Source organism: Coloeus monedula, assembly GCF_965178545.1.
Source record: "Coloeus monedula genome assembly, chromosome: 6".
Lineage (NCBI taxonomy): Eukaryota > Metazoa > Chordata > Aves > Passeriformes > Corvidae > Coloeus > Coloeus monedula.
Window position 1 is genome coordinate 60,206,156 of NC_138786.1, and position 238,967 is coordinate 60,445,122.

General features: G+C 43.5%; 4 protein-coding genes across 9 annotated transcripts; 1 reads left to right on the forward strand and 3 right to left on the reverse strand.

Annotated features, from left to right (window-relative positions):
* Positions 1-51,849: 51,849 nt before the first annotated feature.
* On the reverse strand, positions 51,850-60,638 carry DACT1 (dishevelled binding antagonist of beta catenin 1; the record flags this gene model as incomplete). The annotated part of the gene is made up of 4 exons (XM_082284343.1): positions 60,280-60,638; positions 57,799-57,931; positions 56,032-56,187; positions 51,850-53,708 (listed from the first exon to the last, which is right to left on the reverse strand). The coding sequence occupies exons 1-4, from the start codon at positions 60,634-60,636 to the stop codon at positions 51,850-51,852; spliced, it is 2,505 nt and encodes an 834-aa protein (XP_082140469.1). The 5' UTR covers positions 60,637-60,638.
* Positions 60,639-100,288: 39,650 nt separating this feature from the next.
* KIAA0586 lies at positions 100,289-168,000 on the reverse strand (the record flags this gene model as incomplete). The annotated part of the gene is made up of 31 exons (XM_082284107.1): positions 100,289-100,434; positions 125,573-125,660; positions 129,208-129,344; positions 132,576-132,756; positions 134,357-134,491; positions 136,157-136,233; positions 136,686-136,927; positions 137,483-137,708; positions 138,285-138,444; positions 140,645-140,829; positions 141,413-141,531; positions 141,733-141,929; positions 146,157-146,237; positions 147,377-147,475; positions 148,654-148,841; positions 149,766-149,954; positions 155,486-155,660; positions 155,834-156,091; positions 156,410-156,482; positions 157,393-157,613; positions 158,996-159,037; positions 160,420-160,552; positions 161,514-161,595; positions 162,419-162,598; positions 163,385-163,553; positions 164,191-164,424; positions 164,819-164,996; positions 165,295-165,361; positions 166,455-166,524; positions 167,087-167,163; positions 167,727-168,000. 31 exons carry the CDS (start codon positions 167,998-168,000, stop codon positions 100,289-100,291), a joined length of 4,683 nt encoding a protein of 1,560 aa, XP_082140233.1.
* A 323-nt stretch (positions 168,001-168,323) lies between these two features.
* TIMM9 (translocase of inner mitochondrial membrane 9) lies at positions 168,324-175,637 on the forward strand. 2 transcript variants are annotated; one of them, XM_082283104.1, is made up of 4 exons: positions 168,324-168,444; positions 172,329-172,392; positions 172,716-172,811; positions 175,155-175,637. In XM_082283104.1, the coding sequence occupies exons 2-4, from the start codon at positions 172,354-172,356 to the stop codon at positions 175,287-175,289; spliced, it is 270 nt and encodes an 89-aa protein (XP_082139230.1). In that variant the 5' UTR covers positions 168,324-168,444; positions 172,329-172,353; the 3' UTR covers positions 175,290-175,637. The 2 variants fall into 2 exon arrangements, with proteins under 2 accessions (XP_082139230.1, XP_082139231.1); XM_082283105.1 differs by lacking the exon at positions 168,324-168,444 and adding an exon at positions 169,471-169,547.
* A 3,801-nt stretch (positions 175,638-179,438) lies between these two features.
* Positions 179,439-228,940, reverse strand: ARID4A (AT-rich interaction domain 4A). 5 transcript variants are annotated; one of them, XR_014226509.1, is made up of 28 exons: positions 228,861-228,940; positions 228,191-228,252; positions 226,864-226,974; positions 224,468-224,533; positions 223,450-223,540; positions 213,912-213,991; positions 213,715-213,809; positions 213,009-213,141; positions 211,562-211,641; positions 209,782-209,858; positions 208,162-208,328; positions 199,094-199,166; positions 196,682-196,776; positions 196,262-196,359; positions 194,645-194,873; positions 192,753-193,003; positions 191,242-191,439; positions 190,026-190,110; positions 189,731-189,863; positions 189,451-189,513; positions 187,343-188,473; positions 186,742-186,846; positions 185,050-185,265; positions 184,679-184,825; positions 184,115-184,214; positions 181,913-182,098; positions 180,435-180,578; positions 179,439-179,461 (listed from the first exon to the last, which is right to left on the reverse strand). XR_014226509.1 is itself a non-coding variant. In XM_082283733.1 (26 exons), exons 2-26 carry the CDS (start codon positions 228,194-228,196, stop codon positions 182,059-182,061), a joined length of 3,870 nt encoding a protein of 1,289 aa, XP_082139859.1. In that variant the 5' UTR covers positions 228,197-228,252; positions 228,861-228,940; the 3' UTR covers positions 181,166-182,058. The 5 variants fall into 5 exon arrangements, 2 of the variants coding, with proteins under 2 accessions (XP_082139859.1, XP_082139860.1); XR_014226508.1 differs by lacking the exon at positions 189,451-189,513; XR_014226510.1 differs by lacking the exons at positions 228,191-228,252; positions 228,861-228,940 and adding an exon at positions 227,909-227,955 and having other exon boundaries at positions 226,864-226,970.
* Positions 228,941-238,967: the final 10,027 nt, after the last annotated feature.

The following is a 238,967-nucleotide window of genomic DNA, read 5'->3' on the forward strand; positions in this document are numbered from 1 at the left end:
TTGTTAGAGCTGTCAGGGACCTAAAATTACTGATAATGATTTGCAGGCTGTTACAGTGAGAGATGCCAGGCTGTTACAGTAAGGGTTGCCAGGCAGTTCAGCAGAATTTGGGCTCATTAGTCACATAACTGCCTGCTTGCTTTCAAGGAAGTTTCTTGCTCTGTTGTCCCAAATGTCTTGCACACAGCCTGCATACAGCTCCTGAGGCAGAGCATTGGTCTAACTTGTCTGAGCAACTGGGAACACATCATCCCCCAGTTCTGGACTCTGAACAGTACCATGATACCAAGAACAGGAGAGAAAGAACAAGCCCAACAAATGCCAATGAAGACCAGTGCAAACTGGATATTAGGAGAAATTTCTTTACTGAAAGGATGGTGAAGCACTGGAACAGCCTGTCCAGGAAATGGTGGAAAAACTCTTCCTGAAGTGTTCAAAAAACGTGTAGATGTGGTTCTTTGGGACATGGTTTAGTGGTGGACCTGGCAGTGTTGGGTTAATGGTTGGACTCAATGATCTTAAAGGTCTTTTCCAATCTTAATGATTCCATTATTCTCTTCTAAATCACATCTTCCCTTCTCTGTAGACATCTGAGGAACTTCAGGCTTGTCTGGACTCTGTCTCCTGATCTGTCTTCTCTTCTTCATGTCTGCTCCAGCAGGAGTGCAGGAGATACACCTCACTCCACTTCATGTCCTTCTAGGAAGAAGAAAGTGGGCTAAATCCAAGCAGATCAGGGGGAAAGCTGACAAGAAGCTTTCATGAAGTTCCTCACCCTCTACAGGATGAACAGCAGTGTCATTGGCAGAAAAGAGCCAAAAGTGCAGTGGAGACAGCAAACCAGGTAACAGCTCCTAATACCTGTCCTCTTTAGCATCAGAGGCCACATGCTCTGAGGCAGATCCTCTGCCTTTCCTTAGCTCTGGGATTATGCTGAGAGTGTCTCCTTAGACCTCCAGTGCTGGCAGACAAACCCAGCCCACCTGATGCAGCAGCAAAGTGTCCTCTCTCCGCCTGTGTTTCTGCTGCACGAGCCAGCGTGGCTGTGTGGAATCCAAGGTGGCCTGACAGTAGTTTTGTCTGTCAGCAAAATCCCGAGGAAGAAAAAAAAAAAAAAGGAAAATAAGAAAAGAAACTGTAGGGGGAGCAAGCATAGCAACAAGCAGGATAATCAGCTGCAGCTGAAAGCAGGGAGGGTATCTGTTTATTCCCCTGATTTACCCACTGCGTCTCAGAGCTTTCCACTTTGCAACTCCCATCCCAATGCTTGGAGAGCAAAAAAAATACTCCCAGAAACGAACTGCAAGAATTAGTCACTGCCAAATGTTCTTTTTGTCTGTTGGCTCTTCTCAGTAACCCCAGCAAAGCTGAAATTGTCTTTATTAAGATAATTGCTTTGCCGTAGACAATTTAATCTGTTGTCTGTAACATGAAGAATGACTGAAGGAGCTGAATCTGCTCCGTGCCACATCCTTGTGCCAGGGTGGGAGCCCGAGGCGCTCACTAAATGCCAAGAGTGAGCCCTCCCTGCTGTTGGGCTGCCCAAAAAAGGCTGAGGACATCCCATCAGAGGCTGCTTTCAACACTCCCCCGCTGCTCCCTTTCCACAGCCCTCCAGCCACGAAGGAAATATGAAGTGTGAGGTATTACAAACCAAAGAAAATCTCACTTTAAAGGCAGGGCATTCAGGAAAAGAAACAAAAATAAAAATGGAGAGGCACAGCTAGAAAGAGGGCTTTGAAGGGCTGGCAGGGTGCTGGTTAATGCAGAGTGTTTCTACCTCTCCATCAGATCAGGCAGGGACGGAGCAGCCAGAAGGTCAGCGCTGAGTTGAGGAGGAACAGCCAGAGCACTTCAGACATGAAACAAGGCTTGGCAAAACTTTGGGAAATCGAGATTTTTGTCAGACTTTGCAAACTATTTTTGTCACTGCCGTTGCTGGGCATTTGGAGACAAAATAATAGAGGCTGGGGGAGAGGGACGGCTGTAATTTAACCCAGGGACCTCTGTCCTCTTCGAGGCTCAGAGGAATGGATGACCTGCAGACATTTCTTGTTGGCTTGTACACTGTGTAACATACCATCCACTGCTTCCCATTTCCTCTCTGCCTTTTGTTTGTTTTCTTTAGACAGGCTCCCTAGGCTATGTTTTTGCTCTTTTCCCCCTGTTTCAAAGATTTTCACTCTGTTGGATCTTTTCTCTCTGCTCTGAAGAGCTGCATTACACTGAGACAGAGCCAAACGTGGACAAACCAACTGCGGTGTCTGAATCAAACTGGAAATCCTCCCATCTAGATGTTGCCTTCAGGCTTCTGCTCCTCAGACCTGATGCCAAGCACTGGCTTATTCTACATCCATTGAGGGCCAGGGCAGTTTATACCATCATTCTCAAAACCACAGTGGCCACAACAAGGTGGGGTGGTTTCAATCATATGAATATCTGGCGTTTGCCACTAATGGCCTCAAAGGAGGTGGGTACCAAGAGGATGTGCTCAGCAAGAGCCTGGTGTCTTCTCCAACTGCTTCAGCTGAAGCTGCACAAGGGCTGTGGGTGGTGGCATTGCTCAAAAAGTTTCACACGTCATAGAATCATAGAATGGTTTGGGTTGGAAGATACTTCAAAGATCATCCAGTTCCAACCCCTGCCATGGCAGGGGCACCTTCCACTATCCCAGGTTGCTCCAAGCCCCATCCAGCCTGGCCTTGGACACTGCCAGGGATGGGACAGCCACAGCTTCCATGGGCAACCTGTGCCAGGGCCTCAGCACCCTCACAGGGAAGGATTTCTTCCCGACATCCCATCCAACCCTGGCCCCTGTCAGTTTGAAGCCGTTCTCCCTTGTCCTGTCACTCCCTGCCTTTGTCAAAAGTCCCTCTCCAGCTCTCTTGTAGGTCCCTCACTTGCAGATCAACAAGCTTTATTCTTCTAGGACCAAGTGGGAATGGTTTCACCTGATGGCATTTGTCCTTCTTTTTGCCTTTAAGTCTGAGGACATTGATTAGGAGCAGGCAGTGCTGAACAGGGAGATCCTGCAGACCCTGGGTTAAAAATAAGGCAAACCAAGAGCTGCAGTGTGCATTGACTCCTTCCAGACCATCTCCTCTGCTGTGTCATCACTCCCCAAAGGAACTGCTCATCATTAAACAGAAACTAATATCTAGTCCTTTTTTTTTTTCCTTGGTTTTTTTGGTTTTTCTTTCTTTTTTAATCCATTGCACAGGCACAGTCTGGAGAACATTTTCTGCAGCTGCCTGTGTGTCACCCATCTATTTTCTCAGAGCCCTGAGAACAATGGGCCCTGGTGTTTGCTGCCAGAGGCCAGGGCACAGCTCTGCTGTGCCATCTGTTTGGGGCAGTGGGACAGCCACGCTCTCCTCCTCCTGCCTAGCACTAGCCTGGGGGCTCCAAAAATGGAGTCAGATGAGGCAGCCACAAGCATCCTGTGGTGGGCAGGGGCATGAGGGCTCTTTCCAGAATAAGGGAGAAGGTGACTCACGGGATCCCCCTGCCTTTTGGGAAGCTGCAGCAACCAGCCTGGTGTTGGCCAGGTCTCTGTGACTTGCACCAGAGGCTGGTCTCCAAGGCTCAGATGGCTGACACAAATGATTCATCAGGGAGCTAATAAAATAGTCAATGCTGGGGATAACACCCTCAAGTAATTGTTAACTGGGGTCCTCCAGGTAACAGCTGGGACTGACAAGTAATAATGGCCAGGCCAAGAGAAAATTGCCGCCGTGCAGATCACTGTCAGAGGTGTCTGCTGCTCGTGATGGATATCTCCAGCACGTCTCTCTCCATCTCCTGCTTCCCCAACGGGGAGTGAATGAACCCTGCTGGAAACCCCCTGCCTGCCCCCCAATTACATCCACAGCAACCAGATAATTTTAGAGATTGGTCCCCAGCCACTGCCTACCCTGAGCTTTGCAAACAAAAGTAATGCTAACTGCTCCTTGTTTTATTGCAGGTCTGCTGAGCTCAGAGACCTCAAAATGCCTCCTTGCAAATATTAATTCATGATGCTTCACGTCTGCCTTTGGTGTCAAGGAAATGTTCACAACCATTCTCAGCTAATCATAAAATCAGAGGCTGCTGCTCACTATTGTTCTCATAAAAAAGTGCTCAGGAGAAAAGTTGGCTCGGTCATGTGCTCCATTCATTGCTAATGTTGTCTTTAATTTATTTTTAAAAGGCATAACCACTTGCTCATATTTTTGTGCCCACTATAAATCATCTCTGTTTGAAAACTAGACAAAAAAGCATCACATTGGCTTAGCCTCTGGGTTTTTCTGTTGTTTATCCAGAGGTCTAGATAAACCATCGACTGCAGCAAAGGTTAAATACAACAAACCAGAGCAAAGTCATTCACCTGTTTGAATTAATTTACCCATGAAATCTGTTTGTGGCTTCCACAGCTGCAGGGCACTCCTGCACAGTAACCTTCAGTCCACACGCTGCACCTGCCCCTATATCAAACACCTTGGGCAACCCCAACCCCAAAAACTTAACCCAGATCCAGAGGGCAAAGGGGAAACTTCACCTTCAGCTGAGACATCTGGAATGCATCAAACTGTCCAGCAGTGCCAGTGGTCCCCTTGCACTCTCAGCCCAAAGTGCTGCATGTGATCATGTACTTAGGGGTGTGTGCAACAAAAGCACCTTAGCCTGAGCCTAATTTGAAATTAACTTCGTGCCAAGTGCTGTGCCAAGTAGGGGTGGGTGCCCTGCTAATAGAAACCATGTGTGTGCAGACTGACAGAGGAGCCTGTGCCTTGACTTTTTCTAGCCCCTTGTCAATCATGTGTTTCCTTCCCTCTCTGCAAATTCCCCAGGAACAAACCCAGCACCCAAAACACACATGTCCTCCACAGTGACTTATTTATGGTGCTGAGGCTCTAAATTGATACTTGTTAAATGTCCTTTGCGTGGGAGTTGGGTCAGGGCTGTCAATATTGTAATACAGCCTAATCAATTATCAGTTCTCCCCTTCACACCATCACTCCTTGTCTAACAGTTCTGGCTTTTGGCACTGAATACTAATGTGAGGGGCTCATCAGTATGCTGGAGACTGCTTGTGCATCTCAGCCACGCACACAGAGAGCATGAAATCCATAGAGGGCAAAGTGAAAATTCTCACACAGCTCCATAATACCACCAGGACACTTCAGAGCTTCTTGCCTATCACTGGCAGCAAGAGCTGGCCCCAGATGTCCCCTGAATTTGGCCCTGCCACAGGCACAGAGATACCTTTGTGAAATGCCAGTGACACACCCAGGAAAAAAAGTCCTTTTCAGTCTGGCTGTATCTTTCTCATTTTTTATGCAAACCTTTCATTTACACACAGCTTCTCCTGCTGTCACACTGAAAGCATGACCTTGAGCAAAACACTTTGCTCTTCTTAAGGGACCCAGCAAGCTCCTGAAAGCACCGAGAGTCCCGCAGGAAACTGCAGGATCAGCAGCCCTTTGGGATGTGAGATGGGATACAAAGCAAAGCAGCAATCACCTGGTCTGAACCACTGGGGTCCACCACTCGCTCCTTCAAGAATGACATTTGTATGAATTTTGTATTTTGATTACTGTATTTCCATTCCCTATGATGTCTGTCTGGCCAAACAAAAGGGCCAAACTGTGTTAGGGGTAAGTGTCCCCTCCACCCAAGAGCAGTGGGGCTGAGGGGCGTCCTTTCCTTCCACAGCATTTCTGGGTTTGCTCCGTAGCATCCAGCACTGACAGAGCGTCCATAGTGCAAACAGCAAACCGATGTGTGACACATCCTGCCAGAGGGGTGGGTCCTGACCACATGAAGAAGCTCTCAAACCCCAATCTAAGCTGCCCAATCTTAACCAGTAAGTAAGCAGTGAACCTCGCCTGGGTGGAGAGGCAGCCTCAGGTCTGTAAGAAAGGACAACTGCAAGTCACATCCTATTTCTCCTTAGGCAGATGCACCAGTCTTAACCCCATCCACTCCCCTGATTCATGTGTTTGAATGAGTCAGGCCTCTCATAAAAATTATACTAAAGAAGTAACAGGCAGAAGAGCAAATCCCCATGGTCCCAGACACTGAGTAACCACAGAGGGACAGATGATCTCTGCCCCAAAGCACTTGTGGTATGGCTGGGTGAGAGAGAAAAGCTACAATGGAAAAAAAAAGGAAAAGATGTACCTAACATCACCCAGCAAGGTAGTGGTAGAGCTAAGAATGGAGCCAGCTCCCAACCCCGAGTTCAGCACCCTCCTGACCTGCACATGTCACCTCTCATTTCAGGGACGTTCAGAAGAGAAACCAAATGTAACACAGAAATTAAGCACATGAGACTAGTTAACCATCTCCTTATTACATCTCTCTGTACCAAGTGTCTGCTGCAGTGTCAGGGCTCGCTCTTTTCATCCTTATATACAATATACCCACTGTTATCCCCTCTGACTCCAGAGTCGCATGACCCAATCATGAAAAAATGGTTCTGATTCATTTACATTAAAGATGTGGATGTTTTAAGGGGCATAGAAGAGCTTCTCTCGTGATTGTTAAATGTCCACAGTGAAGCACACAGAGCATAAGCCACTGGGTCATGAAATGTAGCATTTTTTTCATTCTTATCTTCTTTCTCCAGCTTGCCAGAACACTGCAAGCCATCATATTGATATATAAGCAGCAAAATCTCCCTCCCAGAATGGAAAAAAAAAAATGGCCTTTAAGCAACATTGGCCTTTGCCAGTGAAACACACTGCTACATCTGCAGGAAACACAACACAGGTTATTGCAAATATTAAATACAGGCAACCAAAGGATAAGAAGGAAATGCATGAGCATGGTTTTGATAATTTGCAACAAGATGTGTGGTGCTATAGGGAAACGAACAGAGCTGGCATGTGGATGCACAGATCTGAGTTTTCCAGGCAAGTCGAATTGAAATCAAATAGGATGGAGGAAACAGGTTGTTCTGCAGCCAGACCCCAGGCTCAGTTCCTCAATTAGCTCTCTGATGGAGCATTGCCTTCACTTTGAACCCACTCCTGGGGGAACCGGCACACAGAGGATGTATCCCATGTGCAGGCCACTCCCGAGCGCTGGAAATGCCAATTTACAAGCAAGGCAGATCAGAGGGAGAAAATTACAGCCTCAGCCTCCCACTCCCATCCCTGCCAGACCTCCTCTGCCTCCCTCACACTGTGCAGAGCCTCTGGCCCCGCTTTTCTTGCACTACACCTGGTCAGTCGGCAAAGACTTCGCTGCCACAAGCGCTCCCTGGGTCAAGGGACCACTCCCCTCAAACCCACACGCACATCCCACAGACCTTGGGGAAAACAGGCACCTGCTCTTGAAAGACAATGACAGGCACTGAAAAACCTTCAGGAGGGGTGTCCTGCTGACAGCTGAACCGGTGGCTGGGGGAGGCACAGCAAATCACAGCACTGGAGGATCCTGTCCCCAGGTTGGAACATGACGGGACTTTGGGGACCCATTACTGAGACCTATAGTGTAAAATTCCAGCATGGAGCAGTCAGATGTGTTCTGCCAGCTATTACACACCACAGTGTATCTCTATAAATTAGTGTCCATTTCCCCCTTTTGTAAGGAAAGAGGAGGAGGAGGTGAGTCTAGAGCCCCTTGCCACATCTTAGAGAAGAAATCCCATCTTATTAATAATGCCATCCATCACACGGCCTGCTCCGTAAGAAACGCGCTCCTCTTAACACAGAAATCAATCCTTCCCTATGGAAAGGAAACAAATGTAATCACTAAGTATTGCTAATCCTTCTTGGCTTTTGTATCTGGGACCCTGAACAACTTGATACTCTTTATGGATTTTGGTGCTGACCAGAAGTTGAACTTGTTGCAAGTGCAGTTTCTGGAGGAAGCTGGGAGTGTCCCATCTGAAAGCTATAAAGAACTCCATGAAAAACAACAGAAAACACTCCTATGTCTGCAACACATTTATTTGTTGGATTAAGGAAGTCTTCCCTAAAGTTGCATTTTAGGTCCCAGACTCAGGAAAGCATCCCAAATCAGGATATCACTTAAGCAACTGATTAATTTTAAAGCAGACATGCCAAGCACACAATCTGTTGGCCAGCTTCAACCTGCATGACACATTCATTGTAGGTCATATTCTCCAGAACTGTATTTTCCTTCCACAAATTATTTTCCTTGCATTCCTGACTGCAAGGACCAGCAGCCTGGTACACCCAGAGCAGCAGGGTCTGTCTGGCTGTGTGAGCAACCAGCAATGATGCTGAGGGGCAAATACCATGGGGCCCTTCCTTCAGATGGAAGTCAGAAGTCATCCTTCCCATCCCACACAGCAAATCTGGGCCAGTACTCACAACTCCTGCTTTGCACCCCCACGGTTCCTCTGGATCTCAAAGTGGAATCTCACTCCTACTAACCTCTCCAGGCCCTCGAGAGTGTCCTGCTCATTTCGAGCACCCAAGTCCATGCACTGTGCTCCCAGGGGAATTTGGCTGCAAGTTCTCTGCATAGCTCAAATGTCTTTCCTGAATGAAGACCCAGGAAAAAAAAAAAAAAAAAAAAAAAAGAGAATTTAGAAGAATCTAACCAGCCATTTAAGGAGAGAAAGGAGGAATGCAGAGAATGAACCCACCAACATCAAAACCCAGGAAGCTGCCTTTTAGCCACCAGACAATCTCATTGATAGACTAGATTTTTCTCACCCCAGCTGGGAGTAATGTTTTCTTTCTTTTTATTTTTTTTTTTCCATTTGCTGAATGTGTTCATTCTACACAGGGCGTTTTTAAAAAAAAAAAAAAAAGACAACAGACATTCATGGCTCCCAGCTGTCAAAAGCCACAAAATGCCTGAGGCTGTCTGTCTTCTTGCAAATGCCGAAGCCATTTTCCTGTAGTGTATGTGCTCATTAATCAAGTTTCAGACTCCTCTCAGTCTATATCATTGTCCATAAGCCAAGGGAGACGCTTTGGGGTCAGCAAAGTAACACAGCAGCACCAAACCTACGCTGGCATTGTCAGAAGCAAAGGTCTCACCTGGGCTCCTCTTCCACTGAAGTCAGTAGGTTTTTATTTTAATCTGGCTCAATTCAAAATCAGGAAGAGAAGTAATATCTACAGATTGGACAAGTGTGTGTTTGAACATCATTGCCAAAAAGAAGCAAAGCCCCAGACCCATCAAAATTAAATAGCTGTGGTGGGTAGACTTAACTCCATCTCCTCCAGACCTCACACAATAGTGTTTAATTTTCACTGAACCACCAGACAAGGGCCTGGCTGGTGACTGGTCCTGTCCTCTGAGCTCCTCTTGCTGAAGTCCTGAGAATAAACAGGGTCCTGGGATATGGATATGTGGGGGTTGCCAAGAGGGAGAACAGCACATTCACCATTTGCTGCTGGAAAAACATACCCATGCTTGGGGTTCTCACTTCAAAAAGAAAGTTGAAAAGCTCTAAATGGTTCAGAGCAAAGCTCTAATAAAGGGGGAAAGCTGGTTTTGAGTGAGAGGTTAGAAAGTCAATCTGCTCTGCTAATGCAAGAGAGAGTTCAAAGATGCCGACGCTGAGGCCCATAAATATTGCAAGAAGAGCCAGTTTCCAGTATCAGAGCCTCTCCCAACCAGCAGAAACAGAATGACATCACATGGCCGCAGGACTGGGCTGAAGACACTCAAACTGTAAATTTGGAGCTACAGAAATGGAAGGGTGGCAATCATGAAGAGGTGGAATGGTCTCACCAGTGTTTGCGGGAAGCTCGTGTGCTCCGGCTCAGCCAGGGGCAGAGGCAGCACAGCTCTGGCACTCACTGTGCCCACAAAACCCTCTCATTTTGCTCTGGCACTCACTGTGCCCACAAAACCCTCTCATTTTGCTCTGGCACTCACTGTGCCCACAAAACCCTCTCATTTTGCTCTGGCACTCACTGTGCCCACAAAACCCTCTCGTTTTGCTCACGGCCACAGGGATTGAACAAGTTAAAACTGAGGCCAGTGAAGAGCAAGCAGACGTGAGCCACCACTCACTGCCAGCTCAGCAACATCGCCTGCGGGCCCAACCCAAACGTGGGGTGAAGAAATTGGATGTTAATTGGCCCTTCTTGACATTCTTACTTGTAGAGAAGCCACAAAAGGACCTCCCACATTTCTGTCCGTGGCAGAGGACCTGGCCCTGACATCAGAGCCCAGCAGATAGCTCACAAGGCTCCTCTCAGCTAAGGATTACCTTCACCCTGGTAATGAGATATTTCATGTGCTGCTCTTCTCTCTTTTAAGGCAGGTGGAGGGTCAGGGCAGGTTGGCTTCACAATGAAGCATTTTTCACTTGTCAATAATTCAATTTATGGCTGTGAAAATGTCAATCAGGAGCCTGGTAGCATCCAAGTGATCCGAGGGTCACCGTGGAAAGAGAAGGAACAGCAGAAGGAAGAAGCAAGAAATGAGCATGCACTCCTGGGAGAAAAACAGGACTCTTCTCCATCTCATTTCATTCACAAAAAAGCTTTTGCTTAGAAGATTTGTATCTTGTCTCACCATTCAGATCATCTTTTAACTGCTGATAGTTTTCATTTCAACAGGCACTTAATGTGCTAATCAAACCCAAAGGTTCTCAGCAGGATGGAAAATCCCAAGCACAGACATTACTATTTGGCTTTTTAAAAAAACACTGGAGTGTCAAGAGAAACAAAATAAACAACACATCTTCTATAGGGATTATTTATTGTTCTTTTTTGCTTGTTATTTATCCACAGTGGTCGATTTTATATCCAGGCATGTGTTACCTCATCTGCTGCATGCCAGAGTAGCAAGAGGGACACTGCACAGGGCAAAGTGACAATGGTAATGTTTCTTTTGGCATTAACCACAACTCTTCTTTTTCTCCAAAGATGACAACAAAGCCAAAATCTCTCATCTGCCATCCTTGCTGACAAGGACTGAACACCTCTTCCCTTCAGCAGCAGGATTTAAAGCAGGTGTGGGTGCAGATGTGACACGGAAGTTCAGGACAGTGTAGGACTTCAGGAACAAGTTCACTTCCCTCAGATTCCCATGCCAGCCCTGGGGCTGGGGACCCAGCTGATAAGGCACCTTCATGGGATCCAGGGTCCCATCCCTTCTTTGCTGTGGGCTGCAGTGGGTGGGATCACAACTAGGGAGAAGAGAAATGTCTCCTCCCTTTCCCCTGACTCAGGCTTATAAAATACATCCTCTTGGAGAGACCAGCACCCCAATAAATCCTGAAGTACCTGGGTGACACATGGCTGTGTGATACGATCAGTCCCAGAGGGAGGCAACCCCTGCCTGACACAATAAACTGATGGGTCACACTGGCTGGGCAGGATGAGGAAATTCCCAAGGGATGGTCCGAGCCTTCCTCCAGCCCTTTCATGAGCAGAGGTGCTCCCTGAGCAGGCTGGGGTTTGACAGAGCAGGAAGAAAAGGGTGGAATGACTCACCCAAAGCAAAGCAGCCCCTTCTCCATTGGGGAGCAGACTTCAGGGTTGATCCAAAATCTGTTCCTACAGCCAACCCTTCACAGACAGCACGTGGCATTCCTGCCTGATTGTGTCAGGGCAGATAGTGATTGGACAAGGGGGAGTGGTTTTAAACTAAAAGATGAGAGATTTAGATGTTTGGAATAAATGCCTCACTTCGAGGGCAGTGGTTCAGGCTGGAACCTGAAATGGGTTGCTCAGAGAAGCTACGGATGCCCCAACCCTGGAATTGTTCAAGGCCGGGTTGGATGGGGTGTAGAGCAACCTGGTCTAGGGGAAGGTGTCCCTGCTTGTGGCAGGGGGTTTGGAACAAGGTGATCTTTAGGGTCCCTTTCAACCCAAACCATTCCAGGATTCTATGATTCCATGCTCGTGTTTGGCCCCAGGTCTGCTGTGCAGTTGTCCTTGTGAGGGTCAGCCAGCCCCCTCTGAGATCGTTTTCATGGAGATATGGAGAGAAAAGCTGCCACTTCTGCAGGACTTTCTTCCTCTCTGTGTACCTGCCAACAGCAAGTGAACTGGGAGCTCTTTGCTCAGGCAACAGCACACAAGGGCGTCTGTGGTGTGAGCTGGTTTTCAGAGGCTCAGCTGGCAACCTTGTGGGGAAACACTCCAGCTGCTTATCAGCCTGGGTCCTCTTGTGTTTTGTCTTCCAGAGAAATCCAATTAACCTGCTTCCTTTTCACTTAGTGTTTCTAACGTCAAAGAGCATCACCTGGAAGACCTTTTAAAGGCAAAATAAATGCCATGGCAACTGCCAAGGTATTTCCAATAAATCCCAGCTGCAGCCTTCAGACTGCAAGTCCAGGAGACATTTCCCACATCGTAATTTCTCTCTTTCAATATCCTCCGTTTCTGGGGAAGTATTGACTAAGTGTTAAGCCTCCAGACTTAATTTTTAGTTTGATCCCTCAAAAGAGGAAGAACCCCTCATTCAGTTTATCTGCAAATGCTGGTACAGAAATGCTGATCTCCGTGATTAATTGTCACATCTGTGGGAGCATCCTTTTAAGGGAAAAATTAGACTCAGTCCTACATGGGTTATTTACAACCCAGCTGCTCCAGCCATTAAAATTGCCCTGAATAGCTGCTTCCCCCACCACAGTCTGAACAAGCAGATTAGTCCCTGAGATCACAAGCCCCCATGTTTTCCAGCTCAGCACATCTCATCATGAAATAAAGACCTTGCTTCAATAAATAGCACTGTTGAGGGCACTCCTGCTGGAATGAGCCTTCCCCAGCAATGCTTCCGCTCCAGAAAGAGCCTGCTCTGAGCACTAAAGAAACCCATCAGAAATAACCTTGGATTTTATATGTTTATATCTGTGTAGCTGTGGAAACACAGTGAAGGGATGGTTTTTGTTTTGCAAGGCAAATAGAAGATCTGTGATATCCTTCAAGGATATTTCAAGGCTTCCCTCTCATACTGTTGCAAGCAAAGACCTCTTGCCCAAGCTGTCTCTTTTTTTATATAAATGCCTCCCTTTCCCTGGATCAATCCAGTGCTGAGCATATTTCTTGGCATCCTCACCCCTAATTGCCCTCAGGCTGTTGCAACACTTCAGATATTCCCGTCTGGATGTGGTGACCAAGGGGTTGACTTGGCCCTGGAGGAGGCTGGGCTGACCCCTGATCTTGCTGAATCCACACTCCCAGTGGGGTGTCTGGGACACACTCAAGGACGCTGCTTGAGAGATGAATCACCTGTTGCTTGGGATGAAATGGATTCTCTTCTCTCCAGCTTGCTGGAGTTACTGCTGAGGTGGCTGCAGGCAGCAGAGAGGCTGGAGAGGGCAGGGCAGACCATCTGCTGGGACACATCCCTGTTGAATCCTCATGCAAACAAGTGTCCCAAAATTATCCACAGGAATGACCGAGCTTAAGTTTTACACTTTCTCTGATCCCTCTTTTCTCCTCTCTGCTCTGGCTCTTGTCCCCACTTCCTTTTTGCTGCTGCTTTTCCAAGCCCCTTGCAATGGGCAGGGACACCCTTCCCTAGGCCAGGTTGCTCCAAGCCCCCTCCAAGCTGGCCTTGAACACTTTCAGGAATGAGGCATCCACAGGTTCTCTGGTTTCCTTTCAAACATGCAGCCCAAGCCCATGCACTGACCGAGCTGTTCTGCCCAGCAAGTCATCACACTGCCCTACCACCAAAAAGATCTCTTCAGAGCAGAGCAAACCCCCCTTGCACCTCTGCTTTCTCCCTCCTTTCCAACCCATCAAGGAGAGTCAGGAGCCCTGCAACAGCAGCAGACAGAGACTCCATCCTTCTGCCAGCTCCAGCACTGGCTTTTGAATAATGTCCTTCCTGGCACAGAAAACCCTCAAGCCAAACCTGCACAGGGCAGTGATCAGCTCCTCACAAAATCCCCTTGCAAACTACTTTGTGCTTACATCAGAATTTCTTTCCCAAATACCTGCATGGCACCAAGAGCGCTGATCCCAGCCTGAGCCCCAGGCATCTCAGTAATGTTAATAACAGGCACAGCCTATTAGTGCAGCCCAGTTATTGCATGTGCCTCACACACGAGCCTGCCTTTAATGATGTCTGTGTGCACAAGCTGTTGTTCCCTGCAGCAACCCTGGCAAACAGAGTAACCTGGGGCAGCACAACGAGCTCGTCTGAGGCAGGGTTAAGTAGGTGATGATCAGCTCTCAGCACCATAATCGAAGCCCACGCACACAGCGCCAGATGTGTTCTGCATCCTGCAAAAAAGGCTCTGGGCCAGCTCTTAGTGACGTGTGAGCCAAAGGGTTTTCCCAGAACTAGGCTGAGCCTGGCATAAGGCTTGGGAAGGGAAGTGCTCCTTGGGACAGGACTATCCTCCAAGAGACACCACCAGGAAAGGGACATGGCAGCAGCATTGTCCTCCTTTGGTGATGCAGGAGCAGAGGCTCCCTGCTGCAAAAACACCCAGGCAAGCTCTGGTGGGGGGACATGTATTGATAGGAGAAGGGGGAATGGCTTTAAACTGGCAGAGAGTGGGGTTAGATTAGATGTTAGGAAACAATTCTTCCCCGTGAGGCTGCTGAGGCCCTGGCACACGCTGCCCACAGAAGCTGTGGCTGCCCCATCCCTGGCAGTGTTCCAGGCCAGCTTGGACGGAGCTTGGAGCACCCTGGGGTAGTGGAAGGTGTCCCTGCCCATGGCAGGGGGTTGGAACTGGATGGTCTTGAAGGTGTCTTCCAACCTGAACCATTCTATGATTCTGTGATCAAAGTAGATTTTCCAAACCATCTGTTGTAGCCACACTCTCAGCTTCATCTGCAAAGGACCCAGTCCTCAGGACTGGAGGCTGCTGTTGTGTTCATTAGGAAGAACTTTTAAATTCTGCTCAGGAAAGCATAAACATATGGAGGAAAGGAAAACCTGGATTAGGGTAGGATTCAGTGGCAGGACGAGACAAGGAAACCGTGAGTGGGAGGCAGGTAGCCCCAAACAGACCTAGGGGAAAAGTATGGACAGGGAGAGAGAATTAGGGCTGCCTGAGAAAATCACTTCTGGTATTGTCCAAGTTTGCAGTGCGTGGCTTGGCAAGCCTGTGATTTTGTGTGCAAGAGCCTCCAAAAGGGAGGGTACAGGAGCTGTTTTGCTGGGGGATGTTTGGATCAAGACAGCAGGGTGAGGATTGGGGGTCAGCCAAATCACATAAATCAGGGGGATTTCAGGGCCTGATCTCAAGGCTTTTGAGGATAATTAAGCATCACTGCAGATCTGAGACACTGTGCTTCAGAGCCCTTTCAACATTCAAGGCTTGCAAGCATTTTCTTGATGTGTGATAAATTGATTCATTCTTGCCAGGAGTAGAGATAATGTACTATTGATGTCCTTAGGTATAGGTGTCTTCATGGGCATTTAACATAAGCCTTCCTTTCTGCATTAAAAAAAACCCAAACAGAGAAAATCTCTTGCTTAATATCTAATCTAAATCTCCCCTCCTTCAGCTTAAAGCCATTCCCCCTTGTCCTGTCACCCCATGTCCTTGTCCAAAGCCCCTCTCCAGCTCTCTTGGAGCTCCTTTAGGTACTGGAAAGTGCTCTAAGGTCTCCCCAGAGGTGCAAGACCAACTCCCTAAACACTACATCCCTTTGCAATCATGCAAAATTTCCTCCTCTTTTCCAGCTTCAGTTTGTAAACTCTTTGTATGCTGATGGTTTTTAAATAGTTCCCAATGAGGATTTTGCATACAGGGAATGGCAGAGGAAAATAAATCTGTGGGCTGGAGATTTATGTAAACACAAATTCCCTGCAACAGCAAGTTCCTCACTGCATGTGGCTCATTTTACAAAAATACACCATCAGATAAAGGCATGTACGTGATTCATTTGCTGCCCTCTGATGTGGTGGGACTCTTGAACGAGAAGTTTAAACTACCCTGCTTAAAATCAGAGTCACAGGACTTACAGGCTGAGGAGGCATGGCTAAAGCCAGGCTCAGTTTCTAACAGACATGGAGTTGTGCAAAACAGATTGTTCTGTGGGTGCTAAAAACTCTGATGGGGTCTAGGAAGAGGTTTTGTTTAGCTGTGCCAAGCTGTTGGTCATAGAAAGTCATAATTATATCTACTGGCCTGCTCTGGAAGCTGTTACAGGCTTGACATTCATTGCCAGCGAATGTTTTATCTTCCCTTGCTTGTGCTAGAAATATCGTGGGCCCACAATGATGGCAGAGTGTTAGACAGTGCAAAATATTCGACCAAAATAGATGGGTCCTGTCTTTCAGCAGTGCTGCTGTCTTGCTTAGTATCTAATCTAAACAAGATAAAAAGCACTTTGGTGTGGAGATCCAGGACTGTCTGCAGGGAAATCTTTTAGCCCCATTCCTCAGAGAGGAAACTAAAGCTCTGGTAGAGTTGCTTCCTGTCAGATTTGACCTCCAAATCCCTGGCCTCTACGTTCTGGCCACAGTCTGCCTAGCTACAGTGGTTACTCATACTCATATGACACAGGGAGGGTTTCACATTGGAGCTCGAAGTCTTGTTTTATAGCTTGTGTAGGAAATGTGGGGAAATGTCCAATTCCTCCTTCACATCACCAGCAGCCCCATGGTGAGTGCACCAGAGAGCTCTTCTCACAGTAAGACATCTCACTCTCCAGGAGTTATCCAAGTAAAATGCCCAGGTATGACTTGTGCAGAAAAAGAAACCCTGGCCCTTGGTCTCCCTGCAGTAAAACTTCTTCCTTCTCCTCCAAACCTCTCCCAGATCTTGTTGCCACAGAGACCCTCTGGCACAAACTGAACCCCGCCTCTCTGCCTGTATTTTGGAGAAACTGGGTGAAGACCACCTCCAAGCACAGGTCTGAGGAATTTTGGTTGGGTTGGTAGGCAGGTTTGCTCTGGAGAGCAGGCTGAGGTCGGTGCACAGGGTGAATGAACCTTCCTCTGAGCACGGAGGATCATCCCTCATGACCAGAGGCAGCACGTCCTTGGTCGGCACTCCAGGCAGTGGTGGGGAGCAAAACTCTAGGCACTGGTATCAAAGCAGAACTGTTCAGCCATCACCAGATGCAGTCACCAAGGGAGCTGAAAACCAAGCACTTCAGAAAAAAGCTTAAAGAAAAGTGTGTACCTGGTTCTGAGTCCCAGCACTGTTCCACAATCCATGGAGCTCCCTCTCCTCTCCTAAGGGATGTGTTATTCCCAGCTACTGCCCGAGGACCAGAGAGGAAATTCCCTTGTTTGAACACACCAGTGCCAGTGTCCCACAGCCCTGGAGTTTCCCTACAGAAGCCTGCTCACATTTTGCTCCTGAACACAAAGCATTTGCTTTGCATTTAGCAGGAACAACCAGTTTAGTGTTTGAATGAATGATCGGTGTTAATTAGTATCATTCAAAATTAAAATAAAGGTCAGAAGAGGGTAAGCATTATCAAAGGGCCTTGTTTGCTCAAAGGAAACATTAATGACACTTGTTCAGGGCTTCAAGATAAACTTGTTTAGGCACTGAGTAAATGAAGAAATAAATACTGAACGTCACTACTCCTCAAACACAAACCACACGTCTTTCATCTCAAGGTGTGCCCTGCCCTATCTCTCATCTCTCCTGGCTGTTTCATTCCTCCTCACTCTGGAGATGCCAGCTCCCCTCCCTGAGCAGCTGCAGGATGGGCCCACCACCAGTTCATTGGGCTGACAGCTTCCCCCTGCAATGGCATCTCACTGCCCTTCTTCCAACTCTCCTTCATTATGAAGCAATGGACAAGGGCGTGTCACAGGGTTTGGGATTATGGGGCAGGTGCTTTCAGGACCTTATAATGGCTGGCTGGTCCAGACAAGCATGAGTTTCTCTGCTTCCACCCTAAGCTGGCCATCCAGAGGGACCTCGATAGGCTGGGCCCATGTAAACCTCATGAAGTTCAACAAGGTCAAGTGCAAGATCCTGCAGCTCAGTCAGGGCAATCCCAAGCACAGGTAAGATATGCGAAGAGAATGGGCTGAGAGCAGCCCTGAGGAGAAGGATTATGGGATGTTGGTGCATGAGAGGCTGGACACGACCTAGCAAAGTGTGCTGGCAGCCCAGAAAGTCACCTGTGTCCTGGGCTGCATCCCCACAGTGTGAGGGTGAGGGAGGGGAATTGTCCCCCTGCACTCTGCTCTGCTGAGAGCTCACCTGCACTGCTGCATCCAGCTCTGGGACCCCCAACACAAGAAAGACATGGAACTGTCAGAGCAAGCCCAGAGGAGGCCATGAAGGTGCTCCAAAGGCTGGAGCACCTCTGCTGTGAAAACAGGATGAGAGAGCTGGGGGTGTTCAGCCTGGGGAAAAGAAGGCTCTGAGGGGACCTTCTAGAACACCCCAGGACCTAAAGGGTCTACAAGAGAGCTGGAGAGGGACTTTTTATGAGGGCATGTAGCAACTGGACAGGGGGGAAGGATTTCAAACTTACGAAAGACTGGTTTTTATTAGATATTGGGAAGAAATTCTTCCCTGTGAGGGTGCTGAGGCCCTGGCACAGGTTGCCCACAGAAGCTGTGGCTGCTCCATCCCTGGAAGTGTTCAAGGCCGGGTGGGATGGGACTTGGAGCAACCTGGTCTAGTGGAAGGTGTCCCTGTCTTTGGCAGGGGGATTGGAACAAGATGGTCTTAAAGGTCCCTTCCAAACCATTCTGTGATTCTCTGACCTGATGCTCCTGGGTTTGCACCTCTCTAGGTAGATGCACCACCAGATCACAACCTCCTATGGTCAGAGCCACCATCCTGCCCCATGTCTGTACAGGACCTGGTGCAACAGAGCCCTATTGAGATACGCAGGATGATGTGTGGGTCCAGACCCTTCCCAGCTGCCTGCAGGTGCTTTGCTGGTGCAGAATAAGCCAGAAATAAATTAACTGAACTCTCACCTGAGAGCTGGGTCACCTTCTGCAGGTGCTTCACTGCATCGACAACAGAGGGAGCCCGAGGATGTCTGTGCTCCAGAGTCAGGCACCTCAGGCAAATCTAAGGTGGGATGAATCCAGGGCTAAACAAATATTAATACTTTCAGAAACCAGCAGTAGCAGCATTCACAGATATTTATATATACACAGAGAGAAAGAGGGAGGGAAAGTGCTTGCACACCCTTTGGCTTCTCCATGGCCCCCAAAATGCCATAAATCACTTTCAGCAGGAGAGCACGGTACAGGAAGTTTTGCCTCCTGCCACATCTTCCACACTGCCAATAATTTGGCAAACCCTGCCCTGCCATCAGCAGTGAACTGAGGGGGCTGCAGAGAAGAAACTGGGGTAGAGGAGCTGGGGGCTTCCAGGCTGCACCGTGCTCCCTGTGCCAAGAACGCAGAGCCCCAGCTCCCGCTGCTGAAACCACTGAAGGCTGAGGAAGATGATATTTCCATCTTTTGGAAACTAAACACTGGGAACACGCCTACACAGCCGTTGTCATAATCTCCCGAATTCACTCAGAAGTAAAGAACAGGCAGAGGTCAAACTTTCCCTGGCTTAATAGAAACTCTATCAAAACTTTAACCACTTCCCTGCTGGCAGCTTACAGATCTCCCATTCCCAACAAAGATTCCCGTGCATGATGAACACACACAGGCCTTTGCAGCAGTGAAATCTCTGTTCTCCCCCTTCCCTGTGCGCTCAGGCAACGCAGACAGCGATGTTTCCGACACCGGCGAGGACAAGCAGAGCCGGTTGCATGAGGACCATCTGTGGGGACATGCAATCCTGCAGCCATCCCGCGTCCCATCCGGCTGCAGGCACCCAGCAGAGCCGCTCTGCTGTGCCAGGAGCACACGCGCCAGCCTGGCGCTGCTGCTTCACCCCATCTCACACACACGGGAGAGAAGAGGCAGGAAAGATGGCCTTCCAGGGGGAGCAGATGGGCACCTGTCAGCAGCCATATGTCAGGAGATCAATGCTTTGGATTGTGCATTAACCAAAAAGAAATCAAAAAAAGGAAAATGGGAAAAAAACCCCACCTTCTGTAAGATTTTTAATCACGTGGTCCTCAGATGCTATGTGGAAAAAAAATTTGGCAGCTCTTCCCTTTTTTTCCTGAGTGAACAGGAGCGAAGCAGCCTGGTATCCCACACTGATCACAGCACCCCTCACCCTTTTGGAAAAGCAGCAAAGAGAGGTCCGCTTCCCTGAGTTATTTCCCTCTGGAAACAACCATTTCATGGGAGGAGAGGGCAGCTACATACAGATGGCCAACCTGGAGAGCAGGAGCAACTAATTGGTGAAAGGTTTGAACCCTGCAGCTCAGCACCATCGCTTCCCAAAAGGTCAGGAGTTGATTCAGATCTATAGGTTGATGGTCATAAGGATCCCATGCCCTGAAAGTCGATAGCAGACACAAAGTGTGACACATTAGACAGTGATGGGGTGAAGATGATCAAGTAACTTTATCTTGCCTACCAGACCTCTGTGTGGAGGCTGTTTGCTCCAGCCCAGCTGTCTCCGAGCTCAGGAGCCATACGGCTGGTGGGACTTCAGAGAGGGAGATCAAATTCAGAGACAGCAAAGCAGGCAGTTGTTTGCTTTCCATGTCCCTGCTCAACTTTTGGCCTCCTACTCTCATAATGAATTTCTGGGAGGTTCTCAGCACTGCCTGCTCTTTAGCAGACTGCACTTCCAGCTAAAAAATAGTGCAGACACTAAAACGATCTTCGGGAATCAGATAAGAGCTCCTCCCAGGAGGAAGAAAAAAGGCTTCTTTCTTCTCTTTTCTTTTTTTGCTCTTTGTGTTTAAGGAGGCTGATGTGTTACAAATATAGATCGTGATTTCCATCCCAAAGTGCTTCGCAAGAGCTCGGCTGGCACCTCTGTGCAGAGCTGGCAGCAGGCACTGCTGGGATGAGCTTCGCAGCTTCACAGAGGAGCCACAGCCCACCCCAGCCGCTCACAAAACCTGTCCAAATAACTGCACAGCAGAACTGCAAGAGACCTTCTGGTGTAGACGCTACCAAAGATGACGGAAAACACTGTTTTCTGACATTACTTCCTCCTAAAACACAGCTCAGAGAGGAAAATGCATAGGTAAAAGCTCTGTCACATTACAGGTTTCTGTGGTCTTGGACAAGCCATCTATCCCACTCAGTTTTGCCAAGGAAAGCCTTAGGGAGCCCCGCACATCTCCCCCAGTTTCCAGCTGGTCACTGCACTCCTCCCTTTGCCAGGGTTTGATGGTGACCAGACTCTCCCAAGCCACCTCAGCTCATTAATTCAGGACGAGTGCCCAGTGTTGGGTCAGCGTTCTCCCACCCCTGTGGCTTATATCAGCTTTTGGAGGGATCCCACCAGTCCTGGAGCTGGGGAGAGATAAGCCCTGGGAACATGAGGGTGGGAGAGGGGAGGGAAGGGAGTGTGGGACTTCTGCCAGTCCTTCCCCCCCTTGCTGCTTTTCATGGAAACACATTAGAAACCTTTCTCTTCTCTAAAATGAGAGCTTAGGAACTCCCTTATCTGCGGATCGTTACTGATAAGCACTCTGATATATGTGCTCCGTCATGCTGTGAACTCCCTGCCCCTTGCTCAAATCCATGTGCACAGGAGCAGATACCCACAAGCCCCCAGAAGAGAGCCTTTAAACGCTACATAAACACAGATAAATACAACACAATACATCAAATGGAGCCACAAGGGACCTCCAGTGGTCTCCTAGTTCATCCCCCAAAGGCAGGGTAAAATTACAGTTTATTGCCCAACCCAGTGCTAAAAATATCCATTGGCCCAAATTCCAGTCTTCCTGAGCAACTGCTTCCCTCGGCTCTCTCCTTTTCACCCTTCAAAGCTTTTTCTGGAATTGGATGTTCCTCACTTTAGTTTTAGCCCAGACACTTTCCTGTCCCTGGCAGACCCAGGGAATGGTTCATTCCCATGCTGCTCAGAGCGCACATCTGGAGTTGGTTACATCCCCCACTCAGGCTTTGCTACATTTGCATCTCTCCTCTAGACAAGCAGTGGCATTTTGTTCAGGAAAAAACAAAGAGTCAGTGGTTGGTCATAATGCACAAAACAGAGCTGGTGACAGTGCTGGAAGGAGTGGGTGATGTGGTTCATTTGTTGGTGAGCTGTGGTAGTGTAAAAACAGGTCCCAGCAGGGGCAGTGGGGCCAGGCACTAGGAGACCCCAGAGATGTTTTGCAGCACAACTTGTGCCAGCATCCCCTTCCCACCTCTGGGCTGGCACGCATGTGCAAGGCTGTGTTTTGCAGCATTTTTCCATTTTTAATGCTCTTCTAAAGATTTTCCTTGCAAGAGGTCAGAAAGTGAGACATAGTTATAAAATAGTTATAAAACCAGAATGAGCACCAACTGGACCAAACCTACATGCTCCAGCATCGTCTGACAGAGGGCAGGATTAGATGAGATATTGGGAAGAACTTCTTGGCTGTGAGGGTGGGGAGGGCCTGCACAGGTTGCCCAGAGAAGCTGTGGCTGCCTCATCCCTGGCAGTGTTCCAGGCCACTTGGATGGGGCTTGGAGCAACCTGGGATAGTGGAAGGTGTCCCTATCATGAGAGGGGGGGTTGAAACAAGATGGTGTTGAAGGTCCCTTCCAATCCAAACCATTCCATGATTCCATGATTCTGTGAATATGGCCCTGTTTCATGATTTGTTGTGGTCCTCACTCAATGCTCCCCCTCCTCTGCACATGACAGCACCTTGCAGCATGACTCAGCTCCAGCCACAAAAGCACATTTTCCACCCACACAGCTGCAGCTCCTCCTCTGAAGGCTGGCCATCGCAGGCTCCCCGTGGCTGGGGACAGGACACACATGCACCCCTCTGCTGCTGCACCCCCTGAGCACAGGTGCTCTGCCAGCAGTTTGCACCAACACCTTCCATGGGAATCCTTGATGGGAGAGTTCCTCTCCTCTCACACCTCCTCATTGCATCTCCTCTCACAGAGCACAACAGAACAAAACCTTGCAAGAAGTTGTGCAGCAGGGACAACAGAAGACAAAACATGCTGCATGAATTCCTGGACACTGATGCTGTCTTTTCCCCTTAACACCGGCAAAGACCATTGAGCCTTAACTGTAACGCTGCAATCACCAACATGAAAGAATTTTTTGAGTCCTGACTGAGAGGGAAAACAACACCTCCTGCACAGGTTAGCCAGCCTGTCCCTTACAGAAATTCCCTGAGTTTCTCCCAGCTCGGTAAAAGACAGAAGACGAAATCCCATTTGCAAGAGCCAGGGCCTCAGGTCAGTCTAAACACTCTCCTGGGAGCATCCCGAATCCTCGTCCCTCCCCCAGCCTTGGAGATGCTGATCCACATTTTTGCTTTACTGTTTTTCTTGGCAGCTGTTTTCTTTCTAGTCAAGCTATGGCTGTGTTGCTTTTAGGTACTTAAATTCATATTCTTGATTCATTTCTTCCCTAATCACTTGGGATACTGAGTTTTACAAAGGGGACTATAATTAATCTTCTAGGTTTGTGCATGTGTGATGAAAAAGATGTGATCCGTGACACTTTAATGCCCTAGCTAGCTGCTGTTAGACAATGGAAATTTCTGAGTTATACCCAAAAAAAGCCACACCCAGCTCACAAAGACTCCAGCAGCTGACAAGCATCTTCTCCAAACTATTCAGCGGGAACATTTTCTTGAGAGCTCTTTCAGTTTTGTTGTTGTTTTAAACTTGGCCCCAAATATCAGCTGCAAAAGAACAAAGCCTCAAACTTGTGCAGTTGGTTCGATGAGTTCCAGAAGCTGTTGAATTTCTCACGGCGTTATCAGCGATCTTGGGAGACCCACGGAGGTGAATTTCATACAGCGATTGCTGTTAACGTGCTCCGCTCCCCTCTGACATGCATTCCTCCTCCCACTCCCCTCCGACATGCATTCCTCCTCCCATTCCCCTCTAACATGCATTCCTCGCGATCCCGGCGGTGGTTTGACGGTCAGCATCGCTTCAGACAGCTCCATTCCGTCTCAATCACTCTCTTAGAAGTTAACAACCCTGCGATGGCCAGCGTCGATATTGGCTGCCCATAACAAAGCTATTAGAGTGGCATTTCGGTAGGAAATGGTGGGAATGCTGCAGTAATCAGACAGAGTTATAAAAGGTTAATGAAGATGAAAGGAAAGAAAATACGGAGGAAAAGCCCAGGCAGCCAGAGAGATTTTGGCAAGATTTGCTAAGCTGCTGCCTAGCCACACACTACTTCCTGCATTTCCCAATCCAGCTGCACATTTCCAGTAGCCTCAGCAAGTCTGTATCGCTGGGAGAAACGCTGAGCTGTGTGGCTGGTCACAGTTGTAACGATTCATGTCCATTATATTGAGCAAAATGTTCAAGTTCCCAAGAGGAGTTTGGGGAGAAAGTTATTTTCATCTAAATACACAGTCCCTGAGGAGGGTGAATTCAGAATTGCTCCAGCTCAGGCTGGAAACGCAGAACTGAAGTATTATCCATGTGTTGCTGACCAAAATAAGAGTTCTTTCCAAATCACCTCGGTATTTTTGGAAGGAAAATTTTTCACTTAGAATTATCAGAGACCTGCAGAGAACAAGCAACCCTCTGGTACTGCTGGGTAGGACAGGATGTTGCCAGGCACTCCTTCAAAGCAGGGGGAAGAAATACCTTCATTTCTTACCCCCCTCTCATCAAGGGACAATTCCGACGCTACAGTTGTACTGTAATATCCCGATTTCACACTATGGGACACCACCCCTTCTCCTTAGAGTCTATCTAAAGCCTTAATAGGTGTCCTCATCCTACTTTGTATTTTTTTACCACACCACTGTTTTATTCACTATGTCTCTCACCACCTAAAATATCCCTTCCTCCTCACCAGCACGTCAGGCTTTCAAATGACTGCGGGCTGTTGCCTAATCTTTCCCCTATTCCTCATCCGATGTCGAGACGGGTGCTTAGCTAAGCTATGCACATAGCTCACTGTCAGCATCTCCACGTCAATCAGCCTCCGCAGCTCCAGCCGCTGCCGGTGCTGTTTTCTGAATTCCTGACACTCGTCACCCTGCCTCAGTGCCAAGAAGGGGACAGGGACCTGCAGACGGGCTCAGCAGAGAGGGACTTGCAGCCCAGCCCACCACCCTGCAGTTTTGCTGCTCTGTCCTTGCTGCTCATCCTTCACGTATGATGTTCCACACGGATTTCTCCATGCTTTTTCCAACCTCCACATCTCATCAATCAGGCTCCTTTTAGCCCTGTTGTTTAGCTTATGTATTTCCAAAGCAAGCCTTGATGTCCCCTGCTACTCATTTCTCGCAGTTCATCCCAGTTCCACAGTGGCTGCAGCCCAGACTACACAGCATTTAGCACTGAGATCATTTATGAAGGTACCACGTTTGGCCAAATTTACCATCTGTAACCCAAGAGACACCTCCTGCAGCCCAGCCACATACCCATCCCCCTGTAGTTATGGCTGTCATTACTGATGTTAATTGTACAAATAGGCAAACAGAGCTTACTCCAAACTAACTCAGTCTCCATACAGCGTGGAGACTTTTGGGTCTCCTACATCTCATCCTCTGGGGATTTTTTGGCTGTGACAAACTTTGAGCTGGCTTTCAATTTATGAGAACTGCTGTATTTGTGCCACTTTGAACCTCCTTTATGAATAAACCACTCTGACAAGCCAGAGTTCATGGGGTCCGCAGTCCATGACAGATTTCATTGCAGATTAAAAATCCCAAAGCAGAAATATTACGGGAGACTCAAGATCCTAATTGTTTCCTGCATAAGGCAGGAGCTTAATTTTTATTTTTAAACTCTCAAGTGCTGACTGCCAATATTTTGCTGTGAAAAAGCTGAAGATGCAACTACTGCCTCACTGTGAGCAGGTAGCAACTTCCAGAGTTTAATCTTACACCTTAATTTGTTCTTAATACTCAGATCGTGGCAGCAGCCAGGAGGCATTATCAAGCTAAGTGCTCCTTTGTGTCAATACACAGCGGTAGAAAGATTCCCCGCCCAAATGAGCCGTGATTGTTGTATCTTCTGGAAGAAAGCCACCCTCTCTCTAGTGCCACACTAATGCACTTCTAGCGACAGAACTGATTAGAATTCCTGCTTTGGATTTGCTCAAATCTAGCCTGGTTGGGTTTTTAATCTCTGGGATAAGCTGTGGATAGAGAATTAGCCATTTAGATATAAATGCATCGCTGGGAAACGGTTCACCAGCACCCGCTGCAAAGTGACTTCAGAGTCAGATCTGGCAAGTGCTGCTCGATAATAAAGTGATAACCTGGGGTGTGGGGGCAGAGGGGGATTTTTTGCTTTCAAGAAGCACCAGACATCTTTGCCTGATTCTGTCTCCACTAGCACAGAAATTAGAAGAGTGCTGAGGAATGTGTGCTAAGAGTGAAAATAAGCACCCGCCACTCATCTCAGATTTGAAATGACAGCTGATAGGGGAATTATGGAGTCATCACTGACAAGGGAGGCACAGGGAGTATTGCTTGGGCTGTTTGAGCCTCATGGCTCTTTGGTGCTGTATTTTGATACAGCTGCCCAGTAAAGTCTGGCAGGATGTGTGTCCTTCCCATCTTGGCGAGGCTGACAAGCAGCACTGTGTGTGTGAGAGACACGAGGGTCAGGTTTAATCCAATGGTGAGCTTCTCCCCCTCTGAATCTCCAGTGTCTGACAAGGAGCAGGGCTCCCCGACACACTCTGCTCTTACAAACAGCAAGAAGGTCAAGTATTCTTCCAGAAGGCTTCTTTCTCCAAAGCCAGTATTTTTCCCTTGTTGTAAAAGAGTCTGGCTTAGCCACCTCCCTCTGGTTGTCCATCACATAATGGGAAGTCCTCCTGAGGCAGAGCAGGACTCAGGAGTGACACAACAATACAATGGACTCTGCCACAGCACCCAAGCTCCCTGAACTGCTGGGACCCCTCTCCCACGTGCTTATTGCCCCACTTTCTCTAGGGCTTGCCTCGAATTTAGCAGCAGTATAGACACAGACATGCAGACTGCAGCCTGAAGATCTCAGATCCAGAAGCACTGGCCACACTCGGCCTGAAATCAATGTCCTTTCTAATTCTCATGGATGTCAGAAAGATTTATCCAGAGAGATCTTATTTTACAGCCTGTGTCTTCTGGTGTGTTTGCTCTTTCAGCGCTCTGGGTTCAGAAGCTGCTGCATCCTCCCCAAACCCTCTCTCACCCATGCTGGAGAGCTATGAATTATAACAGCCTGCAATGCATTTGGTTACAGTCCTGTCCATCATCTGTGCGTGGCATTAACCCTCTGAAACTCGGTCACCCAGATCTGCATTTCCCAAGCTTTGAATCCTTATCCACAGCTAAAGCCTCTCAGACAGCCGAAGAATGAGGCGCGTACAGCAGCCGGCATTTCTAAAGAAAACTTGATGGCTTTCTGACACCCAACACATACAATTCCCAACAGAGTTAATTGAAGCTAATTCCTCAAAGGCTGAGATGAGAATATCCCCATAAATTATGTTCCTGCTTCATTCCAGACAAGGATGGCATGAATGCATTACATGCAATCCCCCAATTTACAGTATTAAAACCAGCAAGTCAATCAAGGAGACTGAATAAAGTCACTTGAAAGCTGAAATTCATTTTCATCCTCTCTCCATCTGTACTGTAACCTGAAAGGTTGATTTTTGAGGGCATCTTTCATATTTCCACGCACAGCAGGACCCATTCAGTGAGAGAGGAGCCTTCTCCATGGATGTGACATGTGTTGGGTACAGCAGAGCCCCTGCTTGCGGGATTTTGCTGGGGTGCAGGTTTTCAAGGCTGTTATTGAGGCAACTTCCAAGGTGTCTCTAGAGACCTTTGGGTTTCCAAGACAGAGAAAAAAACACCACAGGACCGAGGGCACCACGTGCCTGCTGCTGTCTCAGAAAGCCAGGGCTGGTTATCGTGGAGGGCACACACAGAGACACGCAGGCATAAATCTAACCTATAACACTGCTACTGCCAATCTGCTCGCATTAACAGAGAGTTATTTTTAAATCCTGTGTTTTTTGGACACAGTCCTAATGATGAGTTATTTTTAAATGGCACTTTAAAAATATAGGCACATTTCGCGTGCCATTCATGTCAGTTTTAGGGTCTGAAATATCACGGAATTGTACTATAGAGATTATGCAAACTAAAGCCAGATTCAGTGAAAAAGTGCCCAGCTTCTGCACTGCTCAAAATCAGAAGGACTGAAAATACATTTCTGGGAATTTTTACTGCCTTGCAGAAGCTCTGGAGATGTAAAAGTTGGTTATCTGTTGGAAGAGGCAATAGTCCTTCATGTTGGATACTGGGAAAATAAATACCCAGGTGAAGACAAGGTGAAAACTTTAGCCCAGAACAAATAGAAACCCTGTGTCAGAACCAGGATCTTGAGTCCCACCATGGCTTAACCCCAAAACCATGCTATAAACTGGAACAGACTAAAGAATAAGACTTCAGCATCCTATGTCATGTTATAAATGAGCCGTAGGGCAACTCTACTATGTACTTTTTCATTTATAACGTATTTTAGACGTGCGGTATTTGGCAATTATTGTTTGCACCAAGTTCAAGCCCAGCTGTGGTGAAGCTGCAGTAATTCTCACTGGAATCTCTAGACTTCAAAGGCCCAGGAAGATCTTAACAACTGCCTTGCCTGACCTTCTGCACAAGAGGTACCACAGTTCCTGCCTCAGGTCCATAACTCCTGACTGAGCTATGACCCATCCCCAGGGAAATACGCACACTCAACACAAAGAAGATGGAAAATCCAACTTGTCCTTGAATTGCTGTTCCAAGGTTAGCTGCCTTCCTTGCTCCAAGTCCTCCAGCTCTAATTGAGCCGACTCTCATTTCAATTGTAACCTCTCCTGCTAACAGGAAGCATCACTGCCCATTAGAAATTTCTTCCATACACAGGTACTCCAAGCCCACAATCACATTGTGTCCTAACCTCTCAGATCAGCTAAACCAGGGGGGTTACTCCATAATAATATATTCACTCCTGGCTGCACTGTAGGTCGGTACACGCAAGCACGCTGCTGCTCTGTAATGAGTAGCAGTTACCACAGGTCAGCTGAGGTTCAGCAAATGTCCACACAAATGCCCTTTGCCAAGAGCTAACACAGGATTATCTCTATAACACAGCTCAGGAACGGTGATAAACTCATTTGTATTCTTTTCCTTTCGTCTAATTGCTTTGGAGAGAATAATTCATGAATGAAACGCCCAACTCGAGAAGTGTTAAATGCATTGAGACAGCATCCCCAGTACATTTAAATAAAGTAATATTTACCCATAAGAAAACACAGTGCTGATTTAAACACAGTTTTTAATGATTAAATGCTAAAAATTGTGTTACCAGTTTGAAAACACAGAAAAGAACTCACTTGGGGGAAATAAATTTTCATTTCTATAAAGAAAAGGTTGGGAAAATATTCTTCATCAATGATACATGAGCAATATAATGTTCTGTTCCTCTATTCTACCCGAGAGATCATGTTAATCCTTTTGATTTATGCACAGCTCCTTAACTAATACTGTAATAAATGGTATTGACAATTAAACCCACTTCTGTAAGAAATTCATTGTATTTGCAGCACCCACAGTAAGAAATGCCTTCACGCTTCTGACAGGAGATCTAAATAAAATTAAAGAGCTAAGAACAAAGGCTGTAGAAAAATCAGAAAGGCATAGCTGATAGGGAAATGTGACTTGCTTATAGGGGGGATTTTTGTATGTATCTAAGGCAGTATATTGCACATAAAAAGGGAGGGTTGGTATTCTTCAGTTTAAGCACACAAATCTTCAGTTCTTTTCTTCACAATGCAGAGCTTCCTGAAATACTGACCAGCATACAGCACTGGCTTTGAACAGGCTGGCAAAGACCCGAATCAATTTAATCTTATTAAAATACAGAGCATTTTAAAGATATTATCCCCGGTGGCTTACTGATGGCTCAATTGCTGCTACAATCTATGCAAAGGCTTTGAGTGATGAAACTCTGTTAGTTCCTGCCTTGTCTCTCCTTTTCCAAACGGTTTCAGAGGCTACTGCTATCACTGGCTCATCAGTGCTTAAAGGAAATACTTTCAGAAGCAGAACTAGAAATGTCTCCTCTTGCATTACCAGTGTGTAATTAGGGGGAAGCTGCATTCCTTTCAGCTGTACACACAGAGTCACACAAAGCGTTTTCTAGAAATGGACTTAACTAGGGTCAGACAGCAGCAATCAGCAATAACCCACTCTGGAGCACTCAAAGGAATTAATACTGATTACAGGTAATTTAGTCATTCTGAAAAAAATAACAAGAAAAACCCCCACTCTTGTTAGAAGCAGGCACCTGGCACAGCAGAGCGCTGCCAGCCTGCCACAAAGAGCCGGCGATTACACCCTGCAGAGCCTGTGCAGCAAATCCACGGAATCAGCAATAGCTCAGGATGAGGCACCAGCCCAGAACCAAGCTCGTGCCACTTAAAAACGGACCTATGATTATTCTCAGGCAACAGTGCCCAAAGCAGCCTAAGGTTTGATTATTAAAAGAACATTATGTCACACAGTTGCGTGACGATGATTATAATGGTCCCGGGTTTCCAGTGCTATGGCAACGTCCCGCTGAGTGAGGTGCTTTAGGAAGAGGGAAAATATGGACTATACCATAAAAAATGAACTGCTTTCCTGCTTGGGGAGTGTGGGAAAGGAGCCTGTCATTCCCTTGGTCTGGTGACACTGAGCACACACAGGGCAGCAGTTCAGTGAACACAATCAGCTGGGGAAATTGTCAGCTCACAGGATTTTGAAGTGTCTCCCAGGCAAACTACCTCATAATGAAACCACGCTTGCTCTCAGCTAAACTCACAGTCCCGTACCACGGGGCCACCAGCAGCTCCAAGTGAAACCCATGGCAGAGGCTTGGCTTTTTAAACGCATTTCTTCAGCTGTCCTTCAACAAGCACTCAGCAATTTGTGTTCATACCCTGCTATTTACTAAAGCTGGCTCAGGAAGGGGGAGCATTCAATGCCTGCTTCAAATCAGCCCCCCTAGAAATGCACATTTTTACTCATAATGGAAATAGAGGATTGCCACTGCCAGGAGGGCATAGCTCAAGTCAGAGTAATCCCTCCTGAAATCAACCTGTGAGGGGATGAAAGAGCAGGAGTTTTTCTGAGAAAAGGTGGGGATTCCCAGTGCAGTCATCATTTCTCTGCTCCATGAAAGACTTTTTAGTCTGCAAGGAGAGGAACAGTTCAGCACAAACAGCATGACAAGGAACAGTGTGGTTGGAACTAGATAATTTTTAAGGTCCCTTCTGACCCAAACCATTCTGTGATTTTTGTGATTCCATACTTGCTCCCAGCACATCATGACATTGCCTGAAAAACTTGCAAAGGAAGGTCCTCTTACAGAAAATGTTCATATTTTAGTGTAAACAAATGGCAGTGTTTACAAATGAAGAGTTGCCCAAATGTTTTCAGTCCTTCAGTTTTATTTTCAAAGGGCTGGGATGTTGCAGAAGGCATGTTGCTGTTTCTGAGGAATGCTACCTGCCCTGCTGAGATGTAAATCAAAATTAAAAATGAGGGTGAAGAAATATTTTCAGCCACCCAAGGGATCTCTCCCATTGACTTCTCTCAGAGCTCAATAGTCAGAGAGTGAACAAACATGGACAGAGAAACTGGGGAGATATTTTATCAGGAAAAGTAAGCACAAGCAGCATATGGTTGGCAATTAGATGGTCTGAGGTGTGAAAAATGTGTCTGTGAAGCTAAGGACATCTGTGCTGGGGTCCACTGATCAGCCTGGAGGATGTAACACTTCCAAGTGAGGGGGAATTACAGGAAATTAAGTCCAGAGAATTTCCTGGCCACACCACTGTCACCTCCACACTCAGAGAATGACCTGACCCAGATTTGAGCAGTCACCTTGGGACAAAGTAATGAGTTACCAGTGATACACAGTGGCAGGTAAAGGCAAAAGCATACCTGTGACTTGTGAGACTAAAAAAATTAAAAAGCAGGTTGTGAGGAAATAGAGATTATGGTGCTTCAGGTGGAAATATGCTTTGTGGAGCCTCAGAAAAAGGAGTCTTTCTGTATGAGGGCTGCACTCTGCTCATCTTCCCATATTCCAGAAGCCTTAACCCATCTTCTTTGCTGATTTTCATTTGCATTTCAAGGTCAGAGTCAGCCTGTTCAAGTCCTCTGCTGCCACACTCACCCACAGGGTGATTCTGCAGCCAGCGTTCTCACTGCTTTACAGTCCCTAATAAGATTTATATCACTCCCTACTTTACCTCTGTGAGGACGTGGCAGGTTCTGCTGAGAGGAAATCTTCAAAAGACTCTGCTTAGTGTCATAGGAAAGTTATAGCAACCAGCCAGACCTGGACTGGACATCTCTGCTGGGCAAGCGGCCCCCGGTTATTCCTCCTCTCTGCTGCTCCATGGGGAAGACCCTGCACTCCTGACACTGCTTTTGCTACAGAAGAGTGCTTGAGAAAACAAGCTATAGGGTGTCCCAGACCTCCCAGCTCCCAATCCCATGCCTTCCACAAAAATCTGGAATTTCCAGATGCGTCCTGAAGCTGCTGCAACATCCTTTTGCAAGACAAGCGTACAAACTCAGATCTGAGGCAGATCAAGGAATCACCCTGCACAGATGCCTCTTTCCAAATACCTGCTGCTATCGTCCAAGTCTTTCAACTGCGTCCAGCGTCCTCCTGGTGATTACCCAAGGCTTTGTTAGACATGCAAATGAGACACTCATCTGGGATCTCCTTAGATGAGGACTTCGGGATGCGCCACTGCCTTGCAGTGACAATGAAAGATTTTTTTTTTTTTTTGCTCATGCTGGAAACTTGCTGAGTGTGCATAGGCGAGCAAGCGCTCAGAAACCAAGGTTTTGAGGAGCTGACAGCATTCCCAAGTGACAGCACACCAGCTCGCCCGTTCAGCGAAACCTTCGTGGAGAGGAGAGAGGAGCAGGCAGGCAGCCAACGGGGATTGCTGCCTCCTGTGCTGATCTTCACCTTCCTTTCATCCTGCAGCCTCACTTGCCCTCCTGAACAAAGCCATAGGCTTCAGTCTCTGGCTGTTTAATCATTATTCCTCTGACTTCCTAAAAGGGCCTTTGGACACAGGTACAGCCCAGAGTAAGGAAGTGCAGTCACCATTTCAGAATTAGCATCCAACACACTCAGCAGTATCTCAAACACCAGATTATCCCAGCACTTGTGCTAAGGACTAGTTTTCCAGCTAATTGCTGAGAAATGTTGGCATTTTGAAACATGCTCCCTCCTGGATTACTGCAATCAAATTATGGGCATGGCACTATTTAGTAGCATTTATCAGATGCTGCAATTTCAAATTGTTTAAACATTATCAATGAATGAAGGAGGTGGTTATTAAGCAGTAGCCTGGACACAATAAATAGTCACTCTCCCCCTGTATTAATTATTCCCCTGCACCGACATTTTGTGATTCTAAAACATTTTGTTAGGATGAAGGTATTTTGAAGGAATAGGAAAAGCAGGGATCAAGAGATGTAAGGGGGATTGTAAAGTAAGAGCTCAGCATAACTCAGGTAATGGGCAGCTCAAAATCTGCCAGTCCCTTCCTGAAGTGAGCTTTTGCAAAACATCTTCCTGGGATAGAGCCTTCTCAACGGCAAGCAGCACTGGAGAATCCACTGACCTGCCAGCAGCCAAGGAGATGCAGCTCTGGCCCGAGGTGATGAGAGAGCCTGAAATCCCAGTTCTGCATGGGCAGCAAGAGCCACACACCCCACTGTCGGGGTCCCTTCCCCCCTGCCATGTGGTCCTGGGAGAGGGCCCCTGGGGGGAAACACAGGGTTTTCCTGGCCCTGGTCAGCCCCGTTCCCCATCGGTTGTTTGGTGTTCCCCTGAGCGGGCAAGGACTCTCGGGTGCCGTGATTGAGCAGTTCCTTGGCAGAGCCTCGGCCATGCAGCTGGGGAAATAAACATATCTGAAATATCTAGCAAGAATCTGTCCATATATACTTCTTTTCCACGGGCCTCGTTCTCTGATACACTTGTTGCAGTATCCCCACTGTAACAAATGGTGGATTATGCGAGCAGAGTGATCCCTGATCCCTAAGGACAGCGACTGATTTGTGAGTAAACTCTGGATTTCTCTTCTTGTTTTTGTCTTGCTGTTCCATCTCTAAACTATGGAGGAACTGTGGAAAGACTCTTGGCTCTCAGAGCTGCATATGGACATTTATCTTAAACTTGAAAAGATCCTTGAACAACGATTTGTAAATTTTAGCTTAATTCAGGCTCAAAAGGAACTGAAACACTTCCTGGCATGGTTGTTTAAGAACTTTTTCTACGTTCCTTGGGATTTGATTCTTACCAAGACCGAGACTTTTGGAAGACCGTTTGGATACAGTTAATTTCTGAGTCAAAATATATGCCGATGGAAGAATATTTTCATGAATATTATTTAATTACCGAGACTGTTGAGCAATGTCAGCTGTGTCCTGGCGAAGGGAAGCCTGGCGCAGGGACCGTGCGACCCAGGCCACGTGCACCGAGTACTCTGCGAGCAGCAGCGAGGCAGTTCCCGCGTGCGGGCGGAGCCAAGCGAGCTGCAGTGTCGGTGGCGGAGCGAGGCGCGGCGGGAGCGGCGGGACCCGGCGGTGCCTGCCCGGCCCAGCACAGCGCGTGGTGGAGCGAGCCCCGGGAACGCCCGACCGAGAGGGGCGGCGCGCGGGCAGTGGCTGGCGGCGATGGCGGTGGAACGGAGCCGCGCCCAGCCGAGACGCGCGCTGGAGCAGAGCGCGGGGGAGTCGTCGCTCGGGGGCCCGGCTGAGATGTGGGTGCAGTCCCCAGCAGCAGCAGCGCAGCTGAGAGCAGAGGCAGCGGCGAGCGGGAGCTGAGCAGCGCGGCCTGGCCCGGCCCACGCGGCCCCAAATGCGATCCCGGGAAGAGTGCACAGGCATGAGCAGCCCTGACAACCCCAGCAGCACTGACAACCCTGGCAGTTCCAACACAGAAGCAAGCGAAAGCGAAAGCAAAAACACAGCGAGACAGAAAACAGCAGCCACTCGGAAAAAGGAAAAAGTCATCGTAGCTAAGGTTTTAGGAATAGTGAAATGGTATAATGTTAAACAAAATTATGGTTTTATAACAAGATATGACAACCAAGAAGACATATTTGTTCATAGAACTGCTATTAAAAAGAACAACCCTGAAAAATACATCCCAAGCTTAGGAGATGGAGAAGTAGTAGTGTTCAAAATTGTGCAAGGTAGAAAAGGGTTACAAGCAGCAGAGGTCACTGGGCGTGATGGTGTTTCTGTAAAAGGCAGTATATATGCTAAAAATCATAGTCATGTTAGACAATATCTCTATGATAAGCCCCCCCTATGTCTCCCTTTCCTAATCCCACCTTTCCCTTTTACCCTATATCCTATTACCCCCAGTGTATTCCCAATCCGTTTTTTCACCCATGGTTTCCCTCACAAAACCATACCTTTGCCAATTGTTTCTCCAAAAATCCCTTTCCAATGCCGAGTGGGGGATGAAGAAGGGGAGGGAAGAAATTAATTATTGTTGTTTAGCGTTCCAACAGGTACAAATGGAAGAAACCCTCTCCTGCCTCAGTTTCCCCACAAAGCATGCTCGGAGAGTCCTGTCTCCCTTCTGTCAGCCTTAAGATGTTCCAGAGAATCTGTTTGGACATTTAAAGACTCAGGAGGGTGGCTTGTTTTGTTTTGAAGCGGTTCTTGTTATGTTTATCCAGTTGTTTTCAATGTTAAGTTTTAAATCTCTTTTTGTTAAAAATAAACGGGTGAAATGTCGGGGTCCCTTCCCCCTGGCATGGGGTCCTGGGAGAGGGCCCTGAGGGGACAGACACGGGGTTTCCTTGCCCCTGGTCAGCCTCATTCCCCATCGGTTGTTTTGTGTTCCCCTGCACGGGCGAGGACCCTCGGGTGCCGTGATTGAGCAGTTCCTCGGCAGAGCTCCGGCCATGCGGCTGGAGAAATAAACATCTCTGAAACATCTAGCAAGAATCTGTCCATATCTATTTCTTTTCCACGGGCCTCGTTCTCTGATACACGTGTTGCAGTATCCCCACTGTAACACCCAGCAGCTCATTTCAGCCCCTAAAGTGGCACAGCCTGGTCAGCACAGTGCTATAATTCATTATTAGTGTGGAGTAATGAACCTTTCTTGATGGCAGCCCTGTTCTGCTCAATCAAGGGCCATTGTCACCATTCCACAGTGCAGCATCACCTTGCTCCAAAAGACCAAGACTGAAAAACCAACACTTACAGAGTCCAGGATGGGCTCCCCCGTAGTGCATTTGAGCATTATTTCCACATGCTGCTGTGTTTTGCTAAGCCCTTCTGCTCATTTCCAGGAGGATCCCACAGGGTTTAGGAATTAGCCTGGGGCCTGGGAAAGTTGAGCTTCATTCCTTGATTTGCCACAGGAACCCCAAGTGCCACTGGGCATATCACTCAGCACCTCCACTTGGGTCTCCTAACTGTAAAATAGGGATAGGAACCCTGTGAGGGTGTTGGCAAGAAGATAAAACTATTAACCATCTGGGAGGTGCTGTGATGCTGTGATAAGAGGGGCCACACAAGAAACTTAGATAAACAGTTTCAAAACTCTCAGCTTTTTGGTGCTTTCTCTTCCACACTCAGACTGCTCTGTGATTTCACACAGCCAGCTTCAGTCCTGTTTGCTCACAGCTTCCTGAGCACTAGAGGTTTCCAGCCCAAAGCACAGGCCTTCCCTCAAATTGCAGAAGGTCGTGATCTTTCCGGTTTGCACTCCATGTTTTCAAAGGGGGGGAGCAGAAATCTCCCCAGTGCTTTGACACCTGCAGACATGAGGGTTTACACTTCAAGCACGAGGACATCTGTGTCATTTCCCAGTTGGATCTCATCGACCACAACATTTACCCTCAGAGCACACCACCAAGTCAAGCCTTTTTCAGAAATGTTACGTCTCTAATGACTGCAAGCTCTGGTTTGCCCATCAGCACTCCAGTGGATGTTTTAGGAGCATGATGGAGTATTAAGATAAATCATCCCCCAAAAGCCTGAGAAAAAGAAACTCCGTCCTGTAAATACTTTCTAGGATCAGTGGTTTAAGCTTTCATAGACACTGAAGAACTACGAGGTGACATGAAGTCACTGCAGGAAGATGTAAACAACCCATGTAAAAAACATTGCATTTCAAAAGATAGGGCACTTCTAAGGCCACAACATTCTAAACAGAATTATCTGATGTCAGCACTGTTTGTTTGGTGTCTGAGGTCTCACATGTAGGGCAGCCACAGCTTATCAGAGAAGAGTTGTCACCCATTTAGAGAAAAGCTTTAAGCTAACAAATTCTTGCCCTCTGGAGATACCAACCACATGTGAGGATGGGGCTGACCATACCCATTTTCCACTCTAGGAACAGTTACCAGCACCACTACCTCCTTCCTCAGGATTAGTGCCAATCAAACGGCACAGGGAAGGAAGAGGTGAGCCAGGCAGGATCCTGACATCAGTATTCCAGCTGTATCCAATGCACTTATACATACACAGCTAAACACTTAATAGATTGAGCAACTTCAAAGCAACACATTACCTGCTGAATTAACCCCCACTTCCACCCTATTAGAGGATGCTTAACAGAGTAAGAAGCTTCCAGCAATTTGGTTGTCATGCACACTGAGATACACTGCAGAAAAAAAATCCAGGAAGAAAATGGTGTGAATGAATTTTCAGTGCCTGAAATGACTTTGCTGATGGGTCAGTGTCATTCTGCAGGTTCAGATGACATGAAATACCCTTCTGGCCCTTTGAGAACCTGTGAATTACAGTTAAAGGAATCCTAATAGCTTGTTGCTTGACATTAAGTACGGAATTGTGTTGACACACAAAGAGTAGAAGAGTCGACTCATGTTGTGTTGCTCAGCATTTACCCTGTGCCAGCCAGGAGCATGCTCAGATAATTCTGTCTAAGTAGTTACAAAAACAGCAGAAGTCGGGAGAAAAGGCTCCTGCGAAATTTGGCACTGTTCCAGCTCACCAGCTAAATGATTCCATCTGATATTCAAAACAGGCAGGTGGAAAATTATCCAGAGACTCACCATCGTGTTCTGCTTGAACAAATGCAAGAGGGACTCAAATACCACTTTGGACGGCAAGTCAATTTAAATCCAAGTGTTTTCCTATCGATCCTCCATTTTTTCCTGGAAAATGCACGTGCTGTTTTGCTGTGGAAGGGACCAGTGTGTCTGAGGGCTTGGAAGGGGGTGTTAATTTAGGTTTTCCTGCTCACTCAGTGGGATTCAAAGGGAGTCCAGCTTGTTTTGCCCTGTCAGCCTGTCATTTTATTCCACCTGGCCTCTCCTGCAAATAAAATCAGCCAGTGGGATTGCAAGGTCTGCTCACAACAGTGTTATAACTAATCACCCACAGGAGCCATGGTGATGCTAAGCAGAGCATGCTCAGAACTGCATCTCACCCAACACCCAAAAAACAAGCACGCATTGCAAACCCAGATCCTTGAGGTCACCTCTTCCTGAAGCAAGATGGGTTTTCCGCAGTACATCCAAAGAAGTCCTTGCACAGTGGGACCTCCAGACTCAACACACCACCAGCCTCACAGGCTGCACAGAGGCAGGGGTCATGTCAGTGCATCTGACATTGCAGTGTCCATTAGAAAGATGCATTAGGCTTTATTGTAAACAAACAGGCTGTGGTACAAGGAGCCATATTTCAATTACTCAGGCCCTAATGCCAAACTTGCTCTGTTTCAGAAGCAAGATAATACAGCACTGACAAAGTATATTATCCTTGCTTTTCAGTAGCCACAGATAAGTATCACTATGTCACTGTGAAAAAATGCGCTCAATTATCCTACGTTGTTATTACTTAATCTGTGTTTCAAAAAAAGCTTTAGACTGAAAAGATGTTAGATAAAGGCTAAGTATTGCAGATAAAGACATTGCTTCACTGAATATATGCTGTAAAAGCATGAGCTGTGGTTCCACACATTTAAATGAACCAGGCTCCTCTCAGCACGTTCCAGTACTGGCAGAGTCACAGCCACGACTGGCTGCTTGCACAAGAAGGTGGTTTGGAGCCCTAAGAGCAAAATGCAGAGGTAGGCTGGGGAAGGAGCCTGCTCCATGTCAGGGAGAGCTTTTGCAAGGACTTCCAGAAGGCTTGGCCTGAATCTCCTCCCCAACTCATAGAGACTGGGTCCCTGCTAAGGTCTGTCCTGGCACCATATGTATGACCAAGCTGCAAATGGCAAGAAAGAAGGGGATGGCCCAGCCTGAGGCTTTCTCAAATGGACAAAGGAGCTTTATTCAGAAGACCTTGGCCACCAGATTCTCATTCTCTACACAGTCACCAGCAAGAGGTAGCAGGACTCTGATACCCATGTTTGGATTCCAGCTGCAACCCCGTGTCAGTGCTGTGTACTTTATTGGTCCCAGAAAATGAGTCCGGCACTCTGAATTGATGACAAATTGATTGAAACCAGATGTCATGAAAAAAGCCTTTTCCAAGTTCAATGACACATGAATGGTCGCAGCCTGCCCCCAGATAATCTGACTTCTGTGCCCCAGTCTGCCACAATAAACTAATTGGGAGGTTAATATTTTGTCTCTACGCTGTGAACTCTTTGGGGAAAGGAGCTTTTTAATTGCATACACAGCCCATGACCTGGTAGGCTCTAAATCTCACAGGGTGATGGGCAAAGTTATGGTGGGACCTCAGCTGAACACCCTGAGCTCATGTTACTGTCTGGATTAGCAAAACTCCAGACTATTACATCGTCTGTAGTCTTCAGGCATTGCTGGGAGTTTAGTTTCCCCACTGAGCTAAGCTTTTTTTGGCATGGTCAAAAGAAGACAAACAAAACACCGCAGGTACAAAGGCACAGGAGGAAAAGCAGCATCAAGCTGTTGTTTGGCCAAGCCAGCAGATGCACGGTGGCAATATTGGCTTTGTAGGAGAGCAGAGGTGGCCAGAGCCTGCACGCCCAGGTCTCACCACTTTGCAGACCTCATCATAACAGATATATTTACACTGGATACGCCTAATTAACACACCCTGCCAGACCCACGCTTGCACTCTTGAGCCTGCACATGCAGAGAGAGACCCCAGTTTGGTCAGCTTGTCCTCCCCAAGGCAGATAAAGATGACGTCAAAAACCAGGCTTGATTCATGGTCTGCCATCACAAGGTCCCTGGGAGGATGAGTGATTGATCCTGTTTACCTTTGGCACAGCAAGGCATTTAACATCAGGTTGGGAGAAGCTTTGTAGTTGTTATTCTAATGGGCTTCAACACAGAACTGTTTGTTTTGGAGCGTGATAAGACTTTTCAGACCATTGGCTCCGCGGGCAAGGCTCTGAAAGTCTATCACAGCACATGTGAAGCCACAGCACCAAACATGCTCTGCAGAGCATTAGTAAGAAAACCTGCCCCTGCTCTATTTCCTTGTCAAAATTACAAAAAGCCCAACAAATCCTACAGCGTTCAGCTCACATCTCTTCCAAAAGCTGGGGGAAGAAGCCTGCAGCTGAGGTACGGCAGAGAAAAGGTTGAGAGCAGACTCTCCTGGTGACTAATGAAGCCGAGATAAGCATCTAGATGCTCGCTAAAACATACAGTATCACACGCAGATTAAAGGCTCCTTCCGAGATTTTGCAAGCAGCCAGTAACTCCTACCCAGCCATCTGCCCAGAGAGGGCCTCCGACTTGTCAACCAATCCATTTCCCCCAGTGCCACAGGCTGGGTGATACCGATCTCTGCTGTGTTTTCTTATGAGAGCTTTGATGTACAATCTCCTCGTGGCAGCTCCCTTTAGGGAACAAAGCCCTGCTCTAGCCAGGCTCCTCACCAGTTGTCCAGGTATTAGGTTCTTTTTTCCAGCTTCGGGGCAGCCCTATCACTAACCTTTTCCACTGACCTTTTGCAGGGAACCTTCTGCTCATGGCCATCTGCGTCCTCCCCCTTTTCTTTTAAAGCATTCACCTGAGCATTTGCAGCAAGCAGTTACACACACACTGGTCTGCATCAGTCACAAAAGCTGTGAGTCTCCAATTAACCACCTCATGCCTTTTAATGATACAATGCTGAACAAGGAAGAGAATTAGAGGGAACATTGTCAGAAGTGGTTTGCAGCAGGACAGAGCTGTCTTTATTATTGTTTGTATGAGGGTAGCACCTAGGAAACTCAGCTAGAGGCTGTGAAAACAAACGGAGAACTTGGGGAATTAATTTAATGTGGAGAATTTATAGTCTATAGGACAAGACAGAGTAGGTGGATGAGGTGTAGTGTAATGAGAACACAATGATTTTCTATGGATCAGAATAACCTGTCAGCATCCTTTACTCATCACTGTCAAGTTCCTGTGTCCTCCCTCCTCAACACCACTTCAAGAGTGTGAATGCTGGCAGAGGGCTCAGTAGCAAAGACAAGTGTGCCTTTGACTCCCAAAGCCCCACACTGGAAGCATAGGGCAATGCCTTGTCTCTGTCTTCAAAAGATAGCTGGAGATACTGCACCTGCTCGGAAGGTTTCAGGCAAAACAGCATTTCAGAGGAATTCACCAATTCAGCAAAATCTCAGCAAGGTGAGTCAATTTTGCCCAGGTTCCCATGAAACTTGCACAGGGCTCCAAACATCAGAAACCTGCTGAGTTTCCTGCCTGGTCACCCATCTGGTTCCTCCACCGTTCAGGTTTCCAGGGCCCTGGGGCAGCCTGCTGCCAAATAGGCTGCTCAGCAAGAGGGGATTTCACTGCTCCCACACTTCTCATCTTGGGGTGTCCCAGACATTAGACCATAGGCAGAAAACACCAGAGCATCCGCAGATGGAGAGCCCATGAAACCCAGCAGAGAGGCTCAGAGATCCATGGATCAGCTCTTGAGACAACCCACAGTGTGAGCTGCTGCACTATTCCCTTCTGCAGAATTTCTACCTGCTTGTGTTCTGCTCTACTTTGGCAGGAATTCAGTCTAATTTCATCAAAACTAAACTTTTTCCCAAAACATAATCTTCTGTTTAAGCCCATTCCTGGCAGACATCCTCTCAGGACAGCTCATTTTCCTCTCAACAGCAGCCTCTGCACGTCAGTCCAGCTCCAGCTGCTCTCAGGTCAGGGGCAGAGAGTTGTACATCCTGTACAGCCCACCAGGAACACTGCAGGGATATACAAATCAGCCAAATCTAAATTGTCTGCTCTGGAAGACAGATGATATGAACAATCTTACAGTCCCACGAGCTTGCCATGGGAGGAGAATGAGGTAAAATCTCTGTATTTATCCATCTAGTGGAAATATTTGATCTGCCTGAGGACTGCACACCAGATACTGTGACTACGATGTCATGGGCGGACCCCAGGGCTCAGAACAGTTCATCAGACTCAGACAAAGGAAAATGGGGGGAAAGGAAGGGATTTGCTTGGAGATCACTGCCTAAATAACATTTATTCTGTGGTTTGCTAGAAAATATTGGGGACAGATTCTGGAAAGATTGAGATGAAGCAATACCGAAACAAAAGGGACTGAAGGATACTTGAAGTATACGAGACATTTCTTGTATCTGCTTCATGTAACACTGAACATTTCTCACTGCTCCTGGACCAAGTGACAGCAGCAGCAGTCACTGTGCACAGGCACCTTTGCTTACCCTGTTCAGCCACCAACAGGCTCCACTGGGAGCCTAAATTTATCTGTCCTATGAGAAACTTGTTTCTGGAAGCCTGTTGTTCCCGAGACATACCTGCAAGGTGTCAGGCAAGCACCAAGGCTCCTCCTTGGGATGCAGCTGGACGTGCTGTGAAAGCTGAGAGCTCCCAAGCACACTGTGGGGAAGTTCTCCTGGGAAACCTCTGTGGGAGATATTGACACCAGCTGAAGGGCTATGTGGGGCTTGAGCAACAAACCATCTGTCAAGACCTGCTTATTAGGATGTTTACTCACAAAATTGGCCTTTTCATCAGTGCACCAGAAGCAGTTTCTGAAAGCAGCCCTGACCACCAAGAAAACAGCCTCAGAATCAATCAACAGGAGGAGGAGTGGATCCAGCAGCCAGAGGAATCTGTTTCTAGCACAGGGACATTTTGTCCATTTTGCCATCTCTCCTACCTGAAGATCAGTAAATTAATTGGGTTTTCTAGATCAATGTTGGTGAGGATTCTTTGGCAGGACAAAAGATCTTTTGTTTCCTTGCCCCACACAAATCCATTAACTCTGCCATACAGTAGGGATAGTGATTTAATATTTTCACTTTGTGGTGTTTCCAGCTTAATAAAGGGTGGGAACACAACAGAAGGAAAACACAGTTCTTCACTTGCCTTTTTTTTTTTTTTTTTTTTTTTTTTTGTTAAACATGAAATTAATTGTTTATTTCATATTTCTGTAATGAATAATTACCATGTTCATGAACCCAAGCAACCTACCCCGGGTGGCAGTGGGCATCTGCAATGGGCCCAGAGGAAGACACATGCTCTGAATCGAATGTCAGTGGCTCAGCAATAAAAGCCTCTCTCAGGGCTGAGACCATCCTTCAAAGGCAGTGAGCCTCACCATAGAACAGCACAGGAAAAAGAAAGCAGCAGGGACCACAGCAGAGATCCCTATCTCCATGGCAAGGAAGGGGAGGGGAAGGAAAGGGAGCTCGTCATTTAACAGCAATAATAAACACACTTCTGAGTGTGCTTCCTCCCCTCCCTGCAGGAGCATCTTCACCCTAAGCACTGATGGGCTTCAGGTGGGATCAATCAGATCCAAACCGCTCAGTCCCAATATCCCTGTCAGAAAAATACCTTAGGCTAGCTGTGGATTGTGCAGCTATAGGGTTGCTGCAGGGTGTCCCACAGTGCTGAAGACAGTGATGTGTTACCTCGATGTGTTTGTTGTTCCATACAAACCACTCAGAAGACACCTGTAAAAAAGCATGGATATGTTGCAGATAAGAAGAGGATCATATCTGTTTCTTCCAAGCAGCTGAACACCAAGGAAAACACTCTCATGAGGTGTTTGACAGGAGAAACAAGCCAGAACTTCACTTTCATTCAGCATTCAGGCTTTAATGCCAAGCCACAATTTATTCCATGAAGAAGAAAAAAAAACAGTAAAGGAAGCACTTACCAGGATGAGCATGCTGCCTGCTGTGGCCTGGAGGCAAGAAGGTGGCTTAAGCAAAGGCAGGGATCAGCATATCCAGGTCAGTGGCCAACACTGCCCTTGACCTCACTGCCCATCAGGTGGGATGGCTGCTTGCCTGGCGCAGCTTCTGTGGCTCCTGCCATGGCCTCTGCAAGCTGCTCCAACAGGATTTAGAGACCTCTCTCTTATCAAACCTGATGGATTTCCTCTCCCACTCCTTTCCCAGCCCTTGTCCTGCACTGGGAGAAGCAGAGCATGATGCAGCACTGAAGACTAACCTTATGTCTAGAACAAGGAGACCATCACCGTGGTTTTGCTTTCCAAGACTCTGGATTTTTAGAAAACACCTACTCATTCCTGAGTTCACCTTCCCAAGAGAAGAGCAACTTCAGGAAATCATGTCAGTCAAGGGTCCAGGAAAGAAAACCGTAATGTGATACAGGTCTAACCCTCAGAAAGGCTGGGAACGTCTCCTTTTACAGAGGGTCCTTCCAAAAGGAAACCAACCCACTGTAAATAATGTGTCTGGGAAGAGAAGGCAAACCTTTAACCATTCCCTTGCCTCCACTGCTTGCTCAGTTAAACTGCAGCTTTCCTTTGAAGCCAGGCAAAGTTATCTTCTCTGCTTTCTAGTTCTGTTCTCTGGCTCTGGGTAGCCCAGAGATCCTGCTGTTTTGCTAATCTCACTGCCTGAAACTGGGATTAAAGTTGGATTAGCCAGGCAAATGACTGAGTGGTGCTCCAGACCCTCCACATTTGGTGTTTGTGCCTGCCTCATTTTCCCAGCTCTACCTGGGCATCCAAGGGAAGGGAAGGGAGAGGATATAGAAAGGGTCATTCTGTCTTTTCCCAAGTGCCATTCCCAGGGTTTACACAAAGTCCTGCTACTGATACAGAGCACAAAGCATATTCACTCAAATAATTGAAGTGGTTTTAGCTCAGTGTCCTCAAATATAACAAAATTAATTTCTTCCTTTAAAAGCCCTCCTTGGTATTACTGCATAAATCAAAGACTCAAGGTACTGCTTCTCCCAAATTCAGACTGAATCCAGTTTCACCACACAGAGTCTGGCTTTTAAGAAAGAGCAGAGAGTTCCTTCCAACGTTAGCCAAAAGAAGTCATTGGGACAGTTTGTACAAACAGGCATGGGACACTTGGAAAGCTTATAGACCTTGATCCAGCATTCCTGAGCACATGCTTAATTCACCCCAAAGCGTGTGCTGAAATGCTTCGCTGACTAAGAACGGGCTTAGTCACATGCTTAAGCACTTACTGCATGAGCACTTCAGAGATTAAGATTGATTAGGTCCTTCTCCTACCTGTACCTCATACCTCCTCTCCTCATGAAAATCTCATTTCTGAAGGCACAAAGCTCATAAGGAGACAAAGGGAACACATTTTTCAACAGGTTCCCAGGACTTACAACTCCCTTAAAAAGAGCAAAAGCCAGATTTTCAGAGCTTGGCTCAGTGAAATCAAGTTGTTAATGTTAATACACTTTATTGATCTTAAAGTAATACAGCATGGAAACAAAGGCCATTAATTGAGAGAGAGGGTCTGTTTACATTAACAAGTCATACAGCATGAAAGGAGCAGATCCAAACTCAGGTCGCCACAAACTGAGGTCCCCACAAGAACAATGTATGAAGTTCAAGTGTTTACTTCAGCCTAGACTTAGTCTGGTCCTCCATGTCATTTGGACCAAGCTTGCCCATATTTTTTGACTGGAAGCTATTCCAGGCAGCCATCACTGGGTCAGAGCCCCATATCCCTGCTCAGGTGAAAGCACATTTGCTGCACCCCTGGCATGGACTGCCTGGGTCAGTGTTCTACCAGCATGCTCCAAAACTGCTCTGCTGCCCAAACCAACATTGGTCAAGTGGAGATGACCATGGGATGCACTTCCAGACTGCTCTGTTGCTCCAAACCAAGGCACAAATGGAGACAGTCAGATGGAGAGAAGAACTCCCCAAGCACAGCAAATTCCCAAGGCAAGGAGCAGTGGAGGCACTCTGGCTCTAGAATGGTTCATTTGGTTTGGAGGTCACCAGCTTTTCCTACAGCTGATAAACAACTGCAGGGTGTAAAACTGCTGCCCGAAGTGATCCCAAGGTAGACTCATTTATGAGGAAGTCATGAGGAACACACACGGATTGTGTCCAGAACAGTGTTTGTCATTCAGGGGATGATGTTCAGCATGACAGAGGACTTCAGCACAGACTGCCTGCCTGAAAGGGTGGATGAATTTATTGTGCCAGAGGACAAGAGTGACCAAAACCACGTGTCCATAGTCTGAAAAAATGCATGTCACCATAAGCCAAGTGTGGAAAGTGAACTTCTTGGCAAAGCAATGCAAAACTCGCCTTCAGCAGAAGTTGGGAGAGCAAAAGACTAATAAATATTAGAGTGAGGAGAATTCAATTGCATAGACAACTCCCATCAGTTACCTCAAGATCAGAGGAACATAGGAAATGGTCTGCTGGGTCAGCAGGATGGTGCATCTCCCCCAGCTGCAGGAAAAGACAATCTTGAGGAGGAGCACACAAGCCTGGCCACTGTTTGCAGTCCAGTCACCTCACACTCTTCCTGGCATCCACAATCATTGGTAGAGCACATCTATCCATACCTTCTCTTTCCCTCTGAACTTGCTGATATTACATCCATCTCACTATTTCCAGCAGAAACAAATTCCCTGCTGTGTAAAAAAGCACTTTCTAGTATCCCTTTTAAACAGATCCCCCTGGTTTTCATGTATCTCCCCTCATTCCAGAACTGTGAGAATTTTGAAACCCCAAAGCAACTCATAGAATCATAGAACAGTTAAGGTTGGAAAAGACTGGTAAGATCAAGGCCAACTCTTAACCCAAGCACCATCTTGTTCACCACTAAATCAAGTCCCCAAGTGATGCATTTTTTGAACATTTCCAGGGATGGTGATTCCACCACTTCCCTGGGATGCTTGTTCCAATGCCTGAACATCCTTTCAGTGAATAATTTTTTCCTAATATCCAATCTAAACCTCCCCTGGCACAACTTGAGGCCATTTCCTCATGTCCTTGTTAATTGGGAGATCGACCCCCCCACCGCCCCACCCCGGCTCCACTCTACTTTCAGGAAGTTGTAGAGGTTGATAAGGTCTACCCTAAGCCTCCTTTTCTCCAGGCTGAGTCCCCCCCAGTCCCCTCAGCCACTTCTCTCAACACTTCTTCTCTAGTCCTTTCATCCATTCCATTGCCCATCTCTGGACATACTCCAGCACCAATTGTTTCTCACCACAGTTCTCCATCCATAATGTTAAGCTGAGAATTGTTCAGTCTTTTGTATTAGCAGCTCAGTCATATGTATTTTTGTTGGCTACTCCAAAGGCACATACTAGACTCTGAAGCTAGCTATTAAAAATGTATTTAGCTGTTTCTGCTTCCTTAAAAATGTCCTTGTTTTCTTTGTAAGAAAAATCACGTGCCTGGGGAAAGCCATGCCCAGCGTGGTGAGTCACCTGCCAAGTGGTCAGCACAGCTCATCAAAGCCTTTGCTGCCCTTTGTGACAGGAGGGGGTACAGGTGCCTCAGGGATGGTTTTGCTGGCTGCCACCTGAGTGCCTGACCTTCCTCTAAACTGATTGCCAACAAACCGATTTGGGATTACTGAAGGCACAAGACTGCTGTGGAGAATTTGTTTTCAGGCCTTATCCAGCATGAACCCCAACCCATGAGAAAAGTAGAAAACTTGAAAGGGATGGGCAGACTCCTGCTGAAGCCCCAGGACAGGGAAAGCTGCAGAGGGCTGGGACCTACAGGCTCTCTGCAAGCAGGGGCTGTGCTGTGGAAGGCCAAAACCAGACCTGGGGAATGGAAGCTCATCACTTGTCCCCAGTTCCTGCAGGACTTGGTCAGATGGTTTAAGCACCTCAGTAACTGGGAGTACTGACAGTGGCTTGGATCATTCAAAGAGCTCTGGAAGAAATAGGCAGAGTTCCTGGGAGGACTCCATTTAGTCCAGTCTAATGTACTGAGCAAGGTGTTAGGCTGAAACACCTCCTCTTCCCACCTCTTCCGGAAATACAGATGAACCAGGATCAGAACACTATTTATGGGACTCTCCATTCCCCCCTTCCCTCAGACCCAGCTGCCTGAGCCCTTGCTCCACAGGCACATTGGATTTCTCATGGCAAGCAGGAGGTCCACAGCAGGGGCCCCATGCAGTTGGGACGTCTGGGCACCACGCCAGGGCCTCTCCCTGACCCTGCACGCACCAGACACAGCTTGATTCTTTATTTGCTGACCCACAGCTGGTACTTGGGGTGAGGGAGCAGAGGATAGACCCAGAAAGCCTGCTGGAAGGCAGAGAGCACTGACACACTCATCCCCTCAGAGCTCTTGGGGATAGCCTCAGTGGGAGTGATGTTATTCCAGAGGTGTGCAGAAACACTGCATTATCTGAATCACAAGAAATCCAGCTCAAAGGGGTCTGCTCGTGTTCCTTTATGCTCCTGTACTTTCCTGCACTCAGTTACATAAGGAGCATAGGGATACCTAATCCCAAAACTCCCCTCTACCACCTACCCCCACCTTGAAACAGCTCCCAGTGCAATGAAATGTTCCTGCTTCAGATTTCCAAAGACAACCATAAACACTGGGGATAATTAAAAAGTGAACATCATGAAAAATACACTGGCAAGGACTCCAGGCTGTGAAGCTGGAAAGCCAGGTAGCTTAAAGAAGTGCCAGATACTCAACTGGTCTCCAAGATCAGCAGATGTTTTTCAACCTAACGTTGCAAAAACTTACTAACTCAGATGTGTTTCCAAAATCAGAACCAGAGATGAGAATGTGTGTTGTGTATTGGGACCATATCAACTACTTTTCCAGCACTGCTAAGATCTGTTATTAAAAAAAAAAAAAAAAGAGGGGGTTGGGTGTAGATAGAAAACACTAGGCCTGTTTGAAGGATTCTGGATGCTTACCTAAATCATGTAAGAAAAGGAAAATTCCTTCCCCAAACTGAAAAGACTTGGATGCAATTAAGAGGGAGATACCATCAGCCAAGTCTAGTATTAAGCTATTCAACAAGAGAACTTCAGAATACAGTGGCTGCAGCTGATACAGTCTTAGCGATATTTAGGCGGTTATTTTATTTTCTTTTTTTACTCAATTATCTGAAAAGAAACCATTCAGCAGCTCACTTTTGAAAACCAACCTCCCTCACCCAGTACAAGGCAATCTGCTATAGCACTGCAATTAAAAACTCATCATCCCAATACCACTGGGCATTGGTTTGTCTTTCCACCACCAGCTCCTTTACAGCCAGAGAGCGAGTGCATGGCTGAGGACCCTCTCTGCTGCTTTGCTACATCTTTGAGAAGATTTACAGGGATTTGCACATGTTTTTCTCGCTCAAAGAGAGATTATGTGGCTTGATTAAGAGATATTCTAGGAAAGAAACTACCAGCTTCCACAAGACATTCCCTTTGTTTGATGTAACACCCATCAGTTATTAATGGGACGGCTTTAAGCTGCTGCTTAGCCTTAGTAATGCCATATTTAACAACAAACATTACTTCTCTCCCCTCTCTGCAGTGGCAGCCTTTGTCCAGCAATTTCTGGATGAATTATTCTAAACCAGTATATAATTTTTTTATACATACATACATACATATATATATACAGGCTACCTTTCCATGTGAAAAGTAATAGGAGAGCTGTGAACAGATAAGGGGTGTTACAACTTTTGCTGTTTCACGGGAGGTGGAAGTGCAAGGACTTTCTGGGTCACTGAATCCACAGCCTGGTGATGTACTGCAAAACCCTTACAGAAACTGATTTTCAACTCCTTAAAATAAAAAAAAAAAAAACGAAACAGGAAAAAAATCATATGAGACATTATAAATAGGGATTTAGTACACTGCAGACTGAAAAATAAAATCTGCCTCTTAGGAAAAGTGTTCCCACTGCTTTAGAAGCTGCTCTCTGAGATGCTTAATTCTGAGTAGAGCTTTCCTTCCCACATTTGCGATGCAAGGAAACCTGAGAAAAAAAACTGTTCTGCCTTTTAGGTGGATGACAGCAGGAAGGGCACAGAGGAACCACAAAGGAAAGCTCTGCTCAGACCTTGCTATGGAATGGACAAGCTGCACACATATCCACGAAATCCACACCAGCCACAGCACCCACTCCAGTTGTTTGGCCACTGCTTAGTGGATGCCAAAGCAGAAGATGAACCTGCAGAAACCAGCTCAACCTGCCCAAAAGCTCCAGCCTCCCCCCAGGCAGCTCCAAAGCTTTTGCTGTGAATGGAAGCAGTGCTGCCTATGGAGGGCTCCTTTCTCCTTTGCTGCCAGTCACCTCCAGTCCCATGGGAAGAACCTGAGACACAGACCAGTGGGTGACACAATTGTCACCTTCCATGACCCTGCCAGGGCTGTGAGAGAGCCAACTGCCAAAGCTACAGAGGGCACCATGGGCCGGCAGCCTATGCTCTCCTCCACCCAGCCCAGCTCCCAGAGCACACAGCTCTTGGGGATTCACTTACTGGACGTTCCAGTGGGACACCTGCTGTGTCCCACAGATCGATTTGGTTACAGAAACCAACCATCTGTCCCTGTGTGGTACCAACCAAAGTCTGCAAGCACCCACACAGAGAGGGGGATTACTATTACACTTCCATCTGCTCTGCAACGTGAACTGCCCATCAGCTACAACCTGAAGATGCCTCTGAGCCCCTAAAGCCTACCTTGCCCTTGGAAAAATGCAAGTTATGGGAAGCACAAGAGGAGCCATGACAAGCCAATTCCTTCAAAGCACAAGTCACATCCACAGCATTTTAAACTTGCCCCATTTCCTGCATGGCTAAGTGCAAGGAATATTAACAGGTCACATCAGGAGACATCTAAGTGGTGACAACACCAATATAAAAGCACTGACTGGGTCTGCACCAATGTAACAAACTTTAAAAAGTATTAAAACAGACTGTTTATTACAGCATACGATGTGTTATATTAATTTACACAATGATATATATATAAAAACAGCCATTGATGATGTACAGTAAATTGGACATCAACAGGAATATTAAAACTACTGATACTCATGCACGTGACATGCATATGGGTTTTTTTTTCTTTTTCAAAAGCAGTTTTACACAATATAATGAAGTTACTAAGCCTTGGTCAGCTGCTCCAGCAGTTTACTCTGGACACCACCGCCGTCCGCAGCGTGACTCCCAGGAGATCAGAGCAGACTGCACTCCAGAGAAGGCAACTTAACCTTGGAGACAGATTGAACAGGAACCCTTTCCTGGTGGCGGAAGGCTGGGGGAGGATAGGAGTGAGTTTCAAGAAGAGAATCAACAAGAAAAGAAAAAAAAACTAGACCAGAGTACCAGAAGGAAGAAGTTCAAGATGTGGCAACAGCAGCAGCAGAAAGGGACAAGCAAAACCATGAAGAACTGCCCTCATTCCCTCCCCTTTATTCCCTAAGAACTTATGACCTTATGCTGTTGATGTCCTGTATAGGACCCAGAACTGGAAAACCTAGGCAAGGAAGATCCATTCCCAGAAAAATTATCCTTTTCTCAAAGCCTTCTGACACCACGCGCTGGAGGCTGTTCACCACTGAAATGGCAGTGTTGTGTTGTTGGGTTTTTTTAAACAAGTGTAACGGTCTTTTATTTCCACATAAAAGGCACTAGTATCCACCCAAGTTCTGAAAACAAGTGACATAATTTACCTTAAGTTTTAAATATTTGTATTAAAAAAAAAAAAAAAAATCTGTGGAAATATGTACAAAAATAAGCACCTTGCTTCCGAAAGCAGAAGCAGATACATTCCACCAAGTCACCTCACTAGACGGTCGTCATGAGCTTCAGGGAGCCTGACCGAAAACGGAGGATCTTCTTCTTGAGGTTATGGGAGGCTTTGATTTTGACAAAGGCCTTGGCCGCATTTTCATGCAGCTCTGGTGCCGTGACTGTTTGGATGGGGAGCGTCTGGACAAACTGGGACCAAATCAGGCCCCCGCTCTCATCAGAGTCACTGGTGGTCGTGCTCTCCCCTACAAACTCCACCTCGCTCAGGCTTGACTCACTGTCTCCAAAGCAGTTCGTGGTGTAGTTGCTCTGCTCGTCCTCGCTTGTGTCCACCACAGTGGAGTGGAACAAGGACTCGCACTCGGCTGAGTACTCTGAGTCGCTGGCCACGTAGGCGTAGGGGCTGACATAGGGCAGGGGCACCTGTGAGTAGACGCCCACACCCTCCCGCCGGTTCCTCCTCGCCCTGCGCAGGGCCTCCTCGTAGGAGATCTCTGCCGAGGACTTCCAGCGGCGGTAGTCGGCACGCTTGTGCTTGGGCTTGGCCACCACAACCTCCCGGCCGTGCCCGTGGGAGCGGAGGGCGGATCTGTGCAGGCTGGCCTGCCGCCCCGGGAGGCCTGGCTCCAGCGGCAACCCGCTGCCTCTCTTGCCCCGCGACGAGGGCTTTTTCAGTTTCTTATTTGTATCCAGTTCCTCAGGAAAGCGGCACTTCTTGCCGACTGGTTTGGCTTTCTCCCGCAAGGTCTGCGAGCTGTTTTCCACCCCATTGGCAAGGTGGGACCTGTGTTTCAAGGCAGAGCTTTTCAAAATCTTGACATTCCGGGTGCCTTTGTGAAGCTTCATGCTTTGCTGCTGGGCTGGGATGTACTGGGCATTCACCAGCAGCCCATCGTCCAGGCTCTGCGAGGAAGAGCCCTCGCTTTTGAAATCCAGCGCAGGCCTCTCCTCAACAGCTGGCGACGAGGAGCGAGCTGCCTGCAAGCTGCTCTTCAACAGGATCTTTTTGGGAGGCTGGCTGACCCTGTTCTCTGGCTGCAGCACCACTGGCTTCCCGGAGGACTCTTTGGGAGATGTAGCAAAGAGCTGGCTGTTCTCCTTGGGGACATCCCCTGCCATGGCCGCAGCATTGCGGCCCAGCTCCGGTGGTGCTGGTTTGGTGCCCCGTGGCAGGTGCTTGCTCTGGAGTTCGGTTGTTGTGCTGGGTGGGAAAGCTGCCGGCAAAGGGGCCTTCCTACTCTCCAGCTGCTCCCCAGCTGCCTCCCTTGGCCTCTGCTTCAACGGGGAGGGAGCTGTGTGGTCCAGAGCAGGGGTCCCACCAGGAGGCAAACACACTGGCTTGGAGCTCTTCAGGTTCACCACGTTGCCGTGGGCCACCATCGCTGCCGGCTGCCGGACGCACATGCTCCCGTGCCTCAAGATGCCTTTGGTGGCATCAGCATTGAGACTTGTCCGGGGTTTGTTAGTCCTTACTGCGTGAGTCTTTTTCTGAACCAGGCTTAAGATGTAGCTGTCTATCCTCTTGCTGGTGGAAGGGCATGGAGCTGGCCAGGAGCTCTGGGGGGGAAAGGCGTTGGCAGATTGTCCCGAGTCCGTTTCGGATGGGGTGCAAACATCGCTCATATCGCAAGCGAGCCTCTCCTCTTCTCGCTGGGGGTTCTCAGTCACGGGGAGAAGGAACATGGGGCTCTGCACAGCCACGGCGTGGAGGGGGCTGGGGTAGCGGTAGATGTCGTTCCCGTTTTTAGACACCAGATCGCACTGGTACTTGGGATGTACATCTGCAACGACATCGAGGGAATTTGAGTGCGGTGTGGACAAAGAGTGACAGACAGAGCCTGCGGTCTGGTCCTCATGCTGGCCTTCCTTATTATAGTCCATCCAGCCTATGAGATCTGAAAGGCATTTTAGAAGAGTTTAGAGAGCCTGCCAGGGACAGCTGTGCTACGTTTTTAATGTGCTGCCAAGGACACCGGTCCATCTACGCACACAATGCAAAGCTTTAACTACAGCAGCAGCAATTTTGCAACCAGGGGTGCTGTTCAAGCAATATAAAAAGCAGCACTATCCTTCAGTGGGTCTCCCTGTCACTGCATCTACGAGAGATTTACCCCACTATGACCACATGGTTAAAACAATAAAAATCACAGCCCTAAGGAAAACATCTACATTGGTTTCAAACCTGTGCCCAGGTTGTTAAGATCTTCCTATCTTCCTTTCAAGCCACCCAGAAGTCTGCAAGCGTCTCTTATATGTTACACAGTCACCTGTGAAACTCTCTGCAGGCCTCAGCACATATGAATTTTATATTTTACTTTGCTAAATCCAAAGAAAAACATAAAAAATACAGACAAGAGAACAATTAATTCTTCTAGCTTATTGACAAATTTCACTTCCAGATTCTTTCAAGCATATCTCAGGTTAGGGAAAAATCCAGATTTAATTTTATTGTTGTTTTTATTATTGTTACTACTATTATTATCATAATATTTATAGCAATGCTAATAGTAATAACAGATGCTCCCTTTAAGTGATAAGAGGTTTAAGAATGGGAAACAGGCTTGTGTTTTCACACAAGTCCAAGGAGTGCAGGTCAATCCAGCTGACATCCTAGCCTTGGCTCTGCAAAGAGAGTTCTGCCAGAGAAATCCAGTGCGTTTCAAGATGCATGAGTCAGATTTAATGGCTAAGGAGCTTACTAGGGAGGTAAGCAACCTTAAGAGCAGGGCTTCCACCCAGGCACCTAAGATTATTATTATTATTTTCTTAAGCTTAAGTTGCCCTTGTCTTCTTGGGTAGGGGTACAATCTAAATGATCCTCTGCCAGTCCTGTTTTCTGCCCTTGGGCTGGAAACTTCAGCCAGGGTACTCCAATTTGAATGCTCAGTGCTCATCACTTATCTAAGGCTTATTTCAAAGAGGTCTCATGGGCATTGATGAAATTTGTTGATAGAGATGATGTTCCTGTGTGAGCAAGAGAGGAAGAACAGGGAAGGTAAGAGCATAAACTTCCTCCAGATCACCTCTCAGTTTTCCCACATTTCCTAAATTCTATGTTGGCTTCAAGGAATGTTGATGAAAAAGACATTTTTGAAACTTGTCAGTTTTGTGAAATTTCATCCCTGAAAGTGAGACTGTATGAATAATGAGAGATTTAGGTTTTCGTGGTATATACAGAAAAAACATCAATGCAATGATGGAATTCCTTGTGTGTGGTTTTTTTTTTAATGTATGGCCCATGAAGATCACATATACCTTACAACAGGGAGCATTAAATTACCTCGAGCTGCTCACAGGAAAACTAAGAGGACTTGTCAGCAACTCAGAATGAATGCATCCCAGGCTGTATTTTCCCAGTTCAGAAACAGAAGAGCATGAATTGTTCTGTCCTTGATTCACAACAAATCACTATAAGTTAACCCTAAAGAGCAGAACACAAATTGGAAATACTGTGGTTGGAATCATCCTCCCCAACCCAAAATGAGCTAAAGCTTTTGAAAATGTCTGCAGTCAGTAACACTTGATGACAACAGACCTATTGAAGTGTCTTTTCTGGAGAACAGAGGAGGCCTTCCTATTGAACCATCCTGCACATCAAGGCTTGCATCTTCAGACTGGTGTCCAAGGAAAGTTCACAGCTCTTTGCCAAAGAGACAAAATGTATCCGCCCTGTTCATGATGTCTACCTGTCTACACTATATAAATGCAGGACATGCCTCACCATGCTCACCTGGGGGTTGAGGGCCATCAGAATTGACAAAATGACTGCTAAAAAGAGATTGACATGTGCCCTGACCCCCTTAAACCTGTATCTAGCTCCTTACTCTGTGACTTTAATGCTGACACAGCTAAGAACTATCGTTAATTATTGCTATTCACTAAAAATGCTTTTCTAAAGAAAACCACGAGAAATCAGCTGACTGATGTGTTTCTGTGTACAGGTACCACTGCCCTCTGCTGGGTAGAGCAGCTGTCATATCTTCACATGCCATTTTCATGTCTTTAGAGGGACATATTCACGTGTAAGGCTGGAACAGAGGAGGGCAAACAGTCCTGCCCCATGACCCACATACGTGAGAGGCATTGGGATCTTTTCAGAGCATAATGTGGCACATGAAAGGAAGAAGGGTTAATCCAACCCAGGTGCTCCTGAGGCAGTATTTCCAAAGCCAAAGCCACCTCCTGGAGTATGATGTATTTGACCTGCTTTTACTATACCTGCAGATTTAGGGCGTCCATCTGAGATATTCAGTGTTGCCTCCAAAGGGCTGCAAAAGCAAGTGCTAGAATGGCAACTGGATAAACACTCACTGAAGACAGAGTTAGATGAATTGGAAAGCGATCCAGAAGCTCCATCACTCAGCTCATAAAACCCTATAAAAATAAGAGTTTGGATTTATATTAGTTATGTCTACACAGAGTTACTATTTGTGTCCCTAGAAAGGCAGTCAAGCTGGTGTTTGAGTTGGCTTACTCTAATGCAAGTAGTTATGGGATTTCATTCAGTCACCCCAAAACCAGCCCACAATTAAGTAATCCTTATTGCCATGAATTACTTTGTTTAAAAGTAAAGCACTTAAAACAGCAGAACTTATCCCAGCATATGGAATTTTTTTAAAACTTTACAAGGGTTGAGGCTTTAACCCTTACAGGGATTTTCAGATTTTAGCAACAAGGATCCAGGCTGTGTTTGGCAGCCCACTCATCTAACAGAGTGTTATACTTCCAAGACAGACTCTCCAACTATTACTTAACTACAGAAGTGTTGGTCCCAATGCTATCCATTACTTTCCTCAAAGTTCTGGAGAGAAACATAATATTTGTGGATGACAAGAAAGAGGAAAAATGGTAAATAATGTGGAGACACATCAGATTTAATTTCCTGGTAAACTGGGACTACTCAAGGAAAAATGACACACCACCACCAAAATTTAAAGTGTTCATTTAGGAATAAGGAATGCAGAGCATGCCTACAGAATGGGGATGCATCCTGGAAAACAATAATCCTGGAAAGGGCTTAGTCAGCGTGGAAAAGCAGCTCAATCAAGCTTAATGATATGGCAAAAAAAAAGCTAATGAGATTGTTGGATGTACAAAGGGACTAATGAATAGCAGCAGGGAAATGACTTCAGCAGTCTACTCGGCCCTGGTAAGAAACATTGGAATGGTGAGCCCAGCCCTTGAATCCAACATGCTTAAAACAAAGCTAAAAAATTGGAAAGAGGCCACCAAGCTATTTAGGAGCTTGGAAAAATGCCTTAAAATGAATGACTTCAAGAACTTGACCTGTTTAGCTCATCAAATAAAAGCCAGGAATTATACTGTATAGCACCTCCAAGAGGAGGAAAAGCTGGGTATTAGAAAAGACCTTTCTTTAGGGGAGAAAAGGATATAAAAACATCAGTGCTGAACAAGTCAGATTCAGACAAGAAATTAGCAATGGCTTTAACAATCGTGAGTTGGAGGATTCACCACCTTTTGGTGTCTTCAGAACAAGTTTAGAGGCCTCTAGGAAAGGCTCTCCATAGTTAAATACCACTTACTGGCTTCAACACAGTTAGAATGAGATGAAATTCAATATATGGGGGATGAAATTGTTTGATTCCATGTTCCTTTCTGGCTGTATGACCACTTTTGATATCTTCCTCCTGGTGGTGGTGCTTCTTTTCACCATTTTTCCTTCAGCCTCCTCCCTAATATACAGGACAATCAGAACTTTTCGAACTAATGTTGAGGGTGGCCTTGAAAAAACAAATGCCCCAAACACTCAAAATCTAATTAAGCTTGAAATGCTCCTCTGAAAGAAGCAAACAGCAACCTTTCCCATGGTCAGTGAACTCTGTTAGTAGGAATTCATTATCAGATGAATGTGAATGAGCTGTAGACATTTACTGTTGTAGTTCTGAAAACTCCAGCACTAAAATCTACAGCCAGTTTAATTCCAGGTCCCAAGGGAGGCTGCATTTTGCTGAGCACTGCCCTTACCTGAACTTGGACGACTGTCTGTCTCCAGGTGTTCATCTGTCGTTTTTTCCACGTCCAGGCGGAGATCACTTATTTGCTTATCCAGCTCTTGCAACTGATTTAACAACCCAGCATCCCTCCTCCTCAAGCAGTTCTGGAAAAGAAGAGGACAAAGAACATCAGCTCCTTCAGTGGGGCAGATGTGAACGGGTCCCAAAGACCAACAGACCTCTCTGTCTAAGCCTTGTGAAACACCTTGTCCATATTCTTATATATAAAAACTGAACAAAGCCCTAACATTTTAGATGGATGCTCTGGATAAATACTTAAGAACTATGCAGGCAGTTCATCCCAGCCTGTTCCAGCCAGTTCTGCACGAGGAGCGTGTTCCACAGTTGAGGAGGACCAACACACTGTGCTGACCACAGCTGCAAGAACAAAGCTGGATTGTTTGATACGGCCAAACCAGACCTGTGCACATGGAACAGGCAAGGACGGCTGTGCCAGCCTAGCAGGGCACGTTCCCCACCACACTGGTGTTACTCAAAGATCACATCTGCTCACACAATGGCACCAACCAGCTCTGCCAACAAGTGCCTGTGGTGTGGGAACCGCCTTGTTCTGCTGCACATTATGAGCTTAGAGTCTACCATCCAGAGAGCAAGATTCCCAGGGCTGGGATCACAGCCCTTTTATTAGTTTTGCAGTGCAGCAGGAAGGAAGAGTAATTCTTCCTCTTCTCCCATTATAATTGTATGAAATTGCTGTGAGATGAATTTTAAGGCTATTTATGAAGGCAATTTGATGGCATAAAAAAAGCAATAAGAAATTATTTTGCAAGGCACTCATTAACCCACGGTCAACACAATCCGTTTCCCCCTGTGTATTATAATGTTGCTTATCCATCATCTGTTCAGTTTCATACCCTTCCATTGCTCTGGCTTTGGGGAGAGTGGAGGAGGCAGGAGGAAGGTTCATCTACTTTTGTTTCTTTGAGTGCATCATTTGATTGGCACCCAGGGGTGCTGTGATACATTCATTGCAATGAGTTTTGATGCTCATAGCTGGACTAGTTCTAAACCCATTGAATCCAGGACAATCATAGAACCCTAGAACGGTTTGGGTTGGAAGGAACCCTAAAGATCATCTCGTTCCAACCTCCTTGCCATGGGCAGGGACACCTTCCACTAGACCAGCTTGCTCAGAGCCCTGTCCAGCCCAGCCTTGGACAAAGGGAGAGCAAATGCTAAAAGCACTGGCAAGCACTGGTTGAAGACGTGCTGGCGTTTAAGATCATCCTTTGGAGAACCAAAGGGGTGATCCCAAGCCTTCTCCCCCATTCCTGCGGGAGCCAGGGCTGGCTGGCAGCCAGGCTGGCGGAGGTGATGGGTTCAAGGGATGACTTCGCTGCGCCACCTACTGCCACCAGCGCCCCCTCCCCCAGCCAGCACCGCATCTGGTTCCAATCTGCAATGTCAAGTGCACAAATTAAAGTGCTACCACAAATCCCCAGCTTTTTCTGGTCTTTTTCTCTCTTTTTTTTTTTTTTTGGTAATGATTCCGTGGTCCTTCACTACGGCTCTCGGCCGGCAGCCAGCCCCTTCTCAGCAGAAAAAATAATTTATTTTTATCTTTCTAAGAGGGAAACACCCCTAACTTAACTAAACCAAAAGGCTAATAAGAAACAAAAAAAAAGGACGAAAAACGGGGGTTGGGAAAAGAATAAATCAGGGAAATAAATCACGCAATCCAACTTCTCCCTGGGTGAAAGCAAATGCTGAGCCGCGCACAAAGAGCGCCAGGCACAGCTGTACGCTATTTTCATTGAAAAATGATCTGCCGCTTCATGCCGCCCTCCATCTCTTCCCACACCAGCTCCAAAGCGCGTCCTCCAACAAAAGCATCCCTTCTTTAAGGGCCCGATCCTGCCGGTGCCCGAGCGCCCGCTGCCTCCTCTCGGGGCTGGGACCCGGGAGCTGGCTCCCAACTTCCATTCATGGCAACGGCGGCGCTTTTCTTGCCATGAATGGAAGTGGGACCGCCGGCCTGGCTCCGGGACCCGAAGGGAACTCTGCGGTCACCCGGCACAACGCCGGCACGACCCGTCCACCTCCGAGCTGTCACCGGCCCGCCGCCTCACCTGCGCGCCGTGCCGGGGTGACAGCGGGGCGGGGGTGCTCCCCGCGGGCGCTCCCAGCTCCTCTCTCGCCCCTCCGCGGGCAGGACCCGCGGGTCACACCGACACGAGGGGACCGAGCGGGCGCGCGTCCCCCGGCGCTCCCCGCCCGCGTCCCGCGGCGTTCGCCACTCGCATCCCGCGGCGTTCGCCACTCGCATCCCGCGGCGTTCGCCACTCGCATCCCGCGGCGTTCGCCACCCGCATCCCGCGGCGTTCGCCACTCGCATCCCGCGGCGTTCGCCACTCGCATCCCGCGGCGTTCGCCACCCGCATCCCGCGGCGTTCGCCACCCGCATCCCGCGGCGCCCCCCGCCCCCGCTCACCAGCTGCCTCCGCAGGAGGAGGATGTTCTCCTCCAGGAACTTCTCCTCCAGGCTGCGCGCCGGCGGCCCCTCTCCCGGCGGCTCCCCGCGGCCGCCCTGCGCCCCGGCCGCCGCTCCCGCCGGCCGCCGCAGCAGGAGGCTCTTCACCAGCAGCTCCTGCCGCTGCCGCAGGTACTCCAGCTCGCCCAGCCCGGCCAGCGTGGCCTCCAGCCGCTCCCGGGTGCGCTGCCGCTCCGCCTCCGCTTCGCCCTTCTCCCGCCAGCGCGCATCGGGCTCCCGCGGCGCCCCCGCGGGTCCCCCCGCCGCCTGCCCCGGCCCCGCCGCCGCCGCGGCGCTCGCCACGGGGCTCGCCTTCATCGCCGGGGAGGGGGCGGCCGCCGCTGCCAGCCCTGCCCGCGGGGGCACCGCGCCGAGCCCCGCGCTGATGCCGCCGCTGCCGCCGCCGGTCGCGAATGGTCCGCGGGGCGCCCGGCTCCCTCCCCGGCTGCCACCGCCCCGCGCCCGCCCACCGCCCGCCTCCATCCCTCCTCCATCCCTCCTTCCCGCCCGCCTTCCTCCCCGCCCGGCCACGGCTGCACGCCCGCGGTCGCCTTCCTCCTCATCGTCTTCCTCGTCCTCTCACCTCCGTAGTCCGCTCGCCGCGGCGGGGTGCGGGAAGGTGGGGGATGCGGGAGTGCAAACCGCTGCCCTTCCAAAAAACTCCATCGGTGAGCTCTGGAGCCCTGCACGGCGTAGTCAGGGGCCGTCACAGAGTCATGACATTATTATTATTATTATTATTATTATTATTATTATTATTATTATTATTATTATTATTATAGAATCGCAGAACGGTTTGAGTTGGAAGGGATCTTAAAGAGCACCTCGTTCCAACCCCCCCGTGCCAAGGGCAGGGACACCTTCCATTAGACCTGGCTGCTCCAAGTCCTGTCCAACCTGGCCTGGAGCACTGCCAGGGATGGGGCATCCAGAGCTTCTCCGGGCAACCTGTGCCTCACCACCTTCACAGGGAAGAATTTTTTCCTAATATCTTATCTAAACCTCCCTTCTGTCAGTTTAAAGCGAAATGCTGCCTATACAGACCAGCACATCCAAACCAGGAGCAAAAATGATGCATCTGGGGGGGAAAAATTCCAGGCATGAAGAGGTGAGGGTGTAAGGAGAGGGAAAAGTGGAAAGCAGAGGAGAACCTGGAAGTCCTTGCACCAGGCATGGGCAGTGGGATCAAAGCACTGGCGAGCTGTTGCTTCAGAGCCTGTGTGAGTAAACCAGTCAAAAAAAGCCATAATGAAGTGAACTTTGCAGCAGCATGCAGACTAATTGCAGCAAAGGATCTGCAATTAGGTTTTCAATGGGCATGTGGTGGAAAGAGGCGGAGGGTGGAATGCAGATGCTGAAGGGAAAAAAAAAAGGAAAATGTTAGTTTCAAAATAGAGCAAAAATTGAGTTGCAGACATGTACTAAGGGGGGAAATGGAAGAGGAGAAAACAGGCATTGAGGGAGTCCTCCACAATATGAGCTTTGGGAAGATGTGAGCCCACTGTACAGTGGCTCTCATGGACATTATGAGCATAATGAAATGCTCTTTCCCACTATCCCTCTGTTCCTCAAAAGATTCTGAGTGTTTCTGGTGCTGAAAGGTCTCAGATGAAATTTGTCCCCTCACTCCCATGCTGTTTGCAGCACCCAACACGTAGTGGTGGGTCATACACCTGCTTTACCTGGTGGGTCCTTGTCCTGAGAGCCCACAGCTAACAAAAATCCATACTTCACAGTCGTCTTAAACCACTGTAAAGTGCTTTCAATAAAGGACACCCACTTCCTCTTGCAGCTTAAAACCAGCCCTCCCAAATCCTGGCCCAGATGTAGGTGGGGGCACATGATCAGAGGATGGTTGAAGCTAAAGCCAACTCCATTTCTTTTTGCTGCTTCAGCCCACAGCCGTGTCAGTGCATCTGTGGTCATGTTTGAATTGGAAGTGACTTTTTGAAGGGTCTCTCCAGATCATCCCAGCTCACCTGACATTGCTAAGCAAAACTGGAAATAAAAAAGAAGCCACATGCTGGACCTCTGTACCCATTTTATGTATCTGGGCCCATAAAAGGCCCAGAAGTAGATTGAACCCCTGCCCCACAACGTTTAGACCACCCCTGCTGACTTTAAAAGCCTCTCCATGGCTTTCAGTCCTGGATCTTGGCTCACAGCATCCCTGAAGATGTTTATGCTGAAACCTGTATTGCAATGCAGAGTTACTTTTCCAAGGGTACCAGAAGCTCTACGGATATGGAAGGAAAAGCTTCCACATTTTCCTTCACCCTCTGTAGCCAGGTTTTGCATATAGCTCTGTGCTTTGTATGTGTTTGCACACAAAGCTTCATGCAATATTTATGCAAAGCTATTTCAACTCTTTCTGAGCTGTTGTGCACTGTACAATGTAGACATTGCTTCCAAAATAAAATACAGCTGAATAAAATCTGTCTCCATGATATTTTTTTTTTTTATTTTGCCACTTATCATCTGGTAGATTTCAGTCCGATTCCTCCCACCCAAGTCACCTCTTCCACTCTGAGGAGTATAAGGTACTGTCTCCAGGACTCCCTGATGACATTTCTCTGTTCATCCTTCACAGTGCATGAGTTCCAGGAAGGAAAAGAAACACAGGAGCTGCCAGAACAGCCAACTCCCTACATCATGTGGTGAGGAGAACGCAGCTTTGAGTGAACCAGTCTCACCATGTGGTTATAGGATCAGCCAAGAGGAGGGGAAGGAGGATCTGATGAAGAGGAACTCAGGTTTCTCCCCATAGATGAAGGAATGAGGTGCCCGGGAAGCAATGGGGCTGGGGAGGCTGCTCAGCATGGGAGGAGGAGATGTGCAGTTGAGCAGCCAGCAAGAAATGACAATTTATGTAAATAATAATAGAAGGAAAACAAGGCACCACCTAAGACAAAACAAGGGAGGGGAGGACCACAGAGACTATTTGAGAGCTGGGATGCAGCTCAGCAGAGTGTAGGTCATAGAGACAAGGGTAGAGAAAGCCTGGAAAGGCAGGGTGTGAAGGCAGGAGAAAGAGCAAAGAGAATGAGCATAAAATACAGGCCTTTTAATTTACTCAGGGACCCACTAAGAAAACAACAGAATAAAGAGCCCATAAGCAGCAAGAGAAAAAAGCTGGCAATAGGTGGTGGAATATAGGTGAAAAACACAGCAGAAGAGGACAGTGAGGTGAGAAAATGGAGAAAGGGGTAGATATCATCCTTTAATAAAACTGGGATTTTAAGCATGCAAGTAACAAGAGACTGAGATTGGTTCCTCCCCTCTCAGTCACACTGCAGTCAATCATCCCAATGAAAAACCAATCTGAGAGAAGAGAGAGGCTCCAGTCCCCATATTTGCTCTAACTGGACATTTGGAGGCCTCTGTCTCAGCAAACCAAACATCTCAAAACTCTTAGCAAGGGCTGAGTAACAATAATATAATTCAATAATTTTTCTCATAAGAAAAAAAACTCTAGTCCAAAATTGTCTTCCATTCATCTCCTGACTTATGGCAACAGCTGAAGGACTTGCTCTTACACTCCTTTGGAAAGCTGTAATTCCTTCACTGGGGTATTCAGATGAAATTCTCCACAAATAATCCCAGATTCCCCACTGAATGTGGAAACAGCACGGACTGAGGCAGTGAGATGTCTGCAGGTAAGGAGAAGAGCTGATGATTGAGGAGCTCTGTTGCTAGGATGTTATGAGAGATGTAATTCTGTCTGCTACAGGGGTGGTTATGAAATGGCTCATCTCTTATGATTATCCTGGCTCATCTCTGATGGTTACATTATTAAGTGGTAGAAATGCTGCGTTCCTTCACGATTCATAGATGGGGAATGAAGAGGTGATCTCTGCCCCACAGAGCTTACAAGACAAGAAAGAGCTGCCTCTGGTAATACAAAAGGAGCTCTGGGAAAGTAGTGGTTGGCACAGTGAATTCCAAACACACTGGCAAGGGGTGAGAGTTTCCTCTTTCACCGGTCATTTCCTTCCCTCTGGGAGCAAGCCCCTACATCCCAACCCATACATTTGTCTTTCACCCTGCTGATCATCAAATTCAATTTAGATTGAATGAGGCCAATTAACACTTGTTGCTTTTCCTAGGTTCATTTCTGACCTGTCACGCTAAAATGAGTGTAGGGGATTGGAGAAATTGAGGAACATGACAATTCCCTCTTGGTGAAATGAAAGCAAATGCTTTCCTTGCTCATTGAAACACAGCAGGGTGACACAAACACTTGGGGACTGTGCCTAACACCCACAGCTGTCTGATCCTTTATTTTAATCTATTCTAATGTTAATTGTCCAAGTATTTCTTAATTGCATTTGGATAATATAATAGGGCATAAATCTTATCAGCAAATCAGCCTGGCATCAGCCTGTGTTATCATATTACCATGGTTACACTATTATTACAAGTGAACCTTGTGCTCATTACTAACCACAAACAATTGTAGAAAACAAGCTAAACTGGAGCAAAATATCCTGGTGGTGTTTCCATTTTTGCCAAACAAAACTAATTTCTCTGGGTGCTAGGTAACGGCAGCATACCTACGATGTATTTTCAGCCTTCTGCATTTATTTACTTGCATTTGTACAGCACTGAAACATTTCCCTGCTGTCAACAAGGCGCAGAGGCCGAATTCTTGAAAAGTGGAATAGAATCTTTAACACAAACTCACAATACTCTGATGACAAGCACTGTCCCAGCCTGTCAAAACACTGCCACGTTTCTACTGTTGTGGCAGAAACTGCTGCCCTGGGAACCCCTGGCAGCTTGAGTTGGTCCCTCAAGGGCCCAGTTTCCCCTTGCTCTCATCTGCTCTGACTGTGATGTCCCATCAAGAGACACAGTCCCACTTTCCCTCACTCCCTGTGCCACTGCCCATGTGGCAGGTGAAGGGACAGACACTTCCCATGGGGTCACTGCAAGGGTCCAACTCCCCCCTGATACCGGAGAGGGGAACATGGGATGGATCCAGGGAGGGCAGTGATGCCCTTCCCTGCTCTGGACTGTTCATTCGGGCATTTTCTGCTGTTCCTCTGCTGCAGAGCATTGTTCCACCAGCTGTGCTGGGACTGTGGCTGGAAAACAGATCTCTACTCTGGTCTGAGTTTAAAAAACTGAAATAACAACTTCTTTCCTTTTTTGCTAACCCAGGTATTTCAGTGATCCATTTTTAAGGGTGAACAGTTGCACTGGCACAACAGAGAAGGCAGAGCTGTGCAGGAATGGAGAGACAAGAGCAGGAAACCCTCCAGCAAAAACCTCGATGCAGATGGAATGTGGAAGGAAGGATGGACTGTTTGCAAAATAAGAAGTCACCCAGGAGGCCATGGAAGAGGATGCAGACGACAGCTGCTTGTGGGGAAGCAACATTAGAGCTTCTCCAGACATTCCTGTCAGACTATGAGCCATGCAGTGGCATTCATTTCCTTTTCGCAGCAGCAGCCCATCTGTTGTGTCAGGAAAAGGGCTGATTTTGGATCACCCACTGCTGCCTCCAACACTGTAGTGGTCCCCAAGACCATGAGAGACCCACTTCATGCAGAACCTGTGGAGGAGTGGTGAGCCCCGAGCCCAGTGAGGTGTCACTGGTGCTCAGCAATGCCCAGTGCCTGACAGATGTCACACTGGCAAAGGTCATGCAAAACTTGCTTCCAGTCCCTTGATTAGGGAAGATCTGTGAGAAAATTGGGTGGAAAGGTGGAAAAGACTCAAGGGTGACCTTCTCACTCTCTACAACCACCTGAAAGGAGGCTGTAGCCAGGTGAAGGTTGGCCTCTTCTCTCAGGTAACAAGTGGCAGGACCACAGGAAATGGGCTCAGGTTGCACCAGGGTAGGTTTAGATTGGATATTGGGAGAGATTTCTTTACTGAAACGGTGGTAAGGCATTGGAACAGGGTTCCCAGGGCAGCAGTGGAGTCACCATCCCTGGAAGTGTTCAAAAGGCTTGTGGATGTGGCACCTGGGGACATGAATTAGTGGTGAACACGGTGCTGCTGCATTAATGGTTGGACTCTAAGATCTTAGAGGTCCTTTCCAACCTTAATCTTTCTGTGATTCCATGAAAACCAGGCAAGATCAGCTCCATTTTAACCTATTTTCTAAGGATGAGAGAAGGTGTGATAAGGACAGCATGGGGAGGGAGAAAATGGAGTTAAACAAACCAGTGTCACTTGTGATGTTACAGCTGTCAAGAACCAGAGCTTGAAGCTACCTCCCTCATTGTTCACCATAAAGAAACTTCACCAGCATTTCAGCAAATCACCTAATTCATCATGCCCTGATGCTAACTGATGGGACTGTATTCCCTCCTCAGGCTCATGGACACTTCAGATAACTCAGAGCTGGACTATTCCAAGTGACACTTTCTTCCTCACATTTTTTTTCCCCCCTCATCACCAAGCAGACAATGTCAGCTGAGTTCTGCTCCAATTATTTTCAATTCATCCTTACAATATCATGTCTGATGTTCTTGTATTTTGACTCCTTTTCTTGTCCTGGCCTGGGTTTCATATGTATGTTTTTAAATGCCTAACTTTTGGAGGCATGGACTTCTGCTTAGTTTAATGCCTTCATGCACCCATGTGTTCATTGAGCACATCAGGCTGGTGACAGCCCTCACCAGCATGGACTTTGTGGAAGAATACCTATTAAACTGTGAACAATCAGCCCCTGGGACTTAAATTACAACTTGAGATGTAGACAGACTGGGAAAATTTCCCAACAGAAGGAACTTTTCCAGGAAAAAAGGATGTAACCTGCAGTACAATTTGCATTCAAACTGCCCGTGATGAAGGCAGAGGTGGCTGCAGTTGTGCTCTTTGGATGGCCTTGGGACCCCTCAGCTGAAGCTGGCATGTGATGGGAGCCTGAAACTGGGCAAAAATACTCAGAGGAAATAACAGGGGTAAGTCTCTTTAGTGTATAACAACAGCAGGTCAAGGAACCACTAAATAAAACCCAAAACCATAAATCATTTTGCCTGAAAAAATTCCTTTTCTGCTGCTCTCAGGAGAAAAAACACAGACCTCTTGCTGTTCTTAAGGCACCTGCCTGGAGAAAGGAAGGTGTCACTGGCCCCAGGCTTTGCATCAGTGCCTCCCATAAAGCTGGGAAGGTCAGGTGTGCAGTCACAGAGCCCAGGACATGTAAACAGCAGGGTCTGAAAGGGCTCTGGAGGACTTGCTGCCAGTCTCTGAGCCTTAACTTAAAATCTGACCTGAAGAGCTGCAGGTTTTAGCAGAATGACCCAGAAGTCAGCTCCATTCTCCTTTGAAACCTGTGCAACTCTTTGCAGGATGGGAGCAGCTCTGGTCCCTGCCATGGGAACATTTATTCCCCCAGTTCCTCCCTGTGTCACTCCATTGTCAGGTTTGCCTGACTCCTTAGAAGTCTTTTCCAACCTGAATGATTCTGTGGTTCTGTGAAAGGCTGGGTTTGAGGTCAGGTGCAAACTGACACACAGAGATACCTGAATCTCTGCTGTTTTCATTGCTCCTTTTTTGGTTTGGTTTTTTGTTGGGTTTTTTTTTTTGTTTTTTTTTTTTTTTTTTTGAGTATTGAGCCTCTTATCAGTCTTGGCATAAGAGGAAATAACACTTTTTAATCTTCTCTAATGAAAACTTTGTCCTGGAAGAACGCATTTTCTATCAACCCAGGCATCTGCAAACCTGCAAGAGGAAAGAATGGCATTTCAATTTCCAGAAATTATTGGCCCAAAAACTTTGATCTGATTCTCACAGCTGAACTGTTCATTCAGGGCACGCTGCATCTTTGCATTACCATTTGCTCTATTGGCATCAGATGTGCAGACAGGACCGTTTCTTCTTAGAAAAACAGCCTGAAACAGCAAGGCAGCACTGGGGATGTTATTTCACTTCAAAATTGCCAATCAAAGCCTCTCTGATATGGCACTGCTTGTCATGGGACAGCACTGCCAGCCCTGTTCTGGACTGACCCAGGAGCTTGTCCCTCCATTCCTGGGAGAGGACATGGGGGAAGGAGGGTCTGCTTTGTCCAGAGAAGGCCACTCCACTCCTGCAGTTTCAGCTCCTTCCAAAGGTAGTTTCTGGTAACCTTTTGGGTGCAATAGGCTGGCATTGTTGCCCAGAACTCTTCCCACTTTTCAGATGATTACCTCCCAGTGGTTCTCTGATTCCAACTGTTAGTCTCATGCATAATGCATTTCATTTCAAGCCTTTCATCTGTGCATAAGTTTTCCATCTATTTCCATCCTGGTCTCAGATACTCTTTTACCTGTGAAGCAGGAAATGTTCTATTTTTTTCCACTTCTTTCTGGAGTCTCATTCCTCTCAATCACTGCTTGCCAGCTCCAGCTTTTTTGCCACCAAAAGGCTGTTTCAGGGGATGCAGTTCACATCCTCTTGCTGCAGATTTTTGGGAACACCTTCTTTCCAGCAGCATCTCTGCTGGCTGCAAAGGCCACTGCCTGCAGCTACTGTCAGTTCCCTGCTGTTGGTGAGGGATCAGCTGCATTCCTGGGATCACTCCCTCACCCACAGGGAGCCAGTTTAGATCATGTTCATCCACTCCTTGTAGCCACACTGACTTCAGGGGCTCTCAAAACAAGAAAAAGCTGGTTACAAGCACCAGAAGAGGCCATCAGAAGGCCTGCAGTGTGTCTCTCCAGTTGGGCCAGCAAAACAGCATCACATCTCATAAAATCACAGAATGGTTTGGGTTGGAAGGGACCTTAAAAATCATCTACTTCCAAACCCTCAGCCGTGGGCAGAGACACCTTCCACTAGACCAGGTGACACTACAGAGTTGTTCTGTTGTTAGGTTGTTGGTTTTTTTGGGTTTTTTTTTAATGTAAACGTTTTGGTTTATAAATTTAAGCCTTTATCTTCAGGCAGATGCCTTAAAAACAGACACAGCTCATGCAACGAGTAGATGTTTGATGAAGGAATCCTATGTAAGTTTCTAGGTCTGAGCTATAGAGGAAGTTAAACTGAATCCTGACAGTCCCTGCTGGGATTGAAGAGGGTCCTGGAGACAAGCAAGTCCCTCAGGCAGCAATCCTGGTGTTACCATGCTGCCTTGGGATCACTGATGGAAACTGCAGGACATCCAAACTTCTCCATTTGTGCCAGGGCCTGTGTTAAATGTCCCTAATGCACTCTTCTTAGTCACCTGATGAGCAGGGACAAGCCATGGAGATGGTTTGCAATAGCAATGAGAACAGATTCAGAGGAACCAGCCTTCAAAGCAGGAATGCAGAGCTCAGCAGTCAAACATCCAGCAGTATCTGGATGCCGCTTCTTTTCCAAATCCTTTCAGATGCAGCCTAAGGGTTTAGAATTGACTTTAAAAGCCGGGGGGGGTGCCTGATTCAACAAAAACAGTTAAGCACTTAATAACATTAAGCACGTACTCAAGTCTCTTCCTATTCAACAAAGCACTTAAGCACATACTTCACCCCTCTTAGACGGCCCAGAACCAAAACACTGAGTTCTCAGAATTTCTTCAGTCTTTAATTTTGCAGGAGGGACAGGATTTCAAACCTTGATCCGTGTTTTGCAAAGGGTCCCTATTTGCAAGTGAGTCAGACTCCAGCTCCAGAACTACACACCCAAGTGCTGGCACATTTGTATTTTGGATTGGGATCTGAATTTTTCAGCTTGTGCCTCACTCTGAATTATGCTTGTGTTCATTAAAGAGATTGAACTGCAGGCAGGGAGCTGTTAAACCCTGTTTCTTTGCAAGGTTTGAGCTGATGATGCTTTCCCCAACTCCACCTCACTGCGGTGCAAAGCTGAGGCACCACCTCAGTGTTCAGTGGGCGGATGCTCAGCCCAGGAGTTCCAGGATTTGCGAAGCTCCTCCAGTTTGGCTGCTCCTCCAAAAACTTAAAGCCTCGGCGGCACAACTCCCAGAACTGAGTGAAATCCTCAGGTCTGGTTATTATCCAAATGCCATTTAGCATCCACTTAGTGGCTGCAGAGGGAAAGTGCAAAGGGAGCGAGCCCTGCATGCTCTGAGCCCACGGGGGATGCAGCAGAGGAAAGGGATGACAGCCAAGAGGGAGATCCTCCATCTTCCTCCAAGCTGTTGTCTCTAGCTTTCAGCAGACTGAAGCAAACATCACCACGTGTACATTTCCAAATGTCACTGCTTCCTCCAACACTTTCTGTTCTTCTTTTTCCCCCGTTGGTTTTTTTTTTTTTTAATTATTAATTTTAATTTGCTCCTAATAAAAGCTGAGATCCTCCAGAGCAGAGCAGCAGGCATGAGGAAAAGTAGCAAACAAATAAATCAAACCCAAAACATCTGGGCCACATGGCCAAATCCAAGCCTGCTTCCCATCTCACACCAGTGCCAGCCGCATGTCAGTGTGTGGAGCATAACTCTTCTCTCTTGCTTTGACAAGGGAGCTTCAGGGCTGCTGGCAGGGCAGAATAGAGCTATGAAATAAAAGGCCAGGCTTGTTCCATGGAGACTGAAAACAAATGGACTACCAGTTGTCTGGGTGAGCAGGGGAAGTGGCAGTCAGATGTCTGAGGCAGCCGGAGGAGTTGGGAGCCCCTCCACAGGCATTACCAATTGCCTGGAGGAGGAAGAAAATCAACCTGGTTAAAAACAAAAGGCAGAATTCAAACGGCTGCATCTTGGGCCTGCCAATAAGAGCATCACTGAAGGATTTGCTTATGAAGTGGTTGCCAGAAGAGAGAGGAGGAAGGAGCATCCAAGGGCTATAGGGCCCATGAGGAGCTGTCACTTGGAGCAAAAAGAGGAAACAAGCAGGCCTTTCCTTGCTGGTCATGATACTGAAGTTGTCTAGAAACCAAATTTTCTAACACAATTTGAAGTATTAGAAAGCAGGCTTTTTATTCTCAGCATGCTGGACATCCAGGGGATATTTCCTCAAATCAGGTGTGTCGTGAAACTTTACAACAGGGTATTTATTCCATCATGATCACACATATTCATTACAGCACGCTTCCTAGCTAATCCATAAACAGCACTTTTCCTACAACGAATTTGCATCCATCCATCCCTTACTGGAAGCCCTTTTATGGTCTTGGAGGGTTGTCTAAAGGGGTCTCTGGTGGTGGTACTCACTGAGTGTCCCTGATGTGACAGATGACCCTGCCTTGAACTTCTCTCAGGGCATGTGCTGTTGTTTTCTCTTACATGGTGCTGCCCCAAAAGCCGCTGTGTTCCTCATATATCCCTGCTCTGGTCCTTCCCAGGCAGCAAGACCCTAAGGGAGTCTGGCACAGAGACTGACAAGGAGACCAGGGACCAGGAGAGGCAGGAATGACGACTGCCTTGGGCAACACCTGCCTTAAACTTGCCCTGTGATTATGCTTTCCACTGTACCTGCTCTGAACCAAAGCACATGGGCTGGAGACACCAAGAATCCTTCATTCCAGAGGCAGATGAAGAGTGAATGCCCCATCTGACCAAGTGGGAAACAGGGATAGGGAGACCTGCCTGAGCTAAGGCATAAAGATGAGAGCAGAGCTGGCATCTGTACACGAATCTGACCAGTCACCATCTGGCACTACTGACACAAAATCAGGCTCCTTCACACCTCTGGATGACACAGTGGAACAAGGATTACTCCTGGGAAGGAGCAGACTTGGAAAACGGTAATAAATAATTAAAACAAGTCAAGCAGCAGCTCCTGGCAGCCCAGCTTTGCTGTGAGATCTGGCTGGCTGGGCTGGGCTCTGTGGGGCTGTCAGACTCTGCCTCTCTGCCTTTGAGGTGGCGATGCCGAGGCACGCTGGTCCCACAGATGTTTTCTCAGCTTTGCAGATGGGTGACATCCTGGAGCAAGAAGCTCCCAGAATTACCCCACTGCACTGCAAGAGACACCAGGAAGTGCTGTGATGAGGCAAGAGCTTCACCTTGTATGGACAGGCCCGTGAAGGCACCAACCACAGAGGGCCGCAGTGCTGGGAAGGACTGGGTGGCAAGTGTTGGTACAATAACAAGGGTTTGGCTCCTGGGTGTCACTCAGTGCCCTACAGGCCATTCCCTGTCCTCTCTCAGCCTCGCTGAAGCTGGACCAAGATAAAAGGAACAGGCTCTCCAGGAACGTGGTCACAGCACCAAGCCTGCCAGAGTTCAAGAAGTGTTTGGACAACACACTCAGGCACAGGGTGGGATTCTTGGGCTTGTCCTGTGCAGGGGCAGGACTTGGTGATCCTTGTGGGTCCCTTTCAAATTGTATGAATCTGTGAAAAGGTAGGGAGAGGTTGAACCCAAGACTGCAGGGTGCTGGCTGGATTGTGCTGCTCCACTCAGACCCTCCCCAGCTCTCCCCAGATCCCAGGTCATGGCCAAGTGAGTGCACCCCATGTGCATGTTTCTAAACCCATGTTTAGAAAGCCCAGATTGTTTCTAAATTACACCACGTGGGTGTCACCCTGGGTTTACCACAGCAGGGGTTTTGCCAGCACTTCCAGTTTAATGCACAAAACCCTGGTGACCTAGTGGATTAACCAAGAAGCAGGGGAAAGCTCCAAAGGTTGTTACCCTCTCTTGCCTTTCCCAGCAGCTTATTCAGGCAACTTTTTAACTGAAGTGACCAAAACCATCTTTCCTTCTTTCTCCCTAGTGCATACACTGGCTTATTTTCTATCCCACAGCTGCACTGGGAAGCTGCAGCTCTCAGAGAGCACTGCAGCAGCCACCCTGGGAGATTTATAGGGGCAGCCAGCTCTTGGTTTCCCTGGTCACCCTCCGAGGATTTACAGCCCCTGTGCACTGAGAATGAACAAAGACCTGCTGTTCCTCATCAGAGACCTTATGATTCTGTCCGTGGGGAGGAGGCTCCAAACCTAGATAACCTTTGGGAGGAGGAATAGCCATTCCTGGATGTAGCAGGAGAGACAGGCAGGAAGAAAAGCATTCGCAGTGCTCTGGGAAATCTCAGAAAATGAAGCTGGGAGTTTGCAGTGTTTGTAAGGGTGGAGAGGAAAGGTTAGCGATGGGGCAGCAGGAGCAGGAAAGGAGGTTGGTAACAGAGTTTGTTCATGTAAATTTGGTTTCTGGGGCGATTTTCTCTTGGTTGTGACACAATTAAAAGTGGCCTCTGCACAGGATCCAAGTTCCAGCTTCTTCTATCTGCAGAGCCTTGAGACCTGCACCAGTAGCTCCTGTTTTGAGTGGGCTGCACTCTGTGACATACAGCTATGAGGCACCTACGGGCAGTTTTTTGGGTACAAGGGCTGATAAACTTTCAAAGGATTCTCTGGAGCCCGTGCACTTTGCCCTTCCATCTGTGCCGGGGCTCTGATCTCCCTGTAACCAAGAGCACTACCAGCAACACTTCTAACAGACTTGGCCTCCGAGCTGTGATCTCTGTGGTTTTCCTCTCAGCTTGTCCTAAACGACTGGCATGAGACCTGCACTCAGCCAGTGCTTCATCCTGCTAATGGATCTGACCGTGAATCCCACACAGCTGTTTACTGTACCCTTTGTGTTGGAGTCATCAGTGATGGAGAAAGGAGGGTAAACAGTCATTACTATGCAGATTTCAAAGAGAGCTGCATCTGTGCCTCGCTTTCTGCTTTGTTTGGTGACATCTTCACGGGAAAAAGTGGAGTTTTTTCCCTTAACTCTTACATTAGCAGGAGAAGTATGAATTTGTTGTGATAGTTGTTGTCATATGCACAAAAAACAACAAAAAAAAGAGAAACAAATAACTCCCAGACAAAGAGTAACACAATTTCCTAGGACTGAAGATTCTGCGTCTCAGCAAGTGGCTTCCTGGAGGAATATATCCACAAAGGATTATACTCCCATCCTAATTAGAAGGGAATCTCTGAGACAACCTTTTCCACAAAGGAAACAAAAAGGCAGCGCTGACACGTCTAATGCATATATTAACACTAAAGACATGGAAATTAATTGGATTTATTACTCCTCACAGCTGCAAAGATGGCTCGTTTCTAAGTTTATTTTACAGAAAGTGGCGGGAGGAGTGGGATTTAATAGTCAGCTCAGTTAAGCTAATGAGCCAAGACTAATGGTCTCTTCTTGTTTAGAGAGGCCCCAGCTCAGCGGAGCACCTGAGCATGTGCATGGCTCTCACCGTGGTGAGAGAGTCCAAGGGATGCTTGGCATCTGCTGGAGTGTTTGCTGATGAGTAAGACATGTACAGATGCTTAAGGTCTGGGAGGGAGAGGAAGCATCTTTCCCAATGGCAGCCAAAATCAATGGGATGATCCGTGGGGATCACCCCACGATATAATTTCTGTCCAGAAGAAATGCTCCAGAGAGAAAAAGACAATGAGAAGCTCAGTGTCAATTTCCAACCCTCCTCACCACCACCCCCCCTCCCCAGGTTAGTTTTCTGCTAATTTACCAAGCCCAACCATCTTTCCAAGAGGTTGGATCTATTCCAAAAGAAAGCCACAGCTGCCTTGTGATGGCTCCAGCAGGTAGGACATGAGGCAGGAAAGCAGGAGCCCAGCTGCAGTTCAATACCAGCACCAGTGTCCAAAAATCTCAGCCTCTCTCATGTTTTCTAGGCTGTATCTCTTGAAAGGACGCAAAAAAGGTTCCGGAAGGAGCTTTTAGAGATCTCTCCTTCCTTGTAGATGAAGAAAAACAGAAGGTTTTCGATGGGAAAATTGAGCATGGGAATGGCAAGATGAGTGTTGCTTACAGAGCACTTACCTCAACCCTCCATGAGAGGATTTGGAGGATTTTGGTAGCTTCCCTCCCAAATTAGAAACCAATTTTCTGAGGCAAAGGCAGGCTGCCTTGGGCAGGGAGGTGTTAAACTAACAACAAAAGGGAAAGGTGCAAAGAGGGAACAAATGGAAACTCATTTAGCACATAATGAAGGTGCTGAGAACAAAATTAATCAAAGCAAAGAAGGAAGTGGAGAGAAACGCTTTCATCACCTATTCACCAAAGGTAGGCCCTGGCTAATAAACAGGAGTCTCTGTTGTACAGGCAAAAATTTGGCCTGGCTGGAAAGATGGAAACCTGGTGGGAAGCTCATTGGAGTGTTAAAATCATGGCTTTTAGGGAGGCTGAAGTGGGGATAAGACAGGGACCTGTTAGAAATGGGATCATGAGTATTCAGGTCACTGGACTCAGTAGTAAATGAATCTGAAAATTGATGGCTCAATCATCTAAAATAGAAAGTACAAAATAGACCAGCCAGTCTCTGCAGTGGAGCACAAAATCAAACCTGTGAACCATCTGAACATCCCCCCGAGCAGCTGCCAAAGGCAAGGAGGAGAAAAGGGCCAGATTGTCACAGAGAAACTTCAAATGGAGCAAATCTGCAGGAAAGCTGCCTCCAGCACGGAGACAGGCGCTGTGTTTGTGAAAGATGACGGTGATTATTTGCTATCTCAAAAGAACTCCCACATCCAGCAGGGGAGAACTGTGGATCAGACCTTTTTTCTTGGCAGATACAGAGAATTTGATCACAGCACTGAAAACACACAGTAGCTTAGGTGGGAAGTGATTGCCACTCAAAAACATTTGTTATGTGCAGATGGAATAAAATCAAACCCAGTCAGACCTTTCCTTGCTGCTCTCTCAGGCTGCTGTTGCCAACCTGAAAACAATCATGAGCTAAATCAGTTCAGAGAAAGAATTTAAGCAGAAAAAACAAAACAAAACAAAACAAAACAAAACAAACAAAAAAATCCCAAGAATGATAATTGGGGAATATTGAAGAACATTTCTTTATACTAACCAAAAGCCACATTCTGACAACTGAGGGACTATTCTAGTGGTTAAAACAACACCTCTTCTTCATCAAGAGGAGAATAGAAATATCCTTTATAAACAAATGGGGAACAGAGACGCTGAAGGCAATGAGTACAAATCCAAAGGTAAGATCTGTAGATCATCCATATGGGAAACAAAAGAGTAGGAGACAGCCAGGAGAATTAGGGCAATTGCAGCATTTTTTTTTAAATAAAGTACAGAGAAACTTCTTGTTTTCCATGCAGGGGGAAATAGCCCTGCAGAAAAGGCAGCAGTGGAAAAGCACCAGTTTTCTTCGTGTGTGCCATTTGAAAACAGCCAGAGGGCAAAGTGACATCACACGGGGCTGATGGCAGAGTTTTCCCCCCAGTGGGAAGCAGGGTGATCATTAGGCACAGGTTAGATATTTTAAAATAAAGGGGTTTGAACAACCTGCAGCAAGGCAGAACTGCCTGTGCTGGGCTTTTGCCTTCCAATTTCCCGTTGATGCTTTGCTAACAGAAGCAACTCTGGGAATTCCCATGCACAGGAATGGCCAGAAAGGGTGTGAGGTAACACTGGGTATCAACAACATGGGTGCAACACCTAAAACGCTGGGAGCAGCCTTACAGTAAATCTCTCCCCCATCTCCACTGGTAGTTACGAGCCAGTTGTGCCACTGGCAAACAGATCTTTCCTGTCCTCCTAAAGAGCAGCGGGATTGGCCTCCTGGATGCTGGAGATTAAATCTCAGGAGGAGCCCGTGCTGTTGTTGCTGGACACTGCCCTTGGAGCAGCAAGAAGGACCAGGGCACTGGGTGGGACAGGATCTTGCAGACACTCCCCTATGGCTCCTGGGCTTGGAACTCACTGTGGGATCAAGAGTTTGCCTTTCCAGCTGGACACTCCCAAACCCACCTCATCTGGGTTTGTCAACAGATTGTTTATTGCCAATCCCGTTTAGAAACTCCATACAAATAATGCTCGGCCTCTTCCCTGCTCTTTAGCAGAGCTGCAGTCCTTCAGGGAGCTCCCAAAGCATCCTCAGAGTTACCAGAAAGGCAGAGTTAGTCACGAAACCTTTTATTGACAGAGACAGATCCAGAGCATGGGTGAGCCCGGGGCAGCTCAGTGAGCACACGGCCCGGCTAACTTCCAGGACAAGACACCACTCTGCTCCTTATCTCTCTGACTGGAGCCACCTTCCCAAGAGGGAACAGCAGATCCTCTTTTCAAAATGGGGTACTGATGTCTCATGGCACCGCTGTGGTTGGTGGCCATCCTGCTATTGACCCACAAAGCTGTTCCCATTTCCACTGTGTGGAAATCAGCCCATGTAAACACACCCCACATGCCACTGTTGGTTCAGCTGTCAATAGCTGAGCTGCCCTACTCGTGGCACATGTGCAGAGGCATCACCAGTTGGTATCTTCACCTTCCAGTGCCCTAAAAGAGAAGAAAATCTACAGAGAGAGGCACAGATCTGCTGTATTTGTGGTGAGACAAGGCTCTAAGCAATGTCCACACACACCCACCTCTGCTTTCCCAGAAAACGCCTGTTACACCACTACAAAACCCCCTCATTTATTGACTATTAATGAAAGCATTCTTCCAAGAGGTGGGAAGGAGCAGGAAAGCTGATGAGCCCAGCCCAGCTTAGCAGAGCCAGAGACACGGGGCGTGCAGTGCCAAGCAGCGATTGATGCAACGTGAGCAGCCCTGAGCCAGCAAACAGAAGAGATCTGGGATGGTGAAAGAGGAGTGTAAATCCCTACAATGCATAGCCAGGGCCTGGAAAAAAAAATTTAGGACAAAAAGCAAAAGGCAAAACTTGAGCCCACCCCAAACCCACCATGAAGAGTCCACCATGAACCCAGCACGCTCCTGGTGCTGCCGGCCCTGGTTGCTCAGCCCTTATTACCCCAGACTGTCATCTAGCAAGGGAACAAGTCAATGGAATAACCTACTCCAGATTCATTACTGTCAGCTCCCTCAGAATTATGTGTATTAATGACCAGATTATATCTGTTTATATAATACAAATTACCATAGAGTGACTGCAGGCATTGAAACGCTCCTTGTCTGTTTGACACACATAAATAATGGAGGAGCTCACGCTGCATTTGGTACACATGACTAACCTTTTATCCCTGGCACCCCAGTGCAGGCTGGAGAGACGACTCCGGTTTCAAATTCCTCGCTCCAGCTGTCATTAGCCTCGCTGAGCACTGGCGAATCGGCAGCTAATTGATGTCCTTGTTGGACATTATTTTATTAGTCAGGCCTGGTGAGCATCAAGTGGAATTTTAATGCCCTTCTATCCTTGGCTCCACGTGGCCCTAAGTGTTAAGGCTTGTAAATAATTAACTGCACTCCAAGAGTTTTAGGAAGGGGCAAATAAGTTGTCCTAGGGGTTTGGGCTGCTCCAGCCCTCCCTGGTGTTGTGACCAGTGTGGGCTCCTGGCAGGATGAGCTGAGCTCTCCATGGGATATAAGGAACCACCTCAGTCCCTCAGTGATGGTTCACACCATCCTTGGATGTGGATGTTCCTCTGGGAATCTCCCATGGGGAAAAGGGAGAAGCAGGAGTTTGCAAACAGCCTTGAGAGAAGGCTCAAACGAGGGTTCGGTGGATAAAGCTGTGCCACGCTGCCCAGCGCTTATTGCTGCACCAAAAATCCATCACTGCATCGAGCTGTCCCTGACATGTGGTGAGGAATAAAGGATTTTCACAACCTGCTGTGAGCTTCTGGCTTGTCTGAAACCCCACATGCCGGGTCACCGAGGGGCTGGGGCTCAGTGGCCGCGTCGCTCCTGGGCCGGGGCACTGAGCACCATCCCCAGCTGGGGACCCAGGGCACAGCCAGGCCCCTCTGGGAGTGTGGGCAGGGAGGTTTTGCTCCAACAGGCTGCATGCAGAGCATTTTGCTTTGAAAATACTGGCCTTTTTACTTCTAGTTTTTGCTTTAAGACTGGCTAAATAACCTGAAATTTGAGATTTGCTAATCAGGGACAAAAAATATTTAAAATGAAGCATTAGGAATTATTTACTTTTTAAAATTTCATCAATTCTTTGGGGTTTTTTAATCTTTATGATTTTTAACAGCTTTGGGAAGTCCACCCTAAACCCAGAGCTCCCAAGCTCACTTCTGGCAGACCATTCCCTGCTGATCTTTTGGGATTTCTCCTCTTCCTTTCCCTCCTCTACCCATGGCTCTGTAACCCCTCTGGGACAGGAATTGTCTATTCCTACGTGAGTACTCTGCATTTGTTCTCAAACAGAGCCCCTGGGGCAACAGCATGATGCAAAAAATAAATAATTTAAAATCAAACCTTTATCAGTCTCGTGAGATCCCTTCTCCAGCCCTGCTTAGGTACTGCATGGGCTTTTCCAGGAGCTGAGTAAAAATGAACAGGCAACTTGGGCACACCAGGCTATTCATACATTAGGCAATAATTATAATGTATATTAACTGCCTGGGTGTTGAAAGAGTCCCAGCATGAGATTGCTTCCCTAATAGGAGACAGGAGTGATAAAAGACAGTAATAGATTGCCTTTCAGATGTGGAATTAAAAGCAGCAGCTCATTAGATTATTTTTTTTTCACAGCCTCTAATCGCAAGTAGTTTCTTTTCAAGTCAGATTTCCATTTCCAAGGCTAAGCTCGGCAACACAAACAGAAATTAAAGAGGATGAGGGGTCCTATTCTGACCTCTCCAGGATCACAGGAAGGGAGAGTAACTGTGCTCAGCTCAGCAGTGCTGCCCAGCCCACCTAGGAAGCCTTCTGAAGAGACTATCATCAAAAGATCAGGATTTGGCAGCTTTTTTTTTCGCTTGTTTTTCTCTTTAAAAGGTAGCTGCAGCCCCTAAATTTCCTTTTTTTTTTTTAAGAGATAGCCTAGGAGATAAGGCTTTTGAATTAGAACAATCAAACAAAAAAATTAAGTTGCTTCAAAGCAGTGGCAGAGATTCTTAAAAAACTGACATTTCCACTTACTGATCCAGTTTGTCTCTAGCAAGGAATGCTTTCCAGACAACTTTGGCTGCTGTTTTTAACAGAAAAGTATAGAAAGCAGGAGAAGAAAGAGCTGAATTTTTGCTGGGCTGGGAAGCACAGTAAATAACATTCATTAGGTTCACCCAGACAGTTTTAATGACTCAGAGTTTTAAATCGTTCATTCAACATCTTTACAGGCCAAACTACAGTAAGGTTTCAAACTCAAATCCTTTGGCAGGAGCTGCATAATCCATAAAACATTTTAAGGGCAGGAATACAGGGGGAGAGTCAAAAAGGTATAAAATTAGGCCAGGAATGGTGTTGCTGGTCAAATTTCATCTAAATCACCAGCAAAGTCTGATTTTATCTGTATTGATGGCACCTAAAAATAAAGAAGTCTTGAGCACCTCTGTCTTCCCACCCCTAGAACCAGGACAGGCACAGCCACCTGCACATTTTGGCTGCCAGGCATGGGTTAACCAGGTTTCACCATCCCTGTTTTTAGTAGCTGAGCTCTTAAACACAGATGGAGGCTTGGATCCAGCAGCACAAAAGCTGCATTTTTTTCCACTGTGCTGTCCACTTACCCTGGATGGGAAATGAGCTCTTCAGCAGATGAGGGTTTACACAGGATTCATGCAGGGAGCCAAACCTGGGGTTTAGGGCTAGCTTAAGGCTCCAAAAATGATCCATGTCCCTTGGGAGCAACCCCGCTGTGCTCTTCCACGTGGGGTGCCAACGCTGCTGGTCCTGGCAAGCAGGGGAGCTTGGGCAGCTGGGAATTGTCTCTGGAAAGTGAAGGCAAAACCCTGCAGCTTGGTCATGGTTCTCCTCGAGGAGCATGAGGATGCAGGGAGTGCCCAGGAGCTTTTCTGGAGCCAAGGGGCTGGTTTTGGGTGCATCCCTGGGGGCTATAGTCACTGGAAGTCCATCCCCTTGCCCAGCTCACTAGCTTGAGGTTGGTTATGGTGTTTTTTCCTGCCCTCAGCATACTCAGGGGCCAGTTAAAGGGAGTTTTCAGGCTGGTTTAGCACCTGAACAGGGAGAAAAGCAAAGCCTGTCCCCAGAGCCCAGCAGGGCCATCACGCACAGGATCCCTTTTGGCTGATTGGTGCAGACCTTACAGCAGCAGCAAGTGGTGACATGGACCAGGTGACACCAGCTCTGCCACAAGCCAGAGTGCCCCAGACTGACACACAGTGTCACAGGCAACCTGCAGCAATCCCTGCAGCCCAGCTGTGCTGGTGCTGGGGGGAAGAGAGAGACCTGCTGCAACTGAGCTGAGCTGTTCCCAGAGGAGGAATTGCACCTTCAAACCCAACTGCAGCAGCTGAGAGCAGGGAGAGAGCAGGGAGAAAGCAGGGTCTGGCCTGAGAGGGATGGAGTCGTGGTGGGGCATTAAAGGCAGCATCAGTTGGCCCAGGAGCTGTTTACAGGGACACACACACAAACACAGAGAGCAGGGTCCCTGGGGAAAAACAACCTGGGGGGGAGATTTTAAGGAAAGCCTTCAGCATTTTGGCAACTTTGGAGAGGCCAGGGGTCCTGCAGAGGCAGCAGCTCATCTGGGGGTGGCTGAAGCTGAGCTGACTTTTGTCATTTTGATATGAAAGTGCTTGGGGTGAGCATGGTTGGGGCCCAGACCTCACTTCCAGTGGTGTAAATCAGGAGTGGATCCAGTGCCATCCATCTGCTGGGGCAGGGTTTGCCCAGAGGCGATGAGAAGCAGGGAAGGTGCTTTTCTGTGAGCTGGTTTGACAAACACGGTGTTGTGGTTAAGGAGACATCCAGGAGAGCCCTGCGAGGGGAAGGAAGGGAACCCTCAGGATTTCCCGTTTGTCAGCCGTAAGCACCTCCTCCATCTCTGCTGTCAGACAAGAAAGGGTTTGCAGGAAGGTGCTGTGCTCTGGGCAGGAAGGGGATTTTGTCCCTATCACCCCACACCACAGCACATGTTGATGGTTTCCCTGGCTCAGAGGTGCTCTGCCCGGGTGGGGTTTGCAGCTGTGAGCATCTCATGGCAGCGGCACCGCAGCCGGGCGGATTATCCAGCGCTGGATAGCAAACCTGGAGTCAAAACCAAAAGCCCACAAACCCAGAGCCACTCTCCAGCCTGGCTCTGCTCCCCAGCTCCATTTGTTTCTCCAGAGGCAAACAGCTCAAGCCCTTTGACCGTTTACTTCCAGAAATAGGATCAGGACTTAAAAGTAGCCATTAACCCCCCTGCAAAAAGTCCCCATGGATTAATTTTTGTTGCTAAATATTCTCCCCCTGCTCTCCCTTCCTCCCGGTATCCTGTTGCATGGAGAGCTTGAGCACAAAAAAATGCACAGCTGAAAAGGAAGCATCCCCCTGAGAAAACCAGGAAACCAACCCAGGAGTGAGCCCTTCCCTTTGCTGCTCCATGTGTTAAATCCATTGGAGATGAACAGTTCAGACCAAGAAACCCCAGGACTTCCCTCTCCCTCTCTCTTTTATGATTACCCAACCCCGCTACAAGCAGGCAGTAAAATCCTGCAGCCACATCAACAAAATTAGATCAATTCCATGGCTTCACTTCCTCTTTAAACCTTATCAAATTACTCCTCATCCTAAGGATCCTGGGGAATAGCTCTTTATGGGAAGAGCACAAAATCAAATTAAAGATTCATTCAAATTAAAAGGTTCATCTTTAAAAGAGGCAGGGCCAGGCCAGAAGGAGCTGAGGAAAGTATTTTTTAATGAGCTCGGTCGCAGGAGTATCTTTAATAATAGATCTGATAGGGGGACCCTGGAACCTGGCAGCACATGAGGCCTTTCCCTCCACACTGGGATAAACCAAATGGCACAGGTGTCCCCACACACTGGTGTTGGTAATGCTCCCTCTGAGTCCCAGATTAAATTTTGGTGACCAGAAGAAAAATGTGGCATCGGTCTTACAGACTGGCTGAGCCAACAGCACAAGGGAGAAAGCACCTAAAAGAAAAAGAGAAGATAATAGTTATGAAAGAAAATTAATTATCTGGTAGGATGAGACCTCTGGTAACTTGGCTGTGATCCTTCCTGGTTCTGATTCGAAAACCAACTCAGCAGGAGAATCACAGAATCACAGAATGGCTGGGGTTGGAAGGGACCTTAAAGACCATCTCATTCCAACCCCCTGCTGTGGGCAGGGACGCCTTCCACTAGGCCAGGTTGCTCCAAGCTCTGTCCAACCTGGCCTGGGACACTGCCAGGAATGGGGCAGCCACAGCTTCTGTGGGCAGCGTGGGCCAGGGCCTCAGCAGCCTCACAGGGAAGAATTTCTTCCTAATCTCTAATCTAAACCTACTTTCTTTGATTTTAAAGTAATTCCTCCTCGTTCAGTCATTCCAAGCACATGTGCAACGTCCCTCTCCAGCTCTCTTGGAGCCCCTTTAGGCATTGGAAGAGGCTCTGAGGTCTCCCCAGAGCCTTCTCTTCTCCAGGCTGAACATCCCCCACTCTCTCAGCCTGGCTCCAAAGCAGGACACTCCAGCCCTCGGAGCATCTTTTCTCCATTGGGTCCATGTCCTTCTTAGGTTTGGGACCCCAGAGCTGGATGCAGCATTTAAAGCAGTTTCTTAGTTTAAATCACCCATCCACATCCATGGCAGAATTCCCAGGACAGAGATGGGCTTCAATTTCCCTGCTATTTGTAAAGTAATGTTGAAACTCCACTGCTCCAGGTCGGGGCTCTTCCCAATCCCTGCCTGTTCATAAATGGGTTTTCACACTGTTCACTCTAAAATGCTTGTACCAGGATCTGTGTCGGGGCAAGCAGAGCTTGTGAGTGCCAGGACTGCAGTGCTTCAATGGAGATGCTGCTTCCAGCAGCAGGGAAGGTTTCCAAGGCAGCAGAGAAATTGAAGACCTTCAACCTGACTTTGAAATGCCTTCCAGTTTGGGGTAAGGGGGGGAGAAGTTTGAGGGGGTGATGTGGGACTGTGCCCTTGGATAGTCTCAGAGAGTTTCAGGGCAGCACCTATATATAGATATGCATATAAATACACCTATACATATGCATGTGTGACACATTGCAATCAGTCTGTCTGCAGCTGCTGACAGGGACTGTCCAATCCTTGCCAGGAAGGAAAATTCAGCTGGACTCTGCTGAGAAAAGGGAGGAGGATACAGAAGTCATCTCAGAAAATTAAGGTGGAAAAAAAATAGGACTGATCTGCAGCTTGAGGTTTTGGGGCACAATTTGCTTTTCTCTTTGTTTTTCTCCTCTTTCCATACCTGCATCTGTGCCTGGCTGAGCTCTTGCCCCTTCTTGTTGCCAATTTGCTTTCCTGCAGCCCTTTGCAATTCTCCAGTGCCCAGGAACCTCCTGGAAAGCCTCTGCATGGCTGGGGCAGGAGGTGATGAGTTCGATGGTGCTGCCCACAAAACAGCACTGCTGGAGAGGGAGCCAGGGATGGAAAAAAAACCAGCTGCAGATTTTTCTTGAGCCCCAAAGCCCTCCCTCTCTTCCCTCCCACAAGTGTTCACATAAATGGCACCTCTGGCTCACAGAGAGCACCTGTCTCCTCTGGCTGCCCCCTCCCCACTCCCCTGCCAGCCTGGGAAGATGGGATGAAGCCCTCCCTCTTTCAGGATGGAATATTGGATGGTAAGTTTTGATGTAATTGACTGAAAAAAGGCTGGAGAGCTGGGAAGCATCCTCTGGGCAGGCTTGAGGCCACAGAGAAAGGCTCCAAAATGCTTCAAAACAGCCCCCTGCTCCCTGCACGGGTTAGAAACAACTGGTTTGGTCATTTTCTTTTTCTCCGGGGGCTGCTTCCCAACCTTGCCTTGCCCTGTGGTGTGGCGTGGCTGCTCTCAGAGCTGGCAAGGAGGGGTTTGGAGGGGTGTGAAGGCTCACAGCTGGCAGAGGGGCTGTGAGGCTGCTGGGGTGTTCATTCCTGACGGGGGGCAGGGAGAGGTGTCACCCCCCCGGCCCTGGCTGCCGGCTCAGACCCCCCTCACCAGGAATTTAAACGAAGTCCTTTATTCATAAATTGTGTTTTTCTTGCTGTGGAAGCATTTCTGCTTTAAAAAAAAAAAAAAAAAAAAAAAAAAGGGAATACAAAAGCATGTAGGACAAGGGGTAATGGCTCTAAACTAATCCTGAATCCCTCGGGATGGCTGGCTCTCAGAAGTGTTAACATCTGACCAGAGCATCAAGAGTACAACTTTCCTTGCTGATGCTTCACTTTTCCAGCACGGCCATCCACTGAATCCTTGAGCTAAATGGGATTTTTGTGCTTGCTGAAGACATTTTTGTCCTCAGCAAAGCACTGTTCAGGGCCCCCAAATGGGGAATAGTCAAATCCCCTGAGCTGGAATAGCCTATTCCCGTGTGCTGAAATTGCTGCGCTCTAAAAACACATTTTTAAATGTTTCTGCTGCCACGTGGCAAATGCCCTCAATCCCCACTTGGAGTGGGTCCCTTGGAAAGCAATTTGTGATGAGTTTTGTTTCTTAATTAGAATGTGGCTGCATAAAAAGTTATAAAGAGGCCGCTGGGGTTTTTTTTTACTTTTTACAGCAGCTCCTTGGGGGAAAAGGCCTTACTTTAAACCATGACAAGGAATCCAGAGGGCTCTGGTGCTCTCCTGATGAACTCAGGGAAGCTGATCCTGGGGGAAATGGCCAAACAGGAACTCAGGTCCATCGCTCTTGCCTTCACCCACCCCAACCCCCCCCCTCCCCCCCCATCCCCTCTGCAAAGGACCTGCTGCAGGCTGACTTCCACTCAAGGATGCTTTCAAAAGGCTCAATTTAGCAACAGATGCAGGAACACCATCCAGTCACACCCCCAACACTTCCCCTCCCTCTTTTCAGCTGCATTGGCCGAGAGTAAATTGAAGAATTGCAATGAATAATAAGAGAAATTGATGATTTCCATTTCACATAGGATCGGGGTGGGGGGGTCAGGGACCTCCATGATGGTGCAGCACTGCCATTGATACCAGCTTGGTTGGAGACAGGCTTTTCCAGGAGTAAAACGCTGGCAAAAGCTCCAGGAGAGCAGCCCAGCTGCATTTTTCCATTGCTGCTCACAGAAGTGTCATTGAAGGGTCTGCAGAATTTCTCCCAGCATTTCAATTTTCTCTTTTTATAGCCTCATAACCACTTAAAAACACTTCTTCTGGAGGAGCAGGGGTCCTCCAAAATAGGGAAGATAATAGTTCTGGGAGGAAATAATGCTGCAGTAGGATGAGACCCCCAGTACTTGGCTGTGCTCCTGCCTAGTCCAGATTTGAAAACAAACACAGCAGGAGACCCATGGGATCACAAAATGGTTTGGGTTGGAAGGGACCTTAAAGACCATCCAGTTCCGACCCCCTGCCAAGGGCAGGGACACCTTCCACTACCTCAGGTTGCTCCAAGCCCCATCCAACCTGGCCTGGAACACTGCCAGGGATCCATGGGCCTCACCACCTTCACTGTCAAGAATTTCTTCCTAAAATCTAATCTAAATCTGCCCTTTTTCATTTTAAGGCCATTCCCCCTTGTGAACCAAGCAAAATGCCTGGATCTACAGCTGATGGAGGCAGAAGTCATTCCTTGCTGGCTCCCTTTGGAGAAATACACACAGTAAATACGATCTACGCAGCAGCTCCCATGCTAAACAAAAGGCAGGCAACAGTTCAGCAGTTTCCCTGCTCCTGAAGGTGGAAAATCTGTTTGGCTACACTCACCCACTTCCCGAGTTGTTGGCATATCCCAAAGAGAGCATGATATTCCCGTGTTCCGTAGGAGCAGCATAACAAAACAGCCAGACCGAGAAATCAAGGAGCAGCACACAAGCCATAAATACCAACCACAGTGCTGAGCCAATTAGTGAAACAAGAGAAATCCAATTCAGCCTTGGGTTTTCACTCAGAGGCAGGAATGTCTCTGCTGCAGCCTGGGAAGTTCACTGGCAGCTCTGTGAATTCACCTCGTGTAAACTCAGCAGAGAGATGAGAAATCCGCTCCTGCTCCAGGCAAAGCTGCCGAGGAGCTGCAAAGAGAGGAGTCTGTGGGCAGATTAATTTGGGGATCAATGAAGTAGCCAGAGCAGCCAAAAGAGCTCAGCTGGACACATGGGTGGGTCGATGGGGATATGTGAGCAGTGCCAGGCCTGGCCACTTAGTGAGAGCCATGGGCTGCCTGGGTCAGAGCCTGCACTTAAAATCAGCCTTGATTCCAGCCTTATTTCTATCTCCTTGCTGTGAGTAGTAACCCCACACAAAAACTACAGCACCCACACTGCTGTGGTACTTGGAAGGTCTTTGAATGGCAGAGAGCACAGGGAGCACCACAATATCCTGGAAAAGACACACACAAAAGCAGGGACAGAGTGATTCGTGTCAGTAGCTCTCACCCCTGATGGAGAGATGTCTTCCAAGCTGGGATTTAAACTCATTTCCTGGGCTTCTACTGGTTTGAAGTCAATGTCTGATGCCCCAAGCAGCAGTGCTGTTTTGCCTTTATTAACCTGTAACTAAATAAAAGGTTTAAATCAGCTTTTACACGAAGTTCCTGTATCACTGTCACTGCTTTTTGGCTGCAGGAACCATGGCTTTCTGAAATTCTCTTCACAAACAGAAGGCACCAGGAACAGGCTCTGCTATTTTAGTTCATACAGACATTTTGGCATTGCAGCCAGTCCTCATCAGTAAGAACAAATGTGACACTGGTGACTTCAATGCTGAAGAACAGGCTTTGAAACTCCTGATGCTGCTGTTTGGATGCTCATCACCTTCCAAAATGGGGATATTTGGGATTTCAAGGAGGTTGTGCTGCACCAGTGAACTGCAGCGCCAGCCCACGGAGGACAGAGCAGCCCAGCCCCACCTGAGGGGATGCAGGAGAACGAACCCTGAGCCAGTGTGAAGTCTGAGCATGCCAAGGCTGGGTGAATCATCCAGGGAGCACCAGCCCAGGAGGGCAGAGGCAGTGGAGAGCAGCAGTGAAATGGCCTGACCTGGGCACCTCACCACAGCTTTGCAAGAGCCAAACCCACCACCAAACCTGTCCCCAAGTGCCACATCTACAGGCCTTTTACATCCCTCCAGGGATGGTGATTCCCCCACATTCCTGGGCAGCTTGTTCCAATGCTTGACAAGCCATTCCATGAAGAAATTTCCATTAATATCCAATCTAAACTTCCCCAGGTGCAACTTGAGGTTGTTTCCTCTGGTCCTGTCACTTGTTAGGGAGAAGGGACCGACCCCCATGTCACTCCAACCTCCTTTCAGGGAGTTGTAGATGGATGGTTTGCTCCATCCTCTGACCAAGCACAAACCCAGGGATTTTCAGTCTTTTCCTGCTACCTATGGTGATGCCTGAAGGATGCAGGGAAGGGCCAGATGTTATTGGCAAGGGGGCAGGAGCAGGAGGTCCTTCTGCAGCCCTTTCTCAGCTCAGCTGGAGCAGAGGGTGGTGGGGTTTGGCACATTCATCCTTTGGACATCACCTGGGAGGGGTGCACAGAGGACAGAGCACACCTCCCTCCTCACCCCCTGCACAGAGCACTCCCACCCACCACCATCTGGAACAAATCCCTCAGCTGGGACAGGAACAGAGGACAGGGAGCAGCAGGAGAAATTATTTTATTTAATCTCCACTGCAAGCATCAGGAACTTGCGTGTAAGCTGGATTTGCAGCACCCCCACCTCTAAAGCAGAATTTCCTGGCTGAGTGAGAAAGCTCTCTGTTAAAAAAATAAATTTAACAAAAGACAGATTAAAAACTCTCTATTTCTTACCGAAAAACCCAGATTCCTAATTTCTGCATGCGCTGGCTGCCCTGAGGCACAGCATGTAATGCATCCACACACACCAACACACAGTCTGAGGGCTGAAATCCTACACCCACCAGTTTGTCTGAGGGAGGAAATGTTATCAGATTAAAGATCAGCAAGATTTAAAGACTGGTAGAGCATTTATCACAGTGGTTTTTGCACTCATCTGCTTTATGTACTCAACCAAGATTTACTCAGAGTTGTTACTATTTGGGCTCTGAGGAGAAAACATGCTGACTCCTTCTCGTTTCTCATCCACAGCTGAGCCTATGCCTAAATTTACCCAAGGGAAGGGGCTCATTGAAGCTGGTATATACTTACACTTACATGTAGAGATGTGTTTTAAATATCTCATGAAATTGAAGCTTGGGCACAGTAACCCAAAATACTTCCATGTTTTTAAGCTTGTCCCCAGCCCTGCTCCTTTCAGAGCTTCTTTCACATTACTCGAAACATTTGCACACTGAAATTTTCCAGTTGGTGTGGATAAATTTTCTGTTTGGTTTCAGTTTTACCAGCAGCAGCAGCAGCAGCAGCCACCCAAACAATCCAAATACTCTCAGGGACAAAGTCATGGAAAACCAGCATTTGATCAGGCACTTGGGTTGCATCACAAATTTATGCATTACCTTTACCCTAACCCTAAACTATCCAATATCCAAGCACTGTTTTCTTCAGATCATAGAATTGTGGAATATCCTGAGTTGGAAGGGACCCACAAGGATCATCAAGTCCAACTCCAGCCCTGCCCAGGACACCCCAAGAATCACACCCTGTGCCTGACAGAGTTGTCCAAATGTTCCTTGAGCTCTGTCAGGATGGTGCTGTGACCACTGCTCTGGGGAGCCTGTTCAGTGCCCCACCACCCCCTGGGGGAGAAACTATTTCCTTATATCCAAATTGAAACATTTTCCTAATATCCAAAAATCTTTATCCTAATATCCAGATGTTTCATTTGCCACGCGAAAATAAATTATTCCTGCTACATTACACACATTTTTGGGGAAAAATAATCCAAGATGGTCTTTTCCTTAACAAGGACACCTAGCAGGATGCAGAAATAGCTGTAAAAATAACAGATTAAGACAATGTCTGTCCTGCATCCTTCCAAGTTTGTGCCATGTTTCTGGTGGTGGCCACAGAGCAGGAAAAATCCAATCTGTGACAACTGTCTCATATTTGCTGCAAACCACATGAATTCCCAGCTAATTTCTTCATGTGAGAACTGCCTTTCCAAGCCATCTCAGAGCTTACAAAATGCTCTTGCAGAGAGAAATGGGCAAGGAACTTTTTAAAGGCTTTGCAAGAGGACTGTGCGCCCTGCCTGGAAACCCAGATCAGTTCTTCTCTGCTTCTGTTTAGGAGCAGCATTCCCAGGCTGCATTTCCAAGAGGTTTTTGGTTTTACAGCTGTCATGACAGCAATTTTCTCAGCTTTGCAAGGTTCCCTCATATCCTGTTCGAACTGGCTTATCTCTGTTTCGAAGCGATGTTCCTACACGGCGTTTTTCAGGAACAGATGTTCCAGCTGATCCCGCATTGCAGCACTCAACATATTTCACGGCCCCATTTTGAAACAATTAGCCTGTCACTGCTGAAAGAAACCTAATGCTTGGCTACTGGTTTGCTTTGGAAATAATAAAAAAAAAAAAAAAAAGAAATCAGGAATAACCTATGATTTATACTTTCTCCAAATATGCCAAGATGCTCTAAATTTACAGCTCATTAAAATGGCAGCATGTCGTGGTTCAGCTGCTAGTCCCAAGATTTGTTATCTGGAGAAAAAGATATCTGGGCAGAGCAGCTGGCAAAGAGCTCTCCCAGCCCCACAAGTGACAAAAAAAAAAAAAAAGAAAAAAGAAAAAAAAAAAAAAAAGAAGTAAGGAGAATCTTTATTTACACAAATTAAAAGCTATTGGGTTAGTGAGGAGTGTTCAGAGCAGTGGCATCTGTAGCTTTTGGACCACAGGCTGCTGTCAACACACCCAGTTTACTGTGCAATACAAGGCAGCCTAATTAAGAAGTCCTTAATGGAATCATAGAATCCTAGAATGGTTTAGGTTGGAAGAGACCTTAAAGCTCATCCAGTTCCAACCCTCTGTAATGGGCAGGGACACCTTCCACTATCCCAGGTTGCTCCAAGCCTGGCCAGCCTGGCCTTGGACACTTCCAGGGATGGGGCAGCCACAGCTTCTGTGGGCAGATGCTCTGGATTGCAAACACCCAGCAGAGCACCACGGACCCAGGGCTGTGATTCCAGTCATCTGCAGACAACGGCTTGGAAACCATCCAGGCACAGACCCAGTGAATCACAAGATGCAGTAAATGGCTTTGGTGCCATAAAAGCCAAAGGAGCCACAGGCAGATTTATATCAGGGAAGAATCTGATCCCCAACATTAAGCAGCAGTAATACCCCCAAAAAAGGAACTTGCAGGCTTCTTTAATGAAATTATCTCCTTTTGATCTCATCGAGATTCTTCCAGCCTATTTCCACTTGGAGAAAGAGATCTCATGATCATACTGATCCAGACCCAAGAGAGTGAGCAAGCACCCAGCACAGAGCCCATCTGCCACCAACACACCCCCCCTGCTTGTCCCTACCCGTGTACCTTTGTAACCTGCTCCTTGTCAACTCCTTTTTTTTCCTTGGAGCAACCTGGTCTAGTGGAAGGTGTCCCTGACCATGGCAGGGGGTTGGAATGAGATGATCTTTAAGGTCCCTTCCAACCCAAACCATTCTATGATTCCCTGTGTCTACCTTTCCCTTCTAGGGATGAGGGTGGATGAGCCAAGCCCGAGCTGGCAGCCCCATGGCTGACGCTTCCTGGCCAGCACAGGGTGCAGTAACAAGGAAGACAACTACAACCGAGTTTCCAGCATGGAGCAGCTGCCAGGCCACGTGTCCCTGCTGACACACAGCCTGGAAAGGACAGGTCCAGTCTGCCAGGACCAGGCTGAGCAGGAACAGCATCTCCAGGAGCAGGCTGAGAGCCCAGGCAGGAAGAGCATCTCCGGTGACAGCTCACTAGTGGCAGACGGAGATAGGAGACGAGCCGAGGGTCAGGAGAGGCATTGCAACAACCACGAGCTTCAATTAACTGAAAACAGCAGAGGCTGCCTGGAATAAAGCTCCTTCTCATATCAGCCAACACTCAAGGCAACTGCATGTTTGATCATCAAAGCAAAACCAAAAAGCTTTTGCTCTCTGCGATTGCTCACAGACCTTTGCTGGGAAGTCATCCTGCCACTCACAAGTTTGGGGGGAGAAATGCTTTCTCAGGCTCCTTCCAGGATCACACAGCACAGACATGCCAGAACTGTTCCCTGGTATTATACATGTGTATCAGATGCAAAACTCATTTCATAAGTGTATTTTACTCTAAAGCAAGGAGTAGTAGCTGAACTAAGGACAAGAGTGGAGCAGTCAAATGCTTGCATGGACCCTTCTTGGTCACTGCTAATTCCAAATATTTAGCAGCCAACACTCCTCAAAGGAAGGTTGGAAGATGAGATTTGCGCACTTAGAGGCTCTCAGGACAATGGTCCTAGAGGAAAATGACAATTGGGTGGGCTCATCTCTACCAGCCCTGATCCCAACCATCCAGGGATGTGGGGAATGAACAGAAAGACCCACCTTACCCCAAACGGGGAGTCTCCAAGAGCAGAGGTGACTCCCGTCCTAGAGAGCCTGTTCCAAAAACCATAAGGAGGTGCAGAGGGATAGCAGAAGTGTGGACACCTTCACTGCCCACCAAATGGAATCCCACCCTCAGCAGAGCCACAGCAACAAGAACCTTGCCTGCCCTTACCAGTTAGAGACAGAAAAACAGTTATTCTGCACTGAAAGGCAAAGCATGGATCCAGCACTTATTCCCCCAGGAATATTTCTACAACATTCATCACTAATTAAAGTGATTTTGGGTGCCACCACCCCCTCAGCCTGGCCTTTCTGCCTCTGGGTTCTTGCACATAGCCAGGGGTGCAGCAGGCAGGGACTGAATTACCAGAGTTATAATTCTTGGCTGGGTACTTCTAACTATAGTGAGGCACTGGCAGAGCTCAGCTCACTAATTCACCTCCATGTAAACATGATTATTTTAAATTAACTGCAGACGAGGCTTAACTGTAAAAACATCTCCAGTTTTTGTAGCATTTTTTAGTGCTCAGCTCTGAGTTGTTTTCGTTATGGCAAGAACTTACCCTTTCTTCAGCTTACAAAGAATATTTTCAGAATTAATGATGCCCAACACCCCCCCAACTATACCACGAAAAGTCACAAGTCTGAAAATTAAGCTGCAGCGGGATTTCACGGTCAGGATTTTCCCTTTCTTAGCCAGCCATTCCTTTCCTCACAAACAGGAATGCTTTCAGCTTTCAGAGCCAAGCTGAAGAGAAGTGAAAACAGTAAGAGGTATTCACTTGGCTGCATTTCTTTGAGTGTTTCTGGTGCAGGGTTCCCATTACAGCTTGCGAGGAGAAGTGGCAGAAAAACACTGTGTGTACATGGGAAGGGTTGTACTTTCTCTGAACAGACACGTTTCCAGGAGGCGGCAGATGAAAGAACTGGTGGTACTTCAGACAGGGAAAAACAACATCTTGCCAGTTGTGTTTATTTGTAGGGCCCTGTGATTTATGCCTTCCCATTTGTAAAGGGGTTGAGAGAGAGATGGATCACGTGGGCTCTGTTTAGATAATCCCCGAGGAAATGCGGAGTACATCAAGCAGGGAGAGATGGGGTTTGTTCTCGTAGGTGAGAGAGTCTGGGAAATGGCAGGGAGATGTGAGATTTCCTCAAGATCCTGGAATGAAGTTCAAGGCTCTGATTTTCTGAGAAGATCGAGTGTGGGTCGTGAGAATGAAGCAATTAAGATAAAACCACAAGTAGTTCAGGGTAGGCAGGGATGAACAGTTCTTTGCTGTTATTCACTGGCCCAGTGCAGAGAAAACAAGGAGTTACTCCCTCAAAGACCTTTACCTGAGAAACAGTACAAGGAGAAGATGCAAAACCATTGCTAGAAGCATGAAAGGAGAATCTGTCACCCTCTGACTCAAACTCCTGCCCTTTGTTTTCCAAGAGGATGCCCCTCTGTGGTATGGGCCCCATCTCAACCCTTTGGATCCTCCTGGATTTAGCAGGACTTGCACAAACCAGCACTATTGTCTGTATAAAGGCCTGAAAGAACCTAAACAAAACCACTGTTTCACACCGTGGAAAACATCCTTGTCACCATTAGAGGAGGCAAGAATTCGACTGCTTTTAAAAAGAAAACACTTACAGCAAAGATGAGTTTAGTTAATGGATCTGGGGAAACAAAACAAAGCAAAAGGCCAAGCTGGATGGGGCTTGCAGCAACCTGGGCTAGTGAAAGATGCCCCCAGATTGGAACTGGATAGGCATTAAGATCCCTTCCAAACCAGATCATTCTGGGATTCAAAACAAAATCAGCTGTTCAAAGAGGCAACAGCTCAGCGGCCCCAGCACAGGAAATCCCCCTCAGTCTTGAGCTGCAGAGCTTAAGGGCCAGAGGAATCCCTGAGTCTCCAGCACCTGGCACGGTGCTGCCTGGAAAGCTGCTTTAAACACTCGGCAGGAGCAGACCTGAGTGCTCTTTAAGCAGTTGCTGGGTTTCACAGAGTGCCACGTTTGATCTATGGCTCGGTGCCTGCTGCTTTGCCATAGGTGCTGATTAAGGGAACGCAGCAGGGAAGGAGAGGGAAGATGGTATTTGTGTGACAGATGCAGGATGCTGAATGCCCTTCTCCAAGGGCACATCACACAGGAGCAGCACAATTTCCCAGACTGTCAGGATAAAAAGAAGGGGGGAAAAAAATTGACAGGATGCCACTCACCCAGCCAAATCCTCCATCACTGGAAGAAGCAGCTCCCAGAACCCATTAAAAATAAGCTCTAAGTCCTCGTTTCAGTGGCAAGATTTTTCCATGGTGATCAAACACTCAGCTCTCCAGGTGATAACAGGCTGCAGGGGAAGCACAACTGCACCAGTATTGAGGAACAGGCACCAACCAGGGGAGGCTTTTTCATCTGACAGTAACAAATTGGAGTGCTGAGACCTCTGGAAGAGCAGGGAATGACCCCACTGCATCCCTGCCTGCAGCCAGGGCAAGGCAATAGGAAGTTAGCAACCCTAATTTGCAGGGCTGGGCACCCCTGCCAGGAGAGAACAGAGCTGAGAGAGTGGTCTAAAGAGTCCAAGCTGCTGCCTTGTCTGCCCAGGGTAGGCAGGATGAAGACTGGCACTGCTGGGAGTTCACTGCCTTCCTCCCAGACCTCCCAGACCTTCCAGCTCATCAGCAGAGTAGGCAGCAGTAGCAGGATTGCTGCTCCCCAGTTGGTTTCAGTTTTTTGGGGTTTAGTAGGGTTCTTTGCTCAGCACCTGCTCAGCTCTTCAGGGGAGTGATTTTTACATCTCTCTTCTTCCCAACTGTTTTTTTGGGAACTGCCCTAGACCATGGGCTAGAGCTCCACTTTTAGTTCAAGAAATTTCAAGGGCTTCACCTACCCCTTCAAGGTCCTCAACAACTTTGGTGCAGGATCTGCCAGCCTGAGAGCTTGAAGCCTTTGGGATGAAGTTTGACCAGAAGGACAATGATTCTCTGCCCCAAGAAAACTCTACAGAGGGGGTAAAAAAGCACATCTTCCCAAAATGACCCTTTCTTGCCCTGGAAATATTGAGGAATGAATCCCCCCCCCCCCGCCCCCGCTCCAATCAAGGCACCTCACAGGCTTCTGAGTCCACTTCTTTTCTCTGCTTTCTGTATTTTAACCTAAATATGAAGTAATGTATACAGAACAAAATAACAATATAATTCTTACAATTATAAGAATTTATAAGAATCCCCTTTCTGTACTCACCTCTCATGGCAGAGAATGAGAGCAAAAGACAAAAACAGGCCTCCCCTTCTACCCAAAATACAACAAAAGCTGCAGACATGGATGCAGGATTGTGGGTTTGTGTTATTGCCATCACAGGAACAAAGCCCAGGCCTTATTCTGGCCTCTGCTCAGCTGGCCACACCATCATACTGAGATTTCCATAATTTTATTTGGGATTTTTGGAAAAACCTTTTGTTGCAGTTCCCTGACCCGGCTCAAGGATGCCACAACACAGAGATTGGGATAAGTGATCTGGCCACATTCACAAGAGCAAAGAAGCCAAATCCCATCCAAGTCCTGGAAGGTTGGGGGAGGCATCAACACACGATCAGAATAACGAGTATTTTGAGAGAACTTATGAAAGACAGGCATCTAAATCAGGAGTGCAGCAGAGAAAGGGGAATTAAAAAGAGATCTCCATAGGAACAATCCTATCAAATATCTCAATGAGGCAAATATCTCAATGCTTATACAGAAGCTTTCAGTTCCACACACAGAACACCACTGGACACCTATGGGAAGGATGAATTTCCCATGTTGTAACAATCCCATAGGATGCAATCTTGCCTCCAGTGCTTGTGCCAAGTGTTAACAGTGAGCTGTTAAACAGTTGCAGGGTTCCAGCTCTTCTTCTATTACATTTCAGACTGGAATCCCACTGAATTTTTGCACATGTGTCATTTTACACATGTGAGTGCTTAACCCACTGGGAGGAGGTTGGCACACACATCTTTCCTCCATCAGGACAGAAATGTTATCCTGTAGCGATTCATAAAGCAAGGGAAGGTCAGCTCATGTTTTTAGCAGCTAGTTTTGACAACTTCCACCTCTGAGCTAGGAACAGGAATAACAAAACCCTCACTTTTATCCAATTTCGCACGATTCAGATAAGATGAAGTGTGCACATGAGATTTTCTGTTTCTGATACTGAAAACCAAGATAAGCTGAGCAGGGAAGGGTGACACCAGCTGGAGTCCTCTCCCAGAGCCAGTGTTGGCCTGGGAGCTGGGATCTCCTCCTATGCCAGGAATCTCATGTCCTACCACCCTCACCATACAGCAGCTCTCTTTTATCTTCAGGAAGGGGAGAGAAGGGGAAAAAAGCCATGGATTTGGATTCTTGAGCACCTCACTTCTAAAATGCCAGATTTTCCTTATCAAAGTCAGAAAAAGATTCTCTGCAAATATAAAAGCTTCTGACATTTCAGTTTTGTGCTTTCCTAGCACTGCCAGTCCAATCCATGAACAAACACCCTCGTTCCAGTGCTTTCCCAATGTAAGACACGAGCAAACTTCACCAGGAATTCAGTCAAACCAAAAAATAAAGCCAGGGGTTTGGTTTCCATGCTACAATCCTGAAATCCAGTAACACCCTCCCTACCCCCTCACCTCTCTGCTGCTGAGATTTAACTGAAAAATAGAGCTGTATAGAGGTGGTTTTTTAATACTTTTCCTGGATGGAATTCTATTTGATGCTGTTAAGCTTTGATGACATACCCCAATGACTGGCTTGGAAGAAATCCATTTAGCAAGCTTGCAAATCACGCTGTTTCAGTTCTGTGAGTGCCCATGAGAAATGTGCATTTTCAATCATAAAAGCTGTAGAAACAAAATGGAACTTGGAGACGCAGACAGAAAAATTCCTTATCAAGGCTTGGCTGTGCTCACAGAACATGTGCTTACCATTTCCAACTCCGGAAAACTACTTACAGGAACCTGAAATACAAGATTGAATCCAAAAGTAAGAAATAGATAAATTTCTAGAAGATACGTTTAGGGGTTTTTTCCATTTCAAAGTCAAAATGGAGAGTCAGATAAAAACTAAAGCAACCCTCCCTTCTCCCCCTGGCTTTTCCTAGGAATATAAATAATTGTAATATGATCCACACATGGAGCGCCAGATTTACAGAGGTTCCCTTATGTTTATGTGGCAGGACACATTGTTTTGAGGAAGCGTGGAGGAAGAAAAAGTCAAGGGTTTGCACTTTTTCACCTCTCCAAAATGCTCTTTGAATGGGAATGGCAGAGGTTGCAGTGGGGATGAAGGATTAGCAGATCCCACTGCCATCCATGGTGTAATCCCCACCAGCAGCAGATCTTTGAGCCCAGTGCCAAGAACCCAGAAGCTTCCAAAAAGATTGGTCAGTCACAACAAGCTGGAAGAGAACACAGCTCTATGGGGAATTTTTAAAACTGTCTGAAAATGGTATTCACTGGGCATTTCCTGACATATTTTTCTCAAAATTTCTCCACAATTCAGTCAATGACAATGACAACACCTTTGATTAATTGCAAGAGAAGATAATTGGAACAAAATGTGAGATGCTCAGCATTGCAGACAATAAAACCCCACGCAGTAATTTTCCTGGGATTATGAGCTGATGGCCTCTCCCACTGGTTGGGCTGCCTCATCCTTTCCTAAACAATCTCCTTGCCTGTGTATCCATCTGCTTCCTCCCATCCCATCCCCATCCCTCATTTGTCAGCTCTCTGCATGTTCTCAATTCAATTACCACACTTTGTTTAGCAAAGCACAGTCCTGACCCAGCCTTGCAGCCCTGGGCACAGGAACAGCTCAACTGCTCTTTACTCTGCAACAAAGGGGACCTAAATTATACATCAGCACCCTAAACCACCCAGGAGACTGACAGAGCCCTTGGAACACAGCTCCAGGAAGGTTTGCTCTTGCAGGAAAGCTGGTTTCAGAAGCTCTTGCTCTCCCCACTGCATTTCCTTATCCTCTCACTTGTTCTAGTGCAATCACTTCTTGTAGCACCTACTGCAGGGTAAAAGAACATCTCCATCCTCCCCAGAGAAGCTGTTGTTTATACAAAGCATTGATTGGGTCAGTAGTGTGATTTAAAGTGCAGTTCCACAGAGAGCAGCAATGAACACAGCTCTGCAGATCCTTGTCACAGCACCAGAATGCTGAGGAGCAGCTCTCTGCTGCTGCCAAGGGTTGTGGCATCACGTGCTGAAACCCAGCTCCCACAGATGCCATCTCATAGATTGGATCTTTGGAAGAAATTCTTGATCGTGAGGGTGGGCAGGCCCTGGCACAGGGTGCCCACAGAAGCTGTGGCTGCCCCTGGATCCCTGGAAGTGTCCAAGGCCAGGCTGGATGGGGCTTGGAGCAACTTGGGACAGTGGAAGGTGTCCCTGCCCATGGCAGGGGATTGGAATGAGAGGGTCTTTAAGGTTCCTTCCAACCTAAACCATTCCAAGGTTCTGTGATTCTCATTTGTGCTTTTTTTTTAAGTGATGCTGCATTTTGCACAAAGCCTGACACTTCTACCCCCACCCAAATCTGCTATTTATGTGGCAGTCACAACAGACAAGAGCACAACTCTCCAAGGCGCTTAAGAGACACCCTTGAAAGCTGAATCCTTGGGATATTTCTGACTGTGAAGGGCTGAAGCTCTCTCTCTTTTTCCATTTACCCTTGTGGATGCTGCAGCAAATTAACTGAACCTTGTGGTCAATGAGATCAACATAAAGCCAAAAGGAACTTCTAACATTTCTCTGTTAAGGAGAGATGAAATCAGTGCAGGTGCCAGAAAATAAAGAGTAATGGGAACTGTTCACAGTTATGAGTATCTGCAACAACCAAGTGCCTCTCGTACTTGGAGGAACAGAGCAAAAGCTGTGTTTGCCTTGCTTAGAAAAGAGCCTCTTTCCCAGTTTTTCTACTGGAACATGTCTGAACTCCTCCTTTTCATTTTGCTTGGATGCTGTTTGGGGCAGGCGATCCTGCCTTCCTCCTGGATCAACCACCTTCTCCTGATGGAGGCAACAAAAAGGTGGAGCAGTCCCTGGGAGGGTGGCATTGTGTTCATTCACTCTTGCCGTTAACCATTCTTGTGGCATTCCTGACTGAGATTGTCATGATTCTTAAGGGCTGAGAATGCAGGAATTAATTCTGTCTCATGAGAAGGAAAAAAAATGCCATTAAAAGTGTAAAAAAAATAGCCTTACTCACACAATGTCTCATTCGCATGCTTCAAGATGGGGAAGTCTTTAGGGAAACAAATATGAAATGATGACCAATTCTTGTGAGTCTAAAAACAATTCTTCATAATAACAATACAAACCCTAAAGGTCTTTTTTACATGCAATTTTGAATTACTGGCTAGTCATAGTGGTCTTCAAAGGACGAACAACCTCTGATGACACCTAGAAACACATTTTTCTTGCAGACTTTGGTTCCAAACCTATTTTCCTTTAGCTCAAAATTTTGACACTATTGATGTGATATTGAGCCAAAGAGGTTTTCCATCAGTGAGACACACTTCTGCAGTGGATTTTAATACCAACCACCTTCACATTCACCCATAATACAATAAATATTTAAAAGGCCTTTACTGACATCAACTCATAATGATTCTGAAAAACCTGCATTTTATTTGCTTAAAAATAATTGATATATTCGCAGACAGAATCATTTAAAATAATAACAAAATTATAAGAAAATTTTCAGAGTCTCTGAAAATAAACAGTACTGAAAGACTGTTCTTTTGATGGAACACCCAGACTATCACACTAGACAGACAAATGTACCACTGACAACATCTTCAGACAGAGACCGTCATAAACAGCCGTAAGCTTTAAAATGTGTCTGCCCCTGAAGAATCCGAATCTCCATGTGCACTGCTCAGACTCTGTGTTTCATTAGCTGTGCTCTTGCCAGGCAGCTGCACTGACACCTCTGCTGCAGGAAGATGGGGATTCAGATGAGGGGCAGCATCCTCTCCTAAAAAAAAAAGAAAAAAAAAAGGAAAACAAAAGTCATTATTTGCTGTCTGTGACAAATGACTGAACTCTGCTGATGTCATCTCCATTTTCCATGGAAATACAGGTACACCCTTGCTGCCCACAGTTCTGAGGCACTTCAGAGGGTGCTGCTTTAACCATCAGAACTCTCCTTATCAGGTAACAAAAGGATGAATTTCTGTGACTATACAGAACCATGGAATGGTTTGGGTTGGAATGGACCTTCAAGACCATCTCATTCCAACCCCCTGCCATGGGCAGGGACACCTTCCACTAGCCCAGGTTGCTCCAAGCCCCGTCCAACCTGGCCTTGGACACTGCCAGGGATGGGGCAGCCACAGCTTCACTGGGCACCCTGTGCCAGGGCCTCAGCAGCCTCACAGGGAAGAATTTCTTCCTCATCTCCAATCTAACCCTGCTCTCTGTTAGTTTGAAGCCATTTCCCCTTGTCCTGTCAGTCCATGCTCTTGTCTGAAGTCCCTCTCCAGATTTTTTTGGATGCCCTTTAGGTACTGGAAGGACTGAGCTGGATATCCACTGGGTTGTATTTACATACAGATACACTGTACATACACACACACACATATATCTATAATCTTCAGTAGGCCCAGCATAATTTCAGATAGTATGCTGGTGTTTCTGGTGTATTCCACAGCATTGCAATGGCATCCATCGATACAAACAGTATTTCTGAATTCCATCCATATGTCTATGTCTGTTTGCATCAAACCTTTGGAAAACATTCATGTTGTTCAAGACCACTTATTATCATAAACAGCAAAGAAATACCAGCTGAAGCCATTGGGAACAAGTCCCACAGAGAAAAACACCCTCTCAATGCTTCAGCTGCCCAAAACACAAGTGAAAAGTGGTTTCAGCTCTTCCCTATCTCCAGCCCATTTCTCTGACCCATTAAGAGTCCTTCTTGCTTCTCCTTTGTGGTTCTTCCATTCTCCCACGTACACAGACGCCCCCTGAAGAGTCCCCTGCAGGACTTCACAAGCCATATTCATCTTCCAGCACCTCTGAGATGGCACCTGGCCACTTCCCATTCCTGTGATCTGACCCTGAAAAATCTGGGACATCCTGGGAGAGGGAAAAACCCTTGCACCAGCAGCCCCTGCAAGGGAAGGGGGGGGGGGGCACATCCCACAGAGCTTCCAGCAGCTGTGACAGATCCCTGCAGTGCCCAGATGTCTTCCTGTCTGGGAACCCCTGGAAGGGTAGAAAACAACCTGCAGCCAGATCCCAGAGATGGGAAGGGAGAAAAGCCATGGGCAAAAGTTAATACATTTAGCCAAAGGAAGGAGACAAGATAAATCAATTCATGGAGCAGGAAGAGCAAGTCATGGATCAGGGTAGAGACAAAGAATGAAGAAACTCAGGAGAAATGGCACTGGGAGAATGGCACAACATTCACTCAACTACAGAAAGAGCATTTTGAGATTTCAGTTGTCCTGGGGACATTTAAGTGCAGTAGCTACAAGCAAAACAAACATATCTGAGTCCATATACAACAGCAAAGGCTGTCCTGGAGCTTGTTCTTATTCCAAGAAGCTGTAACAATTCTCCCTTCCTCTGTGATAGACTAGGTAATTAAAACACTATTTTCCCAATAAAACCAAAAAGTTAAGCTTTCTTTCACCCCAGTTAATTATCTCCTATGACACTGAAGCAGTCATCTGCATTCATCTGACTTGCAGCAAAGCACGCTTCGAATGGCTAATTAAAACAAAACCCCGCTGCTAAAATAAAATTCCATTGGTGTTTTTCCTGCTAGAACAGCAGCCAACAGCCTGGGAAGTCAAACATGAGTGAGGCCAAAGACAGTAAAGGCAGGACATGGAACGATCTGTGCCAGCCCAGCCTCTTGCCATTCAGGAAGGCAGCAGGAGCACAAGAGCATTTTTTGTGTCCTCAGGGAATCAGCATATCACCTGGAGAGGAAAAGGCTTTGGGGAGACCTCAGAGCAGCCTTCCAGTATCTAAGTGGGCTCCAAGAGAGCTGGAGAGGGATTTTCCACAAGGGTATGGAGCGATGGAACAAGGGGGAGTGGCTTTAAACTAACACAGAGTAGAGTTAGATGGGATATTGGGAAGAAAGTCTTGGTTGTGCGGGTGCTGAGGCCCTGGCACAGGGTGCCCACAGAAGCTTTGGGTGCCCCATCCCTGGCAGTGTTCCAGGCCAGGCTGGACAGGGCTTGGAGCAACCTGGGATAGCGGAAGGTGTCCCTGCCCATGGCAGGGGGTTGGAATGAGATGGTCTTTGAGGTCCCTTCCAACCTGAACATTCTGGGATTCTGTGATTCCAGTCTGTAGCTGAGTCTGTGTGATACAAAGAGGCTGCTAAGAAGAAAAGCAAAGGGTTTATTTGGTCAGATGTGAAAATGACACAGTAAAGATGTGACTGTGCAATGCCCAAGGAAACCTGATAATTCATCCTCTACTAAAGCCCCTCTCCAACACTAGATGTAGTTCGATGCTTTCAAAGCTTGACTTTGTTAGTATTTCCACAGTCATGTCACATTCCATGATGTCATTGTTTCAACAGCTGTTTTCAGGTTTGTTAAAAAATGAAAAAAAAAAAAAAAAAAAAGGAAAAAAGAAAAGATGGAAAGAAAAAAGAAAGTAATATTCCCTTATCCCACGGCTCTGTTGGAACTACTCAAGTCTTTAATTCTGGGAGTGCTAAAAGAAAGTATCATATTAGTCTGCATTCCTCCTAACACATACTCTAATATATTTTACAGATATAGTACAGTCCAATTTTATGATAGTTATAAAATGCTAAAAGACAGAAAAAATAAAAATAATAATTCCATCTACTTGCTCAACAGAAAAGTTACCGGTTCCTGATATCAAAATATCTTTAAACTTAAAAATACCCAAAGTCAACACTGCCCTTTTTTAAAGGCAGAAAGCTGAAGTCTTTGACTTTGTTAAATTCACACAGAAAATACAGAACATGGATTTTCAGCATTTTAACTGTGAGAAAATTGTGGATATCATATTTCAGCTAGATGGGAGATTCTGCTCCATGACTGTAACTTCTCAGGCTAGAAAGCTGCTAGTCCTGAAATGCTACATTGGCCCCAAAAATACAACTACCAAGTTACTCTCACATGTGTTTTATCATTATTACATTTTGCTGAGTGCAGCCTCGTGCATGCACAGTGCATAAAACACTTTATATACACATATAGGGAGGGGTACAGGAATAAAGACACAAATAGAGGCAGACTGGTTTAAATCCTTGTTTAGCCCCTGGTCTGCTCCTTCTCTAATAATGTGATATTCCATTTTATGTCTTCCCCTCATCAGAGAGCAGTTCATGACCAATATTGAGATGGTTTCCTCTTTAACACCGAGTTCCTCACCAGCACAAATATGCAAACTGCAGTGGTTAAAATCTTTTGATACGCCATAAAAATGGAAATGAATTTTTTCTCGTTTACAAAGCAGGAAAGGGCAGGCAGGCAGGAAATCTTCATGGCTTTCCCCCTCTTTTTTAGAGGCTCTGGGAGTACTCAGTACAATTTTGCAATCATGTAATTAGGTGTATTTATAAAAATTTTCCTTGTTAAAATCCAATAAATGGAGCATGTGACCTTAGGTGACCTCCAGCTTTCCAAATTCTTTGTCACCATCTAATAGAATAAATTCATATAAACTGTGAAAACTGACACTCTTGGTAAGAGAGTCCTTGGCTGGTAGAAGCTCATCAGTGACTGAAAACGTCCTGGTGACCCACTGATGGAAAAGGTCACATTTCAGATCAGAGATTTTTCCTGTTCTTGGCACTCTGTAACAAATTCACGTACAGTACTAAATTTCCAGACCTTTGTTTAACAGAAGCATAAAAATTAATGGTGTGTCAACCATCCAGTGACCTGTGAAGGGAGTTTTTCTCTGAGAGGTACCATCACACACAGAACATGCCATACACAAAAGGTGTCAAAAATGTGTGCCAAAGGAAAAAGGAATTAACCATACTGAAGGGAGATTTGGTTACTCACACCATATGGCAACAGTAAGAACAAAGAAAAATGTTTAAATCTTTCTTTTTGAATTTTTCTATTTGGCAAAATAAAAAGACTAAACAAGTCTGACTTTTAAGCCAAATGAAAACCATGTGCTTTAACTCCTCTGACTGGGTGTCCATATATTAAATAAAACGATTTTAAATCTATCTGGGGATGAAAGAGAGCCATATCTTGTAAGTGAAAAGTGTAATCATGGAAACACAGAATGGTTTGGGTTGGAAGGCACCTTAAAGACCATCCAGTTCCAACCCCCTGCCACAGGCAGGGGCACCTTCCACTATCCCAGGCTGCTCCAAGCCCCATCCAAGCTGGCCTGGAACACTGCCAGGGATGGGGCAGCCACAGCTTCCGTGGGCAACCTGTGCCAGTGTCCCCCCACCCTCACAATCAAGAATTTTTTTCTAATATCTAATCTAAACCTATTCTCCTTCATTTTGAAGCCATTCCCCCTTGTCCTGTCAGTCCATGCTCTTGTAAATCATCTCTCCCCATCAAGACCATAAATAGGAAGGTGTTTGAAGGATCAGGGCCCAGGTTATTTTTCAGCGTAAAACCAGGACCATAATTACTGTAATTATCTACATATTACTTCCTAAAATTTCAAAACAATCCTCCCTCTACTCCCCAGCTGAAGCAGCTCACTTCAAGAGCATGAATAAACTGTAAAAACAACTCCAGTGCAGTGCTCTCATTCCTTTAATAGCAGGGGCCGATAGGAATGGCTTGTTTCTTCTTCTGCCAGATTCCAGCTGCTTCTCTTTGTTTATTCCTGACTTCAAAGTTTCAAACACTGTCCTGTACCAACAAATAACTTCCTCCAGATGGCAATAGCTCAAGTGCTCTGAGCACTGGGATAGCACAGCACCTGCAGATCTAACTCAGCATCTCAAAATCTTCATTGAAGGTGCCTTTTTCTTTCCCCTGTCATTCCCCCATTTTGCTTTTTCCCTACATAAAAAGATTTACATCTGCCATACAGTTACAAAGACCATCAGCAGGGAAGCAGAGTTGTCAGAAATTCTTTACATTCATGGCTAAAGCAAAGTAGAAGAATAAATGTCTACAGGCTCAAAGGTAACAGAACCACTGTCAGTAGAAACATTTTGCAGAATCCCAGAATGGTTTGGGTTGGAAGACCTTAAAGCTCATCCAGTTCCAACTCCTGTCATGGACAGGAACACCTTCCACTAGGCCAGGTTGCTCCAAGTCCCATCCCACCTGGTCTGGAACACTGCCAGGGATGGGGCATCCACAGCTTCTGTGGGCAGCGTGGGCCAGGGCCTCACAGGGAAGAATTTCTTCCTCACATCTAATCTAAACCTACTCTCTTTGAGCTTAAAGTAATTTCTCCTTGTCCAGTCACTCCATGCCCTTGTCCAAAGTCCCTCTCCAGCTCTCTTGGAGCTACTTTAGACACTGGCAGGGGCTTTAAGGTCTCTCTGCAGTCTTCTCCAGGTTGAACATCCCCAGCTCTCTCAGCCTGCCAGTCTCTCTTACCTGCCCCTCAAATTCTCTCTTATCTGTTCCTCTCTTTTCTCCTCTCTCAGCCTCTCCTATCTGCTCCTTTTACCTGTAAGTAAACCTGTGAGGTACATATTTGTACCAAGCTGTGTCCTGTCCATGTCTCCATGGGTTTCTGTGTGGTACCACACTGAAATTCACTTACTTGCATATGTGGCTGTACAGGCAAGTTACCAAGAGCAACCTAAGAAGTGGCATTTTTTGGCAAAATCAGAATTATTCCAGGCTTGCTGGGCTAACACATACTGATAAGAAACATCCATATGTTGATGTAAGTAATTCTGAAGGCTGCACTGAAAAGAGAAATTACACTGCAATGTCAGTCATGCTACTAATTATAATGATAGTTAGCATTTCCAGTTCAGAGTCATGTTTAGCTGTATTGTGCCTATTGGCTATTTAATTTTGAAAGTGGTTAGGTTATAGAACTAAAAGAATACAATCTTTTCAGGAATAAGCAGGACCATCAACAGGTTCTCAAATAATCTAATTTTTTGGGGCAAAGTTATTCTCCATTTATTAGAAATGACAGATTCTCCTCCAGAGCTTTTCTTGCTCTGGCCACCTTGAATCCATGGGCTTTTTTAGGTTATTGTGGAGAAGTTGGCCTTTCTCAGCTCTGCCAGAAATGTGCTTTTCCAGGCAGGGACTTTCTTCTTGTTTTGTGAATGCTTTGCCAAGCATTACCTGGCTGCAGGTGAGAGCTCTGCCTTTCACTGGGACAGAAACACAGACAAACAAGATGTCCTGCAAATGCCTGCAGGTCTCTTTTTTAACTCCAACCCAGACTGCCCCAACTTAGCTGTTTCATGACAAACAGAAAAGACTCGAGGCAAAACAAGGCCAAATTTCTAGGGTTGAGTTACATGAAAGGGGTACATTTACAATTAAAACACTTGAGTTGTTTTACAGAAATGGACAGACATCTGTAGGACCTGAGCCAGAAATGTCTGGATTTAAAAGCACGAGTCTACTGCTGGAGCTGAAAAAACACAGTTTCATTCTCAAAGGCTGCAGCCAACTCATAAACTTCCATAAGTGGGCCACAGACACCAGTGGAGACAGAAAACTATATAGTATGAGTTCAGTTCAAGTTCTGACCTAAACTTGGCAAATTCCACCTTCCCCTTGGTGTCATGTACTTACAAAAACCCTGCACACAAGCACACAGAAAATAAACATGTGTATACACACACTGTGCTTTTGCTGTTTGTTTGTTTAATGTATAGCCCAGCTATAAATATTTCCAAAAAGAAAATAAATGCAGATCCCCAGTCAGCAAAGGAGGGTGGGGCCAGGCCCAGCAGGTAACAAATATTTCAAAGAAGAATATTTGAAAATGGTTTTTTCCTCCTCTCAAGTCAGAGTTCATGGTTCAGTGGTTTTCCAAAACACTCTATATTCCCACCAATAGCAACACTAAACAGAACAAAAACTAGAAATACATTAAAGAAACTAGAACCAGATTTTTCAAAATCCTAACACAGAGACCAGTAGGGAAAGGCAGACAGAAAGCAGCTCCAAAAACATCTAGAAATGAGATTGCAGAGTTTACTAAATAAATATTTCCTTTTGGTGCCTAAAATCTACTCTGCTCCTTTAGATCTGGCATCCTTTGCTCTGTAGGACCTCTCACTGCTTAACAAATTCATTCCCTGGCCACATCTCTTGCTGCTGTTTCCCACCAAATCCCTTCCAAAAGATGTTTTAACAATCTTTCCAAATAACTACAATAATTATTAATACTATGAAGAAATATTAAAAGTGAATTTGATTTTTCCATACAGATGGCTGTGATTTTTGGATGTGCAATTGGCTCAGAACAAATAGTCTTTCCTTAATATTCAAGCACTGCTGTTTCTAGGTTGCAACCATTTTCCTGAGGAAAACCCGGACGAGGCTCTGTGGCAAATACTGAAGCTGCAGCTTTTATTTCAAAATAAAAAAAGGAGAAGGAGTTGGTTCCTTACTGGTCCAGAGTCTCTGAAAAACCACCAGGAAAATGTGTATCTTGTGCAAGGGCTGGGGGGAGGAGTAATCCCTAAATCCACAAGAGATAACCTAGGTAAACAGCTGGTGGAATCAGGAGAATCTGACAAGTGATAATTTAAAAACTGCAGATCTAATGGTGTAATTAATATTTTACTTATTCAGTAAAACCAAATATCACCTACATACCAATTTTTTTTTTCTAATTTTATGCAAAATCTAACCAGCAAGTGGACAGGAAGGTAATTTTAAAAGCATATTTGTATAATATATTCAGCTCTGTTATTCACACCTTCATGTTTGGGGCTCCAAAAGACATTTTAATGCCTGTATCTGAAACAAAATAAAGAAGCTAAAAAAAAAGGGACTCAAATGATCAATTGTGGGAATTCACACTTAATTTTAAGATAAAGTTCTTCTGAACTCCCTTAGGATGCAGAGTCAGTCAGTGCAAACCCAGCAGAAGGACTGGCTCCACTGAGACCTCGTATCTTAATGATATTAATTGCAGCAATACTGCCTCCAGCTTATCTGCATCATGCCACAGTGCCAGACATAACAGCACTCACAGCCTGCTTGAGGAGTGGCAAGGAAAAGGAATAAAAATCAAAGCATCTTTTTAATTCTTAGAAGTTACATGGCCTCCTTTTATTGAAAAATATTGTAAAGATCCTTTACACAAATAATTAAAGTTGAGTGACCAAAGTCAAGTGATGTTTCACCATCAATTAAGATTTGAAAATTAACCTCTTCCCAGTTCACACTTAAAATGCAGGTGGGTGTCCCTGTGAGGCTGTGGATGCTCCATCCCTGGCAGTGTCCAAGGCCAGGCTGGATCTTGGAGCAACTTGGGATAGTGGAAGGTGTCCCTGCCCATGGCAGGGGTTGGAACTGGAGAATTCCAAGCACAGCTTGCTGCCCAGCCCTGCCAGCTCCTCAGACACCAAATATCCAAAGAAATCCTTAGGAATCTCAGAGGATGAGTTTCAGTGAATCCCAGTAAGAAGTCACGAGCTACTTTCTACCACTAAAAAGTGCAGTGAGAGACCTTGATGAGCTCTCCTTCAGACAAGAGGATTTCCTGGGCAAGGAGGTTTTATCCCCTCCAGCCACAGCAGCAATCTGCACCCAGATTTGAGTGAAAGCTAGGGAATGAGTATCAGAAAGAAAAAACTTTCTGCCTGAAGGGCAGTGCTGCAGGGCAGAATTTTCTCATTGCAAGTCACTCCTCACATATAATGGAGCCACTAAATGCATTCTTATAATAAAACATCAAATAAGTTACACTCTATAAAAAACTTCAAATAATGAGTGTTTTTCTAGATGACCACAAGCAAAATAGCTTTATTTCTCTACTCTGAATACTTAAATATTCACATGATCTTGTGCATTTGTTTGATGATTTTCACTAATAAAGTCATGGGATTCCCCATATGGAAACAGTTTGCCAAGACTCCCATTACTGTACTACCATTACAATGATCTGGCATATTAAAATGCTTCTACCTACAGCACAATTACCCCAAATTTTTGTAATTACACCTTTTCAAAAGAAGATGATGAACATTTTCCCCAGGAACAAAACAAAACAAGACAGAACAAAGCCAGCCCTATACAGCTAGCATTTTCCAATGGTCAGTCTAATAAATTCCAGAACATTTCTATGCACATTTCTAGTACATGAACAAACAAACTTAGAAAAAAATACATCTTTCCCAGCCTTTTGTTTGGCAGCAGAGTGGCCACTACAGGTCTTGCCATTTGTGGATATCAATGACCTTTGGAAAATGTATAGGAATAAGCAGTTCTAGGGAGCTTAGAGAAGCAAACAACTTCTCTGTTAGCTCAGAAAGAGGACTGAATAAGTAAGCACATGTTCAAATAAGGAAAACATTAAAAGTCTTTATTGGAAGATCTGGGAGCTCACTGTTATAGAAGCATGAAATCGTTTAGGGTAGAAAACACTTCTAATATCATCAAGTCCAACCATTAACCCGCCACCACCACCACGTTCACCCCTAAAACATGTTCCCAAGTGCCACATCCAACACATTTTCTGAACACTTTCAGGGATGGCGATTCCAACACTCCCCTGGGCAGCCTGTTCCAATGTCTGACCACCCTTTCAGTGAATAAATTTTTCATAATATCCGATCTAAATCTCCCTTGGGGTAACTTGAGACCATTTCCTCTGGTTCTGTGTCCAGACCCTATTTTGACCCGCTCTTGAAATGAGCACTCAGTGTGATGACAAGTAACTCTGCCTCTACAGTCTAATGCCTGGGACCAGAAACTTGGAAAGGTCTGAGAGTAAATATATGATTTTATCTTGTGCTATTTTAAAGTTTGTTAAAATATAAAATGATTAAACTTTGTGCAATAGAGATAAGCATTCCTCCTTGTTAAAAAAAAAAAAAAAAAGAATACACAAACCTTGGCCTGTTACATGGGAAAGAGTAAAAGCAAAATTCCTTTGCAATACTTGGGTGAATCTGAGCTCTAAACCAGTAGAATAAATGAGCTGGAGAAATGCACTGCTCTACATTTATGTTGCACATTAAGCACAGTGCACCACCTTCTCAACTCTCTCTTAGACACATCAGTGATTTTAATATCACACCCCCTCCATCTCTGCTAAGTGGTATAAAACACAGGGAAATCTGCAGGCAGCTCCCACCAACACTGTGCCTCCTGAAGGATTCTCTGCCAAGGAACAGTTCCCCAGCAGCACCAGAGAAACCAACAACTCTCATCAGGAGCTGCTCCGCACAACCCTTTGAGCCTGCATCAAGCAGGGCCTTGAGCCTTTTACATCAGGTTCTCATTTGGGCAGATGCTCTTTGCTGCTGAAGCTGCAGCCACATGCACACAAATTGAAATTTGGGCTGCTGGCTGCACCAGCTTCCTTCAGGAACCACTGCAGCTCTTTGACTCTTCCCAGCTCAAGCTGTTGGTGCCAAATGCAGTGAGCACCCAGTTCATCCCCAGCTTCCGTCAGTGCTTTGGGCCATGAGCAGGATTAACAGAGCTGGTAGGCAGACTGAGAGAAAATCATTTATCAGTTCTCTGGGTTTAAAAATCCCTGGCCAAAATACAGGGAAATCTGCACTGGAAAGAAGCATATACAGAATTCCAGTCTGCAGCTGTGGGAGCAGAGTGTGGGCTCTGCTTGGTGATGGGCACGACTCGGAATCATCCAACCATTCAGGCTGGAAAAGACCTCTCAGGTGAAGGGCACAGACACCTGGCTCTGTGCATCGTTATAAAGCACACACCTGAATTCAGGAGCTGCTCACAGGAACAGCAATTACACAAAGCTCCTTAGGAAAGCAGCTTTTGCAAACCCTCCACACACCTGACAGTGACACAGACTCAACCATTTAGCACAATCCCAATCTGACATGATGACACCCAGTGTGTGCCAGTAGGAAAAGCACAATGGCAAAGGAAGTCTTATCTCGTGTGCCTCATGGAATTTAATGGCTCCCCAGTATGTTACCTGAAGCAAATTCATTCACATTATACACACAATACACTCCCAAGTTCAGGAACACTTTCTCTGCAAGTATCAGATAAAGCAATCTGTTTTCTGGCAGTTTCTTGCACATACTACAATAAGACCTGAATTTTAAGAAACATTACCCATTATTTTCTTTCTTTCTTTCCGCCTCTTACATACCAGGGAAGAATTGAGTCTGGAATATACTTAAAATTCAATACATCTCCAAGTTGGGGAATATGTTTTCCCTAGTCATTACTCTGTCACTGAGCATTATGCTGCCTACACAAGAGCAGGAGAGAACAAATGCTTAAAGATCATCTTTCTTTACACACAACATTTAAATGTCACTGTTATTTGATGCAATATTGGGGTTTTTTTAAATCTTGCAGGCAGAGAAGACACATGTTGCAAAATCTCTTGCAACAGGACTGTCTCCTACAATGTTGGAAGCCTGGAAAGGGTCTGGATCATGCCTGGGGCCTCTCTCACTAATTCTGCAATGCAAACTGCAATGTAGTTTTATCTCTGCTATTACAGAGTTCTGCAATCCTTCCCTATTCCTTCAGATGAGAAGTAAACAGGTTAATGCAGACTCATTGTGCCTTGCTCTGTATTTTTAGAGAGCTGCTTGGAAAGGGAATAGTGGAGTATCCAAGGTGTAGCTTTATTCACACAACCCACATTTATGAAGCACAGGAAGTTTCCTGGAAACCTATTCTAAATCTGATAAGAAAAATCCTCATTGAGAATCATTTGCTTGTTTAATTTTCACTTAGTGAGCTTTAATGTACCATAAAAGTAATAACAACAGTACCTTAACTAAATACTGCTTGTCTTGTATTCATTAATTTTAGAAGAACACAAAACTGCCTGTAGATACAGGAAGCTGCTGGAAAATAAAAAGGAACCAATCACATAAACTCAAACGAGAGAAATTTTTTTTTTTTTTTTTTTTTTTTTTGGTGGAACACGGAGCTCAACAAAAATGTATTCTGTTCACTGTACACACGACACCAATGGGAATAAGAGCCAGTTCAAGTTCTAAGTTACCATTACTTGGGTAATGGCTTCAAGCTGCAAGGCACAGCTGTACGGGCCCAGCCAGACAGGCTATCACAGCAATGCTTTGATAGCATGGGGCCCTTAAGTGTCAGGATATAGAAAAGGCAGCAGTTGTTGGCTGTGAAAACAGTCTGATACAAACCAGATGGGGACTCACTTGATGGGCAACACAAAGGAAAACAATTGGCTCATTCAACAAAGTCAGGCCACTGCCCCAGAGAATTAACAGAAGACAATAACAGTCAACCAGAGTTGATGCAAACAAGAAACAGCCATGTGGTTACGGTTTAAGGAATTGTTTCTCCTCAGACTAAACATAAAGTTTTGATTTCTAATTCTCATATTCATTAATTTCAGTCTCGTTTACAAGCCCCTTCTTCCTCCAAAGTCTTCCGTGTAATTCATTTATGTAGCACCAGCCTTCACACACCTACTTAAACAAGAAAAAAAATCTATGACAAAGGCAGCTATATTAATCTAATGTTTCCTGAGGAATGCTAAGACCACAGACAACTTTCTGAACCATGGCAGAACAACGTTACAGATACACAAAGTGTTATTAGACATATTTGCATGCATATGGCAATATATTTGCTGATTCTTTCTGATTTGAAATGCATAAAGCCCAATAGGTCACATGCTGGGTTACCAAAGTACAGATGTCCTCCAGTTTTGTGAAAAGTTCTTCTGGTTTCTTACTTAGGTTTTTTTTTAAGCAAACTTCAGATCAATTATGTTGCCACATAAGAGTTTTGTCAGGCTACAGTTAAAAAATCTATTAAAATAGCTATTACCAAAGCTTTTTTGAAGCAATCAAAAACTAAAAAACTTGCCATTTCAGCCATAACTCAAAAAATCTCCAGCCCACTCATTTTTAGAAGCTTGTAGAAGATTATGGTCCAAAATCTTAATTGCTCTTGCTGTTTTATTACAGGAAATACGAAAGTGACATGTGCAAAGGTATTTTGATTACAAATTACTTACAGAGATTGCACAATAACTCAGACCTCTAAGGGCCTTCTGCAATTTTACTCTCAGACTGAAAACATCTGAACTTTCTTTTCATATACTTCAAACTATTCCCTCTGGCAGGCTCTGCACGGTGGAGCTCCACACGAGTGGGAGCACTGGGATGGCACCGCTCTGAGAGGCAGCCACACCTGCAAATCCAAGCAAGGACCTGGACATGGAGATGGCCTGGATACCTTGTGAAATCAGTGTCCTCGGTCCTGTCAGCTTTAGCACACCACCACACATCATGGAATCACAGAATGGTTTGGGGTGGAAGAGACCTAAAAACCCATCCAGTTCCACCCCCTGCCGTGGGCAGGGATACCTTCCACTATCCCAGGTTGCTCCAAGCTCCACCCAATATTGCCATGAACACTTCCAGGGATGGGGCATCCACAGCTTCTCTGGGCAATCTGTGCCAGGGCCTCAACACTCTCACAGGGAAGATTTTTTTCCTAATATCTAATCTAAACCCACTCTGAATGTATGGTTCTCATTTAACAGGCTGACTCTGGAATGACAGAGGAAGGGAGTTTGTCCTTTAAGAAAGTGAAAAAAACCCTCTCTGAATTAATGAATCAGAGAGTCAGGCCCTAATCATCCTAAGCGGTTCTAGCCTTCAGCTGCTGTGGTTCTCCAGCCTTTGAGCACGACTTCACTTCAAAAAAAGGCCAAAACATGGCCTTGGCTGCATTCAAACCAAACCATCACGTACTGTAGGTAGAAAAATCAGCTTTTACTTCAGTTTCCTGCCATAAGCACAGAGCCAAGCCCCCAACAAAGCCTTTGTGTTATGCTCTCTCTGAGCTAAAACATCTTCCCGGTAGAACCGCGGGGCCGATTTCCAAAAGCGCGGCCAAATTCTTGAAACCTCCACTGCAGGGCTGGGCTGTCACATTGTAGCAGAGAAGACCTTGCCTGCAGTGCTGCTATTATTCATTTTTCACATCATATATATCGAGGTCAGACCACATTTTCTATATGTGCAGCTGAAATTTTGCGTTGAGTCTCTCTGTTAGGTCGTTACTAGAAAATTACGAACCTTAGGAACAGAACAGCCTTTATTTATCAAGCCTTAAACCTCAGAGATACTGGCAGTCGTAGTCTTGCATTAAAAGCAGATGAGAGAGGAGCAGAAACCTCTTTAAATCCCAGGTCTGCCTGCACAGGCAAACCCCAATTGCTGTTGTAAAAAGGGTTTTGGACATGGTCCGTCAGAGAACGCCTGCACATAAAGGCCAGCTGGAGTGGGGGGAGGCACGGCTGCCCAGGCTCCTTCAAAGTGAGGATTCCAACAGGAAACTGCTCCCCCTTTTCTCTCCTCTCTCTTTTTTTTTCTTTTTAATCAGGAAGGAAGCTTCATCTTCAGAAACAAGCATTCCCTGTGTAATCTCCCTGCTTGGCTGTCTCTAGGAGTGGGTCCAATTACTGAAATAAGCAACACGCACTTCTGAGAAGACAATCGTGTATTTACACTGTAACTCAAACTAGGAAATATTTCCCATTTATAACTCTGATTTACGTAACAGAGCACAATGGCAGCTGTTAAGTAAATTAAACTATTTTCTCAAGATCTGTAATTATGGTTTCAGGATAATAAAAACACACTAGAAAAAAAAGTCTGGAATAAAGCAATTTGCAACAAATTCTGTGCTTGTTAAGTCTACTGAAGATACAATGGCCTGACAAGGGCAGACACTGCAGCTGTTTTACTGTCTTTAAACAAACACAGCTCTGCCTAACTCTTGCAATATGCATAGTGCCTAAAACAAGGTCATGATATGCAACCCTGAGATTATTACTTTACTGGAACAACCTGAGTTAGGATGGAGAGCAGCAGATCACCCTATTAAGTCTAACCCACCTTGACTGGCTAATTTTGAGCCAAAACATAAACATAATTCTACCAGACCCAGAAAGGTGAGGTGCATCTTCATGGTTCACATCTGGTTGATGATTTATTAATTTGTATTAAAAATACATGCCCATATGACATTAAAAAAAGGAAGAGTTAACTGGAAGGCAAAGTCATGCCGTACACAAAGACAAACAGTTAATTCCCTGCAGCCAAAGCACTGGGGGAAAAAAAATGCATTTCACAGACCTGCTCCATATTTTGTGTCACACTCAACAACTTTCACTCAGGTTGTTTAGAACTGTGCTTAAAACCAGCTCTTCTTTCTTTAGAAGCAAAACATAAGTTTTAGATTAGAGCGACAAGACACACAAAGGTTCTAAATTTAAATTAAGTTTTTCTAGGGGTAGGGGTTTTTTTTCTCCCCTGAATGACAGCACTCATGATAAAAACCAGAACACAGTAGTCCACAGACAAAGTTTAACCCATCTCCATCATTTACTACCGTTCCTTGCAAATGCAGTCACCAAAAGCACATTTGCAAGTGGTATTTCAGAGATGAGGATTTGTTGTACTTCACTTACAGAATGAGTTGTATGGAAGATGAAGAGGGTTTTATTCCAGCTTAATGTTAGGAAATGTTATTCCACACTGTTACACAACACAGCCCCATGTGCAGCCTCAGCACTGAGCAACAGGTCACGCATGACAACTTTAATCTTCACTCACCAGCTCTTACCCTATTTTTTAACAAGAATGCTACTTTGGCAGCCTGCATTTCTCAAAATCAGCATCTTATCAAAGAGTAGCATTACCATTATTTACACAGTGTTCTTCATTTGGAAGACATCCTAGATAACATCTACTCCATGCTGTTGCCTTATTTGAAAGTTTCATGGGCTCCTATTCTTACGAAATTAATCCCATGGGCACTGGAAACCTATATTTATATTTAATTATAGGCAGTCTTTGTACCACTGTATTGAGAAGGCAGAGCTGGACAAACCTGGCTTCCCTTTGGTGCATGAAGTCAAAGGTCTGTCTGCTCCTAAAGTATCTAGAAAAATAAGCAAATAAAGTACCTAGTGACAACACTGGTCACCAGCATGAAAACTGCTTGTTAAGACGAGCCCTTGCACAATCTAATAAGCAACAGAATTTTAAAAATGTGATTTGATTGTGGACAGAAATCATCTAAATACCCATCTTTATTGGCCACCTTGGGTCTCTTCAGAACTTTACAGCTGCGCCTCGCCTCTCCTAGCAGTGCCAAAAATTTACAGAGCATTAAAAAAGAAAAAGAAAAAAAGTTTATCATCTGAGAATGACAGCTTCTGTGAATCCCCAGTCTGCTTTGTAAAAGAGGTCTGGCAGCAGATAGTCAGAATTTGTGAGTTATTCATCACTCATCTCATACACACTCATGTCCTAGGGATTTCTCTCCTACCCAGCCACCCCCCACACTAACAGCTGGCTCCTTCCAGGTTTTATGCAGTGCTTAAAAAAGCTGAATTGAGAGCAATTTAAGAACAGGTAAAGCTGAAGGGAGTCCAGCTGCCTCTGCCCAGGGCTCAGCAAACCCAGCACAGCAGGGAGAGCAGAAGCTGCTCCTTCTGTTGCGCTGCTCTCAGACTTGCACGAGCCGCTGAATTATAAAAGGCAACATCTGCCTTCCCTGCCAACCAGAAAAATATAACAAACTCAGCACATACTGAAGACATAAAGCCTGCATTTCTCCTATCACAGTGCTATATATGTTTCTCCAAGTTGAAATTTGTGTTTGTAATACTCCTTGTCTTCACCTGTCACCAAACAGTATCCAGGCAATGTGTTGCCAGCACCCAAAAGCATCAAGACTTCCTGCTCTGATACTGATGCCTTTTATAAAAGAAACTAAAAAGAAAAAAGGGAGATAAAAGACCTACTTAAATGACTGTTAATCCAAATAAGGATGGTCATCCTAGGAGATCCTGCGGTACATGTGCCAACTGAACTAACCCAGCTGGCAGCAGGTCCACCTGAGACCTGGAATGGTTTCTGACTCCAGCTTAGCTGGCACTGATGTACCAGGCTGTACCCAGAGAGTGACTGAGGAGTGTAAATGTATCTTATTCAGGAAACTGCCTTTGTAGGCTGTAATCTATGTGAGAAACTGTAGCATAATCCTGGAGGCAGTAACTGCAACCAACTGCCCTGCTGAAAAGGGAATGTTATTTCTCTGAATCACAAATTCAAAGAATGGTTTGGGTTGGAAGAGACCTTTAAAGATCATCGAGTTCCAACCCCCCTGCCATGGGCAGGGACACTTTCCACTGTCCCAGGCTGCTCCAAGTCCCGTCCAGCCTTGAACATTTCCAGGGATAGGCCAGCCACAGATTCTGTGGGCAACCTGTGCCAGGACCTCACCACCCTCACAGCAAAAAATTTCTTCTTAACATCTAATCTAAACCTGACTCTTTTCAGCTGTAAACCATTGTCCCCCAACCTGTATAAAAAGTCCACCTCCCTCCCTTTTATAAGGCCCCTTTAAAGTACTGGAAGGCCACAATGAGGTCTCCCTGGAGCCTTCTCCAGGCTGAATAATCCCAGCTCTCCCAGCACAGCAGAGGTGCTCCAGCCCTCTGATCACTTCTTGTTGCAGTGACACACTGAGGCACATCCTTTAGAACAACCAGGATTCCCATTTACATTCTTTTACCATCACTGCTAACAAATAGGCATGTGAATTAAACTAGTACAAGACCACAAAAATTGAATGCCTCTTCACAACATTTTGACAGAAGATGATGTGCAAAGGGACTTCAGACTCAACTATATGTCTATAAATGAGCAACAGGTTCAGGAGAGACTGTTCTGATCCTTTTCCATGACCTACCACAACACACAGGCCACAGAACAGCTAAGCATGCTTACTTTCTAGATACACATCAGTTCTTTCTTGTTAAACCATGGGCTCAGAGCTGTGGAACCACTAATTTGTGAGAAACTTCTCCCTCCAGAGAAGAACTAACTGGAAACAGCCCTGGGGCTGATGTAAGCATTAAGTACATGGGGAGTCTCTGTCCTTAGGTGGCTTGCCCAAGCCCATTAATTTTTTGTGTGTGTTTCCCCCATTTATATAAGCAATGTTTGCATGAAAGGGGAAAGCAGGTCAGCCTAGTCAGCTTGCCACCATCTGCTTTTATTCAGAGTTGCTCAAGATCAGTGCCAGTGGGATCAGTGCCCATTAAAGGGGTTTATTGTGTGTGTTTATTTTTTGCTCTTTACAATGAAGGCAACAGCAATTACTGTAAGTTTGTAAAAGTGCATACAAATCATAATCCTCAATACAAAGCTGCTTCAGTCAGATCCCAGTGAGTTTACGAATCCTAGACAGGCTGTGAGAAAGGCTGTCCTGGCACAACAATTTCCACAGACTGGGGAGGAGTGTGGTAGTGTCCAGGAGATCAGAGACTTGTATTTAATATTTGTTATCAAGACCATCCCCTGTTTGCAGCCCACAGCAACTCCAGCTGATTCACCACCACATGAGAGTCTTAGACAAAAGAAAAAGCCTCACATTGGAGCTTGACCCCCAGACAGGCTGACAATAGATGGATTTATACAACTAAAACTGGAACTGGTGAGAGATCAAAGGTAGGCTGCCAAAGTGGAAATAGCAATTTAGAGCTCTCAGCTAGTACATTCCAGCTCCTAAGAGTGGATATGCAGCAGCAAGAGGCACCCTTCCTTTAAGGAGAATTCTGCCTAGGATATGACTGGCCACTAGAGACACAAGCTACCAGACACCCTGAAATGAAACAAAATATCAAAAACCCCCAAACAATTAAACAATTGTAAAAATCCCCCACCCTCACTGGCAAAAAGGGGAAAGAAAAGGGAAAATACAGAGAATCGCAGTAGTAGAACTGCAAGGCTTTGGTTCCAGGTAGCCACAAGTGTTTAAAAAATAAATGCAATTATGAATTAATTTTGAAAAAATAAATTCTAATTAATTTGGATATAAAATTCTTTACATTTTTAAGATATACTTCAGAACAGAAGATCCTCTGAACCTTCTGGTGTCTGGGTGATGTGATGTAGGCAGCTCAGTAGGCACCTGGACTAGGCACCACATGATATTTTGAGGTAAAAAGGGCATAAAGTGATAGGAAAAGTGGGAATGGCCTTAAGACAAAGGAAGGTAGATTTAAGTTAGATATTAGGATGAAACTCTTTATTACATGGGTGGGGAGGCCCTGGCACAGGGTGCCCAGTGAAGCTGTGGATGCCCCATCCCTGGCAGTGTTCCAGGCCAGGTTGGACAGGGCTTGGAGCAACCTGGGATAGTTGAAGGTGTCCCTGCCCATGGCAGGGGGTTGGAAAGAGATGATCTTTAAGGTCCCTTCCAACCCAGACCTGTCTGTGATTCCATGATTCTACGAAAAAGGACAAAATCCAAATGTGCACTTGGTGCTTTGTGCAGCAGTGCCACAGGTTTTCAGCTTATCAGCATGAAAAAGGCACTGGTCCCTCAATATTTTCACATTACAGACCCCTTGCATGACTGAAATACCAGGCTTAATGTTGGCATTGCCCCAAAGTTTAACTTACGATCTATAAAACACACTTAGAGGGATGCCAGAGATCACTGGATTAGATCACCTGCAATCCTTTAAAATCCAGGGTTGAAGAGCGAATGAGATGAGATTTTGGAATATTTACTTTGAGCGCCAGAAAATCTGAATAAGGACAAGCAAAGAGTCTAAATATTTGACAGTCTCCATAGGAAATAATACTTTCAGTAGTGATCACATCACTTTGAAAAAGTTTTTCTTTCCCTTTCTGCAGAAAAAACCCATCTGGTGCTGGAATTTCACTGAAAATCCCTGCTGCTGTGTTCAGACCAGGGGAGGGGATTGGTACAGGAACACACCCTGAAATTCAGCAAAATAAGTGTATTTAAACACAAAGATCTTCTCAAAAGGGAGGCTTTCTTCTTTTTACTGTATGAAAAGTGCAAAATAGTTCCCTCCAGAGATCACACATACACACGTCCAGTTGTGAATTCTCTTCAGGACTGGATGAGGGAGATGTGAGAATACAAAAAGCTGTGCAGATTTCGTGGTGGGTGTAAAGCACCATCAGCACAGGCACCAAGGGAAGGCTAAAAAGGGAAGTTTTCTGCCTTTGCACATGGCAAAAGCTTCAGCACAAGGTCACAGCAATGTCACTGCAGCAGAGAGAGCTGTATCCCTCTGTGACACTTAAGGAGAGTTGCAGGAGAAGAACTGACTCTCAGCCTCTTAGAAGTTGAAGGAAATTGCCAAGTGATCTGTAGGAAAAGGACTGGGAAATACATGGTGTGGAACTGGCCTCCAGAGGAGAATCCCTTCTCCCTGAGCACAGCATTCAGCAGGAAACTCTCAGACTGCAGAGCAATACGACACTGCTTGGTACCGTTCTCTTCAAGTATAAACTGCGTTGTCTTGTTTTTGTAATTTCTCCATCTGACTACCTGGATTTCAATTCATCTAGATTCCTCAAAAAATCAAATTACATTCTAGGAGTCTGAAAAGCAAACCAGAGTTGTGCTTCACCCGCTTGCAGTTCCTATTCTTCACACCTTTAGGACAAATAAGCGAGGGGAAGAAATGACAGGTCTATGAGACCAGAGGATCATTTCCCAGGAAGTGATCTTCTGGGATTAGGTACAAAGGTGTGCACGGTCCCATGAAACCCACAGCAGTTCCTGGTGTTTGGTTCCTCATGACTCAAGCCTGAAGCAGCAGCAGAACACACCCACAGCAGGACATCATCATCCACAGTGATAAATGCACACAAGACTTTGCCTTAAGCTATGAAAAGTCCAACTTCTCGTTTAACATTTTGTCTGAAAAACAACTGAAGTAACTCAGTGGGAAAAGAAGCAGCCACAGATATAAATGACACTTGTTAATAGATAAATAATATTTACAAAAGCCAAGAAACTGAAAGCTCCTGTTCCAAAGGTACTGTAAAACAGCTAAACATCGACTTACAGGAATTCAAACCAGAAGTTCTTAAGTGTGGCTACTGAGGATTTTATGTGGGATATTATGCAAAATGCACACGTATTACTCACATGCATGTTTTCCACTGCATGGGCTATCGTGTAACTGCTTGGACATGTGCAGAATAAACAAAACCTCCTTGAGAACTGGCATTCTAAACCACTTGGAGCACCTGAAAGCTAATGACTAGTGTAGAAAAGACAGAGCTTCTGTGGGAAATGCAGCTTTGCATTTCCTGACTTGCCCAAATGTAAAATACATTAACTGAGTGATGTCAGTGAGCTACCTGATAGCACAGTGAGGTAACTGGATAGGAAAACCAGAGGAAAAATAGACCAGAAACATCCCTGGAAAGAGTTCAAGACCAGGCTGGATGGGGCTTGGAGCAACCTGGTCTAGTGGAAGGTGTTGCTGCCCGTGGCAGGGGGTGGAACTAAATGACATTTGAGGTCCCTTCCAACCTAAACCATTCTGTGAGTCTGTGACAAGAATTCTGAAGAAGCACTGAAAAAAACTTACATAAAACACTTGCCTGAAAAATGCCTTAATTACAGCGAAGTGATTTCATTACTCCCAATTTCCAAGATCTTCTCTCAGAAATGAGGCAAATTCAAGGAGCAATACAGGCTGCACAAACTGTTTCTGCCTCTCAGGTTGTGGTGGTTCACTCTACAGTGTGGAAGAAGAGCTCTGGTTTGCTTCACTAGCTGCTATTTCCAGGGTGGTATGGAGAGTCTTTAGAAAAAGCCTTCAGAGAAATTCAGGCCAAAAAAAGAAACAGCAGGATATTAAGGGAAAAGTAAACTTCCAGTAGAATAGTCACGGAGTTTGACCAAAACAGTTCCAGTTCTAAGAAAAAAAGAAAGACCTTTAGCCTTATCCTAATCTTCTTCCTTCCTTGAAGCATCTGTTATAGATTTTCCTCACGTCACAATAGTTTTAAGAAAAAATAACCCAAAACCTAACTCAGAGCAACTCCTGGCTGAAGAAGAAAGACAAAGAAGTATTTAGTTATAGCCATATTTTCAGTATTACAGCTTTCAATACAGCCTAATGTCAATGTTAACAAAGAAGCAGCCCATTTTCAATACTGAACAAGGACTATGGAATTTTTGTTTTTATACAGATTGTTTTAAGGGCTTCTTGTCATCTTATTCATTTATTGCACAGATCATCTCCTCCCACAAGCAGTTGTGCAATCTCTCTGTGGCAGCAAAGCCAATTGCTTAGTGTCCCAATATTCCTTTCCCACATATTTACACTGCCTGAATATAATTCACTAGCTGGAGATAAAAAGGAATTACTATCATCAAATCATTCTCTCCAGGTCCCATTTTGAGAGTCTATGCTGTAGGAAGATAATTAAGTGAAGATACATCTACCTCTGAGCTGCTCATATTAAAGTTTAAAAATGCTCTGCACTCAAGCATTGCCACCTGTTCTTTCATTTTAATTTTGAAAATTCTGAATCCCTTTAATGTAAGCCTGAAAATGTTTAAATTCTGGAAATATGAGCATTCACCAACCACAACAATTACTATCATATTAAATTCATGAAGATATATGAAAGAACGGTACAAAGATTAAAGGGTATTATAAAGCCAAAAATATATATGCATGTATATTATGTACTACAACTATACATTTTCAAACCACTGTCTCCACTGTGTCTAGAGAAGGCACACATTTCAATTAATAATACACCCAGGCTTGATTTTCAGTTGTAACTTTCAGGAGACTTTACCCTTTCAGGCATGATATTGTAGCAGTCCTGAACTTCAACTTTCATTAGAAGCCATCAATCAACTTTCTTTCAGTAAAAACACATGTTCACTGCAGACCACAGAAATTTTTAAACAACAAAAGAAAGCTCTAATGTATATATATGTTTATGGCCATTGAAAGATGAATCAAATCCTGTCATGTACTTATCAATTAAATAAAAATGGCTTTTTTACATCCGACTCAAAGTCCAAAACAATTTTTCTTTTCTCCCAACACTGTGAATTCACACTTCATCTACGACTTTGAATTTCCTAAACTCTTAATACCAATCCAACCACTTACCCTTTAAACTCTGAAAAACTACCTAAATGCTCCCAAATACTTCTCCATTTCCAGGCAAGCATTCCTTGTCCCTTGCTATCCCAGCAAAGGCAACCATCTGACATAAAGCTTTTATAAACAAGGTGCTTTGAACTCACAGTAACAGATGTGCTTAATTTTAAAATGTTGTATTTACTTAAACCCACTTACACTTATCATGTTGCAAGCTTTCCTTTTTCTTATTAATTTTTACCCTCAACTTTTGGCCTGATTAAGGTCTCTGTGGTGAAGCTTAGAGAGAGAAGACATCCTGGTTAAAACTGACAGACAGTTGTTTCCATTTGCAAATCCTTGAGATTTTTATTGGCTTGTTAAATATGTATACTTTGAATGAGATTTCAATTATCCTGGTATATAAATCATACTTTTTTTTTGTTTCTCTCAAAGAAAATTGACTACTGCCATCTCCTGGTCACACGCTTTCAGCTGACAGACACAGCTGGACCATGCCCAAATTCCCTGGGTTACAGTAGAGATAAATGCAGAGGTAAAAATAGGTAAACAGAGACCTGCACTAAGTTATGCCACTTCAGCTCTGGAAACTTTTCCACTAATTATCCACTATAATTTTTACATTATTCATAACTTTCTTCATATGCAAACCATGGTTTTGAAAGTAGGTTCCAAGTCCCATGACCAATAACATTGGCCTGGGGCTTTTCTTACCACTTATAAATATTTGAAGCAAAATAATTCCCTCAGAATTCGATGAGATGTTCTTAAAAAATTAAATGGAAGAAGTTCAAAGAATTATTTTTAAAAGGGCTTGAAGGAAGAATTTCTCTGTGCTAGGGTGGAGCAGTTATAATTGCATATACTGTAGACAGGCAGGTTTTTAGATTCTTGTTCTTAGAATGTTAAGATTAAAACTGCTCCACATCTCACTGTAGCACCTCCACAAACTTATCTGCTAAAACAACTACCCATGGCAGTCATGTGCACAGTTCATGCTATTCCAACACTGACTTGAACTACAATAAACAGAAGATATTTTCTCCCTCTCTTTCATCATCCTGAACACCTTTACACACACTGTTAAGAAACCTCCAAAAATAGCCCAGATAATACTTAGTGTCCTTCACAACAGAAAACCAGTATCTGTTACACACCAGTTTGAAGCCCATCCCAAACCAGATCATTTTAACATTGAAAATATCTTTTTTTCTCCACATTTGCATAATCTTAACTTCATATTATCTTTCAGTTCTCCTGTAGCACTCCTGTGTTTTCTCAAGCATACGAGCCACTCCCTTTATCACAACATTATGAACATCTCATTTGCTGAGCAGCACTCTATAAAGCAATTAAGATTCAGTTGACTACAGAAAATGCACATTGTAATGCTCTTGGCAAATACAAATTTAAATAAATACTTAATTGCCAAGATTCTGATGACTTACACACAGATTCATTCAGAGAATCATAGAATGGTTTGGGTTGGAAGGGACCTTAAAGATCATCCAGTTCCAACCCCTGCCATGGACAGGGACACCTTCTCCTATCCCAGGTTGCTCCAAGCCCTGTACAACCTGGCCTTGAACAATTCCAGGGATGGGGAGCCACAGCTTCTGTGGGCAACCTGGGCCTCAGCACCCTCACAGGGAAGAATTCCTTCCCAGTCTCCCATCTAACCCTGCCCTCTGTCAGTGTGAAGCCACTGCCCATTGTCCTGCCATTCCATGCCCTTGTTCAAAGTCCCTCTCCAGCTCTCATGGAGCCCATTTAGGCACTTGAAGGGGCTCTAAGGTCTCCCTGGAGCTGTCTCTTCTCCAGGCTGAATTTCCAACCCTTTCAGTGTACTCCAACAATATTGTAACTATGTACATGTACAGCCAGAACTTTGTACACATGTATACACTATGTACATATAAATGTCTGGAAATGCTGTAGTAATGAAAACCAAATTTTAAAAAATCAGCACTATTATGTCAGTATTCAACAATACTTAGAAGTGATGTGCTTAACTGAGGGAACTCTGCATATTGACGTTGATTTACCTTCTTGTTGCATCTCTTCAGATTTCCTTCTCACAAAGATAACTCGGGGTCTCACAGTCTCAACGTGTGCAGCTCCTTGGCTTTCCTCCTACATATCATACATTAAAATCACATTACAAATCTCACTTTTGATGAAAAAGCACAGCAAGATTACATTCAGCTTCAAGAAACATCCAAAGAAGTTTTTAAAGATTCATTGAATGTGCACTTGTTCTCTTTACATTTGACTTCAAGAGAATTCAGCTCTGAATTAACCTATTACAGCTATTCCCTCTAGACAAACATCCTGGGAGCAATAGGCATGGATGGAAAAGTCCCATTTAGACCTGAAGACACAGGAGACTTTCAGTTTTTACTCAAAGCATGTACTGGAAAGAACATAAAATTTCTCTGGCTTTCTTCAATACCCAGAATGTTTCCCTAGGTACTACCCTCCTGACTAACAAGAGAAAGATGAAAGAGAAAAGAAATATAAAAATTTCAGCACACAGGTTGGAAAACGCAGGCCAAGTCTAAAATTTATTTCCTTGGCCATGTTTTTAGAACTGGTTGCTCCAAGCATCATCCAGCCTGGTCTTGGACACTTCCAGGGATGGGGCAGCCACAGCATCTCTGGGCAACCTGTGCCAGGGCCTCACCACCCTCACAGGGAAGAATTCCTTCCTAATCTCAAATCTAACCCTGCCCTCTGTCAGTTTAAAACCACTGCCCCTTGTCCTGTCATTATGTGCCTGTCTAGAAGACTTAAGCTTTCTCTTAAAACAGACAAATTTAAAGCAGACAAGATGAGAAAGAGTTGAGATTATTTTCTGAGAGCGTGAAGGTATCATGGAAACGTGGCTGAAGGACACCAACATTACACTAAGTGTCAGCAGAATAACAGTTCTCATGGGTCTATCTGAAGTGTGGTTTTGGGTTTTTTTTTGTTTTATATTGGACTTAAAATAGAGAAAATCAAAACTGAGTTTAAACTGAACGGAGCTGCAAATAGAAGTTGAGAGATAACACAGATTCATAACCTACAATTATGCATTCCTGAAGGTTAGAAAGCTAAAATGAAAGCTAATGAGAATACCAAAGTGACAATCCCACTTGAAAAATGTGGATTGTATAAAAACATCCATACTTATAAAAGAATATTATGAAAATATTTTGCAACCAAGTGATTTTCTAAGATTTTAACAATGCATTTGGGACTTCAAATGATTTAGATTTACCATCTCTGGAATGTGTAGCCACGCAAATATGACTTCAATGTTCCTGTCCCTCCCATGATCAAAATTATTTATTTAGAATAGGAAGAGCCCAGCTTCCTCCTAGTCATTCTCTTGCTTCTTAGAGCCAAGACCATGGGGGCAAAATGGCCACAAATAACAGTCAATTCCTGTATTGTTGCACAAGAATGGACAGGAGGGGTCAAAGTAAAGACACATTTAGTCTGGCTTTCTGTTTAACAGTGGCTAAAAGCATATATAAATCTCAAAGAAAAAAAATCTAATGCCAGAAATGGAGGAGCAGCCAAGGAATTTGGGTAGATAAGAGAATTCCTGTATGACTTAAGCCATTTGTTTTGGACTGAGTGACCACACAGGCTTCACTCTTCATGACTAAAAGGCATTTGTTTGTGTCCTGTGTGAAAACTCCGTGCTCTTTCTGCTGGTGAAAACCCGACCTACACAGCAGTGCCAGGAGGGAAACAAGCCTGGCAGCTCCACATCACTGCCACGACCTCCCTGACACGAGGATCCTGTTCACACAGGCTGCAGAAACCACCCAGGCTTTGCCATCACCTCCCAAGCCCAAGGCCCAGCAGGACACCATCTGAAATCCTGCATTTTCTCAGGTCTCTCAGCAAACTTTGCTCCTAAATAGATTTGTCTTCTGGCTTTGTCTGTGGGTGATACAGTTTCATTTCAATGAAGGCAAACACTGTCCAGAGATGAAGAACAAGATGTGAGTCAGTGACTAACTTGTGAGGAAATCCTTCAAGAAGTTTGAAGTGATTATTGCCTTAATGAATGAATCACCCTGAAAGCCTGAGTACCTCTTGCTCTCTTAGCTGGTGTAATGTTACCAGAAAATCTGTTTCCTGCAGGCAGGTGACAAGGCAGATCCAAGGGCAGAGCTGCATACAGATGCCATCCTTAATTAAACCAGGGGAAAGGTTCATCCTTGTCACAAGGCAGACAAATGCTGTCACAACAAGCTTGCAAATCACCTGGTACAGGGATTATTTATTCATTTCAGAGAAGGATGTAGAGATCTAGTAGAGGATCTTCTGGAATATGGCTTAACCACAGTAAACATCTCTCCTGGATGGGGCAATCACTTACAAGTATGATCACCTCATAGAAAAGATAAAAAGTTATCCTGTGAGAAAGTGATTTAGAGTCTTACATCAGGAATAACCACACTCAGGAAAAACCAAACCCAACAAAACCACACAAAGTTCTGGGGTTTGGTTGCATGGTTTGAAGGGAAGGGTGAGTTCTACATGCCAGCAGGCAAAAAAAAAAAGCCACACTAAGGGTTCAGATGTGAGAAAAACTTTCTAAAGATAAGATAATGTATAACTACCTACAGATAAAGGGTAAGATAATTTATAACTATCTGTATATTTTTTGTGAAAGACACCCGTGTCACCCCCTCTGTCCCTACTACTTTTGGCTAGAATCCACTTTTGCCTGTGCACAGTCATTCAAAGGACGTTTGTTCTGGTGAGCTCAAAGTGAAAGATGTGTAACATATAAAATCTTCTTTGAAGATGCAACACATCACTTCAGGTGGCAAATTTAAGAACTGCTCGGATACCAATGGCACAATACACATCAAAGCTCAAAAACATAAACCCAAAGACAGGTTAATACAAGATACAAGGTTATTTTTAATACAGAACAGGGAAGGACAGAATTTATCCATGAACACAGCAACCATGGTAAGTATATAATGCTTTCAAACACACTGTGAAGCCTCACGTATTTGACAGCAGTCTGCCACCTCATTTTTAGCTTTTGCCACTTGTTATTTGAATTTATCTCTAGTTAGCAAATAAACCATCATCGCTAGGTAACAGCACATACTAATAAAGTAACAAAAATTTACCTGTCTAGGTTTGAATCAGAGATCAACAGGATGTTCCTCTACCTTTAAGTGTTCTGAGGTTCATCATCCTTACTGCCTTTCCAACCCTGCCCCTATTAGGACAAATGAAGCTCCTGAAATGCTGAGCCAGTGGGTTACAACTCTGAGGCCAAATCTCTGTTGGCACTTCCTCAACCATATATCCATGATGTGTGTTATCCTGCATTTGAAGGACTGTGCCCCTAAAACATGGGAATGCCTCAATGAATTATGTATAGGACTGGATCCTGTGAGACCAGTGAAGCTGTGAGGAAGTGCAGGAAAGATAAAAAAGAAGGTCTGAGTTTTATAGACTGGATATTATAAGGATTTGTCACAGGAAACACAATCACCTTTATTGCACACATGTACCTTGACTCCAGCTCCTCAGCTGAATGTGTCACTCTAAATGCACCAATTCTGTCATGTCAGGAACGATAGTGAAACAGGAAAATTTCTTTTCCCAGGTTTCAGTTTGCTCTTTCTGACTAGGCACAAAAATCCTTCCAGCTCACCTGGGACAGATCCTCTGGGAGTGGTCTCACTCTGCAGCCTGGCTGGGCTGCTGGCAGAGCAGGATCTGAACCTGGCTGTGACTCCAGTTCAGCCAAAAGCATCGGACTAGGACTTGTATCTGCATCTCCAAGAATTTCTGCTGGGAGAAAAAAATTCCTTCATGAGCTGGAGCCATAATCTCCTGGTCAACTCATGTGGCAGAATGTGCAGCCTTTCAAACTTCCCACAGTGGGACATGCAGTGTTAAAGAGAATGATTTCCTCCTTACAGGGGTCATTGTATATCCCTTAAATTGCTCTTGTGGGGATAAAAATGAAATAAGGAATACATGTCTGTGGAAATTGAAAAAATAAATCAGCTTTATCATCTGTAGATTTCTAATGTGGCAGCATCTGAGAAAGCTTCAGAGCTGTACATTCATATGCTTAATGAGCTTTATCACACTTACTGGAAAGAAATTGGAAAAGCTTCTTCACTAAAATGTTTCACTCCTGTATGAACTAAAAGAAACCTATATATAGTCTATTTTAAGGGGATAATTTGCTCTCTAATTCAACATTTATCATGGTTTTGCAGCCTGTAAGTGTGTAAAACATCTTTATGAAAAATTTACTGACAGCTCATGAACTAACTTTAGCCTTCTGCTATCATACAGAGCCAAAGAATGATTTTTAAGCCTAATTAACTATAATCATTGCTTAATTAACTGTAATTATTGTTCACTTTAAGACTGCATGTGCCACATTTCATTTGCATGTTGGTTTTCGTATCCCTGACTTTAAGCATTGGAAACGAGGATTTATAAATGACTGATCATCAAGATGCCTGCTGTGTCCTACAAATGGACATTGTGTTTCCATAATACAAATAAAAACTGGTCACAAAACTGAAAACAACCCACAGACACACAGTCCCCAAAATTCTTACGGATACCTCTGTGAGTGACTCATTCTGAAAGAGGAACTGAGTATCCACTGCAAGGTTTCATGTGCAGAGATGCACACCCTGAAGTATGTGAACTCTGACACCCACTGGTGCAGCTACTATTTAGTATCAGCCCTAAAAATAATTATCAAATAAAATGTTGGACCTGCATTGTAGCTGTTGTAGCTACCAGGAAATAGCTGACTTGCACTAGAGGCTGAAGGACAGGCAATCTCACATTCCAGGGGAGAGAGAAAAAAGGTTTGGACAGAAAGTGGAAACAATCACAGATTATTCCTTCCACCCTCCTCCTTCCAAAACCAGATTGTTTCTATTCAGTGTTGACTTCACTAACAAAAGGATTTAGAAACAAGGATTTCTGTTCCTCCTTGATATAAAAACAACTCTTGTCTTGAAAGCAGATCCAAGCTTTTATACAATGTTGTTTCCTTAGCAATGCAATGATTTACTGTGCTGTGTTCAGAGGTGGGGAGGGAGGGAAGCTAAATTAAAAATCATCAGAATGCAACAGAGCTCAGTCTGGGATTATAAAGATTATGTAAAAGCACAGGGCATCCCCCTATGGTAGTTAGTCCAGGGCACTTGTCTCCTCTCAAAAACATGCTGCAATAAAAACAACATTTCAAGATTTAGAGAGATGAGCTTAAAAATCAGTAGAGAAACACACTGCTGGTGGATTATCATCACATGCAGGAGCTGGTTTGAAAAATGTTAAGATATTTACAAGACAGTCAAAGGGCATCCTGTATTAAATTAAATAAATAAAAAATTTGTTTTTAAAGATGCAAGGAAATGCAACCCTGTTATGCCAGACACAGCTATGGACCATCTGGGTAAGGAGGATGTAAGGACAGACAGACACAGAGACAGGCTCTCCCATTAACAGGCATCTTCCAACTCCATGGTCCTGAGCACCGTTAGAGACCAACAGAACCATGGCAATCCCAGAATCCCAGAATGGTTTGAGTTGGAAGGGACCTTAAACCTCATCCTGTTCCACCCCCTGCCACAGCCAGGGTGCTCCAAGCCCTGTCCAACCTGGCCTGGAACACTGCCAGGGATGGGGCAGCCACAGTCTGTGGGCAAGGGCCTCACCACCCTCACAGGGAAGAATTTCTTCATCACAACGAATCTAAATCTCTCCTCTCTTAGTTAAAACCATTCCCCTTTGTCCTGCACTGTGATCTGCAGATGATCTGATCACTGATTTGTTGCTACATCACAGTATCCTTAGTGCTGACTGTCCTCTACCAACACAGAATCAAACAAGTGACTTGGAGAAATCTCTTATCTCAGGGAGCCTCATGAACCAATCTCCAAACAACATCCAACGAATTACTTTAAAGCAAAAGTTTGACAATATATAAAGTACCAGAACATATTTTCAAGGCTGACACTGGTGTAGTTGTCCAAAATGTTAGGTCACAGCTGGTTTAAAAGTTCAAATGTTAATCACTTCAAAACCAAGCAAACATTCTTATTTCTCCAAGATTGTTTTTGCCACGTGTTAAACACATTCAATTTCAATCCACTTCCTACTGGTCAAGGGTTAATAATGTGAGATAAGCTTCTCTTGTCAAATTCATAAATGTGAAAATTAAAAGGACAGAAAACCAGCTGTTTGATTACTTTAATTTACACAACTTTTGATGAATCAGTGCAACCATGTTTGTGTTGCAACAGCTTAGCAATTATTTCAGTTTAGTTTAAACATATTTAAAACTACAGTCAAAATAAAGAGCAGTTACATTAAACGAGTATAGAAGGATATTTTCAGATAACAACAGAGGAACTGGGATAAAAAATAAGGGAGAGGAAGAATGGACCACTGGTTTCAGCACTACTTTCAGCTGAGAAGAAGCAGATTTCCCTGCTTTACCACAGCAACTTATCCCTGCTTTGTACAAGATGTGTGTGGCTCAGCTATCCATCTGGAAAAAAATTAATTTCCATATCATTAGAGGAATATATGAAGCTAAAATATATTGCCATTTATGAGCCACTACAGTATCACCACGATGGAGTGATAAAAGCAAAGAGGAGTGCTGTGCAAGGGGACAGAGAGAAGTAGCTTGAACTGCTGGTGTTAACACCTGTCCAATGGAAACTGCCTCCATCTGTTTCTCAGAACTGAATTTGACTTAAAAGAATAAAACACACACTTTACAAGTGAACTTTTGTATAGGCAAGTGGGTATTTGCCATGATTTTTATTCCAATTGTAGAAAATTGCTAAGAAGAGTGAAGACAAGGTTTGAATTAAATCCAGTTCTCAGAACAGGAACACTAATAATTTCATTGTAGGAATTGCCTGTAAATTTGGGATTTTGAACATATGGTCTGCAATTATTTCAGATTTTGTTACGGAAAATGCTCAAAATCCACATAAATGTCACAGAGAAAAAATAAGAATCTAATTGTACCTCCAATTTGGGCAACCTGCCCTGGAGATACGGAACGGAGCCCGTGGTGTGGTCTGCTCCCAGAGCTCTGAGCAGCTCCATGGTCCATAAAAATGGAAGGTCCCATCAGGATTCTCTCTTGTACTCTGGTCAGCCTTGGTCTCTGACCTTCACTGAACTCCCCAACACTGCCATCAGAATCCTGCAGAGAACACCAAAATAATAGCACATATAAAAACCCAGTGTAAATCTTCCAAACCCAGGCATTGTTTCCTAATTAAGTTAACCCTGAAAGCATTTATAAACTTAAGTTTATTCTATTCACAATGGATAAAACAAACAAGCCCTGGAGGTATCATCTGGGTTTGAAATTAAGATCTCCATCTATCAGTACTGGACAGATAAGAAACACTTGGAGCCAAACATCATTTATTTTGTTAGTGGTATCTCAACGTAATCAGAACCTAAGTTATATTTTTAGCACATGAAGTCTTTGATGTTATAGATTTGGCCATTGTTGACTGCCTGACCTTGAAACATTGGCAGCATCTAAAAGCTATTGACTCTGCACTGCATGTCAGATAAAAGCTTCAATTTTCAAGTAGGTTTGGCAGGCACTAAAAATAGGAATGGTTCCCTGGATCCTGACTTTCAAAGCTGCAGGTTAAACCCAGCTTGCTTCCATGTAGGAAAACAGGTGGAATACACACACAGTATCACTCTAAGGCAAAACAAGGAACATCCAGGAGAGTATTAATTCTCCTCTAAAGGAGAAGGGACACCTGCACACACCTTGCCAGAACCTGGAGGGAGTTTCACGAGTGCCTTGTATGGACAGACTGAGTGGTCCGTGACAATGGGAAAGGGAAAAAGCAAATTAGAGCTGCATTTGTAATTGGCAGTGCTGATGAGAAAATGTCACTGCAATTATAGGCAGACTTGGGAGTTAACACTGTAGAAAGCTTTTCACCAAGTCCAGCCACTGGAGCTCGTTAGCAAAATAAAGAAAGACAAAGGAACAGCCAAGGAGGTGAGTCAAGTTAGTAATTATTCAGACTAAACTGACCAAGACAGAAGGAAGAAACTGCATATGCATCAGTAGCATCACAAAAAAAGCAAGATCTGCTGTAAGTAAAGGTGTTCAGGAACCACACTGCAGTATTCAGAGTTCATTTCCTTCAAACATTCCTCCAGCTATGTCAGCTACAATGAACATCCAGTCCAAACTGCTATTTTCCAACACAGAAATAACTCAGATGTGTGACAAAAAAATTGTGATGCAGATAATTACATTTCTCTGTGAGTCTGGTTTTTTTCTGCCAACTGAATAGGAATTTTTGAGGTTTTGTTCCAAGATCAGTATCAACAGCATGTGCAAAGTACATGTAAACACTTGCTGAGTTGCTCTTCATAGCTCCCTAAAACACTCCTGTGGCTGTTAAATGCAGTGCATTTGTACTGTTAAACATTCCACCTGTATTGCTGAAGTGACAGAAAATTCCCTGGTACTCCAAGTGACAGGACAAACCTGGGACATGGGGACAGACACACACACACACCTGGAAAACGAGGTACATAGGATGTACAGTTTGTTTATAATAACACTGAGATTTCAGTGTTTTCAAGGAGTTTTACACAAGAACAAAGCCAACTGAAGTGGGATCACTTCCAGCAAGGAATGAAGTGCATGAAGCTGTTCTACAGCCAACAGGAACGATAAGCTTGGGATATTTTATCTACTTTTGAGTAGGAAAGAATCACTTCAAAACTACTGTACTGGAAAGCAAAGGACTGTAGGTTACCTCCAAGTGGTCTATTCCTTCTTGTACAAAAACAGGTGCTTGATTTAATTTGGCTAAAAGAGTCAGGACAGGATCCCTGTGAGAGCCTTTATCCAGTCTCCTCACCACCTGCCCTTCACTTGGAGGATCATAATCCTAGAACAAAGAAACAAAAAAAAAAAAAAAAAAAAAGAAAAAAAAAATCCACATAATACATAATCCAAAACTGGTTTTTGGGAGGAATTGGAATCATTCTTACTTTAGTTCACAACTAAGCTTTTTTTAACAGTAAGTTTCCACATGGAAAAATTATGTCATGAAAATTCAAGCATTTAAAAATAAGCAAACAGATGACACACTTTTTCCTTTTACCACAGACATGCACAGTCTTTATTTGATACAAAAGACTGCAATACTTAATGAGGAACAAGGTCCTTTAGGCCTCCAAAGATCAGAGATGCAGATAAATCCTCACAAATCCTCATTGCTAGCAACTATCTGGCTGCAGAGCTGCTCTCACCAGCAAGGAATTACCTCCTCAACCAAACAGCCTAGTTTGAGGATGGAGAAATACTGGAAGGAGCTACAATCCAGCTGACAAAGAGAGGGAAGAACATCTCAGCAGGCAAATGTTCTTCTGATGAAGAGAACTTTAATTTAGGTTCATCTGATAGCAGAGTTTTAAGCCCTGAGTTTAAGAGAGGAAGTGTACAGACAGAGGAGGCACCTAAAGATCTTCCAGTTCAGAGCACAGTCTCACAGCTGTGGTGGTTGTTCTGGGGGGGGAGTTCTGTGCAGAGCCAGGAGTTGGACTTGATCATTCTTGTGGGCCCCTTCCAACTCAGGATGTTCTCTGATTCTATGACTTGAATGAAATCATGGATATTAGATGGGAAGCTACGGACAGGTGAGGTGTGCCCATGAATGTGCAGAAATGTGTAGGAAGGACAGGCCAGGAGAAGAGGACTCCTGCTACAGAACATTAAACTTGCCTTGTGGAGCTTGGAAGGAACCTCTGGAGGTTGTCTAGCCCAACCCAGCTGCTCAAGGCAGCCCTTCTTCCAGTGTCTGGCCATTCCACAGTAAAAACATCTTTTATGTTTAAACCAAATTTCCTGAATTTCCATCTGTCCACTCCCTCTTGTCTTTCACTGGCTCTGTCTTCCTTCCTTCTTTCCATCACATATTTATACATTGGTAAGATCCCCCCCAGAGCCTTCTCTTCTCCATATCCTCTCCTATAATTTATGTCACAGCCACACCTTACCAAGTGGCTTTACACAAAGTCAGAGAAAGAAAGTCCAGGCCTTTGAGGAATACCAAAAGAGAAAGGGAATGGAGAATACCTTGACTTGGGAGGCTTCCAGAACCACGGACTGACTACAGCAGGCACTGGATAATAACTGTACTGATGTTTTAAGCAGCTTTAACTAACTCCAGCCTCAGCTAACCTACTTTAATAATTTAATCACACAAGCAATTAAAAGATGGCTCAAAGCTGCAACATCTCTGAGCATACCAATGTTCTATTCTAAGATGCCTTAAAACTAGAAACAATAAAGAAATGTAAGTGCCTAATAGCTATCTCTCACCTACAGAAGTACATAAATCATCCAACTTTTGAAAAATATAAATTAGTTTGTATAATGTGGTCTCTTTTCCTTTGGTGTTCTGAAAATCCAACACTCTTTGTGAGTGTGCAGTTTAAAAGCATGAATTTAAAAAGTTAGTGAGTGAAAATGTTTAAAGCACATCCAGTTCTGCAGGATGCCCAAGGTGGAATCCACATTATCCCTGCTTTTTTATGAAACAGTTCCTTACCATTTCATTGGCATCTCGGAGAGTACTGGATAAGCTCTCAGTGAGGTTTGGAAGAGACAATCCTCCTTCTGCTAAGGCTGAAAAATATTTTATGTTACAACTATTAAAAAACACGCAAAGTTACATGACAGAAAACTCAAGCCACATTCTCTAATAAGTGCAACACTGTGCTTTTAGTAAATTTGGAAATTCCTACTGCCGGATGTCTATTATAAAGACATATTTTCATATTTCTTACACTTTGCTTTCAATAACAACTTAGTACCACATGGTACTTCAGCAAGACAAGTCCCAATTATTTTCCAAGTTGATCTCATGACAAAAGAGCAGATTGAATCTTTTCTCTCTAATAAACAGCAGTGTTTTGTTCAGCAACAGGAAAAAGAACAACAAGCTCTTGTCAATCTTTACGAACTGGAAGTTAATGCTTGCAGTTTTATCAGAAAATGTATGAAATGTAATTTAAGAGACTGCAAGGGTTTATAAGAATAAAAAATTAATTCCAAGTCTTATTTCCACAGTTGGTTACCTCCTGCAGGCAGTGGCTGCCCACAGGTGAAGAGCACCTCCCCTTCTGAGAGGGGTCTGTCTGTAGTCTCAGTCTCTGTGAGGGTGAGGCTGCTCTCCTCCGTGGACACCCTGGAGCTGACCGTGGGCACAGGTGATGGGACCTGGAGATTGCAGGGCAGGGGCTCAGAGGGCCTCACTGGCAGCTGCTGAGATGGTAAAAACAAGGCCTCTGGTTCTTCATCATTGGCTACTGACATCTCCCTGCAAGGTCAGAACATCCACTGTGAATACACCAAGACACACTGAACTGTACAGAGCAACCTCTTAATTCAATACTAAAAAGAAATTAAATTTTGAAGTATTTTTTCAAATGCAAAAGCACAGCATTTTACAGCATAGTTCAAGAGTTAACACGGTTAAACAATGTTATTTGTGAATTTCTGGCTGTAACTAAAAATTACCATGTGTATTCCCAAGGAGGTAATCCCAAAAGGAAAATGCTGATACCACAATATTTCATTGTCACTGCATGTATTACTGGCAGGTGTAGAGGTACAAGTTCACCAAGTACAGTGTTCAGCAGGGCAATGAACGAGGGTTGACAAATCCTGAGAAAGGCCCCAATTTCGTATTTTTCTCTAAAATGCACTTCATGCAATTAAAAAAAATGAAAATCCAATCCTGGCTTATCTCAAATGCCTCCTGATATATACATTAAGCATTTCTTTCTGTTGACTTTTTGAGCATATATGTAGAAAGAGTATACATATTTCAGGTTTTAAGCAATGACAAAACTGTGCAGCCTGTTGAACTCACACAGCCCTGGGACAGAACAGTTCTTCATTTACAGGACTGGGTTTCTCTTCTTCCAGAGGAAGTTCTGCACCATTCCACGGGTTTGGAGGCTTTGGACTTCCCCTTTTTTCAGCTTGGGAGCCCCATTCTGAGGCAGGAGGGCTTGGTGTGGCTGCTGTGGGAGGTGTGGTGACAGGAGTGACCTCAGGAGTGACAACACGGCCCGTGGCAGCTGCAACCTCAACTCCTGCATGTGGGAAGGCAAATTTCAGATCAGAAAGGAAAGCAGGAAGTAAATCTCAGACAGAGAGAGTCAGTTCTACCAAACACTTTCAGTTTTTGTGATACCTTTTGATAGTTATAAAGACTTGATTAAGAATTGCTTCTTTTAAGTACAGTGTTGGCACCTGAAGAAGTTAGAATAAAACCTCAATTTCTTCCTCAAGGGAGACTGCTCTGCATTTTAAAAACCAAGTTGCTTTACTTGAAGAGTGTACATTTGATTTAATTAACATTAGAAGCACAGGAAGGAGCAAAAAGCTGTTTTTCTGATGTGAGAAATTGTGAAGGGGTTGGGAGGGGTGGAAATCACACAGACCATAGAAATGTGCATTAATTTTGAAAATAGAACTGTTACCAAATAAAAGATGTTTGCTTTCTATATAAATTAACCCATAAATTTTTGTAGAACATGAGTTTCCACTTGAATTATAGCCTCAAGAATATTTATCCTGAGAGATAACATTTCTTTGAAGAAGAAAATTAAAGGCAGTAGATTAAAGCATATTTGGTACTTCTAAACTTCAATTACTATTTTCAATACCTGTTTCTTTAACTTTTTCATGTTCACGAGCATCCCCACTCATTTCTGTAGGAGATGGAGATGAATCTGGAGTTTTGACCTGAGGCAATTCTTTTTCTGAAGGTGGTGTTGGTGGTGGTGTGGCCTGGGGTGTTGGCAGTGGAGTAGGCACAGGAGCCTCCTGAGGGGATGAAAAATCATAACCACAGTTACTATCTCAGTGCAAAATTCCTGCCTTCCCAGTATCCCCAGAGAGAGCTGAGGAAGAGAGGGAAAGGCAGCTTATCACAGAACAAGAACAGTTGCTGCTTCATGGACCTATCTCCTCTAGGAAGCTGCACCAGGACAAAATCAATTAAAAGCAGTAAATTAGGCATTAAAATAATTAAATTGGGAAATCATTATGTATAGAACAGAACAGGCTATTTCAGTTGGAAGGGACCTACAGTCATCATCCAGTCCAACTGCCTGACCAATTCAGGGCTGACCAAAAGCTGAAATTTGTTGTTAAGGGCATTGCCCAGATGCCTCTGAAACATTGACAGGTTTGGGATACCAACCACCTCTCCAGGAAGCCTAATCCCATGTTTAGCCACCCTTTTATTAAAGAAATGCTTTCTAATGTCCAGTCTAAATATGAATTCTATTATTATATGAATTTTAATAAAGCATTTGAGACAATGTTAAGCAAGAAAACATTCCATGACATGGATAAAGTTGAGTCAGTATGGTGATTCATGGTACAAAAATTCATCTTAAAACAAGATTACAAACAAAGCTATAACCAAGACAGCAAAGCACTAAAAGAAGCACAAACAGAATTGTGATGTTCCTTAAAAAGATGACAGCAATGAACATAAATCTGACAAGCAAGTATGATGGCTGTTGTTTGGACTGCCACGGAGGAATATGATGGACCTTTGCAGATTTTTTCCAGCCTTGTTCTCTGACATTTCACAAAGAAAACAAGGCAGTGAGGCTATAGGAAGACTTCCAGGCTAGTTTCTGAAGAGCACGTCCTCAGGCTGATGATTTTTATTAAAATATCTCATGGAAAGTGGAACCTGCCAACACATTTGGCAGCTCACACCCAACCGTGTGACATCGTGAACACCAAAGAACTCAGTAACAGCTGAAATTCAGTTCTAGATAGGAAAATTCACAGTGGGAAGGGAGAAGTCAAGAATGCATTAACTACATATTCAAGAATTTCTGCTATAGGCTGAGCACAAATGGAAAAAGAAGAATTAAAAAAACTTTGCTAGCTATCCTTTAACTTGTGCTATCATGCTACAAATGCAAAAAAACTTTAAAAAAACCCATAATTAGCTGCCTGGGATTCCAAGGAAGGCAGGAGAGAATCACTACTACAGCACAAAGCATGAAGGAAACCCCATCTTGCAGACCACATTAGTATTAAAAATGTCTATTAGCATTTTAGTGTTACCTGTGCTTGAAACCAGTCTAAACTGGAAAACATCAAAGAGCTGCCCAACAGCAAGAGCCAAAAATGCTCCACATATGGATGATTGCTTTATTTAGGCTAATCAAAGGCCAAAGAGGACAAAACTAATCTCTTGAAGTGCACAAATGTATATAGCAAGGAAAACCCAACCATTTCAGCCAGAGAATATTTCAGTTTAAGGTGGTAGAGAAACAAAAGGGCCATCAGTAAATGTGGAATGAACAACAGAAGAGGTTTCTGAGTATCAAAGGACAAGCTGAGAGGAACATCAGGCCCTCCTCAACCTGTAATGGAGTGGAAGAGATGCAGGATGGCTGAGGTGAAGCCCTCAGCAGTGAAACCTCTACTTTTGCCTATAGAATCACCTATTTGTCCCTTGAAACAGGCAGGAGGAGGTGTTTCAGTCTAACTATACTGCAGAAGAACAGAATGACTGATCCCACTTCCAACAAAGCCTCCCATAGTTGGATTTCTAAGCACAGCAATTTCCACAAGCATCCCAAAGACATTACACAACACCAGATTGCAGCACAGTCATGTTGTTATCAAAATAAGAGCCAGCTGTCATTTGATTATCAAAGAGAACACAGGAAATTATCCTGTATTACAGGAAGCTCTACTAATCAATTAAGCATTTATTCAAAACTACTGAACTCAAAACTCAGAAAGAATGAATAGACATTTTAACAGATATTAAAGAATGGCTGGAAGCCCGTAAGACCAAAAATAATATTGCTGTCAGCTTCCATTTCTTCTAAGATGAGGAAATTAATTTCTTCATATCTCATTTGTTTGCAAGAAAACAGCATAACTATTTTTGGTTGAAAATAACACAAACTATTTTTCAACAACATGAAATTAAGGACCAAGTCCCACAGAACTTCAGTGGGAAAGCTTAAATAAAACAGACTCTTACCATCATTGTGGTTGTGCTGGGAAGAACACTTGCATCAGGAACTGTTCTCTGAGCCTGATTGTCACCCAGCATGGTTGCAATGGTTTCACTGAGAGCTTCATTTACAAAATGATTTATCATTTCTGAGTCCACAGGGACACCAGCATTGACAAAGAGCTGAAATCCTCCACCACCTGCGACTTCAACTGAAAATGAAGGAACATGAAGCACACAGCCAGGTCTCAATTCCTAAAATCCATGTACTGTACTGCAGCCACTCATTCTCTATAAACTTTTAAACATTCCTTTGCAAAAAGTGATTTTTTTTTTAATCTTCCAGATAGACAACAGGAGAGAAACAAATCAGGAGCATAAAAGAAGGCAACAGCAAAAGGCAGTAACATCACAGGAGAAATGCATTTCTCTCCATTGTCACACATTCATAACGGAAGTAAATTTTGACATATCTATTAACAAAAGAAAGGCAAACAAACATTACAGGCTCAGCAAAATGCCAAATGTGATTTAGATGGCCAATAACAGATGGTGATTTGTACAGTGCTGTTATTCTAAGTCTTCTTTTTCTTTTGTTTTAGATCATTTATTTCAATGGCCTTGTAACACTTGCTCTGCCTCAACATAAATTCAGGTGTGCACTGCTGCTTTTTACAGTTTCACTGGTTCAGCATTATCCACCCTTAGGCTCAGGGAACAGCCACCTACACAGCTTGTTAAAATCAGCCAAAAATTGAGATAATCCATCTGCTGGGAACAATAATTCCTACTTACCAATGTCAGGGGTTACAACTTCACTGTCTTCACCCTCTGAGCTGCTAATGCTGGGCACTGTTTCTTTCTGAGCTGGGCACATCTCACTGATAATTTTTGCCATTATTTCTTGTTCCACCCTGGCAGAATAAAACCCATTTAAGCATCAGCAAACACCAAGACACCTAAAAGCACACAAAAGAGCATTCTTGACACAAAATGCAAGGCAGCTCAAAGGAAAATGGATAAGGGAATGGAGGCAAGAAAAAAGGGAAAGATAATTAGGGAATCATTCCTTCTTCCATATATATTCTTTGCCACTTTGTTAAATTGCAACTCACCAATTTATCAACCTGTTTTCTATAGTTTCTCTCCTTTGAATCAGTTCATCCAAAATATCAGCAGGCTGCTGAGGGGCAGAAGCCACTGGCGGAAACAAAGGACCATTGTATTGTGGCGAGGCAACTTTAAACTGGCCATTAAGCTCCAGAAGAGGCTCAAGGAATTCTGGAATTTCATCCCTCTCCTCTTCCTGATCCTAATAAATAAGTAGTAAATTAAGTTATGGTACATTTCTGGAAGGTAATGTCATTGAGGTAGCTGTCAGGTTTTTTCTTTAAGAAACATTTGTGGATGTATCACAGCACACAAACCACATTCTCCCTCCTTAGTGTGTTGTAGTTAATTGACACAACTCTAAGCTTAGCAAATCATAAATCTGTAGAGGTATAAAGCCATAGGAACTGCTCAGTAAAACATGATTTGGCTCATATTTCCTGCCTGTGCTGCACAGGGCAGGGAGCCAGTGGCAATGCTAATACTTGAAAAATTTACTTGTGACCTCCGACAGGTTTCTTTAATGTCACACCAGAAATGTTCCTCCTCGAAACAAAAACCTTTAGGAAACATTCTACAGTTACTTGTTGGGTTAGGGGGTTTTTTTGTTTGTTTGGGTTGAGTTTGATGTTTTGGTTGGTTTTCTTAAAATAAATTAAACTTGTTCTTTAAAGTCTCCCTTCTGAAAAGACAAATTCACAGAAGTTAACGAGCATGTAGTCAATCAAAACTAATAAACTTGCCAGCATTGAAAACTAGACATTAATAGTTTACACATATGTCACACGTGTGTTTACACTTCCATTAACTTCAGCTGCTGAAAAGTTAGAAGGTATTTCTAGGCAATAATTCACACAACCCTCACAGACATCTTGATTTTAATGTTAAAAGTGCTATTTCTAAAAAGTTAGAGAAGAGACTTGATGTGTTAAAATATTTGGGTTTTCCCAAAGACACCTCCCTCCTTTTCCCCTGCAGAACAAACACAGCACCAAGTCCCAAAAAGCAGCCACTAACCCATCATATTGTAATGTCTCCTGATGAATGAGAACCTGCAACCTCCACTTGCAATATTAAAAACAAATGTCTCTAATAGTAATATGATTCTCTAAGAAGAAAATTTGGCATGCCAGAAAGAGATGAAGAGCTGAGCCCTGAATTAGCAGTGAGAAATATGTGATGGTGCATAAAGCTCACTTGCAAATCCATATTTACTAAGATTAATCTCCAGCACAGTGAAAGGAGGAAAAAAAGTCTTCTTTTCCCTTATATAAATTAAACTTACTTTTAACCCATAAAATAAGAAGACCCCATGCCACATATTATCTATGAAAAAAAGAACAAATCACTGAAAAGACAAAGAACAGAGAATGGGGAAAAAAAGATTGTAACATTTTCCTGTCTCCTTCCCCACCCCAGCATTAACATTTTTCCTATCTTAATACACTTTAAAACTGCCAAGTCAGAAAGGTCCCTGATGGGTATTACACAAAGAACTATTGGGTCTTTCTGGATCTTTAAATAGTGATAATCTTCAAAGAAAGGAGAAGACCAGAATATGTATATTTGGGTGACAAACAAAGATTTTTAAACCATTCTAGGCATAGAAATGAACAGTGAAGTTAAACTCAAAAGGCCCTGGGTGCCTTGCAAGCTGATCAGCAGTTCATGCTGTTGGGATATGTGTATTCAGAACAATAATTCATTCTGACAGCAAATGTAAAGATGTCTTTGTCCAGCATTTCATTATGCATTTTCTTCTGCCTGCGTTACTCCATAAATTTTCTTTGATGTTGCCTATTTAATACCTCTGAAAGCATGCAAAATACAAACATCTGGATTAAATAAAGCAAGTACCTATAATACATCTTACATATATTTAGTAACTCTGACAAACTTTTGCAGTTCTACTGCATTTCTAAAATATTTCATATTTTATAGTGCACAAATCCATAATAATGCACAAAATTATATTCATTTGGGGGTGATATATCTCTGCTGAAATAAAAAAAAATGTAATAGTCAGTATTTAATTATACAGATTGAACTTGAACATATATCAACTTGTAGACCAATCTTGAATAATCTGCACTCAATTCTTCATTTTGCTTCCCTGGAGACTGTCGAAAATATCTATCACATGCCCCAATCAAAATATGGCATAAATTAGAAAGACTTTCAGATATGATTGGAATATTAATCTCTGTACTTTATTATAAAGTATCAAGCCAAAATTCTATTTCCCAAATTACATTCAGATAATTAAAAAAAGTTTGAAATGATTAGATGGTATAGATTAGTTTTGTTCCATTACCAAACATGTACATGCAGAGTCTTTTATTAAAGCCTCCTGAAACTTAAGCCATGGATTTCCTCTTGATGGATTTCTAAAGCAATTCTCAAGAGCAAGGTCAGGCTGCATCGCAGGTGTCACCTGTGAGCTTTTGTCTGAAGAGTGAAGTGTAAAAATATCAATGGCCTGACCAAGAGCATCAATGGGAAACGAGGGTTGAGGAAAATACATTTACTCTGAGCTCTGCAGGTTCCGTATTTTGTTGTGGCATTCAAATTGGAAGCAAAAATTCTGAGAAAAAAGCCCCTACCTTGCAATTAGGGTATGTTCAGAGAGAGCAAAAAGTACATTTAATCTTAAATCCCAGGAAGTTTGCTAAAGGAACTGCAGGATGTGGCTGCTTGTAAGAATTTGAGAGCAGACTCAATAAATCTGAGTCAGTTGTGGGTTTAACGTGAGCTAAGCAAGTTTCTCACTCTGAAATAATCACAGAATGGTTTGGGTGGGAAAGGACCTCAAAGACCATTGTGTTCCAAAGCCCTGCCATGGGCAGGGACACTTCCACCAGACCAGGTTGCCCCAAGCCCTGTCCAACCTGGCCTGGAACACTGCCAGGGAAAAAAACCAAAAACCAGGAATAGGTAACAAAACTAAACAAAAAAAGAGAAAGCTGTCTCACACACATAATTATCCTACTCAGTTCTAACAGAATTAAGCTTTTATAATAAAAGGGGAGTGGGGGGAAGACAACAAAAGCTATTTTTTTGTATAGCATTTTATGCACATACTTTCACGAATCTGAAGACTCTTCTATAACAATAACTTTGCTTTCTTTTGATGTCTTAAATACCCCTGCCACTCCAGAGACTGATTTTATGCTTCCCCATTGTGTTTGCCTTGCACATTTTTAAGAACATTGTCTGTGTGGTCATAGGCCAAACATATGTTTCACTTGGAACGTTTTTCGTATTGTGGTTAAAATATATCCCATTGCCAAAACTAAGAGATAAAAGCAATCCAGGAAGAAAAATGGAAAAAGAAAAGATTAATAACTATTATTCACATAATAAAAATTTAACATTGCAGCATTTTTTGATAGTCCCTAAAATGGTTTCTTTAAAGCTTCTTTCTTGTGCTAACAGAAGAACAATGTCCACAGAGATTTAACTCCTCCCCTCCGTAACATAAGGCAATTTTGAAACTATAAATGAATAAAGCATTTGCACACTTTTGATACACAAATCACCAAATTAGGGCTGTTTTAACTAACTGATAATGTTAAATAATTAACTCATTTGAAAGTAAATCTACCTGGAAGCTCTAGGGTTAGTATTTCATGTACACTCTTATCCTGGGATCAGGAAGACACAGAAGAGGTAAAAAATATAAATTTTTGGGTAAATTTTGATTACACACAGTAAGTTTTGTTCAGTAAAGTGACATACAGGCTTGGTTCACCAAGCCTGAGTGTTTCTCAGGATCCTGCAGACAAGAGGTCAGCTAACCAAAGAAAGGATTTGCTACCCGAAAAAAATTAAACTGTGAAAGAGAATCTCAAATAAACCTGTGCTACCATAAACCAGCACTGTCAAGAATTTCTTCTTAAGATCTAATTCTAACCCTGCCCTCTGTCAGGCTGAAGCCATTCCCCCTTGCCCTGTCCCTCCATCCCTTGTTCAAAGTCCCTCTCCAGCTCTCCTGGAGCCCCTTTAGGCACTGGAAGATGCTCCAAGGTCTCCCCAGAACCTTCTCATCTCCAGAATGAACAAGCCCAGCTCTTTTAGCCTGTCACTATATTAATTACATGCAGAGTTTCAAATTGTAAAGTTTAAGTGCTATAATCACTGCTGATTTTAGAGAACTACTTGTATTTCTAGTGGATTCTAGCATCCAAATAAAAGCTAATTTTAGCTTTTTCCTCTAATTTTTCAAAAGCTTCTCTACTCACCAACACACAGTAATTTCTAATATCCTCTATAGCACTGTAAACAGTTCACTATTGCTCACAAAGTGTACTTTTAAAGCTGCTAGGAAAGCAAAATAGTTTCTTTCCACTGTGTTTCCAGTTTTGACAGAATAATATAAAACAAATATAAAAATGATTGAAAGGAAAGGACACCTTTGCAAAGGGATTACCTGCATAACATCAGTAACATCAATGAAATTGGTTCCTGGAAACTTTGTGTCTTCCTCTTCACTGTGTGTTTCTTCTGGAGTCTTACAAAGACAGATTGCAATTGTTAGGTATTTCATCTTGGGGGGGTGGAAATGCATTAGCAGAAAACCTTCATGACAAGAATGCAATTAAATCACACCTTCCACTATCCCAGGTTGCTCCAAGCCCCATCCAAGCTGGCCTGGAACACTGCCAGGGATGGGGCAGCCACAGCTTCTGTGGGCAGCGTGGGCCAGGGCCTCAGCAGCCTCACAGTCAAAAATTTCTTCCTAATATCCAATCTAAAACTACTCTCTGTCAGTTTAAACCCATTCCCCCTTGTCCTTACTCTTGTAAATAGCCTCTATCTTTCTTGTAGGTACTGGAAGGCTGCAATGAGGTCATCCCAAAGCCTTCTCTTCTCCAGGCTGACATTCCCAATTCTCTCAGCCTTTCCTCATAGAAGAGGTGCTCCATCCCTCTGATCAACTTGCTGGGATGGTGTAATAGAATTTTAAATCCTAATCACTATTTCAGCCCACAGTCTCTGTCTGATTCAGTGAATACTTGGATCACAGGACTCTGGAGGACCTAACTCCTGAAGTCAGGAAAACAGAATGTACAGTAACCACACAAAACCAATCAGTGCCTCACCAAACCTTCACACACTCTGTCCTTATCACTCAGCATGCAGCAGTTACCCTTAAGAGCTGCACAAAAACCTTCCCTACTGCTTAGGTCAAGATTAAAAACACTTCTGAAAAGTTGTATGGAAAGAGAACAGAGTGGCCACTGCAACACCACAGGCTCCTGGGGCTCAGTGCCCACACCACTGACCACTCCAGAACAGCCAAGCAGCAGAGGGAGGGATGAGGAACATCCTCAGAACACTGAAGCCAGTGAAAACAAGACAGGCATGGGCCAACAGGGATTATAATTCTTTACAGGACACAGGAACACTGTTTTTCTCAGAGTTTTACTATGGTGATAATTTAATATTGGCAGAGCAGTGTCTTTATATAATTTTTCCTTTTCTCAAATAAATACCTTATACTATAAATTCTTTAGAATAATTACTCAATTTTTCCTAGAACTGTCTCATTTCTCTAACTAAAAAAAAAGACAACGAGAACTTTGCAGCAATTTAACATATTTTCTTTAGAACAAGTATGAATTACCAGACAATCAGTACCTGTATTACAGCATCAACAGGAGGGAGCAGAGGCTCAGAGCCTGGAAAAACATGACTTACACTCCCACTGGCACTTGAAACACTGTCAATATCAACATTTGGTAACACCTAGGACAGGAAAAAAAAGCATCAATATAAAAATCTATGTATTAGCTTGGCTATTGTTATTGAACTTTTTAGATTTTTTTCTTCCACTTGCGTCTGAGCCACTAAATTCAGTGCTCTCCTTTTCTCATGCCTGTATCTGGTATTAGCTTGGTTCTGAAAATCAAAACACCATAATGTCAAAAACTAACACCAGAAATAGTCACCTCTTCTCTTGCAGCACCTGATTTCTCCTGTTCTCTACTTCCCTGACACTTTGCCTTGCATGGAGCAGAAGGTGAGTGTACCTGTAATAATTACCTATAATAAAATTAGAGCAGAGGTGTGTTTGACTTGCAATTAGTTTAGAAGATTACAAATACATACAAATATAGTTTGTAATAAAGGTATGTCCATTACAGCATCAAAATGCGTTGTATTCCTGTTAAGAACAAAGATTTCAATGCTTGCTGAATTCCTTAGGGAAAAGAAAAATCACTTTAAATATTTAAGAACTGGGTGAAATAACAGCAAAATGCAGGCAGGTGGAATAACTTGCCACAGCAAGGGAACAAAGCACAGCACACTCTACCTGTGTTTAACTCTGAGTTCCATGAATCATTTGTGTCTGAAAGGTGTGTGGGGGAGTGTGTGCAGTCTCAACAGTTTGAATCCAGAATAATGAACATGTAAGAAACATTCACTTCCTTGACAACAGACTCATGCAAAAATTAAAACAACAAACCTCAACCCACGAAGTAAGGACTGCAAGGGTTGATTAATCAGGAGTGAAACCCTTGGGTTGACAATCATGCTTGAAACAGAAATCTTAAAGGCCAAAGCAACCATCCAAGAAAACTGACATTTATATTTATACTTCTTTTATTCCAAGTTTGTTCTGGCTCAAAAATCTCATTAAAAAAAAATAGAAAATGTGACATAGATCTATTTTATAAATGCCCTGCATAGGTGACTTAGGGAAGAAATAGTTTTCTATTCTGGTCAAATAATAAAGATAATTGTTAAAATATTAATAAATATATTACTATAGCATGAGAACTGTTTGGTCCCTCCATTCCATATTTTTCTAACTCTCACTGAAAAGCATCTACTGATGTCAGTGTGCTACTGATGGATCAGACTGCCTGTGGTTAGCACTTGTTAAAATAAACAAACAGATCACCATCACTCTTGACATGTACCTGCACAGAGAGCCGAGGTGGGTCCTTTTTCTCTGATCTTATCTCTACCACAGCTATATTTGGTTTTTTTACCTCGACTGGAGGCTTTGGTGGCACTTGAGGAAGGGAGGTTGTAACTGTGACAGGGTGTGGTTTATCTATGACCACTCCAGCAGGCTGCAGTAATGTGCTGCTGCTTTGGGTTTGACCTAAAGACAGTTGAAAAACAATTAAAAATTCATATATCCATCTCCAAAGCCAGTAAATCAATAAATTAATTAAAATTATATTCCGTGTGTTTTGAGATTCTGTGTGCAATTACAGACCAATTAAAAAGCCCCCTATTAACATTAGCTAAACTATGGTAATTCACCAGCTAATTTTAAGACTTTCCCAGCAGAATCTGTAAACTCAACACTACCTTTTTTTTGAATTGTTCACTTTTCTTGACTCTGGTGACACCTACTGCTGAAAACAAGAATTGTGTTTGCCATTCAAAAACTACAGACTCTGCTTCCCACACCTCACATTCTCTTAATCATACCCAAAGTACTATTACACTTAGTGTAACAACCCACAAATTTTTGTCTGAGACAGCCTTTTAAAAAAATAATTACCTTATTTCAATGCTTATATAATACTAACCCTTCTCAAAACAAGCCCTGTATAAAGGTTCTATTGAAGATCCAAAAATCCAGAAGTCATGACAAGGAATTTACTGCGCTTGGCAGAGTCCTACTGAAATTGTTAGGCTGAAGTAATTGCAAATGTTGAATCCAAGGGTGAGTGATTCAGTTCCTGCTTATGTGGATACCAAACTGAAAGCAAGAACATGAACTCTAAACCCAGAGTGTACCAAAAAAGGTACAGCTAAGCAAGCAATTGCTCTGTCAGGGTGTCACCAGACATCCAGCACAAAGGATGAGGAAAACCAGAACATTTTCAGCTGATCCCCCAGATTTCCTATGGGAAAGGCAGGTGCAAATCTCATGGAATGGTTTGGGTTGGAAGGGACCTTAGAGATCATCTAATTCCAACCCCCAAACCACTGACTTAAGAAGATAAAAGTTGTATTTCCATGCAGTAGCAGCAATTAACCTGCACACAATCTTCTCCAGGTCATTTGCTCCTACCTAGTGGAATAGCCATGGGAATGAGGTGCCCTTCCAGGGGACCAGAGGCAGCAGGGACATCTTGGCTGGGACTGAAGAGGTACTGGTTCTGCTGGGCAAGGGCATACACAGGATGCTTCTTCCTGGGGCTGCTGATGACCTTCTGTGTGTGACAGCAGGTCTGGGTTCTTGCTGACTTCACCTTTGTACCTGAAACAAGAGCAGATGAACTGCAGGTCATAATGCATGTACAAACCCAGGGACATCACTCTACTAATCCAAACCTTTCTACTGAATCCACTGCAAATTACTGCTGTGGGATAGAGGGAATGAGGGAGGGAGTCCCAAAGGGCAGAACCTAAAAGTGCTATAGATAGGTGATAGATAGATGTCTCAGTATTGGCAGCAATGAAAGAGTTAAAATTGCAATTTTTAAATTTGAATCTAGCAGATAAGCACACAGAAACATGAAAAGGACCAAAGGACAGTAGTAAGTTGGAATGAAATGTGTGATTTAGCAGCTAAGAAGAAATCTATAATTTAGGTTTGAAATGCAGCCACAAAACTGACAGGTACTCAAAGGAACAGGTCTAATCTGTAAATTCCTGGTTTAACAACTCACTGCTACTGGAAAATCAAGCTGTAGCTAAAACCCAGAAGTCTTGACTTCCATCATCAAGGAAGCACTGATTCAAGTGTCTTGTAAATAGCCAGCCAGAAGTAACTTTATATGAAAAAACGTCTTAAGCATTGAGCAGAGGAGAGCATTTATTGCAATGTGCATTTCTCACCACACAGTCATGCAAGGTCTTATTCAACTTACAGCAAACAATGGATATTATTAAGGAAATTATTAACTTGAACCTAATGGATAAATACTGCTTGAAAATTCCCCCCCAAAAGATATCAACAACTGTCAATCAGGCAGAAGTGCTTCTACTGTTACTTTGTAGGTGTTAGGATAATAAATCTGGAAAGAAACACAGTGGTAACCAACTCCATACCTTTATTACAGCCAAAAAAATGTCATCTCACTCCTCTGTTGTTTCAAATAATCACCTCCCTGTACTTGCAGCCAGTTAACACGTGGCAACAAGCACTTTTTAGATCTGTTCACATTTAACAGCCTCCTAATTAATTGAAGAATGGAAGTCAATGATTATAAAATATAGGGATAATAAAGATTGATAATGTGACTTTTGTTAGATGCAGACAAGCAGGTAAGGCAGTTCACTCACAAAGTGGTATTTGTGTACAGACAAATTATGGGTTGTAAGCCCCACAATTTGAAACAAGTCATAACTCCTCAGTGAGAAAACACAGGTCAGAGAAAAGGATCTCTAGAAAAGGGTTCATGGTCATGCTGGATAAGCAAGGGAATGAGAAATCACAACACAATGCCCTGGTCAACAGGATAAATGTAACCCCCAGATGTCTCAACAGGATGTCTGAGATGGAGCAGGAGAAGACTTCCACGTATGATAACACTGCATTCAGCACTAATTCTGTACCTCTGCAATTAAAATAGATTGGACATTTTTTTCATTTTTTAAGGAAAAATCACCTGGAAACTGAAGTAGCTGCAAACTGAAGCCAAAGCCTCACTACAAATCAGATAATAAATCTGAAGTGCCCTATTTGCTTTTGAAGCACAAGGTATTTTGCCATGGGAAGAAGCAGAATTTCTGATGTCTTTAAATGATGAGTTTGTGCCTTTCTGCAAAGCACAGGTTAGCCAAAAGAACTGTTCTGCAGTCAGACAAATTACTGGACTCTGTAACATAAATAGATACAGTTCAGAGGCTTGTGATTTAGAAGAGGTCATACTACATGATCTAACAGTCCCCCTTGGCCTTGAACTTTTGAGTAAAAGCAGAAATTGGCAGCCTATCTGTAATGCTGCCAACTTGTAAAAACAAGGTTCTCACAGTGAGAATGATTAAATACTGTATACACACAGCACCTCATTTTAATTGCTTTCGACTTTTCATTTTTCCCTCAAAAGTTTATTTGCACTGGGCAGAAACTAGACATTTAATTAAACTTAGCTTAAAAAAAACAGTGTTTTACATGTATTTATCAGTTCACATTATGCAAGAAAACAACTCCAGCTTTTTTTTTAGAAACGATCTCTTACTCATAAAAGTGTTAGTTGAATTTTTTTCCTAACTTCCCATAAGAAACCAAGCATTAGTCACCATAGTTTATTTGCAAAGAAAATGGTTGAGAGTTATAAAATGACTGAAAGGAGACTCTCCAGATGGCCATTTCAGTCTTAAATAAACATCCTTATTCTAACACTAATTTAGAACAAGCTTGGTGGACTGCTCTAACAAAACAGAGTCATTTAACAAGTCTGGATTTTTCAGCCAATCAAACCCAAGGCCAAAGACTTCCAACAATTTTGAAGCCTTTATCACCTGGTACATCAAGGCCAGGAAGGGAATCTGTGGGTGCAGATCCACGAAGGGAAAAACTAACCATACCTAATGGGAAAGAGATTAGTTTATTTCCTTCTTTTTTTTAAGAACCTGGTGCTTTGAAGTGCTCATTCAACCTTGGTGCATTTTATTTACACTCCTACTACAGAGGAGCAGAGATCTGTTCCTAATTTTATTATTTATACTTTCCTTTGCCATAAAAACACCTTCCACAACAGCAGTCCCCAAAATCAATGAACTGTTTTGTCTTCATCAGACCCACATGAAACACCATGGATTATTTTTCCATTTTATTGGCAAGATGTAGGAAAGCACAAAAATGAAGCAGCTTGACCAACAGTCTTACCAAGAGGCACAGATAAATAATGCCAGTAGCAAACAAACCTCAGTCCCAGTTAAAATCAGAAGGCTTGGGAATAGGACACACTCATTGGAGGGCTGTTCCTTTACACAACGTGCAAAACATTCCATTCTTCCCTTAGATAAGAATACAAAGGAGGTGTCTTATTTTATTTACTGTCAGGATAGAGACAAAACCATAACTTCCACTAACTGAAGCCTGATGTTCAATAGAGAAACAAATTTTAAGGTGGCTTTACTGTTGCAAACACACGTTTTGCTGTGCTGCTGCTGCCTGACTTAATGGCTTGGAAGGGAATCACTCTGGGAAAAGGCTATCCAGAGTTCACTCTGTTTTCCAGCAAAGAGCTTTTAAGCTGTTTGTGACACGCAGGAGTTCTGGAAGATTGAAGGCAGCATTGATCCAGTGCAGTTTTTCCTTTCACTTCTATTTGTTTCCAACAGAAAAAAAGCTGAAGCACAGGAGCAGCTCATTACAACTTCACAGAACCTGCACCTTCCCATTTCACTGACACTACTGAATTCAACTGCTAGTTTCAAATGATCAAATGACCTATTCATTATAATTAGATTGGGGAGGGGGGCACTCTTTCTGCCACTTTACAAGATATTGTTTCTGGAATGATGAAATTGGCCTCCTTGGAAAGGTTATGACCTTCTATAAAGGACAAGAGCCCAATAAATAGAGAAGAAAATTCACTTAGGACTCAGCAAAAGCAGAACTGCTGATTAAATATTTTTAAAGAAGTGCCTGTTCTCAATTCAAATCTTAGTGGTCACTATATCACTGTTATTACTACCCTAAGTGCTTACTAGCACACATTTCACTCAAACAAATCTGTACAGAATAAATTAAATTATAGGTGTGCAGCACAGCCAGCAGTCAAAAAGAGTGATGTACCAGAGGATACCAGCACACCATTTTTCACCAAAAAAAAAGACATTCAAGAGAGGGCAAATAAAATATCTAAGTCACAAGGCTGGCCGTTTACACATAACAGGGTCTCACCTTCTAAGAAATGGTGAGTTTTGAAAAGTTTTCTAGGTTTTTGCCAGGACTATAACCCACATTTTCTGGGAGGGTTATGAGAATTGTGAATACTTTCTATCAATAACACTTTCTCTTCACAAATCACAACTGGGCTCCAGAGCACAGGCAAGGAAAGTGCCATAAGGACCACATCAGGCCAAACAACAGATTCTTGTACTATTTAGAGGACTTGCCACTGTGGATGTACATCATAACCACAGAATCACAGAAGGGTTTGGGCTGGAAGGAGCCTTCAGGATCAACCAGTTGGAACCCCCTGCCATGGGCAAGGACACCTTCCACTAGACCAGGTTACCCAATAATGTTAAAATAACAGTAATAATAATGATGTAAAAAAAGGCCCAACCTCAAACCCCAGCAGTGCCTGTCTTCAGAGACATAGACATGTTTTACACCATCCATTGCAATGGCCTAAAAACATGATTTCATCAAGTGACTGGCTGCCTTCTGATGTTAATCTCTCGTATTTCACACAGAATATAATGTTTTGACAGCTGCAATAAAAACCCAGACAGCATTTTTAAACATGACATTTGAGACTGCATCAAGTATATTTTCCCTGCATGGGTAACAACGGCCTAAGTGCAAGAAGCGTGGAGGGAGCCAGTTAATATTTTTCCATGGATGCACATCCTATTAACTCCATTGTGCCCACCACCCCTTTAACTACTCTTACACTTAAGCCTCTCTCCCATCTCCACACTTTTCCTTCATCATTATCTTTTCTCGTGTCATTTGCTCCCTCTCTCCCCAGTAAAATGATCCACACTGGATTTTCTGACATACCAGTTAAAGAGTAATCTTAGTTTTTGTATTAGGAATCAGGTAAGTTTTGAAAAGGTAACCAGGAAATAAAACAGATCCAGTTAAAACATTACTGTCTACTAACTCTAGATGAAGTTTATCTATGCTGATCAATGTCAGATATCATGTAGTCTCCTTTTTAAATTATTTTTACACATTTTTAATAGGTTAGAATATTAGGACCCTCTTATCCTAACACTTTGCCTACAAAACTAATGAATAGAATTCATTATTAATCAACCAATAATCTTTCTCAATTAAATAACCCTAGCAAGCTATCACAGAAAGGAATTATACTCTGCTTATAACTCTAACTGGATGAATAAAAAGGAGTTACTTGCACTTAGTGAGCTTAGCCAATGCTTCTGATTACATCTTCCAATATTTCCAAGCTAACAGATGTCATCTTCATGCCCATATATTTAATTTTTCTTATTTCAATTAATGCATTAGAAGTGGGAAATTAAAGATCAGATTTCCTTCAGTTTTCAAATCTCAGTATATTTCTGAACTCGGAATGAATCAAGAATTTAAATGAAATGACTGGATAATCCTGACACAAAAAATTCATCTCCCAGTGACCTTTACCCAAAAATTGAGTTCATTTTTCAACACATTCAGCTGTGGTTAATTTTAGCAATTCAGCTCTTTAAGTCTTGGACAACAATAAATACATACTACTATATTTATCATATTTAGAAATAAGTATTTATTTGACAATCTAAAATAAGTGAGAGACACATTAGGCAAAGTTGAAAAGCTTCTGGTATTTTTTTAGTTTTGAAAAGTTTAGTTTGAAAAGGATCTTAAACTATTTTAAATGGACAGGACCTACAACAACCATCTAGTCCAACTGCCTGACCACTTCAGGGCTGTTAAATTAAGTTAAATTAAGGACATCTTCCAGATCCCTCTTAAGCCCTGACAAACCTGAGGCAGTGACCACCTCTCTGAAAAGCCACTGCAGTTGCTTAAGCTTTATATTGAGGAGCAGATGAACTACAATTAACAGACACATTTTTACAAGTAATTCCTAGTAGAAAAACTGGGAAGGAACACCTTGCTCCCATCAAAGAAGTACTCACCTCTAACAGTCTCTATCAGCTTGGGTCTTGGAAGCTTAGATTTGGGAGAGGGAGAGTTGAATCTCAGATAGGGTCCTTTTTTAAGCGTGCTACGGTGGCCCTGGTAAATGGGCTTCCCATAAACTTGGGACAGATAATCTTCATTTTGGACCAGTGCAGTTCCACCTACAGGTCCCTGATGGAAACCAAAATGGAAAAAAAAAGTAGTTTACAATTCTTTATTTATGAAAATTGGAACAGGACAGAGCTATCACTTCCATTTCAAATTATTACACCTGCACACACAATTTTTCACATCAATCCTGCACAGTTTTTACCAGAAAAGAAACCAACTGCTTGGGAACTCACATCTGCCCCTCTTTCTCTGCTCTGCACATTTTCAGAAAAGTAAGTTCTAAACCTCTGTTTCCTTTTGTTATCTTCCACCTGCTTCTGCAATGCCTTAGCTGCAGATAAAGGCTTCTTTGTCAAGCATCCTTGGCTGTTTTGAGTTCTCTCTTTAATTTCTTTCTTTGTCTTCACAGCCCTGAGGTTTTGGGCTCTCTTGATCCATGGGACTTTTTGATCATGTTTCCCTTGTTCGGAATCATTTCTTGCCATTTCAGCCTAAATACAAAACATAAATGTAATAAATGGAGATTTTTATCTTCAAGGCTATCAGCAGAGTGTGTGGATAACTTTGAAGCTCTGAGAAATGGCCTGTTTTTCATATTAGCCAGCAAGTGAGACCAGGGATTTTCATTAAGTAACTACAGTTTTAAAACAGAGGAAAATATTTTATTATAGCTTACTACATGTCAGCAATAATAGGCAGCTTCCTCATGTTTGTAAGGTGTGAGTAAATCACTTTACTGTGGACATGAAAGAACAAGGCAAGGTGGAAAAATGTAACACAAAAATCTGAACTCATTTTGCCAGCCCTACCTGAATTTCCTCGCTGATTGCCTTGATCCACTCATCCACAGTCCTTCGGATACGAATCTCTTCCAAGACATCTCTGAAACAGAAGAAAGAACTTTTTTAGGTCAGTGCTTCTCAAATTGCACAGCTTTGGTCCTGGGAAAGCAGTGACCTATAAATGCTCTAGAAAGAGAAGCCCAGAACACAGATAGGGAGATTCTGCACCTCTACACTCCCCAACAGGCACCAAGCAAAGCCCATTGAGAGTCTTAACCCCAAATCTGCTCTTGCATGATGCCACCTGCAAACCCAACTCTCTGCTGGTAAGTACTGACATTATTACAAAATATTCTGGGAATAAGAGGCAGCCACAAGTCACCTCCTACTTTGATCACAACTGAAAAAACAAGAAAGTAAAAGTACTCCAACTTAAAAGAACAAAAAAGCAGATGACAAATTACTACATCCTCTAGAAGATAATGAGGGCAGGTAACATGGCTAAAAAAATTCCTTATCCATATAGAATAACTACCTTCCTCAGGAAAATGCAAGTTTAGATTGTATTTTAATAGAAAACTTCCATTATGATTCAAGCATGAATATTTAACACAATTAACAAAGCAAAAGTTCAAAAGCCAAAGATCTGTTGTGAGGAGATTAAATTCTGTAAATTTACAGGCTTAGGAAGCCTCTTCTGCTCTGAATAATTAAATTAGTCTTTAATTTTCTCATTAATGCAAGTTTGTATGGAAACAGCTAAATGCCCTGGCAGCAGAGCAGTCTGTCCAGCTGATAAAGCCTCAGAATTCAGATTTAACAGGAAGTAACAGGCACCTGACAAGAATTCAGTTCATACCACAAGGGTCAAAAAACATGTGAAGTTCAAGAATCAGGCAATGATTGCTAAGAAGAGCCAATAAATCCTTTTTGCAGGGAAGAGCACGAGTTCTTCAACACACAGGTTTGGAAACATCAATCTCACAAAGCACTGAATTGTAGGGTCTGACCTGTTTGTAGTCAAGGAGTTAGTGAAAGAATACATGGCATCTCTTGCATGAGTAACAGCTTCCAGATTCTCCTCAAGGACTTTTTTATTGTTTTGAACTCCTCTCAAAATCCTTTCAGCATCCCTCAGTATAGACCTTGGCACTTTGACATTTTGAAGGATGGATGGTTTGTTGAGCAGATGATGTTCAGGAGGATCAGGTGCAACAGGAGGACTTTTTGACTACAATTGAAACAGAACCTCTAGCTTTTAATCAAAGATTGTAATTTCCTATTAATCTGTTATCACATTGATGCCATCATATGGAATACTGCCCATGTGCACTACCAGCAACTTCAATTACTCAAGAGCATTCATTACGCTGCAAGTATGTTTAGAGAAGTGAAAGACATCCAAAAGATCTCAAATGGAAAATGATGTGAAGTATGAGAAGCAATGCTAATAAGGCTAATAAGCATGTGAAAAGATGGCAATTAGATACATGAAGTATCACAAGCAAATCTCTCCATGCAACAGTAATTAAATCTAATTAAAAGCCTAATAAAAGCCCAAGTCCTCTAAATATATGCACTTGTTTGGCGTCAATCTACCCCAAGAAACACCAAGCAATACTTGTAAGTTTTAACAAGATAAATCCCTCAGCAGCCCCTTGATCCTCTCCAGCTTTTGCTCATTTTCACTTTTCAGAAAGAACAATGAAACCTCTCACTTTGCAGATCCCTTTCACAGAGATAAAAATCGAGCATAAATTAGCTGCTAAGCACAAAAGAAAGGGACACAAGCACAGGAAACAAGTTCTCACATTCATTCTCACACACCTGAGGAAAAACCCAGAGGTCCATGAAAATTTTATTTAACAGTAAAAAATTTAAGAAGTGATAAATGTACATTAAAAAAAAAAAAACAAACCTCAAACTAAAATCAAAATACCCAAACTCGAGTAGACTCTTTCTGTTCTAAATTAGACAGCATATATGTATCAGTTTCTCACTGTATTAGTGAAATTATGAGCATCAACTGAATGAACAGAAAGAAAACCCCTCACAGATTACAACTCAGTTTTGGCTTTAAGGCTACTCTTGGCAAACCAGAATGAAACAGAAGTTTACGTTCTAACTGATGAACTGCCACAATGGACATAACAAAACAGGAATCAACACAGTGATCCCATGATCTTGGTTTTGGCCTGGTGAGAAAAGGACAATATATCAAATTATTATTATTATTATTATGAGAAAAGATAAGAAATACAGAAACATGATCAATTGTAAAATGATGTAGACTTGCTAGTGAGACCCAGATCATGAAATGGTAACTGGATCTGTTAAATCTGTAAAAAACATGCAAGCAGCAGCCCACGCTGTGCCAATCTGAGACAGCAGCTTCCTGCCTGACATTATCCCCTCGAGGGATTTACTAGGACTGAACAAGACAAGAGTAATGTGATCTGTACAAGAGCAACCCTTTAACAAACATACAGGTGTGCAACAGGCAGGCAGTGATATTTCATTGCAAACACATTCAAAACTGCTTCAGCATTAGAGTATTTTAAAAAAAGCCCAAAAACCCACAAAAGAAAAACACATTAAAATTTCAAGATATACCTTAGTAAGATCATTCACGTCAGATTTCCATGAACTTGCTTCCTAAAAAGACAGAAGAAGAGCTGTTGAAACTTTAAGGTAAAATCCATAGGAGATACTGGATCAGTTTCACCATCCACAATGAATTCCTTGGGATCTACAGCACCTCACTGCTCACTCCTGCTGGGTTAGAGCACCACCTTCTGTCCTCAGCTAATTCAGAGCTTTGCTTTATGATAGAGCTGTTTCATCATTTATCCAGAAATTTATCATTATCTCACTCTACAAACCTCTCAGTGATGAGGAGTCAATAGCTAAGTGTCTAATTGATTCAGCTCTCCATTTGCCAAGTCAGTACATCTGCCTTTCTATTGACCTTTTTCATAAGAGAGATTTCAAATCATTTTTCAACTGTGTCTTTCTCCCCTGCCATTCCTTCTCCCATCTTATCTTGTTCTGTTGCCTATACTGAGGTCTGTTACTTGTTTAAGTTTTTAGCAATAGTGGTAAGAAAATATTTGCAACCTCAGTGGGGCACCTGTTTCATTCCTAGTTAAGAACAATTAAATGTAAAATCCACAAAGTGTTACAAAATCTACAGAAAATGCATCATCTATGCTCTAAGAAATGACAGATGAAGCTGCATTTTCTAAAGATGTAGCAACAAAACACAGGCAATACAAAGTATTTTTTAGGGAAACATGCAAGCTGAAACCTTCAATCACAGAAATGAACCAGCAGAATCAAAACTCTTACATTTCAAGCCAATTCCCAGAGCTGAATTTTCAAGCTTTTCTTCTTTCTCACTGTGTATATTTACAAGGACAGAGAGGACCACAGCAGACAGGTGGAACCAGGAATGGAACCAGGTTAAGAGAGAAAAGCCTCAACTGTAAAAGCTGTGTTGCCAGCACAGAAGAAGATCTTGTACCCCAAAAGTACAAAAGCATTAGCACAAGAAACAGCACAAGGATTCTATGCCAGGCAATTCCTTGGAAACAGCACTCAATAAAAAAAGAAGTGGCAAAATGAGAAAGGAAATGCTTAAGTCATCCCTAAAGCTGACTGGAGATATAGGGAACATTGGTCTTTCCCAAATGGGAAAACTACATCAGCTCTGTAGCTCTGCAGAGAACAGGCACCAAAATTATCCAAAAACCTTAGAACAAATAAACTTCTTTCTTTCTGTCTTTCTTTCTCTCTCACCTGTTTTATGTCTGGGACAATGGCAGTCAGAGTCCATTGCACACTCAGAGCATTACTCAGGTTCAAAGCTCTTCCACACACAGAGACTCCAATATTTAAATTCATTGTAAACAAATGTGGTCTTTTTACAGGTGTAGAAGCAAGAGCAACACTTGTACTGATACAAGACCTCTGTTCTTCTCCACAATTTTTACTCCCCTTATTCAAACCCCTGGTCATTCTGATTACATTGACTTTACCTGCAGAATGTTCTGCATTTCTCTTCTCAACTTGCCAAGATCTTGAAGTAAATCATCTGCTTTTTGCACTGTTTTCTCAATTGAATTGTAGCTTTCAAAAGAAGGGACTGAGTCTGCAGGCAAAGCATTGTGCCTGAGGGGAGAAACACTCCTGGTTACACCTCTCATGGCTCCTCAGGTGGCCCAAGAAAGTATTCAGCTGTGAAACCAAGCAGGAATTTACAGTGCAAGTACCAAACTTTTAGCTAAAGTGGAACTCACTTTGGCATCTGAAGTTAGAGAGAGGTTATTGGGTTTTCTCTGTTAACCGCTTAACACCCTGAGCTGTATCCTTGTATTTTCAACAGTGAAACTACATCTAATAAACAAAATTTAAACTTTGGATACCTTTTCATTTGAAGCAATTAACATTTTTGTGCACACTGTTCTAAATTAGCATATACGTATCAGTTTCTCACTGTATTAGTGAAATTATAACATTAAATTACTCTCTGTGGAAAATATGCTTCAGACTGCATGGCTAAGAACATTTTTTCACCCATTTTAAAGCTTAGGAATTGTTAGGTGGATGCTGCTCCTGAAAAACCCTCCAAGTGCAACCCACTGACCTCTGAGAAAGGTGTTATGAGTTACCCTTAGCAACAAGCCTTCATCTGCCTGCAGTTCAACAGAAACCACAGAATCATGGAATATCCTGGGCTGGAAGGGATCCACAAGGATCAGGGTTCAACTCCTGGCCCCACGCAGGACACCCCAACAATCCCACCCTGTGCCTGGGAGCGCTGTCCAAGCTCTCTGAATTCTGTCAAGCCTGGGGCTGTGCCCATTCCCTGGGGAGCCTGTTCAGTGCCCCAGCACCCTCTGGGGGAAGAACCTTTTCCTGATACCCGACCTAAACCTCTCCTGACACAGCTCCAGCCATTCCCTCTATCAAAAGTAATGCAAAAGTAGCATAGAAATATCCCAGCAGAGCTGTGCCAGACTCAAGGACCACACCAGTGGCTGTTACACCATCAGGATCTAATACACCTCTCTCCATTTCATTAAAACAGACAGAAACTCTTCCTCAGTTTTGGATTGTTGTGTTTATTCACCTGTCTCTCTCAGAATGCCAGCTCCTCTCATTGCCACTTAATGCTGCCTTCTTGGAATATTCTATTTGCTTCAGCGGTATTTCTGGAGAATTCAAAATGAAGTGAAATGAAGCAGAAAAAAAGAAAGGTAAGTGAATTCAATATATTTAATGCTTTCTTTTCCTTTCCAGATATTTCACCATTATATAATACCAAGAAGAGTAAAATATTTTTTTAAATTTAAAAATATAAATCTATTTCAGATATGGCAAGTCACTTAAAACCACTCACACCAATCTGTCCTTCTAAGATTGCTTTAAATTAGCAAAGCTGGATGGAATTGGGATGGCCATGAACTGAGTCACTCAGAACAAATCTGACATTATAGACAGAATGCTACTTCTTTTGTCTAATTTAATTTATTCCTGGACCCACTGAACAATAGGAATACCTGACAGCTTTTTAACAGAGACAGAACCTGATCAAAAGCAGTAAATTACTCTACATTTGCTTTACAACTGCTGTTTTCATTACAATAACCCAGAGAGCTTGTGGACCCATGAAAAAATAAAAACTAAAATTCAATTTAACCAATGATAATGACAGAGTTACTGACTAGCTCCCAAGTTTTACATTATTAATCTTCCTGAAACCTGACTATGAAAAAATATTTCAGTGAGCAATCATACTGAAACTCTATAGATTAAATCAGCACTGTCTTCAAGTCTTTAGTTACTTATGAGTAAGTGACTTATAATACAAAACTAACCCTTCCCAAATGTAGATTCCAAATATTCTGAATATGTACATTCAAGTGCCAGCAACCCAACAGGTCAGAAAAGGTGAGGACTACACAAAGGAACCCCCTAGGGAACCCCCTAAAGGAACTACTTAGGCCACTGGAGGACAGAAGTGTCTTACAATACCTTCTCTTGTAGGTTTGGGAATATTTTCCTTTTCCATTACAGAATTTTCTTTCTCTGAGATTTTCCCATTTTTGGGTACAGGTTCTGGAGCATATCTCCGAGGAACTGGTGTCTTCAGGGGAGATTTTTGTGTATGAATCCCATGACTTGGAAAATGGCTTGAATATGCTTCAGGGAATACTAAAAAAATAAAGTTATTTAAAGGTTAACAATTTTCTTCATAGGAAATGATACCATAGAATCATAAAGTGGTTTGGGTTGGAAGGGACCTTAAAGATCATCCAGCTCCAAACTCCTGCCATGGGCAGGGACACCTTCCACTATCCCAGGTTGCTCCAAGCCCCATCCAGCCTGGCCTGGAACACTGCCAGGGATGGGGCAGCCACAGCTGCTGTGGGCATCCTGTGCCAGGGCCTGCCCACCCTCACAAGAATTTCTGCCTGGCATCTAATCTAAACCTACTTTCCTTCAGTTTGGAGCCACTCCCCCTTGTCCTATCACACCCTGCCCTTGCAGACTCTAGAAAAAAAAAAATCTAGAAAAAAACCCCAAGTTAGCTCTATAAATTCTTCACAAAATGCCAAACATTACTGCACTAGTTCAAAAAGTAAACAGGAAGAAAATTTCATACTTCTGACTGCTATCATAAAGGGATTAAAAAAAAAAAAAACCCAAACCCAACTGTAGTTACAGGCTTCCACACAGATTATGTCTCAATAAGATTATTTTAAATCCAGGCCCCTCCTGGTGCAGACATAGTAAATCAAAAGTCTCACTTTAAACCAGAAGATACTGGAACATCTTCAGAATGTCCCACAAATTATAAAGAGCACTGGGCAATAAAACCAATTACACAGAAGAAATGTTTCCTACTCATTACTGATGTGATGCACAATCCAATACTAATGGACACAAAATTAATGCAAAACTAACAGTGAAAATAAGACAGAAAGAATTTGTCTCCACCTTGGGCAGGTGCAGCACTGGTAGGGAATACACCCCTGTGAGACAAAGGTGCCTCATCAGTGAGTGATCTGTGCTCTGGCTTCTCAGAGTGTCTTGTCAGGGGCCCGGAGGCAGGCCCAGGACCCTGCTGCAGGCCACGTGTGCTCACTGCAGAGCTGATGAGATGGGACTAGGAGACAAAATTACAGAGTATTTCTGGTCATTGAATCACAGAATTGTTAAGGCTGGAAAAGACCTTTAAGATTACCAACTCTTCTCCCAGCACCACCACCATGTTCCCCACCAAACCAAGTCCTCCAGAGCCACATCCACATTTTCTGAACACTTCCAGGCATGGTGACTCCACCACTGCCCTGTGCATGTTCCAATGTCTGACCATGCTTTGGTGAAGAAATTTTCCTTAATATCCAACCAAAACCTACCCTGGTGCAACTTGTGGCTGTTTCCCCTTGTCCTGTCCCTGTTCCCTGGGAGCAGAGCCCAACCCCCCCGGCTGCCCCCTCCTGTCAGGGAGTTGTGCAGAGCCACAAGGTCCCCCCTGAGCCTCCTTTGCTCCAGCCTGAGCCCCTTTCCCAGCTCCCTCAGCCACTCCTGGTGCTCCAGCCCCTTCCCCAGCTCCATTCCCTTCTCTGGACACACTCCAGACCCTCAGCATCTTTCTCGTTATGAGTGTTTTCACTTTCTTTGATCCACTTTCACTGGATGTTTCTTTCTAATGGTAAGAAATAATCCAAATTATTATAACATTAACAGTGAGATACAGAAGAAATTATAAATCTGAACTTTCTGCATTGTGACTTAGATACCTGAATATTCATTTGTTGCTCCTGGAGCTTTTCCAAGTGCTCAATCCGTTGCACCATGAAAGCATTCATCTGCTTCTCAAGCTCACTGACTCTCTGGTGGCAGTGGGGCTCCTCATGCTGAGCCTTCATATTTGCTTGCTGTTCAGACATCCACTGCAGCTGCCTGTCTGTCTCCTGCAGTTTCTGAAGTAGTTCTGAAACTGAGTTGACTTTTGCTTCCAAATCATTTTGAACCTGCAAAAAAGGATTTAATAAAAAAGGGAAGGGGAAAGAAAAACCATTATTGCAGAAGATGTCTGAGCATGAAAAGAACAAAACATCCTTTACAGAATCCTGGATTTACATCCCAAGAGAAATAAAATTCTATTTAGCCCTAAAGTTTGGCAGTTTAGCAATATTATGAAATTCTAGCAGATAAATCAAATGTTCTGTCTTTTGCCCATTTAGTTAAATCCAAATTAGTTCCCTCTGGTATATTGGTCAGTGAGTGTGAGATGACAAACACACAAAGCAGTGAGCAGACACATTCAGGCTCTCTGGAGCTACCAGCAGCAATTTCAGGCTTGTTTGGAACATTCATGATTTTAAGAGGACAAAGAGCTGCTATTCCCACGAGCTACTCACTCACCTTGAGAAGTGGAGCTGTCGTAGCAATGGCAGCAGCAGTGGCTGCTGCAATGGTTGTTGCAGAGTCAACTTCCCTGGGTGCTGACCTGGTGTCACCACCAAAACTTTCCCTTTTATCTGTGGGGGCATTTCCTAAGAGCTGTACCTTCACCTCCTTATGAACAGGAATATTTTGAGTTCTATAAAAATAAACAAATGCTTGTAAATAGCATTTTCTCCACAGCCCCTCTGAGCAAATTATTTCCCACAAACAGCATTGACATCACTGCATAAGCATTTCTCCTTGAAGTTTTGACACAAGATACTCCAAGGAATAAAATCAACTGGAAACACTTTCATACACAGAAAAAGAATACTAGCAGAGAACAGTAAAAAAATCCACTTGTTCCTTACCAGTTATGTATTTTGGCAAAAACTGAAGTGGTGTAGTTGTACAGAAACAGTGCAGCTCAGACACTAACAACTATTCACACTTACTTTTGCATTAATACTGCTCTCAGAGCCTCCTTCTGGCCAGTAGCATACTGAGAAATAAAAACATCATCTGTGGGGATGGACAAACATATTTTGTTGAGATAATTGACACAACTTATCTATTTCACAAGTGTTGTATCAATATATTTCATTTTGCTGTGAAGCATCTGTTGCCTGCAGGAACCACATCATCTACTGCAACATCAAATTGTTTCCCTTCAGTAAGTAGAAAACTTAAAAAATGATAAGAGCAGGCTTCATTTAACACAATTTTTCTAGCCCTGAATGCTGGTATCAATGAAGCCCAATAATGGTGAGTAAAGTCTCAATGGTAAACAACCAAGTCAGTAAAATGCTGCAAATTCTGACTCAAAAAATAATTAAAAACTAAAAAACTCAACAACTGTGATATGAATATTTCCCTGCAGTCATCATAAATTGAAACAAATTATCTTAATAGCCTTACATTATGCAAAAAGGATTGCAGGCTCTCCCTCACCCACTCTTTGCTGGGCAGAGGAAGCAAATGCTGATAAGTCAGGTAGCTGCTGCCTGTGAGTGTAAAAGAGGAAATTACAAAGTATTGATTTTTGGCCTTTGTGGTTTTTTCTCCTCTACACAGCCCCAGATATCCAAGAAACCTGCAGAAGTGTGTTTTCTTTAAAAAGCCTTCACTTCCCTAAGTCTGACTGAAATTGGCATATTCAAAAATGAAAGGAAAATATACTGACATTGTGATTTCTTAGGAATCTTAAGGATTAGAAATACACTTTTTTTTTGCTATAGGCTGCTTGAAGAAAAATATGCCTTTGTAGTACAATTATTCACAAGAGGAAAATGCATCAAAAGAAGCCCCTTCCCCAAATAGTCCATTCAGAACATGAACAGTTTGGTTAACAAAAGGAATCTCAACACTCTGGTACACTGGCAGAAGTCCCACTCAGTTAATCACAAGAGTGTAATGCCAGCAAGAATGCAGAAAAATTTGCAAAATTTAAGTATGTTTGTTAAAATTACCATCATTTTATCAAAGCAACCTTTGAATATTTTTACTCAGAAGTTTCTTTAATGAAGAAAAATACCTAAAAGCTCCCTTTTCCTTTAATTAATCAGTCTTAGGAAAAAAAAAAAGGGGGCTGCAGCAGTAGATTGATGTGTTTTACCTTCAGGTTCTCTGCTATCTTCCAGCAGCAGTGAAGGATCATCTTGTGCTGCAGCTTCTCCAGGATAATCCTTCAGAACAAGAGAAGGAAAAGCAGAGATCAAAGCCTCTGCCAACAGTAGGCAAAATTTTAGAGGCAGATGGAACTGCTGAGCACACAAATGGAATCATTTGCACACAGTAACACAAAGGCATAAAGCATGCAGTGATCTCTACCACGGAATCATCTGGACATTGCTGTCAAGAACTCGTGGCATTTTAGGCACTAAAACTCTAGAAACACAATTCAAATTAAAAGTATATATTCTAGGTGCTGAATAAGTTTCTTCTCCTCCTTTGTGGCCAAAGAAGCAGTAGTGCAACTACACCCGTTTAAGTTTAGCCAAGGTGCTAATCTGAGACAATTCAGGATTGCTCCCACACAGAGAATTAAGAACTGCTAAATAAAGTCCCTCCAAACACATCAGCAATAACACCACATTTGCAGCAACTCAAAGAGGAAAAGCAGCTGGACAGCCTTGGTGCAGAGGCTGAGCCAAAATCCTGTGCTGCTTTTAGAGGAGCTACAGCTTTTTGAGGAAATTGCTGTTCTCTTAGCTCAGGACTGAAGGAAGGAACAGAAACTTTTCTTACCATCTGGGATAAAAACATGGGCTCTGAAGTTTCGACTGGAAGCAGACATTCTGGATATCCCTTGGTGCTTAGGACTCCTAAAATAAAAGCAGTTTTATTGTGGTCATAATGGTGTGTGGTGCATTTTCTGTACAGCTCCACACTTCCCTTATCTTTGAATGCCTAAACATCATGACCCTCATAACACAAATGACCACAGAAACTGAGCTGAAGCTTAAAAACATCAATGAATTCTGTGAGTCTCAATGAGAAACTTGATTTACAGCATGGGGAAAACTCTGAAAAACAGAACGTTATTAAAGATCCTTTAAACAGGGATGTTTAACAGGGATTAAGCATCCCTGCCGCCATGGACAGGGACACCTTCCGCTACCCCAGGTTGTTCCAATCCCCACCCAACCTGGTCTTGGACACTTCCAGGGATGGGGCAGCCACAGCTTCTCTGGGCACCCTGTGCCAGGGCCTCACCGCCTGCACAACTCGCTTCCCATGCGCAAAACAGTTCGGGAAAACAAAGTGTGCTGACAATTGCAGTACGAGAATACAAAGATTCCTTAATTACAGAACTCCTCCATGGCTGAAATCGCCTCGCAGCGCTTTCAGCACAAGCCCGAGCTGAACCCGACGGTCCCTGACACACCTGGAGCGGCGCCGGGGGAGACGCGGGGGATCCCTGCCCCGCACGGAGCCCAGGCCGGCACCGCGGCCGGGGGAGCGCGGGGAGCTCCGTCTGCAGCCGCATCCCCCGGGCAGGGCGAGACCCCGGCCCGGAGCTTCTGGACAGCGACCGTCACTTTCCTGCCGCGGCCGCCGGCCGGGGGCTTCTCCCTGCGGACGCCCGTGGAGCGGATCAGCACATCGCCGGCCGTCAGGCTGCCCAGGGAGTCCTGGCTGGAGCTGCTCTCCGCTTCCATGGGGGACGATGAGGGGTTCGGCGAGCGGCGCCTTCACGAAGGGGCGTCCGTGCGGGCCGGGCGCTGTGGTGGCCGGACAGCAGCCTGAAGGCTCCGAGGCGCAGTTCCCTCCCACGCCGCGGGCACGGCCGCCGTCCCTAAGAGCGCCCCGCTCCCGCTGTCCTGTCCTGTCCTGTCCCGTCCCGGCCCGGCCGCTCCCGCCGCCGGCACCGGAAGCGCGCGGTGCCATGGCCACGGCGTCCACTCAACGGCGTCCGGCGGGAAACGCGGGTTCGCCTCTCAACAGCGTCCGGCGGGAAACGCGCGCGCCGAGAGGGTAAATCGGGCGGCGGCTCTGCGCGCGGCCGATTCGCTGGCCCGTGGCGAATCTGCGGGGCCCGTGAGCGGCGGGCGGCCTCGTGCGCGCGCGCGTGTGGCGAATCTGCGGGGCCGGCGCGCGGGGCGGTGAGTGCGCGCGGGCCTCGGGCGCGTGAGGGGACGGGAGGGGGGACGGGCGCGCGCTCGTGAGGGACCGGGAGCGTTCCTGAGGGACCGGGAGCGACCTTGAGGAACCGGGAGCGTTCCCGTGGCCTGGGAGAGCCCGTGAGGGACCGGGAACGACCCTGAGGAACCGGGAGCGTTCCCGTGGCCTGGGAGAGCCCGTGAGGGACCAGGAGCGTTCCTGAAGGACCGGGAACGACCCTGAGGAACCGGGAGCGTTCCCGTGGCCTGGGAGAGCCCGTGAGGGACCGGGAGCGTCCCCGTGGGCCCTGAATGGGGAAATCCCCGCCCTGCACCAGGAGCTTTCGGTGGGGATAAGGGCGCTCTGTGCCCGGTGTTGGGCCGGGGCTTGGCTGAGCGAGTGACTCCTGAGGAGCTTCAATGTGCCCTTGGAAGGGAGAACTGGAGGATGGGAGTAAAAGGAAAAGACCGAAAAAATAAAGCTCGACGTGAAGTTGGTTTAGCCTCAGGTTTTGGTTTTATTGAGTTAGAAGCGTCAGTCAAGTGTGATCTCACTTAAATCGGAGAGTGCTGATGGGAAATGGTGTATTTTCCCTCAGGACTGACGCCCATACGCGTGTTCAGTGTGCTCAGAGAGGCTCCCCTGGTGCCTGAGGTCAGACTGACTCTGGTAACTCACACTTAGCGTTGGATTTCTACCTCTGATCCCTTCTCCTTCAGAGCAGGGTCCAGGCCAAATCCAGAAGGCAGTGAATGATAACAACCTGTGCACCAGCTAAACCTGGTTATCCAGCCCCTCTCTCTTCTCAGCCTCTCCTCCCTTCATTAAATGCCTCTGGCCTCTTAAAATCAATTAGTTTGGGCTTCTTTTAAATCTGATGTCCATCCAGTTGTAGCCTAGTAATCCCCCATGATAAAAGAACTTTCTCTACAACCTGTGGGGAGTTTGCCTTGACACAATTCTTTGACTTGTGATTTTTATCCTTTGACACATTTCTTTGGCTTGATGTTTTTATTCTTTGTCCTTTTCAGAAACACTTGCGTGGTGTTCTGTGTGTAACTGGAAGCAAAGGTTTAAGGAGACATTTCAGCTTTCTTTTTATGGAGTAGGTGGTACCTATACCTAATTCAGATGGTTAATGGGGATTACAAGTGTGAAGGATTTATAGTGTCTCTCCATCACTCTTCTTCCCAGAAAAATTCAGCTCTTCTCTAAAAAGTGGGGGGGGAAAAAGTCCCAAACACAGGGCTTGTTTATTTTGCTCAGAGGGACTTCTCTTAATGTTTTTTTTTAGAACACCAAAATATATTTGGAATAGCTCCAGGGCCTTTCAAGAAGGGAGATTTCCCAGTTCTTGCTTCTTTCTGGTGAACCAGCACACCCAGACTGTGTGTCCCTTGCAGCAGAGGTTTATTCAGAGATCTCTGCTTCCTGCAGTGTGAATAGCCTTGTTTAGAAGGGCAATGCTGGATTTTGAAATCGTGTTTAGTCCTCCAGGCTCTGTAGGATCAAACCTGAACCGTGCAGGAGTGGTGTGAACAGCTCTGTAGGAAGCTCTGGGGTGGGTTGGTCGAGGTGCTGAGCACTCTTTCATCACCCTTTTTAAAGCTTTTTTCAGAGTTGCAGGGAAAGAGGAGAAGCAACAGGAAATCTTGAAATAATACATTTGCCAGACTTTAGAATGAACCAGATTTGCACATTCCTGGGAATGTTCAGTAGCTGATTTATAGCTGAAGGTGCAGCAGAGCCGTGTAATTTCACTGTGGAATGTGTGAAATACCTGTACTGGGACAAGAGCTTCAGGCACTTCAGATCAGATGGTGCACTTGTGCTGATGTGAATCAGAGCCGTTCCCAGGTGTCAAAGCTTTGTGAAACTACAGTTTCAATCTGCCCAATCTTGCCAAGTTAGTCACGGAAGGACAGGCATCAGGTCTGCTATAAACACAAGTTGTGAAGCAACGCTGAGCGTGAGAAAATGGCACCAACAATTGAAGCTTGGAGCTTCCCGCGTTTGGCAGAGGACAAAAGTCTTTCCTGCTCCCTGCAGTTTCTGTTTAATTATCTACATACCCTGCCCTGAGAGAATTGTCACTGGTCTTGTTTTCTCACAGGCTGAGAAGTGAGAGTGAAGTTGCCATCACTTCTCACTGGTTACCCCAGGTGATGGGCATGTCCATTCTCCTAAAACAAATTAGGGGTTTAGGATAGAGGAGATAGGCTGGAGAGGGACTTGGGACAAGGGCATGGGGTGACAGGACAAAGGGTAATGGCTTTGCACTGATAGAGGGCAGGGTTAGATATTGGAAAGAAGTTCTTGGCTGTGAGGCTGCTGAGGCCCTGGCACAGGGTGCCCACGGAAGCTGTGGCTGCCCCATCCCTGGCAGTGTTCCAGGCCAGCTTGGATGGGGCTTGAAGCAACCTGAGATAGTGGAAGGCGTCCCTGCCCATGGCAGGGGGTTGGAATGAGATGATCTTGAAGGTCTGTTCCATCCCAAACCAGTCTGATTCAGTGACTGCCTGAATGAAAGCTGGTTCCTTCTTAGCCAGCATATCCTGTAGGTTCTCCTTCAGAATAACCCACGTGACCTGTCTGCCCACGAGGAATTCTTGCATCTTACGTCCCAGAATCATCTGTGCCCTTGGCCTCCAATCCCTGAATTGTCTCCCTGTGCAGGGATAAAGTGTGATGTTAAGAGGCAGATGTCACAATCCCTGTGCTGCTGGGAGGGGGTGTCGGGAGAGTTCACTCTTGCGAGAGCTCCCTGGTGCTATTTTTAGTTGCTTCATTTTCTTTCTGTTGTAGAAATAATTGTTACTGTCTCTTTGTTCATGTTCAGGCAGCTTGTGTACCCCTTCCCTTCCCCCTGCTGAGAGACTGCAATAGCTAAAGCTCTCTAAAACATGAGTATCTTGCCCAAAAATTGGCAAAGCATAATAGAAGATTAATTGTAAGTAGCCCTTGCTAAAGGGCTAAAAGAACTTCTTTTCCCCCAAAGTGATTGCACTTCAGTGCTCATTTTTCTTCCATGAATTGGATTAAACCGAAGGAGCTTGTTCTTGTCAACACATGATATTAGTTTGCATTATCATCTGTGATGATAGGTCTTAGATAACATGGAAATTAAGGGAAAAGGAAGATGAGGCTTCAGTATTCTAGGAAACCTGCAGGGATGCTTTCAAGCCTTAACATGTTCAGTGTGTTGGGTTAGGAATGTGAGTCTTCCTTGAGGATGCTTGTTTAAATTCTTGGATCCATGGCTGTTTACTTCTTCCCTTTTCCTTTGTCTGTTTCATTCCTGTAAGGCCATTTTCACTGTTCCGTGTTTTTCTTGCATTTAATTCACCACAGTCAATGACCACAACATTTGCTGTAGTTCAGGTGTTTGGTGCAGCTACACAGAAACCAGGCCCTGCACCTGGTGCTGCATCTGTTCAGTGACTGCCAGTTTGTATTGGCCTTTTTTCCTCACTTTTTACAGATCCCATCTAAAGTCACTGAAACTCTAAGGCTAGAAAGTGTTACGGCTTTGCTTCTTCCCCAGCTCCTGCCCTAGTTTATTTAGTAAGTTTGACAGCACTTAAAAAAACAAATAAGGTACTTTATAAGTCACTTTAGCTGTGTGAAATGCCCTAAACGTGTTTAAAGGACAGCAAATAACAGGTGGATCTGGTAAAGTTTCATACCTGGAATTATCTAGGATGTTCTTCTAAACTGAATACATTCCCAATAGATAACTTCTCTTTGAGTGAACGGCTTGGAAGTTTGCCAGCAAAGTTGCATTTAAACACACTTCAAGGATACATAAAATTCCATTCTGATGTAAAATGTTGCAGTTCATATTTACGTTTTTTATTTAAAACTCGACTTTTATCCTCACTTTTAGGTGACTGAGTCACAGGCGGTGGAACATGGCTGGACAATTATCAGAGTCTGATCAGATCAAGCAGGTGAGATGCTGCATTTGGGAGGGGTGGCTTTGAAGGTCTTGTGCTGCTCTGTCACATAGAATGGAAGGTGTAGGGCATAGGGAAGGACAAAATCTCTTGAGCTACCATCTGAGTTAACACAACCAAAATTTAAACAGGTGACCATTGACAAACAGCATGTTTTGAGTATGAGCAGCTTTTGGTGCTGAAATCTTCTGACTGAGAGTAAATTTTTCTAGTGACTTGTCCTTCAGATTCAGTGTCACCAGCTAGCCCATGCAGCTGCAAGAAAAGTTAAAACAGATTTTTTTTTTTAATATTCATTGTCCAATTTTTATTTACAGTTCAAGGAGTTTCTTGGCACATACAATAAACTTACAGAAAATTGCTTCTTGGATTGCATAAAGGATTTCACTAGCAGAGATGTGAAACCAGAAGAGGTAGGTGATGGCCTCTAATGACCCTTTGGTAGAATTGCTGTGCAGCTTTCCAATTTCAGAAGCAACTTTGAGAGTTTTGATCTTTCAGCTGGCTTAAAGCCAGGCAGCAGCCTTCAGGGGAGTGTGGGTATCTGGCATGTTGCTTCCAAGTGAGTGCCCTATCCCTGGGAGCGCTCCAGACCAGCTTGGACAGGGCTTGGAGCAGCCTGGGATAGTGGAAGGTGTCCCTGCCTGTGGCTGGGAGTGGGACTGGATGTTCTTTAGGGTCCCTTCTGACCAAAACCATTCTAGACGTGGCTCTCACACACAGAATCTGCCCAGTCTCCACTGAGTATTGGCTGCTCGTTGCAATTCCATGTGTCTCATTCCCTGAGCAGTCAGTGGAGGTTCTCGTGCCATAACTTCTCATGGATAGTAGCTCCATGGACATGGAAGCTGCCCACCTACAGCCTGCATCTCATTCTTTGAAGCATCCTGCTGAAATATTTGTTTACCTGCCCACGTTCCTGCTTTGTAGTGAGTCACAGGAACACAGCTCTGGCTGTTAAATCCACTTCCCTGCACTGCAGGGAGCTCCCTCACGTTGGCATCTCCAGAAGGATTAAGCTCTCCATAAGATTAGTCGCATGGTTTTGCTTCTTGCCTGTTGAGAGGCTGTTTCAGAGCCTAATCATTTTGTTGGTTAAAAATCTAATAACCTTTGCTTGACTCTGCTGGCAGGAAAAAAAAAGCCTAAAATTTTAAACTAACTAATTGTTTTTTGAGCATTTTCTGTGTCCTTGGAGTTCAAATCCTCACTGCAGGCAAAACTCATGTCTCCTTTCAGCTTTGGTTCTGCTGCGCTGAACAGAGCTCTTTTAGCTTCCCAAGACATTTCTTTGTTCCCTAATCTTCCCTGCATCTGATTTAGTGGAATTCTACTACAGGTCATAATTATTCTGGATCAAAGATTATTTAGGTCCAAACAATACTCTTAGATTCTTGGAGCAACCTGGTCTAGTGGGAGGTGTCCCTGCCCATGGCAGGGGGTTGGAATGACATGATATTTAAGGTCTCTCCCAACCCAGACCATTTTCTGATTGTGACATGCCTTATGTTACTTCCGTGGATTGCAGAGGGTTCGTGTCTGGTAGTACAGGAGCTACCTGTTAACAGTGGAACTAGGAAGAAACTTTCTTATGGGATGTTCTGCCTCTATTACCCATTGTGGGATTTCTTGCAGAGCACCTGTCTCTGCAAACAGGACACTAGTCTAGATGGACACTGGTCTGTCTGGTGTGGAAATTCCCATGTTCCTCTTTAAAGTTTTAGTTCCTTATATAATTAATACCCCATGCATCCCTTGACAAAACCCAGCTTCTGAGCTCTTCCCTTACACAAGTCCCACCGCAAGTCTGGAATTCCCCAGCAGCTGTCACACACGCTGCTCCCTCTGGCAGCAGAGGCTTGGGGCAGTTCCCAAAGTTGTTTTCCTAGGGAGACTTCACTGCTGCTCAGCAGGTTTGGCTGTAGCTGGTGCCAGGCTGAGGAGAGAGAAGGGCCTGGTGCTGGGTGGTGTGTGGAGCTGCTGGGGTTTTGTCTTGTTCATTTTCATCTCTTCTGCTTTTTGCATCCCTTTGTACCAAGCAGAACCAAAGCAATCTCTGGTTTCCCAGGCAAAAGGGTTGGCTTTCCTTTCTACTCGATTTTTTACCTTTTGCAGTGATAGCAAGGTTTTGAGCCATGGCACAGAATATCAAATTGGTAGGACTGTAGCTCAGAAAAAATCTCACAACTCTTTCTCTACATTTAAAGATAGAAAAAAACTACTTTAAATTTTAAAAATACTGTGGATGGAATAGGCCCTGGTATTTATTTTCCTGTCCAGCTGACTGATGTACGGTGGTGGCTTTGCTGAAGGGTAACCAAGCAGGTACCACAAGGCTGGTAGAGCCAATGGGAACAAGGGCAAAACAGGGTGAAACTGAGCTAGCAGAGAGTGGATCATACGTGGCTATCAAAACCAGTATGTGTCTGTAAGCAGAATTAAAACAAAATGTACTAATTTAATAGATTTAGTATTTATTTCAAACTATATAGTTCAATGCCACAAGAGGAGCCCAAGGACAAAAGCATGGTATCTCCTAGGTTCAAGGTGTTTTCCATGGAGACTTTAGTATGAGAATGAATATTAGAAGATGCTTCAGGCATACCACAAAAACTAAACTTCACATTTTCTTGAGGCTTGACAATATGAGATGTACTCACCTAATTGTTTATCCCTGTCTGTGGTGATATTTTGGGTCCTGGTTGGGGAAGTGTTTTAATTATTGTCTGAAGCCCTCTATTTCCCTCTTGCTGTAGATAACTTGCTCAGACAACTGCCTGCAGAAGTATCTAAAGATGACACAGAGGATCTCCATGAGATTTCAGGAGTACCATATCCAGCAGAACGAGGCTCTGGCAGCCAAGGCAGGACTGCTCAGCCAACCTCGTTAAACCAGAGCACTGTGCTCAGACTCAAGCTGTGCCAGTGTCCCCTGGGCAAGAACACATTTGGAGATTCCTACTGTCAGGACGTGTGTCCAGCAGCTCAGAGCAGAGCTGTGGGTGCTGCTCAGGCAGTGGGAGCCATGAAGGGTTAAACAGGAGCTCAGTCGTGGTGGCCTGGCAGTGGAGTTTGTTTCCACAAGGGAATGATGCGGATACAACTTTTCCCAGGGCCCACAGACTGGTGTCTGAATTTCAGGGGTGTGGGAGGGCTCACCTGCCTTTTGCTGAGACTGGTTGAGATGAATCAATGTAACATGGGGAATACACTTTTTTATTTAATTCAAATAAAATCAACAGGAGCCATACACGTGTGTGCATTCTTTCCAGAGAGCCATTTTTGGCACCCTGCTTGAAAGCAGCTTTTCATTTGCTGGAGGCTGTGCTCAGGTGCTGTAGAGTTCTGTTCATTCACTGCTGCTTTAGGAGCTGACAGATGCCAGAGGGAGCTCAGGCAGGGGTGCCCCAGATTATCTTTGCCTCGTGCCTCACCCTGTCACTTACAGGGGACAGAGTGGCAGTAGAAGCATTTGTGCCTAAGGCAGCTCCTGTGCATTCCTTGTTTCCGTCAGGGAGCCCCACGGGGTCCTCCCAACCCGGCTGCCTGGCCTGATGCACTGCAAGCACGGAGCTTGCTGCAGTTCTCTCCTTGATCCGTGTGAATGCCAGCAGGAAATACGGGGTCTGCATAGCACAGGGTCTGCTCTGCTGCTGCACGAGCCCACAGAAAGGTTTGGAAGGCAGCTGGATTGGGTTAGGATACACAGCAGTGCTTTGGAAGGATCCTGACAGCTGAAATCCTGCAGCCAGGGCATTAGTGCAGTGGAATGACAGTGAACAGGGACCCTGTGCTTCAGTTCTAACTCATACAGGAACAACGGGAACTGAACATCAGGAGCGCCAATTCTGAGATTGCACGTGATGAGGAGTGAACAAAACTCGTTCATGTCAGCTGCCAGGTTCTGTTATTTATAAAATGAAAGGCAACAGCAAGGAACCGAAAGGGCAGGAAGACTTTTTTGTTGTTACCTCTCTAGCTTTTTATTTCCAGAAGTTTGAATAATTTCCTCCCTTTTTTTATTACTACTCAGACTCCCAGCTGTCCAGGCTGTGGATTCCTGGCCCCTGAGGGCAGCACAAGCCCTGCCCCTTGCACCAGACACTGCTCTCTGTGCTGCTGCTCCAGTTCTCCCTGGAATCCTGTTCCTGTGCTTGCAAAGGTGGCAGGAACCAGTGTGATCCTCCAGTCTCACGTCCTTGTGTTTTGTACTCACTGTATCACAGCTTCCTCCTTTGCCTGTGCCTTGTTACCTTGGAGATGCGTAAGAGAGCTCACTCTGAAAGAGTGAAGGCTAAAAACCAGCCCAAATAAGGCAGCAAAAGTCTCCAATGTCCTGTTTTTTCAAGGAAGTATCAGGCTAAAACTGTCCAGATGGTTTGCTACAATCAGGCCACAAATGTTGCAGCCAATTAGAATCAATACATGCATAGTCAAGACTGAAGGCTTTCCTTGAAGCAGCTCTCTTTTTGTTAAACATTTGAAAGTAATCCATGGTTGAGATTTTCCAGTGGGTCTTCATGTGCAAGGAGCTGCTCAGAAAAGTCCCTGAAGAGTTTAACTAATGGAAGTGGAGGATTTTCATGTCTTCTGAGCAAATCACCTCGGGGCTAAAGTGACTGGGTTATAAAAAAAAAAAAAAAAAAAGGTTTTCTCTCATTTCAGCATTTGGAGGTAGGAATATATGTAATTTAATAATTAGGACAGATTTCCTGAACAAAAGGTAAAGCAAGTTTTAGATGGAGTAAGTTAATAAATTACTCACTTTCAGTTTTGGATATCTGGTTTTGTCCAAGCTCTATTTCACTCAAAAAAAGTTGTGATCTTTCAAATGCAGGTGACTGGTTGCATACAGATAACACTAATATATTTTAGCTTGAAAATAAAGTGCATCCATGTTAACTAAAGCATCCAGGTGATAAAAATAAATCATAAAATGGGATTATGGTTTTACTCTGGGATATAACAGAAAGACAACAGCATTTTCTTAAATGCTGTTAAGGGGTGTCAAGAGGAGGTGACTCACCTTGCTGAGGCACATTAGGTGCAGGAATGGATCCAGCACTGATGGATGAAGGAGCAAAGGGTGAAAAACAGGATGTTGCTGAGAAGGGAGTACTGAGAAAGCTGTGGAAAAAGTGAGCCAAAGTGGAGGTGGGAGGGGAGGGAGCAGGAGGGCAGCCTGCCAAAAACCAGCTCAATGAAACCGAGCTGGTAAACAGACACTCATTTGGAGGAGATGCTCGCTCACTGCAGCAGCGACAGGAACACAGATCCTTCCTGCTGGAAACACACACAATTACTTATCAGCCCACAGAAACCAGAACCATTGCAGCAGGAAGGGTCAAATGAGAGCCTTGCTCCAGAGTGCCCTGGACAGCAGCAGTGCTGGCAGAGGCATCAGATCAATCAGCTGGAAGATTATAATAGAGGCTCCTTGAATTCTCTCCAGGATAAAAGCAAAGCCCCAATTTATGTAATCCCCTGCTGAGAGCTTCAACTGCTGAGCTCTGTTGGAAGGCAAGAAAAGGAGTGACTGCAGTGCTGTGTCAGGGAGTGTGGATGAAACACCGAGTGTGGCTGTGGCTTGAGAGCAAGGAGGCAAATCCTCCATGCTCTGACATTCCCCGCTCTGGGAACTGGAGCTTAGCAACAGCTCTTGTTTCAGCATTTTCTCTTAGCTAGCTGGGAAGTCGGCATATGGCATTTAGAGAATCCAGTTCAAATCTTAGAAAGTCCATTAAGTTCAGCTCTGAAAATGCTTGAATGAGTCTGGCCCAAACTCTAAGAGCTGTAAAAGCAATTAAGAGCTTGTGACACTTAACCTGCATTATGGCTGCACCCTGAATTTCCAGAGGACAGCATTAAAGGAACTCAAAAATTTACAATTCTGCTTAATATTAGAGGGTTTTAAAAATGATGTTACCCTGTACAGGGATGCTGCAAGGTGCCTCTGAGCCAAAGAGGAATCACATTCTCATCAATTGTTCAGGGTTCTCCAAAGGAAAAGCAGGAAACAAGAACTGCAGCAGCAGCAGCCAAACCACAGCCACAAAAACCAGCTCCCTCCTGCACTGCCTGTGGATAACATTATTCCATAATTATTCCCACAGGATTAAGTGGGGCTGCTCTCACATTCTGAATTAAACACATTCAAATACCTGCACAGACCAACATAAAATTTTACTTCTCACTGGTTCCCCTGCCAAATCCATTTTTCCTTATCAGAAGGGGATTGTCCTGCCCACCTCAGGGCAGCCACTGCCCCCGAGCTCCTGCCCCTCCATCCATGCCACTGGGATGGCACACAGGGGTCACCTGCAGGGTGGGAAACACAGCACGTACAGAAGGAATCAAAGGTTGGGGGTTTTCTTTTTTTTTTCTTTTTAAAATAGCTTTATTTATTCATAAGGGAAATAAAGGAACATCAATAGAGATGGTTTTAAGCTACACATCCACATGAACAAGTGCCTTGTTAAAACAGAAAGAAAAAACACTCTTGTGCAATGTAACAAAGTATTTCATACAAACTCCACATCTTACCCCTCCTTATGAAACTGGCATAGCTGGCAGGAACATGGTAAATTAGGTCAAACTGTACCCAGATGAGGGATTAGAGGAGGAGTTTAGGAATAGCTGAAGACACCGACAGCGCTGGAATGGAAACGCTGGGTTACTCTCAACAGCAGGAAAAGAGAGAGACATCACCAAACCCACAGCAACCAACCCAGAGCAGTGTGTCCCTCACCACCAGGCTCAGGGGGAGGGTTAAACACGCGAGTGAGAACCCCCTGCAGGTTGTCACAGCGGTAGCAGAGCTCCAGGGCAGCTTTTCTTTGCTGGCAAACACTCAAAGAGGGAAAGTGAAGCAAAGCTTCCGTGGTTACTGCAGTGAGTGAGCTGTGCTGCTGCAATAAGGCCAAATGCCATCAAACAAAGAGACTTCTTCATGTTTGAAAACTCCTGGTGTGGGATATGCAACAGCATAAGGGTGTTAACCAATGTAAAGAGCTGCAGAGCTGAAGCAGAACCAACCTGCTCTGAGACAGAATTCAGGGTTCCTCTGCAATGTAAGGAGCAGGAAGAACAACATAAATAGCAAAGATAATTCAAAACAAAGACACCAGACAAGTCCTATTCTTAGAAAATCTGCTTTCACAATTAACACTGTTTTATCCTTCCCGTTTTCTTTAAATGACAGCACGGTGAGTATTTGTCATTGGGCTGTGGCTAATCATAAAATCCACCATTCAACGTGGCATTAAAACAAGCACAAATTCAGACCAGAAACACTGGAACACAAAACTGAATTTATATATTCCTCCAAAGCAGTGGATGGGACTAATAAATGCTTTTGGAATTTGGGGAACTCGCAGATCTCCAGAGCAAACAAAAGACCCCAAATAAATCCCAGCTACTCAGTGGTAACTGATAAAGATGAATAATTTTAAGCTCTGAGACCTCTTAAAATCCCATCTATTTGGTGTGAGGTAATATGGGAGAATTTTCTCAAAATCTGAGAGCAATAGCTTAATAGTGTGAGCTAATTATAAAATGTCATTTTCCTAAGCCCTGGAATTACAGTGAGTCAGCCTCTGGCAAAATCCCCTTTGGTTCCACTGTTTTATGTTTCCCACATCCCCAGACCTTTTATCCTGCACACCATAGCAAATAATAAAATCCCAAGACCAGAGAACGAAAAATAACCAAGATTTCAGTGCATAATTTCTGCAAAGGCAGGGGCACAGTGAAGTAAGCAGCTCAACATACTTTTGTGAACACATTAATCTTTTATTTCAGCTGGTAAATCTGGCTCCTGGCTCATGTCAGATTTCTTTCAAGCCATCAAACCAAACCTCCTCTTTTCTTAAAGACAACAGCATTTCTTAGACTTACTGCTGTAAAAGAATTCCAGTAAATGCTGCCCAGAAAATCCATTTGGCTGCCTCAGCTATCCAAGAATATTTTTAATGGGGAAAAGACGAACATGTTAAGTATTAATGTTTTTAATGTGACATTCCATCTGGTTGACAAACCTGTCTGGAGAGAAAAGGCTCTCTCAGCAGTGGATATTCTGACTGAGGCACAGGAGTTGACAATCCTTAGATTCAGATTCTCTTCCCAGCTCCACATCAAAGCCATCCTGAGTAATTTTGGTATCCATTACTGCAAGGCTCCCCCTACAAAAAAGAGAATATGCATCCATTTAAAAAATTTCTGTCTATTCTAATGCTGCACCTTAAAAAGAATTAGATTCAAGCATGCACAAAAGCACGAACACAGATTTAATCACCTTTTCTGCTGCTCCCTGTGAAGGTCAGATACATCATCCTTCATGAAGACACACATTCCTTTGCCCTTGTTATGCTTTTAATTCACTGATAATTACTACTGCAAATCTGCTTAACCTCTGTCAAAACAATGACTTGTTATTATTGTTCTGACAACTCTGCTTCTCCTGCCTGATCTCCTGATCTGTTCAGGCTGATTAAGCAAGAGAAACTTTCTCAGCCACCAGCAACCTGAGAAAGGAGCCAAAACCAAGCAGGGATTTAACTGGGTATTGCTAAACTTTCACAGTAGAAAATAAAAACTCATTAGTACAAATGTAGCTGATACACTTGATGGAAAGAAAGTGAAAACTAAAACAAGGAAATGAATCTTACCTTATGTCCTTGCATGGAAACATTCCAAGTTTTCAGATTTATGCTAACACCAAAATAAGGTATCAGCCAGCAATGTGACAGTTCTTTGTATCAACTGAAGGAAATGAAGGGAGAGTCTGATTCTCTTACAACCTTGTTCTTTTTAAGAGTGTTGCATACCACATCAACCTTTTTCTTTTTAAGAGGGTTGCATACCACATCTAATTTTTTTTTTTTTTATCTCCTAAGGAAGTTTGAAATGACATTTTGAGAAAAGCCTGTAGAGCAGAAGGCAGGAGAACAGCACAAAGACTGCCACAAGGATGCTTTATTTTTTGCTTGGTCTCAGAAACACAATATTTAATCTCTTATTTAAAAAAAATCCCAGTTCTGTATAATCATAATTACTGTGTCTTCAACAGCATAAACTTTCATTCAAAGACATTCTGGAATTTATATCAACAAGGTTTCAATAAGGGGATTATTGTAGAGTTACAAATCATAGATTTTATTAGGGTTTTTTCTTGATTTGACCTTTAACCCACGATAGCCCAATGATACCAGTTAAATCTTCTTTTCTCTGCGATACTTTTAAACATCATAGGAAACTACTGCAAACATCTACTAATAATTTAACTGATATGCTCCTTCCCAGAAAGATAAAACCAAGAAATCAGTGACATGCTGGAGGCTTTGCCAGTGGCTTAGCAGAAAGTCCACCTTTTCCTGCGGGTTTAGTGCTGTGCCAGAATAATGCCAGTTGTTTTTGGGGTGAGCAGTGCAAGGGAAGCAGGTGGAACAGGAAGCAAAGGAGCAAGTTCTCTCTGCCAGTGGGTTGGAATGGGTTTCCATGTTCCACAGGAGCATACCTGGAACCTTCCAAGCAGTGTTTTAAACATTCCTAAGAGACAGGAGCAGCAGTCAGCTGAGAACACACGTGGGGAACATCCAGAGCGAGGCACAGACGGGCAGCAGCTCCTCCGTCCTCTGTGCTGGGAGTGCCTCTGTGCCTGTTTCAGATCTCACAGTGTGCACACAGGTTAGATACCAGAGATCTGCACAACATGTAATTAAACTTGTTACTTCCCCAGATTTTAAATTTGCTTCTGCAGATATTAAACATGTGACCCATGCTACTTCCTTTTAAATGAGTATTGCTTTTTATTCGTAGCTATTATAAGATTAACAAGTAAAAGTTAGCTCTGAAAAAAGTCTTTACAGTAATTTATGGAGATTAACTTTCCTATTTAGGGTAAAGTCCAGACATTTACAAGAACAATCACTTAAATAAAAATAGAATATAAAGCCTATGTTTAAAACATGGCCTTTATTAGCACTGTCTAGTGAGCTCCATATTTATCTTACATTGAAATAGTTCTGCTCTGCTGAAGAAAAGACAGAAAAAGTGCATTTACAAGAGTACTTTTTCTTTAATTTTCTGCGAAAATGGAAGGAATTGGAATCACAAGTTGACAAATGTTGTAAAATGAAATTTCAAGAAACATCAATTTTAGTAATGCTACGCCATCACTAGTGTTTCCTCCTGACCTTCTGCCGTGTGGAACCAGAATATCCCGATATACAGTCTAGAGCATCTATGTTATTACTCTACAGCATATTAAACACAGAAAAAGGGGTTCAGACCCCCTTTCAATGTACAAACATGAATAAAAAAATTGATTAAAAAATCACTTTTTATACATAATGTATATGCAAACTGCTTTAAATACATGGGTTTGGAAGAGTTATTTACAACCTGCATCTGCCCGTGGGACAATCCACAGGCAGAGCACACACAGTTGCTTTCCTTTATTGGTGCATCTCAACTTTGGGAGATATAAATTTATTCGGCAGTACAGCAAACACAAGAACTTGTGACAAAGCATCTTAAGGGCAACCCAATAAATTTTGTTCCTCCAAACAAGGTTAAGTACTAGGACTGCCAAAGTTTCCAAATAAAGTTTTAGTTGAACCCAGATGCCTGCTGGCAGATCTGTGTGGTGGAGGATATGTAGACAGACCCATTGGAAGTACAGGCTTGGCTACTGGATAACTCCTCCTGAAGAACCAGAACTGATAAGGATGTTTTGTCCAAAGAGTGAACTAACCTAGAATTTTTTTTTCCAATTTTATTAATATTTTAAAAAATACATAAAAATACAACATCCAATGTCTGAATAAATATATTTAACAAGTCGCAAGATACCTTATTTTACACAAAAATTTCAGCTTTAGAAATCTTGTTAAATAAGTTCATTGTTGTTATATATTTCATTTTTCGTCTTTTTGTAACAAAATAAAAACTCTGAAATTACATAGAAAAAAGACAAAATATTTTTGTCAAGGGATAAGATAGTCCACTGAAAACCTATTCACAATTCCACTGTAAACATTAATAAACATTAAAACATTTGCATAATTGTGTGCTCAAAAATCCTATAAAAAGTGGAAGACTTATTACAACTGTAGTTTTCAGTCAACTACACTTCCTTTCACAATTTATTTTGTCCCATTTACAGCTTTAAAACTGGGCACATTGCTGAACACATACTTTGGCAGTTCTGTATAGCAAGTGCTTCCACAAAGAGGAACTACTCACCAAGAGTTACCCACAGCTCGGTGAAAGTGCAGCAGTTACTCAGTTCTTTTGGATAATACTCTGATGTCTGCTTGGTGCACTTGCTTTTTTTTTTTTTTTTTTTTTTAAGATCACCCTAGAACACCTGAATGCTTCATTGGACATAACTTTTCAAATTTCATAAGTGCCCTTTCTCTGTGTTAAGAAAAACAAAACAAAACAAAAAGAAACAAACAAGAAACAAAAACAAACACAATGACAAGGATGTCACATTGTGCCTACAAACCTTCAGTTACCAATGAGCTTAAGTTCTCTGAACAGTAAATTAAACAAAAGAAGAGGGTAGGAGGGGGGAACAGGTACAGTCCAGCAGTGGAAGTGTGTACAGGATATACTTGGCAATGTCAAACCAGTTGAGTGCTTTCTGTGGCTGAATTTCAGGGTTTATGTCCATGGCAGCAAGTTGCTGGCAAGGCAGAAAATGTTTTATCACCTGCATTCGACAGCCAGCACGTTCTGGGGAGGAGAGGATGACGAGGGGCTCATTCCAGTGTCTGAGGAAGCAGATGACATGGATGCTCCTGTATGTGACACTGAACATAGAGAACAACAGATCAGCAGCAGGTTATCGAAGTACAGCTCACAAGGAAGGCTTCCTTGGTTATTAGGTTGTTTAAAAAAACATCAAAGCAGCAGCACAGGCACAAAAAAACTGATACAGAGGTTCTGCCAATTGCTTTCACTGCTGTATTCACAGACACAGGATTAGCTTTACCCAATTATTGAAACGGTAACTCAGATGAGTCATTGCACTAATGGAAAACACTTGCACTAGGAAGCCCAAGTTTCTAATACACAGTTATAAAAGGCAGCAAACGTTTCTGTCAGGTTCAAGTTCTGAAAAGCCACAAAAATTCTTTCTAAATATGTATGCAAACAGATGGTAACACTTTCCTTTCTTCAAAAATATCATCAATTAAACTCAAGTTGCTTTGAGTTATGCATTTCCAAACAAATTAACTCCTCATGGGAAACACAAAGCAAATCTCAGCCTTACCTTCTCTGTCTTTCTTTTTTAATCGTTTCCTTCTCCTGTCTATGGTTGCTACTTCTGACTTCAAGGACATGTAGTATTTTCGTATCTCCTGTAGTTTTTCTTGTAGGAAGGAGATCCTTTCAGTGCTGCTCATATTGTCCAGTTCATCTGTAAATGGAAAGAAGAGAAAAAATAACTTCATCAAGGTGATTTTAAACAAATGAATGCATTTCTTAAGAGGATGTAGGACACAGCATGGAAGAAAACCCATTTCTATAACTATGCCAGAAAAGGCCCACACCTAATTTAGAATGCTAAAATTTGCATGTCTTTCTTTCAGAACAAATTTTCTCACAAATTCCCTGTAATCAAGTCTTTGCAAGAATCCTTACTGAGCTGGAAGCTCCATTTGTACACTCTGGGTGAAGCATTCTGGTGGTGGTGCTTCTCCCTGTGTTTGTCCTTCTCTCCATCTTTGATGTGAGGGGAAATCACCCTGGCAGGGGAGCGGGCAATCTTCTGTGGTTTGGATGCATTGATGTGTTTGACAGGAGTACATTTACTGGAACTGTCCAGGACAGGGAGGTCTTCACTGTCACTGCTTTGTCCTGCAGGAAGAAGAATTTAATTTGGATTTAAAACCTCCACCTTGACATATTTACAATTGTGGTTATAATAAAAAAATAATGATTAAGAAAAAATGGATGCTTCTTGCTCAGAAGATCCCAGAATGCATCCAAGGAATAATGGCCTCAGATTCTATGAATAACCTGACCAGACACAACATGCACTGAACTCTCAAGTGTAATAATCATGGTTGACGCAGGAGAATTCAAGGGCTGACTAGACCTAGTTAAAAAGTGATAGCCAAATTTCTTTACAGAAAGAATAAATAAACATACCAAAATTAGAATATTAGAGCACTGATAAACTATCTTACATCACCTATTTTAGCTTTCTAATATAAAGCAGACACTAAAATCCTTTTCTGAAAGATTATAAGCCTGTACTACTATTGGTAGGTAGCACATGATTGTATTTAGTTATCAAACTGCTTTACATATCTAAAGGAACAGTTCTGAAACATGACTAAAACAACAGAAGTTTAACACGTAACTGAAAATTTTTAGCTCATCTATTCAAATATTTTAGATTCCCACCATAACTGCCAAGTTTTCCCCAGGCATGTTAAATATATCTGAATAGTGTATGTCAGATAATTACTATTTTAGTCTGATATTTAAAAATATAACAGTGTTGTCACAAGGGCCAAAACCACTGACTCATTCATGCAATGATTGTCAAAAATTTTGTGACAGGAGGGAATGTTCTTAAGCTGAAGGAGGGCAGGGATAGATGGGATATTAGAAAAAAATTCTTTATTATAAAGGTGCTGAGGCCCTGGTCCATGCTGCCCACAGAAGAGTGACTGCCCCATCCCTGGCAGTGTTCCAGGCCAGGCTGGATGGGGCTTGGAGCAACCTGGGATAGTGGAAGGTGTCCCTGCCCATGGCAAGGGGTTGGAACAAGATAATTTTTAAGGTCCTTTCCAACCCAAACCATTCTGTGATTCTATGAAAAATGAGCTACAGAAACACAAAAATCCAGATTTCTGTAACAAGTTATGAAATAGTCAAATGCTTGAAAGAAAAGCTGGACAAGATTCCTTTGGATGAAAAGCTGTTCTTTAGCAAACATTTTTCCGTACTTCATAATGGCAATTTTTTTGCCATGAGAAACACCTATTTTAAGACTTTAAATGTGCCCTCTCCCAAATTCATAATCAATCCAATACATAAAAATCAGCATAATGGTAAATATTTAGTAACTGCTAATATAAATAATAATTTAGATGTTTTTCCTAAGTAATATAAAATAGCCAAGAGATTTCCCAGTTACATTGCTACTGCAGAGCTCAGAACTTCTCTCCAGTTTATCACCAATAACCAAGATGATTAAAATTAGAAACCTTGAGAGGGAAGCCCCATCCACTGGAAATTAATTGTAACAGTGAGAACAGTAGGCTCTTACACGTGTTTACAGGACAGGATAACCTTCCCCCTCCTCCCCCTGCAGGAATATACCTGTTCCATTCTTTTCATTTTTGGCTGCAGCACTGGTTCGCTTTGGAGTTCGCTTTTGCTTTTTTGCCAGTGTTCCACTATTACTGTCACTGGGTCTTTTTTGACCTATGAGAGAAGAAAAAAAAAAAATCAAAAATAAAACATAAGACACCTCAAATACTTCTACTACTAAAAAGCTCTTTTTATAAGCAACAAAGAAGTCTAAAACCAGACAAGCTGAGAGAGTTGAGGCTGTTCAGCCTGGAGAAGAGGAGGCTCTGGGGAGACCTTAGAGCCCCTTCCAGGGTCTAAAGGGGCTCCAAGAGAGCTGGAGGGGGACTTGGGACAGGTTGCCCAGAGAAGCTGTGGCTGGCCCATCCCTGGCAGTGTTCCAGGCCAGGCTGGACGGGGCTTGGAGCAACCTGGGATAGTGGAAGGTGTCCACGCTCATGGCAGGGGACTGGAACAAGATGGGTTTTGAGGTCCCTTCCAACCCAAACCATTCCATGATTCTATAACCAGAAGACACAACAAACCAGCCATTTTTAGCCAAGTGACACCAGTCTCAAGACACCTTCAGCAATGATTCCAGCAGGGAATGACTCCTCCAGGAAATGCTTACCTTTCTCTCCCATCTCCCTCTCTTGCCCGGCGATGCTGCAATTGCTCGACGTGGTACTGGCTTCAAATCCATTGGCAGACTCGCTCTCACAGAGACCTTCCTGAGACTCTTCTGCCACACTGTCCACCTCAATGGTCATGTCACTCTCACTCTTGATGCTGCGTGACTCGTCCTGGCTGAGGGCCAGGGGAGAGGCCACCGGGAAGCTCGAGGTGACGGTGGGGGCTAAGGCAGAGGGGGCAGAGTTGGAAGCATTGGGGTCTGGCTTTTCTGCTATTGTGTCTTCACTGCTGCTCTTCTCCTTCTCATCCAAGTCATCCAGGTCTACTTCATGGCACAGCAAGGTTTCAGGACCAATCTGAGGCATTGTGTCATCTTCATCTTTTAAGGGAAGGCTCTCGTTCGCTTCGGCCGGACGTTGGAAGCTGTCGTTCCTCAGCTCTGGGCCGTGTGGAACCGATTCCGCCACCAGGGATGGCATCTCCTCGTTTTCAGTTCTGAGGGACTCCTCAGCATTCAGCCCTCTACATTCCTCTGCTCCAGTACATTCATTGGTCCTCTCTTCAGATACAATATTTGGCACTTCCATCTCACTCTCTCGTCGGTTTCTCTTCTCAGGTGATGCCTGTTCCAAAGTTTTCCTTTTCAAAAGCTTCTTATCTTTTGTGGAAGGTTCTGTTTCACTTTCAGTAGTGCTGGAAATGTCTTTACAGTCCAAGGAAGACACATCTAATCTTTCAGGTTCTGTAAGAGACTCATTTGCCACCTCTTCCTGGCTTCCTGGTGCAATCTTTGCATTCTCTAATGACGGATCTTTTGTCTTGCTCCTTCTCCCTTTTCCCTTAGGTGATTTTTCAACCTCTCTTTTGATTTCTTCCATTTGATCCGTTTTATTTCCAAAAATTTGGACAATTTGTTCACTTTCCTCAACTTCCAGTTTCAGTGTTTCTAGTGGCTGTACTTGAGTCCTGTCGTTTTCTTTCAACACATGAGAAATCTTTGGGTTTTCCTCATCCAGCTTCTCATCACGGAGTTTTTCACTTTTTTCCAGTTCTGAAGTTTCTGGAGAAAATTCTTCATTCAAATTCTTTTCAGATGACTCATCTGCTTCACTGTCAGATGTGCCAGAGTCTAAAAAAATTTTTAAAAGAAGCAAACAGCACCCTAAATAATTAATTACAACACGACTTCTTATTTGAACCTCACAAAAGCCCCTATTTTCAGTAATCTGCGGTGTCAACATCAGTTTACAATAATAACATTAAACTTAAAAAATCCTGCATTATTCAACACACTTGCTACAGTTCTATTTTTACCTAAAATTTCTACAAAACTGCAGAGTTGAGGGAGCATCTGGATGATGCTCTTAACTCAGGTGATTTAGTTCAAGTCTACGATTGTCCTACTACTATTTCCCAAATAATCCAATACAAATGAATTACATTTTATAGCAGCAAAAATAGTTTTACACATTCTCCTGATCCCATGGATATTGCCTCCTCCATGTGACAGTACAAAACCAAAAATCAACACTTCTCCCCTCCATGCAGAGGAAAAAACCCAACCCAAACCCAAAAATAAAACCCCTCTACATCCCAATATGGACTCATTGCTAAGATATTGTACAAATGATGCACCACGCAGAGAGCAGGCTTTAGTACATTACCAGATTATTCAGGGATCTGTACTAAAAGGAGACCGTGATTTCATTTCAGCTCTTGTTCAGAGAGGCTTAGAAATACCAAAGACGTTGCTGCCATTTGTGTATAATTAACTGCTCTGCTGGATGATGTAGTATTGAGGTTGAAGACTTAATTAGCACAATTAAGACTATCATTGTAGCACTGGATTTGGTCTGTTCAGGACTGAAAGGCTCTGGCTGAAGAACATGGAATCACTTGTACAGTCACTGCTCCTCAGTGCACAAACTGTGCTCCTCAGCAGTGTCAGCTCAACTACTTCCTCAATAAATTTTACAAGGAGAAAGGAAAAAAAAAAAAACACCAACTAAAAAAGAAGGTTTAAAAAAAAAACCAAAAAAACCAAACCTCTTTTCAAAAAGGTACTGAAAAAACCTCCATAACATACACAGGGCTGAGATCACTCACCGTTTGATCCTCTATCAGAATCAAACATTCCTGAGCTACGTCTCGTCTGCCTGCGAGGTGTTGCTAAAATTAAAATCGAAAGAATTAATGTTCATCGAGCGGAACGAGCGCCGAGCGTTTGTGCTGTGGCAGCGCCGGGCCCGAGGGACCTCAGAGCTCACATGCAGCTCCAGGCCACAACTCCACCAGGGCACCACCAGGGCACCACGGGGACCCTGGGATCCAGCTGGGAATGGTGGGGAGCACACGCTGCTCCCTGCACCTCTGGAGCCGGATTTACCTTCACTGTTGGGCGTTTTGGGGAGGCTGCAGGAAGTGTTGGATGGAAGAGTGGATTTCAGAGGGGGCCGCCCACGCTTGGATTTTTGTTTCTCCTCGTCCTTCTTCTCATCCTTCTCACCATCTTCTTTATTCTGCAGGGGACACAACAGATTTTTATTAATGTTTCACTGCTGATTATCAAACTTTTTGCTCCATTAAAAAACTACACTGTGGATGGAATAACTTTTTTTCCTTTTAAACAGGGACAGTGCTAGCCATTAAATACAGCACTACAAACTTATTGAAATCATTACTTTTGTTTTTTTCTTCTGCTTTCTCTTTGGTCCTCCTTTTTCCACAGGCCAGATAATCCGATCAGCTTTCACCCATTCATCATACCTGAAAGAGAATAACAACGTGCTGTTATCACTGCACATAAAAATGTTGTTTGAATAGGAGGATTAAAAGAGTTGAATTACACAAAATATTTATTAGGTAGGAAAAGGCCAACACCAGGCTGGACAGGGCTCAGAGCAACCTGGTCTAGTGGAAGGTGTCCCTGCCTGTGGCAGGGGGGTGGAATGAGATGGGCCTTAAGGTCTCTTCCAACCCAAACCATTCCATGACAGCAGAGCATGTATTTACAACACATGCAGCATCTGGCCTTAGAAAGATTAATGACATGTCTAGTCCAAAAAAAAATCTTATGGGATGAGGGAATGAAGGTACAAACTGCCTTGTCTCTCACCACAAAGCACTGGAACACTCAGGGGACTGACTCAGCTCTAAAGTGTCAGTTATTCCACATCATACACGTAAGACAGTTTTCACCACACCATGCCTCAGCAGGAAAATGTACCTTTTTTTTGAAAGGTGAAGTTTTTCAATTATGGCAACAAACTGGATGAGATTCTGAAAAGCACAAACACACTAATGCTCCTCAAAATCTCCTGAGGTACAAATAAGGTAAAGGGACACCTGTAAATATTTGGGGAATAGTCCCACACTCAAACTTCATGTTGCCATAGAAAGAAATTTGCTTATGGATTTGGAATACCACGAGTCATACACCAGAAGTATATAAAGTAGCACAAAGATTGGCTACCAGGAGAAGCATTTTTACAATCACAGTTAACATTCAATACAAGAACATATTTTGCTGCCAAAATTCCAGTGCTTAATACACTTAATTGTAATTATCTTCACCATTATCAATGGCTCCTTTAAAAGAAAGTCTGCTAGTGCTAACACTGACAGACACAATAAATATCAGGGATACTCCTGGAAGGAGTGAGGATTACTAAGCCAGATGGACACTTGGAAAAATACAAGTATATTCTGACGTTTCAATGCAACACCATGAACAAAATCACTGACACTGAAGAGTGTGAAAGAGTCAGAGCCTGTTGTGTTGATAATTCAATTTGAAGTCACGCCACTGACCAGCTCCCACTTTATTTCCTTAAAAACAAAAATTTCTTTTGCAAAAGCCTTTGAACAAAGAAATGAAAGGCAATTTGTTATCCTCACCTTACATTCCAACCGTAGTAATGAACTAAATATAAAACTTCTCCATCATCAATTTCTGTGCTTTTAATACTGGCTTCATAAATTTTTTGAGTCTTCCCACGTCCATATTTTACTTTCACTTTGGTTCCAGTCAGGCAGGGTTCTGTGTCCTCCTCATCCTCTTCACCTTCTGATTCTCCTTTGTTCTCAATTTCTTCCCTGCAGTAAAATGCCCACTAATTAGCAACAATCATATTTTAACATTTAAAGAGAGTAGTCAAGGTAGAAAAAGGCTGCGAGAAAAAAATAAATTCATTTTCTGCACCCTGTCCTGTCTCTGAAGCTCGCTCAGAAACAGATTTTTTTAAATCAAGAACAGGACTTAGGGAGAATAAGGCTAAGTGCCAAAAATATCCAGAAAATTATATTAAAATTTAAACATAATTTATAAAGTGTGCAACTACCTCAAAGCTTATTTTTTAAATTAATATTTTGATTATACCAAGAGGAATAAAAGTTAACTCAGTGTGTGTCTCCTGAACAGGATGGAAGAACTAACTTCACTTTTTGAAAGATTTGATTTTGACACATTATTTATAAAAACAGGTTCTTTTACAATTTGCTTAACAGGCTACAGTTTATGAACTGCACCTAAGTTTGAAATGCCATCATAGTGATCTTCTCATGGATACAAACACCATTCCATTGGAAAAAACCCACACTTACAAGAGTGTTTAGCCAAGCTTAAGAGTGTCTGCACAGCTCTTTATCAGATACATCCACCTCTTATTACACCTATAGCTACTATTTAAATATTATACTCAAACATATGTTCAAGAATTACAACCTAACCCATTTTTAGCTATAATTACCTCCCTATTTAAGGAAGAATTTAGCATAATTCGAAAGTTAAACTACAAAAAATGTCAGCAAGAAAGAGAATACTGAGAAGAACTATGGGCTTGCTTTTAATGAAAAATATTTGCTGGCATTCAGTGGAAGATCAATTATCTTGTAGCAAGCAACTCAGAGGACAAGCAACACCCACATGCTTAAAGGAAACTCTTTGATGCCTAATCAAGTGACACACAATAAAAACAAAGAGCCTGTAGCTTCACCAGCCATCAGCAAACACTTAAAAGGACAGGAGAAGAGGGATTTGCCATTTCTATTTCAACTGCCCAGGGAAGTGTCTTCAAGCTGTTCCCATCCTCACAGCATCTGGCAGACTTACAGCCTGGTCAGCTTGGTGTCTGGAGGTATTGGTGTGATATAACACCAACCAACACAGCCTTGGCAAGTAACATGACAGTGAAAAATACTGTCTGGCATCGACCACAAAAAGATGCTTCCATAAAGTACAGCAGGCTCTATGGGCTTGAAATAAAATGTTCCCTTCCCTGCCTGTCTGAGTGAATTAGCTTTCTGATTTTCACACTTCAGTAAGATCAAGTCTGCGCTCTCCTGCCTGAAGAACAGCTCAATTATGGCACAGAGAAACTCAAAGGAAGGTGATACAAGTTAGTGCTTACCTCTCCCTCTGCCTCTCTTCCTCTTCATCTGATTCTTTATCAGAATCCTCCTGTTTTTTAATTTTCTTCTCTTTTTGCTTTGGTGTACTTTTCTTCCCTAGTGGAGTTTCATTTTCTTTCTTTTCTGCATTCTCAGGTGTTTCCTCTACATCTTTGTTTTCTTTGTTACTGTCTTTTAATTTCTCTTGGGTTTTATCCTCTTCACCATCTTTTTTAGCAGGGGTTGCATCTCGGGCAAGTCTTCTTCGTCCCTGGAACAGAAATAAGATCAGTTTAATGACTCCTGTCATCTGCTTTCTCCATAACCTCTCCAAATCTCAGCAAAAACAAGAGATACGCAACTCCTGTTGAGAAGAAAGGCTGGAGGTGACAAAAACAACAAAATATTCTAAAATATTAAGATCAAAGCTTGAAGGTTTTGTATCTGGTTCATCTGGAATAAAGAGGATGAGTTTCTGATTAACTGCTGGAGGATTTCAGGACATTTGTTCAGATGTTTGTTGCTTTGATACAATGAGCCAAAATGTCTTTGTTCACCTACAGCAATACATTATTTAAAGTGCTTGTACAGGAGTACTGAGAGGAGACATCTTCCCCTCAGCATCTTCAATCCTGACAGTCACCTGTGGACATCATAGTCAGAAATTTGTCAGCTTTCAAAAAACTCTAAGTATCCCATTTTTAAAAGGCACTTTGAGTACTCAGGCAGTTGCTGCCTGGGGCTATCTGCAAGTGATTCTTGGAGATCTAGCACAGGATTATAATTTGATTTATTAAAAGTCTCTTGATAGGATCATTGTTTTTAGGCAGAACAAGGAACCAATTATTAAAAAGACAAAAATTCTTACATTTCTTTATCCTTTTTTTGAGTGTCCTCAAAAAGAAAAACCAACTCAAAAATAAATGAACAAACTAAGAACAAAGCTAATGTCATGGCAGGAAGTTCTCTGAGGCTGATGCAGCTTGGAATAACCACTTCCATTTAGATAGAAATATAATACATACTAGAAGTCTCAACTTGTTTACACCATGTCCTTTCATCTATTGATTTATAAGGCCATATATTTGCTTGAAAAGCTGCTTTGCAAGAAGTACTTTAACAGAATGACATTTTAGTGGAACAGAATCCTTAGAATTTGAACAATTTTAAAGTAGCAATTCTTGTCCTTCAGTAGTCATGCTCTATTAAGGAACACAAAATGTTCTTTTAACGTAATTAACTGAGTGCTACAGTCATATTCCAATACTTCCAAAGTACTGTTTGTATTCTCTGTGGTGTTCAGTATCCACCAGCTGATGGGTCACTGGTCTGATCTATACAACTACTAATGCAACCCTCACCTCTACAGCATTTAAAGACAAATGAAGGCTAAACTTAATTGTTCCTCTCTCTACTTTTGTCTATATACTGTAATATTTGAGTGGGTTTTTTTTTATTAGAAAAGAGACTGTGATAAAAACCAACTCAGAGAAATGGGTCTTCCTTTGATTCTTAGATCCACAGCAGGTTTTTGACATTCCTGTTTCTTGCCAGAAGGCTCCAGGTTCCCTGTGCCTGTGGAAATCCTCACCCACAACCAAGACTGTCCTGCTGTGTTTCACTGTTCTGATGATACACAGCTCAAAGCAGCTCCCAAGCCATCCCTGAACCACAGCACATCCAACACAGCCTGAGCAAATCCCACACGTGTGGGATATGAAAGAATAATCAAACCTGATTCTGTTTCTGGGTAGAACATAATTAACAGTTAACACTCACAGAACTCCACACTTGTACAAGTGCACCAATTCCAACATGCAATTGCTCCACAGGGAAAACTCATTATGGAAACTGCTCACTGTACAAAGGGGCTTTGTTAAGGACTAAACACAAATCAGTTCAAACCACTCACCCTTGGGGATCTTAGCTCAATTTCTTCTTTCTCACTTTCACTGCTGGAATAATTTTCTTCTGCTTCTTTTTTAACTTCTGTTGGGGGCATTTTTTGTTCCTCTTTCACACTCTCCTCCATTGGTTCCACGTGTTTCTGTGTGTCTTCTATCACTTTTGGTTCATTGTGATGGATGGTCCTAAACTGAATGTTTGCAGAACGGCAGTACTCTTCGAAACCATAAAGATACCTACAGAGACAAGTAAGGTCCCCTTTTTATTTAATGGTTCATTCTCTATTTATTAAAGTGCACAAAACCTATTTTCCTGCTCAGTAACTTCAGGAAAATAAAAAAAAAAAAATTAAAACAACAACAACCAAACAAACCCAAATAAACAAAAATAAAAAAGCTAGAGAAGATTTTGAAATGAAACAATTCTGCACACAAGTCAAATGGTGAAAAAGAATACAGAGAGGTGCTTCCCACATATTTAACTTCATCCCCAGACAGTTAAGAATTCATGACAGTAAAGCCATGCATGAGCTTGTACTCTGGTAACTCCTGTGCACACTCTAACCCAGTTACAGGTGAGAGAGGTATGAATTAGCTTTTTCCTCAAAGAATTAATATGCAAGTTACAACACACTATCACTGTCACAACACATTTTCATGTGTCCAAGCAACATCATCATTATTATTTCCACTGTAACAGCAACCTAGTACACACTTACCAATTATTCCTTCTAGGATAAACACTCTTCTCTGTAAAATACAGACCTTAAACATGTGCCCAGTTCAAATCCCTCTGAAGATAGTCTCAATATTGTCATCTTCATCAAATTAACATGAGTTGAGTCATTAGTCATCCCTATTTCCAAATTTCCTTAGGTTCGTGTCAAAAGAACCTCATTCTTCCCTTTTACTCAAAAAGCTCAATTGTTTCGTGTCAAACTTCCAGGAGGATAAATAATAATTTTTATTTAGAAAATTAGCTTGAAAAATGTCATTGCTAAAAGGTTTCCAATTCAAAAGTTACAACACAGCTGAAAAGCGAGGGTCAGAAGAAAGACTTATGCATTTATTCATGATTTTACTACTTAACACTGTCACATCCACCATAGCAATGCACACAGTTAAGTCCTAAAGCCATTATTCTACAAATTCTGCAGAGATTATATGTAAATATACAATCTGAAACATGTCTTTTTTCAGTCAACACCTTTCATGAACTTAAAGCAACTGGTATAAAATTCTCCTCAATGCATACGAGATCTAGAGATTGAGCAGTCCATTCCTGTTAATTGCCTTAACTTGCAAAACTGAATCTGCCAAAGCTTATTTTTAAATTTCACTGTTGGCCTCTGAAATGGCATCAGCACATGAGGAAAGTGAAAGTTTCTTGATAAGGAAATGAGCAGGATTCTCATGTCTTGGAGCAACAGGAACTTGCACAGCCCTGAATACTCCCTCCTTTCCTCCACCATTTCAATCCTCAGCACTGGAAAATGCTCTGAACTGTTCATTAACCGAAGGATATCGGCTGCTGTCTCTAAACTATCAAAAATCTCTTGAATAATGTACTGTTAGGAAAAAAGAAAGGAAAAGTGTTTTCACCATTACCCAATATGAGGACTTACTTTCTATAAGCAGTTTTTACATTGTAGGAAGCAGCTGAGTTCAAAATAGGAATGCCAAGGTCCATATAAATTTGCTTCCATACAGCACCACTCTCAATCTTCGGGGGGGAAAAAAAAAAAGAAAAAAGGAAATTTACAGGTTTTGTTTAGCAAGAACATTAAAGAATAATATCTAACAGACCCACAAGCAAAAGGCTTTTATAACCATTGAACAGTCTGGGTTGGAAGGGAACTTAAAGCTCATCCAGTGCCACCCCCTGCCAAGGGCAGGGACACCTTCCACTAGCCCAGGTTGCTCCAAGCTCCGTCCAGCCTGGCCTGGAACACTTCCAGGGATGGGGCAGCCACAGCTTCCCTGGACAACCATTTATAGATATGAGTGAATAGACATATTTAGTTCAGGGAACATCTAACACTTACATTGTCACACCCACCCTGCTGATAAACCAGTCTAAAAAGTTTGAAGAGATTAAGGTCCTTGTAGCCCAGAACTGGTGGTTTATTGATAGGAGTACCTGAATAAAACAAAACAGAAACAAGTTATCCCAAAGAACAGCAAGTTGCCTCTTCCATTCCTTTAGCACACATTTGATTACAAGCATCTTTCTGCATTTTAAAAACTGAATTAGCTTAAAGTATGTCCCAAGTCAGTAGTTTCCAATCACCAGTTAAGGCATCACCCTCTTTTGAATGCACCATTATCTCTGGGTGTTTATCAGCCACCCAGGTTTATTAACAACCCCCATCCACTGGCTGCATCCACCCACTGCTCCTCTCCTGAGCAGGGAGGACAGCCAGAACTGCAGGAAGCTCCAGAGAACACCTGAGGAATGCAGGAATAGAGCAACGTGTGAAGAGATGAACTCAAAACATTATGGGCTGAAAGGAACAAGGAAGAAGCAGAGATGTTGGATTAGGAAGAGAAATTCAGGCAAATTGTCAGAATGTGGAAAAGCACAAGACCCTAACCAGACACGAATATTTGCGACAGTTCCAGGGAAAAGAAAGAACTCAAATCAGCTGAGTGGCAGTGACATAAAAAACAGTAATTATTTGCAAAAGGAGAAACCAAAAGTGACTTAGGGCAAGTGGCTGCATATGTAGACAATAATCCTCCCAGCAAGGAAGAATATCAAACCTCTTCCCTGCTGCTTCCTATCTTCCTTTATCTTCATGCAATTATATTTGGAGTCATTAAAATAATTTTATAGGACTTTGGGAATACTGTCATGATTCCAAGAATCAAAACATTTATACTGAGAGAACAGAATGTAGAACTAATCTGGTGGGAAGAGAAGTCTTTATATAAGGACAGAGAAGAAAAATAAAAAGCAAACAGGTAGGGGGAAAGTCCCAGTCCTGAAGAAGTCCTGCACATTGCTGAATCCTCATACTGGCTTAAAGAACATTTCATGGACTGAGTCTTCAAATTCAGCACATAAATGCTTTCTTCTTTTGCCTTCACAAGGTCCTGATATCCCTACTTGTTCTGTAGTCTATGAGTGTTTAAGGAAGAGAAGGAGAAAGTAGGAAAACAGGAAAGAGGGAAGAATCAGGCTATGTCCAAGGAAAATTGTGGATGAGCCCAGCAGCAGAGTGATTTCTTTCCCCCCCCAACTTAGCCTTTTATTCCCCTAAGGCAGGTTATTCTCCAGAAACACTGGTTATATACACAGGAGGCCTCAAAATTACGTTGGATGAGCTCCAGAACACTTTGCTATAATACATGCTCAATTTCTAAACCTGTGATAAGAACTGGTAATATTGAACAGCTTTTGAACTGTTCTTTTGTGATTCTGTGGTCTAGAACACACCTCATTAGAAGGGATACAGACCCTCTTTTACAAAGGCAGCTTGATTTCCCCATTAATTTTAACACCCCCCCCCCCCCCCCCCCGTCAAAAAAGAAAGGGGGAAATATTCAGACTCTACAAGCACTTCATGTTTTACCCTTAGCTCTCTGGTTACTTCAAATTCAAACACATCAACATTTTCTGTACTCTATGCTGCTATGGAAATATCATTCATGTAACTGCTGTCAAGAGAAAAGAAAGATTAAAAAAAAAGGAAAAGGGCACCTCTAATCAATCTACCTCCATACCAAGGCTACTGCAGGATGAACACAGTATTTGAAATACAGGATTGAAATGGTGACTTCCATGAGTAAAATGAATAAAACCAATATACTCTAAAAGACAAAACTATCTGCAGGCTTGAATATATTTTTTTAAAAGAGGCATAAAACCTTCCATTTTAGTGTCAGTCTCATCACAACTGCAAATGCCTTATGCAACAGCAGCTCTCCCAAGCAGCAGGTACATCCTGCTCCCTATGCAGAGCACATGCACTTCTGATACAGGTCTGAAGCCAAGACTTCAACTATTCTAATTTATGAAGCCTCACTTAATTCTGTAAAGACAGACGTTTAAAATACACTATTTTATTTTTCTAGCTACAGGATAAAATAGAATCTTTTAAGTTGTCTCTTCAGGTATCACTGCTCCATTTGTGCATGGTAAGAACAGTTCTGCACAGAGACTTGAGGATGGCAAATCTCCTTTCTCTGCTGGCTGGACTTCACCATCCATGAACAGACTCCACAGCTTCCAGCCTGGGATTAGCAGCAGCAGAGCTCTCAGCCATGGCTGTCACATCCAGAAATCAACTGAGGGCTTATTTAACGGGCTGTGAACATTAAGAACGTCTTTGTGAAAGAGAAACAAAACCAAAACACCTCAGGGAGGATTTGAGTTCCCTTTGAGTGCTGTGCCATTAAAGAAGTGGACTGGAGATTTAAAAAAAAAAAAAAAAAGGAGTAAAATTCAGCCTTACCTCTGTCTTCCATAAACTTGTAAAGCTGTTGGAGGAAGTTGTCCCTCTCTTCAGGATCAAGCTCTTCCTCAGGCTGTGAAAATAAATGCAGTCATAAATGAAAACAGCAAATATGCAAAGTAACCATTTATTTGTACAAAAGCCTAAGAGCAAGAACTAAACCCAAACCACTTCCCATTTGGCCCTGAACCTATGTAATGGTGAAATATGCAGAAAACAAAATTTACTCAGAAAGACTGAAGTGGTACCTCAGGAGGAATAAAAGAAAATGCAGGTCAGGGAAAGCATCAGTCCATGACAGAATGAATGAGTGACCCTCAAAATGAAAACACTAATACATGTAGCATACCTGTCTAACACAGAAGAGGTCTGGTATTTACAAGACTGAAAGAATTCACAGGAATTCCAGGGGGTTTTTTGGTTAGGTTCTTTTGATTTGTTTGGGGCTTTTTTGTTTAACTCATTTTCCTTATCCCAACTTCTGCTCAGGTTGCAGAACAATTTTTTCTCCAACCATACCTGGATTTGATGCTCCAGACAGTATTTATTTTGTAATTAAATTCCAATGCTTGATTTCAGCTCATTATTTGGAAAAACCTTTAAAGTCACTTCTATAATCTGTTATTATTTTAAGTTCCTTAGTTTTACCTTTATAACTTAAAGTCTCAAAGAGATAAACACTTATTAACTTTATGGCAAGCAATCCACAGCATGAAATAAAGATATTCTTTTATTCCAGTGAAAGTCATTAAAATAAAGTAAATTTATTGAGGTGTGGAGGAGGCAGGGAAAGGAAATAACGTCCACGTATCTTCATGGAATTTTGAGATTCTAGCAGAGACCAAAAAAAAAAAAAAAAAAAAAAAGGAAACCTTTTCCCTGCAATGCTTTCTGCATGCCACTTTCTTCCTGCCAGCCTGGCAGTTTGCACAAGGCAGGCTGCAGCTGTCTTGAAGGAAAGATGTACAGTACGTGTCAAAAAATCTTATCATTACATTATTAAAAATAACAGGAAAGTGACAAGCAGTTCCAGAAGGAAACCAGAACAACAATTTAGATTTCAGTCATCTCTGCATTCTGTAAACTTTAAGCTTCAAGGCAGGGAGATAGGCAGGGAAATGGGGATGTACATGCTAGTGGCTTGCTAACCAGAAAGCAATCTGCTCAGCATCAGAATGAATCCCAGCCCTGCCTGCTTCACCGAATTCTGAGCTTCTAAACCCAACAGGGCTCAGCTACAATCAGGCAGAGACAATATCTGTGTCTTACTTTACTAATTTTTCTTGGGGAATAATTGGAGGAAATTAAATGTGTAATCACAACACTGTACAGCATCAGTTACCATTTGCTCAGCACATTATGGGGATTATATAAGGAGAAACAGTTATCTATAGAATTAGCATGCTCTTCCAGGTTATCAAGTGAAGTATTGCTATAGAAACCACAGCTTTTTTCTCTCTATCTAGACTGCAAAATAACTTCAAGATCGAGAAATTTCTACCGTTTACTGTAATGTTTAGTGACTATAGGCAATTCAGCTCAAACTGTGCAAACTAAATACATCTAAGTAACAGTAAACATTCAGAATTACTTCTGAATAGTTAAATTAAAGCCATTTCTTCTGTGTGGGCACATTGCCAAACCAGAACTGTGGGTCAGAACAGCAGACATGTAGGTTAGAAATACCAATCTTGCAGCCAGAATTTAACTCTTCCACTGAGACTAAGTACTTTCAGCTGAAGAAAAGCAAAAAGGAAAGATGAAAAGCTTTATAGGCTTGGGGGCATAAAACCTGTCTGCAATAATCATCCACCCGTGTGAGATATCCCAAATTCTGCACCTGCTTCTCTCTGTTGATGGTGTATGAGCCCACTGACAGAGGGAGTCTGAACTGTGCCTGGTACTGATGCCAGAACAGGCACCAAATCCTTTTGAGGAGTCACTTGAGTAAGACGTGAGTGACTGTCACCATAGAATAAATCATGGATCAGCTGCTCCTTTGCTTCTGGCCAAAATGAGAAAGACCAACCCTCCATGGATATGCTTATTGCAACATGAGGATAAGATGTCATTTTTTTACCAGGGTTATCCGTTTGGAACTGGACATAAAAGAATTCCCAAGACTTTCTGCTGTTGTGATTTAGAGCTGAGTTTTACTTTAAATATATCAGCCATCATAAAGTCATAGAATGGGTTGGGCTGGAATGGACTTTAAAGACCATCTAGTTCCAACTCCTCTGCCATAGGGGTTCATCTAAGCTCCTGTAAATCTGCACCCAAATCAAGGAAACACCTGAGAAATGTTGATGCCATAACCTGTGATCACCATCAGGGAGCAAATGGAGAGCTGAAATTCCCAGCATTGATTTCCAGCAGGAACCAGGGTAACAGTGCTGCTCTCCAAAACTCACTGCTACTATTCAGACATTTGTGCCCATTTTAGACTGGGCATAAATAAATTCACAGTGATAATTGTTTAAAACCACTTACTAAAGAGAGTTCTGTCTCTCCATTTCATTTTTTCCTATACAAAAAGGGGAAGACTGTAGCCAAAGGTGAGTCCAAGTGAGAGGCAAAACAACATGAAAATTTTAAGCTGCAGGAGTTCAAAACTGAGACCTTTCCTCTGTTCATCCAATACCTACAGCTAAATGCAACATGAGAAAAACTTTTTCGTTTCAGGATGAGAGGATTAATTTAATTTAAATGAAAATAAATAAAAATCTCCAAGATGCCCCTTTTCTAACTAAAAGATTGAAATTTTATGCATTTGAGATTTTTTTCCTCCTTTCTGACAAGCAGGCCACATCCATTAGAGAACACTGTAAATGGTAAAACAATAAAATCAACAGTGAACATTATCTTTGTACAATGGACATGTTCCTTTCCCAACTCCATTTCTTACTTCCTTCCAAGCAACACTATCAGCATTCATGTATTTTCTAAAACTCTATGCTAAGAACCATGAAGCATACAGAAAACGTGTAGAACACTTGTAACTGGTTTTGCTTCACTTGGTTTCGAGCCATCTAATTCACCATGAGTTTTGCTTCTGCCCTTAGCATGATTTTAAACAAGAATGTGGCTCTGTTATCTTGACTCATCATTTACTCTACAGAAAGATGTTAAAGCTTCTGTGGGTGCCAACCTTTAGGGCTGAGTGGGAGCACAAAGGATGAAACAGTTTCTTCTACAAAAGAAAGAATGAATCTCTACCTACAAGCACGTACACCCTGAACTCAAGCAATACGAGGTGGAGCTACCAGGGACAGATCTTTCTTTCATGTTATAAATAGAATGACAAGACCATAAATGCTTCTGTGAAAGAAATGCAGGTGAAGAGGAAGAACAGCATACACAGGATTTGGAGTTCAGAGGAGGAGATGATCAAGACAAGCTGCCAGAATTACAGTTAATGTAATTTTGTTGCTTCAGAGTACTTCAATGCGATTTCATCACTTGCACATTTGCTTTCTAACGCCAAGCTTGAAAACTAATTAAGGAAATGACAAGAATTAAACTGATTGCAACAAGTTAAGAGATTTAAACCACGTGGAGATGAGAGTGGTCTTAAAATGTTAATTTGTACCAACAAGAACCAGAAATTCCACAAACCAACAATGACTCACTCCAGAGCTGTGCCTCAGTTTGCAACTTCTCTTGGAGTGACATTCTGAGAATGCCTGTTTGTATAAAACTGTGAGCAAGAAAGTCTTTAAAGAACATTTTTGCATGGTATGATGCAGGCTGTGCTTCACAGTAGCCAGAACTCCTACAAATGCACACATGCATGAGAAGGAGGATTAGCTAATCAATGTTTAGCTATTTTTAAAGGCTATTCTGTGCATTACACATCACAGCTGCTTAGGGGGTTTTATATATATAAATCATATAATGTTAGAATGGTTTGGATTGGAAGGGATCTGAAAAACCATCTTGGATCCATCTCCTGCCAGGGGCAGGGACTTGCTCCAAGCCCCATCCAACCTGGCCTTGAACACTTCCAGGGATGGGGCAGCCACAGCTGCTGTGGGCAACCTGTGCCAGGACCTCCCCACCCTCACAAGGAAGAATTTCTTCCTAGTATCTAATAAATCACTTCTTTCTGAATATCACCCTTCATTAACTTTGGAATTATTGTTTTCCTGTATTCAACTTCTAGAATCAGCTATTTCCATGTTATTTTAAAATACAAATAGGTTGCAACAGACATGGGAATTTGGTTTGATTTTATATGATCTCCCACAGTTACTTAGAGCACAGCCTACATGGGGAACAAGAATTATCTTGAAGCAAAATGTACATATTGTAATAGTTGTCTACTAATTATTTGTAGGAATTTCAAGCCTCCTAAAACACATCATGGATTTCTCATCCTTCCTTTATGGACTTAATGCTAATAAAATATATGGTAACAACTTATCATGAGAACTGAAATCCTCACTTATTTGCAGAATAGGAACATTGGAAAATGCCTCTGGCATCTTCCCTTTTCAAAGATGTAAAGCAATTGTGACTGATTTTTTTGATGCCGCTGTGATGCAAGAACCTTAAAAACGTTAAATGAACATACCCCGTTAAACATGCTACACACATACATCCTCCAGGTGTCTGTCAGAAATAAGCCACAAAGAAAATCCCTCTAAGCAAACACCTGGACGTGCTACAACTCTTCCCTCAATGAGCCATGGAGACCAGCTAGCTGGAATTTTTTTCTGAAGAAATTCCTTGCCTTTACTCTGGTCTTAAGTGAATGTATCTGTTAAGAATGTATACTGAAAAGATATTTCAAATAACTGCATGTTAAGATCTTGATTCTAATGGAATCAAAATGGCTCACAGGGAGACTGAAAGTCAAAACCAAATGTTGTTTACACATCCCCTTGTAAAACAGGGAGTATTTGAATACTTAAGCTTGAGAAACAAACGTGATGGATTGCAATGGATTCCACAGCTTCTCCTACCAGCACATTTACCTGTCTGGAATCCTTTGCTTCACTACCTTATGTTTAGATTAGATTCTTCTTTCTTCTTCCCTGACAAAACAACTTAAATACAAGCAAATACAGTACTAGATACAACCTGTTTTGAATAAAAATCAGGTAATGTTCCAAAAGCTTTTACTTCTATGTGGAGATACTGGAGTTAAGATTTTCTCTTTCCTTTAGCTGCAGTGCACTGACTGCTAAATGTACCCTCCAAACACAGTTAATTATCTTATTCTGACATGTTGAAGACTGGGTAAGAACCAAAAGCAATATCCAGATTTTTATCTGGAGTCAAACTAACTGAGTGATTCTTGTAATCTTCATTCGATCAAGAATTTTTTTGTATAATACCTCTGGAGTTTTTCACTTTTTATGAAATGCGTTATTAAAACCTCAATTGTTAACAGAAAATAATCCTGAGTTGCACCATGTATTACCAAAATTCCAACAATTTGAACATGCTGAGTAGCTCTGTGTAATGCAATCCCTGTTAGAGTCCATGACAAGCAATTTCCACATTGTCCTCCTTCCCAGTCAACTCTGGACCACACAAGTCACTCACCACGGATGAGGATAAGCACCAAGCCAACACTAAATTTGTTCCCCCTCCTTAGCTTACAAAAGCCATGTAAAGCCTGGAAACCTGGTAGTACCAATTCTACCACCTCTTAAAGATGGCATAAAAGGCAACACAGTTAGGAAGACAGTTTCTGTCAAAACAAAGTTGCAGATTTTTAACCCAGCCACTGGAAAAATGGCAGGATCTAATGTCACCAGCTACAGCAAATCTCTCTGCTCCATTATCATTATAAAAGATCCTACTGCAGAAAAATAGGATCCTTTCCATTCCAGAATTAGACTTTTCTGACTGACTTTATCCTGTGATTACATATTAAGTAGGTCTGTGTCCATTTGATTATTTAATGATGGCCTATCATGGCTGGGCAGCAGCTGGACAGGCCCTGACAGCAAAGCTGCTGTGCATATCAAAAGATGGGAATGGGGGGAAATAAAAAGGTGTTTTTAATAATCTTGCTCCCATCTCTAATAATATAACCAATTACAGTTCTAAAACAAAAAAATCCACTGAGAATATTCTGGGAGAGGATGGACAGAAGCTATTTTTGACCTTGATTAATAAAAGGAAGCACTCTAGAAAATGTAAAATTTCAGTAATTCAACATCTGTAATCAAATACAGGCAAAAACCCTCCAATCATTCACTTGTCGATTCTCTCTGCAGCCACTATTACTGCCTCTCTAGGGGAAAAGAAAATAGGAATTCCTTAAATTCCCTAAATGTTGTCTATTGCAATATCTAGCACGGCCCACAATTAAAAATATGTATTCTAACAGCTGAATCAGGAATTTGATTTAATGGGCAATCATGACAGTTCTGCTCTGACATTATCTAAAAAGATTCATATCTACCCTCTGCTACACAGCTTCAGCATGAAGATGCTCACCTTACATGCCTACTTGTCACCTGGAAATAATGGATTCCACAGCTTCTCCTATCAGCACATCCACCTGTCTGGAATCCTTCGCTTCCCTATTTTACATTAACAACATTCTTTAAAAATAAATCTCCTTCTTTTACAGGAATGCCTTTTTTTATTTTTTTTTTTAACCACCAAGCTTCCCCCTCCCCCTTCTTTGTTTGAAACACACAGCATTTTATGCAATAGGCATGAAAAAAGATAATAAAAACGGATGTTAGAAAACTAGTACGGCAATCCTTGATTTTCAGTGACTGATACTCTGCAATTTTGATCAGTGTTAATACAGACAGAGCAATAGAGACTGCAACAGTTCACACCCTGCAAAATGTGGCCTATTCAGTCTTTTTCACTGCAAACAGAGGGGAAAAAACCCAGAGGATTTTACATTTCTGCACACATTTATCTTAGATTTATCTTATCATACCATTATTCCCATACAGACATCTATCCCATTTTCCAAAACACTGATATCAAAGCATAAAATTCACACCTAAAAATAAATTCTTATTGTCTTTTTTTTTTTTTTTTACCTGGAAAGATCTTCCCTGGCTGCAAGCTCCACCAGACAGTTCCCAGATCAGAAACCCAAGTCAAACCCCCATCCCCAACCACCACGCTCACATCACCGATTAAAGCACACGATCCTTACCTAGGAGCTGCATTCTTTCAAACGTAAAATGGTTTTACTTCCTTTCTATCTAATCTGCCCACTGCCTGGACATATTTTCAGCCTGACTTCCAAATATTCGCTCGCGCTCGCTCTCTCCCCGCGCGGCGGCCGCAGTTAACCGGCATTACTTACATTCTCTTTCGCACACACACCAAAAAACTAATAAAACGAAACAGTAATACTAAGGAGAAAGCGAGGCATTAGATGAAAGGCAGAAGGAAGGGCCAGCCCATCTCCGAGCCCCCGGCCAGCCCCGGCTCCCGCGGCCGCTCCCCGCGCCTGCGCCGCGCCCGCTCCCGGTTGCCCTGGGAACGCCGAGGCCGCCGCCAAGCGCCATCGGCCATTCCGGGTGGGAAGGGAAGGGAAGGGGAAAGGGAAGCGGCGTTTGACCTTCCTCCCAGCACACAGACCGCGCTTGGGGTTTGCGGTTTATGTTTTCACGGTGTATTGTGAGAATGGCGCGGTGGGAAAACCAAAAAATCCCGCAGTGCCTCCCTTCCCCCCTCCCCCCACCTCCGCCCATGCTTCTAAATCCAACATCCAGGTTACAACCAGGGAGCAGAAATAGAAGGGAATTCTCTAACGACAGTTTTGATGGCACGAAGAAACTGGCTAACTTTATGGAAAAGGAGCCACTTAAAATATTCCAATGCAGAAAAAGCATTTTACTGTTCATATGAGGATCATGGAATCACATTCCATGATTTGGGTTGAAAGGGACCTTAAATATCATCCAGTTCTAATTCCCTGCATGGAGACACCTTCCGCTAGACCAGGGCACTCCACACCCCATCCAACCCGGCCTGGAACAATTCCAGGGATGGGGCAGCCACAGCTTCTGTGGGCAACCTGTGCCAGGGCCTCAGCACTCTCACAGGGAACAATTTCTTCCCAATGTCTAACCAAAATCTCTCCTCTCTCAGTTTAAAACCATTTCCCCTTGTCTTATCACTCTATGTCTTTGTTCAAAGTCCCTCTCCAGCTCTCTTGGAGCCCCTTTAGGCACTGGAAGGGACTCTCAGGTCTCTCCCAGAGCCTTCTGCTCTCCAGATGAACACCCCCAGCTCTCCCAACCTGGCTCCAGCCCTCGGAGCAACTCCCAACAGGTCTCTCCTGTGCTGAGGACCCCAGAGCTGTACAAAAACTCCAGTGGGGTCTCACAAGAGCAAAGGGGAGAATCCTCTTTTTGATGCAGCCCAGGACACGTTTGGCTTTCTGAGCTGCGAGTGCTCGTTGCTGGCTCATGTCCAGCCTGTTAACCATGAGAACTCCAAGTGCTTCTCCACAGGGCTGCTCTCCATGAATTCCTCTCCCAATCTGTACATGCCCCAACACGTTAGACAAAAAGTCCATCCACCACATCATTCTATGATTCCCAACCTAACACACAAGAAGGTCAGTCCTGTACTGCTCTAAACAGCATTTACTGCCCTGTGAATTAGCTCATAGTTTCAGTCAACCTCCTGCTTTTGAAATTTTTGTCTTTTTTTTTTTTTTCAAATCACACTGTTTTCAGAAACAAGTTACTTTTTATATAACCTACATAACAAAGAAAAATACAAAAGAAAAATACAAAGATACTGCATTGAAGGTGGAACTACTACTATGAGGGCTCAACATAAGTTTTTTGGTTTTGCCTTTTCTTTTGACCCAGAACTTTTCACTCTTCTCTGCCTTGAATTCCTAGTTTCTGAGATTTGCCTCCAGTTTCTTCACTGGGTAACAGGAGATAAGTTGCCACTGCTCACAAATCCCAATAAACACAACTGTAGCAGAGAGAAGATGAACAGGTCTGAAAAGACACTGAAGTGAGCTAAGTCTGAGAATAATATATTGGAAAGTGCAGGATTTTCAGGCAAGCAAGTTATTAAATTATCCCTAAAAAAAATGACAAATTGTCCAGACTCACCGCTACTTCTTCAGTTTTCTCTTCTCTTTTTTGTTCCTCTTCATCAGTTTCTGCAGCAGCTCCATCCTCCTCATCACTGCTGGAGGACTCCAGAATTTCACTGATGTCCATTTTCCAGTTCCGAGGAACACCCCTGGTGCTGAGAAACGTGGTTGCCTCCTGTAGCCCTGCAGAAGAAAGGGCCCTGGCTTTACTTCATCTGCAGCATTCAGAGTCACAAAGCAGTTTTTATTTCCTTTTCACCTTCTTGTAAATCACAACACCAACTTAAATGCAATGAATACAGCACAGATCAAGCACCAAAGGCTTACTTTGCTCTTTCCAAAATATCATCATGCCTTAGATTGAAAAAAAAAAATAAAGAAAACAAACCACTGCCTAGAGAGATGTGACATTAATGTTTGGAACAGAGGAAAAACATATTAGTGAGCAAAGGAGTGATGGGACAGGCACAAATCACACATGTACAATTGTAGTACCTCAAATTCTTTCCCTTGAAGAGGTGCTCTAAGGGTGGAAAACAACAAAGCAAAACAAACCCAGATAACCCCAAAATCTGCCCCTCAGTCACAATAAAAGACTTTAATAAAGGAGCCAGAAAAACACCCAAAAGAAGAACATACTGCAATGAACTGCTCAGTGTTACTGGAGAAGAAAAGGCACCAGTTTTTAACACTGCTGACAGAAAAACCTCCAGACATTGGTCTCAACTCCTGGTTTTTTTTTTGAAACCATTAGTACCTTTGGTTCCAAAATATTCCCTTGTAGCAAGGAACGTCACAACCCAATTATGTTCTGCACACAAGGGGGAAAAAAGTCCCTTTCTTCAATTTATCTCAAACTGGCATCTGCTATTTTTTTTTGGCTGTTCCAAAGTTCTTGTACTGTGAAACAGCTATTAAGAACAAAGTAGAAGAGAAATCATTTAATATTAGACATATCAATCAAAACTACCTCAAGCTTTCATTTGAAGCATTTTAAATCTGGACTTGTTAAGGAGCTGCTCCACACCTTTACTCAAACCAGATACTGTTGTTGTTGAGTGGGGACTTTCTTGTTGCTGGGTGGCATTTTTTACTCTAATTTTTAATAAATAAAATCTAAGCATTTCTCTTTAACACATTTCATGTTTTGATGGATTGTGGTATCCATGTCATCCATCCATTCATCCACCCATCAAATTCTGTAACTGTATTTTTAAATTAAGTATTAATCACAGACTGTTGTTGTTATGAAGTTTACACCTTGCTGTCTGAGTATCATTAATGTAAATAGTGTTTTGAGCAATAGCACAAAATTTTAGCATTAGGAGAGGTAACTATATATTCCATTGCTCACTGACATTTCAAACAGACTACCTTGAAAATATTCTATTCATTTTCCACAAATTTGGACTGGATCAATATAATAAAAATCAAATAAAGAAGATTTCTACTAGGTGGTATTTTAATAAGGCAGCAACTACATCTGAAATTTCTCTAATTTATCCCATTTAAAAAGGTTTGCAAAATATCCAAGAGCAATTATCAGAAATGAACAAGTCATCATTTTTCTGCAAATGGTAAAGAAGCTTTGTATGAAGTTACTTCTTTTAAACACCTTGAACTGATTCTAGCTTACCTTTTCTAGGAGAGGACTCTGATTTTGGTAAGTTTTGAAGATCTAGTTCCTTAATGTCTTTTCTTGCTATTGAGTAACTGTAAAAGAATAAGGTTTTGTGATTATTTTTACATCACAGAAAAGCCAACATTTGACATAGAAAACCAGGAATTTCTAAGATTTTCAAGTTTTAGTGCTCATTTGCAAGACCCTTCCTAACAACTAATTGCATAAGGCACCTGTTATTGTAGGTCCTAATACAAGAGTAAGATACCCAGGGTAAGTTTCCAACCTGTCTTTGAAATTCAGGCACTAAAGTATCCTTAAATAATAAAGAAAAAAATTGTAAATGTTCTTTATTTTAAATACTTATCTGCACAAATTTGCAAAGGTAAAACACATAGGCAAAAATAATTTTCTGAACTGAAAATATTCACAAGAATCAACAGCTGCTCTCCAAAACAAGGATCTAGCTAAGAGGACAGAACCAAGTCCTCTATTTTCAAAATGCCTTTTTACTAGTACAGAACAACAGTGAAGCCAATTCACAGATTTGCATTGATAGACAGTTGATTCTAATTTTTAAATTACAGAAGTGTTCTCACAGCAAAACATATGGAGGTTGTTCTGTTCCAAAGCCATACTGGATATCCAGTCACTGAGTTACAAGAGAAATCCTAACCAAACTGCAGGGAAAGCCTTACAAGTGAGTTAGTCTAATACTTTTTTTCTTTTTTCCTTCTTCTTTTATTATTTCAGAAAATCTGGAGTAAAACCTCAGGAATCAGAGGCTGCCATTTTCTGAAGATAAAGCTATCATGCTATGGGGGGGCAAAAAAACCCAGAAGTGAAACAGAACAGATCTAGATGTTTTACCAGTAACGTTCAACCTTCAGTATAGGAGGAGCCAGGCTTATCCAGAAGGCTGATGATACAGGCCTACATTAAGAGGCCAAAATGAACTAAGTCTTGCAACCTACTCAAAATCATGGCTATCAAAAATCAAAAACTGCTCACTTTGAAAGAAAGGAGGGTGACAAGCAGCCTTTGGCAAGGAAGTTTTTAGTTACAATACATTGACACAGATACAGTGCAAGTACAATGAAGAGAAATAAATGGGAGCAGCCATTAAAAAAACCCCAAAAACCAGTCTTCATGCTCTTATGAATATATTATTCCCAAAGTAAGATACACAACTCCATCCCTCCCTCCTCCCTCTCCCTTTTGGAGTGGAGGATGGACTAACAGGACCTTTCTTTCTTTTTGCAGGAATATTATTCAGATTCTGTAAACAATTTAATTAACAAGTCTGTTAAAAATCTCTTTTCTATTAAAAAGTAGATTAAACCCTTATAAACTACCTAAACAGCTATGAACATCTGGGCACTGGAGGTAATGAGAAAGATACCCACACTACTACAACAGACACCCATAAAGAAGGTAATTTAAGGCAGTAAGGGAAATAATTAAAACCAAAACTCACACTTTAAAGGACAGAAATGATTTTAAGTGTAAACACCTGGATGTTTTCGCTTTTTCAAGTTGTTGATATTTTAAATGAAGAAGCACCAGAAACTTTCTTGATTCAATGAATTCTTATTGTTACACATAATGGAAAGAAGGGTGAGGAAGCACAGGAGGAGTCAGCTGGAAATAGATTGTGAATGCCAAATGTGTCCATCCAGCATTACAGAAAATTGTACCTTTTCCTTTTGGAAGAAATAATGTCTTCAGGAGTAATATGTGATTAGTTTCCCAATTCCCTCCCACAGACATCTAATCAAAGTGAGCTATCACTTACAATTTGGAATCTGCAAAGGATCGAACTAAACACTGGTCCTTTTTCACGGTGACGTCGTCATTGCAGCTCGGTGACACAACCTGAAGATTCAAATAAAACATTCCTTTATCAAAAAAAAAAACCCAAAAAAAAAGCTGATCTTGAAAGGAAAGAAATACAGACTGCAGGAAAACAGCTGTTTTCTGTTTCTTCTATTATATTTCCAGTATTGGGTAAACAAACCTACTTCAATTTATACTACTACAGCCAACAACAACAAATTTCAAGAAGTAATTTACCCCAAACTATTGACTTGTTATGTACAAGCCAAAAGTTTAAAATTTCATTTGGAAACTCAAAACTAATCTACTGAGGTCACATCACAGGACCCTGTTCCTTCACTCTGGTTCTTTTATTCTTGTTCACACATTTTAAAAGCATCTATTTAAAAAGTTACAAACCCATTTATTTTATACCAGTTTCTCATTTTTGGCATTTAAACTGAGACCTAAGTTGGTTTTTTGGTTTGTTTATTGAGGTGTGGATAACATAAACCACTCTGAAAACCTTCCACACATCCTTCCACAATGGTTTCATCTCTAGGTCTAAAAAAAGCGATAAAAATGCATTTGCAGTATTTGTATTACCACTAACAGAACAAGTTTGTTTTGCTCTAGATCATGTATGAGCAGAAAATGTTGAATGCAAATATATGACCTCCAGGAACTTAATCCACCAGTTAAGAACAATGTTAGCAAAAATCTGTCATTAATAAAGAGAACTACAACCAGAACATGTACAATACCACATTTTAAATTGAGGTATATACAGGTGGATAAGGCAGTGTCAATTATTCACCCTACATTACACCATGTCTGAAAATACCAAAAAGTTTTCTGCAGAATGCAACTTTTAATAGGCACATGTCAACTTTTCTATGTGTATCAATGAGATGCAAAGTGTCTACCTTACAGTACAAGTCTACTTGGACTTGGACTTATTTAATGTATATTTATTATCAGCAATGGCAATGAACACCTTTATCATTTAGTGACAGTCAAATACAAATAACCACCAACATCTGCTCCTAGAGTAACTGACCACTGGTGCAAATGCAAGCATCAAGGAAATGAGTATTTCATAAAACTGTAAGTCTAGGAGAAAAGACAATTACATTTAGAAAAGAATTAAAATCTCACTGCAATTAAATTCATAGATCTAGATCCTCTTAAGTGCTTGGCAGTGCAAGTCCTAACATATTTTATTTTTAGAAGAAAAGTATCATTACACACTGATCATTTTGTAAGCAGTTCTAAAGCACTTTAACACCATGAAACAGTAACTTACGCATAAATGTTAATCTCTGCTTTCCTACTCTTCATAGATACTGCAAAACACTTGTATTTTTAGCAATGGGAGTAGAGCTTAGCCTGACTACATTCACAGCTTTGCTGTAAAAGGAACTCACCAAAGCTGGGTACCAGTCTGCCTTCTCTGAATTACAAGTCACACTCACAACCTTGCCAAGCAATTCATCATTGAGGCGCCTTTTATCTTCATCCTCTTCTTCACTACTTTCTTCTTCCTTTTCATCTTCAGTACTAAATTATCAAAATGTACAATATTTTCAAGTTTATGTCTTAAGTTACTACTTGAATGCACAACCAGATTACAAGCAGATTTTTCTTTCTATTTTGCAAAGTTTCAAAAACAAAGTTAGAATTTTAAGAGCTGAAATTGCCTGAAATACACTTAAATACTAAGTGCACTTTGTAAGAGGAATTCAGTAAAAATTCTTTTCAAGTAGTAGTATTTTACAACAGCATCATGTTAGAATTGCAGACATGACTCAGGTTTTGATTGTGCACAAATATGAAGCAAAGAGAAATGATCTCTACCCCAAAAATTAAAACGCACCTTTTTTTTTTTACTGTGCATATAGTAGCATAAAGAAGGTTTAAAAGCCTATTATGTTTCCTATTACATGAAAGAAGCATAAATGGCCTTAAGGATACTAAACCTTCAATTTTATAATATTGCTAGCATATGACCATGTCTATCAGCTTTGCACACAATTCAGGTGATAGAGCATTCAGAGTATTGCAACTTCAATGGGACTGCCTCAGGTTTAGCAAAGGGCACTAAATGAAAAACAGAACACTGTCAAAACTTACACAGGAAGAGAAGATCTTCTCCCTCTATTAGATTTCTTCCCAATAACTGGAGTTCCAAAGTGCTCTGGATTGGTTAGTGGCAGTTGATCAAGTGTCTACATGGAAAAGGGGGAAACAACATTGGTTTGCAACATCTTATTATAAAAAAGATATTAATTAACTACTTGGTTGTGATTCCATGTCCACCACTGTCTTACCTCGCTTTCTGCAAAGTGCCTTTCTCCCTTCAAGCATAATGAAGTTCTTCTCAAGGTCCTTTCATCACCATCATCAAAAACTAGGATGAAGCCAAGAAAACACATCAGCACAAACTGATCAGATCTCAATCCCAAGTCTACTGTTTATCTCTCAATCAAGAACATTCTCTAAAACATGACTTTCAAGCCTCTATTCACTCATTCTTTAGTTCACAAGCAAAAAAGAAAGTCAGGATTCAGTCCGCAAATAGATTTTCACACGGAGATTCAAGCCAGTACAAAGTAAGGCTTTGGATGCAGAAGTCTCTGCATAATTTAGACATCCTTCTTATCAACACAACTGCACATTTCAAACCAAAGCCCCTGGCTGCACACCAGTTACTATTATCTAGCAATCTTTGGGGTTTGTTTAGTTTTGTGGGGTTTTTTCCCACCCTATCCATTTATTCCTTATTTATACTTCTATTCAATACGGTACCTTTTCATTCTTCCTCTTGCTACGAGCAATCCCACAAAAAGACAGGTCAATGGCAAGAAAAAACAAGTGTCTGATAAGTTTTTGCTACACTATCAATGCTGTCTTACAAACAGATACTGGAAACATGCAATTCCAAGCCTGACCACTTTATAAGGAATAGTCAGTACACCTCCTGCCTGCTGTGTTAAATCTCATGAATAGGAAGTTTCATCAATTTCCATCAATACACAGAAGCAGCAAGCTGAAATGCTATGAGGCTACTACAAGCTTTGCCTGAGAAAGATCTACTCTTCAGTTTAGTTAAAACCACTTCATGAAAATTTCCTTGAGGAGAAGGAAAGCAAAGTTACCAATTCCCCCTGACTCCAAAGAGCAGAGCCCAGGTAGCTGCAGGCTGGAATCCCAGCAAGGAACAAGTTTATTTGTATGTGGTCAAAGTGCAAAACACTGCTCTATAATTAAAACTACTTGAAACAGGCTTTGTCCGCTAGGGAAGTCAGTAAGGGGAAAGAAGAAAGTTTCAAGTGTTGTACATAGCAGTATGGTAATTTTGGCATACTTATAAAATTAATTAAGCTGGATAAGATGAGCTTTAAGGTTCCTCCATCTTCAGAGTAAATACTACTGTGGTATGCTCCATATGCTCCACTACTGAATTATTTTAATGGCTTAGAACACTTGTACACACAAAACTACTAACTATTCCCCCTCCAAGAATCTCAAACTACTAAAATTTCACAAATAATCATTTCAGGGGACAAATGGCTGGTGACTGGCAACAGGTAACTTGATTGAAGAAAAGCAACCAGAACCTTATACTTGACAGTAGAACTAAACTGCTTCTTTTTATTTATTATCTCCAAAATTGGAAGCTCTACACATTTATTTAAAGCTAGTCCAGGAGAGGGATAAACCAAGCAAACTATTCATAAACTAGATGACATATACCAGGTTTTCATCCTTAAAAGATAAAATGTTATAAATACTGAAGGTTAATTAAACGCCCTCAGTAAAACATACTAAACTCAAATTAAGACACATAAGGAAATCATGACAATCAAGAGTAACAATTTATACTGTGGACATGTGCAAAGCACCTGCAACTGCCAGCGTAGCTGCACAACTTGGAGCAAAACAACTTTGCAGAACAACAAACTGTAAAAGAACAGCATAAACAGAAAGATTTCCTTATCTAACTAAGTGATCACTTTATTAAGTTTCAATGGAGAAAGGATAGCACCATTTGTCATACAAAAATATCAATTATTTGAGTTACTAAGGTGGAACCAAGTGAGGAGTCTCTCCAATTAATCATGATGCTTGAAGTATTTCATAATTGTAGCTATGTCAAACTTGCTTCTCCTCTAGGGAAAACACTTGACTGTGCCTTACTGAAAGGGCAATCAAAAACTCACACTGATGAACTCAGCCCCTTTAAAAATATAAGCTTTTCTCAAACTAAATAGGGCTTGTGGTTTCCATTTCACTCTTCAGAAAAATCTGCTACACCAAAGTACTGTTCATACTCATGCCGCCCTGTGCATGACTTTTTAATTCTAGTCCTAGAAGATTTAAGGGAATGTCTTTCCAAAGCACAGTGTCAAATATTAAGGATTCGGTAAATATAAGCAGTAAGGCAGATGGCACAGTTTTTGGCTATGAGATATTTTGAAGCTGCGATAACAGGCGTGTCAGAAGAACTTAATATACTCTAAGCTGCAAATTCATTCCTCTTTTTAATCTCATCCAGAAGCAAGGCTGTTTAACTCTAGTTAAAATGCCTAGAACTAACAATCAAACTAAAAACTTTTAAATTAACACTGAATAACTTGCATTAATTACTTCATTCCTTCAACAGGTTATTGCTACAACTCCAGATTCTTCAAAAGCAGAAACCCTAAAGGTTGTATTCTAGAATCCACTGGGCAGGGAGACGGCAGGAAACAGGAACAGAAGACAAGGAGACATCTCCCCATACACACACACAGTGAAGTCATCAAAGGATGTGTTTACAGTGTCATGATACTCATCTCAAAAGAGGAAATTACAGTCTTGTCTTTCCAAAGAAACAAGTGTAAAAAAGCAGAAGCCCTTTAGGTCCTACCATTGCCTCATCCTGTGGTGGGCAGGGGCTTGTTGGGGAAACAGGGTGCAGCAGCTGATTTCTGGGAAGGGAAGGATACAAACTAGCCAGGGAACTGCTCGCTGCTACCGAACAGGCAACAGAACAGCGCAGGAATGAAGGGAAGAAAAGCGACATTTCTGCCGGGCAGAGCCCTTTCTTCCAAACATGTTCCTTAATGAGGAACACTGACAGAAGGGGAAAAGAGATGAGTAAGCAGCACAACCTGGAGGAACAGTCTCTGCCATAATGCTTGGTCTAGTCCCAAGAACACAGTCCAATATGCTCCATACAGAGCATATTGAAACAGTGACAATAAAATGGAAATTTTCAGAATTTTGCTGCACCCCAACCTTGTCTATAATAGGAAAGAAACAGAATTGGTTTTTTCCTGTTTGTGAAAATCTACACAACCCTAATCTATGTCAGGAAAATAAAAACAAACTTCCCACCAGTAATCAATACAACACGTCCCAAGAGTTTAAAAAAAAAATTGACTAAAAGTTGAGTACCTCAAAAATACAGTAAAATGTGCAACTTTAAACTCACTATTGATGAGCTGGTATCTTCCATTTCCTGTCTGCAGCAGACTTGTATATACCATCAGCAAAAATATACTAACCCTGTCTTTACAATAAGTCTGTCTCAACATTGGTTTTCATGTACTTAAATACATAATATTAACAAGTCAACTATCAAAATCATTTTTAGGAACTTGAAAAAGCTTGTCACAAAATACTGCAGATCAGTTTGACTACATCTTATTTAGAAATATATACATAGATATATTATAAATAGATTTAAGAAAAAAAAAAGGAGACAGAAAAAGGAGAACAGAGCAGAACTCTAGAGAGAACATCCTCATAGTAGTTACAAGATGACTTCCACACAGAGCCACCAGTGTTACCCAGGACAAGGCAGCTCTGTGACACACAAGTGCACAGGGAAAACAACCCTCAAGGCTGCATCTTGCAAACTTCAAATCCAACAAGTTGTGTTACTGCTGCTGCCCAAACCAGGAGAGATTCTACACTGCACTGCAAGGAAACAATTTTGTTTCATTCCCCAACCCAGTTCAGAAACTTTTAAGTCACCAAGACAATGAAATGAAAGTACATACCACAAATTATAGGTGCTCCAGTGTCACTGTGCACACTGAATTATTCTCACTGGCTGCCTGGCAAAGTAGCAACTTATGAACTACAAGAGATGCTATCTATGAGTATCTCGACAAATGTGTGCAGATTTTGCAGATATTTGGGTTTCACCTGTGGAAACAATATAGAAAGAACCAAGAGCTGTGCAGTGCTTGCTGAATGACCTTGTAGACAAGGGCTGTACTACTGATTCATCTGTAAAAGGGCCTAAGAATAAGTACTGCACTGTATTGTGCTACTGAGAGACTACACGACTCAAATTTACTATTTTTTAAACGATTTTAAATGAGCCCCAGTTCCTATTACAAATATATCTTTGAAATATACCAGAAATCAGGGAACTTTGAGAGGCCTTTGAGTCTACTCATAGAAAACTATCACCTCACAGACAAAAGCCTGCTGTCTGAACCTGCTTTTTCTGAAATGTTAATCTTACTATAGTTACACATAAAGAGATTAGAGAAAAAAAATCTACCCACATGCTTGCTTTCCCTACAGTATTGTTTGTACACAATTTAAAAATATTTTTAATACTCAGTTCACATTGTTACAAAGGTGGTTTTATAACGAAGGGTTCAATTCTGTTGATTTGTAACAAGGTTCTACTGTCAAAATACTATTTTTCAGGACAAAATCTTGCTTCTCTACTCACCTGTTAGCACAAAACATGGTGCTGGTCTTTTTTTCCTAGATTCTCCAGAAAGCAACCAACAGCCACTGCACCATTTTTATGTGCCACAGGTGCACTTAAACAACACATCCCATGGAAAGGCTCTGGGCAAATTTTGAGGGGTTTCCTCAAAATCCACGCAGGCAAATTTTAAAGACAAAAAGAACAAATTTATGGTGTGTCATGGTGGTAGAGAACACCAGTGGAGACAACTGGACAGCTCCCCTGCCACACCTGTGGTTTTGGATTCCTGGATGACACACACACAGCCCAGAGATGATGCTTCTGCCACGTGGAACTCAACAGGATGCTGGGAACTGGTCAGACCAGCCCTGCAGATATGACCAGTGCCTGGCACACAGCACAGGACATGGACTGGTCAAGGTTTGAAAGGATAAACAAACAGGTCTCTGGCATGATGGACTCGGCTGGCTGTGGGGGCACTGAGAGCTTCCATGACCCTTGGAATAAGAGCTTATAGCTGTACTGTACCCAGAACCAAGCCTACTTTTCTTCTTAGCACAAATATCTTCACAAAGCATCAAAAGAAAACTTCTTTTAAAAATAGGAAAATTTGACTATAAATAGCTCCTGTTAGCAACCCTGCTCCTGAAGTCCTGGGACATCAATGTTGGTTCATTTGCTGATAAATATCCTCAGAATTATGAACTGGAATTTTCAAAATCCATGGAACATGAAAGATGACTAAAACAAAATCCTCAGTATCTTTAATTTCCGTGACCAAACTGCAGTAACCTGAAGTGATGCAGTTGCTGGCTGAGACTATGCTTCATTCCCAGAACAAGCACTCAGGTCTCTTAACTCCTCTCAGAACACACTCAGCATTTCCTGGAAACTGCCACCAGCATTACATGAGAGGAAGAAGCCACCAGCAGAGCTGTGGGGCTCACTGAGGTGCCTCACAAGTGTGTCTGAAAGGCAGAAATCTCAAAAAATAAGGAATCACACTCCCTTTCACTCTAAACAGTACATAAAACCCTAGTAACTGACAGCAAGGTCTGCTAGAAACTGCAAAGGCCTCTCACTGTTTTGAGAGTCCCTATTTCCTATTCATTTCAGAGGAAACATTACTGAAAGTTAATACAGGTTTTTCTTTCTTTAGAAATACTTTTCCATTATTTTACCTACCAAAGTACAAGGCTCAATGTATTTGATCTGTTTTTGTTGAATCTTGTTTGAAGTTGCAGAAATTATTGTATTACATAATAAGAGACCTAAGCACATACAGATTATTGACCTAAGTTTTGTGAAAGGAGATGACATGGGGCAATATAAACCTGGCCATTCTAACAGCAACTCTTGGATGCTTGCTCAAATGAAATACTGTTTCTCTCTTTTATACAGATACTACATCACTTCTAGTTCTGCACAAAGCGATACAAAAGTGTTTCCTCAAAGTTCATCTACGTCAGGATTTCTGTTTTCTGAAATTCTGGTAATGCTTGTAATACTCCAGGCAGAGCATGAGAGAAGGAAAATACAACTATGCACTTCGTAAGGTGTGGTCTGGGTTGTGGTTTCTTTGTTTTTCAGTCATTTCAGACATTTTTTCAGTATTTACCTGAAGCATTTTACAAGTTAAGAGAAACAGGTGGATGGTACACTCAGTAAACTGTAACTCAAACCTTGATGTGACAGACCATTTTAATTCTATGCAATTATCACCTAACAATATACTCAGCACTTCAAAAGCGTCAATGCAGCACTTTGTAATTTGTGAATTAAGGAAGTTCCGTTTAGATAACTGCATTCTAAAGACAAACATCATCAAATCATTGAATCACTTTAGTAAGATCATCAGCTCCAGCTGAGCCATTTGTTAACCAAAGAACTTAAACCCCTATTAGTGTCACACCACCTTGGATTTGAGGGCTGCCTTGTGCAGTGGCATTTCCCAGACACTGTTAAACTTCCACTCCAAACAGCTTTTGCTTCTTCACCTGCTTACACTGAAAAGCTGAATTTCAAAGGTAATTTCAAAAAATATTTCCAAATCACAGCTGAAAAGTTCCATAGGACTACATGGCTAAATTAACATCATTATCATATAAAAAGAGGTCAAAAAGTGACTCTGTTGAAGCTACAATGAAAATAAATCTTTGTTTATTCTGGTACATGAACACCATTAATAGACAGGAGATACTGTTAAAATACACAAACTGATCATAACTGTGACTCTTACATTATAGTGGTGGCAAAGTAGCCTATTATAGCAAGATCAGCACTTCCACTGGTTCAATTTATTGACCAAAGCAAAGTCGTTTCAGGTGACTTTTCTACTTTAGAGCCCTACATGAAACAGATAACCTGATATGCAAAAGTGAACATCATCACTTCTCCTTAGACATGCAGGCAGTTTGTTTTGGTGCAATTTTTTGCACATCTGTACTTAATACTCTGAAAATGTTTGCCTGTATATATTACTGGTTTCACCAGCCAGAGATCAGTTTGCTTTTAGATCACTTAGAAAGAGATGTTAGATAACATAGAAAATAAATAGTAAGGGAAAAGCACAAACAACTGAAATACAAGCTTTCCCTCGTGCTTTCCATCTCAAAATGTTCAGGAAGGCATTTTGTAAACCTGGAGTCTGTTAAATCCACTTCCCTCTCAGCTCTTCAGCTGTGACTGCATCAGTCAGGAAGGCTGTGGAGCAGCACACCCACCAGCTATTAAAAAAACATCCAATTCAACTGTATGCTTTACCAGCAACATAAATATACACCTCATATCTATCCAAAACTTTCTGCAAAGACACAATGGAAGGAGCAGGCAAAAGATAAGGCTTATTTTTCACATGTCAGTATTCCTGTACTCAACCTAGAACACTTTCCCAATTTTAACTGCAAAAGAACCATGACACAAACTTGGTGATCTGCTTACTCTGGTCAACATTACCCATGCTTTCAATTCCAACAAGCAACCCACCACATAGAACTAACAAATATGTGCCTAATATCTAAATCCAACGTGTTACAATTGTATTTTCATAGTTAGAGTGCCATGTTACAGCTCTGCATGTTCACTTACCATAAGATTATTTAAATCCCCCCTGAGCTCCAAATTTTTACAAAATCCTAGCAGTCTTAACACATTTGCATATGGAAAACATGTTTTATATTCTCCATTCTGCCTGTCACAAAATATTTTTTGGGGAAAGACAATTACAGTAGTTAATTAATCCATTGGTTCAAGTTTCTGAGGAATTGCACTTTAATAAATGTAAGAAGTAAAAATCATGGCATGCATGATTTATCTCTTACATTATTGGGGAGAGTTCAACAAGTTGTTAAATGTAAACAACAATCCACTAATACAGGGCAGAGCATTTATTCACTGTTCAAATTTCCTGCTCATCAAGTGTAGATTTTTTTGGCAGAAGTGCACTGCTCAAAAGAAAAGGAGAAAAAAAAGAAAACCCGGACAAAACTCATCCCCCAAACGGGATTTAAAGTTCACGTGTCAAATATAAGACGAAAAATATGTCCTCTGGCCCAAATTCAAAGAGAATTAGCTGAAAGTGTTACTTGAAAATTGAAATAAGTTTGGAGCTCTAAAATTAAAATGCTAATTCATAAACAATGAAATTGTTAGTGCAAGACTGTGTTTCTTACTACTTCTGTAACAGAATGGTGAACCTCTGAAAAACTGTAAAGAGAAGTTAAAGGTCCAGTGTTCTACCTCGAGTATGTCACATCATAGTACTAAACTGATTTTAAATCTTCTACACTCCAAAATAATCCTGCCTTTCATCCCTGACCTGACACCCAATACAATTTTACAGCAATTTTATAATCCTGAAGAAGAAGGCAAAGAACAGTGAGCTTTGTCAACCATCTCAGAGTTAAAGCACTCACTAACAATAATAATCATGAAATGATAAATCCTTCCAAATTATCCACAGAGCTTTATCCTGATCCCACCAATGACAACATAACCTCACCTACTGCAAAGGAATGCTGAATTACTGAAAATAGCTTATTTAAATCTTAAAAAGGGGTTAATGAACCAAAATAATTAAGAGTTCGTGGGACAGAGGACTCCTCAAGAGAGGATGGAAGAATATGAAGTAAAGCTGAATACATTTGGTACACAAGGCAGCTAATGAGAAACACAGAGCTTAAATTTACAAGTGCTAATCTCCAAAGCAATACCCAAGAGTAGCATGTACAGGACAATTAACAGGAGCATGTTCCTTCCTGGCAACTACTAGGGAATATAAGGCTCCACTGCTGTAAGAAAGTTGTGCAAAAGAAGGATGGGTGCTTGCAAAGCTCTCTGATTCAAATACTGTCCTTTTTTATTTGCTTATCTACTGTAACTTGAATGTTGCTGACTTTTGTCATTCTGTTTTAAAGCTGTTCCAGAAAAACCTGGAGATCAGAATTATTTAAAATAAGGAAATGGATCTTACAATGAATTCCTGCTCAACACTGACATTTCGCTGACCCTACATTCTGAACTTTCTGTTTAAATAACTGAACACCACATGAGCCTCCAACATAAGGAGAAGAGTAGTTTACTATTTCACTTTAGATCATCATTTGAAAATTTTATTAAAGGAAGCAGCTATTCACATTATAAATGAATGTCTCCTCTTTTCTTTTTATTGTGTGGTATGTTAATTCTTCTCTTAAAAAGAAATAGATTCTGCCTTCTGTTGATACAATCCATGTTTTCCTTGTGTACAAGCTTGCACACAGTGCAAGGAGGCTCATATTTCAGTCATTCATTTCATGCCACAAGTTTTCAACTGGAAGAATGATTTTACAAGGTTTATGTCTTAAAATCTGCAAAAATTATTCTGAATTTCAGTGAGTGCAACTGCTATCATTACAGGTACATTGTGTCAAATAAAACTTCATTATTCAGCCCTGCAATTACCCATGCTAAAGCCTCCCTGAACATCAATTAATTATTATCCTATTTGAAATGGAAAAGGAATCAAGATGTGGACGACTTTAAAAAAAGTCCCCTCCAAAAACTATCTCAGATCGTGCAATACAAGATGTAATTACTGACACTGTTACCTATAATAAGAAATCTATTGTTCAAAGATTACAGCCCATAAATGAAACATGGCCACTCACCTACAGTGTACCAACTGGCATCCGTCAGCTTGCTGATAACAGCTTCCTGAAAGGATCCATCGGGCATTTTGGTTTCAACCATTGCTCCAACCTGCAACAAGGAGCAGCTCAAGGTTACATAGAAGCCCTCACCCAGAAAATTGAGAAAAACACATTGATTCTCCCAGCAAGCCAGATTTACTTTTTAAGACTCAGTTTAGCCAAATGCTGCTTTGAAAGTTTAGTTACTCAGCAGGTAAGAGCAAAGGTCCTTCAGCAGGAAGGCTGAACTGCAAGTAGACACTAAAGCACTAAGAAACTCAAAACATTTAATTCCAGCATGACTTTGACATCTCAAGAAACAGCAGGCCAATAAAAAACAAATATCCAACGTCATTAATTCATTATGGATAATCATTCAATTACTACTATTTCTTGTCCTTTAAATACAGTTCTACTGTCAGCTAGATCAGAATTTCAGTAGCAGCCTCGGTGCTCCTGTAAGAGCTACAGGGAAAAGACAAATACAAGAAAGATGACCTTCTCTGGAGAGCTCTATTTGCATTCAGTGTGTGTAACACAGCTCTGCATTTTAGCACACAACTGTTACACAGAATGAAAATACAAACAAACACATTTTTATATAAAATACATCAACTATTCTAAAACACTGAGTAATTGTATTTACTCTTGTCTAATGGGCTTGAACATGGCTTAGCATGCAAGTTGCTAATTACTTCTGAGAAGTTTCGATGTTTCATTATTTATAAGAACTTTTGCATCTCATGAGAAGATACAAAAATCCCTGTGTAGGCAAAACTGTGATCAAGTACACTACACAGAAAAGCATAAATAGCCCACAAAGCTACAAAAATTAAGACTAATTCCTCCAAATCCATCTCATCTAAAGAGATGAGCCTCCCTCTCTTGACTTCAATCCTGAAGAACAGGTACCCACCTAAACAACATCAAAATTAAGGAGTTTTAGAAATTTATGTGATTACCAAAAGAAGGCAATATACATATGCAATATACATACTCTTAGAGGTCCTTTCACTTGGTCATCTTGCACTAACTGAGTTGAGTTATCCCCCTTCAAGACCACCTGAAAGATATTAATGAACTTGTTAATATGCATCTGACTTCTTAATAGCACACAAAAAGCATAAGAAAATGTATACATATAAAGACATTATTACCCACATTAAGATTATCAATTAAACAGACTCAAATGTTACCAAACAGAAAACATTTGGCATGGCCAGTTTTACTGACAGGAGGCCCCAGATATCACATTTAATTTTTAATCTGAAACACCATAATTAAAGAACAGGGCAAATCAAACACCAGTCATTCCAAAGCAAAGAAAATACATTTTCAGGTGAGTTTAGAATTTGACACAACCCAGGCCAAACCTGGAATTGGGCTTCCAGATGAGAAGATTAAGCAGGGATTTTTCTTCTCTCTGATTCAATTGCAGCATCTCATTGACAACACTTTGAATACTAAACTACAACTAAAATAAAAACCTCTCTTTATTAAATATGTATCAAAAAATCACCAAACTGCCTGCAATATCAGCATTTCTTCTGCCTTGAGCAAGGGAAAGTCATTATGGCAAAGATGTGGAACACTACAAATGTGATGAAAATAAGAATCAGTTACAGCATAACTAAACTCTGCTTCTCCCTTTAAAATCCTACATTCTAGAAGGGAACAGTGAGGAGACAGAGTGAACATCAGCCTGTGCAGTTTAATTTTTCAAATTCCAAAATTTCTGTTTGCTTTCAGGAACCAGAAGCTCCAGGAGCTTGCTTTGATAATGACGTCCAGTTTTCTGGCTCCCCCAGTTATCCTCCAAGCAGACTACACTGTAGCTGTATTTATAAACACAACACCAGTTACATGCCAAAACAGCATTCGGTATTAACACACATTCAGGTTAAAAATGCACTATATTCTGATATAAAATTTAAAATAAAAATTACATAGGGATGAATACAGGTTGTCCTCTTGTTCAGGAAAAGGCTACCGGACGTTTTGGACTCTCTGCACTCTTGGCAAGTGTGCCAGGGTGTGCCTACATACTCTTAATTACAGCATCAGGCTTAGCTTGTTAAAACTTCTATTGTTATAATATAATTGAGATCCAGCGACAGGAATTTCCACCAAGTCACAGCAGCCTCATGTAATTCCAAATCTTATCGTGGATAACAGGAACAACTGATTCTAATGAGAAAAAGAAACTCCTACCTATTAACAGGCTAAATACTCTACCAGACCAAAGATGCAGACAAAATCAAGCTTGTCAGACCTGCACACTGCTTCCTACAGAGCTTCTCATTAACACAGATTTCAAAGAACACCACAAGTTTCCCTAAGTACTCATTAAGAACAGGGAAAAGGCTCCAATATCTGAATTACTTTTTTCTATTGATGAAAAGCCCTCTAATAAAGTGATATGATCTATCTATGTAACTGAAGAGGCTGATGGCTTGTTCTACTCGATCCAAGCATTAAAGCACACAGAAGCTTGAATGTATAGTTACAAAAAGCAGCTTTCACCTCAATGTGTGGGGGATTTTGGGTCAGTAATCCTTTATTTACATATCTTGGACAGCAGACACTAAAGTAGGAAGTGGGAAGATTTTGACAAGACAAAGCAGAACAACAACTTCTATATTTACTTTACTTTTAATTTTAGCTTGTATTTAACTACATTTTGTTCTTGTTCTCACGTAGTAGCATTTACAACAGTATTGCAACACCACAGTGACAACTTTCTCTTCTGGTTGTTTTGGCAAAATCCCTCTAAATGTGAATGAATACTACGTGCCAATACTATCCATGCACAGAAATTCAGCTACAGGCAGGGTACACTGCTTTAGAAGCTGCAGCAAGATTCTCAGAACTTAAATATTACCCTGGGCATTGCTAAAACCTGGTCTAAGAAACAAATTATTGCCATCTCTCTTGCTGTTGACTTATTTTGGCATTGCCTCTTGAGTTCCAAGCTGTGAGAGTGTCAGTCGGTATGAAATGGAACTTTTGCTTCTGAAGAGGTTGCTCTTATTCCTTATTATTCATGTAAAGCCATAATCCTCTATTTGTGACATCAAAATTTACTGCTGGGAAACTGATGCATTCGAAAACAGAAGACAAATGCAGTCAGGAAACTAGGAACAAGAAAGCTCATTTTTGTTCCAGCATCCTACTAAAAAATGTAACTAAAAAACAACTTCCCCCTCAAAATAAAGTGAAAAAATCACCCCAAACCAAACAACAAAATATTAAAAAAAACCCCCACTTAGGTGTTGTTTAAAATTCATACAGCGAAGTGATGGACATTTTTTAATCTTCAGGACTAGGATCTCCTGTGACAGCCCTTTCAGCACAATGCTCTACTAAAGCCAGCAGCAGCCTCAGCACACTCACCTTGACTTTCACAAGCCTTTTCACCGTCTTAATCTTTGCCTCGCAGAAGGCACCACGGTACTTGGCACTGACATCAGTCCCCACTGTCAGGTAGGCAGGCTCATCTGCTGCCTGGAGGGAAACAAAAACAAACTTTAGCTCTTATTTATAGCTACAGCTGCATCATTATACATTTAACTTTACACTTAGACTTTCAGGCCTGTTGACTTTTAATTGATAAACCGTGACTGTACTTGAGATTGCCATCATAGAGTTTTTCAAAAGGGGAAAAAAAAAAAAAAACAAACCAACAAACAAGTTACAGGAAGTTTTGGTTTGTCACTGATGTTGACACACACCTCCTGTCAATTCACTGTCAGCCTATCCCAGAAATGTTTTTGAGGGTATTCATTGATATTTGGGACATCTCCTTATAAAATGGCAACAAAGTAAAGGAGTTACTACTAATTCAAGTGGTTTCTATACAAAAAGAAAATATTTCAACTGTGAGAAGGCAATATAACAGACAGCTGTTATTTTTTCAGCTATAAGCAATCCAAGCCACAGATTATTTAAAACGTTTGAGATTGGTGTCATCCCAACACTTACAATTAAGTCTATAACATTCTATATATAGGATTTCTTTCCTGGTGACTAAAAGGAGACCTCTAGAGAAATCTGTTGCAATCTTTCAAACAGCGATTAACAAGTATTTTTCCTTCCTGGAATGCCTTTATCAAAACTTAGTTGCCTGTGCATTTTTAAAGAGAAATATTCATCATGTTTTCCTTAATCTGAACTTTAATACTTAACACTTCACTTTACTGTGCTCATTACAACTGATAAACAAGGACAAAATTACCACATTGAAAATGTCTATCAAGACAGGCAATCAGTGCAGAATCTAAAATAAAATAGGATATGTATAGGTTTGCTTTTTTTTTAACTAGATATTTCCTTCAACTCTGAAGGGAAAAGTTTTGTAAATTACACTGCAATTGTTGAGCCTTTGTACTGAGCAAACCGGCAACAGCAAAGGCGGGACAAAAGCTGTGGTTTTACAAACTTGCCATAGCAGCTGCTGATACAGGAAGCGTTTAAAGACGGGAGCCCGAAGGACAACAACAACAACTCAAAGGCGATGAGGATGTTCCGAGCGCTCCTGCACGGCGGTGAGAGCTTTAAATCACCTGCACCTCGCTGGGGAGCAGGAGCAGCACTCACAGCGCGCACCGAACCCCGCGTTCTCCCGCTGCTGCCGTGCCCAGACGGAGAGCGATTAAAAATGAAATCTCCAGAGCGGCGGGCGAACAGGGCGGCGATCCCCGCTCCCGCCGGAGCCGCCTACCTTCATCTTTAAGGGTTATGTGAGCGATTCCAGCTCCAGGACTTGTCCTCGCACGGGAAACACTGCAAAACAAGAGCGGGGGAGGCTGAGGGCTGAGCGCGGGGCTCCCCGCGAGGGGTGGCGGGGGGAGCCCGGGGAAGGCGGAGGGAGGGACGGAGGGAAGGAGCCGCCGCCCGTCCCGGCCGCGCCGAGGGAGCGCGGCCGCCGCTTCCCGCCGGGCGGCCCCGCGCTCGGTGTGTGTCACGTCGCCATTTGCTCCGCGGGGCTCAGGGGCCGCCGCCCCCCACCCGCCCTGGCCCCCTCTCAACTTTCCGCGGCCTCGCCGGGCCCCCTCCTCCTCCCGGACTTCTGCCTCCCGCCCCCCGGGGCGGCGCCGCAGCCCCCCGGCCCAGGGAGCGCGGGGGCCGATCCCGGGGATATCGGGACAGAGTTGCGGGGTCCCGGTCCCGGGGGTCCCGGTCCGTGAGGGGGGCTGCGCGCGCGCCTGTGCGCTCCCCCAGGGCGGGGGAGGGGGGGGCGGGGGGGTTTAAAGCGCAGCTCCCGGAGCCGCTCCGCGTCCCCTCCCCCGGGACGGCGGCGCGGCAGCCGCAACTCTGCCACCGCCGCCTCCTCTTCCTCCTTCTCTTCCTCCTCCTCCTTTCCCTCCTCTTCCTCGCGCGTGCCTTCCTACCTGTGAACTCCTCGTTCCGCAGCCCCCGCGCCGCCCGGGCCCCTCCGCAGACGGCGGCGGCCCCGGCTGAGCGCGGCCCCCGCTCCGCCCCCCCCCCCCTCTCCCGCCCCCCTTCCCCCCCCCGCGCGCGCGGACCCGCCCCGCACCGCAGCGCGAGCCCCAATAAACAAGCGGCGGGAGCGGGGCCGCTCCCATTGGCCGCCGCCCCGACGCCCCGCGCGCATTGGGCCGCCGCGGACAGCACCCCCATTGGGCCGCGGCGCGGCCCCGGGCGCACGTGATTGGTGGGCGGCGGAGACCGGAAGGGCAACGGCGCGATGTGATTGGCTCGGGGAGGGATGGGCGGGAGGGAGGGGGAAGGACGGGGTGGGGGCGGGACGGTGGCGGTGGCGGTGGCGGAGGGGGCGGAGCCGGCGCGCGCGGCGCGCAGGCGCGGCGGCCGCGGCGTCGCAGGCGCCATTTTGTGCGCGGCGCTTTCCCATTTTAGGCCGCGGGAAGAGGGAGGAGCGGGAGTGCCCGGTGATCAGCGGAGGGAGCGGCCTGGAGGCTCATCCGGAGGTCCGCTGAGGCGGTACCGCGTCTCTTCCCGGCGGTGTGACCCTGTCGTTGGGTGTTGGTGGCGACCTCGCTCGCGGCGGCGATGGCGTAGGAGTGGGCCCGGCCGGACCCGGAAGTGGAGCTGCCGCCATGGAGGCGCCGGGACCGCCCGCCGTGAGGGCGCGGAGCCGCCGGGGCGGCCCGAGCGCCCCGCAGAGACACACCCGGGGTGCAGGTAGGGGCTGCCGGCCCGCGCCGCCTTCCCGCGGGGGAGGGCGCAGCTCCGCCGCCTTTCATCATCCCCGTGACGCGTGTGGGGAGGGAACGCGGCCGGCTCTCGCTGCCTGGGCGCTTCCGCACGGTTCCCTCTGCAGGAACACGCAGCAAGGACAGGGATGACCAGTGTGGAGAAGGCTGAGGGCTTTTTTTGGGAGGCGTGTGGGCGTGTTTTAGTGGTGTCTGGGCCTGGACGTGCAGCTTGGACGATGCAGAGGTCCTCTGAGAGAATTTGGTCTTGGAGAAGAGCTTTGACCTGAATAAGTGGGAGTTACTGACTGAAGCCTATGATAAAAACGTATATTTTAACGTTAGTTTCACATTTTGGTTCATTATACAAAATTTGGTCTATAGTTCACGGTAATACAAATGCATAATTTTTATTCCCAGATAATGGGCTCATAATTTTTATTCCAGAGTGATGAGCATCTGTTTGACAGTGCTCAGTCTGAGCTACAGGACTTCCCTCAGGGTTATCTAAAGCAACAGCGGGGGAACCATTATGTTAATTTGACATAAGTAGATGGTTACTTTGTCATTCCCTATGTAAGTTTTGCTTTGGAGGTGGCTTTTGTATTTTTTTTTTTATTAAATTGATGCTTTGGAAAGCAGCAAGTAAAGGGACTGGGGAGTTCAGTGAGCAGAGGTGTGGGGTACAGGTAAGCTCTGAAGGCTTAATAAGGCACAAAGTACACGAGGCTTGTTTGGAATTGACTCTGGGTGAGGTTTGACATGGAGGAAAGGTCTAGAATTTTGGTGTTTAGATTTGGGTTGTAAATATAAATATGGGTGAGGATCTCTACAGAATGTCTAAAGGTTGAGACATTTAGTGCTGAGGGGCTTTGATTCTTTGCTGTAGTTCTGCTTTATGCAGTGGATAGACTGGCAAGTATATGAGGGAAGCCTACAAATGACCTGGAGAGGGACTTTGGACAAGGGCATGGAGTGACAGGACAAGGGAGGACGGCTTCACACTGGCAGAGAGCAGGTTGAGCTTGGATATGAGGAAGGAATTCCTGCCTGTGAGGGTGGGCAGGCCTTGGCACAGGGTGCCCACAGAAGCTGTGGATGCCCCTGGATCCCTGGCAGTGTTCCAGGCCAGGTTGGACAGGGCTTGGAGCAACCTGGGATAGTGGAAGGTGTCCCTGCCTATGACAGGGGGTTGGAATTGGATAATGTTTTTAAGGTTCATTCCAACCCAAACCATTCTCTGATTTTATAATTTAGAATATATTATGTCTGACCCAAATGTCAACAAAACTTGAAAAATTCTATTTGAATGTGAACTTCTGATCTTTCTCAGGAATATGTTGGTGAAATGCTGGCTTGGATTGTGAGCGTTCCTGAGGCACGGTTTGTATCTCTGTACTGAGTGTAGAACCATTCAATAAACAACAGTTTGTGACCAAACTAATCAAGTCTTGTTTCTGATTTCTAGCATAAAAATCCTGTCCCCGTGGATGTATCTGTTACAGCCAGCACAATTAGGAGGTTCATGGCACATTGCCCACCGAGCTGCTGTGAGCAAAAGGACTTTATTTCTGTGTAGCCAATGAGCAGGAGAGGTGACTTGTTCTTTTCTGGTATTTAAAGCACCTAAGAATGCCCAGTGGGCAACTCAGTGCAGCACAAATGTTCTCACACAGCTTAGGGATGATGTCTGGTGTCATGGAATGAGAACACTGTGCTTCTGGCAAGGCAGGAAAAGGGTCTAATTTTGCTTTAAATGTCTTATCATTGGAATATGAACTTCAGGACTCGAGAGTTACTCCATGATACTGAAATTTTTCGTCCTAAATGCCAGTGTTAAGCAGCCCTGAAACTTGAAGCCATCCTGCTGTGCTGCATCCTTGCATCTGTGCCCCATCCCCCTGTGCAAACCCTTACAGGGAAACTGTGGAAATGAGTGGAAGAAATGAGCAGTGGAGGTCACTTTGGTGAGCCTTTTTATCATGGCCTGTTGTGTTAACTGCACAAAGTTAACAGTAGAGAAGCTCTAGAGTGGGACAGTCACAGTAAGTCATTTTAGTATCTAATCTCTCTGTAAACAGGCATGCTGTGAGGTAGAAACATTTAATTTTTTAGATCATTGTTCAAAGCAGCAGTACTTGTGTTATCTGTACTTTGTTAGTACCAAAGATTTTATAGATGCAGCACAGGAGATTTGCCTGGGGAAGTGCATTTGAGTCTTAGCTTGAGCAAATTAAAGGCTTCTTAATTTAAAAGCAATTAAAAGCATTAAGGAACTCTAAACTGACACTGGTGGAATTCTAAGTGATGGCTGTAAGTAAATTAGTAAAAACAGTACTCTTAAACACTTGAAAATGTGTGTGGTGTATTAGTTGCAGAATGTCCAGAAATCTTGCCCAAAGTCTTCCATACATGTGGCAGTTGATAAGAAAAAGCAAATTTAAGAATGTCTGTATCTTACAGTTCTCTTTATAAGAAGAGCAGAATGAGTAACTTGTTGAATGTATCATGTGGCTTCCTTCAGATCAGAGATAAAGTAAGAAGATTCTTGGGATAAGAAAGGTAGTTTTATTCTGTTCAGTAATCACATACTGCTCTTGACATACTTCATTTTTTGTAGCTAAAAGAACTCGGAGTACGTGTACAATTGCAGCCAAAATACCGTAGAAATATTAAAAATACTGGATCTTATTCTAACATTGAGCTCCTTTCTGTGTGATGAAGTACAGTGCTACTGTGTCATACCTTGCAGGTGTTCAGGAGACTTTTGGCTTTTATTGTTGTCTCCACTGTTTAGTTGTTTCTTTTCCCCCCCTCTCTCTTTTTTTTTTTTTTGTTTAAATGCTCTTCCCGTTAGTGTTTCTATTCTGTAGTTATATAGGTAACACTTCTGCAGTGGTGTTTCAGATTCTCTGTCTGTGTGGAACTGCAGTATTTCTGTACAGATGAAGGTCACATGCTTCCCATAAAGATTTATTATCTAAGTGATTGCAAACTGCTCAGAGGAATGTGGTAAAAAGCTGTGAAGTGCAGGTGTAAAGATAAAAAATCCCAATGAATGTGAAGTTGATAACAAAAAATCTTCAGCCAGTAATAGCTGGATTATAAAACTGAAAGATCAAACCTTTCTTGGTCACAGAGAAAATTGTGCTTCACTGTTAAACTATCAGCATCAAGTTCCTTCATTTTTATAATCATATGTGTGAGAGAGGGAAAATAAAAAAAAATTCCAACATGAATGAAACCTGTTATTGTTAAATGCTTACATGCAGTTTCCTCAGCTCTGGGACATTCCTGTCCTCAAGTTCAGAAAATGGACATTTAATTATTGAAACGTAACTTCATGCTGATTTTAATCATTGCCTTGTGAGGGTTCCCACTGGAGATGACACAAAGCCTGGCAACCCTCGGGAAGCCTGAATTGATGCATTCAATCCACTGAAGTTCAGTGCTGATTTCTTGAATCTGCTTTGAGTATGTTTTGCAGCAGTGCAGTATCTTGTGGACATGAGTAATGATGAAAATATTTATGATGTAGAGCACTCTGTCAGAAATACTTGTGTGAGAAAAATCTCACGGTTGGGATTTCTATCAGCTCTGCAAACATAATACTCAATTTGTAGTTGCTCTTCCCAGTAACACCAGTAAAGTGATCCATGCTCAGCTGGCCAAGCTCTTGGCAGCAGCCTCAGTGATCTCCAGGGAGGAGCAGCCCCATTTTTCCTGAATAAACTATGTCCAGACTTTGTTGTGCTTTGTGGCTGCAGATCTGAGCTACAATCCCGCGTGTTCCCCAGTGTGGGCAGGAATCAGTGATGCATTAGCTGAGTGTGGTGTTGGCAGCCCAGCACCACGAGAGGAATTTCGGTTCTCAGCTGATGGAGCTGCTGCTTTCCCCCAACCCATAAGCTGTGCCATCTATCAGGCAATCTTTTAATGCCAGACTAAAATGTTCCTTGTTTTGAGACTGATTTGGTAACTTTGTGTTTGGACAGAACCAGAGCTGTGTTGTAAGAGGCTATTTTTATTCTTTCTGGTATGTAATTTTATGATAGCTGACATATTTGTATCAAATGTTAATATTGGCTAATTTAGGAACTGTGTGCTTATTGCCAGGATTTACTTAAGCATGAATTCTAAAGCCAGTTTCTGCATGTTTTGGCACGTGCTGTTAAATTATCTGAATATAGATGTTTAATTTCTATTTTGTTATCTAACAAAGGGATGCAGGATATGGAATTTGATTACAAATACACTGAATTTCTTGTATTATTTCTCAGGACTGCAAGTGCACATTGGTGACGATAGTTACAGCTATCCTGGGGAAGTCATGCAGTGTTGCAAAACTACTGCACAGCACTGCAGAGAAGCTGAAGATTTTTGCAGCAGCTTTAATTTAGATGTGGCAAAGGATTCTGTCATCACCTGCAATCAAGTGATCAGTCTGTCTTTCAAAACTTGAAGTAGGTGCTTGAAGTCAAATGGGAATTTAGTTACTGTTCTGGGTTGCACTGTTCACAGCTGCTGAAGGAGAGTGTTCTTACATATTTTTTGAAATAACACTTTGTCCCTTGATGCCAGCAGTAAAGGTGAAGGACTAGATCTTTAGAACTACCTGTCATTTGTTCTCTTCCAGGCTTTCTGAATAACATTTTTCCTGACAGGCACAAGACACTGGTTAGTGTGTACAGAAATAGATCCTGAAATACAGAGAAATGTAGAAAAATGTACAGGCTGCATCAGTGCATCAACAATTCCAGTGTTGTAAACTTAAATTTTTAAACTCTCTATGCTTTTTAACTGGCTTCTGAATTATCTCTGCAGCATGCAGCCTTTTTTCCTAGCTTCTGAGATGTAAACCTTATTACTGATGTAAATTCTTTATCTCTGGAAGTTTTGATCTTTCAAGTGGAGAAAAGATGTTTTTTCTACAGGATTGAAGGAGGGGTTTTGTGGGTAAATACAGTCAGTTACCCATCTATAGATCAAATACATTTTATGTTCTTGAAATAAACTTAAATGGAAAACGTTTTAACTTGTACCTGAATCTCTAAATAGTCTGTATTCTTCCTAACAAAGTCAAGTCTCTAGTTTATAATTACTGCTGCTTTAGTAAACCCCCATTTAAATCAAACATATGGGGTAAAACTTGAAAGCAAAACCCATGTGGGTTTGGGAGTGGCAATTACTTATTTCATTGCTATGAAAACCAACAGGGGGGAAAAAGTCTTTGAAGTTTTGCATGTTGTGTTTGAAGAATCTTACTGCAGTCTTTTGAGTAAATTAAGATGCTTAAATAGAAGATATTCCTTCTTAAATATTTAACTTCTAAGATCTACTTTGTATCAACAGTGTGGTCACTTTTTCAGCCTTTTGTGATACCACACTGGGAGTAAATGTTTACTGAAGAGATGCCTAATGTTACCCATACCTATGAAGTGAGTTGCTGCTGACATTGGAGAGCTGAAATGGGTGCTTCACTTTGGTATAGAGAACTGACTTTGGCTGGATTAATTTGTCTACCTGTGTTAGTAGATACTTGTTTTTCAGTAGTTTGAGTGATCTGTCATGGGCAATCTGAGAATCTTCCTTGTTTATCCTGTAATCTTACCTGTTGATAGTTTATATCTTGGTAGGGTTGGGGTTTTTTTTCCCACTGCCTCCTTGTAAGACTTTTTGCTGCAACCATGTAACAAAGTACAAGAAGGAAGTAAAGCTCTTATGAGCTATGTTCTCATATACCAGTGTCTGAAAATGCTTGTGCAGGTGGCTTGCAGAGTTTGGATTTTTACTAAAACACATCTTTCTGTACTTGGAGAGATAAAGACAGGGTTCTAATACTGATGCTGAGTCCTTGGGCATGGTTCATCTCTTAGAACAGGGGTGTCTCAGGCTTGCCAGTACTGATAAACTGGTGATTAAAATACTTTATTGTTACAGATGCAGATTATAGAGCAGCGTGATCCAACAGGATCAGGACTATGGATTCACAGTCCTTCCTTGTAACCCTCCAGAAGCAGTGTATGTGTGTGTCCCTAAAGTGTGTGTGTGTGTGTGTCACTGAAGTCTGTGTGTCACTACCAGCCTGCAGCCTGGCACAAAGAGGGGAGCAGCAGCACTGCTGTTCAGCGTGGCTGCTCAGCAAAAGACAGCTTGTGAGGGCAGTGGTTACATGGCCTTCCTTCCAGGGCTTTTGCTTGTCCAAATCATTTCAAACACTTCAGGTTAATTTACTTTTCAGCCTCAGCTAACAAGACTGTAGTTAGCCAGTATTGATTCTTACTTAAGAGTATTAATGCCCTCAGTCTTTTGAATTAAATGTTTTCAGCTGTGAGTAGCTGCTGTTGGTGAGACTCTACAGTTTAGACAGTGATTAAATTCTGAATTCCTTTCCTGCTCAGCCATCCTTTTCTAAAGCTATTTTTCACTTGTCTGTGTCTTTTGGAGGATATTATTACAGGTAGCTCATTTCCAGGTGGCCAGGGAGTTGGCTGCCCAATCAACACTTAACCTGTGAATTAATTGGCAGACTGTTTTGTTTGCAGGAGTTCGTACCTTCAGGGATGTGCTTTCCGCTGCAGTGCTCCTGTGTAGTGTCACCTCATTAGCTACAGCTATAAACAGAGCTCCTGAAAGGAGCTGTGTTGTGTGACATTCAGAACTCTGACAGAGCAAAATACATTACTTTTTGGTGGGTTTTATTATTCTGGATCAATGGAAGATCTATTTGTGGCAGTGATCTGTCTCCTCCTTGCAAGCAGCACAATAGGGGACTCACCGGTGTGAGGGTAGACATGAGCACTTGGCTGGGGGAGGCAGCTCTTGTTAAGCCAACTGATGGAAAACACACTTAGCTACATTTTGGTTCTGCCTCAAACAGCATTTCAAATCTGTTTCTATTCCTGGTGTATGTAGGAAAGTGTTTGGGGAAAATAGGCTCTTACTTGGTGGGCTTTGTTGACTGTGGAAACACCTGGGGTTAGAACTGAAACAGCTTTAAGCATTCTGCTAAAGTAGCTGATGCTTCCTGTGCTGCTCTTGTCACCTGTTAATGCAGTCTCATGTAATAGGTCTCTGTTCTTTCTGAATTTAATGAAAGGAGCAGATTTCTTGCTTTTCTAAAATCCCAACCAACAAGATAAAATTTAACTTAAAAATTTTTAGGCATCACTTGGATGGGTTTTGGGGGTGTGTGTGTGTGTGTTTGGAATGCATCAGCTTTTGGGTGAATTTACTATAATTGGACCTACTCTTAATCTGGTGAAATTGGAATCCTAATGACTGATTTTGGATATGCAGACAGTATGTGTACCAAATTATATCTAATTTTATGCAGCAATAAAGCACACCATGTTCTTTCTAAACCCTTGATTGGCTTGTTTTATCACGTTGCCTAAAATGGTATTTTCAGTGGGCAGTTCCTACACTCTCTTTTAGGGGAGACTTCAGGAGGTTTCAGTTTTTTCCTGTATCTGAAGATATGCATGTGTTTGGACTGCAAACTGTGTGATGCTGCTGCCTGCTTTATTCTAGTTGTCCATTTTTGGTTGGCACAGCAACTCGTAAGAACCATTTTTAAACAACTGTTTCAGAGTCCTTTAATAGCAATGTACTGAAGATGAAAGAGCACTGCAGGGGGGTGGCTGCATCGGTCTGGAAACAGGAGACTTGGTTTGAGCTTGGTTGTAGATCCTGTGTTCTAAAATACTAGAATGTATTTACAGTAAGGCAAGACTTAACTCTGCTACCGCTTCTTTTCTGCAACTCTGTGTAATTGGACATAATAGGCAGCAAGATGCTCTATAATGGAAAGTTACAAGCAGTTGGTGTCTCAAAATAGCTCTCAATTCTTAAGTAGAAGTAACTTCCTTGCTGCATGTAACTTGAAAAACTGGTGGGTGGAGGAAAAGCTGGTCCTTGTCTTACAGACATGCAACTGAAAGAAGAAAATGAGGGGGAGAGAACAGACTGCTGTATTTTTGGTGCAATTACAGCGTCAGAATTGTCGTGACAATCAAAACTATTTTTCTTTTCATAATCTTTAAACTGTGTACTTCATTTTAAGGTCATGCTAAGATGTGCTGTTGAATTCACTATTTTGCATTCCCTTCTATGGCTGTGGTTTTATCTTCAGGAAGAGACTTGCAAAACAGCTCTGGAGTTATTCCAAATCTCCTTCCTTAAGGGTGCCTGGGACTGCACAGCCAGAGTGCATCCCAAGCAGTGCTGCATCCGCATGGACAGTCACACTCTCAGCATGTGGGGCTTTAACCTCAGGCCATCGAGCTATTTTTGGTGATGAGAAGTTACAAATGAATGACCCAATGCTTGGCATACTTCAGATCTGCATGAGACGCGTTCTGCTTGGAATGTTTCCTTTCTGAGAGTCAGCACCAAATACAGATGAGTAGTATTTCTTTTGGAGATGGCCTCGTGGACGTCTGCCACACAGGAAATTTCACATATGGGTTACTTCTAACAATCTTGCCATCATTTTATCAGCAGTACTAGCAGTTGTGAAGAGGATATTATCCAAGCCAGTAACTTTTATGGCTATATTAAAGTAGCGTAAAATTAATTATCTTGATACAATAGCCTAAACTTGTTATTTGAACTCTGCAAGTGCACTTTCATATTCTAAAATCTGCCCTGGTGCAGTCAGGGAGATGGATGTAAGTAAACTAGATACTGGAGCCTATTGTTTTGTAATCTGTCACCTGCAGTTCACCTAGTCCCCTTAATTCTCTCTAGCAAAGCTGCTGTATGCGGACTTGCTGACTAAATAATTGTAACAAGGAATGTGACATATCCAGCCTTAATAAATAGCAGAGCAGTGATTCATAAGGTGCTGAGTAACAGCCACTGGATGTGTGAGACTTAAGGAGGAAGCATCTTACTGAACAGGCTACCCTTGTGTTGGATCTGTACTTCTAAAACACTCGAGTGGAGGGATGGTGTTGAGCTAGGAGATGACTTGGTCTATACACTCTTCTTCCTGGTGTTTCTATTTAAGCCCTGTGCTTTGGGCCTTAAGCAACAGAATATGCCACTGAAACCCTGAGCATGAAGTGTTTCAGCATGGCAAGAACTGGAGTTATGCATTCCAAGTGGGTATTTAACTTTCTGCTGTATTATGTGTTCCCATAAATTGCCAGAGTAGGACAAAGTAGGTTAGTTGTGGAGCCTGAAGCAAGCAGTGCTGCTTTTCTGCTATCTTTAGATCTGAAACTTCCCAGTGCTTTGGGCAAAAATAACCCAAGCGAGACTCTGAGAATCACCTCTTGCTCAAATCTCTAATTCAGAAGATTTTACCCTGCCATTTGT

Coding starts and splice junctions, on each gene's coding strand:
- TIMM9 (XM_082283104.1), top strand. CDS start 172,354: ATGGCTGGACAATTATCAGAGTCTGATCAGATCAAGCAG. Junction 172,393..172,715: donor AGTCTGATCAGATCAAGCAG/GTGAGATGCTGC, acceptor TTTTATTTACAG/TTCAAGGAGTTTCTTGGCAC. Junction 172,812..175,154: donor GAGATGTGAAACCAGAAGAG/GTAGGTGATGGC, acceptor CTCTTGCTGTAG/ATAACTTGCTCAGACAACTG.
- ARID4A (XM_082283733.1), bottom strand. Junction 196,360..196,681: donor AGCAGGGTGGGTGTGACAAT/GTAAGTGTTAGA, acceptor TCCCCCCCGAAG/ATTGAGAGTGGTGCTGTATG. Junction 189,514..189,730: donor CAAAACGCCCAACAGTGAAG/GTAAATCCGGCT, acceptor TTTTAATTTTAG/CAACACCTCGCAGGCAGACG.